The sequence below is a fragment of the Coregonus lavaretus genome (genome assembly GCF_964263955.1).
Source record: "Coregonus lavaretus genome assembly, chromosome: 40".
In the NCBI taxonomy this organism is placed as follows: domain Eukaryota; kingdom Metazoa; phylum Chordata; class Actinopteri; order Salmoniformes; family Salmonidae; genus Coregonus; species Coregonus lavaretus.
The window spans coordinates 11,363,504-11,646,631 of NC_140027.1; the positions used below are offsets into that span (position 1 = coordinate 11,363,504).

The 283,128-nt window shown below is 42.6% G+C and overlaps 5 protein-coding genes and 2 long non-coding RNA genes across 10 annotated transcripts; 4 read left to right on the forward strand and 3 right to left on the reverse strand.

The window, feature by feature from the left end:
- Window positions 1-12,525: 12,525 nt before the first annotated feature.
- Window positions 12,526-24,105, reverse strand: LOC311113307 (transmembrane protein 178A-like; the record flags this gene model as incomplete). The annotated part of the gene is made up of 4 exons (XM_084156524.1): window positions 12,526-12,767; window positions 15,118-15,255; window positions 17,911-18,024; window positions 23,694-24,105. The coding sequence occupies 4 exons, from the start codon at window positions 24,103-24,105 to the stop codon at window positions 12,526-12,528; spliced, it is 906 nt and encodes a 301-aa protein (XP_084012650.1).
- Window positions 24,106-28,235: 4,130 nt separating this feature from the next.
- LOC311113317 (mitogen-activated protein kinase kinase kinase kinase 3-like) lies at window positions 28,236-131,949 on the forward strand. Its single transcript, XM_084156539.1, has 34 exons — window positions 28,236-28,475; window positions 57,868-57,925; window positions 68,447-68,537; window positions 68,930-68,994; window positions 71,259-71,314; window positions 71,715-71,762; window positions 72,353-72,395; window positions 73,286-73,358; window positions 79,044-79,175; window positions 79,907-79,969; window positions 80,378-80,459; window positions 81,805-81,927; window positions 86,008-86,080; window positions 90,960-91,021; window positions 93,772-93,834; window positions 101,185-101,243; window positions 111,255-111,293; window positions 114,631-114,735; window positions 115,562-115,619; window positions 116,001-116,220; window positions 117,338-117,444; window positions 118,270-118,311; window positions 118,681-118,765; window positions 120,762-120,841; window positions 121,175-121,235; window positions 123,251-123,368; window positions 123,460-123,518; window positions 123,858-123,961; window positions 124,961-125,132; window positions 127,123-127,191; window positions 127,499-127,591; window positions 129,233-129,303; window positions 129,474-129,529; window positions 130,181-131,949. Exons 1-34 carry the CDS (start codon window positions 28,380-28,382, stop codon window positions 130,266-130,268), a joined length of 2,814 nt encoding a protein of 937 aa, XP_084012665.1. The 5' UTR covers window positions 28,236-28,379; the 3' UTR covers window positions 130,269-131,949.
- Window positions 131,950-132,877: 928 nt separating this feature from the next.
- sos1 (son of sevenless homolog 1) lies at window positions 132,878-204,107 on the forward strand. Of its 2 annotated transcripts, XM_084156754.1 has the most exons (23): window positions 132,878-133,855; window positions 156,467-156,592; window positions 158,749-158,880; window positions 162,907-163,071; window positions 163,858-164,067; window positions 164,426-164,569; window positions 165,148-165,258; window positions 167,929-168,027; window positions 172,153-172,280; window positions 175,373-176,034; window positions 183,997-184,078; window positions 186,022-186,144; window positions 186,927-187,030; window positions 187,216-187,438; window positions 191,322-191,441; window positions 192,841-193,003; window positions 197,739-197,856; window positions 198,188-198,360; window positions 198,937-199,053; window positions 200,971-201,241; window positions 201,994-202,038; window positions 202,894-203,015; window positions 203,278-204,107. In XM_084156754.1, the coding sequence occupies exons 1-23, from the start codon at window positions 133,769-133,771 to the stop codon at window positions 203,839-203,841; spliced, it is 4,089 nt and encodes a 1,362-aa protein (XP_084012880.1). In that variant the 5' UTR covers window positions 132,878-133,768; the 3' UTR covers window positions 203,842-204,107. The 2 variants fall into 2 exon arrangements, with proteins under 2 accessions (XP_084012880.1, XP_084012879.1); XM_084156753.1 differs by lacking the exon at window positions 201,994-202,038.
- Window positions 194,180-196,026, reverse strand: LOC311113519. The gene is made up of 2 exons (XR_014611013.1): window positions 195,658-196,026; window positions 194,180-195,420 (listed from the first exon to the last, which is right to left on the reverse strand). It is a non-coding gene; the product is annotated as an uncharacterized lncRNA (long non-coding RNA).
- Window positions 204,108-219,095: 14,988 nt separating the features above from the next.
- Window positions 219,096-221,135, forward strand: LOC311113767. Its single transcript, XR_014611042.1, has 3 exons — window positions 219,096-219,205; window positions 219,430-219,548; window positions 219,738-221,135. It is a non-coding gene; the product is annotated as an uncharacterized lncRNA (long non-coding RNA).
- Window positions 221,136-226,982: 5,847 nt separating this feature from the next.
- On the reverse strand, window positions 226,983-228,914 carry LOC311113518 (gem-associated protein 6-like). Its single transcript, XM_084156759.1, has 2 exons — window positions 228,676-228,914; window positions 226,983-228,331 (listed from the first exon to the last, which is right to left on the reverse strand). The coding sequence occupies exons 1-2, from the start codon at window positions 228,801-228,803 to the stop codon at window positions 227,944-227,946; spliced, it is 516 nt and encodes a 171-aa protein (XP_084012885.1). The 5' UTR covers window positions 228,804-228,914; the 3' UTR covers window positions 226,983-227,943.
- Window positions 228,915-229,157: 243 nt separating this feature from the next.
- srsf7b (serine and arginine rich splicing factor 7b) lies at window positions 229,158-238,519 on the forward strand. Of its 3 annotated transcripts, XM_084156756.1 has the most exons (8): window positions 229,158-229,215; window positions 231,878-232,058; window positions 232,412-232,588; window positions 233,671-233,739; window positions 234,624-234,695; window positions 234,823-234,876; window positions 236,907-236,951; window positions 237,541-238,519. In XM_084156756.1, exons 1-8 carry the CDS (start codon window positions 229,188-229,190, stop codon window positions 237,596-237,598), a joined length of 684 nt encoding a protein of 227 aa, XP_084012882.1. In that variant the 5' UTR covers window positions 229,158-229,187; the 3' UTR covers window positions 237,599-238,519. The 3 variants fall into 3 exon arrangements, with proteins under 3 accessions (XP_084012882.1, XP_084012883.1, XP_084012884.1); XM_084156757.1 differs by lacking the exon at window positions 236,907-236,951; XM_084156758.1 differs by lacking the exon at window positions 233,671-233,739.
- Window positions 238,520-283,128: the final 44,609 nt, after the last annotated feature.

The window sequence follows — 283,128 nt, forward strand, 5'->3', positions numbered from 1 at the left end:
TTAAGTCAAAACTGTAACTAGGCCACACAGGAACATTCAACGTAATCTTGGTAAGCAACTGCAGTGTTTATTTGGCCTTGTGTTTCAGGTTATTGTCCTGCTGAAAGGTGAATTTGTCTCCCAGAGTCTGTTGGAAAGCAGACTGAACCAGGTTTTCCTCCAGGATTTTGCCTGTGCTTAGCTCTATTACGTTTCTTTTTAGCATAAAAAAACTCCCTAGTCCTTGCCGATGACAAGCATACCCATAACATGATGCAGCCACCACCATGCTTGAAAATATGAAGAGTGGTACTCAGTGATGTATTGTGTTGGATTTGCCCCAAACATAACGCTTTGCATTTAGGACCGAAAGTTTATTTCTTTGCCACATTTTTTCCAGTTTTACTTTAGTGCCATACTGCAAACATCATGCATGTTTAGGAATATTTGTATTCTGTACAGGCTTCCTTCTTTTCACTCTGTCAATTAGGTTAATATTGTGGAGTAACTACAATGTTGTTGATCCATCCTCAGTTTTCACCTATCACAGCCATTAAACTCTGTCCCTGTTTCAAAGTCACCATCGGCCTCATGATGAAATCCCTGGGCGGTTTCCTTCCTCTCCGGCAACTGACTTAGGTAGTATATTTGTAATGACTGGGGGTATTGATGCACCATCCAAAGTGTTATTAATAACTTCACTATGCTCAAATGGATATTCAATGTCTGATTGTTTTATTTATACCCATCTACTAATAGGTGCCCGCCCTTCTTTGCAAGGCATTGGAAAACCTCCCTGTACTTTATGATTTAATCTGTGTTTGAAATTCACTGCTTGACCGAGGGACCTTACAGATAATTGTTTGTGTGGGGCACAGAGATTAGGTATTCTTTCAAAAATGATGTTGAACACTATTATTGCACACAGAGTGAGATGTGACTTGTTAAGCACATTTCTACTCCTGAACTTATTTAAACTTGCCATAACAAAGGGGTTGAATACTTATTGACTCAAGATATTTCAGCTTTTCATTTTGAATTACACTGAACAAAAATAAAGACGCAACATGTAAAGTGTTGGTACCATGTTTCATGAGCTGACAGGTGTGGCATATCAAGAAGCTGATTAAACAGCATGATCATTACACAGGTGCACCTTGTGGTGGGGACAATAAAAGGCCACTCTAAAATGTGCAGTTTTATCACACAACACAATGCCACAGATGTCTGAAGTTTTGAGGGAGCGTGCAATTGAAATGCTGACTGCCGGAATGTCCACCAGAGCTGTTGCCTGAGAATTGATTGTTCATTTCTCTACCATAAGCCGCTCCAATGTCATTTTAGAGAATTTGGCAGTACGTAAAATGTGAATGGATCCTGAGTCCCATTGTTGTACCATTAATCCGCCGCCATCACCTCATGTTTCAGCATGATAATGCACAGCCCCATGTCGCAAGAATCTGTACACAATTCCTGGAAGCCTGCATACTCACCAGACATGTCACCCCTTGAGCACGTTTGTGTCACGATCGTTGAGAGACGGGTCAGACCAAGGTGCAGCGTGGTATGCGAACATGTTTTTTTAATTCAATAAACATACACAAAACAAGAAACAACGTGACGTGACGTGACATCCTCAGGCTAAACACATACAAGCCTAACACGGAACAAGATCCCACAACTAAGGTAGGCAAACAGGCTACTTAAGTATGATCCCCAATCAGAGACAACGAGCGACAGCTGTCTCTGATTGGGAATCACACCCGGCCAAACATAGAAATACAATACCTAGAACATAAACATAGAATTTCTAGCATAGATTCTCACGCCCTGACCAAACCAACTAAAGACAACAGGCCTCTCAAGGCCAGGGCGTGACAGTTTGGGATGCTCTGGATCAACATATACAACAGCGTGTTCCAGTTACCACTAATATCAAGCAACTTCGCACATCCATTGAAGAGGAATGGGACAACATTCCACAGACCACTGATCAACTCTATGAAAAGGAGATGTGTTGCGCTGCATGATGCAAATGGTGGTCACACCAGATACTAACTGGTTTCTGATCCACGCCCCTACCTTTAAAAAAAAGTTATCTGTGACCAACAGATGCATATCTGTATTCCCAGTAATGTGAAATCCATAGATTAGGGCCTAATTTATTTATTTCAATTGACTGATTTCCTTAAATGAAATGTAACTCAGTAAAATATTTGAAATTGATGAATGTTTATATTTTTGTTCAGTATAATTTGTAAAATTTTAAGAAAACATACAGTGCATTCGGAAAGTAATCAGACACCTTCCCTTTTACACATTTTATTATGTTACAGCCTTATTCTAAAATTGATTAAATAAAAATCATCTATCTACACACAATACCCCATAATGACAAAGCGAAAACAGTTTTTTAGAACTGTTTGCAAATGTATTAAAAATAATAAACCTTATTTACATAAGTATTCAGACCCTTTGCTATGAGATTCGAAATTGAGCTCACGTGCATCCTGTTCCCATATAACATCCTTGAGATTTTTCTACAACTTGATTGGTGTCCACCTGTGGTAAATTCAATTGATTGGACATGATTTGGAAAGGCACACACCTGTCTATGTAAGGTCCCACAGTTGACAGTGCATGTCAGATCAAAAATCAAGCCATGAGGTCGAAGGAATTGTCCGTAGAGCTCAGAGTCAGGATTGTGTCGAGACACACTGTAAGGGTTGGTGTGAGGTGTGACCTAGGTGCGGTGCAGGATATACAGTAGGCAGTAGGCAGAGATGGTGAAACAAGGATCTTTACTGGTGGTCCCGAAGCCAAAATACAAAATAACTGACTTATTATGATAAAATAAAGGCGGAGCAAATAAGTCTCCAAAAACCGGCCAAAATACAAAATACTACCTACGACTGAAACAAATAACGAAACAGGGAGAACACTTCTCAAGTACCTGTACATAGGTCTCCAATCAGACACTGAGTATTACTGCTGGACATAGAGAAACTAACAGAGAAAACTGAGCAAGGGAACACAGGGAAGTGAGGGCATAAATACACAGGTGAACAGGTAGACACAGGTGACACCAATAGGATAATGATTAGTCCAGACTGTGAGGAAGGAGGTGCCTAAGGTTGTCGGAGGATGACACCTAGTGGGTCGCTCCGGAACCTTGACCCCCTCCTTTAACACACAGATCTGGGGAAGGGTACCAAAAAAATGTCTGCAGGATTGAAGGTCCCCAAGAACACAGTGGCCTCCATCATTCTTAAATGGAAGAAGTTTGGAACCACCAAGACTCTTCCTAGAGCTGGCCACCTGGCCAAACTAAGAAATCGGGGGAGAAGGGCCTTGTCAGGGAGGTGACCAAGAACCCAATGGTCACTCTGACAGAGCTCCAGAGTTCTTCTGTGGAGATTGGAGAACCTTCCAGAAGGACAACCATCTCTGCAGCACTCCACCAATCAGGCACATGACAGCCCACTTGGAGTTTACCAAAAGGCACTTAAAGGACTCTCAGACCATGAGAAACCAGATTCTCTGTTCTGATGAAACCAAGATTGAACTCTTTGGCCTGAAAGCCAAGCATCACGTCTTGAGGAAGCCTGGCACCATCCCTATGGTGAAGCATGGTGGTGGCAGCATCATGCTGTGGGGATGTTTTTCAGCGGCAGGGACTGGGAGACTAGTCAGGATCAAGGGAAAGATGAACAAAGCAAAGTACAGAGAGATCCTTGATGAAATCCTGCTCCAGAGCGCTCAGGACCTCAGACTGGGGCGAAGGTTCACCTTCCAACAGGACAACGACCCTAAGCACACAGCCAAGACAACACAGGAGTGGCTTCCGGACAAGTCTCTGAATGTCCTTGAGTGGCCCAGCCAGAGTCTGGACTTTAACCTGATCGAACATCTCTGGAGAAACCTGAAAATAGCTGTATAGCGACGCTCCCCATCGAACTTGACAGAGCTTGAGAGGATCTGCAGAGAAGAATGGGAGAGCTTGTACCGTCATACCCAAGAAAACTTCAGTCTGTAATCGCTGCCAAAGGTGCTTCAACAAAGTACTGAGTAAAGGGTCTGAAAATTCAGGAAATGTGATATTTCAGTTTATTTATTTATTATAAATTAGCAAACATTTCAAAAAATCTGTTTTTGCTTTGTCGTTATGGTGTATTGTAGCTAGTTTGACAAGGGGAAAAAACTATTTAATCCATTTTAGAATAAGGCTGTACCGTAACAAAATGTGGAAAAGTTCAAGGGGTAAGAATACTTTCCGAATGCACTGTTATTCCACTTTGAAATGATGGAGTATTGTGTGTGGGCCAGTGACACAAAATCTCAATGTAATCCATTTTAAATTCAGTCTGTAACACAGCAAAATGTGGAAAAAGTCAAGGGGTTCGAATACTTTCTAAAGGAACTGTAACTGTCAAGCGAAGCCTCATTATTGCCTTTCTAACGAGGCAATTGAAGCAATAAGGAAAACTGGAATGGAATTTCAGTTTACTTCCTGAATTGACTGAATTGACCCCAACCAACCCCAGTCTCTCATGACAGGTTTAACTATAAAATGTATTGGAAGTGGCTCTGGATAAGAGCGTCTGCTAAATTATACCAAAAAGGTAAGGTTGCAAACCTGGGGGAGTTTAGAATAAATACCTTGTCTTTACAACAGTTATATCATTAGACAGTATAAATGACGTCAATGGAGGTTGTAAATATCTCAAAAAAGTTGTTTGCATTATTTGTCACTTCCAAACCCAATAAACGGTTCACCTCAAGCAAATAAATGACAATATTGCTTGGCTAGTTGGCTATTGCTTGGCTAGTTGGCTATTGCTTGGCTAGTTGGCTATTGTTTGGCTAGTTGGCTATTGCTTGGCTAGTTGGCTATTGCTTGGCTAGTTGGCTATTGATTGACTAGTTGGCTATTGCTTGGCTAGTTGCCTTACTCTTTAACTTTCCTTTTCATTTGAAGAGACTGCCACCTGCTGACTGAAATGTGATGTAAAATAGTCCTTAACTGCCCGTTTGAATTGATAAGGAACATTTCATGATGTCTTTTTCGCGATAGCCACTTTAGCAGACATTGTTGAACACAGTGCTCATTCTACTAGCAGAAAGTGGCGGTAGAGCTGCAAGCATTGTAGGATTCTGCATTTACATTAAGGGTGATGCACGTGAATTAGCTCTGGTTGGAATGGCTAATGACTTCTTGGAACGTCAATTTGCCCGACAGTTTTGCTATCCGTTCGTCATGATCCATTAAACCTCATAGGACAGAAAACTGCTTAATACCAATATAGAACGTCCTGATGTCTGTCATTACAGGAAATTTACCAGGATGTGAAATTGTATAAATGAAAAAACAAGTTCAAAGAACAACAGCTGTCATTTCACACTCCTCCACAACACAACTGTTTATACCCACACCCTGCTACTGAGAACAACACAGTCCCTGCCCATCTTCCTGAAACCCTACCTCTTTGAAGAGTAGGCCTATCTTAAATAACTTTCACCGTGCACCCGACGCTGTACCACCACAGCGTGACCCACAACAAGGTGGTCAGGATATGCGTTACGAAGAGCCCTCCTCCAATCACCTTTTATAAGACAAAAGATGGTTGTTCCCAAATATATTTAGATGAATACAAATATATGGCTCTGGTTGTTCCTAAATCTCCATCAGTAATGTGTTTGTTTTCTTCTGTTCATGGAATAATTTGTTTTCCGATTTTTTCACTGTTTCCAAACAGGTTAAGTTCCAGAAAGTGATGAAGAAGACATTAACATTTCTAATTCATTTAAAAGGCATTATAGTGTTATTGATTTGTCACCAGGATACAAACCTATTGCATTTATTTTTCCCTTCTTTTCCATTTGAATAGACTGCCATCTTCTGACTTATGCCTGAAATGCAATGATCAAAGAGGTCTATAATGTCCATTTGAATTGATGAGGAACATTTCATGATATCTTTTCTGTTATATATTGTTTGTTTTTGAAAGCCATTTGGATTTTTACACAGTCACTAAATTCAGTGGTAATATTGTACCGCCACCCTATTTTATTCTTATCCTGGCCTGGCCAGTTTGATGTGCAGTTCTCCTTTCTCTCATTACAAATGTTTACATGAAACTCGCATATAAATGGTGAATCAAAATACACAACTGACAGATTTTATGCTAATGTACCCCCCCCCCCCAAAAAAAAAAAAAAGTAAGAAAAAAATAATAAGAAAAAAAGTAGAAGAAAAAAAGAAGAAGTATATGATGATGTAATCTTCACGATCCATGTGTTTGAGTTTGTGTCTACAGAGCCATTTACTTTATGGTCGTATTCTTATCTTTTATTAATTCTTACTGTTGTTGAGAAGGAACCTGCAAGTAAGCAAGTAAGCATTCCGTTGGACGGTGTATACCATGTGTATCCTGTACATACGACTAATAAAACTTGTGTGTGCCTATGTGTATGTGTGCCAGGATTGGGGTCAATTTCTTTTCAATTCAGTCAATTCAGGAAGTAAACTGAAAGAATTGAAATGGAATTGACCCCAACCCTGATGTGTGCGGAATATCAATGACAATGCTCCCTTCTCTTTCTGGCGTTTGGGCGAGCTGATGTCTTCTTCTTTACTCCAGCTGGCTGCTCTCTTGCTCCAAATGTTGCCATACTCCTGATCTAACGTGCTGACTGGCTTCTTCCTCTGTCGCTGCTGCTTCAGTTTGGGCCTCTTGGACTTGCTCAGTTCCTGATCGAGACTATCCCTCAGCCGCTTCCAGGAAAGCTACCCGGACACCTGACTGGCATTGGCACTGGCCTCCACATGCTTCACAGCACTCTGTGACAGATCTGGATGCTGCAGGGCCTGCTGGGTCAGCTCAGGACACGACACAACCTTCTGAGTTAAGCCTAGACAACCAAACTTCCTCAGGATCATCTTGATTGCAGAGGAGTTTCTGGGGTCAGCACACAGGATGGACTCCCAGAGGACTGTGGCCTTGCGCTGGTCAGCAGTTCCAGCACGGTAAGCGGCTTTGACTTTGGAATCAAGAGATAGAGTTGTGGTCGGGTTGTTCTCACCTGAGACCAGAGACTTGACTGGTAGGCCACTTTCAATATGAAGACTGAGGTTCTCTGAGGTGTGTCCTATGGTAACCTCAGTACACAGATCCAAGAAATGTGTTTTCTCTCAGAAGAGACTAATCCAATGGATATCTGAAAATTGGGGATAGTATTTAGATTTTACAAGCTAGTTGAATTTACACTATTTCTTAAAGACCCACTCCAGCCTCCCTAGCACCTCAGTTATCACAAGATTTATTTAACGAAAGGTGCATTTCAGTAGCTGGTGCAGATCTCCTCATGACATGGCACAAGTGCGTGGGTGGGCCTTTCCTCTTTTGTCCTCTACTGCTCCTCTATTGTTCCAGCAATCAAGGGGGAATGCTGATGACATGAGAGTGCACCCATCAGAGAGAACAACTCCTTGAATACAATTTTTAATTCTTCTGAAAAACACTATTTTGCTCAAGTATGTGTACTTCACCCTTACGTGCCTGTACTTTACAGTATTTACACTCTGAATATAGTTTTCCATTGGGGAATGTAAAATAAATAGCTGAAGAGGGTCTTTAATAAATCGACATCTTGATTTGAAAGGCTCTGGGAAGATACTTTTTTTGACTTTTTAGAGTGGTTGTCATAGGCCTACAGGCCAAACCAGTCCACTTTCTAATAATGTAGTTTATGAAAGTTCAATCAGGAAGGCTGGTCTGAATTCATAGCCGCGGGAAGTAGGGGTGCACCCTCAGCAATCCCCTGAAACGTCTTAAGACATTTTTCAAATATTTTGTAAAATATAACGTTTTGAGGGGAATTTTTTTTCCACAAAAGTAGTGCACTGGGCCTTTAACAGTCCTGTATTAGCGAACCAATATAGCCGTCTCCTCCTGCTCATCATCATTCTGTTTCTCCAAACCTCAAATTTTGAAGTTGCTCCAAACGTCAGATTTCGAAGTTAAGGGTTAAGGTTTTGGATAAGGTCAAAACATTAAAGTTTAGGCATTCATTCCGAATGGTTAAGTTAAGGGTTAAGGTTTGTAATACGGAAAACAATTATAAAATGAGTGTGTGCCACTGGGATTAAACACGCAACCTTCAGATCCGGAGTCATGAGATTACGCCCATCTGCCACCCCCGTCCACAACGCCCTAGCAAAACCAAAGCCTACTTGATGGTAATAGCGTTCTCTGCTGCACCTAGTGGGTGGTTTTGAAGGCATTTTCCGTCGTCCTTAGGACATGGACAGAAGTCCAATTTCAAAGTAAATCTTGAGTGATCTTGAGCCTGATGTGGTGACTATTGGGAAAGCAGCAGGTAAAATTAAGGCATTTATATCTAACCTGTGCTAATCCCAAATTGTGCAATTAAAACAGTGCACACATAGATAATGTTTCAGAACCATGGACAGTACTGCAATTTTAGGTAAAAATAGAAGAGAGCTGATTGCTGATTTCAGCACCTTGGACACTGAACAGCATTGCATCCAGGCACCGCTCCCAGTTCCCAACATAGACTATTATGGCAATACTGCACAAGATCTCTGGTATCTGCTAGTTAAACCATGCTCTGATGTGCTACAATGGTATACTGACAAGACTTTGTAATGAGCGCATGATGTCCTTTATAATACCATAGAATAAAATATGTTTTGTCTTTATCAACATTTCAACTGATGCGAAATGGTGCATTTAGTAAGGATCATTATGATAGGATTATATGACATTATAATGGGGTCTTGAAAGTGCAGCATCATGCAGGCCTTTGTAACACAGGTAACACAGCGAGACAAAGCTCAACATAAGGCATGTCATAAACTCTTAAGATACGTTCTTGTTGATCATCTTTTATTTACAGCTCAATTTAAATGTCATAGAGAAGACTTGAAGCTCATTGTTCTGTTTCAGAAATGCTGCTCTGCTTCTGACACAGCATGCTGAGTTGAACATACATAACCTGCAAGGTCCACACAAGTCATTTCATGTCCCCACAAGCCATTCAAGGTCCCCACAAGCCTTCAAGGTCCTCCAGTGGCATTGAAAAGGGTGAGAGTGGCATCAGATGGAGTCGTTGTGAAAGCTGGCCATTCCATGGAGCAGCAGTCACTTTTTTGGCTACTCAGAACATGTGTGATGATGGTCCAACACAAAATGTTTACATCCATTCAAGCAGTGTCGACATTATCTCATCCAGTTTCCACTGTTTTCACATTCCAATGTAGAATTGTGCACCATTTGTGTCCATGAGCGAGAAAAATGACTTTCCTCAACTTTGTAAGCAACAAACCCTGTAGTCCTTTGTCTTTCATTGTCAGTATTCTTCTCACAGTCTGGCACACATTTTGATATTATTAGTGATTATGCCTCATCTGTTTGGGAAGGGACTGGTTAATGATGGATTTGCAAAAAAAATGTGTACAATTTGATTGCCACAACTGAAATTACCAATAGAATCCATCGGATCGATTACAGTTTTTTTCAATCCCTTTGGTGCAATTTTCACAAGTATGTGTTACATTTTCACAACTCCAAGCACAAAAATCTAAACAGATACTGTAATCAAAATGGCTCATGTTTCAAAACTCTAAGCACATTTTGAATTGACTGAGTACAACAAACACATTCACAAAGTCACTTGTTCACTGCACCAAATCACTCTTTCAATGTGGATACATATTCAATCTAAGTATCTGCTTTTCAAAATGCAATATTCACTTTACTTTTTATATGAGTTTCTTGTCATTTATTAACAATACAATAAACTATCATTTAATAAATCTGCTCAAAACTGATAACTACTGAACCAAAATTATGTAGTGCCTACTTTACGTATATGCGATAACTGCTGAATACTGTACATTTCTATATTTTTACCTCATAAATATATCAATCTGACATCAATTTATGTTGGAGGGTAAATCCAAATCCTATATGGATGTGGCTGTAAATACTACATCATCATTCTCCATCAGCCAGTGTGCTCCAATAGAACAAAAGGGAAAGAGTCACTCTATGTGTTACCATTTGGAATTATAGTGTAGTGCTGAAATACCTGTATTGTGTACAATAATATATTCCACTCATCATCTGAATTTCATTGGTACATTGTAAGCTGATTAATTTCAAGCAGAGCGACAGGCGATACTGTATCAGTTGACAAGTCACGTAGATAAAGTGATCTTGTACAATGTTACATGGGGCAGAAATAGCATACAACACCGTACTACGTTTTTACAGTAGCCAACTGCTTTACAATACCCCTATTTCTGATGATTTGTCCTACGTGTGTACTGTATAAGGATAATGAAACTGTTAAACGGACATATTTCTCAACATGCTCACAACCTGCCATTGGATACAAATGATTTAAAAAATTGTATGTTAAGTTATTGTCAAATACTGTATGGAAAAGTACTATTCTTTCTATTGAGCACTTAAAAAAGAACAGTTTTGAAATGTGTATTTTGTATTGTTTTTCTTCCATCACTTTGGCACATTTCTCAGATGTAAGTGGTATATTTTCAAAACTCTAAACTGATAACACTTGTAATGCCCCCTGTCTTATGTTCAGAACCTTTTGTTGTGCATTCATTGGGGTTTCACACATCTTTCACCTCTGAATAGTCCGTGAAATACCATGAGTACATTTCATTTTGTCACCAATACATTAAATAGTGATAGGCTCACCATTTAGTCATTTTAACTATAATTTAATCCAACAGCAAAAAATACAAGATAGACATTTCAAAACTGTTCTTTTTAAGTGCTGAATAGAAAAAATAGTAGATGGTAAATATAATTTTCCATACAGTGTTTGACTATAACTTGTATCCAATGGCAGGTTGTGAGCATGTTGAGAAATATGTCCGTTTAACAGTTTCATTATCCTTATACAGCACACACGTAGGACAAATCATCAGAAATAGGGATATTGTAAAGCAGTTGGCTACTGTAGAAACATAGCACGGTGTTGTATGCCATTTCTGCCCCAAACATTGTACAAGATCACCTTCTTTTTTTTTACGGGACTTGTCAACTGATACAGTATTGCTTGTCTCTCTGCTTGAAATTAATCAGCTTACAGTGTATCAATGAAATTCTGATGATGAGTGGAATATATTGTTATATACAACCCAGGTATTTCAGCAGTGCATTGTACACTACACTATAATTCCAAATGGTAACACATAGAGTGACTCTTTCCCTTTTGTCCTATTGGAGCACACTGGCTGATGGAGAATGATGATGTAGTATTTACAGCCACATTCATATATGATTTGCTTTTAACTTCCGACATAAATTGATGTGTAATTGATAAATGTAGGTAAACATATAGAGATTTACAGTGTTCAACAGTTATCAAACTATATACGTTAACTAGGCAGTACATAATTGTGGTTCAGTAGTTATCAGTTTTGAGCAGTTTTATTAAGTGATAGTTTATTGTATTGTTAACAAATGACAAGAAACTCATATAAAAAGTAAAGTGAATAATGCATTTTGAAAAGCAGATACTTAGATTGAATATGTATCCAAATTGAAAGAGTGATTTGGTGTAGTGAACAAGTCACTTTGTTAATTTGTTTGTTGTACTCAGTCAATTGAAAATGTGCTTAGAGTTTTGAAACATGAGCGATGGTGATGATCTGTTTAGATTTTTGTGCTTGTTGTGAAAATGTACCACATACTAGTGAAAATCGCACCAAAGGGATTGAAATAAACAACAACTGAAAATGGTAGTTAAAATGACTACATGGTGAGCCTAGCATTATCTGATGTATTGGTGACTAAACAAAATGTGCTCATGGTATTTCATTGAAAACTTTGATTTAGCATGAATGACTCTGGGGTGAAAGATGTGTCAAACCCCAATGAATGCACAGTCCAAGGTTCTGAACATAAGACAGGGGGCATTACACGTGTTATCAGTTTAGAATTTTGTACTTAAGAGTTTTGAAAATGTACCACTTACATCTGAAAAAAAAGAGGGTTCTTGCTTTCAACGTGATACTAGTATTTTTATACAATGTCCATTTGATTCAATCTTACCAAACCACCCATAAGAATTATGCCTTTTTTGTATATATGGTAATATATACACACATATTTTATGTGTGTGTGGTATGCCTGTGTGGGTATTTGCTTCGTTTCATGTTATTCACTCTCATGTTGTTCTCCATGTCTTGGAGAGAGAGAGAGAGAGAGAGAGAGAGAGAGAATGTGTATGTGTGAGTTTGCCTGTGTGCACATACAAACATAAATAACACATCTTTGCATAACACCTCGATAAAGGATGGTGAGAGTCTACAAAGAAGACCAACAAGATTCCCACATCTCACTGAAACACTATGTTTTCATCTCTGGTTTCAAAAAAATAAAACGGCTCCTCTTATATTGGTCTTCAGTCAGCAACAAAACGTCCACACCAACAATTCACCTCCGAAGCTACATGGGGCACTCAATTCTCTCACACTGATCATACCGCTCATACCGAGGACTCCCGGGCGGTTTTGGAGTGCAGGGCCTTTTTTCGGCTGAGGAAGGGGTAGGTGGTGCAGAGGCAGCCCGACGCCACGGTCAGTCCCAGGCTTACCCAGGCGCAGAAGATGGACCAGCCGTAGCCATGGTCCACGTCGCCGGGCAGTCCATAGATGAAGGGTGGGTTCCGGGAGAGGTCGTAGGAGACGCTGGCAGCGTAGGTGCATAAGGAGATTGTGCAGAAGATCCCTATAGGGGATAAATTGTTCGTTCCAAGATTTGTATTAAAGAGGCAATACAGGATTCAAATAACAACAAAAGACAGGTAAGACAGTTGAAGTAAGATCATGAATCAATGACTGCTCAAAAAAATGAATGAATGAAATAATCTTATTAAATACTTTTTTCTTTACATAGTTGAATGTGCTGACAACACAATCACACAAAAATTATCAATGGAAATCAAATGTATCAACCCATGGCGGTCTGGATTTGGAGTCACCCTCAAAATTAAAGTGGAAAACCACACTACAGGCTGATCCAACTTTGACGTAATGTCCTTAAAACAAGTCAAAATGAGGCTCAGTAGTGTGTGTGGCCTCCACGTGCCTGTATGACCTCCCTACAATGCCTGGGCATGCTCCTGATGAGGTGGCGGATGGTCTCCTGATGGATCTCCTCCCAGACCTGGACTAAAGCATCCGCCAACTCCTGGACAGTCTGTGGTGCAATGTGGCGTTGGTGGATGGAGCGAAACATGATGTCCCAGATGTGCTCAATTGGATTCAGGTCTGGGGAACGGGCGGGCCAGTCCATAGCATCAATGCCTTCCTCTTGCAGGAACTGCTGACACACTCCAGCCACATGAGGTCTAGCATTGTCTTGCATTAGGAGGAACCCAGGGCCAACCGCACCAGCATATGGTCTCACAAGGGGTCTGAGGATCTCATCTCGGTACCTAATGGCAGTCAGGCTACCTTTGGCGAGCACATGGAGGGCTGTGCGGCCCCCCAAAGAAATGCCACCCCACACCATGACTGACCCACCGCCAAACCGGTCATGCTGGAGGATGTTGCAGGCAGCAGAACGTTCTCCACGGCATCTTCAGACTCTGTCACGTCTGTCACGTGCTCAGTGTGAACCTGCTTTCATCTGTGAAGAGCACAGGGCGCCAGTGGCGAATTTGCCAATCTTGGTGTTCTCTGGCAAATGCCAAATGTCCTGCACGGTGTTGGGCTGTAAGCACAACCCCCACCTGTGGACGTCGGGCCCTCATACCACCCTCATGGAGTCTGTTTCTGACCGTTTGAGCAGACACATGCACATTTGTGGCCTGCTGGAGGTCATTTTGCAGGGCTCTGGCAGTGCTCCTCCTACTCCTCCTTGCACAAAGGTGGAGGTAGCGGTCCTGCTGCTGGGTTGTTGCCCTCCTACGGCCTCCTCCACGTCTCCTGATGTACTGGCCTGTCTCCTGGTAGCGCCTCCATGCTCTGGACACTATGCTGACAGACACCGCAAACCTTCTTGCCACAGCTCGCATTGATGTGCCATCCTGGATGAGCTGCACTACCTGAGCCACTTGTGTGGGTTGTAGACTCCGTCTCATGCTACCACTAGAGTGAAAGCACCGCCAGCATTCAAACGTGACCAAAACATCAGCCAGGAAGCATAGGAACTGAGAAGTGGTCTGTGGTCACCTATAATTTCCACCTGTTGTCTATTCCATTTGCACAACAGCATGTGACATTTATTGTCAATCAGTGTTGCTTCCTAAGTGGACAGTTTGATTTCACAGAAGTGTGATTGACTTGGAGTTACATTGTGTTGTTTAAGTGTTCCCTTTATTTTTTTGAGCAGTGTATTATTCATTTAAAAGTCAAAAAATGGAGGTACCAATCCCGGATTTCCACTTTACTAACCATCCACATGGAACTGAAATTCATGAGTATAACATCAATAAATAGATCAAAAAAACACTAGTTGAAAGGAAATCTAAAACACAACTGAAATGGCAAATTAGCCACCCTATTGTGTAATGTTATAAATATGTTATAGGAATGTTTACAACCGTAGAAGCAGCCTCCTGTTTGTAGCATGAGCTATTATGAATGCCTATGGCATGTTTTATTATGCATATTATCACCTGTGTGTAATGTATTATGAATACATCTGTACCCATTAGGCATTTACAAATTCTGCTAAAAAAGAGCCTTTACTGTATGTGTTTGATGAACACTTGGGAGGAAGATTTGGACGAGAGAGAGAGAGAGAGAGAGAACTAAAGATGGAGATATAGAGATAGGCTGCAGTAAAAGTGGCACAGAGAGACAGAAGTTGAAAGCTGCCATCACAAAGAAACCAACAATGAGAGGGAATGAGAGAGTCTCTCTCTCTCTCTCTCACACACACACACACACACACACACACACACACACACACGCACACACACACACACACACACACACACACACACACACACACACACACACACACACACACACACACACACACACACAAGGATAGGTAGGTCATTGGCAATGAAAGCCCTAACACACACACACAGGAGAGGTAGGGTGTTGGTAGTTGGCAGGCGTTGTACCTGCCATGAGGAAGAGCAGGCCGGAGACGTGCTGGGTGAGGCTCTCCTCCCAAAAGAAGCCCACTGTGGCCACAATGCTGCCACACAGCAAAACGGCAGCCGCCATCCCCAGGAACCCTGCCGTGATTCGCCGCAGATCTGAGACACACACACATAAACATAGCACGCACGCACACACACACACACACACACACACACACACACAAGCAAGCACACAAAGATACAGACACCAGTATATACAAAAGCGTACACATAAACACGCATGCACACACACACAGACAAACACAAAGCGTACATACACACAAGTGCACACACACAAGTGAAAACATTAGCACACACGCACACACCAACATTTCCATGACAACCACCCCCTGGTAAACCCGCTTGTGCTACCCCTCAACAGTCACCAAAAACACATGTTTGTTTTTGTTAGGTAATGCTTTGCTTTTGGTCTCCCCTGTCCTACATTTGTTACAACCCTGCCATAAGAACGACATCACGCCTGTCATAACGTAAAATGGCCAGCAACGACTGTTAAAAACAGGTGAATTTGAATGATTTCCTTAATGCATCATGACAGCATTGTGCCTTGTTTTTCAGTACATGTTATCGCAAGCATTATGTCACTCAACACACAAATGTATTATAGCGGGATATGTTGATAGAAATATTAAATTCCTGCAATTTATGATATACTGTAACAATATTATGACAAATTGTTAAGGCCTACTCTGCATCTCATACATTTGTCAGATCGAGTTGCAGTATCCAAACACAGGATCAAACTCAAGCAGGAAAAACACTGTCTCCGTCCCAAATAACACCCTATTCCCTACATAGTGCACTTAATAGGGAACAATTGTGCACTCAAAAGTAGTGCACTTAATAGGGAATAGTGTGCCATTTGGGATGCAAGCACTGTCTAAAGGTGGCAGGCAGACAAAGAAAACCAATCCTATTTTGACTTTGATGAATGTTCTTCCTCAGACTGGTTGTGTAGTAATAATAGACTGTGTGGAGTTAATATGTTTTTCTTGTACGAGCTGACATTTACTTCCTCCCCGTGAACATTTTCCATAACCATGTAGCAATCCACTCATCAGGGGTCGGACATTGGAGTAGGAATGTTAACTTCGAAAGGTTAGCTTAACATATTCAGCATGTAGGTACAGTAGTAGCCTTCATACAGATCATGGTTGTCTGAAGAGATCACTATGGTTGTCTGAAGAGATCACTACGGTTGTCGGAAGAGATCACTACGGTTGTCGGAAGAGATCACTATGGTTGTCTGAAGAGATCACTATGGTTGTCTGAAGAGATCACTATGGTTGTCTGAAGAGATCACTACGGTTGTCGTAAGAGATCACTATGGTTGTCTGAAGAGATCACTATGGTTGTCGGAAGAGATCACTATGGTTGTCGGAAGAGATCACTATGGTTGTCTGAAGAGATCACTATGGTTGTCGGAAGAGATCACTACGGTTGTCTGAAGAGATCACTACGGTTGTCGGAAGAGATCACTACGGTTGTCTGAAGAGATCACTACGGTTGTCGGAAGAGATCACTACGGTTGTCTGAAGAGATCACTACGGTTGTCTGAAGAGATCACTACGGTTGTCTGAAGAGATCACTACGGTTGTCTGAAGAGATCACTACGGTTGTCTGAAGAGATCACTACGGTTGTCGGAAGAGATCACTACGGTTGTCTGAAGAGATCACTACGGTTGTCTGAAGAGATCACTACGGTTGTCTGAAGAGATCACTACGGTTGTCGGAAGAGATCACTACAGTTGTCTGAAGGTTCTAAAGGTTCCACAGCATGAAGCCAAATGAATATGGAGCACTGCGATTTGGACTTCCACTGTTATTTCATTATCAAATCTAGACACAACAGGCATGTTCAGTCTACAGTACTGTATGAAGCATTGAAAAACATGTTTTAAAAAAACACACATACAAAACATGTAATTATTTATTTAAAAAAATACACAATACAAGGGATAGGAAGAGCAAGTAACAGTAAAGATATTCCCCAATAAATAATGGAAATAATATGGGTAGTGATACACTGATATTGTTTGAGCAAAGATGGTGGTAGAAATGTGCCCCACATCCGTAAGATGAAAGTTTTTGCACCAACGACTACCTGGAAAAGCTCATCTTAAAGGATCCTAACACTACTCATGACAGACGTCTGACCATCCCACCGCAGACACCAACACAGGTTAGTCGTGGGGCACCTGGAATCAAACTTCTCACACCAAGACCATCTAACCATTGTTCGAAAGACTCTGGCCCAGACCAAACCGGAAATGAGAGAGCCTTTCTACCTCTGGTTTGTTGGACATTGCTATGTGGGAAATGAATGGGATTTTAGGATAAACACTGAAAATAAGATCTGAAGTTAACACAGGCTTAGGAGATCTTATATGTTTTGTTCTATGAGATAATATCAGTCAGTTTACATGACCTTAATGAATTATAACGTATTTATGTGCTTTATGTGCTTGTTTTGATTACATAAATGCTTAAAAATTCACAAAGTGACGTTAGCTGAGGAAGATTATCTCATAGAACGAAACCTATAAGATCTCCTAAGCCTATGCTTACCACAGACCAAAGTTTTGGCGTTTATCCAAACCCCATAGGCTTTGGCCAACGAGCCATTGTGCAGTTAGCCTCCTGTAGTGCCTACAAAAAGACACCATTAATATTGCTCTCTATAAAAAACAGCTAGCCATGCAAGCGGTTTAATTGCAGGTGGTTCTGGGACATTGAGTCTGCAATACTTACGTAAGAGATGCCATTCATCTTGCTGAATGGTTCTCGTCAGGTTGAGTGGGATGTTTCGAAGCCGAATAGGCTGAGAGAAATGGTACTTGACAGTTGTGCATCGGTCCGCAATACCTGTGGAGAGAATGGATTACTAAAAAGCTCTACGTTTTAACATTACAACGAGCAAAATCTTTGCCCTACTTGCATATCTTTACTTGAAGTTGCCATAAAGTGTATATGGCATAATGCCATATTATAATGGATTGTTTTGATAGGCTTACATGATATTATTGAGTCATTAATACTTTATGTAACGTTTATAATCATGTAGAAAAGTTTCATTTAACGTTTAATGTCATAACAGCTTTATGTCAGTGATTGTTAACAAAAACTGGGTGACATAAAGCAGGCATTGCATATTATACAGGGCATGCCTATAACAATGTTATACATTTGATCTGTCAGGTCGCATTGTAAAGGGCCATTGCAACACTCCATTTTTTTACCCTACCTCAAACTGTGACATTTGAGAGAGCTCTTGTATTTCCATGCAGTGGCTAACTTGGTTTGAAAAGGGTAAACACTGTGACATTTACTTGGATTTGAAGCAACCTATGACTTGGGTGTTCAGTTTCCCTTTCACGCATGCATTGTAGTCTATTGTAGAGTTGAGTTGGTATAGTAATCAACTATATGCAGGACAAATTAATTTCACTTGGCCTGTGCTGTTGCCTATTTTGTTATTTTTCCAAACTGGACAGGTTTTGACAGGTTTTGACAGGTTTACATAATGAGTTCTCAGTAACACTTTATAAGGTACCCTTTTTAAAGGGTTTATAATGCATTTACAAATGATGAAATAACTGTTATAAACCGTTTAGAAAAGGTACCTTTATAAAGGCTACCTATAAAATGTTACCAAGTTACCTTTGCTGGTGTCTCTGTATGTGAGCTACTGTAAAATGTTGTCTCTTTCTTGTATGAGAGTACAGTAGACGCCCCATGAGTCCTATGTTGCTGGTGAGGCGGACTCTTTGACCTTCTGTCCTTATTTCCAGCTGAGCTCCCACAACTTGAATTGGTAGGACAGAATCTAGACAGTTTCCCATCGAATGAAGCACGGGTGCTCTTTAAAACACTTTTTTTATACAAAATCTTAACACTTGTGGTCCACATCTACTTAATGCATGGGAACCGCTACCATTTCATACTTGGTAGAAATGATGAAACATCATCAGGTGCATATTGAGCAGGCACTTTGAAGCCATTTAGGTCCAATAAGGTCTAAGAGAACTCCTTTGATATGAGGTTGAGTAGCCTTAGCCTCTTAGAAAAAAAAGTGCTAAATAGAATCATACAGGGTTCTTCGGTTTCTCCCTATAAGGGAACCCTTTTTTGGTGCTGGGTAGAACCCTTTACAGAGAGTTGTATTTAGAACCCTCTATGTAGGGTTCTTCAAAGAACCCCCTGTACATGGTTCTACCTAGAACTCCCTGTGAAGGGTTCTGCCTAGAGCCCTCTATGAAGGGTTCTACCTAGAAACATTTGATCATCTAAAGGTTCTTCCTAGAACCGTCTATGAAGGGTTCTACTGAGAACCCTTTTATCTTCTGAGGATTCTTCCTAGAACCCGCTATTATTTATGAGAGTACATTACATACACTACCAGTCAAAAGTTTGGACACACCTACTCATTCAAGGGTTTTACTTTATTTTTACTATTTTCTAAAACTGTGAAATAACACAAGTGGTAAACAAATCGAAATATATTTTATATTTGAGATTCTTCAAATAGCCACCCTTTGCCTTGATGACAGCTTTGCACACTCTTGGCATTCTCTCAACCAGCTTCATGGGGTAGTCACCTGGAATGCATTTCAATTAACAGGTGTGCCTTCTTAAAAGTTAATTTGTGGAATGTATTTTCGTCTTAATGCGTTTGAGCCAATCAGTTGTGTTGTGACAAGGTGTGTGTGTGTGTGTATGGCAAGAACAGCTCAAATAAGCAAAGAGAAACGACAGTCCATCATTACTTTAAGACATGAAGGTCAGTCAATACTGAACATTTCAAGAACTTTGAAAGTTTCTTCAAGTGCAGTCACAAAAAACATCAAGCGCTATGATGAAACTGGCTCTCATGAGGACCGCCACAGGAAAGGAAGACCCAGAGTTACCTCTCCTGCACAGGATAAGTTCATTAGAGTTACCAGCCTCAGAAATTGCAGACACATCTCAACATCAACTGTTCAGTGGGGACTGTGTGAATCAGGCCTTCATGGTCGAATTTCTGCAAAGAAAACACTACTAAAAGGACACCAATAATAAGAAGAGACCTGCTTGGGCCAAGAAACACGAGCAATGGACATTAGACCGGTGGAAATTTGTCCTTTGGTCTGGAGTCCAAATTTGAGATTTTTGGTTCAAACCGCTGTGTCTTTCTGAGACGTGGTGTGGGTGAACGGATGATCTCCGCATGTATAGTTCCCACCGTAAAGCATGGAGGAGAAGGTGTTATGGTGCTTTGCTGGTGACACTGATTTATTTAAGGCACACTTAACCAGCATGCCTACCACAGCATTCTGCAGCGATATGCCATCCCATCTGGTTTGGGCTTAGTGGGACTATCATTTGTTTTTCAGCAGGACAATGACCCAACACACCTCCAGGGTATGAAAGCAGCCGGGGAAGAAGAAGGACGAATGAGACCGTTTGAGTGCCTCATTTTCCGGGATAGATAGGGGGTAAACACGGCCCGTCGGTGGGGACACTCCAGGGAGTAAGTCAATAGCACAGTCCCCTGGGTGATGTGGTGGCAGAGTGGAGGCCTTAATTTTACTGAAGACATTGCTGGACTGGGCGTATTCAGATGGTATGGTCGGTGGTGGCTCTGCAGGGTAGGCTGAGACAACTGGTGAAGCAGGTAGAAGACCAGGAAAGTAGTTCACCTTGTCGCCACGAGATGGCAGGGTCGTGACGACAAAGCCAGGGGTGTCCGAGGATGAGTGGCTGTTTGGGGGCTGAGAGTTCCATGAGAGTTCCATGAGTTGAATGGTTTCGGTGTGGAAGACTCCAATCTGGAGGGTAATGCTCTGTGTCAGGTGCGTAATGAAGCCCGTGCCCAATGGCTGCCCGTCCAGGATGTTAATCCTTAAGGGAGGGGTGACAGGTGTAAGATCAATGTCAAGCTTTGTACTAGCTGGTGATCGATAAAACTACCTGCTGCTCCCGAATCTATCAAGCCCTCTACGTACTTCGTAACCCCCTTCACGGTTATCAATACTGGGATGGAGAATTGCTTCTAGGAGATATTTAGAAAAATACGGACTCTCCTACCTGCATGGCAGCGAAGGGATCCTTCTCAGCTCTCCAACAGGGCAATGGCTGAGTAGATGATCTTTCCCTCCACAGTATAGGCAGAGCCCTTCTTGGATTCGCCTTTGACGTTCGATACACGGGAGAGGAGCATGACCCAACTGCATGGGCTCTGGAAGACTAAAATTTTAAATGTAAGACTCGGACGGGATGACGGAATCATGGAAAGAGAAGGTTTCGGGTTCCTGGGTGGCAGAGTTCTTCGGCAGTCGGCGATGAGGTGGTCGATGGAGATACAAATGTATTGATTTAAATCCTGAAGGTCACCTCTACAGGCCAGCTCCGCCTGAAGTTCCCTGTTGAGCCCTTGTCGGTAGACGGTAAGTAAAGCAGCCTCACTCCATCCACTCCCTGCAGCCATGGTGCGGAACTCGAGGGCATACTCGGCAGCTGAATTGCGTCCTTGTTGAAGGTCTATGAGGAGGTCTCCTATAGGACGACCGGAAGGAGAGTGATCGAATACCTCTTTGAAGAGGGTGTGGAAAGGGGTCTCGGATCCGAGATCTGTGCTGTTGGCAGTCCAAATGGCGGTGGCCTAATCCAGGGCTTTGCCTGTGAGTAGAGACACAACCAAATCCACCCTGCTCTAGTCGGTGGCGAAGTTAGTGGGGTTGTGCTCAATGTATTGGCTGCATTGCATCAGAAATCCCTGACATTTCCCAGGTGAACCGTCATATTTTCCAGGCATGGATATGAATGAAGGAGGGCTATGGGTTACGATACCTGGCATCAGAGGAGTAGGGATAGGCTGGCGGAGAAGATGGCCGATTACCTCCATACGCTCCTCTTGCCGGGTTAGGCGCCGCTGTAGCTCCGCTGAATCCATTCAATTTTAGGTGAGGTATTCTGTAATGAATACTCAGGGAGAAAAAGGTGTAGATTCACGTGCAGAGCGCGGCAGGTGTTTATTACGCCTTCACAGAAGGCAGGAATCGTGGTCACAGGCAGGCAATGGTCATACACAGGTAGGCAAGCAGGCAGGATAATCAAAAACTAGGACTGAAGGCTAAAACTGGTTCTCACAAACGAGCTATAAAAAGGCTTAATAGAGTCAAAACGAACAATACCTCACAAGGCACAAACAGAAAGAACTGAACTAAATAAGGAGCTGATGAGACCAGGTGAGTAACTAACACAGGTGAAATCAATGAACAAAAATGAAAGACAGGGCTACGTTCAAGAACACAAAGAAACAGGGCTACGTTCAAGAACGCAAGGTGAACTAAGAAAATAAATACAGTACCTTACACCTTCACAGGTTGAAGAAGATTTCAAATGAAATCAACGTTGACAGAAACCAAAGGGTAGGTAAGCACCTCAGCTGCTTTAAATGCAAGGTGGCAAGTGGGTTTCGGTGACATTTCACCCCCGGCTTAATCAGGGCGACATTAATCTTGATGGACTGGACACTGTGGGGAAATGTTCTCCTTTCATCCCGATCGACTTTTTGAGTTTCAACCTTGAAAAAACTTTGTAGGGACTTGAACTTCAGCACATTGGGCATGAATTCACTGTATCAGTCTTAGAAAACGTTTATTCTGGCTTTTCCCTGAAGGAGAACCCTTTATGGTTGTAGGTAGAACCCTTTCAATCAAATAAACCTTTTAGATCCTTTTTTTCCATAGAGAAGGTTCTTAAGAACCCTGTAGAATGTTGAACCCTTTTCCCTCTAGAATAAAAAATAGCTTCTAAAGGGGTTCTTTGTGGGTAAAGGGGGGTGTACACTCTTAGAAAAAAAGGTCTACAACCTAAAAGGGTTCTTAGGCTGTCCCCAAAGGAGAACCCTTTGAAGAACCCTTGTTGGTTCCAAGTAGAACCATTTTGGGTTCCATGTAGAACCCTTTCCACAGAGTTTTACATAGTTCAAAATAGTTCTACCTGGAACCAAAATGGGTTTAACTGGAATCAAAAAGGGTTTTCCTATGGGTACTTTTTCTAAGAGTATTCAATCAACATTTAGGCTTATGGATGGCTCTATTGGTGATTTGACTGAGATAACAACACAAACAAACCTTTCCAAGGCCAGTCTACAACGATTACCACTGTGGGAAAATGTGAAAATGTTCCTCATAAATTAGCCTATTATTAACCTAAATCATTAGGCTGTAATTTCCCAGCACCCTCATCATGATGCGACAGATATATAAATCATAGTAGCCTACTAAAGCAAACCTTGGTAATGAGTTTGAAATAGCAGTTCATGTTCCTGGATATTAGTTTGGGCGTGTATAATCATGAGCCGTTGTGTATGAGCCCTCATAAACCTTGTTTTGACGCAATGCACGTATGCAGACACATCACCACAGTTGGAGGCTACCTCGATTAAAGGAATGCAAAACAGTCCTTGCCTATAGTCATGGATTATTGACAGCAAATTTGACAGCTGTTTTTCTTTTCTCCCACTTTTTAGTATGCACATTAAAACTTACCCTTTGATATGAGTTTATCGATATCCCGGTCCATGCCTTGAAAGTAGCATTTTCTCCACAGTCCAGAATATGTGGAGAACAACGGACGCCCACATTCCGTCTCAAGAATACCCATCCCCAGTATCGCCCTCCAGTTCTCAAGCAATTCCTCATCTCTACTCCCGACGTGAATCGGCTTCAAAAGCGCCACGTTCCGTTTGGAGTTGCCGTTGTCCACAAGAGGCAAGTGGTATATTGGCATCTCCCTGTTTTTCTGGTCGTTAGAATCCGAACCATACTTGTCGCAGTTCTCCTTATGCCTTCTGGTATCTGTCTCGTACCAATGGTCGGTGAAGATAGCGGTGACCAGCAAGAGTAAAGAGACAACGCTCATGGACAAGCTCAGAGCGGTTGAAAGAGCTTGTTTCTCCATGGCTCAAACATCAGCGCTCGGCTCTATGCGCACAGGTTAGTCGTGTTGACAGTCGGACGCCCCTTCTTCCAGCACCTGCTATTCCAGTTACTAAGCATCTTTACGCATCCTCTGACCTGCGAGCACGGTCCACAGTCGAGACCGCATTGGCTGCTTCCCACCAGCGGGTTGCTGACATGGAAGATACAACAACACAGGTGGATCGGTCCGGTGCCTGCAGGCGTGCTGGGTGTCGGCTCAGCTCCGCACTTGCCTCTCTGTGGTCGAGATTACTAGTGTTTACCTGTATAAACCACACCACTCCTCTCGCTTTTTCCCTCTCCTCAGCACCTGGGCTTGAAGTCGTGTCCTCTTCGTCGGTGACCCAGTCGGGTAAAACTCCTCCTATTGGCATGGAGAGGAAAATGACAATCTCCCGGAGGCGACACACAGCGTGTGAGGGAATGTCAAGGTTGTCCTACTCTTTCACACAGTCAGTAATAAAGATGGGTGTGTCTATAAGAGAAAATAATGTGTTTCCTGTGACTCCAAGGCTCCAAATGCGTCCTCATTTTGATGAAACATCAACACTCCCAATACAACAACTAATTTGAATGTGTAACCATTTGAATGTGTAAAACAAAAATGTCTCTCTCTCTCTCTCTCTCTCTCTCTCTCTCTCTCTCTCTCTCTCTCTCTCTCTCTCTCTCTCTCTCTCTCTCTCTCTCTCTCTCTCTCTCTCTCTCTCTCTCTGATGCACAGACACACACATCACAAACACAGAACAGGTCCAAACGTTTGACTATCTACCTACGCCTGAATGAAATAAATACTAAAAACAAACCCTTTTGAGTGCGGACCAGCTACACAATGTTGGAATTCTATTACATTTTGGTCGACACACCTGTTCTGAGCGCAGTGGTCACACAAACTTTCAAGGAATGATGTGAGCCATCACTGCAGTACTCTCTCTCTCTCTTACACACACACACACACACACACACACACACACACACACACACACACACACACACACACACACACACACACACACACACACACACACACACACACACACACACACACACACACACACACACACACACACACACACACACACACACACACACACACACACACACACACACACACACACACACACACACACACACGCTACCATGGGTGGTCCTCTGTAGCTCAGCTGGTAGAGCACGGCGCTTGTAACACCAAGGTAGTGGGTTCGATCCCCGGGACCACCCATACACAAAAAAAATGTATGCACGCATGACTGTAAGTCGCTTTGGATAAAAGCGTCTGCTAAATGGCATATTATACATTATTATTATTATTATAAACAATTGACTCCCATTCAAAATCCTATTTTCACTAACCCCTAAAACTAACCCTAACCTTTAACCTAACCCTAACCTTAACCCTAACATTAACCCCAAACCCCTAATCCTAAACCAGACCCCTAACTCCTAACCCTAAACCTAACCCCTAACCCTAATTCCAATCCTAACCCTAATTGTAACCCTAAACCTAACCCATAAGCCTAAAATAGCATTTTTCCTTATGGGGAGTCTGGTGAAAAGTCCCCACTTGTCCGAATTTTCCTTGTTTTATTATCCTTGTGAGGATTTCTGGTAATGAACCCCCCCCCTCCCAAAAACAAAAACAACAACAACAACAAAAAACAGTTTCAGAATGGGTGGCAAGGAATAAGTTAGTCCTTAATATTTCAGAAACTAAAAGCATTGTATTTGGGACAAATCATTCACTAAACCCTAAATCTCAACTAAATCTTGTAATGAATAATGTGGAAATTGAGCAAGTTAAGGAGACTATATTGCTTGGAGTAACCCTGGATTGTAAACTGTCATGGTCAAAACATATTGATACAACAGTAGCTAGGATGGGGAGAAGTCTGTCTATAATAAAGCGCTGCTCTGCATTCTTAACAGCACTATCAACAAGGCAGGTCCTACAGGCCCTAGTTTTGTCGCACATGGACTACTGTTCAGTCGGGTGGACAGGTGCCACAAAGAGGGACTTACAGCACATAGTTTGGACACCCATGCATACCCCACAAGACATGCCACCAGAGGTCTCTTCACAGTCCCAAGTCAAGAACAGACTATGGGAGGCGCACAGTCCTACATAGAGTCATGACTACATGGAACTCTATTCCACATCAAGTAAATCATGCCAGCAGTAAAATTAGATATAAAAAACAGATAAAAATACATATTATGGAACAGAGGGGACTGTGAAGCAACACAAACATAGACACATGCATGCAAACACAGGATAACAAATGCACTATACACACGTACACATGGATTTTGTGTTATAGATATGTGGTAGTAGAGTAGAGGCCTAAGGGCACACACTTAATATGTTGTGAAATCTGTTATGAATGTATTGTAATGTTTTTTTTATGAATAACTGCCTTAATTTTGCTGGACCCCAGGAAGAGTAGCTGCTGCCTTGGCAGCAGCTAATGGGGATCTATAATAAATACAAATACAAATACAAATACACACGCACACAATGGCCATATCAAAGTGAACTCATGAACAGAGTTCATGAACTGTATACTGTTGCACATAAAGCTTTCAGGGGACATATCCAAAATGTCAGGATTTTCAACAATCCCCAATCAGTCCCCAAACAAATTATCAATAGCCATTTCAGCATCATGCTATTGTAATTCTATTCTGTGACAGTATCAAAGTCTGAATTGAGTTCATAGTGATTAAATAATTGCCACCAAGCGAGCATTGCTGAAATGGATTTGTGGGTGTTTATTTGGCTTGTTTGATTGCGCCTTTGCCAGCTCTAATAATGGCCCATTAAAATGGAGCCTGGATGTGTGCCTGGCATGACAAAAATGGCATAAATGAACATGTAAATGGTGATGACAGTGATTGCAATCTGTACTGGTGGAGTGGACATGGGAAAACATTGAGCAATTAAATTGGCACATTTGCTAGGTTGACCAAATTGGTACAAATTACAGTAAATTAAGTAATTTGGTCAAAATAACACTGCAGGGCATTGGAAAATGTTACTTTCACATGGTGTGGGCCATTGTCTTTGTTGAATATATTTTTGTGCTGTGCATTCCTATTTTCAGATTAGTGTAGGCCTAGGGAGTAGGGACAGATCCATCTAGTGACACCTGTTTTTCTCTGGAGGGTATTACACAAAGGCAGGACATAAAGGGAAATTAAGAATAAGAATGATGTGTGATATGGTCAAGTGTAATAACGCATTGGCTTTGTATTAGTCACCTTGCCATCATTCAGTAATAAGGACTTTTTAATAGTACTGTACAATAATAAATTCAATAAAATAGTAAGTTATAAATAATACATTTATTGTAAACTTTCCACATGCACAAATGCTTAGTAATTTTTGCTCACAAGGTAATAGATTATAATAAATTCACACAATATGATTGTTTGTATGGTTATTATTTTGTGTGCTCTCAAGTTTCCCTGAAAAGTAAAACAATGTATCAATATAGTAGCCTAACGCAGCATATTAAACTGGGTGGTTCCAGCCCTGAATGCTGATTGGCTGACAGCCGTGGTATACCACGGGTACAACAAAACATGTATTTTTACTGGTTACCAGTTTATAATAGCAATAAGGCACCTCCGGGCTTATTGCTTAATTATACCATAATTATTGATTGATATAATCAAACTCATAAAATCGTTTTTCCAAGTTTATGATCTTAATTTTCCTAATTCTCAAATTCTATTCTATTCTATTCTATTCTATTCTATTCTACTCTATTCTATTCTACTCTATTCCAACTCTGGATGTTAGTGAGAACGAGAAGAAAGGATCCAGCTGTAAACAAGGAGAGGATTACTGGGGTATTCATGATCCTCGTGTCAAAGAGATTTCTGTAGGCTACACAAAACCAAACCAGTCGCTCCTAAACTCTGGTTTCAGATCAGTTTAGCGTTTCTTCCCCAACGACTGAGAATTTGTGGACGCTAAACTGATCCTAGATCTGTGCCCAGTGGCAGAATTCTACCGGAGCCCCAGTCAGCCAGCGACCCACCCTCTTGTCGCCCATTCCTTGCATTCCCCTCTTAGACAAGCCAGCTGGCTGCGGCGCACGCGCAGTGCGCAGAGGAGGCCATGTTAAAGTTACAGTGAAGTCAGGCTGTGATTTTTTCTGACGACGTATGTTTATATTGTATGTTTTGTCGTTATTTGTGGTGTCAGTGTCCCAACAACTATAACGACTGGATAAGGAAACAGGGGACCTAAAAATGGCTTCCACTTTCGACCTTTCAAGGCGAAATCCGCAAGAGGATTTCGAGCTTATACAGAGAATTGGGAGCGGGACCTACGGAGATGTATACAAGGTAAAAAGGGATTTTAGCTATACATTGTCTTCTTTTTTGATAAACCATTGATATGCTACCAATAAAGACATTGTTATTGGCAACATGACTACAATGTAGGAACTTGGAGTAGCCTTCAGGAGTTTAGCCAGTCGGGCAACAACTTGTCAACAGTGGTTGTTGAACTAGTTTATCCAAGCTGTTAGCATGTTTACCAACTCGCTACATATGTGTTCCAATTCACAAAGGAATTCTACCGATTCTTGTAATAAATGCAGACGTATCCCGGTGAAATTCCACGAACGATATTGTTACAATGTTTCAATTTGCTTTCAGTGTTGTCATCGCTATGCCTAGACCAATAATGGACTAAAGGAGCCTAACGTTACTGGTTATAGTCAAAAGACCTTACATGTTCTGTTTCTTCTTCTATGGTATATTGGCGATCGCAAAATTTAATGTGCATCCCGTCACGTACTGTACGGGATGGAAACAGGATTCCCCCTCAAAAACGACCCAAAAATAAATACATAGACTAAACTAAATCAAACAACTTTTCTGTAAAAAAATTAACAGATCTGATCGCTACACAGGCTCAAGGGGAACCTGGGAGGGCGGGTCAACCGGCCCCAGTACCCCATGCAAGTCCCAAAATCTTTTCTGCCCCACATACAATGTAAAGTTTCTTAGACTTCTTTGAGACTTGTGCGGTACAGTTTATAACTGTGGCAATGAATGCCATGAAATCGACCTTTTTAACATACATGGTTTCTTTTGACTGGCAGCAAACATTTACTACAGGCTGTGGTGTGTCCACTATCATATCTTCACTAGCGTCACTTGTTTTCTCAATTATTTTAAATCACCTCTGCATAGGAGATTCGATTGGCCACTATAACTTTTGCTACCTCAATCTCCTTCACCCTTACAGGGCACTCTAGGAACTCGGGATCATGATCCCCACCACAATTGCAACACCGCCGTCCTTCTACACACCGTTCTTCAGTATACTCTGTCCATCTGCACCTCACTTGAAACATGGCCAAATCCTTTACAATTCTTACACTGCAATGCTTTGGGGAGAAAGCTCTTACAGCATATCTTACATAACCAAGCTTCACATGCTTGGTATTTGCTCTTTATAAAAAAAAAAAAACAGAACCAACAGACTTTCTTATTTTTCGCCATTCATCAAACGTGTCAGACGCCGGGCACCAACCACACCGGGAATTCTCTTCAGGTATTCAACCTGAACATCTGTTGTCACCCCTGAGATGACTCCTTTGATGGGTGGTCTACTCCGAAGTTCAAAACACAAAACTGCTGTTGTCCGGATTCACTGCAATCTTCACTGCAATCTTCCTCTGTTCTTCAGAAATACAATAAATCAAAATAAGACCACTCCGGGTCACCCTGACAGACTCCACTTTTCCCAGTGCATACTTCACAATTTTCAACACCTCAAACGGGTCTCCTTACTCAACAAACGCATCCCAACAAGAAGCGATTCATTATCATTCATACACATGTCCTCCAATTTTAGACAATCTCCTTTTTGTTCCAGTTTTTGATACTATTGTTGTCCATTCAGAACATTCGTCTTCACCAACTTTGCTTGATTCGACCTCAGCAACCACTTCCGCCATCTTTCCCTCCTCCGTCCCCTCCCACATGTTCTGTTTAACCCTATAGACCCCAATAGAATTCTAGAATGCTGCTGTAGATTACTGAGAACATCTGGCAGTCCCACGGACAAATCTGGGTTTGGCGGATACCAGGAGAACGCTACCTGCCCCAATGCATAGTGCCAACTGTACAGTTTGGTGGAGGAGGAATAATGTTGTGGGGCTGTTTTTTAGGGTTTGGGTTAGGCCCCTTAGTTCCAGTGAAAGTAAATCTTAACGCTACAGCATACAATGACATTCTAGATGATTCTGTGCTTCCAACTTTGTGGCAACAGTTTGGGGAAGGCCCTTTCCTGTTTCAGCATGACAATGCCCCCGTGCACAAAAATGGTTTGTCGAGATCGGTGTGGGAGAACTTGACTGGCCTGCACAGAGCCCTGACCTCAACCCAATCGAACACTTTTGGGATGAATTGGAACGCCGACTGCGAGCCAGGCCTAATCGCCCAACATCAGTGCCCGACCTCACTAATGCTCTTGTGGCTGAATGGAAGCAAGTCCCCGCAGCAATGTTCCAACATCTAGTGGAAAGCCTTCCCAGAAGAGTGGAGGCTGTTATAGCTGCAAAGGACCAACTCCATCTTAATGTCCATGATTTTGGAATGAGATGTTCGACAAGCATGTGTCCACATCCTTTTGGTCATGTAGTCTGACACCACATTCATGGCAATAGGAATAACAGTCATTTTGTCTTCCATTGTGTAAAGACACTATCAAAAAACTATTAACGCTCAACACAACAAAAAACCCTAGAGTATTTAAATTGTAGTAAATTACTCACTTAAAATGTACCAAGAATAATAGATTATACTTGTAAATATTACTATTTACAAAATGTGACCAGAGGACAATATTCAGAAAGTAAAAAACAAAACACCCAAAGTAGGCTATTTGATTGACAACGATTCCTACTTCTGTAACAATGTAAAAATTCAAAACTATTCAGAGACTATTTCAAAATGTAGGTAATCTCTGTAGAAATAGTACCTACAATTCAGTGAATGGAACAAGTATTAGATAGAGACCGATAAAGAGAAAAGATACACAACACAACAACTGTTCAGAGACAGTAAAAGATTTGTAGGAGAAATTCATATTTCACACTGTCACTTTAGTATTTGCATTTAGCCTATAACATGTCATGGAACTTCTGGAAGCACTGCCCCTTCCTGCAAAGTGGCACAGAACACATAGAGCACCCAAAAGAGATTTCTACACATCTCCCACTCTTTGCCCTGCGTCCACTCCAGATGCACACCACTACCTCGCTTGCGCCCTTCAATCTTCACCTGCTTTCAAATTAGTTACAACTCGGTCCTCCCCTCTTCCTCCCACTGTAGCCATATCACAAAGTGGATGCACAAGCTGCATTTTGAATGCCTTCAAGGACCAGCGCCTGCGGTTTCTGGGAAGGGGCCTTTGCAGGGTCCCCCGACAATGTACGCATTTATGATGGCAATGTTGAGCATCCCCCAAAACACATACTTCCACCGTTCGCTGCCTGTGCGTCCAACATTGTAATAGCTCCTCAGTTGGTCAAGATTGTCAACCCCGCCTATTTTCTTGTTGTAATCCATTACAAGCTCTGGAACAGATAGAAGTTCCTACCACTTTTAAAAACAACTCCAAAACCCCTACCACTGTCACTTTAGTCCTAGGCTGTGTGACAGTGGCAAATAGCCTCCCATTCCACCCACACACACACTCACTCTCTCTTGCTCTCTCTCTCTCCTCCAATCAACTCTTGCTTTCTTGCCTGACAGACTAACTACAGAGTTCGCCAATGTTAGCTGATTAGTTCCAAAGCTGGCACAATTTCCAAATGATATTAGCTGGCTATGTAAACAAATATCTAACTCATCATATGAGCTCTGCTGCGCGGGCATCTACTACCCTAACACGACAGCTAAGCTGTCAAATAATAGGAAAACGAGGCAATGTATAGCCTATGAATATCTGCACCTAGAAACATGACAAACCATAACCTAAGCCCAACAGATAAACACAAATGACTCTTGCCTTCATTTCGGTGGCTAGTTAGCTAGTTGTCTGTCTGGCTATCTAGTGAAAGTGACAGCTGAAGTTGACGGTTCGTGAGCGCAGGCCAAATTTACAACTTTTCTTGCCTGACAGACATACTAGTTAGCTAGCTAGCTATAGCAAGCAGCTTGGGCCGTTTCCATATGAATTACATCGGTAGAAACAAGACAAAACAACCAACTAGTTAGCTGACTATATACAGCTTAACACTGCAACTATTTCCATGAGACAGAGAGCATTCATTCGAGCTTCACCGCTGATGTGCTCGTCTGTACCAACCAAGTTATTATGACATGACAGGACTTGCTTATCTGTGAGCTATTTCCAAAGTTTCACAGCATCAAACATTGACAACACTAAACCTATATCTGCTGTTTACTTATTTCACTCACCTCGACATCATCGCTTTCAAAGTGCAAGGACGTGTGCGAATCCGTATCACCAACCAACATATATAAAGCCTCTTTCACAGTGAAAGGTCGTGTCTGCTTCGGTGCTGTCATTTTGAGTAATGAAGAAAACTGACAACTGGCTGACGACAACAGCCATTCGAATCCGACAACAAGGCAGTTCACAGCCACTACAGTAATTTAAAGAAAGGCCGTCGACAGCCGCTAGTGGTTCTAAAGGGATTTATTATAGGCAAATTGATTCTTGAAGCTAAAACAGCCAAATACTCACTCTAAATGTGAATCGATTCTCAATTGTGGTACTGTTCTAGAAACATAAATCACTCTACTTTCAAATCACATCAAAATAATTTCACAAATGCAAAATACACACTTACTGTTATAACCGTTTTAAACACAGTTGCAGCCGATAGTATTTTTCAATGACAACACATTTGTGGCGTCCGTCTTCCATTTAAACACAGGTGTTTGGAGACACAGATAGCTAATTAGCATAGGTAGTCCACTCTGTCTTTCTTCTCTTTTCGTAAACAAGCACTGTAACATGAAAATATGGCCTTGTGGGAACCCTAACCTTTAAAGGTGCCTACCTACCTACCGACCGACCGTGGTGTGAAAAAGTGTTTTCCCCCCTTCCTGATTTCTTATTTGTTTGTCACACTTAAATGTTTCAGATCATCAAACAAATTTAAATATTAGTCAAAGATAACACAAGTAAACACAAAATGCAGTTTTGAAATGAAGGTTGTTATTATTAAGGGAAAACAAAATCCAAACCTACATGGCCCTGTGTGAAAAAGTGTTTGCCCCCCTGTTATAACACAACTCAACTGTGGTTTATCACACCTGAGTTTCAATACTCATGGCAAGTTATTGCAAACGCTTGATTGCAGTTGTTGCTGCTAAGGGTGGCCCAACCAGTTATTAGGTTGTAGGGGGCAATCACTTTTTCACACAGGGCCATGTCGGTTTGGATTTTGTTTTCCCTTAATAATAACAACCTTCATTTCAAAACTGCATTTTGTGTTTACTTGTGTTATCTTTGACTAATATTTAAATTTGTTTGAGGATCTGAAACATTTAAGTGTGATAAACATGCAAAGAAATAAGAAATCAGGAAGGGAGCAAACACTTTTTCACACCACTGTGTGTGTGTGTGTATATATATATATATATATATATATATATATATATATATATATATATATATATATATATATATATATATTTCTCGCTGATATGAAAGATAAGGAACTGAGAGTCATGATCAAGGGCTATGCTCTCCCCTGTTATATTTATCAATGTACAGTATATCTCAAGATGGACAGGAAAAGTACTTTACAGATGATGACTTTAGTTTTCCTATTGTTACATTAACAGTAGCCTATCTTTAACAAATGTCATTTTCAGGCCCAAGAAAACAATAGCTCAAAGATGAAAATGCTGGCTTACACGGTTAAGGGTTTCTCAGTTTTAACTTATTAGAGTTGAAGTCGGAAGTTTACATACACTTAGGTTGGAGTCATTAAAACTCGTTTTTCAACCACTCCACAAATTTCTTGTTAATAAATAATAATAATATGTTAACAAACTATAGTTTTGGCAAGTCGGTTAGGACATCTACTTTGTGCATGACACAAGTATTTTTCCAACAATTGTTTACAGACAGATTATTTCACTTATAATTCACTGTATCACAATTCCAGTGGGTCAGAAGTTGACATACACTAAGTTGACTGTGCCTTTAAACAGCTTGGAAAATTCCAGAAAATGATGTCATGGCTTTAGAAGCTTCTGATGGGCTAATTGACATCATTTGAGTCAATTGGAGGTGTACCTGTGGATGTATTTCAAGGCCTACCTTCAAACTCAGTGCCTCTTTGCTTGACATCATGGGAAAATCAAAAGAAATCAGCCAAGACCTCAGAAATTTTTTTTGTAGACCTCCACAAGTCTGGTTCATCATTGGGAGCAATTTCCAAACGCCTGAAGGTACCACGTTCATCTGTACAAACAATAGTACGCAAGTATAAACACCATGGGACCACGCAGCCGTCATACCGCTCAGGAAGGAGACGCGTTCTGTCTCCTAGAGATTAACGTACTTTTGTGCGAAAAGTGCAAATCAATCCCAGAACAACAGCAAAGGACCTTGTGAAGATGCTGGAGGAAACAGGTACAAAAGTATCTATATCCACAGTAAAACAAGTCCTATATCGACATAACCTGAAAGGCCGCTCAGCAAGGAAGAAGCCACTGCTCCAAAACCGCCTTAAAAAAGCCAGACTACGGTTTGCAACTGCACATGGGGAAAAATATCATACTTTTTGGAGAAATGTCCTCTGGTCTGATGAAAGACAAGTATAACTGTTTGGCCATAATGACCATTGTGATGTTTGGAGGAAAAAGGGGGTTGCTTGCAAGCCGAAGAACACCATCCCAACCGTGAAGCACGGGGGTGGCAGCATCATGCTGTGGGGGTGCTTTGCTGCAGGAGGGACTGGTGCATTTTCTCAAAATAGATGGCATCATGAGGATGGAAAATTATGTGGATATATTGAAGCAACATCTCAAGACATCAGTCAGGAAGTTAAAGCTTGGTCGCAAATGGGTTTTCCAAATGGACAATGACCCCAAGCATACTTCTAAAGTTGTGACAAAATGGCTTAAGGACAACAAAGTCAAGGTATTGGAGTGGCCATCACAAAGCCCTGACCTCAATCCTATAGAACATTTGTGGGCAGAACTGAAAAAGTGTGTGCGAGCAAGGAGGCCTACAAACCTGACTCAGTTACACCAGCTCTGTCATGAGGAATGGGCCAAAATTCACCCAACTTATTGTGGGAAGCTTGTGGAAGGCTACCCGAAACGTTTGACCCAAGTTAAACAATTTAAAGGCAATGCTACCAAATACTAATTGAGTGTATGTAAACTTCTGACCCACTGGGAATGTGATGAAAGAAATAAAAGCTGAAGTAAATAATTATTTATACTATTATTCAGACTTAAAATAAAGTGGTGCTTCTAACTGACCTAAGACAGGGAATTTTGACTAGGTTAAATGTCAGGAATTGTGAAAAACTGAGTTTAAATGTATTTGGCTAAGGTGTATGTAAACGTCCGACTTCAACTGTATGTGAATGTGGGTCAAGTTTTGAAATGCACTGCAAAAAAATAATGCGTAATCTTTGGCTAAGCTTGAATATTTAAAAACACTTTGTTTTTCTACCCCTTATACAAGGTGCATAGATGACTGTTCATATAATGAGTTTCTATCCATACTTCAACGTTGGGATTCAACCCACTAGGAAATGTTTTCATTCTGGAGACTTTAGCTTACAGAGTTAGGCCAGAAGATGAGCTACTACACCAACATTACATCAGTGCCATCTTAGGCCCCCCTACAGAGAATCCCTTTCTATTTTGAAGTAAGTTGGTCCACATCAGAAACCAGCTGTGTGGCTTTCACTTTAACTAACCTACAGTACAGATTAAACAGGCCCTCTTGATTTACATAGATCAATTCCATGAACAATGGGTTTCTTACTTTCTTTCATGAAATACTTAATAAATACTTAATAATTGGTGCTAACGTGGGTCATTCTGTCATGACAAGCTCTTGGAATATACTTATTTTTATCATCACAGCCCACAGTGCTCCTAAATAAGAGCGATAAGGGAGATAGACCTACCTAAAGGAAAATCTATATTCATTATGGCATAGGCTATCTCCCCGAAAGAGCACTACACATCAAAGATCTCGTGCATTTCCTTTTCCACACTATCTCTCTTGAAATAGGCCTAATTGTCTGTAGTATCCATTAGTGCCAAGTTAGGGGCTACTTACTTCATGAGAAAAGCATGTGAAAGGAAGTCTTACTCAAAGGTACGGGAAAGGGAAGCAGTAGGATGAAAGCCCTTGTCATGTGACTGAAACTGAAAAACAAAGAAACAATTAGGCTATGTACATACTCTCTCTTTATCTTGTGCTCAACGAAACTCATTGTCTTTGGGCACGGTTACAATGCTTCCTACCTTATCCATTATAATATACCTTATTATTTTCCCCGTTTCCTCCCTCAAACTATAGTAAGGTCCGAAATGATTAACACCCTTGATAAAGGTGAGAGAAAATGACTGTTACGGTCAACGGCATCATGAACTTTACCCAGTACCAGGACATTTTATACAAAACCCTGGTTGCTTCTACCAGGAGGCTGAAAAGTGGATTTTCCAGCAAGACAATAACCCCAAGCACACATCAAAATCCACAAAGAAATGGCCATCTCAGTCTCCGGACTTGAAACCCATTGAAAACCTGTGGTTTTAATTGAAGAGCAGTCCATAAACGCAGACGAAGGATATCAAGGATCTGGAATGATTCTGTAAGGAGGAATGATCTAAGCTCCCTCCCAATGTGTTCAATGTGCATACAATATAGTTTAGGATTTGATTATTTATTTTATTTATGCTAAATTTTATGATCAATCATTTCAGATCCCACTGTATGTCTAAAAGTGCCAATTGAGTTGATCACCAAAACATTTTGAAGTGCATTTAATTGTAAAACCGTTGACAAAACCCAGTTGATGGACATTTTTGAAAACTGCCTAGAAAGACTTGCTGTTCAGAATGCAGAAATAATGAAAGCGATAATTGTTCCATTTATCTGTTTTCTTTTCCTATACCCTGCAGCCAATGTCATAGCTGCGGGGTCGTTTTCAGTCATCACCATTATCTCTGCAAGTGAACCCTTGCTCTCACATTCCTGAAAACACTTGCATGAATGCAATACCAAGATTATTATGGAGGCCCGGGAAGGCTTTGTAATGATGATGTACCTAGCTGCAATATGACAGCATTTTGCACTCCATGGAACAATGTCCCCTAGGTACAGATCTAGGATCAGCTGCCTAACACCCAATCCTAACCTTAACCATTAGTGAGGAAAATGCTAAACTGACTCAAGATCTGTGTCTAGGGACAACTTCACCCTACACCCTGTGGCTTCATTTGGCTTCATAGAATTCCTCATCGTCTATCATCCTTGACTTTAAGATAACATTTTTGCATGTGAAAGAATGTTAACGAAATGTCTAAATTCCTCCAATGTTTTTTTGTGTGTAGGAGGACTTGGCTTTTCCAATCAGTGTGCAACTTGGTAACACCACTTCACTTGAAGTGTGTCATACATTTACATTTTAGTCATTTAGCAGACACTCTTATCCAGACCGACTTACAGTAAGTGAGTGCATACATTATTTTTCATACTGGCCCCCCGTGGGAATCGAACCCACAACCCTGGCGTTGCAAACGCCATGCTCTACCAACTGAGCTACATCCCTGCCAGCCATTCCCTCCCCTACCATGGGTCTCCCGGTCGCGGCCGGCAACGACAAAGCCTGGATTCGAACCAGGATCTCTAGTGGCACAGCTACCACTGCGATGCAGTGCCTTAGACCACTGCGCCACTCGGGAGGCTTACTGTCGTAAGAATGACGTAACAAGTACAGTAATAATATAATAACTATGAATAATATGCCATAGCATTGTCAGGAACGTTATTGTCATATGCTGAGACAAAAGTCGCTCTGGATAAGAGCGTCTGCTAAATGACTAAAATGTCATGTAAATGTATTTACCTATCGAGAGCTTGGGACTGTAAGGTTCTATCTGCAAAAAGATGATTCTGAGAGAATTGGCTTTAAAGCGCCGAAGCCTCATTGGTTTGAATGGTGTCAGCAATTTTTATCTTGTATTCTTTTGAATTTAACAACATGAATTGGAGTATTTAGGTAGAGAACATTGAACAGAACAAGGCTATGTCAAATAACTCAATTTGGACAAAAATGCAGATAGAACTTTATAGTCCCAAGCTCTCACTATGTCATGAAGATGATATAACAGGGTAAATTCTTACATGTTATTGTAATGGACACCACAGCAGTTGTTTGCTAAGAAATTGCTTATACTTATACCTAGGGCTGGGTGATATGGCCAAAATATCATATCACTGAATTTTGTAACTTTTTTGACAGTTTTTTATGTTTTTGAATAATATAAGTTCTACATTTGCTTTAGGAGTAGTGCGTGACCCTAAGGTGGCAACACATACATTCTAAGTGATTTCAATGGGTCTTTCTCCATTCTGATTGTTTTATACTGTTCAATTCAACTTCAACCAAAAATAATTTCCTGCATTTCCATCAATTTCTGCATTTCCTGCACGCATTTGAGATAATTTCCACACTGCCATGTAGGGCTGCACAATATGGGCAAACAATACTAGGCCTTATTTTGAACCAAATGTTGCAATTGCGATTTGACTTGCAATTTAGATCGAAACACTTGGGTGAACTGTTGGAATCATGGAAATACACTGAACAAAAATATAAATGCAACTTGGATAAAAGCGTCTGCTAAATGGCATATTATTATATTATAACATTCAACAATTTCAAAGATTTTACTGAGTTACAGTTCATATAAGGAAATCAGTCAATTTAAATACATACATTAGGCCCTAATCTATGGATTTCACATGACTGGGAATACAAATATGCATACTTTAAAAAACAAAGGTAGGGTCGTGGATCAGAGAACCAGTCAGTATCTGATGTGACCACCATTTGCCTCATGCAGCGCGACACATATCCTTCGCATAGAGTTGATTAGGCTGTTGATTGTGGCCTGTGGAATGTTGTCCCACTCCTCTTCTGGCTGTGTGAAGTTGCTGGATATTGGCGGAAACTAGAACACTCTGTCGTACACGCCGATCCAGAGCATCTCAAACATGCTCAATGGGTGACATGTCTGGTGAGTATGCAGGCCATGGAAGAACTGGGACATTTTCAGCTTCCAGGAATTATGTACAGATCCTTGCGACATTGGGCCGTGCATTAATATGCTGAAACATGAGGTGATGGCGGCGGATGAATTGCATGACAATGGGCCTCAGGATCTCGTCACGGTATCTCTGTGCATTCAAATTGCCATTAATAAAATGCAATTGTGTTCGTTGTCCATAGCTTGTGCCTGCCCATACCATAACCCCTGTTCACAACGTTGACATCAGCAAACCGCTCACCCACACGACACTACACATGCTGTCTGCCATCTGCCCGGTACAGTTGAAACAGGGATTAATCTGTGAAGAGCACACTTCATGGCCAGTGGCCATTGAAGTTGAGAATTTGCCCACTGAAGTCGGTTATGACGCCGAACTGCAGTCAGGTTAAGACCCTGGTGAGCATGCAGATGAACCTGAGACAGTTTCTTCGGTTGTGCAAACCCACAGTTTCATCAGCTGTCCGGGTGGCTGGTCTCAGACGGTCCCGCAGGTGAAGAAGCCGGATGTGGAGGTCCTGGGCCTGCGTGGTTACATGTGGTCTGCAGTTGTGAGGCTAGTTGGACGTACTGCCAAATTCTCTAAAACGACGTTGGAGGCTGCTTATGGCAGAGAAATTAACATTTAATTATCTCAGAACAGCTCTGGTGAACATTCCTGCAGTCAGCATGTCAATTGCACGCTCCCTCAAAACTTGAGAGACATCTGTGGCATTGTGTTGTGTGACAGAACTGCACATTTTAGTGGCCTTTTATTGTCCCCAGCACAAGGTGCACCTGTGTAATGATCATGCTGTTTACTCAGCTTATTCATATGCCACACCTGTCAGGTGGATACATTCTATTGGCAAAGGAGAAATGCTCACCAACGGATGTAAACAAATTTGTGTAAAACATTTGCGAGAAATAAGCTTTTTGTGCGTATGGAACATTTCTGGGATTTCAACGAATGAAAAAAATGCCAGGGAGGAATTATTGTGACAGGGTAGGAAACAAAGTGACGGTCAGTGTTTCCTAGGGGACCCTATAATCTTTGGCTACATTAAATGTTTTTTCATGTAGCCAACAGATTCTGGCTTCGCCTATTCCGCTTTGATTTAGAAGATACTGTTGCACAAACAACATGCTGATTTAGGCCTACACCAGCACTGGTATCAGGTTGTATTAGCTTGCTACGTTTGCTCTGACTCAGTACATTTATTAGCTAGCTAGCCAGCTAACTAGCGATTAGCATTAGTGGCTGCATTGACCATGCAGACTGAACGCAAGTGTCTCGTGGTCAAGCAACACCAAATGCGCTCCTTGAGTGGCATGGGGCGGGGCTAGGTGTGTGTGGAAATTGGCATGGAGAGATCAGAAAGGGATGACTCAAGTAGCGGCGTAAACTATAAAAATGGACGTTACACAGGGCATATCACATTTAACAAACCAAACATTCAAATACCGTTATAGAAGGTAAAGTAAAAACCCATACCGGTCCGTGCAGCAATACCGGTATATAGTAAAATACAGAATACCTCCCAGCCCTACTTATACCTGTGTCTCTCTACTATGACGTTCTTATGACTGTGTCATGACATTGTTATAGCATGGTCATGATAGTAAGTGTTAACTGTTATTGTAATGAACACCATAGCAGTCGTTAACAAATGACTTAAAGTCCAGTTAGCAGATAATGGACCCTAACAGACATTTATGTAGTTGGTGTGATGGTCCCGTTGAGGTTGAACTAATATACATGGGTTTGAACAACTTGAAAGATTATTTGTTAGTTTACATTTGTACAATTTATGCTCCCTGCATATAAAAGCCATGAAGACTTCAACGCAAGATCGTTATTTCTATGACTCACACGGCGGAGGAACATATTGCCTGTAGTCTACTGTACTGTGGTAAGCTATAAGTGGCACTTCACTTTTTAATATGGAAAACGGCTGTGAGGATTTTTCTACAATATAGCAATTATATGTGGAAATATATATTTGAGTCAATATTAGCAAGCCAGCAGCTGATGAAACTAAGTGGATTCTCTCCTCCCTCTCTCCCCAGATTTAGCTTGTGGCTATCACTGTCTAGCTGGCTAGGTTTAGGATATTTACAAGCCCGTACCAGTGACAAACTTAGCTATGTTATCGACATATAGCAGTACACAAAATCAAGCTCACTTATTTTGCCAGCTAGAAAGAAATAGCCACAAATTGATTTAGAAAAGGAGGAAGAGCATAGCTAGCTATAGCATGCTAACGTTAGCAGCTGCCGCTTCAACAAGAAGCAACTGTGACAACATAAAAAAAACTTGCCCATTGAGCATAATCCACAATACACCCCTCCAATGAAAGCATGGCTCTCGGGCTTCTCCGTAAATCCACCAGATCCGCGATCGGATCCATGGCTAAAGCGTTGCATTTCAGTTTAGGCCGCACCTGGCAGGCTGTATAGATAACTCCCCCGGAGCCATAGAATGGCCGAATTACCGCAACATGCAGCCCCTACGAACACCTTGAAAACTTGCTCTATACGGTAACAGTGACCTCCGTTGCGGCCAAAAGTACTATTTCCCGTAGGCTTGTACTGTCTATAGCAACGATCACCAACCTTTTCTGAGTCAAGATCACTTTGGCAGTTAAAAAGCAAGCCGAGATCTACAGTTCAAATCTTTTTTTAAACATGACTTCAAAAAATGTATGCCTTTGCAACATTAATAAAAACAGTTCTGTAGGAATTAAAGTTTGTGCAGTAGGCCATATATGCTGTATTGGCTATGTGCTTGGTCTGACAATATTGGTATTTTTATTTATTTAACAACAAAAATAGTATTTACTCCCCAATGTCCCATCGCTGCAACTCCTGTACAGACTCGGGAGAGGCGAATGTCGAGAGCCGTGCGTCCTCTGAAACGCAACCCCGCCAAGCCGTATTGTTTCTTGACACAATGCACGCTTAACCCGGAAGCCAGCAGCACCAATGTATCGGAGGAAACACCGTACACCTGGCGACCGTGTTAGTGTGCATGTGCCCGGCCCGCCACAGGAGCTGCTACTGCGCGAAGGGACAAGGATATCCTGGCCGGCCAAACCCTCCCCTAACCCGGACGACGCTGGGCCAATTGTGCGTCGCCTCATGGCTGCGACACAGCCCAGTATCGAACCAGGATCTGTAGTGACGCAGCTTGCACTGCGATGCAGTGACTTAGACCGCTGCGCCACTCGGGAGGCCCAGAACAATATTGTTTACATTTACATTTTAGTAATTTAGCAGACGCTCTTATCCAGAGCGACTTACAGTTAGTGAGTGCACACCTTATTTTTTTATTTTTCATACTGGCCCCCCGTGGGAATCGAACCCACAACCAACCTTGGCGTTGCAAACGCCATGCTCTACCAACTGAGCTACATCCCTGCCGGCCATTCCCTCCCCTACCCTGGGCCAATTGTGCGCCGCCCCATGGGTCTCCCGGTCGCGGCCGGCTACGACAGAGCCTGGATTCGAACCAGGATCTCTAGTGACACAGCTAGCACTGCAATGCAGTGCCTTAGACCACTGCGCCACTCTTGTAAGACAATATTATATTTCAAAACTCGAGCTTTGATAACAACATAGATCAGTTGTTGTATCACTTGCAAGGCACAGCTGAGCATAAATTGAAATCATTCGCTTTTTTATTTTACTGGACTGATGGTACCTGCATCTGATGGTCAGTCTCAGTGGAGGGAGGGAGAGAGCAGCAGAGGGTCTGCATCTCACTGTCCCTGCTCTCTCCTTTCCTCCGCTGAGACTGACCAGAGAGGGGACACCGTCCTCCCACTCCTTTTAAATAGCTGAACTGCCTGTTTGGACAGTACGTCAGGCTTGGGTCGGGTTGTTTTGATAGGTCTGCGGCTTCTACGTGTCTAGAAAATGGTTTTGTATTGATTTCTACAATCTGAGGAAGCCCTATTGTCCGGGGAGGGAGTGTGTCAGTGTGGAGTTGGGGGATAGAAAGAGGAAAAATGGAGGGGAGGAGGGAGGCAGAGAGATAAATAGAGAGAGAAGCAGAGAAAAAGAGAGTGCGAATGAGAGGGAAAGCGGGAAAGGGAGAGAGAGAAAGTGGACAAGAGACATATAGTGAGATGGAGAGTGGGGGTCTAAAGGAAATATGGTGATGCTGCATTTTTGCGTCGCAGCCCTGGTTTGAGTGGAATTTGTCCATTCTCTTTCTAAGGGCTGTGTTGGTTAACTGGGAAATGGATTGTGTAAGCAGATCTCCTCAGACAGAGCTAGGCCTACTTCAAACTCAATGGCCTTGTTAGAATACTTAAATGCATCTTTCCTTGTTTCCTTGAGGTAATCAACAGATCTATAAGTGATAGGATAGATGAAAGCAAGGTTACCACCCCATTACTTTCATTGATCCAACCAATTCCGATCTGTGATTACTTTCAGAAAGGGAGGAGGGAAGGATGCATTTGAAGTATTCCAACAGGGCCATTGATTTTCCTGGGTTTCTGGAAGTACTGCATTTCATGTGCTACCTCAACTTTCAGGGGTGTATTCACTAGAAACCAAACAGAAGAAAACAAATGAAACGAGGAGGGACCTACCTGAATTTGTCCAATCGAAACTCTCGTTGTGGAACATTTTGCTACGGTTTGCTACGGTGTTCACTGAATACACCCCAGGTTCAACTCAACCGGAACTCTTTGAAGTTTGGGGCTGAACTTTGAATAGACATTGACTGGATGTGGTCCAGCGGCAGCCATTGTGTAGAGAGAGTGTAGTGAAGAGCCTACTTGGCATCCAGTCATCTCAGTCCATTTAAGCCGTCCGGAGGCACGGCTGTGGAGGGATGAGTTTGATTAGGTGATTAACACTTTAGCTTACTAATCCTCTTCAGCCTTGTTGGCCTGCCTTCTTCACAACACGTACTACTCTCTCTCGCTCTCTCTCTTCCTGTCTGTCTTTGTCTCTCTCTTTCGCACTCTCTTTTCATCTCATTATGTCTCTCTCTTTCTTTCTCTCTTTCTCTGCCTCTCCTGTTTTATCTTCCTCCTAGCCTATTAAATACTAAACTGATACCTATTCAGTCTGTTGAGATCGCTCTCTCTCTTCTCTCTCCTCTATTTCTCTCTCTCGCCATGAATCTCTCAGTAGGCCTACATATCTCTTGGTACGTCTTTCTCATGGTATGAGAATAAAATCAAATGTCCCTTAGCTAGGAGACAGTGAGGGCATCCTTATCATGTGTCATACAAAGCATCTATTTTACAGTATCAATTAACTGCCTTTGTATTAAAAGCCTGTTGCGAAATACAAGACGGCACCAACGTTATTTTCCTCAACAACCCACAAATGCTGTCACCCAATCCTTTTACACTTGGAATTTTTCATCAATAATTTACCAGAGTCCAACAACTGGCCCATTGTCCCTTCCTGTAACACTATCACAGCGCCGAGATTGGAATCTCCTCATGCGGACTAACCGGGGCTCACCACCCTGACTTTGAACACCTCTGGCTCTGCTAGATCGTCGGCAATGCTTTTATTTTAAGGGTACCTACGTAAGGCCTTCATAACACATTCATAACCCATACTTAACACATTCATAAGGGGTACACTACCAGTCAAATGTTTGGACACACCTACTCATTCAAGGGTTTTTCTTTATTTTTACTATTTTTTACATTGTAGAATAATAGTGAAGACATCAAAACTATGAAATAACACATATGGAATCATGTAGTAAACATAAAAGTGTTAAACAAATCAAAATATATTTTATATTTGAGATTCTTCAATTAGCCACCCTTTGCCTTGATGACAGCTTTGCACACTCTTGGCATTCTCTCAGCCAGCTTCATGAGGAATGCTTTTCCAACAGTCTTGGAGTTCCCACATATGCTGAGCACTTGTTGGCTGCTTTTCCTTCACTCTGCGGTCCAACTCATCCCAAGCCATCTCAATTGGGTTGAGGTCGGGGGGTTGTGGAGGCCAGGTCATCTGATGCAGCACTCCATCACTCTCCTTCTTGGTAAAATAGCCCTTACACAGCCTGGAGGTGTGTTGGGTCATTGTCCTGTTGAAAAACAAATGATAGTCCCACTAAGCCCAAACCAGATGGGATGGCGTATCGCTGGAGAATGCTGTAGTAGCCATGCTGGTTAAGTGTGCCTTGAATTCTAAATAAATCACAGACAGTGTCACCAGCAAAGCACCCCCACAGCATAACACCTCCTCCTCCATAGTTTACGGTGGGAAATACACATGCAGAGATCATCCGTTCACCCACACCGCGTCTCACAAAAACACGGCGGTTGGAACCAAAAATCTCAAATTTGGACTCCAGATCAAAGGACAAATTTCCACCCGGTCTAATGTCCATTGCTCGTGTTTCTTGGCCCAAGCAGGTCTCTTCTTATTATTGGTGTCCTTTAGTAGTGGTTTCTTTGAAGCAATTCGACCATGAAGGCCTGATTCACGCAGTCCCCTCTGAACAGTTGATGTTGAGATGTGTCTGTTACTTGAACTCTGTGAAGCATTTATTTGGGCTGCAATTTCTGAGGCTGGTAACTCTAATGAACTTATCCTCTGCAGCAGCGGTAACTCTGGGTCTTCCATTCCTGTGGCGGTCCTCATGAGTGCCAGTTTCATCATAGTGCTTGATGGTTTTTGCGACTGCACTTGAAGAAACGTTCAAAGTTGAAATGTTCCGTATTGACTGACCTTCATGTCTTGAAGTAATGATGGACTGATGTTTCTCTTTGCTTATTTGAGCTGTTCTTGCCATATAATGGACTTGGTCTTTTACCAAATAGGGCTATCTTCTGTATACCCCCCCCTCCCCCCCCACACACCTTGTCACAACACAACTGATTGGCTCAAACGCGTTAAGAAGGAAAGAAATTCCATAAATTAACTTTTAAGAAGGCACACCTGTTAATTGAAATGCATTCCAGGTGACTACCTCATGAAGCTGGTTGAGAGAATGCCAAGAGTGTGCAAAGCTGTCATCAAGGCAAAGGGTGGCTATATTGAAGAATCTCAAATATAAAATCTATTTTGATTTGTTTAACCTTTTGGTTACTACATCATTCCATATGTGTTATTTCATAGGTTTGATGTCTTCACTATTATTCTACAATGTAGAAAATAGTAAAAAATTAAGAAAAACCCTTGAATGAGTAGATGTGTCCAAACTTTTGACTGGTACTGTATATGTCAGAAAAATGTTTGCTTTAAAATAACCTTACACTTTGTTTAAATGTGTCGTCATAAAGCCTAGCTACATTTGGTTGTCATAAACACAACTTAATTGACATTAGGCTACAAGTTGACAAATGATGATGATGATGATGTCACATAACCAGATTCTGTCTGGTATGAAGCACAAGACCCTAAACCCGTCTCCTTATTTTGTGCTTGAATGACATGCTTATGAAACCTCTGTAGGCATTATAAAGGAGCTTTCAAATAATTAATAAATATTTATAACATTACAGAATGGCGTTAATGGTCAGACACTGAAATCACACTAGACTCTCCTTCACAGGCACTTTGTATGAACTTGTATCCACATTCTGGAATCGTCTAAAACATCCTATTCAGGAGTCAAATGCTTCGAATAATAAAAGGCCTCGTTTTCTGACTTAGCACCCTTTCGGTCCTCTGTCTACCCCTTTTGTGTATTTGTGGCTATGGTTAGCAGTAGGGATGTGCATCTTTCCCTTTCCCTTTCGATACATATCTAGATACATGGGCTCTGAAATGATACGTTTTAGTTTGAATTGATTAGGTGCGATTCGGTTTGTTTAGATGAACAAATCAATGCGATTCGATACGATTCGATGCAATAACATTGGTTGCATAAACATTCATTTTCCGTTCTAAATTCAAATCTGCTGCTGTGCTGGGCATCTGAGCTGGATCTGTCTGAGCTGACCTCTGTCTGTCTCTGTGTGTGTGTGTGTGTGTGTTTGTGAGAGAGAGAATTGTATATACATGTGTATGTAGGCACCTGTGCTGAGCCATAAGGGAAACAGGGCATCTACCAACCCCACTATCAGATAAGGGCGGCAATGTTTGCTTTTTGTCCCCCCACTTTTGATCTTTAATCGCTGTCACCCACTAATTAATTTGTAATTTTTGCAGATTCAAAGTGTTTGAGCTAGTAATGTAATCAATATTTATCTTTTTTTTTTAAATTCTATGACATAGCCAATGAATATATAGCACAACTTTGGATTTCACCCCCCATCTCAAAATCAAATGGTTCAGACCGTTTGGAAGTTTTCTGTCCTCATTATGAAATTATCAACTTTGCCCTGTGTATCTAAAAATGACCATATACACTGATTGTTTAAAGCAAAACTACCAAAACTGTTGCTGATGGTAAACCTGAACAATCGAAAATGAAATGTAATGTAGCCTAAGCCCAGATCAGCAGGTAGGCTATAGCCTCGAGCCAAATGAGACGATTCTCAGGCGGTAGCTTAGAAATAAGTCTCTCACTGTTGCCGCTTGCTACAGACCCCCCTCAGCCCCCAGCTGTGCCCTGGACACCATATGTGAATTGATTGCCCCCCATTTATCCTCAGAGTTTGTACTGCTTGGTGACCTAAATTGGGATATGCTTAATACCCCAGCCATCCTACAATCCAAGCTAGATGCCCTCAACCAAATTATCAACGAACCTACCAGGTACAACCCTAAATCCGTAAACATGGGTACCCTCATAGATATCATCCTGACTAACATACCCTCTAAATACACCTCAGCTGTCTTCAACCAGGATCTCAGCGATCACTGCCTTATTGCCTGCGTCCGTAACGGGTCCGCGGTCAAACGACCACCCCTCATCACTGTCAAACGCTCCCTAAAACACTTTAGCGAGGAGGCCTTCCTAATTGACCTGGCCCAGGTATCCTGGATGGATATAGATCTCATTCCGTCAGTAGAGGATGCCTGGTTGTTCCTTAAAAGTAATTTCCTCTCAATCTTAAATAAACATGCCCCATTCAAAAAATACAGAACTAAGAACCGATATAGCCCCTGGTTCTCCTCAGACTTGACTGCCCTTGACCAGCACAAAAACATCCTGTGGCGTACAGCATTAGCATCAAATAGCCCCCGCGATATGCAACTTTTCAGGGAAGTTAGGAACCAATATACACAAGCAGTCAGGAAAGCAAAGGCTAACTTTTTCAAACAGAAATTTGCATCCTGTAGCACTAACTCCAAAAAGTTTTGGGACACTGTAAAGTCCATGGAGAATAAGAGCACTTCCTCCCAGCTGCCCACTGCACTGAGGCTAGGAAACACTATCACCACCGATAAATCTACAATAATCGAGAATTTCAACAAGCATTTTGCTACAGCTGGCCATGCTTTCCATCTGGCTACCACTAACCCGGCCACCAACTCTGCACCCTCTGCTGCAACTTGCCCATGCCCCCCCCGCTTCTCCTTCACACAAATTCAGACAGCTGATGTTTTGAAAGCGCTGCAAAATCTGGACCCCTACAAATCAGCTGGGCTAGACAATCTGGACCCTTTCTTTCTAAAACTAGCCGCTGAAATTGTCGCTACCCCTATTACTAGTCTGTTTAACCTCTCTTTCATAACGTCTGAGATCCCCAGAGATTGGAAAGCTGCCGCGGTCATCCCCCTCTTCAAAGGGGGTGACACTCTAGATCCAAACTGCTACAGACCTATATCCATCCTGCCCTGCCTTTCGAAAGTATTCGAAAGCCAAGTTAACAAACAGATCATCGACCATTTCGAATACCACCGTACCTTCTCCGCTATGCAATCCGGTTTCCGAGCTGGTCACGGGTGCACTTCAGCCACGCTCAAGGTCCTAAACGATATTATAACCGCGATTGATAATAGACAGTACTGTGCAGCCGTCTTCATCGACCTGGCCAAGGCTTTCGACTCTGTCAACCACCGCATTCTTATTGGCAGACTAAATAGCCTTGGTTTCTCAAATGACTGCCTCGCCTGGTTCACCAACTACTTCTCAGATAGAGTTCAGTGTGTCAAATCGGAGGGCCTGTTGTCTGGACCTATGGCAGTCTCTATGGGGGTGCCACAGGGTTCAATTCTTGGGCCGACACTTTTCTCCGTGTATATCAATGATGTCGCTCTTGCTGCTGGTGACTCTCAGATCCACCTCTACGCAGACGACACCATTTTGTATACATCTGGCCCTTCATTGGACACTGTGTTAACAAACCTCCAAACGAGCTTCAATGCCATACAACAATCCTTCAGTAGCCTCCAACTGCTCTTAAACACTAGTAAAACTAAATGCATGCTTTTCAATCGAACGCTGCTGGCACCCGCCCACCCGACTAGAATCACCACTCTCGACGGGTCTGACCTAGAGTATGTGGACAACTACAAATACCTAGGTGTCTGGTTAGACTGTAAACTCAACTTCCAGACTCACATAAAGAATCTCCAATCCAAAGTTAAATCTAGAATCGGCTTCCTATTTCGCAATAAAGCCTCCTTCACTCATGCTGCCAAACATGCCCTCGTAAAACTGACTATCCTACCGATCCTTGACTTCGGCGATGTAATTTACAAAATAGCCTCCAACACTCTACTCAGCAAATTGGATGTAGTCTATCACAGTGCCATCCGTTTTGTCTCCAAAGCCCCATACACTACCCACCACTGTGACCTGTACGCTCTTGTTGGCTGGTCCTCACTACATGTTCGTCGTCAAACCCACTGGCTCCAGGCCATCTATAAATCACTGCTAGGTAAATCCCCGCCTTATCTTAGCTCATTGGTCACCATAGCAGCACCCACCCGTAGTCTGCGCTCCAGCAGGTATATCTCACTGGTCATTCCCAAAGCCAACACCTCCTTTGGCCGCCATTCCTTCCAGTTCTCTGCTGCCAATGACTGGAACGAATTGCAAAAATCTCTGAAGCTGGAGACTCTTATCTCCCTCAATAACTTTAAGCATCAGTTGTCAGAGCACCTTACCGATCACTGCACCTGTACACAGCCCATCCGAAATTAGCCCACCCAACTACCTCATCCCTATATTGTTATTTATTTTGCTCTTTTGCACCCCAGTATCTCTATTTGCACATAATCTCTTGCACATCTAGCATTCCAGTGTTAATACTATTGTAATTATTCTGCACTATAGCCTATTTATTGCCTTACCTCCATAACTTGCTACATTTGCACACACTGTATATATATTTTCTGTTGTATTTCTGACTTTATGTTTTTTTTACCCCATATGTAACTCTGTTGTTTTTATTGCACTACTTTGCTTTATCTTGGCCAGGTCGCAGTTGTAAATGAGAACCTGTTCTCAACTGGCTTACCTGGTTAAATAAAGGTGAAATAAAAAAATAAATAAAAAGGCTACTTTATTCCGGTAAAACACAATTTTTTACAGCGCATTTGATTACAATAACCTAGCAAATTACATTGGTTGTCACTCAACTGATAAAGCCTAATAATGCGCAAGCCATTTTACAAATATTTTGATGCTGAAGGTGACGCACGGCCTACCCCTTGGTCAGTGTGCGAAGCAGTGCACAGTTTGACTAGGCTACTGATAATGCCTGGGTTGTTTGGCATGCAAAATGACTTGTTGATCAATGACTGTCAACACCGTGACATGCTTAGTTCAACACTGAAGGAGAGGACGCATCAGTTGTCACAAAATATTAGGTATTTTCGGAAAGTAGAAAGAAAGTAATATGAGCAAAACATTTTTGTGAACCGGCGACTCGTAACGTTTGAATTGATTTTATGACCGATTCATGCTACATTTGGATCAGTTTGGGGACCTGGGGACATTTGAACCGGGAATATTGCTGAATTGTTACATCCCTAGTTAGCAGTTGATTTTGTCCTTGATCTACGGTCAGTTTCTTTTTGCATCCTAAATAATTATCAGGTCATTAATATGCAATTACTTTTAGCAGATGCTTTTATCCAAAGCGTCGTACAGTCATGCCCACATACATTTTACATATGGGTGGTCCCAGGAATCGAACCCATTATCCTGCCGTTGCAAGCGCTATGCTCTACCAACTGAGTTACAGAGGACCACAACATTGTTTAACATTGCATTAACATGACTGACAAGTAGCCTAAATGGAGACCTGTAAAACAAAGTGAAACGTAAAGACTTGGACCCAGGGGCCTGAGGAGGATGCATGTTCAGATAGAAATGTACTGTGTAGAACACGTTTGATTATCTGTCATGTGCATTAGAATAGGGAATTGTCAGCTCTATTCATTCTATTTCTATCTGCAATGTTCCGAATGTTTCAGAACCCTGAATACACTACCACTCTATGGCTACGCCCAAGCGTGCTTCTAATCGTTGGCCTCTCCGTACCCCTCCCTCTCACCGAGGTGTCACCCAATGGTGTGAGAGGCTGGACACTGAGAGGTTTTCTCACTTTTGAACCCTGTGGTTTGGAAAGCTGAGGAAATCCTCTCTGTCAGCTCTTAGCGTACCTGTTCTTCAGTAGTCTTGAAAACCCGACATTAAGCAACAGTGATTAAGGTCTGGTTTCAATGATGGACTCTTTAGGTATAGATTAACTACGTCACTGCCTACGTCACTACTTTATCCGCTTGAATAAAATACAAAATAGTAGCTAGCAAGATGGAGATCACGGAGGTTATTTCTAATGAGTGCATTTCGGAAGTGGCTAGTTTGCTTTAGCTACCGTCACTAAAACCACTGCAAAGGTTTTGCCTGCAAACTTTGGTTTCGAATTGCGACGTTCTGGCATGTCTACCTCGTGATTTGTTGGGCGAGTTGTCTGTCTGAAGAGAACCCACCCAGGAAATTTGCCAAAAGACTCCGTCATTGAAACCAGACCCTAGTCACTGTTTTTGAGAGTAGTTCCTCAGGCCTTGAAGTTGGAAGACATTACGCTAGCAACGTCAATATCGCCGGTTCAATTCCCTTAGTGATCACATGCACTTACTAAACTATAAGTTGCTTTGGATATAAAGCATCTGCTAGGTGACATGTTTTATTATAATATAAATATAATTCTGAGTGTCTGTCCAAAGTCAGAAGTACACAAAAAATATTTGGCTGTATTTTGGTTAACATTTTTGTGGTTTGCATATTTCAGATGGGAGTCTACCTGGTATTTTGTAATGGTCGCTACGCAAAACCATACACCAGTTTTACTTGACCCAGGAAAATGGGTTAGTTCACCGAAATTACAAAATGACATATTGGTTTCCTTACCCTGTAAGCAGTCTATGGACAAGGTGTCTTGCTTTGGTTTTGTTTACCTGGCAACTGTCTCCAAGTGCTAACTTTTTAGCATTTAAGGCACAAGTAAAATGCAAGTCAATGCATGCAATTTTGTAATTTGGATGAACTATCCCTTTAACACGTTAAATACTGCATGGATGCCTTCTCTCCACTGTGAACATTTTTCAGCACAAGTTCAAAAGAGGTCTTCTCTTTGCTCACCATGAAAGATTAGCATTAGCTACCCCTATCTGTCATACTCCCTTTGTAAACAAAGCTACTGGATATATAATATAATAATATATAATATATAATAATAATATAATAATATATTAATAATAATTGATTTGGATCAATGGCAGGTCTTGTTTCACTCAGACCAGGAAGTGAGTGGAATTCCACAGCAGACTATGAGCAGGCATGCAAGCACTGCTATGAGTAGGCATGCAGAAGGGCGGCAATAGGGTCATTCTGTGTGAAAATTGAACAAATTATTATTTATTTCTCCATAATCCATTTGGAGACAAGATGCCAAATATATGATAAACATCTTCCCTCCAAAGGACATTTCAGTAAATTCACACCGTCATGATCATTAGTTGCTCCATTTTCACATGAAATTACCCAATAAAGACAGGAGTTTCAGCCATGAGCATCCTCTTTTTAGTGTCCCTCCTGACATGTCTCTGATGTTTGAGTGTTCACATTCAGGACTAGATTGATCAGACACAGAAAACATGTCTCACTGCATTTCTGCATTATATTTTCATCCGTTATTCTTACAAACAATGACAGTAATTACATCACACATTAAACACCGCAAAACCCCTATAACTGACGACATCCAAAAGCGACACGGATACACATTGCCGTGAACATAAAGATAAAACGTGTATCTATCTCCTTTGCTCTAAATGCAGTGAAATAAATGCTGCCCTGGTGCAAGGAAAAGGTTGCTCCAGATTCTGCTCTACAGTCGGTGCGAACCCTGTGGCCCCTGGGGCCCGTGTCGGGGTTGTTGCGATTTATTTTCTCTGGCTGTAATTACCTGAGATGGCAGCCAAAGGCCCTGCTGTGCCCTGCACCTGTGCTGCCTGAGTTAGGCTGAGTGCATGGTACTGGAGCGGTGGAGAGTAGGGTCAGCGTTTTCCCGATGGAGGGAGATAAAAGGCACGGGCAGCCTGCATGGGCAAGGTTGGCAGAAGGAGTAGAGGTTGGGGTGGTTGTAGTTTTTAGACAGGTCTTAGTAAAGGTGTCATGGCCTGTCCCTTTACCTCTGTGACGGCGGTGGGTAATGATTTTGCCTCCAGCTGTACCTTGCACCTGTGTTGCCTTGGCTGAGTGGTGTTGGGGTGGGGGCGGGGGAGTGGGCTCAGTGCTCCAAATGGAGGGGAAAAGGGCATGGGCAGCCTGCAGGGGAAGGTTGGCAGAAGGAGTGGGGGTTGGAGTTCTTACAGAAGTTGGAGTAGAAATAGGTGGGGGCCAGTCAGAAAGGTTTCATGACCTGTCTGCTTCTCCTCTTCTTCTTTGCCACCGTGACGGCGGTGGAAGGTTGGGTAATGTTGGTCGTGGAATGTTGCAGTGTGTGTGCTTGCAGTGGCATTTGCTGTAAGCTCATTTGCTTTAATCACTCGTGGACAGACTACGTAACATAAATGTTATCGTAACGTCTGTCAACAGACATTGTTCCAGTGCACTGGGTTTGCATCACTGGTTATGTCGAGGAATCACAATTTCGCACGGCGGGGCATCCTTTGAATTATGGAATTGGAGGTGACATTTTGGCCCCTGAGACTTGCGGAGAAGGGGATGCAGCCACCAAAGACTTTCCGGCTCATACCTAACACCTCTCCCCCAGAAATGAATCAAGTAGTTTACGTGATATTTTTGGTTCAGGGTTACTGAAATGATGTTCCGTTGAGAGCTATAGAGTCTTGTTCTCTGCCCTTTGCAAGTGGCCCTTGACGATCAGAAATCTGAAAAGCCTGGATAGGTGGATCAACATGACTGCGACTTGACATGACGCCCCCTCACGGGCACTGGTCGATACCCGGTGGGCGGTTTCCCACGATCCTCAGCTCTCACCTCAGGGGGGGTGCTGGAGGTGGTCGTTGTACCTTACAGATGTTGGCATTTAACACGCGGTAAGTGTGAATATGATTTGCCATTCTCTGAAATGAGATATCGACCTTCGGTAGAAGTGCCTGTTAACAAATCAAATCAAATACAATGTTATTTGCCACATGCACCGAATACAACAAGTGTAGACCTTACAGTGAAATGCTTACTTAAGAAAATAAAAAAAAAGTGTTAAGTAAAAAAATAGATAAGTAAAAAATAGCAAATAATTTATGAGCAGCAATAAAATAAAATAACAGTAGGGAGGTTATATACAGGGGGTACCGGCACAGAGTCAATGTGCGGGGGCACCGGTTAATTGAGGCAATATGTACAGTTGAAGTCGGAAGTTTACATACACTTAGGTTGGAGTCATTAAACCTTGTTTTTCAACCACTCCACAAATTTCTTGTTAACAAACTATAGTTTTGGCAAGTCGGTTAGGACATCTACTTTGTGCATGACACAAGTAATTTTTCCAACAATTGTTTACAGACAGATTATTTCACTTATAATTCACTGTATCACAATTCCAGTGGGTCAGAAGTTTACATACACTAAGTTGACTGTGCCTTTTAAACAGCTTGGAAAATTCCAGAAAATGATGTCATGGCTTTAGAAGCTTCTGATAGGCTAATTTACATCATTTGAGTCAATTGGAGATGTGGATGTATTTCAAGGCCTACCTTCAAACTCAGTGCCTCTTTGCTTGACATCATGGGAAAATCAAAAGAAATCAGCCAAGACCTCAGAATTTTTTTTGTAGACCTCCACAAGTCTGGTTCATCCTTGGGAGCAATTTCCAAATGCCTGAAGGTACCACGTTCATCTGTACAAACAATAGTACGCAAGAATAAACACCATGGGACCACGTAGCCGTCATACCGCTCAGGAAAGAGACGTGTTCTGTCTCCTAGAGATTAACATACTTTGGTGCGAAAAGTGCAAATCAATCCCAGAACAACAGCAAAGGACCTTGTGAAGATGCTGGAGGAAACAGGTACAAAAGTATCTATATCCACAGTAAAACGAGTCCTATATCGACATAACCTGAAAGGCCGCTCAGCAAGGAAGAAGCCACTGCTCCAAAACCCCTGAGGGGCCCCCGTGTTGAGGATCAGCGTGGCAGATGTGTTGTTACCTACCCTTCCACCTGGGGCCCGTCAGGAAGTCCAGCGCGGTTGAGCCTGCTAGTGTTCTCAGAGCGGTCTACGTTTCCCATAAGGTGCTACTTAACCTTTTGGAGGTGTTTTTTGCAAGCGCGTTCAGGTCATAAATGAAAGATTGCTCAAAAAAGAATAATCAATTGTTTATAATTAACATGCCTCACAAGGGTTTTTGTGTGTGTGTGCTAATTTGTTTCACTGTCTTTTGTGGAAAATCAATGTGTTTCTGTTCCAATCGCTTCAAAGGAAGCGCAGAAGTGTCACCTTTGTGACACATGCCAAGATGGCATTATAAGTATGACATTGATTTTTGATGTGCTTTGCTCCTGGGGTCAGCTATGTTGTATAGTAAGTCTATCCACAGGAACTTGAGTATCTTATGACTGGACCCTGCTGAGGTTTCGTTTTATGTGCCGTGTAGCTCAGTTGGTAGAGCATGGCGCTTGCAACGCCAGGGTTGTGGGTTCGATTCCCACGGGGGGCCAGTATGAAAATGTATGCACTCACTAACTGTAAGTCGCTCTGGATAAGAGCGTCTGCTAAATGACTAAAATGTAAATGTAAAAATGTAAAATGTGCCATTCTCTCTAAGCTCAGCCCTTCATGAATGTAACATACACTGTGAGCTTGCTGGCTCTGAAGAGTTTTTTTCATTTTGAGGTGAATGATTTTCTTGCTCATTACACCTACTGCTAAACTGGGATTCTCTGCATCATCTAATGGTGGAGTGTGAAAAAATAGACTCAAATCATTGATCCTGCATCTTGTTTCCTCCCATGCCTTCCATCCACTGCCTCCCTTGTGCTTTTGTGGAAAAAAAGTCATTTTGAGAGTGCAGTCTGAACTGAATGAGTGTCCATACATGTTTAATGCTTGGCAGTGGGTAACTTTAACCTTAACCCCCCCCAACCCTAACCTTAACCCTAGCTCTAACTTAACCCTTACCTTAACTCACCCCTCCTAAACTCAACCTTAACCCTAATCCTAAACCAATTTCGATTAACCTTTGAATCCGCTGGCTAAATGTCTGCCTTTATGCTTCTTTTCAGTTGTTTTATTTTCCTGTCTAGTAATAACCTGTATTGAAGGTAGGCCTATTGCATTTCTCCACAATAAAAGAGAAGTTGTATTATCTAAATGATCATTTCCTGATCCTGAAGGACCACATGGTGGTTTTCAATCCATAATGACTTGAATATCTTCTCACTGAACACATGACACATGAGTTTCCTTTTGACCGACAATTCCTCACTAGACAGGTTGGGCTAAAAACCAGAATGCACAGTAGTCCCATTAGACCGGAATCTCGAAAAACTGGAGTCATCATGACTATGCAAGTTTTATCTGTAGCTATTTAAAGGCCCAGTGCAGCCAAACATGATTTTCCTGTGTTCTTTATATATATTTCCATACCGAGGTTGGAATAATACTGTGAAATTTCTCCCTGTTTTGGTGGGATGGAGTTTTGGCCTGCCTGGTGTCATCACCAGGTGGTAAATTAGTTAATAGACCAATAAGGAATAGAGTTCCAAACCTCTCTGCCAATAAACAGCTAGTTTTCAGTTTTCCCCTCCCCACTCAGACCACTCCCCGACAGTCCTAGCGAAATTCTTGCTTGAGAAATTGGTCTTTGCTAAGAAACGATTTTTGTGTCTTTTTGACCATTTTAATTGAAAACAATCACAGTAAGGTACATCATTGTTACCCAGAAATGATTTGATATTCAGATAAAAACGTCTGCATTGGACCTTTTTAAAGATGACCTAGCACAATCTCAGTCGAGCCCCGGTTCCAAAACGCATCCTCCTCAAGGTGTGCTCTTGGGCAGCTCTCCATCGATCGCCAGTGGCTTTCTGTGTGTGTTTCTGGAGACTGGTCGATGTGCTCACCCTCTGTCTTGTTTGTCTTCCAGGCTCGGAATGTCACCACAGGGGAGCTAGCGGCCATCAAGGTCATCAAACTGGAGCCCGGTAAGAATCTTTGCCTCCCTCATCTCACACACTGGGGTGAAGTTTCCCCTACGTACAGATCTAGGATCAGCTTGCCCTCCCCCAATCAGTGGGGAAAACGGACCTAAGCTCAGCGTCTAGGGGCAACCTCACCCTACTCCTCATCTCACTGTCTCAGCTAGTTTAGCCTCTCCTGGCTGTCCTATCATTCCATTTGACTCACTTAAATCTTCCCTCCCCCACCATCCTACTTCTTCAGTCATTACTGTGCCTGTTTATGAGGCCCACTAAACATTTGGAGGAATTGACTTAGAATACAACAGCGTTATGCAAAGGAGCCCACCTGAATGCCCCAAGCCATATGCATGGAAGTACAGTATGTTATGACCCAGTGAGAGCATAACATTAGTGGTTATGTTGGTTGGAGCGTGTTGCTTACAGTAGAGTTGCGGGTATAAATCCTGTATAGGCCACCCACTGGCCTTATTAGTGTAAAAGGCATCTGCATCATACCTACCATTATAATATGTTACCCATCGCTTTAGATAAGAGTGGTGTGTGTTTGTCTGGGACGTTTTCTATAATAGTCAGGCAGGCCTGGCTGCGTTCCCAAATAGAGCGTGGCCTTCATCAGGCCAGGAATGTGGAGTGGAGATAGCCTGGGAGCCATATCAGACCAGATGTACCTTCATCTCAGCCTCAAATGGCAGGGCTTGATTAAGTTGGAGTGTTAGAGTAAACCTGTTTGAGCTTGCGGCCAAGCTCTTTGCCTGCGCCACAATAAGATGATCCTTTTCTAATAGCGAGGAATATCAGATTTGGAGTCTCTGTGCTATTGTGTGGATTTCAAAAGCTGCCTGCTTGCTTATATCGAATGCATAAACATTCAAGATGTACTTATAATTTGATTAGATGATAATGATGGATATGAATTGTTATTCAGAAAAACTTAAAGTAACACTGTTCATATTCTCGTAGAGCTGTTACTAGTAAGTACCCTGAAGGGATCCCGTGCAATTGCACATTATTGCATAGCAGTGAAACACAGAGCTCAAACACCTTGTATTATTAAAATGCATTGAATGTCACACACTGTCACGATGCAACAATGTGTGAAGATTGCAGGACTTCAATAGGCGAAGTGTTACCTGTTACTCTACATCAGTGCTTCTCATCCATTCGTGTGACACCCTCAGGGGGGTTTCCCCCTCTGGATAAGAGCGTCTGCTAAATGACTTTCCCAAAAAAGTTACCAGAATTTTGCAACCCTAATTCTGACTCCCTCCCTCCCTCCCCCCACACACATATCCTAAACTAGGCGTGGTATAGGCCAAATGACTCACTACTCCAATAACCTATAGAGGTGATGTCTAACAATCCAAAAAGCAATTTTTATTGTGGTGTTTTCCTTAGCATTAGCAGGCAACTCATTGATCCACAGTTAGTCATAATTGCTACCATAAAAGAGCCTAATTATATATATATATATATATATATATATATTTAAAAAAAAAATGTCATTTAGCAGACGCTCTTATCCAGAGCGACTTACAGGAGCAATTAGGGTTAAGTGCCTTGCTTAAGGGCACATCGACAGATTTTTCACCTAGTCGGCTCGGGGATTTGAACCAGCGACCTTTCGGTTACTGGCACAACGCTCTTACCCACTAAGCTACCTGCCGCCCGTTGTTGGTTTGTGTTTGGTGATAGTCTGTCACCAGTCAGTTGCACAATTGAATTCTGCTATGAATAGCACGTTATCAGTCTCCTTGCAATCTCTAAACTGTATTCTGTTCTGTTGCTTCCATATGTGGGAATAATAGCAAACTAGCTCTCGGATGCTAACTGCTAACATTTAGCCTAAGCCCATATCTGTCCCTTGGCTATGATAAGTGGATTGATTAGGGAATCTATTGGGGTTGAATTGATCAGATGTAAGTAATGTTTGAATTAGTTTGGGAATGATGTTCCATTCACAGGAGGCTGAGGGAAGGACGGCTCATAATAATGGCCGGAACGAAGCTAATGGAATGGCATCTTCCATGTGTTTTGATGCGTTTGATACCATTCTGCTCCAGCCATTACCACGAGCCCGCCTTCCCCAATTAAGGTGCCACCAACCTCCCGTGGTTCCATTCTAGTACTCATAATCTATTAATTTGCTAAGGATGTTTGCTATGTGTGAGAACGCAACCTTAAGGAAACACTCCATTGGTATGAGCGGTCTCATTACACTCTGAGTACTTTTGAGCTACGTATAACACTAATCCCAAATCAACCGATAGCCCTAACACCTCTTAATACTAAATCTGAGTGGTTCGGATAGATATAAGCAATATCACGAAAACATTTAAAGACAAAGTGGAGCTATTATCTTATAGCTTATACTTATCCAATCCAATTCTTTCAGATCTACAAATGGGTGGCTAGGGGTCAATGTGGAATTGGGAACATCTTATTCAAATAAAATACAATTTTATTTTATTTGTCACATGCGCCGAATACAACAGGTGTAGACCTTACCGTAAAATGCTTACTTACAAGCCCTTAACCAACAATGCAGTTTTAAGAAAATAGAGTAAAGAAAATATTTACTAAATAAACTAAAGTAAAAAATAAAGAAATAACAAAAAATAACACAATAAAATAACAATAATGAGGCTATATACAGGGGGTACCGGTACCGAGTCAATGTGCGGGGGTACAGGTTAGTCAAGGTAATTTGTACATGTACACTACCGTTCAAAAGTTTGGGGTCACTTAGACATTTCCTTGTTTTTGAAAGAAAAGCAATTTTTTTGTCCATTAAAATAGCATCAAATTGACCAGAAATACAGTGTAGACATTAATGTTGTAAATGGCTATTGTAGCTGGAAACGGCAATGTAGCTCAGCTGGTAGAGCACGGCGCTTGTAACGCCAAGATAGTGGGTTTGATCCCCGGGACCACCCATACACAAAAATGTATGCACGCATGACTGTAAGTCGCTTTGGATAAAAGCGTCTGCTAAATGGCATATTATTATTATTATATTATTATTCAATGTAAATAGTCCGGGTGGCCATTTGATGAATTGTTCAGCAGTCTTATGGCTTGGGGGTAGAAGCTGAAGCTGTTAAGGAGCCTTTTTGGACCTAGACATGGCGCTCCGGTACCGCTTGCCGTGCGGTAGTCAGGACGAACCAACCCAGGGGGTGGGAAATGGTGGGTGTAAGCTAGGCTAAACTAAAGAAATGTTTACTGACTTTTTCTTGCTATAAATCAACAGGGATTTACTTTGAGTTTGGCTTGTTAGACTGAGAATCAGCAGGTGGTAGGCTTGATGGACTGTGTGTGCTCATGAGTGTGTACGGGCATGTGTGCTGTTATCTGTGTGAGTGTGTACAGATATGCAGCCTGAGGCTTGTGGGGAACCATCTGATGTTGTGGTAAGAGTTCAGACAGGAAGAACTAGCTCCTATAGAAATAATTAACTGCGGCCTCTGCTTGTGTGAAGAACGCTTGTGTGTGTATGTGTTACAACTGATATTCAACTTTCAGGCAGTCTTTTAAATAGACAGTATAGGATCTTAATTTGATTACCCTGTTGCAGGAGAACATTCCTACAATACAGGACCTTTTAAACGTGTGGTGTATTTGAGGTTTAAAAAGGCTTCTGAAGTTTGTAATTTCCACTTTGACATTTCAGACTTCATTTTCCCTTACAAAAAAATTATCAACCCTTACAAAAATGTCCATAAATTATAATCCACATAATAATTCACATTTCCTGTTGCTGCAGGATTATTTTCCTGCTGTAGCAAACTGGCTCAAATTAAGTTCCTACATCTGTAGGTATCCAATGTTGACTTTCATCATTTTGTGTGTGTGTGTGCACGTGCAGCCGTGTGTGTTGTCCTTGTACGTGAGTGTGTTCTTTAACAACCAAAGCTATTCTTGGGCGGAAGGTTGAGGGGTCAGTCAGCATTGAACCGCACCCCTGACTCTCCCAATCCTCTCCTTTTTTAATGTCAAACCACCTCGTTACCATATCCGCTGTGACGGCTCCTGCCTTGCTTTTGGGCTGTGTCCCAAATGGCACCCTATTCCCTATTAAATAATCGTGCACCATATAGGGAATAGGGTGCCATTTGGGATGCAGCTTTAGTATAGACACACAAGTATTTCTGCAAGGCTTTTGGACTGGGGGTCCTCTGTCGTAGCGCTTTTAATGTTAATAGGCACTATTGATTTGCTGCAACTTCCCTCTCCCTCCCTTCCTGTGCCTCTTCTTGTAAGGACACTGCATAATTCTACAATAACAGGAATTTATTTGGGGTTTATTTGTGGCATATATTTGGGTTGTGCTCATGCCGTGGTCATTTCAAACATTTGATTTGTGTCAGTTGCGTTATCATCCACAGCTGTAAACCATGTTTTATTTATATAAAGGGTTAGTAAGACAAATGACAAAATGACATATTTGTAACCTTACCTTACAGAGTCTCATTGTCCGTGGCATAGACTGCGTTCAGGGTAAGGAAACAAATACAGTGGGGAGAACAAGTATTTGATACACTGCCGATTTTGCAGGTTTTCCTACTTACAAAGCATGTAGAGGTCTGTAATTTTTATCATAGGTACACTTCAACTGCGAGAGACGGAATCTAAAACACAAATCCAGAAAATCACATTGTATGATTTTTAAGTAATTAATTTGTATTTTATTGCATGACATAAGTATTTGATCACCTACCAACCAGTAAGAATTCCGGCTCTCACAGACCTGTTAGTTTTTCTTTAAGAAGCCCTCCTGTTCTCCACTCATTACCTGTATTAACTGCACCTCTTTGAACTCGTTACCTGTATAAAAGACACCTGTCCACACACTCAATCAAACAGACTCCAACCTCTCCACAATGGCCAAGACCAGAGAGCTGTGTAAGGACATCAGGGATACAATTGTAGACCTGCACAAGGCTGAGATGGGCTACAGGACAATAGATAAGCAGCTTGGTGAGAAGGCAACAACTGTTGGCGCAATTATTAGAAAATTGAAGAAGTTCAAGATGACGGTCAATCACCCTCGGTCTGGGGCTCCATGCAAGATCTCACCTCGTGGGGCATCAATGATCATGAGGAAGGTGAGGGATCAGCCCAGAACTACACGGCAGGACCTGGTCAATGACCTGAAGAGAGCTGGGACCACAGTCTCAAAGAAAACCATTAGTAACACACTACGCCGTCATGGATTAAAATCCTGCAGCGCACGCGAGGTCCCCCTGCTCAAGCCAGCGCATGTCCAGGACCGTCTGAAGTTTGCCAATGACCATCTGGATAATCCAGAGGAGGAATGGGAGAAGGTCATGTGGTCTGATGAGACAAAAATATAGCTTTTTGGTCTAAACTCCACTCGCCGTGTTTGGAGGAAGAAGAAGGATGAGTACAACACCAAGAACACCATCACAACCGTGAAGCATAGAGGTGGAAACATCATTCTTTGGGGATGCTTTTCTGCAAAGGGGACAGGACGACTGCACCGTATTGAGGGGAGGATGGATGGGGCCATTTATCACGAGATCTTGGCCAACAACCTCCTTCCCTCAGTAAGAGCATTGAAGATGGGTCGTGGCTGGGTCTTCCAGCATGACAACACGCAGCCAGGGCAACTAAGGAGTGGCTCTGTAAGAAGCATCTCAAGGTCCTGGAGTGGCCTAGCCAGTTTCCAGACCTGAACCCAATAGAAAATCTTTGGAGGGAGCTGAAAGTGCGTATTGCCCAGCGACAGCCCCGAAACTTGAAGGATCTGGAGAATGTCTGTATGGAGGAGTGGGCCAAAATCCCTGCTGCAGTGTGTTCATACCTGGTCAAGACCTACAGGAAACGTATGATCTCTGTAATTGCAAACAAAGGTTTCTGTACCAACTATTAAGTTCTGCTCTTCTGATGTATCAAATACTTATGTCATGCAATAAAATGCAAATTAATTACTTAAAAATCATACAATGTGATTTTCTGGATTTTTGTTTTAGATTCTGTTTCTCACAGTTGAAGTGTACCTATGATAAATTACAGACCTGTACATGCTTTGTAAGTAGGAAAACCTGCAAAATCGGCAGTGTATCAAATACTTGTTCTCCCCACTGTAAGTAATTTGGGTCAACTATTCCTTTAATATTAAACAGGTGTGGATTCTAATACAACTGACATGCCCCATATCTTGAAATGTTAATGACTGGGATGAATAACAATGAGTTCCGTAGAACCATATTACATTTTACATTTACATTTGAGTCATTTAGCAGACGCTCTTATCCAGAGCGACTTACAGTTAGTGAGTTCATACATTTTCATACTGGTCCCCCGTGGGAAACGAACCCACAACCCTGGCATTGCAAGCGCTGTGCTCTACCAACTTAGCTACAGGGGATATTCTATAGAACATCACAGGATCTATGCAGAGGCCTGTGTGATGATGGAGTTAACATGCAGGACTGACGGTGAGGGATGTGCGAGCTTCAATCAAATCAATAGGCCAATAGCAGTGTCTCTTGCCCTCACCGTGTGTAGTCGCTCAAGGCACTTTTTTCAAAGCCCCCTTTATGAAAGACCGTCAATGTTAGGTGTGTGAGTCTGTTTATCATAAAAGAACACTGTACTGTGATGTCTCTGTGTTGTTGGGAATACCAGCCCTTTCAAGGTTGCGTCTCAAATGAATATTCCCTATATAGTGCACTACTTTTGACCAGGGCCCATTGGGCTATGGTTAAAAGTAGTGGACTTAACATTTGTGACACATCCAAGGGCTAAGATAACAAGATGGGGTTTCTGATGTCGTTTGAACTTCCCTTGCGGATGTCTAGGGGTTAAATGAGAGAGAGAGAGAGAGAGAGAGAGAGAGAGAGAATCAATCAGGTGGACCACATGCAGTCGAGTTCGGCCCAGAGGTCTCCTATTAGCCATTCAGGCTAACGCACTGCAGGAACCCCATCTAAAATTCATGCAGCCAAGGTTTTCCCCTACCTCTTAAAATGCCAGCAGCGCGTCATGACGAGAGGAAGGTGCCACAATCCACTGTGACAGCGTGGAGTGACATGGAGGTACGTGTCAGTACGCATCACGGCCAGGGCAGCTGGCACTCATGACAGATGTGTCCAGGAGTGTGTTTTTTGGTGACAGGGTCGATGGCTCGAGGTGTGTCGCCAAAGCCAGGACCATGGAAACGTATGTAGCCTAGGCTGACAGATTGACTATCATAGTGTGTGGAGTGGACACACACACAGACACACACATTCAGCGTGGTTGGGCGGCTAACACCCTCTACCATGTGACAGTTAACAAATGCCTGACACCATATTCAGCACCTTGTTATATCTGCCAGTCTGTTTCAATCTCAAATATAAAACTGTTTCCTAAAGATGCTTTCAAAGCTAGCCCAACTAATATTCCCAGCAACAGTTTGCTGGGATCTCATTGGCTTATCTCGCTTTAGTGGCGTGCTTTGCAGAATTCAAAGAAGTAATTTAATATTTGCTTTTTTGACTTCTAATTTGTGCTGTTTGATTTTCAAATGGCTTCTCGGTCTGGCTATCTTCATCTTGTGCTTCGTCCTGTCCATGTACAGTCCAAGAATCTGGGTTAGAGGTTGCCCAGATCTTTGGAACTGCTCCAATAGATCCCAATGCAGCCAATCTGTTTGCACAAGGCCCCTCCCCCAAATCTAGATCCTATTCATTAGGGCATGCAACGGAAAAAGTTTTAAAACATTTTGCAACGGAAAACCAAAATGAGCATTTCCGTTTTAATAATTTTTTCCTTCCGTTTGGTGCCTAATGAGCACAACCCTGATGGCTTCCAGTCCGCCATGGTATCTGCCAACTCTAAGCAATTTGCTGTTCTATAAGCCAACATGAGATTGTGGTTGTACGGCCATCACATTATGAGGTCCTTGCTTACTGTCAGTGTATGTGTGCATCCCAAACAGGGCACCCTATTGCATGGTGCACTGCTTTTGACCAGAGGCTTAAGCTGCAAAGAAACTGACCTTATGTCAGAGCTTAAGAGCAACATCATTCCATTATCCTTGTGCTAAGGTGAACTTGGCTCTTCTGGGGTCAGCAATCAAATGATTTATTCCATGTCACCTTGGATGAAAGGAAAAATTCACCTACTGTTTACTAAATATTCCAAATAAAAAACTACCATTGGTCCATACAGTTACAATATGTAAGTGTTTAGTGACCAGAATGTAATTATTAAACACTATTTTGTAACTGCAGATAAATACTTAATCCATGTATTTGTAGGATATTGTGATCAAAAAGAATACATAAGAGTAAATGAATGACAGAAGAAAAAATACTTTTTGAATTATTCATTGTTACGCCATGTTCTTAACTTTTTTTTAAATGTAGGCAATTCAGCTTACATTACATCTCTGTAACAAGCCAGTAAACCTCCACTTGTTTTCTAAATATAACATATTTATTTATAAATTGTTTTGAGTCCAAAGACTCGAGATAAGTGTGCAGGAGTTTATCCAGTCACTCCTTTGGTGTTAGCACGTAGAGGTGATGGCAGTCAGTAGTAGGCTTCTCCCCCAGTCCTACATGCCCTTAGACGCTGATCTTAGGTCAGTTTAGCCTGTTCCCCACTAATGGTTAAGGTTAGGATTGGAGCAGGGGACGCTGATCCTGGATCTGTACCTAGGTGAAAACGTCACCCCGGAGCATCCTTCACTGTCAGCCCATCTCTCCAATCCCCTCTGTGCTGGGAAAATGTCACCGCGTCACTGGAGAAGGACAGGCTCACCACGACAGGAAGCACCAGGGCCATCTGACCTTGGTCACTGTTGAAAGTGAATCCTGGGACGCTCCCACAGGAGGAGGCCGTAAGCAGAAAAAGACCCGCAAAAAAAACCCCACCGAAATGTAATTCATCATAGGGTCCGTGTAAACTTGATTAATAGGGATTTCTTTTTGCTGCAGCGCCAATGCCATACCCAACCCTTGCCTTGTATATCCAGCACATTCCATTAATTTGAATGAGCCATTACGTAAGCCAGCGTATATATTTATTTTCATCGCTCGTTGGGACTACAGAAGGGATTTTGAATGCAGGTGCAAGCGACAGGCTTAGAAATGTTGAAGGGTGGCGAGAGAGAAAAAAGGTAAAGAGGTAAAAAAATAAATAAGAATAGATCAGCTTTTTAATGAGGCCTGGAGCGTCCATCATTAAGCCAGCAGTCACACTAAAGTGACTTTGTTCTCTCTCGCTCTCCTCCAAAGCGTTTGTCCCGCCGCCCGTGAGGTGACGCACACGTTTATAGATGTTGAGACCTCAGCCGGAGATCAAGGTCAGCCCAGATCGGCGCCGTCAGGTCCACAAACCCCAGGGGACATTTGAAAAAAAATTAAAAAATACGAAAGATTCTCAGCCAATCAACCGGGCCCTGCCGTCCGCCCCTCGGGCCAATCGAAGGCGATGGAGAGCTTCATGGGCAGTCATTTCTCGTTAAAACCAATAAACGTGCCCTGCTTCTCCCTCTGAAGAAGCATTGGGTGGAGCTGCATTCGAAAGCTCTGCCTGGGAGAAATGCGCTGACATGGCAACAGTGCTAGTTCTAACGTGCTGATGGAGAGTGCCGGGTTTGGATGGGTGGCACGCATCCCGTATTGACAGAGATGCTAAAATCGACAAGCAAGCATCCCCAGCGGGTTTTAGTCAAGGGCTATTCACTGCCGCCTTGTCATTGAGAGAATTTCTTATCTGTGTGTGTATGTGTTTGAGTGTGTGTTTGAGTGCATCCTGAAGGAGACAGGCCCCCAAAACTTGGCTTCTATTGATTTCTATTTCCCCAGTTTCCAAGTCCATCGCATTCCCCCACATTAGAATAGCGTTGAGTGTTGGGAAACACTGGGCTTCTGGTGGTGTTGACAAGCTGCCAAACTGCATATTCCCAGCCTGTGTAATTATGATCTGTGGAATTGATTCCCCTCAGTGATCATAGTTGGACGCCGTGCGGCTCATTGATTCCGAGATGTATGGTCCTCATTTGGGAGGTGTGGAGCTTTTCACCGATAGCTTTGCCAGTTTGACAGATGCCTTCATCTAAAGGGACTAGCATAGATGACAAATAACGCATTGATTCTGCTAAATCAATCCTCTGAGCCATTACCGCTGCGCATTGGGGTCAGTAAACAGACTAATGCACAGTCGCTACTGGTTTAGAGGCAGAGAGGAGTCTGCTTACTGTTTGGCCCATTCTGTAAGTTCCCAGCTAGTCTTGCCAGAGTGCTTTGGTTCAGCGAGGTGGTCTAAGCGTGTGTGTGTGTGTGTGTGTCTGCATAAATAAATAAATAATTCAAACGTATTTATGCCATTGTATTCATGTAGAAGCAACTAAGGTTCCATTTAAACGTTTTTCGGTCTTTTTATAGTGTTTAATTGTGGACATACACAGAACATATTCAGGTGTGTGTATACATGTGTTTGTGTATGCGTTTTCTGTCTCACGCCTCACCTTCTCTCTCACCTTGCCTCACGTCTGCCATCTCTCCACAGGGGAGGACTTTGCGGTGGTGCAGCAGGAGATCGTCATGATGAAGGACTGCAAGCACTCTAACATCGTGGCCTACTTTGGCAGTTACTTAAGGTAGCGTATTTAAAGGCCTGCACCCCGCGCTCACTCCGCCACCAACCCTAACCTTCCCTCCTCCACCCCTGCCCTGGCTCAGTCAATTCCCAGCCGCTCTCAGGCTTTGAAGTACACACACACACACACACACAGGCTCAGCGTGGAGTCGTACTCCACTGCAGTCAAGCCACGGTCAGAGCCTCCGGTCCAAGCCTAGCCGCACTAACACTAGCTAGCTAACAATGTGGCTAATTGCTAGCTCCAGGGGGGGGGGGGGGGGTTAGAAGGAATACTTTAGCCTATCCCAGGTATTCCTTAAAGAGGTGGGGTTTCAAATGTCTCCGGAAGGTGGTGACTATTTTGAGACCGTATCGATTGTAATGTCATTTGTTTCCTTTTGCTCTTTACAGGAGAGATAAATTATGGATATGTATGGAATATTGCGGGGGAGGGTCCCTACAAGACCTATATCATGGTAAGCATACACAACATACAGTGCACAAACACACACACACACAAGCATTTGAAAAATGACTGCTGGCTCAACCGGTTTGATGAAGCGAAATTCAATATGTTTCAGTGTGTGGTTTTAAGCTAATTCCTCACTCAAGTTTAGACGTCCTCTTACATCCTATTCCCTTTCTAGTGCACTACTTTTGACGAGGGCCCAGAGGGATAGGTTGCCATTTAGGACGTAACCTAGCTCCTACCACATAACCAGACAGTTAACAGATTCTTATTACGCTTTTTCTTCTTCTTCTTGTCTTGGTCGTTAAAGTGAGAATCTGCAGTTGTTACACCCATTTTTGGACTTTAAAAGAGATCACGTATACCCGTTTTATTCTAGAAGAATATAACTTAGTTCAACTGCGCTTAGTTCAACTGTCTTACCCCATCACAACCCAAAATATAAGCTGGTTTTACTCCAATGTTTGTAAACATTGTAATTGTAAATAAACACTGCATAGATTTAAAACATGGCTAAAACTATACGTTTAATGTCATGGATGGTCAGTCCTTGCATCCATAGCTCCATCTATACATTTGAGTAGTTAAATTTCTCCAGCCCCATCCCTGAGCTATTTACGAAAGCACTGGTGGCGTGACCACTTTGTAATTGTTTGAACTGCAGATTGCCCATTTAAAGTACAGGTCATTAGAGCGGCCACCTTAAGCAGCTGTTGTCGCACTTGCGCGCGCACACACACACACACACACAGACGCATACATACATACTCACACAGAGACGGTGTTGATTCTGCTCTTAATGACGGTGCTGGGCTCAGTCGGCTGCGAGGCCCCTCATTAGACAGACAGAACAGCAGCCGACACCACCAACCACCGTTGATCTCAGCCTCCCACATATCTGCTCCCCGCTGCCACGGAGACGACACGCTGCTCATAATGTCCCCAACCCTACGTCTCCGGAGTAAATAGAGGGTCACTGAAACGGAAAGCCTGCGTGCTTGACGCACTGTCCCTCGTGGCCTTCGAAATGCACTAGTTTCGTCACGTCGTTACATTCCTTTAACCTTTTAACCTCCGTCGTTTAGTTGTTGGGTATTCTTAACAAGGTTTTAGACCTGCCCTGTAGGCAGGTGGTGGGGGAGGTTAAGGAGGCATGTCGATAGTCTAACATAGCTTCCTCTCCCTTTTCTCCTCTCCATCTGCATTGATCTGAACATGGAGGAAAGGTGAAAGCAGTATGGTCGACCCTAACTGGGAATATGCTGTCACCTGTATAGGTTCTTTCAGGTGAAAGAAGATAAAGGAAGGAGGTCATTTTAGACCCGATTTAAACAGGATCAATGAGTTAGCCAGGTAACCTGTGTAAATATTTTGAAGTAACTTCATAATTGTTTGGAAAGATAAGCTTGAAATGGGCTTCTTATAATTAATTGAACTGGCTGACTTGGTGACCCTGCTTTTTGATGTAACCCTCAGAGCCCTAAGAGGAAGTTAGTTTAATTAGCCCTGTCACGCGACTGACTGCACCTTTTAATCAGACCCCAATCAACTGGTGCTATCATGACTTGCAATCTACTTAGTAGAGAGTTGAAGAAGATTAGCCTCTCAGTGGTATGGCCAAAGCACTCCCACACAGCCTAGGATTGAAGCAGGATGGAGTATGATGCGTGTTCTCACTTAAACTGAAGACAGACAGACATGTGAGTCAATTCCGGAGGATAGTGTTTGAATAGAGTTTTTTTATTTTATTTGTTTATATAGGCGATCTAATTGAGAATATGCAGTTTCCTGTATAGCACTATAAATGTTATTGAAATCTAAAAAGAACCTAGGAATCTAGCTCTATCTAATTCAGTAGCAAATATATTTTTGTTCTGTTTTTAATAGGGTCCTGTTGTGCCTGGTCTGTTCTGTCCAGTCATAACTATTCTAGAGTCTCAATAATGACCTTCAAATAACCTAACGTTACCAGGTAAAGCTGTCAGATCAACATCCAATTGTAAACCCTGAACCTACATTGCCCACCTTGAACCCATAATGTTGATTTGGGGTTGAAATTGGGGTTAAATGACACAAAAACTGTACACTTCAAATGTGGCTTGAAATGCTGAAATGTGCCCAAATAAGACCTTTAGCTTAAATAATAGTAATGAAATACATGATACATTTGAGTTCAGGTACCAGATGTTGTCTCAATAACCAATGGCCGAGGAACCTTTTAATAAAGCACCAGTGCTTCTCAGTCTCCAACCATGTCTCCTTATCTTTCAGTGACGGGGCCTCTCACAGAATCACAAATAGCCTACGTTTCTCGAGAAACTCTTCAGGTACGTCCATTCAGTGCAACACTCAAGCATTCACTCCTTCTGACACACGTCTTTCATCTCAAAGTATTGCCTTTGAACTGCTGCATACCTTAGATCTGATCCATCCACTCGAAATGAGATTGAAAACAGCCGTTAGCAATAGCAACACCGTAGGACTATTGCTGTCATTGATTTGTTCGATTTTTGATACACACAACTATTATAAAGTATTATAATAAAAAGAAGTAGCCAGACTATTTCTTTCCTGGTAAAATGACAATGGTTTCATGCTTTGGAAAAGTATATGTGGCTGATTTTGGTTGAATGTGAATTGGCTAAAAAGGGACACCATATTAGGATGGGATATTATTTGTGAAGAGGTCAATGGACTGACTCACTGTACACATTTTTCCCTCCACAGGGTCTCTACTATCTCCACAACAAAGGCAAAATGCACAGAGACATAAAGGTAAGGTGGGAAAATGGCAGATTCTAGCAGGAATACATGGCTTCCATTGCATAGAATAGAGTGCACAAAGACAAAGGTGAAGTGGGACTGGGACAATAACCGTTTCAAGCACGAATACATTGTGTAGATTAGGATAGAATAGAGTTTATTGTCCTCTTCAAGGAAATCATTTGACACGAGCTCGTATGTACACACGAATAGACCAACAACACCTTCACCTAGACATGTTCAATTACATGTACAGTAGTTTAGTGTGCTCCTCTGGAATTTCTTGGCATAGACGTGTAATAGCCATTATGAAAACATTTCTGACACTAATGGCCACTATTTTAATCCCCAACAAGACATCTTTCAAAGTCACTCCAGGCTTTACCGGTTTGGTCGTCCCCCTGTGAAGTTTCCTTCGATAGATGGCCTTGTTAAGAGACCGCTGCATAAATGAAACTGCATTGAAAATGTGCAGATACAAGTTAGTTAGACGTTTGATACGTTGTTGAGAAAAAAGAAGTAAAAACGTACTAAATGCTTACATAGGCCTATGCAACTACAAATCCATTGTAACGTTCTAATCTTCTTTTGTCTGCACAAAGGGAGCAAACATACTGTTGACAGACAACGGGTACGTCAAACTAGGTAAGGAGTCCAGACGTGCAACTGTTTTCTTTGGTGTGTGTGTGTGTTTCAATATGATGAATTATGGCAATTTGGCGAGTGTGTGAATCATCACCTGGCGATGACTGACAAGCTGTTAATTGCACTTGGCTGTTAATAGCACCTTCTGCTTTCACATTCTGTGTGTGTGTGTGTGTGCGCTTTCATATTAAATGTGGGTAATAGGCTAAATCAACTCTGCGATGCATGCACAGCTTGGACAGTGATTGGAATAATTGTGTCAGTGCTAACACTACAATTTATCTCGTATTCCTTTTGGGATATTAGCTGCACCAGTTTACAAAAAATTTATGGTTACTAAAATACATGAGCATTGCATGATTTTCATTGATTTCAACATTGTTATGCATCATTTATCATTTATTACAGAGCGAACCAGGCTTAAGAAATGGTCATCAAACATGTATTAGACATTCACTGGTATTAATGATAAACTGTTATTGATTGCATTTGGACATTTATTAGCCATTTATTAATAATAAACTGTTACTATATTAATGTAACTCTAACTTTAACAAACCATTTACAAATCATTAATTGATTAATAACAACATGTTAAAAAGGTATAATTAATTATGCTTAATGGAGGCATCATGAAGATGGGAATGTAAGTATAAAGTCAGCTTCTCACGTCTTTTTCTTTCTTTCTTTCTTTCTTTCTTTCTTTCTTTCCTTCTTTCTTTCTTTCTTTCTTTCTTTCTTTCTTTCTTTCTTTCTTTCTTTCTTTCTTTCTTTCTTTCTTTCTTTCTTTCTTTCTTTCTTTCTTTCTTTCTTTCTTTCTTTCTTTCTTTCTTTCTTTCTTTCTTTCTTTCTTTCTTTCTTTCTTTCTTTCTTTCTTTCTTTCTTTGCAGCTGACTTCGGCGTCTCGGCCCAAATCACGATGACCATTGCCAAGAGAAAATCCTTCATCGGCACACCTTACTGGTAACGTCCTTCATCACTTCCCACCTTCTATCGATTCTCTCTGTCCCTTGATACCCAAGTCAGGTGAATCTATCCATGGATCTATCATCCACCATTTTGTCAAGCGGAGTGTGAATGTGCCCTTCGATTGATTTTTTTAAAAGGTGTTTAACCCCCTTGAGTCGATTTCCGCTGCCCCGTGAAAATCTAATTAGGATAATAAAACAATTCCAATCAAATTCCGTCAGTTTAAGCTAGAGTTTTTTTGCATTGCATCCACAGATGTTGCACTTTTGCATATGCGGTGACAGGTGGCAGAGCTAGAGCGGTGATTGTCAGACCATGACACATCCCGAAAATCAGTCTTCTCACGAAAACGTCTGTAGCGTCCGAACGGTTTGGGCTACAAACTATTATGACCCCTCTATGGAAAGATGAGACTCACAAACATGATGGTGTTCTCCGTTTTGCTCTACAGCCCACACAAGCCTCACAAGACTCGTCTGAAGGTACCATTTCAAAAAAATGAATGGGAGCATTTATGGAGATAGTTTAGTGCCAAAAATAAGGGGTTAAATACACATTTCAATGCATGTCTGTCTGTGTCTGTCACCAGAGATTTTAACATGTTGAGAATGCTTATCAATTTAGAAAATGGACAAAAAGAAATGCAAGCCTAAACATGTTTTGTATTTCAAGCTACAAAGCTAGTATAATTATTTATTTTATTTGTATAAATTTTTTCCTAACCTCAATCAAATCAAATCAAATGTTATTGGCCACATGCGCCGAATACAACAGGTGCAGACATTACAGTGAAATGCTTACTTACAGCCCTTAACCAACAGTGCATTTATTTTAATAAAAAAGTAAAATAAAACAACAACAAAAAAGTGTTGAGAGAAAAAAAGAGCAGAAGTAAAATAAAATAACAGTAGGGAGGCTATATATACAGGGGGGTACCGGTGCAGAGTCAATGTGCGGGGGCACCGGCTAGTTGAGGTAGTTGAAGTAATATGTACATGTGGGTAGAGTTAAAGTGACTATGCATAAATAATTAACAGAGTAGCAGCAGCGTAAAAGGATGGGGAGGGGGTGGGGGGGGGGCAGTGCAAATAGTCCGGGTAGCCATGATTAGCTGTTCAGGAGTCTTATGGCTTGGGGGTAGAAGCTGTTGAGAAGTCTTTTGGACCTAGACTTGGCACTCCGGTACCGCTTGCCGTGTGGTAGCAGAGAGAACAGTCTATGACTAGGGTGGCTGGAGTCTTTGACAATTTTTAGGGCCTTCCTCTGACACCGCCTGGTATAGAGGTCCTGGATGGCAGGAAGCTTGGCCCCAGTGATGTACTGGGCCGTACGCACCACCCTCTGTAGTGCCTTGCGGTCGGAGGCCAAGCAGTTGCCATACCAGCGGTGATGCAACCAGTCAGGATGCTTTCGATGGTGCAGCTGTATAATTTTTTGAGGATCTGAGGACCCATGCCAAATCTTTTCAGTCTCCTGAGGGGGAATAGGCTTTGTCGACTGTCTTGGTGTGTTTTGACCATGATAGTTCGTTGGTGATGTGGACTCCAAAGAACTTGAAGCTCTCAACCTGTTCCACTACAGCCCCGTCGATGAGAATGGGGGCGTGCTCAGTCCTATTTTTTTTCCTGTAGTCCACAATCATCTCCTTTGTCTTGGTCACGTTGAGGGAGAGGTTGTTATCCTGGCACCACACGGCCAGGTCTCTGACCTCCTCCCTATAGGCTGTCTCATCGTTGTCGGTGATCAGGCCTACCACTGTTGTGTCGTCAGCAAACTTAATGATGGTGTTGGAGTCGTGCCTGGCCATGCAGTCATGGGTGAACAGGGAGTACAGGAGGGGACTGAGCACGCACCCCTGAGGGGCCCCCGTGTTGAGGATCAGTGTGGCAGATGTGTTGTTACCTACCCTTACCACCTAGGGGCGGCCCGTCAGGAAGTCTAGGATCCAGTTGCAGAGGGAGGTGTTTAGTCCCAGGATCCTTAGCTTAGTGATGAGCTTTGAGGGCACTATGGTCCCGCCCCTTACCTTAAACTGGGTTCGTATCCTAACCCCAATCCCACCTCTTATCCTCTACCGGGTTCGAATCCAAATCCTGACCCTACCCTCCCCATACACTGATACATCACACTCTTTACCTTCTTTGAGGCCACCCCTCTCTATATTCATGTCTTATTTAGTCTGATGTTTTTTTGTTTTGACTCCTGTTTTGTTGTTTTCTTTTTCATTTCTATTATTGTAAAGCAACTTTGGGTCCTTGAAAAGCGCTTTATAAATCCCATGGATTATTATTATTATTATTATAATATTATTATTGTGCCTGGCGAAAACCAAACACTGCATTCCCCAATAAGAACCTCGTACGGTCAAGCATGGTTGTGGTAGTTGTGGTTTGGGGATGCTTTGCTGCCTCAGGACCTGGACGACTTGCCTTAATAGAAGGAACCATGAATTCTGCTCTGTATCAGAGAATTCTACAGGAGAATGTCAGACCATCCATCTGTGAGCTGAAGCTGAAGCGCAGCTGGGTCATGCAGCAAGACAATGATCCAAAACACACAATCAAGTCTACATGAAAATGACTAAAAAGCAACATTTGAATTTTCGGAATGGCCTTGTCAATGTCCAGACCTAATCCCAATTGAGATGTTGTAGCATTACTTGAAAAGAGCAGTTCATGCTTGAAAACCCACAAATGTCGCTGAGTTAAAGCAATTCTGCATGCAAGAGTGGGCTAAAATTCCTCCAAAGCGATGAGTAACTGATCAACAACTACAGGAAGCATATGGTTACAGTCATTGCAGCTAAGTGTGGCACAACCAGTTATTCCATGTAAGGGGGCAATTACTATTTCACACAGGGGAAAAGTAATTACAATTCAAAATCAAATAGCTAAATGATCCTTGGTATGACCTCCTTAAAACAACTCCATATGTTAGCTTAGTAGAACCCCCCCCCCGCTTAGGCAGGACTTAGACTCTAGGGCTAGGGTGGGCAAACCTTTTGGCTCAAGGGCCACATTGAGTTTTTGAAACCTAATGAAGGGCCACATACTATATGCGTGACAAAACATGTGAAGCCTTTATTCATTTTCACATTGACGCGCAACTGCTAGTGTACTGTAGGTGTATATATGCTTGCAGAACAATTCTACCCTAAGTACCATCTCTGCCCTTGTAAAGTACAATCAAACTTACAGTCACAATATGCAAACTTAAAAATAGATATATATTCTATGACTGGAGACATGCAAAATGTAACAGCAAAAAAAACTATTCTAAAATTTGAGTGAAACATATGGTAAGAGCATCCGTTTCATTTGGAATGGTCTGTTTTTGAAAGCATATTAAGGAACAATTCTAATCTCCATTGTGAGCCATATTTACAGTTATCCAATCACCTCAGCCCAAATCTGACTGATTAGTTATTACCTGTATCCAAGTGCATTACTGGATAATTCTCACTGCATAACCATCATCATGAAAAAGCATAATCCTTGCCTTCCCCAGTCACGGTTATTCGAGTCTTAATGTGAACGATGGGTCTGGTTACCTCTCTTGGCAAGGGCATCAAAGTCTGGTATCATCTTTGACGGAGAGATTCTCAGAACAGCTGACAAGTGGTCATTTGTTAAATTTGACCTGTGACGGGATTTGTTGTAATTCATGACTGAGAACGTTTGTTCACACATGTATGTAGACCCGAATAAAACAAGCATCCTTTGGATGTGCTTTTGAATGTTTGGAAACGTTGTTTCATTCAGTGAGCCATAGAACTGGTCTATTGTTGCTGTTTTGTACTTCTCCTTCAAAGCACTGTCACGTCGGATGTCGATGAGCTCCAATTGTGTGTCTGGTTGTGCTTTCTCACTGTCGAAAGACAGGGGGCATGAAACAAGCTCCAGCTCAGTCTCAATCTTGGTGGTCTGAGAAGCGGCGGGAAAACTCAGCATGCAGGTCGATCAAAGTGCTACTGTATGTCTCAGGGCGGCACTGCGATGTGGGCTCGTTCAGTGCGGCCAGTGTTCGGAAAATGAGCGAGAGACCGGCTGGTCATTTGTCTGGAGAACAACATAAGTTTGCCCTTGAATGCTTTCATGTTGGAATACAGTTCATGCACAAAAACACAATATCCCTGCTGTTTCACATTTAGATCGTTCAGATGCCCCAATATGTCCACACCGAAAGAAAAGTCGCCCAGCCAGTCTGTCTTTCAACTTGGAGAAGTCGTCAGCTTTACCAACCGTACCAAGGAACATACCCATCTCCCTTCTGTTCCCACACACGGCAAAATACTTTTCCCAGTCTTAGCCAGCGCACATTTGAATGGTACAACAAGTTCTGGTGCTCTGCCTCTGTGTCATTGAGCAGCTGAATGAACTGACAATGGTTAATCCCCCTTGCCTGTATAAAGTTGACAAGTTTTACAACCACTTTGACAACATTTTCCAGCTTTAACACACTTTTAGCATGCTCGCTTGAAAAATTACGATTGAGATTATATTCCTTAAAAACGGCAACACTTTCTTGACATATCAGACATACCACCTTATGTCCAGTATTAGTACACAATTATTAAACCATTCTTTAAACACATGACATTCAGAGTCCACTATTCTCATTTTCGCAGCACTCATTTTTCACGTCAAAAGTCGTCAAGCAATGAAGTAGCTATAACGGCTGAGCGCATTCTGAATCTGATTGTTGGCCCAAATACAGAGCGTACTGCCAGGCTACAGCGCCATCTATTGGTTGTTTGTATATCATGGAATGAGGCCAAAAATCGTAACTCAAATATAATCATATTTCATACATGTAGAAAATGTCTCGCGGGCCGTACTTTGCCCCCCCTTGCTCTAGGGGGTTAACGAGTCAAACGTATTCTGATTATATTGATTTGGTGGTGGTGATGATGATCGGCGCCAAGTAGCCTAGTGGTTAAGCGTGCTGGGCCAGTAACCGGAAGGTCGCTGGTTTGAATCCCCGAGCCGACTAGGTGAAAAATCTGTCTGTGCCATTCAGCAAGGCACTTAACCCTAATTGCTCCTGTAAATCGCTCTGGATAAGAGCGTCTGATAAATGACTAAAATGTAAATGTAATGATGATGTTGGTCTAAATTGTATCATCAAATAGAATTTAGACCAGTGTATTCGATTAGATTTTTAAAAGTAGCCTATTAAACAAGTCAAACGATTGTGATTATATTGATTTCAATGATGAATGATGGTAATATGATGATGCTATGATGATGATGATGATGAGGACTGCTGGTATCGTCAAATTCATTGTTTGGGTTACACTTGATAATAACTGTCATGAATAAGCCCTGGAAATGCTTATGAATTTTAACACTTACAATCAGTGCTGGCTCTAGCCATTTTGGGGCCTTAAATGAGATTTGGTTGGGGTGCCACCCCCGACCGTGCGGGCAAAACATTTTAGTGGCCCCCCACTTGGCGTCCCTAGCGGTCGTGCCACCACTAAACAAAAGTTTAGAAATATTTACAAAATGTGTTTATATTTATAAACATTTATAAGCAAGTTATTGGCACTTACAGTGGGTTATACAGTGGGAATTGAGAGGTCCTGTTTGAGATGACCCTGTAGTGTTAATTGCTATTGACTGTTCCAAGGCTATGTGGTGAACCGTTCATTTGTCTGAGCCGACTCCCTGTGTGCAGGATGGCACCCGAGGTGGCAGCCGTGGAGAGGAAGGGTGGGTACAACCACCTGTGCGACATCTGGGCTGTGGGCATCACCGCCATCGAGCTGGCAGAGCTGCAGCCGCCCATGTTCGACCTTCACCCGATGAGGTTAGTGTTTGGACCCATTGGCATCAGACCAGGGCTCTTTCTTTTTTTTAAAGGACAGTGGACTCTCCTTTTGTATTTTATTGTTTTTGACAGAGACCGTTATGAAATGGAGAGCAGACAGAGAGAAGGGAGACAGAGTAGGGCCGGTAGGTGCCAGGATTCTTATCCATGCAGGCAGGGGAATCGTATACACTCACCTCCATATGTACTTGGACAGTGAAGCATATATTTATTTGGGCTCTATACTCTAGCATTTTGGATTTGAGATATAATGTTTCATATGAGCGACAGTACAGAATGACACCTTTTATTTGAGACTATTTTCATACATATCTGTTTTACCGTTAAGAAATTAAAGCACTTTATGTAGGTAGTCCCCCATTTTAAGAAGTCAAAAGTGTTTGGACAAATTCACTTATAGTGTACTGAAGTAGTAAAAAGTATTTGGTTCCATATTTCTAACACGCAATGACTCTACAAACTCGTTGTATGCATTCACAGTTTATTTTGGTTGTGTTTTGGGTTATGTTTTGACAATAATCGTATTTAACAACCGTACAGTATACTTCAAAATGTGGAAGGAATTTCACATGTGGACCTACATGAAGAAAGCAGAAGATAATTATTTTAAATGTATGTTTAGTAAGTTAGCACCTCTGAGTAAAAGAAAGGATTGGAAGTGAAACACTAATTTCCTTAAAAACACAACTGCACCTTTATTTTTTTCTCAGAGCCCTGTTTTTGATGACCAAAAGTAACTTCCAGCCGCCCAAGTTGAAAGACAAGGTGAAGTGGTAAGTGTCTTTAGGCTTGCTGCCTGCAACATAAACCCTGGCCAGTTCTATCTCTCTACTTGAAGACACCGTCCTCTCCCACCCCAACTCTTAGACATTATAATGGATGGAAAAAGAGACGTAATACAATATTAATGAATCAAATCAAAATGCTGCTAAAATATTAACAGTCAGACACACCTGTTATGGGGTAAACGAGCCTCAGATTTGTGCCAAAGTCATTGGACTCAGAGAAAGGCTTTTTTTGTGGGAGGGGTTGGAGAATTGACAGTCTAACTAGATTTACACATAATATGGGGTCAGGTTTCATCCCAAAGAGGTTTGATCATTATTAGCATATAAATTGAATATTTATGATCGAATAGGCAGAATGTTTTTTTTAATCCAATTTCGTTCTCCCTCCCCAAGGACCAGTAATTTTCATCATTTTGTAAAAATATCATTGACGAAAAATCCAAAGAAAAGGCCCTCCTCTGACAAGCTGTTGCAGGTAAGATGATCTTGGCCTGAGCTATATAACAGTAATGTGATTGTAGTGGCGTCATTGTGTAGATCAAGGGATTTGGTTGCTGCAATGACAACCCAAAGAGCATTGTTAATAAGTAAGTCTTTCAAATGTTCAAGGTCAAGATTTAGTAAAATAGTGTGAATATTTGGAACTAGAGCCCCATTTGCATTTGTTGTACATAGACTGGTTAAATGGGCAATATGAAGTTCAAACAATAACAAAGCAAGTACCCCGCCACTGTTTTTGTAAACAGCTGAGGGTTGGTGCTGGAGAAATGTAACCACTCAAATTTATAGAAAGAGCTAATGGATACAAGGACTGACCATTAATGATACTGTATCAAAATGATAGTTTTGAGACTATACAGTGTTTGTTTTTAAGTAAAACAAGCTTATATTTTGGGTTCTGATGGGGTACGACAGTTGAGCTAAGCTCATGAGGCATTTCAAAGATTATTCAAGAATCAATGGGTAAAAAGAATGTAAAAGTCCAGAAAAGGATGTAGCAAGTGCTGTAGTTTCCACATAGCAACACCTATTTACTATTATCCTGCGGTTTGTGCTCTTAGAACTTGACCATGCTTATTACTCAAATAAACTTGGACAGAGGAACCCATCTAACTCTTACAAGCTCAACCCTTTTTTATCTTTGATCTTATAAATCTTGTTTATCAAATCATTTTAAGATCTGCTGCACTTAAAGTGCCTTTTACACATTACTCTTTAGCCTTTTAATAATCTATTGCACTAGCATGTGATAAAAACGGCATCATGGCTAGTGTCATGCTTGTCTGAGGCAAATGGCACCGCATTCCCTATATAATGCACTGCTTGACCAGGGCCCATATTTAGGACACAGCCTAAATGTGTTGTCTGTCTAGTGTTTGTATGTCAGTTCATATCAGATGCACCACTTTAGCCCATAATCAAATTGTCCTAAGGGGATGGATAAAGTTGTATCCTATCTCATCTTAGATAACATTTTCCCCAAGCCAAGTCAACTCCTATTTTACTCAACTGCTATTTGGCTCAAGAGGAAACAACCACGGCAGGAAATGTATATTAATTGAGTGCTATGATTAATTCGACAATGTAGGTACAAAGAAATTAATACATTTTATTCGATTGCATTTCTCATAATGCAATCTTTCTGACACGTGGATTTTCTTGACTGAATCTGGCCCATAGTCTTCTACAGTTAGTCTGGTCCCAGATCTGTTTGTGTTGTCTTGCCAACTACTATGGTCATTGCCCCACCAATAACCATAGGAGACCAGGCTATCCTACAGTATGAACAGCTTAATTGTTGTCGCCTGATGTTTTCCCAGCATCCCTTTGTCTCGCAACCCCTGAGTCGCACGCTGGCCATCGAGCTCTTGGACAAGGCCAGCAACCCGGACCACTCCTCCTACGACGACCACTTAGATGACGAGCCCGAGGAGCCTGAGGAGGTACAGTACAGGTGCAGACACTCACGGGACACGTCCTCCTTTAATCAGAACCAGTAACCTTTGCCTCTAGCCTGGGTGCTAGTCTGTCTATACTATATACTACTAGATAGCAGAATCAGACTGGCACCCAGGCTAGGTTGTCTCTGAGGTTGCCATTTTTAAATGGTGACATCGATTCTCACCGCGGAATAGTAATCATTTAGATTTTTTTGGTCTTATCCTGTATTCCTGGTTACCGGTTTTGATTGATCAAGGTCCTAAATCATTTTAATTGACTATAGAGGACAATCATTGGTTATAGAGCATCTACTGTACTTTGTCATACAGAACATTTTGTCGCTGTAGGTTTTAGGGGTCAATTTAGTCTGTGTATAATGCACAGTGCACAGCAAGAGCTTGACGGGAGTGCTTTTGCTATTCATAGCCACAGTATTCACACTCAGCAGCACTTTCTATCATTGCCAATATTATACTAGAATACACTGACTGAACATTCTGTCCTGTTCATTGGCACACTTAAATGCATATTTGTTAGACAATTACAGAATGTATAATATTATACAGCATCTATATGTTTTTGTTTTAAATGTAAAGATTTATTAGCCTTAGAATAAGCATTCATTAGCTTCCTGCAAAAAAATATATAATTTCCTTAAAACATAGTCTCATCAAACGTACGCATGACTCATTCCAAAAAGTTGCACTGTCACTTTAGCTGGCAGCAGTCGCTTTCGTCACTTTGTCCAAGGTCCATAATACCTGACTGTAGGTGTTGACTGTGCCTTAAAGGAATTCTTTAGGCCGTTTCACCCCCTGCCCTGTCCTCAACTGCTCCGGGTAAAGTTTTCCCTAAGTACAGATCTATGATCAGCTTCCCTTCTCCCAATCCTAACCTTAACCATTAGTGGAGGAAATGCAAAACTGACCAAAGATCAGCGTCTAAGGGCAATTTCACCCTACTCCTCCTCAACTCCTCTCATCAGTTGGGCTGAGTGTCTCTGCCTCTCTCCTTCTCCCTTAGTTGAAATACAAGAGGGTGCTTTGGCACATACTGGGGTGTTTCAACCCTTTGACCCCCTATCTCGGCGACTCCCACGCTTTGCCGTTGGCAGAGAGGTACCAGTTGTGTGGAGGCATTGTGGGCCTACATGGGTGTATTTGCTTGCTCTGGTAAATGAGATTGTGTGCACACCGACATAGATGTGTGGTTCGTTTTTTTTACGTTTGTGCATGAGAAGTGTGTTCGGGGGTAACATCGGAAATGAGCATGTGCTGAAATTGTTTGACGTGGAGTATGGTGTGATACCATTGGGTCCTTGCTAAACTTAAAATGTATGATAAACCTTACCTTTTGAGTGCTTGGTCCCACTTTACAGTGGGTGACCATAATAAATATTTACATCAGGTAGTGTAATTACAGTCTAGATACTGTAGATCGACATGTAAATACAAAGGTATCGGGGACACTTATTGTAAATTGGAACCAAATGCTATTTTTTCTTGAATGGTAGACCCGTGTGGCTCAGTTGGTAGAGCATGGCGCTTGCAACGCCAGGGTTGTGGGTTCAATTCCCACGGGGGACCAGTACGAAAAAATATGAAAATGTATGCACTCACTACTGTAAGTCGCTCTGGATAAGAGCGTCTGCTAAATGACTAAAATGTAAAATGTCTTGAATGGAGACATAAGAATGATCCTATAATATATCCCAAGATTAAGTTGTGCTGGTGAAGCTCCTTCAACTGCCCTTGGCTTCCGACGGTTTGGCTCTAAATGCTTTGTCTCTTCTTCAAAACAACCAGGCAGTGAAGGATGTCCTTCAACTGCCATTTTGTGCCCTGGAACTGTCAGTTCCACAGTGAGCCCTTCACATAAAGTCAAGTACATGTCCTCTGATGCACGAGGGAGGACACACTGAGTGGAAGCCATCCTGGGACCGACTATCTTGGCTGCCCCCAAATACGTAGTGCACTACTTGGGCTCTGGTCAAAATTAGTGCACTATATTGGAAATGGGGTGCCATTTGGGATGCACACCTTTCTTATAGTCATGACACAGAAGAAGACTGGCCACCAACTAATGATTTTCCCCACAGGACTTAGTGGGAGGGCACATATCAGGTTGACGACCCCCCCCCCTCAGAAGGGTCATTTTCATTACGCCTGTGTCATCAAAGTGCGACATTCAGTGGTGGTATTTTTACACCAGCCCTTTTAATCAGGGAAACATGGAAGGTTGCCAGGAAGACGTGACTCACTCGTGTGTTGTGTCCCAAAGAGAGAGAGGTTTCACTCTTGCCAAAATCTAACCTTGTCGCCTGCCTTCCGCCTTTGGGACAACAACTCCCATTGTTAGGGTGGAGACATGAGCATCTCGTCATTATATGCAGATCTCTGATCTTACCTCTTGACGCTATATACAGTACCTAGTGTCTACACACCCCTTGCACAGTCTTCACATTTTGCTGCCTTAAAATTAAATCTAAAAAGGGATTACACAGGATTTTATACCTACAGATCTACACATCCTACTTTCTAAATTAATTCAAAATAAAAGAACGAAGATGTCTTTATTGCATATGTCTTCACACCCCAGAGTTAATACTTTGTGAAGGCACCTTTGGCAGCCATTACAGCTATGAATAATATTCTACCAACTTTGCACAACTCTTAGGGAAACATACAGTGCCTTCTGAAAGTATTCAGACCCGTTGACTTTATCCACATTTTGTTACGTTACAGCCTTATTCTAAAATTGATTAAATAGTCCCCCCCCCCCCCCCCCCCCCATCAGTCTACACACAATACCCCATAATGACAAAGCAAAAATAGGTTTTTAGACTTTTTGCAAATGTATTACAAATAAGAAAACTTAAATGTCACATTTACTTAAGTATTCAGACCCTTTACTCAGTACTTTGTTGATCCACCTTTGGCAGTGGTTACAGCATTGAGTCTTCTTGGGTATGACGCTACAAGCTTGACACATCTGTATTTGGGGAGTGGCTGGGCCACTCAAGGACATTCAGAGACTTGTCCCGAAGCCACTCCTGCGTTGTCTTGGCTGTGTGCTTAGGGTTGTTGTCCTGTTAGAAGATAAACCTTCGCCCCAGTCTGAGGTCCTGAGCACTCTGGAGCAGGTTTTCATCAAGGATCTCTGGCCAAAGAGTCACGTCTGGAGGAAACCTAGCACCATCCCTACGGTGAAGCATGGTGGTGGCAGCATCATGCTGTGGGGATGTTTTTCAGTGGCAGGGACTGGGAGACTAGTCAGGATCGAGGGAAAAATGAACAGAGCAAAATACAGAGAGATCCTTGATGAAAACCTGCTCCAGAGCGGTCAGGACCTCAGACTGGGGCGAAGGTTCACCTTCCAACAGGACAATGACCCTAAGCACACAGTCAAGACAACGCAGGAGTGGCTTCGGGACAAGTCTCTGAATGTCCTTGAGTGGCCCAGCCAGAGCCCGGACTTTAACCCGATCGAACATCTCTGAAGAGACCTGAAAATAGCTGTGCAGCGACGCTCCCCATCCAACCTGACAGAGCTTGATAGGATCTGCAGAGAAGAATGGGAGAAACTCGCCAAATACAGGTGTGCCAAGCTTGTAGCGTCATACCCAAGAAGACTCGAGGCTGTAATTGCTGCCAAAGGTGCTTCAACAAAGTACTGAGTAAAGGGTCTGAATACTTATGTAAATGTGATATTTTGGTTTATAATTGTATATACATTTGCACAAATTTCTAAAAATCAGTTTTTGCTTTGTCATTATGGGGTATTGTGTGTAGATTGATGAGGGGGAAAAAAACGATTTAATCAATTTTCGAATAAGGCTGTAACATAACAAAATGTGGAAAAAGTAAAGGGGTCTGAATACTTTCCGAATGCACTCTATGTCAGAATGTCTGCATCCAACAATGCTACATTTTTGCCTTGCGACTAATGTATTACTAGCCTGGTCCCAGATCGGTTTGGGCTGACAATGACCATAAAAGTTGGCAAGACAGCACAAACAGATCTGGGACCAGGCTAGTTAGTGTTTTACTTTTTCCCTCACTCCATCTTTTCTGTTTTGACAGCCCCATGTATCGGTGCCGCATCGGATTCGCTCTGGGAACACACGAGAAGGGAAGACCCTCTCTGAGATAAACTGTGAGTGTCTTCAGTAGCATGACTTAATTCCTCTGGTATAAGAGTGACATTAGCATGCCGTAGTATGTCATAAGCAGTCATGACAGCCGTTGACATATGACGTCAAATTATACAACACTGAAAGGTTAGATGTTCCGGAAGATTGAAAACTATTACAGTTTTTTAAACCTTCCGTTTTGGACTCGACGTGTCAATGTATGGCTCATACATGTATAATAAACGATCTAGAGTCCTCTCCAAGCTGAAAATGCAACTGAATCCTTACATTCTAACCTGCCATCATTTAGTGCATGACATTACGCACTCGTGCCTGTCATGTAGTGAACGGGTGCTCTGAAGTAGTTTAAGTGCCTCCATGGTTTACCATTAGTTATTTTGATAACAGCAAAAATACAGCAAATACATCGATCAAATCCATGCATCATAAATTAGAAAACATCCAAAATTAGAAGTTTGATTTATTTTTATGTCATCTACAGTGAGGGGAAAAAAGTATTTGATCCCCTGCTGATTTTGTTTGATTTTGTCTGCCCACTGACAAAGACATGATCAGTCTATAATTTTAATGGTAGGTTTATTTGAACAGTGAGAGACAGAATAACAACAACAAAATATCCAGAAAAGCGCATGTCAAAAATGTTATAAATTGATTTGCATTTTAATGAGGGAAATAAGTATTTGACCCCCTCTCAATCACAAAGATTTCTGGCTCCCAGGTGTCTTTTATACAGGTAACGAGCTGAGATTAGGAGCACACTCTTAAAGGGAGTGCTCCTAATCTCAGTTTGTTACCTGTATAAAAGACACCTGTCCACAGAAGCAATCAATCAATCAGATTCCAAACTCTCCACCATGGCCAAGACCAAAGAGCTCTCCAAGGATGTCAGGGACAAGATTGTTTACCTACACAAGGCTGGAATGGACTACAAGACCATCGCCAAGCAGCTTGGTGAGAAGGTGACAACAGTTGGTGCGATTATTCGCAAATGGAAGAAACACAAAATAACTGTCAATCTCCCTCGGCCTGGGGCTCCATGCAAGATCTCACCTCGTGGAGTTGCAATGATCATGAGAACGGTGAGGAATCAGCCCAGAACTACACGGGAGGATCTTGTCAATGATCTCAAGGCAGCTGGGACCATAGTCACCAAGAAAACTATTGGTAACACACTACGCCGTGAATAACTGAAATCCTGCAACGCCCGCAAGGTCCCCCTGCTCAAGAAAGCACATATACAGAGCCGTCTGAAGTTTGCCAATGAACATCTGAATGATTCAGAGGAGAACTGGGTGAAAGTGTTGTTGTCAGATGAGACCAAAATCGAGCTCTTTGGCATCAACTCAACTCGCCGTGTTTGGAGGAGGAGGAATGCTGCCTATGACCCCAAGAACACCATCCTCACCGTCAAACATGGAGGTGGAAACATTATTCTTTGGGGGAGTTTTTCTGCTAAGGGGACAGGACAACTTCACCGCATCAAAGGGACGATGGACGGGGCCATGTATCGTCAAATCTTGGGTGAGAACCTCTTTCCCTCAGCCAGGGCATTGAAAATGGGTCGTGGATGGGTATTCCAGCATGACAATGACCCAAAACACACGGCCAAGGCAACAAAGGAGTGGCTCAAGAAGAAGCACATTAAGGTCCTGGAGTGGCCTAGCCAGTCTCCAGACCTCAATCTCATAGAAAATCTGTGGAGGGATGTGAAGGTTTGAGTTGCCAAACGTCAGCCTCGAAACCTTAATGACTTGGAGAAGATCTGCAAAGAGGAGTGGGACAAAATCCCTCCTGAGATGTGTGCAAACCTGGTGGTCAACTACAAGAAACGTCTGACCTCTGTGATTGCCAACAAGGGTTTTGCCACCAAGTACTAAGTCATGTTTTGCAGAGGGGTCAAATACTTATTTCCCTTATTAAAAAATGCAAAATGCATTTGCAATTTTTGAAATGCGTTTTTCTGGATTTTTTTGTTGTTATTCTGTCTCTCACTGTTCAAATAAACCTACCATTAAAATTATAGACCGATTATGTATTTGTCAGTGGGCAAACGTACAAAATCAGCAGGGGATCAAATACTTTTTTCCCTCACTGTAGCAGACACTCTTATCCAGAGCGATGTTCAGGAGCCATTAAGGTTAAGTACCTTGCTCAAGGGCACATTGACAGATTTTTCACCTAGTCGGCTCAGGAGTTCGAACCAGCAAGCTGGTATTTTGTATATTGTTAGAATTTTGGAATATATTGTGCAATAGGCTATAAGGTTTTTACAAGGCGCGTCCATCCATTCCCTTTGTGAATCGCGAGTGCGACACAACACACACTTTGATGCGCTCGAGAAATTCACCCACTTCAAAATATCAGTCCAACTTTATGTTGTGTCAACCATCCATTCAAGTCAAATAATTCCATGTGTCCACCTTTTAAACTTTCACACATGTATTCCATGATATGGGGTAATCCAATGTGGACAATGCTGCAGCTGTGGATTGCCAGATTGCCATGATATAATCGATACACAGCTTTCCAAGAGTAGGACATTTGATGAGAACATACTTTTCTATATATAGTGTATGTGGACACCCCTTCAAATTAGTGGATTCGGTTATTTCAGCCACACCCGTTGCTGAGAGGTGTATAAAATTGAGCACACAGCCATGCAAACATTGGCAGTAGAATGACCTTACTGAAGAGCTCAGTGACTTTCAACATGGCACTGTTGTAGGAGCCACCTTTCCAACAAGTCAGTTCGGCAAATTTCTGCCCTGCTAGAGCTGCCCCAGTCAACTGTAAGGGCTGTTATTGTGAAGTGGAAACTTCTAGGAGCAACAACGGCTCGGCCACGAAGTGGTTGGCCACACAAGCTCACAGAACAGGACCACCGAGTGCTGTAAAAAATAATCTGTCCTCAGTTGTCAACACTCACTACCGAGTTCCAAACTGCCTCTGGAAGCCATGTCAGCACAATAACTGTTTATCGGGAGCTTAATGAAATGGGTTTCCATGGCCGAGCAGCGGCACACAAGCCTAAGATTACCATGCTCAATGCCAAGTGTCAGTTGGAGTTGTGTAAAGCTCGCCGCCATTGGACTCGGGAGCAGTGGAAACCCATTCTGTGGAGTAATGAATCACGCTTCACCATCTGGCAGTCCGATGGACGAATCTGGGTTTGACGGATGCCAGGACAACGCTACCTGCCCCAATGCATAGTGCCAACTGTAAAGTTTGGTGGAGGAGGATAAGGGTCTGGGGCTGTTTTTCATGGTTCGGGCCAAGCCCCTTAGTTCCAGTGAAGGGAAATCTTAACGCTACAGCATACAATAATATTCTACACAATTCTGTGCTTCCAACTTTGTGGCAACAGTTTGGGGAAGGCCGTTTCCTGTTCCAGCATGACAATGCCCCCTGTGCACAAAGCGAGAACCATACAGAAATGGTTTGTCGGTGTGAAAGAACTTGAATGCCCTGCACAGAGCCCTGACCTCAACCCCATCAAACATCTTTGGGAGGAATTGGAACGCCGACTGCGAGCCAGGCCTAATCACCCAACATGGGCGGCAGGTAGCTTAGTGGGTAAAAGCGTTGTGCCAGTAACCGAAAGGTCGCTGGTTCTAATCCCCGAGCCGACTAGGTGAAAAATCTGTCTGTGCCCTTGAGCAAGGCACTTAACCCTAATTGCTCCTGTAAGTCGCTCTGGATAAGAGCGTCTGCTAAATGACTAAAATGTAAATTAAAAAAAATCAGTGCCCGACCTCACTAATGCTCTTCTGGCTGAATGGAAGCAAGTCCTCCCAGCAATGTTCCAACATCTAGTGGAAAGCCTTCCCAAAAGAGTTGAGGCTGTTATAGCAGCAAAGGGGGGACCAACTCCATATTAATGGCCATGATTTTGGAATGAGATGTTTGACGATCAGGTGTCCACATACTTATGGTCATGTAGTGTAGAAGTATACATTTGCCGTTGTTTAAAATTACATGATAACATTCGCTTGCTCGTTTGCCATATTAGTCTGATGAGACCATACCCTACACAGGAGCTAGCCTGCAACAACCGAACTTGATGGACAATGTTGATTGGCAGGTGGCATGAGGTCCAATAAGGTTGCAAGGTTAAAGTGGGAGGCGGGATCAGGTCAGCACAGTATTGTCCAATGAGGTTGTGGGTTGAGCCCAACATGCACACCCCACATGCACTGAAGTTGTGCACAATTTTCGGGGACCCGTTTTGGCTCGTGAGCGCTACTTTCAAAACTACTGGCTGAAATTAGACAAATCCTTTATAACGCATCTTTACGACTACGTCAAGTGAGTAGCCACAATCTACCATCTACTAAGGTCACTGTGGCTGATTTTGACCTCTATTATGTCACGTTTATAACAATGTAACGAAAGCTTTTCACATGTCTTCCTGAGCGGTCCTTCTCATGATCTTGTGGTTAAGTATGGAAAACCACTCCTTCCTCTCTCAGCCTCTCTCCTCTCCTTCCTTCCCTCCCCCTGCGCTTCCTCCTTATCTCTCCAGCACTCCTTTTTGCAACTCACTGAGTGGCTGAGACTTCACTTCCCCAGAGACTTGAATATTCACCCTGCGTCTGCAAAAGGCATATGGGGAACTGCTTACTGTTCATTCAGGGACTCTATATCTGAGGGTCTTAATCTTTGCCATTTAGTTTTGACTCAGTGCCCACAGGGATTATATGGGGGGGAAGTGGCCATAAGCGATCTTTAGCGATATTTTGTGCTTATGTTACTGTTCGACGCATGCAGGGTTTTTTTCATTGCCAGGCCACTGGGACTAGATTTTGAAATGTGTTGTATGTTCATTTTTTAGTACTGCAGTTTGTGTTTAATTCTCTGTGTTTCATTGTTTAACCCTGATAGTCGATCAAGTCAAGTTTGATCCCCCGCTTAGGAAGGAGACTGAACCTCATCACGAACCAGCAGTGAGTGACTCTCCTAATACACACACAAACACACACACACACAGACTTGCCCATCAACATTTCACACTTTTCAACCCACCAAATCACGCTTTGCAGCAATAACAACTGTTTAAATTCAGAACCTCACAATTTCCATGGCTATTGCTATTGCACTGCTATCATCCCATAGCTGTGCATTGTATTTTGGATGAGGCATACTACAGTATTTGGTGATGTGATATATAAACTATATTAACTGTATGTGGTATGATAGCGATGACAGACACCTCATACAAAGCTACAGTGGGGAAAAAAAGTATTTAGTCAGCCACCAATTGTGCAAGTTCTCCCACTTAAAAAGATGAGAGAGGCCTGTAATTTCCATCATAGGTACACGTCAACTATGACAGACAAATTGAGGAAAAAAAATCCAGAAAATCACATTGTAGGATTTTTTATGAATTTATTTGCAAATTATGGTGGAAAATAAGTATTTGGTCACCTACAAACAAGCAAGATTTCTGGATCTCACAGACCTGTAACTTCTTCTTTAAGAGGCTCCTCTGTCCTCCACTCGTTACCTGTATTAATGGCACCTGTTTGAACTTGTTATCAGTATAAAAGACATCTGTCCACAACCTCAAACAGTCACACTCCAAACTCCACTATGGCCAAGACCAAAGAGCTGTCAAAGGACACCAGAAACAAAATGGTAGACCTGCACCAGGCTGGGAAGACTGAATCTGCAATAGGTAAGCAGCTTGGTTTGAAGAAATCAACTGTGGGAGCAATTATTAGGAAATGGAAGACATACAAGACCACTGATAATCTCCCTCGATCTGGGGCTCCACGCAAGATCTCACCCCGAGGGGTCCAAATGATCACAAGAACGGTGAGCAAAAATCCCAGAACCACACGGGGGGACCTAGTGAATGACCTGCAGAGAGCTGGGACCAAAGTAACAAAGCCTACCATCAGTAACACACTACGCCGCCAGGGACTCAAATCCTGCAGTTTCAGACGTGTCCCCCTGCTTAAGCCAGTACATGTCCAGGCCCGTCTGAAGTTTGCTAGAGTGCATTTGGATGATCCAGAAGAGGATTGGGAGAATGTCATATGGTCAGATGAAACCAAAATATAACTTTTTGGTAAAAACTCAACTCGTCGTGTTTGGAGGACAAAGAATGCTGAGTTGCATCCAAAGAACACCATACCTACTGTGAAGCATGGGGGTGGGAACATCATGCTTTGGGGCTGTTTTTCTGCAAAGGGACCAGGACGACTGATCAGTGTAAAGGAAAGAATGAATGGGGCCATGTATCGTGAGATTTGGAGTGAAAACCTCCTTCCATCTGCAAGGGCATTGAAGATGAAACGTGGCTGGGTCTTTCAGCATGACAATGATCCCAAACACACCGCCCGGGCAACGAAGGAGTGGCTTCGTAAGAAGCATTTCAAGGTCCTGGAGTGGCCTAGCCAGTCTCCAGATCTCAACCCCATAGAAAATCTTGGGCGGGAGTTGAAAGTCCGTGTTGCCCAGCAACAGCCCCAAAACATCACTGCTCTAGAGGAGATCTGCATGGAGGAATGGGCCAAAATACCAGCAACAGTGTGTGAAAACCTTGTGAAGACTTACAGAAAACGTTTGACCTGTGTCATTGCCAACAAAGGGTATATAACAAAGTATTGAGAAACTTTTGTTATTGAACAAATACTTATTTTCCACCATAATTTGAAAATAAATTCATTAAAAATCCTACAATGTGATTTTCTGGATTTTTTTTTCTCATTTTGTCTGTCATAGTTGACGTGTACCTATGATGAAAATTACAGGCCTCTCTCATCTTTTTAAGTGGGAGAACTTGCACAATTGTTGGCTGACTAAATACTTTTTTCCCCCACTGTATATTGGAAACCCATAGTGTGTGCGCCAAATGGCCATATTGTCCCTGGTCAAAGGTAGTGCACTGTATATAGAATTGGGTGTCATTTGGGACATAACCGCAGTCAACAGATATGAGTTGTAGTTTGTGTGTTGACTTAAATATACCGAAGGGGTGAGAGACTCTCACGTTGTTAAATACATTTTCTAACCCTTCCAACAATTAAATATCTAACCTAGTCTCAACAGTGTTTGAATGTAGCAGTGTTTGAATGTGTGTGTCTGTGTGTGTCTGTGTGTGTCTGTGTGTGTCTGTGTGTGTCTGTGTGTGTGTGTGTGTGTGTGTGTGTGTGTGTGAGTGTGAGTGTGAATCAACAATCGGTTCTAAAATCTGGACACAGTACCTTCCAATCCTCCAGTCTTGAAGTATTCTCTTCTTTAATGCTTTTTATTTATATAAACCCATTTTTTATTTATTTTTATTTTATTATTCTAAATATATTTGTATTGTGTTTATTTATATATATATTTTTGTCTTTTTAATGTTTTTCATCAACAACAACAAAATCATAGGCTTGTAATACCACGCTCTTTCTCTCTCTCTACTTCTGTCTTTGATGTGCTTTGGATGGAGGGGAAGGTCGGCCACTTATTTTAGAAGCCCTGCTTGCATGGTATTCTTTTGGCACCTTGGCCAGTCTTTTGAGTCTCTCACCCCTTATGTGTGTTTTTTATTTGTTTATACATTTTTTGACCCAACCTTCATCCCACCTCTTCGGAGGACAACTTAAACACTTAAACTTTTTTTTATACTGTGTGTGTGATTTCTTCTTTTTTTTATACCCAAGGACTGTGAATAATCTATTTTCTTGGTCTGTCTACTAAACAGCCCGACTCTGATGATTTTTTGGACTGTGTGGAAGAACAATACTACACTGCAAGATCTAACATGGTACTTTTTTCTTATTTTTGCACATATTTTACCTCCGTTTTGTGTTGTCTTGTCCTCATCGCAGTTCACATGTTGTCAGTTTACGTTTGGATGCTTTTCACTCTGTGAAGCCCTCTGTCTTCTGTCTTGCTGCTTTCGTTGGCATTCCATAACACTTTCACTTGTCGTTGCATGTAAAGACATAACCCATGCCCTTGCAACATATACTCCCTTTTGTAACATATAGTTTGCAGCCTATAGTTCCTTTTGGTTATTACAGCATCATGTATCACTGCACATTTATTGATGCCCTGAATACCTTACAGTATGATCAATTTGTATTCCTACCTGATGTTGACGTGGATGATGAAATAACGCAGTAATATCAGCATGAAAAATCACCAAAAGGGTTCAATGAAGAAATATCGCATGTTAGTCGTCCCCTGGTCTATTTCGTAGTAAGTATTTTTTTGCCGTACACTTCTTTTTTACAGGGGCACAAATGGGATTTCTTTTTAGGCCTTGTCACAATGCGGCACGTCTCCTTTTTTTCCAAGAGAAAGAGAGGGAGAGAGAGGTTGAAAGAGAGGGGGACGGTTATCAAAGTGCAAGCCCTCTCAATGATGGCAGACTCAGACAAGGGGGAGGACATGGAGCTGGAGAGAGAAAGAGGGGTTGAGATGGAGATAAAGGGATGGAGATGTGGAGAAAGGGAGCGGTTTAGAGAGAGAGAGAGGGGTTCAGAGAGAGAGAGGTTGAGGAAGAGAGGGATGTTGAGTTTAAGAGAGCTTGAGAGAGGGGGGAGAGGCAGAGGTTGAGAGAGAAAGAGAGGTTGAGAGAGAAAGAGAGGTTGAGAGAGAAAGAGAGGTTGAGAGAGAAAGAGAGGTTGAGAGAGAAAGAGAGGTTGAGAGAGAAAGAGAGGTTGAGAGAGAAAGAGAGGTTGAGAGAGAAAGAGAGGTTGAGAGAGAAAGAGAGGTTGAGAGAGAAAGAGAGGTTGAGAGAGAAAGAGAGGTTGAGAGAGAAAGAGAGGTTGAGAGAGAAAGAGAGGTTGAGAGAGAAAGCGAGGTTGAGAGAGAAAGCGAGGTTGAGAGAGAAAGCGAGGTTGAGAGAGAAAGAGAGGTTGAGAGAGAAAGAGAGGTTGAGAGAGAAAGAGAGGTTGAGAGAGAAAGAGAGGTTGAGAGAGAAAGCGAGGTTGAGAGAGAGAGGTTGAGAGAGAAAGAGAGGTTGAGAGAGAAAGAGAGGTTGAGAGAGAAAGAGAGGTTGAGAGAGAAAGAGAGGTTGAGAGAGAAAGAGAGGTTGAGAGAGAAAGAGAGGTTGAGAGAGAAAGAGAGGTTGAGAGAGAAAGAGAGGTTGAGAGAGAAAGAGAGGTTGAGAGAGAAAGAGAGGTTGAGAGAGAAAGAGAGGGAGATTGAGAAGGAGAGACGTTGAGAAAGTGAGCGAGACGTTGAGAGAACAAGGGATAGAGGGAGCGGTTGAGAGAAAGAGGTTGATAGAGAAAAGTGTCATTGTTAGTCCCACCGGGACGTTCAAACCGTAGTGAGCTGCAAGTCTCTCCGAGTTGGACAGGGGAGTGCTGCCTCAGCGCCCGCCGTAGATGCTTTGCGTAACAAACGGTACATACAGCAGCCACACAACAGCTGCACCGCGGTAAAACAGGCCTCCGCTTAGCCTCACAACCTCCTCACATCCTCCCCACAACCTCTGCATGAATGTGTTGTGATGTGGTAACATTTTACAAAAGGTACCCTTTTATAAAGGGTTTATTGTCAAGTGTTTCCCATTAGGCAATGTGCCCTGAGATGGTGTTTTGGAATTATAATATTGTAATGTTGAATTTAGCTGATGCTTTTATCTAATCTAAAGATACAATTATGCACACATCTTACGCATATACAGTTGAAGTCGGAAGTTTACATACACCTTAGCCAAATACATTTAAACTCTGTTTTACACAATTCCTGACATTTAATCCTAGTAGAAATTCCCTGTCTTAGGTCAGTTAGGATCACCACTTTATTTTAAGGATGTGAAATGTCAGAATAATAGTAGAGAGAATGATTTATTTCAGCTTTTATTTCTTTCATCACATTCCCAGTGGGTCAGAAGTTTTCATACACTCAATTAGTATTTGGTAGCATTGCCTTTAAATTGTTTAACTTGGGTCAAATGTTTAGGGTAGCCTTCCAGAAGCTTCCCACAATAAATTGGGTGTATTTTGGCCCATTCATCCTGACAGAACTGGTGTAACTGAGTCAGGTTTGTAGGCCTCCTTGCCCACACACGCTTTTTCAGTTCTGCCCACAAATTCTCTATAGGATTGAGGTCAGGGCCTTGTGATGGCCACTCCAATACCTAGACTTTGTTGTCCTTAAGCCATTTTGCCACAACTTTGGTAGTATGCTTGGGTTCATTGTCCATTTGGAAGACCCATTTGTGACCAAGCTTTAACTTCCTGACTGATGTCTTGAGATGTTGCTTCAATATATCCACATAATTTTCCTTCCTGATGAGGCCATTTATTTTGTGAAGTGCACCAGTCACATTTCTCCAAAAAGTACGATCTTTGTCCCCATGTGCAGTTGCAAACCGTAGTCTGTCTGTAGTTTGTTAACAAGAAATGTGTGGAGTGGTTGAAAAATGAGTGTTAATGACTCCAACCTAAGTGTATGTAAACTTCCGACTTCAACTGTATTTAGTTGTACAAATATAGTTTGGACATACTTACTCATTCAAGGGTTTTTCTTTATTCTTTTACAATTTTCTACATTGTAGAATAATAGTGAAGACATCAAAACTATGAAATAACACATGGAATGATGTAGTAACCAAAAATGTGTTAAACACATCAAAATTGATGTTAGATTCTTCAAATAGCCACCCTTTGCCTTGATGACAGCTTTGCACACTCTTGGCATTCTCTCAACCAGCTTCACCCGGAATGCTTTTCCAACAGTCTTGAAGGAGTTCACACATATGCTGAGCACTTGTTGGCTGCTTTTCCTTCACTCTGCGGTCCGACTCATCCCAATCCATCTCAATTGGGTTGAGGTTAGGTGATTGTGGAGGCCAGGTCATCTGATGCAGCACTCCATCACTCTCCTTCTTGGTCAAATAGCCCTTACACAGCCTGGAGGTGTGTTGGGTCATTGTCCTGTTGAAAAACAAATGATAGTCCCACTAAGCGCAAACCAGATTGGGTGGCGTATCGCTGCAGAATGCTGTGGTAGTCATGCTGGTTAAGTGTGCCTTGAATTCTAAATAAATCACTGACAGTGTTACCAGCAAAGCACCCCCATACCATCACACCTCCTCCTCCATGCTTTATGGTGGGAACCACACATGCGGAGATCATCTGTTCACCTACTCTGCGTCTCACAAAGACACGGTGGTTGGAACCAAAAATCTCACATTTGGGCTCATCACACCAAAAGACACCTGACTAATGTCCACTACTAAAGGACACCAATTTCCACCTGACTAATGTCCATTGCTCGTGTTTCTTGGCCCAAGCCATTCTCTTATTATTATTGGTGTCCTTTAGTAGTGATTTCTTTGCAGCAATTCCACCATGAAGGCCATGTCTTAAAGTAATGATGGACTGTTCTTGCCATAATATGGACTTGGTCATTTACCAAATAGGGCTATCTTCTGTATACCACCCCTACCTTGTCACAACACAACTGATTGGCTCAAACGCATTAAGAAGGAAAGAAATTCCACAAATTAACAAGGCACACCTGTTAATTGAAATGCATTCCAGGTGACTACCTCATGAAGCTTGTTGAGAGAATGCCAAGAGTGTGCAAAGCTGTCATCAAAGCAAAGGGTGGCTATTTGAAGAATCTCAAATATAAAATATATTTTGATTTGTTTAACAATTTTTTGGTTACTACATGATTCGATATGTGTTATTTCATAGTTTTGATGTCTTCACTATTATTCTACAATGTAAAAAATAGTACAAATAAAGAAAAACCCTTGAATGAGTTGGTGTGTCCAAACCTTTGACTGGTACTATATGTTGTAGTTGTACGTACAGTGGGGGAAAAAAGTATTTAGTCAGCCACCAATTGTGCAAGTTCTCCCACTTAAAAAGATGAGAGAGGCCTGTAATTTTCATCATAGGTACACATCAACTATGACAGACAAATTGAGAAATGTTTTTCCAGAAAATCACATTGTAGGATTTTTAATGAATTTATTTGCAAATTATGGTGGAAAATAAGTATTTGGTCACCTACAAACAAGCAAGATTTCTGGCTCTCACAGACCTGTAACTTCTTCTTTAAGAGGCTCCTCTGTCCTCCACTCGTTACCTGTATTAATGGCACCTGTTTGAACTTGTTATCAGTATAAAAGACACCTGTCCACAACCTCAGACAGTCACACTCCAAACTCCACTATGGCCAAGACCAAAGAGCTGTCAAAGGACACCAGAAACAAAATTGTAGACCTGCACCGTGCTGGGAAGACTGAATCTGCAATAGGTAAGCAGCTTGGTTTGAAGAAATCAACTGTGGGAGCAATTATTAGGAAATGGAAGACATACAAGACCACTGATAATCTCCCTCGATCTGGGGCTCCACGCAAGATCTCACCCCGTGGGGTCAAAATGATCACAAGAACGGTGAGCAAAAATCCCAGAACCACACGAGGGGACCTAGTGAATGACCTGCAGAGAGCTGGGACCAAAGTAACAAAGCCTACCATCAGTAACACACTACGCCGCCAGGGACTCAAATCCTGCAGTGCCAGACGTGTCCCCCTGCTTAAGCCAGTACATGTCCAGGCCCGTCTGAAGTTTGCTAGAGTGCATTTGGATGATCCAGAAGAGGATTGGGAGAATGTCATATGGTCAGATGAAACCAAAATAGAACTTTTTGGTAAAAACTCAACTCGTCGTCTTTAGAGGACAAAGAATGCTGAGTTGCATCCAAAGAACACCATACCTACTGTGAAGCATGGGGGTGGAAACATCATGCTTTGGGGCTGTTTTTCTGCAAAGGGACCAGGACGACTGATCCGTGTAAAGGAAATAATGAATGGGGCCATGTATCATGAGATTTTGAGTGAAAACCTCCTTCCATCAGCAAGGGCATTGAAGATGAAACGTGGCTGGGTCTTTCAGCATGACAATGATCCCAAACACACCGCCCGGGCAACGAAGGAGTGGCTTCGTAAGAAGCATTTCAAGGTCCTGGAGTGGCCTAGCCAGTCTCCAGATCTCAACCCCATAGAAAATCTTTGGAGGAAGTTGAAAGTCCGTGTTGCCCACGACAGCCCCAAAACATCACTGCTCTAGAGGAGATCTGCATGGAGGAATGGGCCAAAATACCAGCAACAGTGTGTGAAAACCTTGTGAAGACTTACAGAAAACGTTTGACCTGTGTCATTGCCAACAAAGGGTATATAACAAAGTATTGAGAAACTTTTGTTATTGACCAAATACTTATTTTCCACCATAATTTGCAAATAAATTCATTAAAAATCCTACAATGTGATTTTCTGGATTTTTTTTCTCATTTTGTCTGTCATAGTTGACGTGTACCTATGATGGAAATTACAGGCCTCTCTCATCTTTTTAAGTGGGAGAACTTTCACAATTGGTGGCTGACTAAATACTTTTTTCCCCCACTGTATATATTGCAATTATTCACTGTGTCATCACGTAGGTACTAAAGATGGTAGCTAAACAGTTTCTTAAATGCACCCTCTGAGATTCTGTGTACATTGGGTTCAAGGCTGACACCTTGTGTGTGTCTCAAATGGCACCCTATTCCCAATAGTGCACTACTTTACTGCACAATATAGGGGATAGGGTGCCATTTGAGACACAGCCCTGGAATCTCTGTGTGACTAAGAGCGTTATTATAGGGGAAGGAACGGAACAGTTATCAAAGCGCATCGCCCTCGCAATGATGGCAGACTCAGACAAGGGGGAGGACGGAGAGATGAGAGGCGAGGGATAGAGGAGGGCAGAGAGGTGACAGAGTCACTGAGCCGGAAAGCCTGGGATCTTCTGTCAACTCTCGTTCCCTCCCGCTCTCGTTCTCTCTAGAGCTTCCTTCCCTCCATCTCTCTCTCTCTCCCACCCTGCCTCCCTCTCTCCCCCTCCCTCTCTGAAAATCCCTCCCTCAGCAGGATGCATAGCGGTGAATAACGAAATTTTGTCTGGTAATCTAGGGGTGAATAAATCTATGCGGTTTTGCATGACTGAGAGTTCCGCTCCAAAGGCAGAAGGTGGCTCAGGGTGGTAGATCTGATTAACACAGATGTGTCATCCACACAATTTATCCAGTCTTTACTGTAAAGATAGAGTTTAAGCTCAGAGAAAATGGTTCAAAAGGCCTTTGCCATGCAGTTTACCCCTCCTACTCTATAGCCTCTTGAGACTAAACTGACAGAATGTCCCAGCTTTTATGATTTATTAAGCAAAGTTTAATCTTTCAAAGAAAACTGTAGTTTAAAGCTGAATTAAAACTGCAGAGCCTGTTTTGTTCTGACTGTAAACTATGTCCTGTATTAGATATCTGCATTATTTCTGAGTTGCTGTGTCATTGTCGACCTTGGTCATTTGTCATCATTGTACTAAATCCTCATAACGTCTCACCTTATAGCGATTGTCTCCTTTTGACATGTTGGTGATACCTCAATTAGAGCTCCTAGAAATTAAACCTTAAAAGATGAGTTACCCCACTTAAAATACTTAGTTGTATCAACTAATACTATGTTTTAAGTTTTGTCATACTTGATTTCCTGAGTTTAAGGCTGTGGTCGAACCCATTATGTATCTTATTGGGTGCATTTTATCTTTTCAAATGTATACAGTAAATATTTAAAATTATTTTATATTGACCATTGTCATAACCAATAAGGACAAGTATTGTGTCCAGCATAAACAGCTAGTTGTTTGGTTCATATAAAGTAGCTGCCATTAAATGAAGTGTCAACCAACATGTATTTTGTTGAAATTAAAACAAACAGCTCATCCACCAATCAGTATCCATTATGTGCTTAACCAATTCAATGAATGTTATTATCAAGAGGTATGATGTATTTGCATGCATGAATGAATGACTGCCATAGGGAATGCCAATGAATAGAAGTTCACCAACTGAATAAATCAAAAAGCAATTACATTGCATTTCGACTTGAATAACAGTATACATAGCACCTCTGCACAACAAAACCTCAATATCACCTATCACTCAAAGGAGATGGAACTTTAACATTTCATTTCGGTCCAACCTTATTCATTTGTTTCTCATTTCTAATACTCATCATCATGCAGTTATAATGACTTTCTGACAGGAACATGCAAAGTGAATTGAAATAAGGCTTCTGTCTTGTAACCGTCTTAATTTCTCCTAGGACTTGCAGATGGATTATGAAGAGGGATCTCCCAAAAGCTCCTTCTTGGGAGGGCATAAGTAAGTGAAACTGTCCCGTGCACAAGTACAGTGAAATGCCAATGCAAGCTCAAAACCCAACAATGCAAGCATTTCGCTACACCCGCAATAACATCTGCTGAACATGTGTATGCGACCAATACAGATTTTTGATTTGATTTGCAGGAATCAATATCAATGTAGTACTAAAAATAACTTAAGGTAGAACAAAACACGATAAATAAAAATAAGAAAAACACGAGAAAGTAAGTAAGCTATATACAGGGTTAGTTCCAATACCATATTTACAATGTGTATGGATACTGGAGTGATAGAGGTAGATACAGTGCTGTGAAAAAGTATTTGCCCCCTTTCTGATTTTCTCTATTTTTGCATATTTTTGATACTTAATGTTATCAGATCTTCAACCAAAACCTAATGTTAAATCAAGGGAACCTGAGTAAAAAAAAAAAAAAAAAAGATGCTTATTTTATTTACAGTTGATGTCCCCTGTAGCTCAGTTGGTAGAGCATGGCGCTTGCAACGCCAGGGTTGTGGGTTCGTTTCCCATGGGGGGCCAGTACGAATAAGAGCGTCTGCTAAAAGACTAAAATGTAAAAATTTAAAATGTAAGTCGGAAGTTTACATACACCTTAGCCAAATACATTTAAACTCAGTTTTTCACAATTCCTGACATTTAATCTTAGTAAAAATTCCCTGTCTTAGGTCAGTTAGGATCACCACTTTATTTTAAGAATGTGAAATGTCAGAATAATAGTAGAGAGTGATTTATTTAAGCTTTTATTTCATTTCATCACATTCCCAGTGGGTCAGAAGTTAGTATTTGGTAGCATTGCCTTTAAATTGTTTAACTTGGGTCAAATGTTTCGGGTAGCCTTCCACAAGCTTCCCACAATAAGTTGGGTGAATTTTGGCCCATTCCTCCTGACAGAGCTGGTGTAACTGAGTCAGGTTTGTAGGCCTCCTTGCTCGCACACACCTTTTCAGTTCTGCCTATGCATTTTCTATAGGATTGAGGTCAGGGCTTTGTGATGGCTCTCCAATACCTAGACTTTGTTGTCCTTAAGCCATTCTGACACAACTTTGGAAGTATGCTTGGGGTCATTGTCCATTTGGAAGAACCATTTGCGACTGATGTCTTGATGTTGCTTCAATATATCCACATAATTTTCCTTCCTCATGATGCCATCTATTTTGTGAAGTGCACCAGTCCCTCCTGCAGGAAAGCACCCCCACAGCATGATGCTGCCACCCCCATGCTTCACAGTTGTGATGGTGTTCTTCGGCTTGCAAGTACCCCCTTTTTCCTCCAAACATAATGATGGTCATTATGGCCAAACATCAGACCAGAGGACATTTCTCCAGGCGTTTGGAAATTGCTCCCAAGGATGAACCAGACTTGTGGAGGTCTACCATTTTTTTTCTGAGGTCTTGGCTGATTTCTTTTGATTTTCCCATGATGTCAAGCAAAGAGGCACTGAGTTTGAAGGTAGGCCTTGAAATACATCCACAGGTACATCTCCAATTGACTCAAATGATGTCAATTAGCCTATCAGAAGCTTCTAAAGCCATGACATCATTTTCTGGAATTTTCCAAGCTGTTTAAAGGCAAAGTCAACTTAGTGTATGTAAACTTCTGACCCACTAGAATTGTGACACAGTCAATTATATGTGAAATAATCAGTCTGTAAACAACTGTTGGAAAAATTACTTGTGTCATGCACAAAGTAGATGTCCTAAACGACTTGCCAAAACTATAGTTTGTTAACAAGAAATTTGTGGAGTGGTTGAAAAACGAGTTTTAATGACTGTGAAGTGTATATAAATGTGTATATAAAGTGTATATAAACTTCCGACTTCAACTGTATTTAATCAACAAAGTTATGCAACACCCAATTCCCCTGTGTGAAAAAGTTATTGGCCCCTTACACTCGATAATTGGTTGTGCCACCTTTAGCTGCAATGACTCCAACCAAATGCTTCCTGTAGTTGTTGATCAGTCTCTCACATCGCTGTGGAGGAACTTTGGCCCACTCTTGCATGCAGAACTGCTTTAACTCCACAACATTTGTGAGTTTTAAAGCATGAACTGCTAGTTTCAAGTCCTGCCATAACATCTCAATTGGGATTAGGTCTGGACTTTGACTAGGCCATTCCAAAACTTCAAATGTGTTGCTTTTTAGCCATTTTCATGTAGACTTGATTGTGTGTTTTGGACCCAGCTGCGCTTCAGCTGACAGATGGCTTGACTCTAGTTTGCCAAATAGCACCTGAAAGTACCTGGATGATCATCAAGGCTCTTGGAATAATTATCTATAGATCAATGATTCAAAAGTATAACTTTTTGGATGACATGGGTCCCATTATGCCTGGCAAAAACCAAACACTGCATTCCACAGTAAGAACCTCATAACAACGGTCAAGCATGGTGGTGGTAGTGTGATGGTTTGGGGATGCTTTGCTGCCTAAGGACCTGGATGACTTGCCTTAATAGAAGGAACCAAAAATTCTGCTCTGTATCAGAGAATTCTACAGGAGAATGTCAGGCCATCCGTCTGTGAGCTGAAGCTGAAGCGCAGCTGGGTCATGCAGCAAGACAATATCCAAAACACACAATCACGTCTATATGGAAATGGCTAAAAAGCAACAAATTTGAAGTTTTGGAATGGCCTAGTCAAAGTCCAAACCTAATACCAATTGAGATGTTGTTTCAGGACATGAAATGACCAGTTCATGCTTGAAAACCCACAAATGTCGCTGAATTACAGCAGTTCTGCATGCAAGAGTGGGCCACAATTCCTCCACAGCGACATGAGAGACTGATCAATAACTACAGGAAGCGTTTGGTTGGAGTCATTGCAGCTAAAGGTGGTACAATCAGTTATTGAGTGTAAGGGGGCAATTACTTTTTCACAGAGGGGCATTGGGTGTTGCACAACTTTGTTTATGGAATAAATTAAATAAGTATGTAATTGTTGTGTTATTTGTTCACTCAGGTTCCCTTTATCTAATATTAGGTTTTGTTGAAGATCTGATAACATTCAGTATCAACAATTTGCAAAAGTAGAGAAAATTAGAAAGGGTCAAATACTATTTCACGGCAGTGCATTCGGAACGTATTCAGACCCCTTGACCTTTTCCACATTTTGTTACGTTACAGCCTTATTCTGAAATGGATTAAATAAAAAAATGTCCTCATCAATCTACACAATACCCCATAATGAGAAAGCAAAAACAGGTTTATAGAAATTTTTGCAAATGTATTAAAAATAAAAATTCTTTATTTACATAAGTATGTAGACCCTTTGCTATGAGACTGGAAAATTTAGCTCAGGTGCATCCTGTTTCCATTGATCATCGTTAAGATGTTTCTACAACTTGACTGGAGTCCACCTGTGGTCAATTCTATTGATTGGACATCATTTGGAAAGGCACACACCTGTCTATATAAGGTCCCACAGTTGAGAGTGCATGTCAGAGCAAAAACCAAGCCATGAGGTCAAATAAATTGTCCATAGAGCTCCGAGACAGGATTGTGTCGAGGCACAGATTTTGGGAAGGGTACCCAAACATTTCTGCAGCATTGAATGTCCCCAAGAACACAGTGGCTGCCATCATTCTTAAATGAAAGAAGTTTGGAACCACCAAGAGCTGGCCGCCCGGCCAAACTGAGCAATCGGGAGAGAAGGGCCTTGGTCAGGGAGGTGACCATGAACCCGATGGTCACTCTGACAGAGCGACGGCCTGCTTGGAGTTTGCGCCAAAAGGCACCTAAAGGACTTTCAGACCATGAGAAACAAGATTCCTGGTCTGATGAAACCAAGATTGAACTCTTTGGCCTGAATGCCAATCGTCACATCTGGAGGAAACCTGGCACCATCCCTACGGTGAAGCATGGTGGTGGCAGCATCATGCTGTGGGAATGTTTTTCAGCGGCAGGGACTGGGAGACTAGTCAAGATCGAGGGGAAAGATGAACGGAGCAAAGTACAGAGAGATCCTTGATGAAAACCTGCTCCAGAGCGGTCAGGACCTCAGACTGGGGGCGAAGGATCACCTTTGCCGTACCAGGTGGTGATACAGCCCGACAGGCTGTGCATCTGAAAAAGTTTGAGGGTTTTAGGTGCCAAGCCAAATTTCTTCAGACTCCTGATGTTGAAGAGGCTCTGTTGCGCCTTCTTCACCACACTGCCTGTGTGGGTGGACCCTTTCAGTTTGTCAGTGATGTGTACGCCAAGTCCCGACGATGTGGATAGGGGGGTGTACCCTCTGCTGTTTACTGAAGTCCACGATCATCTCCTTTGTTTTGTTGACGTTTAGTGAGAGGTTATTTTCCTGGCACCACACTCCCAGAGCCCTCACCTCCTCCCTGTAGGCTGTTTCGTCATTGTTGGTAATCAAGCCTACTATTGTTGTGTCGTCTGCAAACTTGATGATTGAGTTGGAGGCTTGGCCATGCAGTCATGGGTGAACAAGGAGTACAGGAGGGGGCTGAGCACGCACCCTTGTGGGGACCCAGTGTTGGGGATCAGCGGAGTGGAGATGTTGTTTCCTACCTTCACCACCTGGGGGCAGCCCGTCAGGAAGTCCAGGACCCAGTTGCACAGGGCGGGGTTCAGACCCAGGGCCTCGAGCTTAATGATAAGCTTGGAAGGTACTATGGTGTTGAATGCTGAGCTATAGTCAAAGAACAGCATTCTTACATAGGTATTCCTCTTGTCCAGATGGGATAGGGCAGTGTGATGGCGATTGCATCGTCTGTGGATCTATTGGGGCGGTAAGCAAATTGAGGTGGGTCTAGGGTGACAGGTAAGTAGAGGTGATATGATCCTTGACAAGTCTCTCAAAGCACTTCATGATGACAGAAGTGAGTGCTACGGGGCGATAGTCATTTAGTTCAGTTACCTTTGCTTTCTTGGGTACAGGAACAATGGTGGCCATCTTGAAGCATGTCGGGACAGCAGACTGGGATAGGGAGAGATTGAATATGTCCGTAAACACACCAGCCAGCTGGTCTGCGCATGCACTTAGGACGCGGCTATGGATGCCGTCTGGGCCGGCAGCCTTGCGGGGGTTAACATGCTTACATGTCTTACTCACGTCGGCCACGGAGAAGGAGAGCCTACAGTCCTTGGTAGTGGGCTGCGTCGGTGGCACTGTGTTATCCTCAAAGCGGGCGAAGAAGGTGTTTAGCTTGTCTGGAAGCGAGACGTCAGTGTCAGCGACGTGGCTGGTTTTCCTTTTGTAGTCCGTGATTGTCTGTAGACCCTGCCACCTACGTCTCGTGTCTGAGCCGTTGAATTGCGACTCCACTTTGTCTTTATTCTGATGTTTTGCCAGTTTAATTGCGTTGCGGAGTGAGTAGCTACACTGTTTGTATTCTGCCATATTCCCAGTCACCTTGCCATGGTTAAATGCGGTGGTTCACACTTTCAGTTTTGTGCGAATGCTGCCATCTATCCACGGTTTCTGGTTAGGGTAGGTTTTAATAGTCACAGTGGGCACAACATCTCCTATACACTTCCTGATAAACTCAGTCACCGTTTCTGTGTATTCATCTAAATTATTTTCGCAAGCTACCTGGAACATATCCCAGTCCGCGTGATCAAAACAATCTTGAAGTGTGGATTCCGATTGGTCAGACCAGCGTTGAATAGTCCTTAGCACGGGCACTTCCTGTTTGAGTTTCTGCCTATAGGAAGGGAGGAGCATAATGGAGTTGTGGTCAGATTTGCCGAAAGGAGGGCGGGGGAGGGCCTTATAACCATCCCGGAAGTTTGAATAGCAATGGTCGAGGATTTTAGCAGCCCAAGTACAACAGTCGATATGTTGATAGAACTTCGGCAGCCTAGTCCTCAAATTTGCTTTGTTAAAATCCCCGGCTACAATAAATGCAGCCTCAGGATATGTAGTTTCCAGTTTGCATAAAGTCCAGTGAAGTTCTTTGAGGGCCATTGTGGTATCGGCTTGAGGGGGAATATACACGGCCGTGACTATAATCTAATACATTTCTCTTGGGAGATAATACGGTCGGCATTTGATTGTGAGGTATTCTAGGTCGGGTGAACAAAAGGACTTGAGTTCCTGTATGTTACTACAATTACTCCATGAGTCGTTAATCATGAAACACACACCTCCGCCCTTCTGCTTCCCGGAGAGATATTTATTTCTGTCTGCGCAATGAACTGAGAACCCATCTGGCTGGACCGATTTCGACAGAATATCCCCAGAGAGCCATGTTTCCGTGAAACAAAGTATGTTACAGGCCCTGATGTCTCTCTGGAAAGAAATCCTTGCCCTGAGCTCGTTGACTTTGTTATCCAAATACTGAACATTAGCGAGTAGTATACTTGGAAGCGGTGGGTGGTGTGCGCGCCTCCTAAGTCGAACCAGCAGGCCACTCCGAGTACCTCTCCTCCACCGGCGATGTTTTGGGTCAGCCGCTGGAATCGGTTCAATTGCCCTGGGGAGAGCAAACAAAGGATCTGCTTCGGGAAAGTATTTTTCCTGGTCGTAATGCTGGTGAGTTACCGCCGCTCTGATATCCAATAGTTTTTCCCGGCTGTATGTAATGATGCAAAACACTTTCTGAAGTAATAATGTAAAAAATACACTGCTCAAAAAAATAAAGGGAACACTTAAACAACACAATGTAACTCCAAGTCAGGATGCTTTAGTCCAGGTCTGGGAGGAGATCCCTCAGGAGATCATCCGCCACCTCATCAGGAGCATGCCCAGGCATTGTAGGGAGGTCATACAGGCACGTGGAGGCCACACACACTACTGAGCCTCATTTTGACTTGTTTTAAGGACATTACATCAAAGTTGGATCAGCCTGTAGTGTGGTTTTGCACTTTAATTTTGAGGGTGACTCCAAATCCAGACCTCCATGGGTTGATAAATTTGATTTCCATTGATCGTTTTTGTGTGATTTTGTTGTCAGCACATTCAACTATGTAAAGAAAAAAGTATTTAATAAGATTATTTCATTCATTCAGATCTAGGATGTGTTATTTTAGTGTTCCCTTAATTTTTTTGAGCAGTGTACATAAAAAAAACGAAATACTGCAAAGTTTCCTAAGAGCTAGTCGCAATGCCGCAATCTTCGTCGGCGCCAAGTAAAGGGTCTGAATACTTATTTAAATGTGATATTTAAGTTTTGCATTTTCTTTATACATTTGCAGAAATTTCTAAAAACCTGTTTTTGCTTTGTCATAATAGGGTACTGTGTGTAGATTGAGGGGAAAAAACTATGTAATCAATTTTAGAATAAGGCTGTAACGTAACAAAATGTGGAAAAAGTCAAGGGGTCTGAATACTTTCCGAATGCACTGTAAGGTGACTAGGCAAGTTGCATTCAGACCTGGATTCGAATACTATTTGACATTTTAAAAATACTTTTAGTGTTTTCTTTAGCCAATCGGGAGTGCACTTTTGCCACTATTGTAGTGCACCACCAGGCAAGGCCAATTAAGCCCAGATAAAGTATTTGAAATGATTTAAAATAGTATTTGAACCCAACTATGGTTGCATTGCACTGAATCTTAAAGGGAATCTTGAGTATGTGTAGACTTTTTTTCCAAACTTGTCCTCTCTCCTTTTGTATTTTATTGTTTATTGGTAGAGAAAGCCATGAATGAAGGGGAGAAGGATAAGAGGGGAATATGGAGAATTGAGAAGGCCAGTGGGGCGTCGAGACAGGTGGAATGACACACAAGTGAGATAGAGGTGTTGCTCCCAGTTACACTAACAGATGGGCCCAATGCAGCACCCTTATACATTATTAGTAATAATATGATAATTTGGTCATGTAGCGTAGCGCAACCCGTGTAGCTAGCGCTTTCCACACTAACAACCTAACATCCTGTCTTATACAGAATAGTAATAACATAATATGGTAATTTAGCTTAGCCACAACCTGTGTCGCTAGCACTTTCCACTCATAGCAACGTAGCATCCTTTCTACAGTACTAGTAATAATACAGTATGTTTGTAGGTAATTTAGCTTATCCATAACATGTGAAGCTAGTGCTTTCCACATATAGCCTAGCAATGTGGCGTCCTCTGCTCTTATACAGTACTAGTAATAATGATTATATGGTAATTTAGCTTAGCCACAACTTGTGTAGCTAGCGCTCTCCACACAAAGCAACATACTAGCATCCTCTCTTAAACAGTAGCCTACTATGTGGACCCTGGCAACATCTCTGATCCAGTGCCACCATGACTATGCTTCTATCTCATGGTCCAGTGGCATATAAAAACATCTGAAGGACAAACTTCAAATGGCCCAAAACCAACTGATGAGAATTATACTCAAGCTCAGCCCTAGGATGCACATTTGTCCTAATCATTTCAGGGAACGGAACTGGCATCCAGTTGATCTCTGGGTGGTGCAGATCAAAAACTGTTGATGGTTTTTAAAGTTATACATGACCTTGCCCCCAGTTTACCTGTCTGGTTATTTTAATTTCATTAGAGACTCTCATAGCCATTACACCAGAACCAGTGTTGCCAATATCAGACCGCCGCACTATAGGATCATGGCTGGATAAAGCTCTTTCCTTAACACTGGTGCAGAGGAATGGAATGGTGTACCAAACCATATAAAATCCATCCCTATGCAAGGGAGTTTTAAGATTAACCTTAAAGCGATAGTTCACCCAAATGACAAAATAACATATTTGTTTATGACAGCAATCCATGCTTTGGTTTAGTTTCCCTGGGACTGTTTCCAAATGCATTTGTGCCACAAATCCCATTCAAGTCATGAGACCGATATTATAATGTTTCGCGCATCATATTCAAAACATCTATAAGTGACTTTGTTGAGCTTCACAATCAATTTAAGACACTTTCGGATGATTTGAACATGATGCGCGAAAAATGCAAATATCGGTCTCATGACTTGAATAGGACTTGTCCCACAAATCCTAAAAAGTTAGCATGTGGAAACAGTGCCAGGGAAACTGAACCAAATCATGGATTGCTGTCATACCTTGTCCATAGACTGCTTACAGGGTAAGGAAACCAATGTGTATTTTTGAAATGGTTTATGTGCAAAATGCTTTAAAACTACACAGGCTAAAATAAAGTATAATTGTATCAATGAACGTTACTTGGTAATCTATGTTATTCCTTTTACTCTTTCCTCGCTGTTGATGAGATGTATTTTGTTTTCATGCTATAATCTTTTATGTATTTTGTTTTCATGTATTTTCAAGAGGACCACAATGGAAATACATTTTTTTACTTTTTTGTCATCCTCAATGATTTGAATGGCATTGTACTGTATCCACATGTGGTTGTATTGTGTTCCAAAGCAACTTACAGTTAACCTATACCCAGTGTACTGTATGTGGCCCATGCAGGAATCAAACCCACAGCTATTGTATTGCAAGCATCATGACATAACTAACTAAGCCATTGGAACCACCAATAGTAGATTGAGTAGCCTACTGCTGAGCATAGTGTATTTGAGAGGTTTTTGTGCACTAGCAGGGAACCCTGTCAGCTTTGATGTTTGTCTGTGTTTGTTTTTTAATGTTCAGCCAACATTCTTTCTACCAATCGAGAGGTTTTGCCGAGTGCTAATCCATAAAACATAAGTAGCCTTTTTTTTGCTCCGCAACAATCACTCGGCAATTTGTTTGTTGAAACTGCCCTCAGCGCACGACCCCGGTTCGCACTAAATCATTTACAACCAAGACACGGAGAATCGAGATTGGAGAAACAGGCGGCAAAGTTCTTTGACAAAAAGGAACATGGCTCCACTGATATTTTTAGACAAGAAAGCGGAGGAGGTTGGGTACATTCACAGCATCTTCCGAAAAAAACTTGCCTTTGAACGATCGACATCAATCTAGCGCCGTCTTTACACTTCAAGTCAATAAAAGCCTTTTTGTAAAACCATGTTTTTGTAAATCGTCTCCCTCATCTCCAACCACCCGCTGCAAGAACCCCCCTGTAAACATGACAGTATCTCCTTTTAACTATTTTATCTCTAATTATCTCCTGTCATTATCCGCAACAGGAGTCTTCTGAAATCGGTGGAGGAGGAGCTAAACCAGAGGTAGGCCAAACTGTGCCTTTCATTTCTGTCCCCTTCTTTCTAGTTTTAACTCCTCTTTCTTTCTCTCTCTCTCGCACTCTTTGTCTATCTCTCTATCTCTCTATCTCTCTCTTTCTCACTGAAACTCTCTTTCCCTCTTCCTATTTTTTCCTATCCTCTCTTCTCATTTCTATCTCTCTGTATTGGACAGGGCTCACTTGGAAAAATAAATGTGACTTCCCTGGTTAAATAAATAATGTATCAAATAAAAGTTATTCTTATCTCTGTCTCGTATCTCTTTCTCAACTATTTTATTCTCATCCCTTTCCCCTCATATATTTTTCTCATCTTCACCCTCTCTCTCCCTCTGCCTCTCTCCCTCGCTTTCTCTCACTCTGCTTCCCTTTCCCCCTCTCGTTCTCCTTCGCTCACTTTTTCTCTCTCTCGCTTGCTCTCGGTCTCTCGCTCTCCCTCCCCTCTCTCGAGCCACTTGCTCTTGCACTACTCAATATTTAATGTGACCTAACCTTCTGCCTCTGTGCTTGTCCGAGTGATATGGACGACTAATTTGCTTTAGAACCACCGGGGGGATTTTTCGCCCTTGCTGAGGTGTTAAAGCCGTATGCCCAATTATAGTGCAGTGGGGCTGAAAGCCGGCGGGATGTCCGCTATTGTTTATTGTAGTCTTTGTCTCGTGGTGGCTAGGGTGGTGTGCCGCTGGCATCCATAAATTTTCAGCGTTAGGGTAAAAAAAGATACCTCATGCAGGAAAGATACCTGCACACTGATTTCCAATACACAAGTGACGATTATGTTGAAAGTGAGCAGGTCAGCTAGCTTGGTCCCAGATGGGTTTGTGCTTTATAGCCAATTCCTATGTTTGTCGTCTTACCACACGTGATTTTTGGCAAGACAGCACAAATAGATCGCTAGACTCGGTTCAAAATAAGACGGTGACTGTTTCGGGTTTCTTCTCTACTTTCATCTTTGTAGATGAAATGGCACTTACAGAAGCAGGGCACTCTCAAATGTTGGCCAGTTCACTACTAAAGGCGTCAGCATGCTTCAGTTCTGCTGGCGGCTAGCCGAAGTCGGCTAGGCGAACCGAACGAGTGTGCTCGCATACGCCCTTAAAAGTCCTTTGCTTGAAAAACAAGTAAAAAGTGGCAATAGTACTGTTTGTCCATTTTGAGACGCCGTAGCCTCATAATAGTCTGAATTAATCAAAAAGAACTCAAGAAATGTCATTAATTTTGATGTTTTTGCCGAGTCATGCAATTTTACATCTAACTAAGATGTTTGGTCCAGTATTTCTCTATGAAACCATGTGCATGAAAACGAGTCGCCTCTCATTGAATGACAACAAAGACTTTACTGAGGAATCCCTACTGTTGACCAATCACCGATGAATGGCGTAGACTTCGGCTACCAACTTTGGCTTTCCTCAAGAAAAAAAACTGTGTGCCCGAAAAAACCCTCACCAAAGTCCAAAACGAACAAAAACGTCACAAAATGTCGTCATAATATACACCACCGTTCAAAAGTTTGGGGTCACTTAGAAATGTCCTTGTTTTCCATGAAAACATACATTAAATGACTTTGAATAGGAAATACAGCAAAATCCATAGGAAATGTAGTCATTGACAAGGTTAGAAATAATGATTTTTAATAGAAATAATAATTGTGTCCTTCAAACTTTGCTTTCGTCAAAGAATCCTCCATTTGCAGCAATTACAGGCTTGCAGACCTTTGGCATTCTAGTTGTCAATTTGTTGAGGTAATCTGAAGAGATTTCACCCCATGCTTCCTGAAGCACCTCCCACAAGTTGGATTGGCTTAATGGGCACTTCTTACGTACCATACGGTCAAGCTGCTCCCACAACAGCTCAATAGGGTTGAGATCCGGTGACTGTGCTGGCCACTCCATTATAGACAGAATACCAGCTGACTGCTTCTTCACTAAATAGTTATTGCATAGTTTGGAGCTGTGCTTTGGGTCATTGTCCTGTTGTAGGAGGAAATTGGCTCCAATCAAGCGCCGTCCACAGGGTATGGCATGGCGTTGCAAAATGGAGTGATAGCCTTCCTTCTTCAATATTCCTTTTACCCTGTACAGATCTCCCACTTTACCACCACCAAAGCACCCCCAGACCATCACATTGCCTCCACCATGCTTGAGAGATGGAATCAAGCACTCCTCCAGCATATTTTCATTTGGTCTGCGTCTCACAAATGTTCTTCTTTGTGATCCGAACACCTCAAACTTCGATTTGTCTGTCCAAAACACTTTTTTCCAATCTTCCTCTGTCCAGTGTCTGTGTTCTTTTGCCCATCTTAATCTTTTCTTTTTATTGGCCGGTCTGAGATATGGCAGTTTCTGTTGACGTTGAGACTGGTGTTTTGTGGGCACTATTTAATGAAGCTGCCAGTTGAAGACCTGTGAGGCGTCTGTTTCTCAAACTAGACACTCTAATGTATTTTTCCTCTTGCTCAGTTGTGCACCGGGGCCTCCCACTCCTCTTTCTATTCTGGTTAGAGACAGTTTGCGCTGTTCTGTGAAGGGAGTAGTACACAGCGTTGTACGAGATCTTCAGTTTCTTGGCAATTTTTCACATGGAATAGCCTTCATTTCTCAGAACAAGAATAGACTGACGAGTTTCAGAAGAAATGTCTTTGTTTCTGGCCATTTTGATTCTGTAATCGAACCCACAATTGCTGATGCTCCAGATACTCAACTAGTCTCAAGAAGGCTTCTTTAATCAGCACAACAGTTTTCAGCTGTGCTAACATAATTGCAAAAGGGTTTTCTAATGATCAATTAGCCTTTTAAAATGATCATATTGGATTAGCAAACACATCGTGCCATTGGAACACAGGACTGATGGTTGCTGATATTGGGCCTCTGTACACCTATGTAGATATTCCATAAAAAATCAGCTGTTTCCAGCTAAAATAGCCATTTACAACATTAACAATGTCTACTCTGTATTTCTGATCAATTTGATGTTATTTTATTGGACAAAAAAATTGCTTTTCTTTCAAAAACAAGGAAATGTCTAAGTGACTCCTAATAACTTTCCTATATTGGACAGGAGAAGAGCATGCATCCATCCCACTGCTGAAATGCTGTTCAATAGGATAGTTGTTAGGGCGTGTCTCTTTCCTCATCTCTCCAAAGCCCTTAGAAGGCAGCGCTCAGCTGATTCTAAGCAACTATTGAGAAATGTCTCTCTCTTCAACTCTACCTCTTACTTACAACTACAAATAATTGTATTGTATTAATCCCAAAGGGGCAATTACAAAGGCATTAATAAAGTTGTATTGAATTGAAATGTACATCCCTCTTCTTCTCCCTTAGGGGACACGAGACTCATTTAGATGACGACGATGATGATGGTGGTGGTGGTGGTGATGATGATGATGGTGATGATGATGGTGGTGACCATGATGATGAAATGCAACAGTAAGTCCTACTGTCGTCAACCCCTTTCTCCTTACTTGTGAGAAGAACTTAACAACTCTCCTCTTAACATTTCATCTATAAACTGGAGCTATGAATGTTTCTTTATGCAAATTATTGGAACTTGCTACTCTACCATGGGCCAGGTTCATGTTCATTAAGCATTTCTTATTGGACATTAAGCATTTCTTAAGTCCAGGTAGTCTTTTATTTAGTCTCTTCCATTTGATGCCTAATAATGCCTAATGGTGCCTAATGAACATACACTGAGTGTATGAACACCTGCTCTTTCCATGATATAGACTGACCAGGTGAATCCAGGTGAAGCTATGATCCCTTATTAATGTCACTTGTTAAATCCACTTCAATCAGTGTAGATGAAGGGGAGGAGACAGGTTAAAGAATGATTTTTAAGCCTTGAGGCAATTGAGACATTGATTGTGTATGTGTGCCATTCAGAGGTTGAATGGGCAAGACAAAATATTTAAGTGCCTTTGAACGGGGTATGGTAGTAGGTGCCAGGCCCACCGGTTTGTGTCAAGAACTGCAACGCTCAACATTTCCCCATGTGTATCAAGAATGGTCCACCACCCAAAGGACATCCAGCCAACTTGACTCCCGTGGGAAGCATTGGAGTTAACATGGGCCAGCATCCCTGTGGAATGCTTTCGACACCTTCTAGAGTCCATGCCGCGACGAATTGAGGAGGGGGGGGCGCAACTCAATATTAGGAAGGTGTTCTTAATGTTTTGTACACTGTGTATATGATACACAAAGGTATAACTATTTGTACAATAGGTTGTTCTAATAGTTATACACTCTCTCTTAGTGCCAAGGGCTCCACAATGCGACCCAAAGAGCCTCCACCACCGCCTCCCAACGTCAAGGTATGTATTCTTCAAATTACTCATTGTCCATCTTATGAGACCGGGAGCATAGTGTTTCCTCACATAGAAACCTGTAAGATGATCTGTTTTCTACAGTGTACATACAGGAATCATTTTGTGGCACCACTTTAAATGGAACATAGCACAACATTTGTTCATGTTTCCTAAGGCCCTATTGTGTGCAGTAGAGCATAATACTCAAGTTATTTCTTGGTGTGACCTTACATCTAATGATGATGATTACATGTTGACGTGTGTGCTTTGATGCCGATCCTGTAGCGTTGGGGGTCAAATCAATTTCAACATATTTGGGTCAAATTCATTTCAACTAATTTGTTTCAATTCAGTTGACTTCCTCCATTAAATGGGAATTTCTCTCAGCCCATCCCCATTCCACAGGATGGTGCCAACTACCACGCTCACCATGGCTCCCCCACTCACCATGGCTCCCCCGGTCTCTACGGCTCCCCCGGTGACCATGACGACCACGGGGGGACCATAAAGCGTTGTCCAGCCGCCGAGAGCCCCGCCCGCTCTGCCACCCATGTGCCGCCCAGGCCGCCGCCCCCCAGACTCCCCCCGCACAAGCAGCTTAGCTTAGGTAGGTAACGTAGTCTACAGGCGTGCTCACAAACTGAATGGGTGCATTCTGGGAGATGTAGGCAATTCTTGGGAGTGGTGGAATCCCCTATGTCAGAAATGCATTAATGCTGGTTTTCTTAACTCCCCTGCACTTAATTGGAGGACCAATGCTGTGGACCCCTTGAATGAATTAATTCATGAATTAATTAATAGATGAATGGGTTGGTGGGTTAGTGAGTGAGTGAGTCAATGAATGAATGCATCAGTCAGTCACTTAAATTCATCACAATACCAACCACAGTACCCAAACCGGACCACCTAGACAATAAGTGTGATGATGCTGAGATAAAAGCTACCACTGTTTTCAGGGATGTCTCCTTCCAACCCTGCCAACATCCATCCACCCACTCTACTAAACTCAAGAGGCTCCGCCCCACCTCCTCCCTGTCTTAGCCAGTCAGCTTTTCCAAAGTGGACATTGTGTGTGTGTGTGTGTGTGTGTGTGTGTGTGTGTGTGTGTGTGTGTGTGTGTGTGTGCCCCATGTTGCAGTTGCCAGCTAGTATTTATAGCCGGTCAGTTTCATTAGGAGCAGTGGTGTGTCTGGTGTTGGCATGCGATAATGTCACACACCCACTCTGCCTCATGAGTCACCCTCCAATACACACACACTCACACAAACTTCCCCAGTTTCCACATCCTGTCCGCTTCAAGTAGTCTGGTGGCAGGGGCCAATTTTCAAACGAAGATGACTGTTCCTCACGTGGGCATCTCAATAGTTTTCCTCCCCTCATCAGCTTTCCTTCATCTGTACTAGCACCTGGGCTAATCCACCCTATTGCATTCGCCTGTCCTGTTGTTTTCACATATGTCAAGGTGAAGGAGATGAGACGAGGAGTGGACGACACTTTAGACTATTGAGACAAAGTCTTAGTTTAGTCACTGAGGTGATCATAGTCGTATCACTGTCTTGTTTCAGCACAATTGTTGGAATTGCTCAGTTCCCACAGAGCCACATTCTCTCTTGCTTCCTTTTCACTCTTCACAGCACCATTCAGATTGTGGCTATCGGGGAATCATTTCAATAAATAATGTAATATTTAAAAGATATATCAATAATTAATTTCCCTCCCAACAGGCAATGGGTTCAGCCCGTCAGAAGTGACCGGGGATGCTGGTGGTGCCGAGAAGCAGTCTACTATGCCACCTAGTGTCACCACGAGGAAGGACAGGAAAGCGATTCCGGTAACATCATAGTAATGTAGCCTTGGTCAGAAGCTGTGCGTAAAAATTGGTGGCGACACTTTTGGTGAATTTCCTGTGTATAATGCACTTAAAGTGGATTCTGACAAATCCATAGTGCATTATAAGACTTCCTGTAAGCATTATGTTTTAAACATACAGGTAGGAAAGTGCATTATATTGATAACCGGTCATGGCTGTCATTAATTCATTAATACCTAGAATGAGGTGTTCATTATATACATAATGCATTATTGCATAATGTATTCATAATGCATTACACACAGTGCTGATCATAGAAAGTGTTATTTAAACAGTTTCTGATCTTTTCACATTTTTACACACTAATTTTACTATGCGTTACCTGAAAGTCAATTATTTGGTGAATAATTCATGTAAATGGTGATTAATTCATTAACATGTTCTAACCGCTGTGATAACAGACTTACATTTTCATTGCAACATAGATAATTATGCAGTTTTGATTATGACTAAACATAAATCTTCTAATTCTTCTTAGAAGTGTATTTTTATTTGCACCCAGAGCTCTGAACAAAGAGCATTTATTCTATGTTCACCTCATTAGTTACTCATTAATAAGCAACGACTCATTAATTAAAGATCACGTAGAGTGCATTCAAAGTGCTACCGTGTCATTCCCAAGTTACAGCACTGATAAAGACAGAATTATACCATTGTTAACACAATGATATCCACTTATTTTAACATTTAATAATATTACAGGATAATATACAGTATATTTTAACTATGATTGTTAATCATTCTACGCTGACTTTGGTATGATGATGTCATTTCCTGTTTCCTCAGAAACCAATCAGTAATGGCCTTCCCCCCACGCCAAAAGTCCACGTAAGTCTTAACACCCCTTACCTGCTCTTACACACACGCATTGTCAAGTAAAAAGCTATAACTCTGTACTGTAGGAAAAAGCAAATGAGCACTAAGATACAGAAACAAAAGAACAAATGTGTTGATTACACATTCATTATATGAATCATTTATGTGAATTGTAATTCATTCATTAGCAACCTAAAAGTAGTAGTGTTGAATTCATAACACATTTGTAATCACCTCGACCCACGAGCTAGAGATCCTGCCTTAACTGAATTGCTTTAAGTGGTTTTTCCAAGTGTTTACATTGTGAAATGCTCTACATTTATCAACTATAACTAAACAACTACATTCCTCTCCATTTTGTTTTCTATTTTTGCTGCACAGATGGGTGCCTGTTTCTCCAAAGTCTTCAATGGCTGCCCTCTAAAGATCCACTGTGCGGCGTCTTGGATCAACCCCGACACGAGAGGTGGGCCTTGTACCAATTCATTTCTGTGTTACTACCATGGACCCTGATTCCATCAATTGCAGATAACAGGAAACTGTGTTTATAATGTAATTTAAGGACATATGTGGTTTCGTGTCAATATTCAATGACAATGTCCGCAGGGGTGTGCAGGGTGTGACAGATTGAGCTCGGTTAATATTTTGACCGAACCCGCTGTGCGATTTACCTTTATCTGTAATTGATTGAATTGAAGTTACTTTATTTTTGAGAATGACACAAATACTAATTTTCACAGTCTGCTACCTCAGTTTTGATGATGGCAATTTGCATATACTCCAGAATGTCATGAAGAGTGATCAGATGAATTGCAATTAATTGCAGTCCCTCTTTGCCATGAAAATGAACTTAATCCCCAAAAAACATTTCCACTGCATTTCACCCCTGCCACAAAAGGACCAGCTGCCATCATGTCAGTGATTCTCTCGTTAACACAGGTGAGAGTGTTGATGAGGACAAGGCTGGAGATCACTCTGTCATGCTGATTGAGTTAGAATAACAGACTGGAAGCTTTAAAAGGAGGGTGGTGCTTGAAATCATTGTTCTTCCTCTGTTAACCATGGTTACCTGCAAGGAAACACGTGCTGTCATCATTCCTTTGCACAAAAAGGGCTTCACAGGCAAGGATATTGCTGCTAGTAAGATTGCACCTAAATCAACCATTTATCGGATCATCAAGAACTTTAAGGAGAGAGGTTCAATTGTTGTGAAGAAGGCGTCAGGGCGCCCAAGAAAGTCCAGCAAGCGCCAGGACCGTCTCCTAAAGTTAATTCAGCTGTGGGATCAGGGCACCACCAGTGCAGAGCTTGCTCAGGAATGGCAGCAGGCAGGTGTGAGTGCATCTGCACGCACAGTGAGGCGAAGACTTTTGGAGGATGGCCTGGTGTCAAGAAGGGCAGCAAAGAAGCCACTTCTCTCCAGGAAAAACATCAGGGACAGACTGATATTCTGCAAAAGGTACAGGGATTGGACTGCTGAGGACTGGGGTAAAGTCATTTTTTCTGATGAATCCCCTTTTCGATTGTTTGGGGCATCCGGAAAACACCTTGTCCGGAGAAGACAAGGTGAGCACTACCATCAGTCCTGTGTCATGCCAACAGTAAAGCATCCTGAGACCATTCATGTGTGGGGTTGCTTCTCAGCCAAGGGAGTGGGCTCACTCACAATTTTGCCTCAGAACACAGCCATGAATAAAGAATGGTACCAACACATCCTCCGAGAGCAACTTCTCCCAACCATCCAAGAACAGTTTGGTGAAGACCAATGCCTTTTCCAGCATGATGGAGCACCTTGCCATATGGCAAAAGTGATAACTAAGTGGCTCTGGGAACAAAACATCAACATTTTGGGTCCATGGCCAGGAGACTCCCCAGACCTTAATCCCATTGAGAACTTGTGGTCAATCCTCAAGAGGTGGGTGGACAAACAAAAACCCACAAATTCTGACAAACTCCAAGCATTTATTATGCAAGAATGGGCTGCCATCAGTCAGGATGTGGCCCAGAAGTTAATTGACAGCATGCCAGGGCGGATTGCAGAGGTCTTGAAAAAGAAGGGTCAACATTGCAAATATTGACTCTTTGCATAAACTTAATGTAATTGTCAATAAAAGCCTTTGACATTTATGGAATGCTTGTAATTATACTTCAGTATACCATAGTAACATCTGACAAAAATATCTAAAAACACTGAAGCAGCAAACTTTGTGAAGACCAATACTTGTGTCATTCTCAAAACTTTTGACCACGACTGTATTCTTGTTCGAGAATGGCTTGGAGAAACTTAGAACAGGAGTCGAGGCTAACTTGATTTTAGTCTTTGTCTTACATTGTCTTATTTGCAGTTTGTGTGTGCAACTACTAGTTTCCTTCTTAGGCAGTGTCCTAAGCAATGTGTGTATTGTCCAAGTTTACCAGTCTCTCTCTGTTATAATACTTGATCGTTTCGTTCTCTGTTTTAGACCAATACCTGCTATTCGGCGCCGAAGAGGGCATTTACACTTTAAATCTCAATGAGCTGCATGACTCCTCCATGGAACAGGTCAGTGTCTCATTATTTCATTTGGATTATCTTTTTCTCAGTAAATTGAAATTGTTCTAACTGCTTCCAATGTTTTTACAGTGTAATGTATAAACCATAATCTATGTATTTATGTGAAGGTTGAACATATTCTCTATCACATCATATTTCAGATTATAGTTCAATTTGAATGCTTGCTTCTTTGTGACGCAAGTAAAGGATTTTAGGTTTTATCCACAAGGTTTTATCCACAAGGATTTGAGGTTTTATCCACAACTGGTCAATAAGACATGGATTATGATGAATTGTACCACCTACAGAACTATTAAACTGAAACATTTTTTTATTTCCTAGCTCTTTCCCCGGAGGTGTACCTGGCTTTATGTCATGAGTAATAGTTTGCTCTCCATATCTGGTAAGGATTCATCATAGAAACGTGTATTGCCACATATTGCTAATATACCTCAACAAATAACTGTAGTGCACACTCAAAGTTTTACATTTTTTGTTTTATTTGTACTTTCCAGAATATACAGTGGGGAAAAAAAGTAGTTAGTCAGCCACCAATTGTGCAAGTTCTCCCACTTAAAAATATGAGAGAGGCCTGTAATTTTCATCATAGGTACACGTCAACTATGACAGACAAAATGAGAAAGAAAATTCCAGAAAATTCCATTGTAGGATTTTTAATGAATTTATTTGCAAATTATGGTGGAAAATAAGTATTTGGTCAATAACAAAAGTTTCTCAATACTTTGTTATATATCCTTTGTTGGCAATGACACAGGTCAAACGTTTTCTGTAAGTCTTCACAAGGTTTTCACACACTGTTGCTGGTATTTTGGCCCATTCCTCCATGCAGATCTCCTCTAGAGCAGTGATGTTTTGGGGCTGTCGCTGGGCAACACGGACTTTCAACTTCCTCCAAAGATTTTCTATGGGGTTGAGATCTGGAGACTGGCTAGGCCACTCCAGGACCTTGAAATGCTTCTTACGAAGCCACTCCTTCATTGCCCGGGCGGTGTGTTTGGGATCATTGTCATGCTGAAAGACTCAGCCACGTTTCATCTTCAATGCCCTTGCTGATGGAAGGAGGTTTTCACTCAAAATCTCACGATACATGGCCCCATTCATTCTTTCCTTTACACGGATCAGTCGTCCTGGTCCCTTTGCAGAAAAACAGCCCCAAAGCATGATGTTTCCACCCCCATGCTTCACAGTAGGTATGGTGTTCTTTGGATGCAACTCAGCATTCTTTGTCCTCCAAACATGACGAGTTGAGTTTTTACCAAAAAGTTATATTTTGGTTTCATCTGACCATATGACATTCTCCCAATCCTCTTCTGGATCATCCAAATGCACACTAGCAAACTTCAGACGGGCCTGGACATGTACTGGCTTAAGCAGGGGGACACGTCTGGCACTGCAGGATTTGAGTCCCTGGCGGCGTAGTGTGTTACTGATGGTAGGCTTTGTTACTTTGGTCCCAGCTCCCAGCTCTATGCAGGTCATACACTAGGTCCCCCCCGTGTGGTTCTGGGATTTTTGCTCACCGTTCTTGTGATCATTTTGACCCCACGGGGTGAGATCTTGCGTGGAGCCCCAGATCGAGGGAGATTATCAGTGGTCTTGTATGTCTTCCATTTCCTAATAATTGCTCCCACAGTTGATTTCTTCAAACCAAGCTGCTTACCTATTGCAGATTCAGTCTTCCCAGCCTGGTGCAGGTCTACAATTTTGTTTCTGGTGTCCTTTGACAGCTCTTTGGTCTTGGCCATAGTGGAGTTTGGCGTGTGACTGTTTGAGGTTGTGGACGTGTCTTTTATACTGATAACAAGTTCAAACAGGTGCCATTAATACAGGTAACGAGTGGAGGACAGAGGATCCTCTTAAAGAAGAAGTTACAGGTCTGTGAGAGCCAGAAATCTTGCTTGTTTGTAGGTGACCAAATACTTATTTTCCACCATAATTTGCAAATAAATTCATTAAAAATCCTACAATGTGATTTTCTGGATTTTTTTTCCTCAATTTGTCTGTCATAGTTGACGTGTACCTATGATGAAAATTACAGGCCTCTCTCATCTTTTTAAGTGGGAGAACTTGCACAATTGGTGGCTGACTAAATACTTTTTTCCCCCCACTGTAATAGAATAGATTCTCCAGACACATCATATAAATGTACCGTTGGCCTCACACAATGACAGTGACAGACATTAAAAATATAAACCATAAGCAGCAATTTGTCATCAAGAGCATTAGTCTCATTTGATCATTAAATATGCACTCGTAAATATAAATCGTAAATACTACTTGTCAATACTTGCTCCAGATTTACAAGCATGTAGACGCTGCACTATTTGCGTGAAATTCAAAGATAATAAAATCGCCTTCAAAGCATTCAAAATATGTGTTTGTTGTGTTTTTTGCCAGGAAAAGCCTCGCAGCTCTACTGTCACAATCTGGCGGGTCTGTATGAACACGCTCGACAGATGCAGAAGCTGCCAATGGCCATCCCCACCCACCGGCTCCCAGACAAAATAATTCCAAGGTAAGAAGATGCCGATGCATCTGTGTGTAGGAGTTTTCTGTGGGAAGAGTCCCACTTTTCAGACTAAATTCTTTGTTATTGTGGTTTTTAGGAAATTTTCCATCTCCAATAAGATCCCCGACACCAAGGGATGTCAGAAGTGCTGTGTGGGTGAGTAGACATGGACATTCTCTTTTTCTGTTTCTCATGCTTTTTCTCTCTCTCTCCCTCGGTTTTCCTCTCTTTCTACGTCCAACCCCTTACTTTCCCACAAGTTGCTACATAATCTTGCTACAGGATTGAGAGTAGTTGATACACGAATATGTTTCTTAGATGCATCACTTTACTACATGTAATAAACGCAATACTTCTCCATACCCCTTATAACCAATTATGACAACAACCTCTTCATCTGAGGACCAATAGTAGAAAGGTCTTTGAAATACATTATTGTGGTCACAGCTTAGTATGATTGACAGCCCTGGCTGTCTACCAACTCTTCCCCCTTAGTGAGAAACCCTTACACGGGCCACAAGTACTTGTGTGGGGCCTTCCAATCCAGTGTGGTCATGTTGGAATGGGTGGAGCCCATGCAGAAGTTCATGCTCATCAAGGTAAGAATTTTTGTGTCTGTGTTCATTTATTTTTCCATGTCCATGTGTTTGCCAGGCTCACGGTTGACTCTCTCCAAACCTTTGAGGAGTGCTTACAGCCCATGTCATAGCCATATGAGAGTTTTTCTATTGAGGTTTCAACCAAAAACAAAAAAGCATTGATGGTAGCTATGCTAAGAGCCTCCGGGGAAGAATTGACTAATAACAATCCACAACTTCTCCTAACTGCCCTGTCAAATGGAGGTGTTTGAGATATGCTAAGAGACATCCCTTTACCTTGTAGCCTACATGCTAATGGAAACACACTTCCCTCTTCCTAAAAACACTGACTTCCCCCTGCCCGATGACACTGGAGGTGTTTGTATTTGAGATAAGCATTCTAACCCGCCAACATAGACTAAGCTACCCTTGCTTTGTAACTGACGAGCTAATGCTAACGCTTACTCTGTCCTCTCCTAAGAACATTAACTTTCCTCTGCCATGCCCATGGAGGTGTTCGAGTTTGAGATAATCATGCTAACATAGACTAGGCTACCCTTACTTTGTAATCTACAAGCTAATGCTAACTCTAGCCCTCTCCTCCAAAGAACATAGAGTTTGAGATTAGCATGCTAACATGCTATAGTCTAGACCAGGGAGTTTTTAGGTCAGTCAGGGTCTCAACTTACTGTTGTGAGTTAGAATAGTAGAATTGACAAGGTGCACTGATAGTCAGTCCATTAGCCCATGTCACCATTTTCTCTACACCCCATAGCAAAATGTGTAGAATTGCACAAACTGAACTCTAAAACTTAGTGGTTACACGCGCATCGGTTTTGTTGGTAAACACCCCACCCGTCGACATGCCTAATGCTAACTTTCCTCTCCTCCCAAGAACATCGAATTTGAGATTAGCATGCTAACATGCTAGAGTCTAGACCGTGTAGCATAATGATAATGCTAACCCTCTCTTCCTAACATTGACATGCCTAATGCTAATGCAAACCCTCTCCTCCTAAGAACATTGACTTTCCCCTGCCCTGCCCGATGGAGGTGTTTGAGATGCTTGTGGTGCCCGAGCACCAGTACCCCCTCATCTGTATGGGCGTCAGCAAGGGCACGGAGCTCAACCAGGTGGTAGGCTTTGAGACACTGGACCCCAACACCGCTTGCCCCTGGCTCAAAGAGTCCGGTAAGATCTCATTCAAAGATTGTCCTTGACTCCCCAATGACATAGACTTGACACAAATCAAGATTTTTGTGCTCCTTTAATATGACTATGGAAGTTATGGAACTTCATTGAAATTAAATAAACATTCAATATCATTATTTATTTACCCCATTATTATGTACAGTTGAAGTCGGAAGTTTACATATACCTTAGCCAAATACATTTAAACTCAGTTTTTCACAATTCCTGACATTTAATCCTAGTAAAAATTCCCTGTTTTAGGTCAGTTAGGATTACCACTTTATTTTAAGAATGTGAAATTTCAGAATAATTTTAGAGTGATTTTATTTCAGCTTTTCTTTCTTTCATCACATTCCCAGTGGGTCAAAAGTTTACATACACTCAATTAGTATTTGGTAGCATTGCCTTTAAATTGTTTAACTTGGGTCAAACGTTTCGGGTAGCCTTCCACAAGCTTCCCACAATAAGTTGGGTGAATTTTAGGCCATTCCTCCTGACAGAGCTGGTGTAACTGAGTCAGATGTGTAGGCCTCCTTGCTCCCACATGCTTTTTCAGTGCTGCCCACACATTTTCTATAGGATTGAGGTCAGGGTTTTGTGATGGCCACTCCAAAACCTTGACTTTGTTGTCCTTAAGCCATTTTGTCACAACTTTAGAAGTATGCTTGGGGTCATTGTCCATTTGGAAGACCCATTTGCGACCAAGCTTTAACTTCCTGACTGATGTCTTGAGATGTTGCTTCAATATATCCACATCATTTTCCTTCCTTGTGATGCCATCTATTTTGTGAAGTGCACCAGTCCCTCCTGCAGCAAAGCACCCCCACAGCATGATAATGCCACCCCCGTGCTTCACGGTTGGGATGGTGTTCTTCGGCTTGCAAGCTATCCCCTTTTTCCTCCAAACATAACAATGGTCATTATGGCCAAACAGTTATATTTTTATTTCATCAGACCAGAGGACATTTCTCCAAAAAGTATGATCTTTGTCCCCATGTGCAGTTGCAAACCATAGTCTGGCTTTTTATGGTGGTTTTGGAGCAGTGGCTTCTTCCTTGCTGAGCGGCCTTTCAGGTTATGTTGATATAGGACTCGTTTTACTGTGGACATGGATACTTTTGTACCTGTTTCCTCCAGCATCTTCACAAGGTCCTTTGCTGTTGTTCTGGGATTGATTTGCACTTTTCGCACAAAAGTACGTTCATCTCTAAGAGACAGAACGCGTCTCCTTCCTGAGCGGTATGACGGCTGCGTGGTCCCATGGTGTTTATACTTGCGTACAATTGTTTGTACAGATGAACGTGGTACCTTCAGGCATTTGGAAATTGCTCCCAAGGATGAACCAGACTTGCGGAGGTCTATATATATTTTTCTGAGGTGTTGGCTGATATTTTTTTTTTTCCCATGATGTCAAGCAAAGAGGCACTGAGTTTGAAGGTAGGCCTTGAAATACATCCACAGGTACACCTCCAATTGACTCAAATGATGTCAATTAGCTTATCAGAAGCTTCTAAAGCCATGACATCATTTTCTGGAATTTTCCAAGCTGTTTAAAGGCACAGTCAACTTAGTGTATGTCAACTTCTGACCCACTGGAATTGTGATGCAGTGAATTATAAGTGAAATAATCTGTCTGTAAACAATTGTTGTCATGCACAAAGTAGATGTCCTAACCGACTTGCCAAAACTATAGTTTTTTAACAAGAAATGTGTGGAGTGGTTGAAAAACGAGTTTTAAAGACTCCAACCTAAGAGTATGTAAACCTCCGACTTCAACTGTATATTTTCTTTATCGTAGCACACACTGGAGGCTGACGTTCACATTCTACACATTGACCATACTGGAAATTGTAAACTTTTCAAATGTTAACAATTATAGAGAAAATATAGTCCTATATGATTGTGTACATTCATAATGGAAAATGTTTGACGTTAATACAGCAAAAGATTAAAAGGTTAGTTGACGTTTTTCTGTTTTCTCTCCTCCTAGACACTCCACAGACCTGTGTTATCCATGTGACTCAACTGGAAAGAGACACCATTCTTGTCTGCCTGGATCGTGAGTCTAGCAGCATGTCTTGACTATACAAACATCTGATTTGCATTGTAATATTATCTATATAGATTATATATGCATTGTACGTTCATTGTATGCATTGCTGATAACATTATGACAATATGTTAACGGTGTGTAATGTTTTATCACTAAGCTGTCGTTTAAATGACATGGGGGGGGGGAAACTCACCTCAATAGCCACCAATGTGTTGCACCCGCCTGGATGGACGGCAGCCATTTTGTGCCTGGATGTCTTCAGTTTCTTGAAATAGCATCATTGTTTAACTCCCATTTTCCTTTTCCCCCTCAGGATCCATTAAGATTGTAAATCTGCAGGGGAGGCTGAAGTCCAGTAGAAAGCTTTCAGCCGAGCTGACGTTTAATTTTCAGATTGAGTCGATAGGTAAATGCCCTTGACCCCTTTGCTAGAGTAGATTCCATTGCTGTTGATAATTGTCTGTGTGTAGATAGATTCCCATCCCTTTATTTACTGTTCCTTTGGAAAGTATTCAGAACCCTTGGCTTTATTCTAAAATGTATTTAATTGTTTTTTTCCCTAATCAATCTACACACAATACCCCATAATGACAATGCAAAAAATACAAAACTGAAATATCACATTTACATACGTATTCAGACCCTTTACTCAGTACTTTGTTGAAGCACCTTTGGCAGCGATTACAGCATCGAGTCTTCTTGGGTATGACACTACAAGCTTGGCACATCTGTATTTGGGGAGTTTCTCCCATTCTTCTCTACAGACCCTCTCATGTTCTGTCAGGTTGGATGGGGAGCGTTACTGCACAGCTATTTTCAGGTCTCTCCAGAGATGTTCGATTAGGTTCAAGTCCGGGCTCTGGCTGGGCCACTCAAGGACATTAAGAGACTTGTCCCGAAGCCACTCCTGCGTTGTCTTGGCTGTGTGCTTAGGGTTGTTGTCCTGTTGGAAGGTGAACCTTCGCCCCAGTCTGAGGTCCTGAGCGCTCTGGAGCAGGTTTTCATCATTGATCTCTCTGTACTTTGCTCCGTTCATCTATGCCTCGATCCTGACTAGTCTCCCAGTCCCTGCCGCTGAAAAACATCCCCACAGCATGATGCTGCCACCACCATGCTTCACAGTAGGGATGGTGCCAGGTTTCCTCCAGACGTGACGCTTGGCATTCAGGCCAAAGAGTTCAATCTTGGTTTCATCAGACCAGAGAATCTTGTTTCTCATGGTCTGAGAGTCATTAGGTGCCTTTTGGCAAAATCCAAGCGGGCTGCCATGTTATTTTTACTGAGGAGTGGCTTCCGTCTGGCCACTCTACCATAAAGGCCTGATTGGTGGAGTGCTGCAGAGATGGTTGTCCTTCTGGAAGGTTCTCCCATCTCCACAGAGAAACTCTAGAGCTCTGTCAGAGTGACCATCGGTACCCTTCCCCAGATCTGTGCCTTGACCAAATCCTGTGTCGGCACTCTACGGACAATTAGTTTGGCTTGGTTTTTGCTCTGACATGCACTGTCAACTGTGGGAACTTATATGGACAGGTGTGTGCCTTTCCAAATCATGTCCAATCAATTGACTTTACCACAGGTGGACTCCAATCAAGTTGTAGAAACATCTCAAGGATGATCAATGGAAACAGGATGCACCTGAGCTCAATTTCGAGTCCCATAGCAAAGGGTCTGAATACTTATGTAAATAAAGTATTTCTGTTTTTATTTTTAATACATTTGCAAAAATGTCTAAAAAACAGTTTTTGCTTTGTCATTATGGGGTATTATCTGTAGATTGCTGAGGACGTCTTTTTTTAAATCCATTTTAGAATAAGGCTGTAACGTAATTTTTTTTGGGGAAAAGTCAAGGGGTCTGAATAGGCACTGTATACCAGCAGTGCTACAAGTTTAGCCAACACGCACACACACACACACACATGCATGTGTACGCGCACACACACATACACGCACGTATCAACAGCTATAGAATGGAGAGGAGAGCAGAGTATCACAGTCATGTTATGATGAATGACATTCTGGTAAAATTGAACATCCATCTTTTCCACAGTCTGCCTTCAAGACAGTGTTCTGGCTTTCTGGAGACATGGCATGCAAGGACGGAGTTTCAAATCTAATGAGGCAAGTTGCATCAATGCCCCGGCGGATGCAATAACTGTATAACAATAGTATTTTAAATGTATATAACAATAGTATATGAACTGTATATTGTTGTTTTGTTGTTTTAATATGATGACTATGATAATGACTGTGATGACGTGAATATTAGATCCTGTCCATATTCCCACCAGATTACACAGGAGATTTCCGACAACAGCAGGATATTCCGACTCCTAGGATCAGACAGGTGAGAAATCCCTTTTTAGATTGAGGTTAAATCCGTTTAGCAGGGATCATCAACTAGATTAAAAATAATATTGTATTTTTGTTCAGAAAACTTGGGGTGGGGGGGGCAAATCAAATCACCACCAGTTGGGGAACCCTGCGTTTAGTGTTGTGGATACAAATTAATTTAGCGACCCCTGCTGGCATGGTACGAATCCCCTCTCAGTCCTTCTCATCTAACTGTCCCTCTACACATATCTCCCTCATTTCTGAAAAAAAAAATGCATGGTCAGAAGAACATTTTAAAAAAGTGCCTCGATTAGTGCCTGTAATAGCTATGGTGGTGTTCCAGATCTTATATTTTGTCGTCGCGTCTCAGAAGATTGCTATATCGTATTCATGCAGTTCATGTTATGTTTAACACTTATCCATGCATTGTGAGATCTGATCGTCTGTGCCATCGAGACTGAAGTAGGCCTGTGGCCATAAAGTGACTTAGGGCTGTAACAATATAAAACGTTCAGATAGAAATGTATTGTGTAGAACAGATATGATTGTCTATCAGATGGAATAGGTACAGTAATTGGGCCAGCTCTAGTCATTTTATTTCTATCTGCAACATTCAGAACATTTCACATCACTAAATACACCCCTGTTGTACCTTTGATTGCAGGGTTGTGGTGCTGGAGAGTAGACCCACAGACAACCCTACAGCGCACAGCAACCTATACATCCTGGCTGGACACGAGAACAGTTACTAATCACCCTGTGCCCTGGGAACCAGGGTCCTGTTCAGTAGGCACACAACTTTCTGAAACTGAGTGATACAGGGATGTACTATCTGAACCTGTCCAATAAGAAACCTTCGTTTTCATTGTCGGTTACAAAACATTTTCCATTGTATGCCTTAATGAACATGGCCCAGGGTTGGTTTCAGTTACATTTTAAGAGATGATGAATCTGAATTAAATTCAGTCATTGAAAATTGCAATTAGGTTTGGAATTGGAATTCATGTCCTGAAATGAAACTATGGAACTGACCCCATCCCTGATGGGAACAGAATATGATGAGGAGGACATGTCTGCCTCTGCATCTGAGACCAAGGAGTTGCAATCGGACCATTCATCGAGCAAGCGACCTTGGATGTGTCCTGTTTTTAATTTAATCTTATGATTTTAATTGAAAGTCGACATTTATAGTAACACAAACCCACATTCCTGGATATCACACTATTTCAGTATTGACCAACTACTGAGAGCATGCAACCTTCTCTAACAAGTGCTTGACAGATGTGTTTGTAATTAATGTAAATAGTATATTGAGGTTGTACACTGAGTATGTCATGTAGATAACCGTGCTGCATATATTTTGTACAGTTGCCCCCCAACTTTGAGAGATATAAAGAGTTGTTGCCTAATCAATGCGGGGTACTACTTTTAAGGGCTTGTCAAGCAATATAATTTTACAAAACGTAGTGGTAGGACATCAAAGAGCACAGTGGCTGTTCATTTTTATCATGAGTTGCCTTTTTTTATATGTTAGACTCATTTTGATATGAAGCCATATGCAATGTCATATTCTTTTCACACACTTTAATTCTAACCCCATAGAAAGTTGTCAATGCTCAGATATGCACTGGCTGTGAAATTTGCACATAGTTGTACGCAATAAAACACTTTATTCGTACATTTAAGGTATGGTTAGGTTGTGCTTATAGTATTTGCATGAGTGCATAAGAATACATCATACTATACACTTCAGATGTAAACTCAGACAAATTTAACCAAGCAATATAAGTTTTTTTTTTGACATACAAGGCAAGCTCTTGTTAAAACTGCAGTCAAATTGAAGAGAATCTTGGCAATTGTACCATCTTAGAATCCCTTTCCTTATGGTGGCCAATGAGTTGAATGCTGAATGTTTGCCAAATTGCATTGTTCATATTCTTTGTTATGGTGTTTGAGCGTCATAGTAAGACCTCTACCTCGTGCATTGGGGAGTCAGTGGGAATATGTAGGGCCAAATTGAACATGTAACACTAAATGTTGGTTGTTGACTCCATGTAGCATGCACAACTAAAGGAGGGTATGATGAAGTATAAGGATCTTCTCACTTGGTTTCTTTCCATATTGCTTTTGTGTCATGTAAATACAGTAAAATAAAATGGCTTAATTGTGCCTGTACAACTGCCAATATTTGGATAAGTTACATATTAAACATTTTAACTCACGATGGGCTAAATTGATTGACTGATGAGCCATAGGAAGCCTGTTTTTTTTATCCTACATTTTTGACGGTATGATGAAGTATAAGGATCTTCTCACTTGGTTTCTTTCAATATTGTTTTTGTTTCATGTAAATACTGTAAAATAAAATTGCTTAATTTTGCCTGTACAACTGCCTACTTTTGGACATGTTACATATTAAAATGTTTAACTCATGATGGGATAAATTGATTGACTGATGAGCTATAGAAAGCCTAATGTTTTTTCCTCTGACATTTTAGTGGGTATATGTATTTTTAAGCCTGTTAAACCTACGGAAAAATGTCTGCCCAGATGTAGATGTGTGTTTTGAACATTGGGAATACTTAATACACCATGAACTGCTCCACACAGTTAGTGGAGGTGTCTACTTTGGGAAGTATCTACAAAAAGATGAATGCTTTCCATGATGCTTTCTCTGGGATCTGTTAGTCAAGTCTGCGACCTCACGGCGTGAGCACAAAAGGCGTCAGCACAAAACTAGCACTAGTTCACATGCATCGTTGGTATGTTTCAAGTTTTAATGTCACATGCACAAGTACAGTGAAATGCCTTTCTTGCAAACTCAAAACCCAACAATGCAATAATCAATAACAATGTATTACTAGAAAAAAGCACACGATAAATAAGAATAAGAAATACACAAAGTAATTAAGTAAGTATACTATATACAGGAAATATTTTAAAAATCAGTTCCAATACCATATATACATGTGCAGGGATACTGGAGTGATGGAGGTAGATGTGTATAGGGGTAAGGTGACTTGTCAACAGGATATAAGATAAACAGAGTAGCAGCAGCTTGTATGTGAGTGGGTGTGTAGAGTCAGTAGAAATGTATGTGCAAATGATGTGTGAGTGAGAAATGATGGAGTGAGTGTTTGTGTTGGAGTGACAGTGTGTGTGAGTGTGTAGGGCCCTGTGAGTATGCAATGGTTTCAAGTGATCTTCATAAAATGAACTTTTTCATGCTATCTTTTAATCAATTATTGTTCTCGGTTTATCAAGATTGTATACAGATCTGCGAATTTGGCCAGGAGCGATGATTATCGAAAACAAGCCCTAAGTACGTCATTAGCTATCCATTGCGCATGTGCAATTCTTCTCCCAACAACTGCACCCGACCCGAGTCATAACAATCGTCCAAATAAATCATTTTGACCAACGGTAAACTGGTAATTAAAGCCATCCTGTGCGTGGAATCTTGGTTTTCTCGATAACCTAACAAAAAGCAAAATAGTCTGGAGACATGTTTTGGAAATGATACATTCATGGAGGATAACACGGTTATCAATATCCACCCTGCCGAAGATTCAGTGAAAATGGGCGATTATGCACCGAATAGCTTTTTTTTGCCCCAAATAGAAGGAATGATTCAACTTGCCGAAAAGGACGAACAGTATCGCATTTCCCGAAACGTGAAGTGACACATCCATCCCCAAGTTGGATACTAGCTAGCTAGCCAGCTACGCCACTGTCCACATATTGCTAGTTCATCACTACTGACAACCATCTTCCGATTCGGATCGATCGGCTACGGCTAGTAATATCACCAGCTCGGCTGCTAGCTAGCTACTACTACAAGCTTGCTAAATCAGCTAGGCTAACGTTAGTTTGTTGCCACCAACGTCAGTTCAGAACTTGGAATAATTTCCATCTGCCAACGCAACGCAGGCTAGCTAGTTAGCATTTTTAGTATATTTGGTTTCGTGAATTGTGGCTTTTATTACTCTCGTCCGAAAGAGCAAGCTCGGCAGCTGGACGGCTAGCAGCTATCAACATCTGTACACTGCCGATGCAATGGTCGCACTGTTAACTGTTTTGGTAGAGGAATGCTCATTGGGTGGATATTCTGAGGCAGCGGGCCGCACAGAATATTGCACCTCTCAGTTCCAACCACGGGTCACACTATATACTGTTTTGATGTGAAAAGTGGCCGTGAACACACATCGCTCGCTGCCTGCAAGATAGCGCACGAAGACGGGCAGCTGAAGCCATGCAAGCGGCCCAGATTCAGTACGACTTTTTCAGCGAGGAGAACGCACCGAAATGGCGGGGGTTATTGGTACCCTCCCTGAACAAGGTAGGCTAGGAAGTTGGCAGGTGCCAAGCGAACAAACTAGACGGCGAGTGTATGCATTATAAGCAAAGTAGCTATTATTAGCTAGTCAGCTAACGTTAATTAGCTAACTCAAACTGTTGTCTTGTAGGAATTGATTTTTGCAACAAACAACATTTGATGGTGCCATGTCAAACCACACCATGTTGCCAGTGACACATGGTTTGGTTGGTCAAATCAAATCACATTTTATTGGGTGCATACACATATTTAGCAGATGTTATTGCGGGTGTAGCGAAATGCTTGTGTGTGCTAATAGTACCAAGATAACATTGTATATCGAATACTGTTAGCAGCCCCACGCTTATTACTGGGGTGCACCCGTGGGGACTCGATTTCTCTATATGACAGACACACACAGCCCTATGTTTGACTAAACTTTTTTTGTTTGTATCCCACACATTTACATTTACATTTTAGTCATTTAGCAGACGCTCTTATCCAGAGCGACTTACAGGAGCCTAAACTCGAACGTCACTAGTTCCCCATACATTATACCATTCCTACAAATGTCCCCTTTTTTCTTGTCCTCGTTTATCTGTATCTGCATACACATCTTGTCCACAGCGTCACTGCATACACATCTTGTCCACAGTGTCAGCTTGAGTGTGATGGTCGTGGCAGCTTCTGTGGGGGAGGACGCTGCCACACTCACAGAAAGTGACACTCACAGAAAGCGAGTGTGACAGCAGCAAAACTGCATCACTTTTTCCTAAGCTAAGCGGTCCATAGCAACGTTGAAACTGGGCCCTCAATTCCAGACATAGAATAAATAAACGACTTGCTAGCAGCAACCCTGAATATTGTAGTACTAATCATCATCATGAAACGAGTCATTTGTTTGTTCTTGTCCCTGAAGGCAGTTTTGGAAAATCTATGTTGGTGGAGGTGATGATGGACTGTCATATACTATCCATGAGCAAGAACTGACTATTTGACCAATGACATGGACAACGCAGTTGAAACTACAGTAGTTGTTGTTGAGAAATGCTAGAGTAGTCATAAGTATATTTTTACATTGTTGTTGTGATACTCTGCTTGCCTGCTTCCACAGCAACATTCACCTACCCCCCAAAAATAAGAACATGAAAATAGCACATCTAGACTTGCCAGGTATTTAAAGAGAAATCCGGTTTTGAAACATTACATACTTGGGTCACAGCCCATCAAGATTGACGCAGCACTTTTTTTCCAAGTAGATTCTGACTGTCTTGATATTTTGGGACACCCTCATATAGTCTCATAAAGGTGGTGGCCATGTTTTGGGCGACTTACCGACTCGCTGCTGAGTGAAGTTTATGTTATTGATCAAACAAACACATATCAGCCTTTGTCGGGGTGGTTTGAAATAACATGTCTGATGTGGGCAAATTTCAGTGACACACCACACATGTTACCTTGGTCTACACAGAGTAAACACTGACTAGCGCCTCTCCGGTTTGCATGTGTGTGTTGGTAAATAGTGGCCTATAACTGGCGTGAGGTGATCAGGGTGGGGTTTCTTCAGCAAGATGCTGCAAGCAGGGGAATGCCGAGTCAGTGAACTTAAGTCACAGCTCTCAAATGAGATGTTACAACGACAGTTGAGCAAATGTGTCAGTTTCATTTTTAACATTTTCGTTCAGTTTTTTTGTTTACCCCAGTGCTTTCTCAAGATGAGTGTTGTCAATGACTAGCATATATTTAGTTCACAAACAGCCTACGCCATGTCGTTTGGCACTGTAACATGCTTAGTTAAAACCACTCCAGACCGACCAATTTAGGCCTAAACAGAAAAACTATTAGGCCTATATAATGGTAGTGGTCAAGATGAGGAAAAGGACACCTGAATGACACAAACAAAATAAGTGGCCCAGTTTACAATGGGAGTTTGACATGAATGGGTAGGCCCAGCCTAAGCCTCACTATGTGTCACATTGGGCCAGAGATAGTGATCAGGAAAAGAGAATGCTAAGAAGTACTGGAATAATCAGAACAATACTGAAACAGTAGGTTAATAATACTGAAATTGAATTCTAGCCTACTGAAAAAACATAACTAATGGACCAGCTAGGCCTGAATGATGTAATGATACAGTGTACCACTTGATATGAATCTGGAAATGAAAATGACCTTTGACATGCCTTGGTTACCGTAATCTTTTAGCTAACGCTGCAGAAACAGTACACTGTTCATTATGTTGAGAAGTTGGTCTTATGTGGGAGATTGAGTGAACTGTGGAGGAATGCTGCAGAGAAACAGTTAGACTGGCACATGTGGAATCCCAACGAGGGAGGATGGCCTCTGCATTCCTGCTGTGTGTAGACTGGCAAGGGCCGGCAAATGCCAAAGTGCAAGGATGCCGTAGCAATGCAACACCACAGACATGGCAGGAATGTAGCCCAATGCATGAGGTCAAAGCGAGTCAGCCCTCGCATGGAGCGGGAGTGAGAGACAACGGAGGGGAGGTTATAGCCCCTGTGGGTCGCATTAAGGAAATTTTTGCGACAAGCATTTACCCCTTTTCTTCTCCTTCAAACCACCCCCCTCGGATCCCTCAAGTGTTGCTTTCCCTGCTCAAGCTGTGTCAACAAGTCTAGGAGTGGTTATGGAAGACTTCAAAAGAGCCAGCTTCTCCGCATTGAGCCGTTCAAAGTAGACACACCCTCTGTTCACCCTATTGATTTAGCCATTGGCCTCTCGGCTTCAAAATTGTTTTACATTTGGCTGGAATGTGCTGGCACAGGGAACTGAGAGGATTCGAAAACGTCCATGCGCTCCAGTGGATGAGCATTGATCAAGTTTCTGCTGTGGAATGAAATGGGGAAATAGGGTTTGTTTTGTCATGCCATTTTTTTTATATTTCCTCCTTGGTTCACTTCTCAAGACATTTTGGCTCAATTCGCCAAAGCCAGCCCTGCCAGGAGAGGCTTTGTCAAGAGCAAGCCCTCATATTTTAGCCGCCTCACACATATCCAAAGGAGTGAGTTTGCAAAGTCTTTGAAGTTCTCTGCTGGAAACCTTGAACTTTTTGTGGGCAAAAATTGTCAGCTTTTTCAAAAACCCAGCTGTAGTCTGTAGAATACCCCCCAATATTCTCCCAACCCTGCTAAACATCAATGATATAATCTTACATTGGGGATGGAAAATGTCACACCCACTCTTCCATATGTACTTACAAAGACTTTTCACATAAACTAACAATGGCTTTAACACCCAAACATGCTGCGTCTTGCCTTTATTCTTCAGCGATGATCAATCAAATGAATCAGCATCTGCAATAATAAGCATTTTCAAGCGCTGACAATTTTCCATATAAACGGTGTGCCCCATTCCTCTTTCTGTTGTTCCCCTAGTCTGTTTGCTAGGAATGTAACGATTCACCGATATGCATCAGTCCCTGATTCAAATGTTTTAAGATCCAAGTGCATTGGTCTGCGGACCCCAAACTGATCCAAATGTAGCATGCATAGGTCAGAAAATAGATTCAAACGTTACTAATCACTCATTCACCATTTTTTGGGGGTCGTATTACATTCTTTCTACCTTCCGAATATACCTCATATTTTGTGACAACTAATGTGTCCTCTCCTTCAGTGTTGAACTGCGTGTAACTGTGTTGACAGTCATTGATCTACAAGTCATTTTGCATGCCGAACAACCCCAGACAATATCAGTAGCCTAGGAAAACTGCGCACTGTGCTCAGCTTTGCGCGCTGACCAACGTGGGTTAGGCGGCCTGATATTGCACATCTGCTCGGCACCTTCAGCATTCAAATACTAAAATGGCTTGCGTGATATTAGGCTTTATTAGTTGAGTAACAACCTACAGTGAGGGAAAAAAGTATTTGATCCCCTGCTGATTTTGTACGTTTGCCCACTGACAAAGAAATGATCAGTCTATAATTTTAATGGTAGGTTTATTTGAACAGTGAGAGACAGAATAACAACAACAAAAATCCAGAAAAACGCATGTCAAAAATGTTATAAATTGATTTGCATTTTAATGAGGGAAATAAGTATTTGACCCCCTCTCAATCAGAAAGATTTCTGGCTCCCAGGTGTCTTTTACACAGGTAATGAGCTGAGATTAGGAGCACACTCTTAAAGGGAGTGCTCCTAATCTCAGCTTGTTACCTGTATAAAAGACACCTGTCCACAGAAGCAATCAATCAATCAGATTCCAAATTCTCCACCATGGCCAAGACCAAAGAGCTCTCCAAGGATGTCAGGGACAAGATTGTAGACCTACACAAGGCTGGAATGGGCTACAAGACCATCGCCAAGCAGCTTGGTGAGAAGGTGACAACAGTTGGTGCTATTATTCGCAAATGGAAGAAACACAAAAGAACTGTCAATCTCCCTCGGCCTGGGGCTCCATGCAAGATCTCACCTCGTGGAGTTGCAATGATCATGAGAACAGTGAGGAATCAGCCCTTGTCAATGATCTCAAGGCAGCTGGGACCATAGTCACCAAGAAAACAATTGGTAACACACTACGCCGTGAAGGACTGAAATCCTGCAGAGCCCACAAGGTCCCCCTGCTCAAGAAAGCACATATACATGCCCGTCTGAAGTTTGCCAATGAACATCTGAATGATTCAGAGGAGAACTGGGTGAAAGTGTTGTGGTCAGATGAGACCAAAATGGAGCTCTTTGGCATCAACTCAACTCGCCGTGTTTGGAGGAGGAGGAATGTTGCCTAAGACCCCAAGAACACCATCCCCACCGTCAAACATGGAGGTGGAAACATTATGCTTTGGGGGTGTTTTTCTGCTAAGGGGGCAGGACAACTTCACCGCATCAAAGGGACGATGGACGGGGCCATGTACCGTCAAATCTTGGGTGAGAATCTCCTTCCCTCAGCCAGGGCATTGAAAATGGGTCGTGGATGGGTATTCCAGCATGACAATGACCCAAAACACACGGCCAAGGCAACAAAGGAGTGGCTCAAGAAGATGCACATTAAGGTCCTGGAGTGGCCTAGCCAGTCTCCAGACCTTAATCCCATAAAAAATCTGTGGAGGGAGCTGAAGGTTCGAGTTGCCAAACGTCAGCCTCGAAACCTTAATGACTTGGAGAAGTCCTGCAAAGAGGAGTGGGACAAAATCCCTCCTGAGATGTGTGCAAACCTGGTGGCCAGCTACAAGAAACGTCTGACCTCTGTGATTGCCAACAAGGGTTTTGCCACCAAGTACTAAGTCATGTTTTGCAGAGGGGTCAAATACTTATTTCCCTCATTTAAAATGCAAAACAGTTTATAACATTTTTGACATGCGTTTTTCTGGATTTTTTTGTTATTATTCTGTCTCCCACTGTTCAAATAAACCTACCATTGAAATTATAGACTGATCATTTCTTTGGCAGTGGGCAAACGTACAAACTCAGCAGGGGATCAAATACTTTTTTCCCTCACTGTATGTAATTTGCTTGGTTATTGTTATCTATGCGCTTTTGAAAATTGTGTTTTAGCAGAATAAAAGTAAGCTACTGGAGACAACTCTCATCTGGATATACCTGCCGAATGGGGCTTAAAATTGATTTTATTTTGATTGTTCAGGTTCACCATCGGCAATAGTTTAAGTAGTTTTGCTTTAAACCATCAGTGTATATGGTCATTTTTAGATATAAAGGGTAAAGTTGATAATTTCATAACGAGGACAGCAATCACTTTTGCGAGGCGCACTGCGTGAAGAACATGTCACTGTAAAAACCTTGTCAAAACCATTCGATTTTGAGATGGGGGTGAAATCCAAAGTATTGCTATATATTCATTGGCTATGTCATAGCTAATTTATAAATGATAAATATTGATACACTTCTAGTTCAAACACTTAATCTGCTAAAATGACAAGTTAATTAGTGGGTGGTGGTGATTTCAGAAGTGGGGGATCAAAAAACGGGCTCCATTGCTAATCTGCTAATCTGATAGTGGTAGTGGGGTGGTAGATGCCTAGTCTCGCTTATGGCTCAGCTCAGGTGCCTGCATAGTACACCATAGACATAGATCCTTTACACACACAAATCAGCTCAGACAGATCCAGCTCAGTGGCCCAGCTCATAAGTTCCATCAGCAGATTTTAATTTAGAATGGAAAATGAATGTGTTTATACAACAAATGTTAGTCAATCGCATCGAACTGAATCGCATTGATTCGTCCTCCAATCAAACCGACTCAAACTGAATCGTTTCAAACTGAAATGTATCATTCCTGTATGGGAAAGATGCACATCCCTACTATTTGCATGTGGTGCCGTGCAGGCCCGCACTGGCTGGGGTTCCTGGGAATGAAATTCCTGGCATAGCTTTGGGCTAGTCTAGCATGCAGGAACCAGGGCCCTCTCTCCACCACACCCACCTGCCTGGTACGAGCAGCTCCAGCCTGGATTCATTCTGCTCTTTTCCCCTTTCCCTAAACCCTTACCCCCTTCTCACATGATTCGCACAGACCTGACAGGACCTGGACAGGTGAAAGCAATATGGCGGAAGTGTCACTAGGAGGGCTATTGGAGAGCTAGGTGGAGCCATCACCATATTGCAGATAAGGACATCTGTCTGGTCCCTTCAGTTTTGCTAAGACTCTTGAGGAAAGGGCTATGTGCAGGTGTTGGGGACCGGAATTGAGCTGGGAGATTGAGGGAGAAGCACCTCGGTACACCGGCTTGGTTGTCATCGGCAACCTCTGGGCCTAGAGTGACACAGGATCATGTCAAGCGGTCATGTGGAGCTTGGGCTCACAAGGCCACCTTGCACATCTGGAGTCAATTAACTTGAGCTTGAATCATCAACAACAAACTTGATTCACATGATCAGCAGCTTACTCTGGATTTGAGACTCCCAGACTCCCCTCAAGAATGACACTCAGTCCACTCATAACCTGAGGTTGGAGAGTGACCTTGGATTTGCAACCAAGTGTTCAATTATACTCAACTTGACGTTATCTATCAGAGGACCACACTGCTCTACTACACGTCTGGATGTGAGGACACGGAAAGGCTGGAAGAACATTTCAACTCAAAACGTGTTGTTTATTTTAAAGTCCACCTTAAGCATTGTTTCTGTGGGGGAGCATTGAGTTGCCCCCCAATTTTCAGTTGGAATAATGAGCCTTCTTCTAACTTTTCTGGGAGCTTCCCATAAACCTACCCTCCATATATGATATTGTTGTGTGTGTCCAGATTTTTATTTGCAACTCATTTATTCTGATTATTATAATGGGTTTTAAGACTTGTTTGCACTTCCTAGTTTATTTCTAATTTACCTTCACAAGGAGGCAGAGCAAAGGAAGAAGAATGATAAAACGCTGTAAAGAATTGCAGCATGCAATGTATTCCAGCATACAGGTCCTCTACAAGCTGAGCTTTCTACTAAATCTCAGTTTTTCCCGTCGACAATCATGATGTCTTTTACATTATCTCAGGACCTCATGTTAGACCTTGATCGTTCCCCACTCAAAACACACTTCTGAAAGCACCTACGTATATGCCCACGACAGATGAATACCTCTGTGTGTTCCGACGCAAGTTGAGATAGGTAGGTAGGTAGGTAGGTAGGTGTGTGTCGTGGCGGTGTTGCTGTTTTTAAGAGGAGGAGGATGATGATTATTTTTTTAATGAGCATTGCCTTGTTTCTATAACAGCATATTGGATGACTCATTCATATTCAATTCACCCAGCTCAATTAAACGTCGATAGTTTTAGGCTACTACATGATACTGTACCCATCATGAGGTTTCTACAACCTAGCCTGGGAATTAAAGTTTACTACGTAGGTGCACGGGTCGAGAGAATTTAGTAATCAAGGTGAGACAGTGACACATTCAATACCGCCTTGCACACTCTTGCCTGCATCTAGCTGATCTAGGGGGTAATCATTAGTCCAACAGTTACAAATGAGTATCTATTGTACAAATTCAGGTATGTTTTATCCCGGTTCTGTTTGCTTCCGTTTTAAGAAAAGTTTTTCAACAGAATCGGCGGGATGAATACACCCCTGATCACACGCAGACACAGTTCACTTTCATAGCAGCCACATAAAAACAGCATGCTCAATTTGCTCGTTGTATATATAATTCCTTCTCACAACTATCTACTCGCTCTCCTATCACCTTTTCCCGTTGCTTTTGGACTTCAGTGCACAACACATCAGCTATCTGTGACCAGGCGAAAAAACCTTTCCAAGCCAAACCTTCGTATCATGACCGCTAGCCACTAGACACACAGCCTACATCATTGTCTAGTCATAGTCAACATAGCTATTAGAACTAACGCGTTAGTAAACCCGCTACAATCATGCAGTACAGTGTACAGTCAGAAAGCAGTTTAGCAGTTACACCGGCAAGCCCCGGTGGCAATACATTAATAAAACCAAAAGCTTATCTTGACTTGGAAGAGTTCCAGTGTTGGATAGCCAGTTAGCTAACATAGCATCCATCTCTGTTTGAGCTGGGTGTTTGAGTAGGCTAAACTAGCTAGCTGCATTTGCTAGCTAAGTGAAGGTTTTTAAAAAAAATACAACCATATATATGTATATATACAGTGCCTTCAGAAAGTATTCAGATCCCTTGACTTTTTCCACATTTTGTGATGTTACAGCCTTATTCTAAAATGGATGAAATAAAAAAAAATCCTCGGCAATCTACACCCAATACCACATAATGACAAAGCGAAAACAGATTTTTATTTACATAAGTATTCAGACCCTTTGCTATGAGACTCGAAATTGAGCTCAGGTGCACCCTGTTTCTATTGATCATCCTTGAGATGTTTCTACAACTTGATTGGAGCACCTGTGGTAAAGTCAATTGATTGGACATGATTTGGAAAGGCACACACCTGTCCATATAAGGTCCCACAGTTGACAGGGCATGTCAGAGCAAAAACCAAGCCATGAGGTCGAAGGAATTGTCCGTAGAGCGCCAAGACAGGATTGTGTCGAGGCACAGATCTGGGGAATGGTACCAAAAAATGTCTGCAGCATTGAAGGTCCCCAAGAACACAGTGGCCTCCATCATTCTTAAATGGAAGAAGCTTGGAACCACCAAGACACTTCCTAGAGCTGGCTGCCCGGCCAATCTGAGCAATCGGGGGAGAAGGGCCTTTGTCAGGGAGGTGACCATGAACCCGATGGTCACTCTGACAGAGCTCCAGAGTTCCTCTGTGGAGATGGGATAACCTTCCAGAAGGACAACCATCTCTGCAGCACTCCAACAGTCAGGCATTTATGGTAGAGTGGCCAGACGGAAGCCACTCCTCAGTAAAAGGCACATGACAGCCCGCTTGGAGTTTGCCAAAAGGCACCTAAAGACTCTCAGACCATGAGAAACAAGATTCTCTGGTCTGATGAACCCAAGATTGGACTGTTTGGCCTGAATGCCAAGTGTCACGTCTGGAGGAAACCTGGCACCATCCCTACGGTGAAGCATGGTGTTGGCAGAATCATGCTGTGGGGATGTTTTCAGTGGCAGGGACTGGGAGACTAATCAGGATCGAGGCAAAGATGAACGGCGCGAAGTACAGAGAGATCAATGATGAAAACCTGCTCCAGAGCTCTCAGGACCTCCGACTGAGGCGAAGTCTCTGAATGTCCTTGAGTGGCCCTGCCAGAGCCTGAACTTAAACCCGATCGAACATCTCTGGAGAGACCTGAAAATAGCTGTGCAGCAATGCTCCCCATCCAACCTGACAGAGCTTGAGAGGATCTGCAGAGAAGAATGGGAGAAACTCCCCAAATACAGGTGTGCCAAGCGTGTAGAGTCATACCCAAGAACACTTGAGGCTGTAATCGCTGCCAAAGGTGCTTCAACAAAGTACTGAGTAAAGGGTCTGAATACTTATGTCAATGTAATATTTAAGTTTGTTTGATATTTTAGATATAAAAACGATTTAATCAATTTTAGGATAAGGCTGTAATGTAACAAAATGTGGAAAAAGTCAAGGGGTCTGAATACTCTCACTCTCGGTTCTCCTTTATTTTGGAAGAAATGAATTTAACTGTTCAACTATTGTCTTTCTCTTTGAGTCAACTACTCACCACATTTTATGCACTGCAGTGCTAGCTAGCTGTAGCTTATGCTTTCAGTACTAGATTCATTCTCTGAACCTTTCATTGGGTGGACATGTCAGTTCATGCTGCAAGAGCTCTGATAGGTTGGAGGATGTCCTCAGGAAGTTGTCATAATTACTGTGTAAGTCTATGGAAGGGGGTGAGAACCATGAGCCTCCTAGGTTTTGTATTGAAGTCAATGTACCCAGAGGAGGACAGAAGCTAGCTGTCCTCTGGCTACTCCATTGTGCTACCCTACAGAGTGCTGCTGAGGCTACTGTAGACCTTCCTTACAAAACAGTGTGTTTTAATCAATTATTTGGTGACGTGAATATATTTAGTATAGTTTTATCTAAAAAATGATAACTTTTTTAATGTTTAATTATTTTTATGAAGTTCACTGAGGAGGATGGTCCTCCCCTTCCTCCTCAGAGGAGCCTCCACTGGTGTGTGTCGAATGGAATGGAATGGAGGCATTGGAGAACCCTGACCTTCTGGGTACTGTAGTTCTATAGAAACCCTCTCAGTGCTTTTTGTTCCTTTTAGAAACTAATTGCATGGCTGCAGCCTTGTGCGTCACCACTTCACATTCAGGCTTTATAGACCCAGTACAACAACCTCAGGATTTCTATAGGAGATGTCCACTGGGCATTTTTTTTTGCCTTGTGATGGGAGAAGATTGCACTTCAGCTGCAGTACGTTTTTTGCCGCGTTCCGATTCTCTGCCCTTCTAACTGAAGTTTGCTCACTGTTTTAGGTCTGTTAGGATCACCACTTTTTTATTTTAAGAATGTGAAATGTCCGATTTTTTTTTTTTCATCACATTCCCAATGGGTCAGAAGTTTACATACACTCAATTAGTATTTGGTAGCATTGCCTTTAAATTGTTTAACTTGGGTCAAACGTTTCGGGTAGCCTTCCACAAGCTTCCCACAATAAGTTGGGTGAATTTTGGCCCATTCCTCCTGACAGAGCTGGTGTAACTGAGTCAGGTTTTTTAGGCCACCTTGCTCGCACACGCTTTTTCAGTTCTGCCCACACATTTTCTATAGGATTGAGGTCAGGGCTTTGTGATGGCCACTCCAATACCTTGATTTTCTTGTCCTTAAGCCATTTTGCCACAACTTTGGAAGTATGCTTGGGGTCATTGTCCATTTGGAAGACCCATTTGCGACCAAGTTTTAACTTCCTGACTGATTTCTTGAAATGTTGCTTCAATATATGCACATAACTTTCCTTCCTCATGATGCCATCTATTTTATGAAGTGCACCAGTCCCTCCTGCAGCAAAGCGCCCCCACAGCATGATGCTGCCACCCCCGTGCTTCACGGTTGGGATGGTGTTCTTCGGGTTGCAAGTTACCCCCTTTTTCCTCCAAACACGATGGTCATTATGGCCAAACAGTTCTATTTTTGTTTCATTAGACCAGAGGACATTTCTCCAAAAAGTATGATCTTTGTCTCCATGTGCAGTTGCAAACCGTAGTCTGGCTTTTTTATGGCGGTTTTGGAGCAGTGGCTTCTTCCTTGCTGAGCGGCATTTCAGGTTATGTCGATATAGGACTCGGTTTACTGTGGATATAGATACTTTTGTACCTGTTTCCTCCAGCATCTTCACAAGGTCCTTTGCTGTTGTTCTGGGATTGATTTGCACTTTCGCACCAAAGTACGTTCATCTCTAGGAGACAGAACGCGTCTCCTTCCTGAGCGGTATGACGGCTGCGTGGTCCCATGGTGTTTATACTTGCGTACTATTGTTTGTACAGAAGAAGTGGTACCTTCAGGCGTTTGGAAATTGCTCCCAAGGATAAACCAGACTTGTGGAGGTCTACAATATTTTTTCTGAGGTCTTGGCTGATTTCTTTTGATTTTCCCATGATGTCAAGCAAAGAGGCACTGAGTTTGAAGGTAGGCCTTGACATACATCCACAGGTACACCTCCAATTGACTCAAATGATGTAAATTAGCCTATCAGAAGCTTCTAAAGCCATGACATTTTCTGGAATTTTCCAAGCTAAAGGCAAAGTCAACTTAGTGTATGTAAACTTCTGACCCACTGGAATTGTGATACAGTTAATTATAAGTGAAATAATATGTCTGTAAACAAATGTCCTTACCGACTTGCCAAAACTATAGTTTGTTAACAAGAAATTTGTGAAGTGGTTGAAAAATAAGTTTTAATGACTCCAACCTAAGTGTATGTAAACTTCCGACTTCAACTGTACATACATACGCTGAACGTACAGTACCAGTCAAAAGTTTGGACACACCTACTCATTCAAAGGTTTTTCTTTATTTGTACTATTTTCTACATTGTAGAATAATAGTGAAGACATCAAAACTATGAAATAACACATATGGAATCATGTAGTAACCAAAAAAGTGTCAAATTCTTCAAATAGCCACCCTTTGCCTTGATGACAGCTTTGCACACTCTTGGCATTCTGTCAACCAGCTTCACCTGAAATGCTTTTCCAACAGTCTTGAAGGAGTTCCCACATATGCTTAGCACTTGTTGGCTGCTTTTCCTTCACTCTGCCATCCGACTCATCCCAAACCATCTCAATTGAGTTGAGGTCGGTGGATTGTGGAGGCTAGGTCATCTGATGCAGCACTCCATCACTCTTCTTCTTGGTAAAATAACTATTACACAGCTTGGAGGTGTGTTGGGGCATTGTCCTGTTGAAAAACAAATGATAGTCCCACTAAGGCAAAACCATATGGGATGGCATATCGCTGCAGAATGCTGTGGTAGCCATGCAGGTTAAGTGTGCCTTGAATTCTAAATAAATCACAGACAGTGTCACCAGCAAAGCACCCCCACACCATAACACCTCCTCCTCCATGCTTTATGGTGGGAAATACACATGAGGAGATAATCCGTTCACCCACACCACGTCTCACAAAGATACGGCAGTTGGAACCAATCATGGGATGCCACCTTTCCAACAAGTCAGTTCGTAAAATTTCTGCCCTGCTAGAGCTGCCCCGGTCAACTGTAAGTGCTGTTATTGTGAGCAACAACAGCTGAGCCGCGAAGTGGTAGGTTACACAAGCTCACAGAACGGGACCGCCAGGTGCTGAAGCGCGTGGCTCGTAAAAATCGTCTGTCCTCGGTTGCAACACTCACTACCGAGTTCCAAACTGCCTCTGGAAGCAACTTCAGCACAATAACTGTTCGTCAGGAGCTTCATGAAATGGGTTTCTATGGCCGAGCAGCCGCACAAAAGCCTAAGATCACCATGCGCAATGCCAAGCTTCGGCTGGAGTGGTGTAAAGCTCGCCGCCATTGGAATCTGGAGCAGTGGAAACACGTTCTCTGGAGTGATGAATCACGCTTCACCATCTGGCAGTCCGACGGACGAATCTAGGTTTGGCGGATGCCAGGAGAACGCTACCTGCCTGAAATGCATAGTTCCAACTGTAAAGTTTGGTGGGGGAGGAATAATGGTTTGAGGCTGTTTTCCATGGTTTGCGCTACAGCATACGATGACATTCTAGACGATTCTGTGCTTCCAACTCTGTGGCAACAGTTTGGGGAAGGCCCTTTCCTGTTTCAGCGTGACATTGCCCTCGTGCACAAAGCGAGGTCCATACAGAAATGGTTTGTTGGGATCGGTGTGGAAGAATTTGAATGGCCTACACAGAGACCTGACCTCAAACCCATCGAACACCTTTGGGGTTAATTGGAACGCCGACTGCGAGCCAGGCCTAATCGCCCAACATCAGTTCCCTACCTCACTAATGCTCTTGTGGCTGAATGGAAGCAAGTCCCCGCAGCAATGTTCCAACATCTAGTGGAAAGCTTTCCCAGAAGAGTGGAGGCTGATATTGCAGCAAAGGGGGGACCAACTCCATATTTATGCCCATGATTTTAGAATGAGATGTTTGACAAGCAGGTGTCCACATACTTTTGGTCATGTGGTGTATGTATACTGAACAATGTAGTGTATATACATGTACATTTCCTCCACTGAAGCTTATTGGCACCCAGATATTTGTATTCCTCTACAATCTCTATGTTCTGACCTCTGATAGATGTTGCAGAAGTAGGTGTTGAACGCTTCCTGAAGTCTATGCACATCTCTTTGGTCTTGTTGGTATTGAGGACCAAGTGTGATTCGTCACACCACTCCCAGGTGGAGAGCCTTTGTTGGTGGTGCGTATGTCCGACACGTGGGGACCTACTCTCTCTGCCTCTGAAGTGCTGCCAAGTTGGGTAGAGACCATGTCCTCTCTAAGAGGAGGAGGCGAGTAGAGACGCTCAGAGCTTGCTTAGTCATGCTCTGATGGGATGCCTCGGCTGGTGAGGCGAAGTGAGGAGACCGGAGTGTCTGCTGTGCTCTCTTCATGCTTTCGTCACTGGGCTCGGTCAGTTGCCAGTGACACAGCTTTAGAGGCAGGAGTCCCATTCCACGAGCTGCAACCGCAAACGTATGCTTATTCCAACCTAAACTAGTGTAGTCTATAATTCTGTACCTTTTCCCTAATGTATTTGACACATTACCAACCATAAAGTTAAGATGGATGTATTGTCTTTACCAACTTGATGGATGATGGTTAGGAGATGCAGCACCAAAAGGTAGGCCACGAGTAACACACAATTCGTTTTGGATAATGAGTACTTAAATAGCAATTTCCTGCTTGAAATATATTAATTGACTTGGAAAATAGCTTTCATCAATAATCAAGTAGCCTATGTCTGGTGTTTGATTAAAAGCCAACCATGGGCTGTGTTGAAGGAGTTTAGGTCTACGTTATGATGGGCATGTTCTGCAAGAACGTGGTCCTCTGTAGCTCAGCTGGTAGAGCACGGCGCTTGTAACGCCAAGGTAGTGGGTTCGATCCCCGGGACCACCCATACACAAAAATGTATGCACGCATGACTGTAAGTCGCTTTGGATAAAAGCGTCTGCTAAATGGCATATTATTATAAGAACAGGTGTTTCTATACAGTGACTTGTGACTGTCATGATTGAGTGCACTTGACTGGAATGCAGATAGACCTATCCAGATTAAGAATGTATTTGAGTAGGCTAGGTACTGGTGAACACAGCACTCTGAATTTGCATTTAATCAGGTAGGCCTAATAATTAACTTGTCGGCTGTATTGCAATTTGCAAATGCACATCTAGAGTGCGTCTCTAAAGGGGAGCCACACTACAAGCCTATTTGTCTTTTTTGTTCTTTCCATTATATTCCACCGCATCCTAGCCAACCAAAAGTATCTCTGAAAGTGTGAAGTCTAGCCTACTTTCAGTAAAAAGTAGACTATTGTATTCTGTCTGTGTTTAAGTGGCTCACATGAGAAATCCAACCTTTTTTCAACAGTACATTTGTTTTTACATAGTCCTCTTTTAAAATAACCTATCTCAGTCCTCTTTAAAGTGAACTCTGGGGTAAAAAAAAAAAGCGAAATAACTGCCTTTGAATGAGGACTCAACTCTTTTGCCAGTTCACTTCACCTATTTTGTGGTCCGAGTCCTCTTTGCATTCACATAATGCTATGTTTAGAAAGGATTCAAGAGCTTTTTCCGACATTCCCTCAATGCACTCTGGGTTTTTACAAAGTGCAGGACAAGCCATTCCATCAGAATGTGTTATCGGATAGCTAGGTATCCCTACTTTGTGTAAAAAGTACCCAATTGTCATACTTGAGTGAAAGTAAAGATACCTTAATAGAAAATGACTCAAGTGAAAGTCACCCAGTAAAATACTACTTGAGTAAAAGTCTAAAAGTATTTGGTTTTAAATATACTTGAGCATCAAAAGTAAATGTTATTGCTAAAATATACTTAAGTATTAAAAGTATAAATCATTTCAAATTCCTTTTAATAAGCAAACCAGACGGCACCATTAACAGATAGCCAGGAGCACACTCCAACAGTCAGACATCATTTACAAACAAAGCATGTGTGTTTAGTGAGTCCGCCAGATCAGAGGCACCAAATATGTTGTCTTCTCACACTACTCAAACCCCACAATCGTATAAACAGCTATCTTAGCCTATAGATCACATATTGCAAACAAATAATCTGAACTAAGTACTCCACACATATTTTGGAATGTCTGTGCATCCTTGACAATCGCTAAACAGTATCCAAAAACAGCACTTATTTTTTCTGCGAACCTGCAGATCATCTTCGGTAACACTTTACTTGACACCCAGTGTCGTAACACGTTATGACATGGTCATAATCATGTAATAATATGTCAAAACAGCAGACATAACTTGTCATGACCCATATTTACACCTGTTGCGACGTTCATTGCGTTATTGTTTTGGCTGGTTATGACACCTACATAAGAATGTCAAAACCTACATTTATTCAAATGAGTTTTTTCCCTGCCAATAAGTTTATTTTCGTTTTGGAAGTGTGTTTCTTAAATCCTTTGTTGTAATGAATTCTTTAGTCATGTTTTTTTCCATCATATTTTAAATCACTTTTATGACACTGTCATGAAGCATTACGACCATCCTGTGTCACTTTACTTGGACTAAGAAAATACACTTTATGACACTGTCAAGCAGCATTATGACCATCATAATCATATAAACCAGATAGGCCTATCACATACACACCCTTATGTCAGTCATCAGTCAAAAATAGTAGGGCTGTCCCCGACAAAAAAAGATATAGGTCGACCAACTATTTTCTGTTCTTTCGACCAATCGATTGGTCAAACATTTTAAACGTGTTTTTCCATATATGTGTTTCCATATGTGTTTCAATCAAATCAACTATATGCACTGAGCATGTCTGATGCTGTAAGCGAACTGTTTGATGAAATAATGAAGACACTCAAATGACTACAGGGAGTCCAACCGCAATTGATTTGACTGTGCCGCCTGGCTCAGACTTGCTGCGCTGTGTTAAAAAAAAAAAAAAGGCAGCGAGTGACTGTGCACCCGTTGTCTCGCTCTCCTCCCTGCTGCAGCGACCACCAGAACATCAGTGTGTGTAGCGATGTCCGTGTTACTGAAGCTGCAACCTAATTACAGCCATTTCTGACTGGAAAATTATGTTACCGAAATCCCTAATTTGTTTATGAAAAACATTCTCTGTTCCCTCAACCCTTGCTCTCTTTATGTGAAACATGTGCTTCGCATGCCCGTGACCAATAGGGCCTGTCCTATAGCGTATCATAATCACATCAATAACTTGCTTATAACAAACTCTGAACTCCGTAACACGTGTGACAGCAAAATGGATGCACAAGACGTGACAAATAAACTGGAAACAGGTGAATGTTTGCTGGTTGCTCAGGAGGTAAAGGGGAAGTCAGATGTGTGGAATACATTTGACTAGTTGTGGAAAATACTGGAGATCAAGAAAAAGAAGGCAAGGAACAAGCGCTGCATGCAAATTAGGCCTATGTGTGCCAAACAGGTGCTGTTAGATTATAATATAGTTTTTCTGACCGTTTGGAACAATCTAAACAACGCTAAATAAATTATAAGGGTACAAGCGAGTTTGTAATGTTTTTTGTAAAGCCTTTATTACAGCAAAGACTAAACAGCGCACTCATTGGTGAATGCAATTTCCGAAGTGGAACGGTTTAGGCCTATTAATTGTTTACGCTAATTCAATGGTCGCTTTGTTATTTTATTTAAAAACTAAAATGCTCGATTGCATTTCACATCATGAATGACTCGTATGATGTGTGATGACATGAACAAATGATTGATTGAGACAGTAGCCTATATAAGTATTGAAATATAGGCGTAAGTAAGTTACGGTATTAAGACTAAACGGTATGCGCTTTAGGCCTACAGCTCAATGGTTGTTATACAAGACTGATATACTAAGCCTACTAATGATAATGACATTACTTATTATTATAATGATTATCATAATAATAGTAATAATAACAATACGAAGGAGATCAAGGAAAAAGGAGGGTTTTATAAATATAATTTTTCAGACCATTTGGAACAGTGTAAACAACACTAAATAAATGGTAAATAATACCAGAGGCTGGTCTAATGAAAACAAAGTGTAAAGCCTTTATTACAGCATAGCAAAGATTAAATACAAATATTGTGAAATTGTTGCATGAGGCTTGGTGCTCACGGAATCAGTAGGCTATCAACCGAACACTCAAACAGGCAACAGAACCAGGATCTGTCTTATTTCTGTAGATGGGTGATTCTGCAACTACGGCCACTTCTATGTCCTCTGGGTACATTTTTTTGAATTTAATTTCAATGTTTGTATTCTTTACATGTTAAGTTCACACTACAATCACCCCAGACTTTTTTAACTCTTCTCTATCAAGTATTTTAGCTACTTTGCAGATGCATTTATACCTCAATTCCACTGTTTTGCCCTTGTCCCTGACCAGACTTTTGAACTTCTATGTTTTTCTATGAGAACATGAATAATTACACATTTATATAATGTTATCTACTAGAGAAAGAGTCAATTAAATAAAATCTATATCAATATTTATTGTGAGCATGCCCTTTGTTTTTTACACAAAATATACCTGTCCTTTGGTAGTGGTGTCATTTCCACCACTGAGGACAAATTCCTCATTAATAAAGTTTTTTCAAGAGAATGTTAACTTAGTTAGCATGGAAACGTATTGTGACACTGAAGCACATGGCTGCAGCAGACAGTTGTTCCAGATGTGATGTCTAGAAGTTGAAGAAAAATCTAGGTAAATATTGCTTGTATAGAGAATATTTTTGTCAGTCATTTCCAAACAGGCTATAAATTCTTTAATTTGTGGTAGAATTTTGTAAAAATGTGTATATTGTATGTATTTGGTGTAAACTATATGCTAGTTGTAATACTAGCCAAAGCATGCTAAATAGCCTGTAATTTTTCTCCAAAAAATGTAGAAGAAATTAGTCATTTCCATCACAAACTTAACTGTGGTGGAAATGACAGAATGTGGTGGAAATTACAAAAATCCATTGTTTTTTTATTTTAGGCTTATTTAATCATGTTTTTAATTAATTTAATCTAGAAAATGCTCGACGGTGTGCACAAGTTGAAAACTTAAGTAGTATTTTTCTTGGTTTTTAGAAGATGCCACATAAAACAGCACAGAGGTCACAGACATAGAAACAAAACAAAAAAAATATCCTATATGATACCAGGAACATCTGCAAAAAGACAGGGAGAGATACTGGAAGAAAAAAGAGAAGGGAGAAGTTAAATCTATCTCTAAGCTTACAAAGCGAGAACAAAGAAGCAAGAGAAGGCAATGGAAATGCAACCAACGGAATAGAAGACCTACCTATCAGGCAACACACCACCTCAGTCACCAGATGATTTGCAGCCAGAGGGCAACATACCTGCCCCTAACTTACCTGCCGCTGATGCACGCCCTGATACCCCTTCCCCATCGTCTGCAAGAGGAATGACAAGTCGAATACTTAATGGAAGGAAAAAGGTTGGAAGAGGTCGCTCAAAAACATACAGAGATCTTTGCATGACAAATGTCAAACTTGATCATGCTTTCCGGAAAGCTGATGAAGAAAATGGAGAGACAAGATTCCCCAAAGACAAAGACAAAACAGCAAATTAAGGGAACTCCGAAGAACTTGAGAAGGATTTTATTGTTTCAAAATGCCATCATTTCAGAGTTAAAGCAAAAGTATCAAAACATGCGCAGTGCCAAGGACAAAAAAGTGGCTTCAAAAATGCTCAGAGGCAACATCTGAGAAAGTATGGCCTGGTCAAAGAGAATTTTCAACAAAAGTAATGAGGGCAAAAGAAAACAGGCCAACAAGTCTTCATTACTCCATGAAAAAGCAGTGTAACAGAATTAGCACAGCCACAGAAGAGAAAATCTATGAACGTGATGACAACAGTAGAGCAACAACAGGGAAAAAGGACACACTAACGAGGAACAAGAAAAAAAGTGCTTCTTGAATTGGACAATTCAGAACTTTTATCAGAAGTTTAAGAGGGAATATTCTGAGATTCAAATTTCCTACTATGAATTCTGCAAAATATGTCAATTTTGGGTTGTCAAGCAACCGTCTTGGATAGGGACACATGCCTCTGCAAAACCCACGCCAACCACCAGTTCATGGCGCACAAACTACAGTATCGCAAAGTGATCAGCTGCAACAACATTGAGAACCTTTATTGAGTCTTTGTGCTGTGAGAACCCGAAGAAAGAGTCCATGTACACAGTGCTCCCTTTGCCAAGCAAAAGAGCTTAAACATCTGACTTTGATGCTGGTGAGCAGACATGGTGGTTTGAGTGGGAAAACAAAGCTGAAGAGGGAGAGAAGGAAAAACAAAGCGGTAAACATGGAGAAGTTCACTGTACATTTGACAGTAAAAGAGAAGGTATGTGGCACACTGCAGATTCTACCGGAGGACTTCTCCAAAGGATTGAAAGAGAAGTTGGGGAAACACTTATACAACATTCAACACCAACACTCCAAACTGAGAGAATTAAAAGAGAATCTGCAGAAAGAGGATATCATCGTGCATATTGACTTTGCAGAGAACTACCTGTGTAAATATACCAGTGAAATTCAGGCAGTTCACGTTGGTGATTCTCACAAGCAGGTGACCCTCCACACCTGTTTTGGATATACCACAAATGATAGTTTCACTTTGCTCACTGAGCTATTTGATCCCCTGCTGATTTGTACGTTTGCCCACTGACAAAGACATGATCAGTCTATAATTTGAATGGTAGGTTTATTTGAACAGTGAGAGACAGAATAACAAAAGAAAATCCAGAAAAAACGCATGTCAAAAATGTTATAAATTGATTTGCATTTTAATGAGGGAAATAAGTATTTGACCCCTCTCCAAAACATGACTTAGTACTTGGTGGAAAAACCCTTGTTGGCAATCACAGAGGTCAGACGTTTCTTGTAGTTGGCCACCAGGTTTGCACACATCTCAGGAGGGATTTTGTCCCACTCCTCTTTGCAGATCTTCTCCAAGTCATTAAGGTTTCGAGGCTGACGTTTGGCAACTCGAACCATCAGCTCCCTCCACAGATTTTCTATGGGATTAAGGTCTGGAGACTGGCTAGTCTCATCTGACCACAACACTTTCACCCAGTTCTCCTTTGAATCATTCAGATTTTCATTGGCAAACTTCAGACGGGCCTGTATATGTGCTTTCTTGAGCAGGGGGACCTTGTGGGCGCTGCAGGATTTCAGTCCTTCACGGCGTAGTGTGTTGCCAATTGTTTTCTTGGTGACTATGGTCCCAGCTGCCTTGAGATCATTGACAAGATCCTCCCATGTAGTTCTGGGCTGATTCCTCACCGTTCTCATGATCATTGCATGGAGCCCCAGGCCGAGGGAGATTGACAGTTATTTTGTGTTTCTTCCATTTGCGAATAATCGCACCAACTGTTGTCACCTTCTCACCAAGCTGCTTGCCGATGGTCTTGTAGCCCATTCCAGCCTTGTGTAGGTCTACAATCTTGTCCCTGACATCCTTGGAGAGCTCTTTGGTCTTGGCCATGGTGGAGAGTTTGGAATCTGATTGATTGATTGCTTCTGTGGACAGGTGTCGTTTATAAAGGTAACAAGCTGAGATTAGGAGCACTCCCTTTAAGCGTGTACTCCTAATCTCAGCTCGTTACCTGTATAAAAGACACCTGGGGCCAGAAATCTTTGTGATTGAGAGGGGGTCAAATGCTTATTAAAATGCAAATCAATTTATAACATTTTTGACATGGGTTTTTCAGGATTTTTTTGTTGTTATTCTGTCTCTCACTGTTCAAATAAACCTACAATTAAAATTATAGACTGATCATTTCTTTGTCAGTGGGCAAACGTACAAAATCAGCAGGGGATCAAATATTTTTTTCCCTCACTGTATGTGGACGACCCCTCTGCTATCTGGGCCAATCTCAAATTCAATCTGGAGTTCCAGAGTGTGTTCAGAGTGCCCTCTGGGCATTCATAAATTCAGTTCATTGTCAGATTGTCCGTTCTTAAATTTAGAGCGTTTCCCTTTTGAGGGGTCTGAGTTCCTTTTGGAGGGTTCACACTGCACAAATAATTAAGTGTGAAAACACCCAAACTATACTAAACCAGAACATGTCTCTCCAGTTGCACCCCAAGGTTTTGAACAGTTGTATATATTTTTTAACATAGACGTCAGTTCAACGTCTAGTTTTGATTTTACATTTGAGTTGTCAACTAACGTGAAATCAACAAACATTTTAACTGTGTCATTGGATTTAGGTTCAAAGTTGGGTGAAAAAAATACAAAACGTCTCTAAATTCCTTTACGTTGATGACTTTTTGCAAATCCAATCAGTTTTCCACGTTGATTCCATTACATGGAAACAACATTGATTCAACCAAGTTGGGCCCAGCAGGAACCTATACTGAACTAGTAGCCTAGCCACATCTCTCTTAGTTTCCATGTAAAGGTGCTGAGCCATATGCACCCCAAGCTTTTTAACAGTTGATAAAAAAAAAAGATAATCAACACAACCTATACTGAACTAATACATGTTTACCACATATTCTACTGATCCAACCTTTTTTAACAGTCAAATTTTTTTATCAACTCATACTGAACTAATACACATCTCTGTCCCTGTGCAGGTGCTGAGCCAGGTGCACCCCAAGCTGTCGTCCCAGGAGGAGGCGCTGCAGTACATCGAGGAGCTGATCCTCCTTCTGCTTAGCATGCTCTGCCAGGCACAGCCACGCAGCGTGCAGGACGTGGAGGTGAGGATCGGTGTCAATAACGCAACAGTGTCTGGACCTAAAACCTTGTCGACTCCCATTTTTACAGAGTATAAACAGCGGGGGTTTTACACACTTCCAAAACAATAACAGGAGCTTTGGACAAAAAGGTCCAATACATAGAGAAAAGGGGGAATGTGTGCTCAGTGTTTTGTCACACCAGATACTGACTGGTTTTCTGATCTACGCCCCAACGTTTTGTTTAAGGCATCTTTGACCAACAGATGCACATCTGTATTCCCAGGCATGTGAAATCTATAGATTAGGGCCTAATTCATTTATTTAAATTAGCTGATTTCCTTATAAGAACTGTAACTCAGTAGAATCTTTGATATTGTTGCATGTTGCGTTTTATGTTTTTGTTCAGTGTACATCCATTGATGGACTTATAAATTAATGATTTGTACCCATTCATTCTTGAAGAATATAACTTATAAATGCCTCATGAGCTTAGTTCAACTGTCATACCCTATCAGAACCCAAAATATAAGCTTGTTTTACTCCAACATTTGTAAACAAACTATAATTTTGATATCATGGATGGCCAGTCCTTGCATCCATAGCTCTGTCTATGAATTTGAGAATGGTTACATTTCTCCAGCCCCATCCCAAAGCAGGGGCGGGGAGTCCGCTTTGTCATGGTTTCTACTGCGGATTGCCTCTTTTAATTTCCCACAGTCACAGCATATCACAGCATTCAGCTACATTTTATTCTGTAGCAGACACACTTTTTATTGACAGCTGGTGAAGTCAGGCTGGCAGTAAAAGAGGTTGTTGATTTATGTGCCCACCCAAAAAGGGGAAATGATCAGTGTTTTATGATCAGATCTTTTAAGCTCAGATCATGTTCTTTAGACGGTTTGTGTTGCACTGAGATTTAGTGACCGGTAGAAAAGTTCAGCTATTTGCAGACATGTATTTTGACAGTAATTTCAACAGAACTCACAACAGTCTCATATATATTTTGCATATGATTAACTTTTTAGTTCCTGTTTTGGTTTTATGTCATTGAACAGGAGAATGTTTTCTTGCACATCATCACACTAATGGCTACTACTACCGTGTTGCTTTTTGCTTTTCTGTAATGATAACTGACATGAGCTAATGCAGAAAACATCTGAAATCTTGCTTTGTTCAGTCCATGTTTTAGAAGGCCAACCTGTTTTCACCTCTTGCTTTTGTTTTTGTTTTGTCCACCTTGACTCATTTTTGCGAGCAGACGGATCACATGAAATCCGCAGGTGCTTTTTAGGGTCCATGGCCCTAGCCATGGGGCATGGTAAAGTCGAACCACGGATATGTGGTCTCTTTTTACCATGTTTACTCCTCCCTTAGTTCTGTGCTCTCTGACCTCTCCCTGTGACCCTGTTTGTATGAACTTTAACCCTGGACCTGCGCATCCTTTTTAACCCTTGACCTGCCTGGGTTGGTAACTGACCACACTAATTTGTGCTTGTGTATATTGTAATGTTTGATACCCTCTAATATACAACACAAACATTTGTAAATGCCTAGGCCTCAGAAAGCCTATGTCAACCTGAAGTTGTTGACATAAGCACTTATGAATGTTTATGTAGTGCTGATGAAGGTGTCATGCGTTAACTGTGGATGTATTTTGTAGTTCTCACCGTTTTTGAAGGGTTACAGTAACTCTTAGCCTAACTCGTACGTCAAGGGACATCTTGGTAGTGCCTGCAGCGGAAGTGTGACATGACACTTGACATGTACAGCCGAAAGCATTCGTACACCCGCCCTCCCATTGGCATAACCTGTTAGATGTCCCTTTTAAGGGAAAAGTCCCATGTGAAACGTCTGTGACAATAAAACAATGGTGAATGCATGGAAATGCTTATGTCAAGTGTTGTGAAGTGTCATAGGGCAGTTTGAAGGAGGAGGTGGCATGTTGACCCCAGTGAACGAAGATATGTTTGCTTTGCCTATGGATGCAGCATCAATAGAGTACCAGGAAATGTGTAATTTAAGTAAATAAGAGATAAGTAAGGCTGATCCCAAATGGCACCCTATTCCCTATTTAGTCCACTACTTTTGACAGGGGCCCATAGGGCTCTGGTTAAAAGTAGTGCACTATTAAAGGACTCTCGATCTCCCTCAATCCTTCCCTCCTTTCCTCCCCTCAGGAGCGAGTGCAGAAGAGTTTCCCTCACCCTATCGATAAGTGGGCTATCGCCGACGCCCAGGCGGCCATCGAAAAGAGGAAGAGGAGGAATCCTTTGGCCCTGCCCGTGGATAAGATCCACCCGCTGCTCAAGGTAACCCACAATCCCAAACGTCCGAATGGGTCAGTATCTTCTCAGCGCATTTTGTCGTTCCAGTTTACCTGCTGTGTTGCAGTCTGCCATTGAAAACCATTGAAGACTACACACGGAAAAGTCATGGTATTTGTATTTGAGCAAAATGATTGGCCGTTCATTCAACCACGCTCCTCGCGAGTCACAACTTCCTGCGCACTCGAGCAGTACATGAGTTGAGTTGATGCCTTCACACGGCACACATGAGCTGTCCAGAGTAAAAAGGAGTGCTCATCAATCTATCGCTTATTTATTTTAGGAAAAGTGGTTTACAAAAGTAAAACTTCAATAGTGAACATACTAGCAAAATAATTAAATGTCTACATTGCTAAATTATATTACACTGTTTGAGAGAGAACTTAACTTAGGGCCCTGCATGACCCTAATGCATTTACAAATAAAAAGTTAACGTTGGACCCTGCTTTCAGGTAGTACATTGCTGTTTCAAAACTTTTGTGCCTACTGAACATGACCCTGGTGGCTAGACCAATCATAGTGAAGTGAACTGTAAGGTCAGCATGTAGCCTAGGTCTTCAGCACCCAGTACATTAGTCAGGCTGTGAGCCATTTTGAGGAAACAGCAGGGTGTATTCAGTGATGTACAGTGCCTTCAGAAAGTATTCACACCCTTTGTCTTTTTCCCAAAAAAATTGTGTTACAAGTGGGATTAAAATGGATTTGTCATTTGTTGTCAAGGACCTACACAAAATACTCTTGTCAAAGTAAAAAATAATAATATCTTGATTAGATGCAGCGAGGGAAAAAAGTATTTGATCCCCTGCTGATTTTGTACGTTTGCCCACTGACAAAGAAATTATCAGTCTATAATTTTAATGGTAGGTTTATTTGAACAGTGAGAGACAGAATAACAAAAAAGAAATCCAGAAAAACGCATGTCAAAAATGTTATAAATTGATTTGCATTTTAATGAGGGAAATAAGTATTTGACTCCCTCTCAATCAGAAAGATTTCTGGCTCTCAGGTGTCTTTTATACAGGTAACGAGCTGAAATTAGGAGCACACTCTTAAAGGGAGTGCTCCTAATCTCAGTTTGTTACCTGTATAAAAGACACCTGTCCACAGAAGCAATCAATCAATCAGATTCCAAACTCTCCATCATGGCCAAGACCAAGGAGCTCTCGAAGGATGTCAGGGACAAGATTGTAGACCTACACAAGGTTGGAATGGGCTACAAGACCATCGCCAAGCAGCTTGGTGAGAAGGTGACAACAGTTGGTGCAATTATTTGCAAATGGAAGAAACACAAAATAACTGTCAATCTCCCTCGGCCTGGGGCTCCATGCAAGATCTCACCTCGTGGAGTTGCAATGATCATGAGAACGGTGAGGAATCAGCCCAGAACTACACGGGAGGATCTTGTCAATGATCTCAAGGCAGCTGGGACCATAGTCACCAAGAAAACAATTGGTAACACACTACGCCGTGTAGGACTGAAATCCTGCAGCGCCCGCAAGGTCCACCTGCTCAAGAAAGCACATATACAGGCCTGTCTGAAGTTTGCCAATGAACATCTGAATGATTCAGAGGAGAACTGGGTGAAAGTGTTGTAGTCAACTCAACTCGCCGTGTTTGGAGGAGGAGGAATGCTGCCTATGACCCCCAAGAACACCGTCCCCACCGTCAAACATGGAGGTGGAAACATTATGCTTTGGGGGTGTTTTTCTGCTAAGGGGACAGGACAACTTCACCGCATCAAAGGGACGATGGACGGGGCCATGTACCGTCAAATCTTGGGTGAGAACCTCCTTCCCTCAGCCAGGGCATTGAAAATGGGTCGTGGATGGGTATTCCAGCATGACAATGACCCAAAACACACAGCCAAGGCAACAAAGGAGTGGCTCAAGAAGAAGCACATTAAGGTCCTGGAGTGGCCTAGCCAGTCTCCAGACCTTAATCCCATAGAAAGCCTGTGGAGGGAGCTGAAGGTTCGAGTTGCCAAACGTCAGGCTCGAAACCTTAATGACTTGGAGAAGATCTGCAAAGAGGAGTGGGACAAAATCTCTCCTGAGATGTGTGCAAACCTGGTGGCCAACTACAAGAAACTGCACCATGCTCAAAGGGATATTCAATGTCTGTTTTTTTACCCATCTGCCAATAGGTGCCCTTCTTTGCGAAACATTGGAAAACCTTGCTGTTCTTTGGTTGAATCTGCTTGAAATTCAGTACTCGACTGGGGGACCTTACTAATTTTATGTGTGGGGTACAGAGATGGGGTACTCATTTAAAAATCATGTTAAATACTATTATTGCACACAGTGAGTCATTAGCCCACCCAACTACCTCATCCCTATATTGTTATTTATTTTGCTCTTTTGCACCCCAGTATCTCTATTTGCACATAATCTCTTGCACATCTAGCATTCCAGTGTTAATACTATTGTAATTATTCTGCACTATAGCCTATTTATTGCCTTACCTCCATAACTTGCTACATTTGCACACACTGTATATATATTTTCTGTTGTATTTCTGACTTTATGTTTTTTACCCCATATAACTCTGTGTTGTTTTTATTGCACTACTTTGCTTTATCTTGGCCAGGTCGCAGTTGTAAATGAGAACTTGTTCTCAACTGGCTTACCTGGTTAAATAAAGGTGAAATAAAAAAATAAAAATAAAAAATGCAACTTATTATGTGACTTGTTAAGCACATTCTTACTCTTGAACTTATTTAGGCTTGCCATAACAAAAGGGTTAAATACTTATTGACTCAAGACATTTCAGCTTTAAATGTTCTATTAATTTGTAAACATTTCTAAAAACATAATTCCACTTTGACATTATGGGGTATTGTGGATAGATCAGTGACACAAAATCAAAATTCAACAAAATGTGGAAAAAGTCAAGGGGTGTGAATACTTTCTGAAGGCACAGTAAAAAGTCCTAAATGTTGCAAATAGGACTGTCTGTCATATATTCATTTATTCCTTCATTCTGTCTGTTCTACACAGTATATCTGAAAGTGTTGTAACGTTACATCCATCTGAACAGGGCCCAGTTACTGAGATCTGTTCTCTACACTTCAGAAAGTGAAAATATTATGAAGCAGACAAAATAATTTATTGAACTGCATTTAAAGCGATTCAATAAACAAAATAGACATTTTGTGTTTACTTTGTCCAAAAATGTTTTCTGTTTCGGTGCCTACTGAACACAGCCCGAGGAAAGGTATTGGCCACTTTTCTCACAGTACCTATACTGACCAATAGAGGGAGACGTTTGACTGTTTTGTGGAATTGGTCATAAACAATAACAACGTTTTGGTAAAAAGCTGTGGGATGGGTATGGAGAATTGTAGAAAGCCAGTATGAGGGTTTGCGCTCAGGCTAAAATGAATGCACTTTTACCTTTCTGTATTCTTTCACCTATTGCCCCTTTAAATAAGGAATGATAGGCTTTACATTTCAGAATGCTAACTAACACCTAACCATATGAGGGACCAAGCAACCTTTTTAAATACTGGTCTCTTTTTGGGTACTTGATAAGAATATTCCACTTATATCCTTTAGACCTTTTTTGCTCTGAGCTCCAAGTGCTCTTTCTTTTAGAAATACACATATACATTGCAACAGCATAATTACTTGATTGACATCATTCAAAGCGAATTACCTTGCATAACCATCTCACATTACTTAATTAGTCTTAAAGTACCTATTGTGCCCAATTGCTGTTCAATGATGTGTACCTGTAACTAAAACGCATAAAGGCATTCTTACCCTGCACATTCTGCATACTGTGTAGTATTTAGGCCTACACCGTTTACATTAGTTCGAAAGTACAGTGGTCAGACTGTACAGTAGTCAAACCACACTGACCCTGCTTTTACCCATGATTCATTTCCCGACGATTCCTCTCTTCCTGGGTCCTTGTTCAGGAGGCACTAGGGTACAAGATCGACCACCAGTACAGTAGGTGTACATGTACGTTGTGGACTCATTTTCCCATAATTCCTCTCCCTTTGTTCAGGAGGTACTAGGGTACAAGATTGACCACCAGGTGTCGGTGTACATCGTGGCGGTGTTGGAGTACATCTCAGCAGACATCCTGAAGCTGGCAGGGAACTATGTGAGGAACATCCGCCACTACGAGATCTCCCAGCAGGACATCACCGTGGCCATGTGTGCCGATAAGGTGAGAGTAACGCCCTATGTTGTGCGTCGCAATGTATTGTGGGTCTTCAACATCCGCCACTACGAGATCTCCCAGCAGGACATCACCGTGGCCATGTGTGCCGATAAGGTGAGAGTAACGCCCTATGTTGTGCGTCACAATGTATTGTGGGTCTTCAACATCCGATACTATGAGATCTCCCAGCAGGACATCACTGGCCATATGTGGCAAAAAACTATTTCTAGTTATATAAGTGTTATTCTTGTAGATTCAATGACCGTACCAATCCCAGATTGCCCCTTTTTTATGTTGCTTTGAATATGAAATTAGATTGGCTTGTAAATGCTATTGTTGTTGTTTGCCGTAGTATGGCTGGTGGTGTGTGATGGTGAGAAGGCCCAGCAACCACACTGACTGGCCTATATACCACTAAAGCTGGAGTCCATAGGGTCATTTCTGAACATAAGCTGATGAAGAATGCCAGCTGAATGAGCGAGAATGTGTGCATGCCTTTGTACGCCTGTGTGTGTTTCTACGCTTGGGTCTCTCAGGATCCATTTCAATACAGGAAGTAAACTGAAATTCCAATTCCACATTTTCTTTACAGAAAATGACTGAAGAAAATTGGAATCGGAATTTCAGTTGACTCCCTGAATTGACTGAACTAAAATGGAATTGACTCCAACCTGGTCTCTATGCTGTTGTCCCTCTCTGTGTGACTATTAAACCTATTAAAAGTGGTCTATAACACTCTTTTTTTAGTAATTAGTAAGAATATGCCTGGCCACTTCTTTTCCCCATTTCCAGGTTCTGATGGACATGTTCCACCAGGACGAGGAGGACATCAGCGGTTTCCCCCTGATGGACGAGGAGCCATCCACCAGCGAGGAGCAGACCTACTACGACCTGGTCAAGACCTTCATGGCCGAGGTCCGACAGTACCTGCGCGACCTTAACCTTATCATCAAGGTGTTCCGCGAGCCCTTCGCCTCCAACGCCATGCTCTTCTCCCACCATGTGAGTAGTGATGGAGGTAGACTTTCACACACCTGCACACACGTGTGCAGCGATGGTCTTCCATCATGGCTTTGTTTGACTCTACTTTGGTATTTTCCCACTCCTTTTCTCCCCTCAACCACCACTCTCTCTCACTTCTCTTCTGCCACCTTCCTGCATTACACTGCTCCCCATCTCCCTCTTCCACCTATCTCTCTATCACCCTCTTCCCACCCGTCTCTCTCTCTCTCTCTCTCTCTCTCTCTCTCTCTCTCTCTCTCTCTCTCTCTCTCTCTCTCTCTCTCTCTCTCTCTCTCTCTCTCTCTCTCTCTCTCTCTCTCTCTCTCTCTCTCTCTCTCTCTACCTACTACCCCTGCAGGACGTGGAGAACATCTTCAGTCGCATCGTGGACATCCACGAGGTCACCCTCAAGCTGCTGGGCCTCATTGAAGACACGGTGGAGATGACAGACGAGGGGAGCCCGCACCCGCTGGTGGGCAGCTGCTTTGAAGACCTGGCCGAGGTGGGTGGGTGTTTGTGGAGGGGTGGGAGTGTCGGTGTGTATGTGGTGTTTATGGGAGCCCAGCTTGTTTGTGGTGGGCAGCTGCTTCAAAGACCTGGCTATGGTAGGTGTGTGGTTGGGGGGGGATTGTTATGCATGTGTGTGTGAAGCTGTCTGTGTTAAGAAATTGCTTTGTCTGCAAGAAAGTGTGTGTTTGTGGGGATATGTGTGTTTACGTGCATATATATTGTGTGGGTGGGTGTGTGTGTGCTGTTTCTGCATAGAAATTGCTCCTGGGCACCAAAAGACTGAGCTAAAGCCTAGGCATTAGCTTGGGGAGCTAACATGAGTCTTCAGGTACCAGGCAAGGTTGCTCATTACACAAGTGTGGTTCACTGAACCACTTCTGTTACACTTACACCTGTGTCTGAAAATGCACGGCTCCTGTTCACCAGAAGACTGTGTTAGTGCGCCGAGCGTCCTGGGCTTAGGTTACTTGTCATTCACAGACCCCACTTACACCCTATGGCTGTGGCCAGTGTCAGCAGCATGACTGTTATAAAACATGACATTTGATACATCTTTCTTTTAATTTCCAGGAGCTGGCCTTCGACCCCTACGAGACGTATGCTCAAGACATCCTGCGGACTGGCTTCCACGATCACTTCCTCAGCCAGCTGTCTAAACCGGGAGCTGCCTTTTACCTCCAGGTCAGAGGCCACACCCGCCAGCCTTATCATAACAAAGTCAGGCTTGATTACGCCATTGTTTATGTTGTTGTTGTCATAGGAAACATTGTAAACAACTGATGTATTCAAATGATGTTTTAAGAAAGTTAGGAGTTGCTCTGATGGAATGTAATAATCGTGTACTACAAATATTATTAATCACGTGCTATTTACACTACCGGTCAAATTTTTTTGAACACCTACTCATTCAAACGTTTTTATTTTTACTATTTTCTACGTTGTAGAATAATAGTGAAGACGACATAAACTATGAAATAACACATATGGAATCATGTAGTAACCAAGAAAGTGTTAAACAAATCAAAATATATTTTATATTTGAGATTCTTCAAATAGCCACCCTTTGCCTTGATGACAGCTTTGCACACACTTGGCAATCTCTCAACCAGCTTCATGAGTTAGTCACCTGGAATGCACTTGGCATTCTCTCATGCTTTTTACATTTGTATCGCAATTTCTGTTTTGAAAATCAAGATGAAAGTGGCCATTTTAAGCCCTTTTTAGACCTATACATGCCTTGTGTAGAACTTTTTGATTTGTGAACCGTACATGATACAGACAACATCTTCGTGTCATTGTGCTCCAATGTATTCATTAGAATTAATGTGAACAATTGTATTTCAGAATCTCGACATACTCCATGTTTTAGAGCACACTATAATGAGTATAATTGCATCAAGATGTTGGCATCATGTACGGTTCATGGATCATAAGGTCTTACAGGAGGCATGTATAGGTCTAAAAAGGGGATAAAACGTCCAATTTAATCATGATAAACAAATTAAAAACAGTGATTAAAATGTAAAAAGCATGTTAAACATTCCTCCCAGTGAAGTTCCTGTGAGAATTGCCAGAACAATCTGAGATACTAGAAATGTTATCGGCCCTTTCTGGAGAGGATTTGCCTTAAGAACTTTGTATAAGAATTTTCCCCCCAGACCACTGTTTGCTTATCACTGGTCTATACAGTGCCTTGCAAAAGTATTCATCCCCCTTGGGCGTTTTTCCTATTTTGTTGCATTACAACCTGTAATTTAAATGGATTTTTATTTGGATTTCATGTAATGGACATACACAGAAATAGTCCAAATTGGTGAAGTGAAATAAAAAAAATAACGGAAAGGTGGTGTGTGCATATGTATTCACCCCCTTTGCTGTGAAGCCCCTAAATAAGATCTGGTGCAACCAATTACTTTAAGAAGTCACATAATTAGCTAAATAAAGTCCAGCTGTGTGCAATCTAAGTGTCATATGATCTGTCACATGATCTCAGTATATATACACCTGTTCTGAAAGGCCACAGAGTTTGCAACACCACTAAGCAAGGGTCACCACCAAGCAAGTGGCACCATGGAGCTCTCCAAACAGATCAGGGACAGAGTTGTGGAGAAGTACAGATCAGGGTTGGGTTATAAAAAAAAATCTGAAACTTTGAACATCCCACGGAGCACCATTTTAAATCAATTATTAAAAAATTGAAAGAGAATGGCACCACAACAAACCTGCAGCCCACCAAAACTCACGGACCAGGCAAGGAGGGCATTAATCAGAGGCAGCAAAGAGACCAAAGATAACCCTGAAGGAGCTGTAAAGCTCCACATCGGAGATTGGAGTATCTGTCCATAGGACCACTTTAAGCCGTACACTCCACAGAGCTGGGCTTTACGGAAGAGTGGCCAGAAAAAAGCCATTACTTAATGAAAAAATAAGCAAACACGTTTGGTGTTCGCCAAAAGGCATGTGGGAGACTCCCCAAACATATGGAAGAAGGTACTCTGGTCAGATGAGACTAAAATTAAGCTTTTTGGCCATCAAGGAAAACGCTATGTCTGGCGCAAACCCAACACCTCTCATCACCCCGAGAACACCATCCCCACAGTGAAGCATGGTGGTGGCAGCATCAAGCTGTGGGGATGTTTTTCATCGGCAGGGACTGGGAAACTGGTCAGAATTGAAGGAATGATGGATGGCGCTAAATACAGGGAAATTCTTGAGGGAAACCTGTTTCAGTCTTCCAGAGATTTGAGCCTGGGACGGAGGTTCACCTTCCAGCAGGACAATGACCCTAAACATACTGCTAAAGCAACACTTGAGTGGTTTAAGGGGAAACGTTTAAATGTCTTGGAATAGTCAAAGCCCAGACCTCAATCCAATTGAGAATCTGTGGTATGACTTAAAGATTGCTGTACACCAGCGGAACCCATCCAACTTGAAGGAGCTGGAGCAGTTTTGCCTTGAAGAATGGGCAAAAATCCCAGTGGCTAGATGTACCAAGCTAATAGAGAAATACCCCAAGAGACTTGCAGCTGTAATTGCTACAAAAGGTGGCTCTACAAAGTATTGACTTTGGGGGGGTGAATAGTTATTAAAGTTTTCTGTTTTTTTGTCTTATTTCTTGTTTGTTTCACCCAAAAAATTATTTTGCATTTTCAAAGTGGTAGGCATGTTGTGTAAATCAAATGATACAAACCCCCAGAAACCCATTGTAATTCCAGGTTGTAAGGCAGCAAAATAGGAAAAATGCCAAGGGGGGGTGAATACTTTCGCAAGCCACTATATACCTTGATTAGGTTTGACACCGTATTACCTGCCCAAGTTAACCCACATCTCTCTCTGTCTCTGACAATCCAGTCTATATGCGAAGGCTTTAAGGAAGCAGTCCAGTACGTCCTGCCCCGGTTGCTCCTGACACCTGTCTATCATTGTCTCCACTATTTTGAGATCTTAAAGGTAAGCATATATGAGCATTCATAATGTGGTCCTCTGTAGCTCAATTGGTAGAGCATGGCACTTGCATTGCCAGGATTGTGGGGTTCGATTCCCAGGTCCACCCATACGTAAAATGTATGCATGCTGGACTGTCTGATCCATAATAAAGTGTGTAAATATGTTGTATAAGTATTACGAAAGGTACTGTAATATGGATCAGAAAGCCTTGGATGGGTGCAGGGGGGCTGGTTTCTCCCCGACGATGATCCACCAGCACACAGTGGATGTGGAATCTCAATGTTTTTTTGGTTTTTTTTTATCTGCAGTTCAAAACAACAACAAAGGAGTCCCAGCTAAGGGACGGCGCAGGAGAAATGTAACCACTCTCAAATTCATAGACCGATCTATGGATGCAAGGACTTGACCATCCATGAGATCGAAATGATCATTTTAACCATGTTTTGAGGCTATATAGTGTTTGTTTACAAACAATGGAGTAAAAAAAGCGTATATTTCGGTTTCTGATGGGGTACGACAGTTGAACTAAGCTCATGAGGCATTTTTTGGTTATGTTTTTCAAGAATTAATGGGTATATATAATTAATTTAAAAGTAAAAAAAATGGATGTATCAATTGCAGATTGCCCATTAGAAGGAGAGTGAGGTTCCAATCTCCTTCTCGTATTCTTTAACTTATTCAGACAGGTTTAAAATCAGAGGAGGGAGAATAGGTGGGAGGGACAGATGGTAAGAAGGGAGGATGCGGCGATTGGCCTCTGGTGGGTAGTCTTGCATGTGTTTAGAGCAGAAAGTGTTACCGCTGGACCACATGATCTGTACTAGTGTGGAATCTCTGCTAAAAGTAACAAGGACCCGAACCATGTGTCCCCTCCTAGAGAGCCTTAGTGTCGGGCTCCTTGTTCACCCTTAGGCCTAGATTTGGCCCCCACAGTCCTTATTCTCCCCTGAGCCTCTTTCCAGCAAGCCATGGAGGTGGCGGCTGCTCTGCAGAGGGCTAAATCGCTGAAATGCCTCATAATTTTTTTCTACCCCCAGCTTACTTACTGCGAGTACAGGGTAAAGGGAAAGCGGGTGTGGAGAGAAGGAGTCTCTTTCTGCCTTGTCCTCAGATGGCATAACCAAAGGGACAGCCATATGATGCATACGCATGGGTTATGTTCATTAGGCACCAAACGGAAGACAACAGACAAACAAGGGACTTTTTTTTTTGTGTGTGTGCAAAATGCTTTTAAAACGTTTTACGTTGCATGCTCTAATGAACACGACCTTGGTTTCTCCATCCACTCCTGGAGGTGCATAGTTTCTCTATTTTCTCACAAGGGGGCAAACTTATGGTGTCTCAAGCCATTCCAAGATGTAAAAACATGATTCTCCTGGTTTTCGGGGAGATAAATTAGTATCTTCTATCGCTGTGCAAATACATTATATAGACGTGTACCATGGCATTGTTAAATACTTGTTTCTGATTGGCTTGAAGGGCATTCTAGAGTGTGCATTATTTCCCTATCAGCACGGTATAATTCAAAGGCTATAGTTAATTATTACATGTTCTATGTTTGAGCTGCTTTTGAAAGCAAAAGTCGAATTGAAAACATTTGACATTGTTGAATTCGATTTTCATAATAGCAAGCTAGGACTGATGGTTTGGTTAGCTAACTAGCAAGTCTGTTTGTTTGGTTACCAAGGCAACTAATAAACTTGCTAGCTACTTCAGTGGATGTTGAATACATTTCTACCTGCAAATGAACACATTTCTAGCGGCAAATGTGTTAAATTATAGCCATGGTATAAAAGGGATAATCCACTCTGGGCTCAATGCGTTCTCTGGAAAATAATGCAACTCCGTGGAAGGTTAGTTAAACTCCGCTAGCACATCGTAGAACACTCCTTCCACGTCGTTCATTCTTTTCCATAGAACGCATAGCCCCTCATTGATTTATCCCTTACATGTCATGCATTTGTACAGGGACACAAGACTAAATCAAACCATAATATAGACACTGTCGCTACAGATGCAAAAGGTAGGGCTGTCTGTATTTTAACAACAGCATGCTAGCAACTTTATTGGTTTAGAGACTCTTGAATAAAAACTGCAAAGAAAATAACATGGTTTAAGGATAGATAGAGAAAAAAGTAATTGAATATTCAATGTTTTCTCCTTGACGGCTATTTTTAGGTCCGCTCACCAAAACACATTTGGCTACCAGAGCCATGTACGTGTATATATGGCTTATACAGTGCATTCGGAAAGTATTCAGACCCCTTGACTTTTTCCACATTTTGTTACGTTACAGCCTTATCCTACAATTGATTAAATCGTTTTTTTCCTCATCAATCTACACACTGAATATCTAAAATATCAACAAAAAAAATGAAAAATCACATTTACATAAGTATTCAGACACTTTACTCAGTACTTTGTTGAAGCACCTTTGGCAGCAATTACAGTCTTGAGTCTTCTTGGGTATGACGCTACAAGCTTGGCACACCTGTATTTGGGGAGTTTCTCCCATTCTTCTTTGCAGATCCTCTTAAGCTCTGTCAGGTTGGATGGGGAGCGTTGCTGCACAGCTATTTTGAGGTCTCTCCAGAGACGTTCGATCAGGTTCAAGTCCGGGCTCTGGCCGGGCCACTCAAGGACATTCAGAGACTTGTCCCGAAGCCACTTCTGCGTTGTCTTGGCTGTGTGCTTAGAGTCATTGTCCTGTTGGAAGGTGAACCTTCACCGCAGTCTGAGGTCCTGAGTGCTCTGGAGCAGGTTTTCATCAAGGATCTCTCTGTACTTTGCTCTGTTCATCTTTCTCTCGATCCTGACTCCCAGTCCCTCACGCTGAAAAACATCCCCACAACATGATGCTGCCACCATGCTTCAGCTTAGGGACGGTGCCAGGTTTCCGCCAGATGTGACGCTTGGCATTCAGGCCAAAGAGTTCAATCTTGGTTTCATCAGACCAGAGAATCTTGTTTCTCATTGGTCAGAGTCCTTTAGGTGCCTTTTGGCAAACTCCAAGCGGGCTGTCGTGCCTTTTACTGAGGAGTGGTTTCCGTCTGGCCACTCTACCATAAAGGCCTGATTGGTGGAGTGCTGCAGAGATGGTTGTCCTTCTGGAAGGTCCTCCCATCTCCACAGAGGAACTCTTGAGCTCTGTCAGAGTGACCATCGGGTTCTCGGTCACCTCCCTGACCAAGGCCCTTCTCCCCCGATTGCTCAGTTTGGTCGGGTGGCCAGCTCTAGGAAGAGTCTTGGTGGTTCCAAACTTCTTCCATTTAAGAATGATGGAGGCCACTTTGTTCTTGGGGACCTTCAATGCTGCAGTAATTTTTTGGTACCCTTCCCCAGATCTGTGCCTCAACACAATCCTGTCTCTGAGCTCTACGGACAATTCCTTCGACTTCATGGCTTGGTTTTTGCTCTGACATGCACTGTCAACTGTGGGACCTTATATAGACTGGTGTGTGCCTTTCCAAATCATGTCCAATCAATTGAATTTACCACAGGTGGACTCCAATCAAGTTGTAGAAACATCTCAAGGATGATCAATGGAAACAGGATGTACCTGAGCTCAATTTCGGGTCTGAATACTTATTTCAGTTGTTTTCTTTATACATTTGCTAAAATTTCTAAAAACCTGTTTTCACTTTGTCATTATGGGGTATTGTGTGTAGATTGATGAGGGAAAAATTTATAATTTCATCAATTTTAGAATAAGGCTGTAAAGTAACAAAATGTGGGAAAAAATCAAGGGGTCTGAATACTTTCCGAATGCACTGTATATATAAAGAAGGAGGGTGACCATTGCGTGGTATTTCACAAAGGGTCATGTGGTGTCAGTTGAATGTTGGTAGCCATTTTGTTCCTTGGTCATCGCTAAAGAAAGTAAGAATTAAGGGGAAACACTGGAGTTGAGGGGGTTGGGAATGAGAGAATGATGGAGAGGGAGAGTTGAAGAACTTATTCTTTCCTCAGCCCTAATCTCGCTCATGAGTTTGGCCTTATACCGCATCATGATCCTTCACAAGACTCCCCCTACCAGCGAAACCACCTGACCCAACATTTTATTATCTTCCTCCCTCTTACCCACTCTTCCCCCGCCCCTATCCCCTCTTCTCCCCCTCCTTTCCACAGCAACTGGAGGAGAAGAGCGAGGACGAGGAGGACAAGGAGTGTCTGAAGCAGGCCATCACGGCGCTGCTCAATCTGCAGAGTAGCATGGAAAGGATCTGCTCCAAGAACATGGCCAAGAGGAGGCTGAGGTAGGAAGGGGAGCGCCAACTTACAACCCCTCCTGGCCAATCCACACCTGGTTTTCTTGACCAAAGAAGATACAAAGCTAACTCAGACACACACAATACATGTGCACACACACTGACTGATGCAATAATAGAAATCCACAAGAAAAATATAACTCAGACACACATAATGGCACAGACCAGACAAGCACATATGTACCACATGTGTACCAAAAGGTGGATATGTCTCAAATGTGCACTATATATGCTCAGAGGCGTTAACACTTGCACAGCACAATACACACATCACAATAGACACACACTTACACACACACACACACACACACACACAGCAATTCATACTACTGCCTCATGGTGTACCCCTCCCATCCTATGCACACCCCCCACCCTAAGCTCAGTTCTGAGTTTCCCTCTGGACCTAAAATAGACTCGTGGGGGGAGGGAGAGGGTTGGAGGGGGGCTCACCACTGTGTTGTCGGAGGGAAGTTGTGTCAGGAATTGGGCCGTCCTGTTCTGATATTATTGTTCCCGGCTTTGAGAAAGAAAAAAAAAAGGTGAGGGAGTTTGAAAGGGGGGAAAACGAATCCCCTTGCTTTCAACAGTGGACTTTTGCATCCCAACCTTGCAGACCATTTTTCTCTCCATCCCTCCTTTTGTATTGGTGAAGAAAACAGGGTGTTGTTTTGGTTACATGCGGTTGTCGCTCGTTCTTTACTTGTGTGGAAGCGAAGAGCGTCGAGTATGAGGACGTAGGGTATAAACAATTTTTTTTTTTTTACCCCTTTGTTGCTGTTCTTTTTTGTTTTGTTTTTTGTTAGTTTTTTCATGGGGAGAGGATGGCTTATCTTACGGTATGTCTTTACACCCCATACTTTGGCGGGAACGTGGGGATGGTGACACAAACAGGAGGTTAAAATGGACAGTCCGAGAGGACGCACTAAGTTGGGGTACCCGGCAAGGGTTGACTTTGGCCTGTTTTGCTACACCTTTCCTGTCTCTAGGGGTCTTTGTATTTCGAGAGCCAGAACAAAGAACAATCCAAGAGTTCTATTGTCACAGCCATTTGAATTATGCTTGCTCTTTCGCAAGCTTGCTGTTCATTAGGAAAAACATAATAAGCTCTCAGTCGCTAATGCTCTGGCAAGGTCCATCGCTGCCTGGGATAAATTATGGTTTGATAATGATGCTCGTTATATATTTTTGCTTTAATTAAATTCTTGATTCATTTAATCGTAAGACTGCTAGTTTAAAGATTAATGTAAATGCACTTCAAATATAACCGCTTTGTTCAGACTTCAGAGTAGGCAAAGTTTTGACTGTTTCTTTCTGTATATAGTTTTTAGAGTTTCACACTTAATAGGACTGGGAAATGGGAATTGTAGTTTTTGGGTCGAGGTTTGAGTGTAGTCTATCCCTTGCCCTTCAGAGGTGCCCCTTGTCTCTCAGCGAAGCTAATTCGGCCAGTTGACAGTCGTCCTGTACTTTGAGGTGCTGGTATGAAGACAGGCGCGCACAAGTTGGTTTCGACTGCCTCCCCTGCCTCTCGGGAGTGCTGATGCAAGTCATCGTGCGTCCGCGAAAAACAAAGTAAGCTCCTTCCCCCCCCGATTGTTTACTAGTAGTTCAGACGCACTGTACTAGCTGGTGTTAAATCCTTGTTGATCTTTTTTTCTATCCCCTCTCACTCAATCGATTGTAGAACCCCAACAAATCTTTAACCCCCCCCCCCCCCCCACCCCCCAATAAAAGACAATTCGGACATCCGAAATCAAGCCCCCGTGGCTCAATGCTGTTTGATTATTCTAAGTAGGTGGTTTTAGAAGTGGTCATTGGAATTATTGCCCAGCTTATTGTTATGAGCAGTAGAGGTGAGATTTTGGTTCTGGTGGGCCGCAGAGCTTTCTGGTCTTCTGTTTACTTAAGTTTTGTCATTCTGGTTTTGCAAGACCACCATATGTGCTGGTTTTCACTCAAACCAGTCTTTTTGTATTGAATTGCTGAAAGAGTTTTAGACTTACTCCTCACATGACCTAGCGATTACAGCAGGAGGCATGCTCCTTAATAATGAATAGAGACTGAAAATAGACATTTGGTATAATGAGAATAAAGAGATTGATTAAAACAAAGACTAGGCTACATTGTGGTCCTAAAAGAACTGGAATGAGAGATACTCATTTTGGAATAGGATAGTCAGACCATAGACCATATTAATGGTATGATGAACCAGAGCAATATTTAAATAGTCACGGACTCAAAGAAATATAATCAGATGCTCTTTATTCTTTTAGACTCATTCTGTTCTTATGCACTTTCTCAGTTGGTCCGCCGAGGCACCCTGTTAACCATGGGTATGGGCCCTTCCTCTGTAGACTACCGTTTTGTTCAACTGCTGGAATGGTGAGGAAGTCTAGTCAATTGGCCTGCTGGTCCACCAGTGTTGGGTGGAAACTGAAGGGACATGACTGACCAGCAAACCGATGTTGAATAACCTAATTGGTTCTGGTTAGGTTAAGTTTAGGGCTATTGGTGTGGTTAAAGGAAAACTCCACCAAAAACTATATTTTTGTATTTATTTCATTAGTCCATTGTTGATATAGTCCCTAAATGTTTTGCATGTCAGCAATCAACATTTTGTGACTTTATCAACAATGGACTAATTAAACAAATACCAAAAGATAGTTTTTGGCTGGAGTTTTCCTTTAACCACACCAATAGCCCTAATTTTCCTTTAAGGTTAGGGTCAGGATTAGAGTTATGGGTTGGGATGCCAGTCACGTCGCTTCAGTCGCACCCACCAGTGTTTTGCTAATGAGATGTTATTTGTAGGAACCCCCTCCTGGACCAGGTTTAGTTATACCGCTGCTTTAGAAACTCCGCCACCCACACTGACCCTCCACTCAATCTCAGTCTTGCTGGCTTTGTTGACTCGTTTTCCGTTGTCAATGTGCTGTGACCATCAGACCCACTTTTCCCTTCCTCTCTCCTTCCACCTTTCTCCCTTTTTTCTCTCACATTATTTCTTACATTCAACTTTCTTTCCTATTATCTCTCTTTTTCACCTTTCTCTCTCTCCTCAAACTCTTTGGCGGCACCAGCGAGTCGGCCTGCCGCTTCTACAGCCAGCAGATGAAGGGCAAGCACCTGGCCATCAAGAAGATGAACGAGATCCAGAAGAACATTGATGGCTGGGAGGGCAAGGACATCGGCCAGTGCTGCAACGAATTCCTCATGGAGGGGACGCTGACGCGCGTGGGCGCCAAGCACGAACGGCACATCTTCCTCTTCGATGGCCTGATGATCTGCTGCAAGTCCAACCACGGCCAGCCGCGCTTGCCTGGCGCCTCGTCCACTGCCGAGTACCGCCTCAAGGAGAAGTTCTTCATGCGCAAGGTGCAGATCAACGACAAGGACGACAAGGAGGGCGAGTACCGTCACGCCTTTGAGATCATCCTCAAGGACGGCAACAGCGTGGTGTTCGCTGCCAAGTCGGCCGAGGACAAGAACGGCTGGATGGCGGCGCTCATCTCGCTGCAGTACCGCTCAACGCTGGAGCGCATGCTGGACTCGGCCATGCTACAGGAGGAGAAGGAGGAGCAAATGAGGCTGCCCGGGGCGGAGCTTTACCGGTTCGCCACACCCGACTCGGAGGAGAACGTGGTGTTCGAGGAGAACGTGCAGTCCAAGTCGGGCATCCCCATCATCAAGGCGGGTACAGTGCTCAAGCTCATCGAAAGGCTCACCTTCCACATGTATGCAGGTGAGAAAAAGCACATGACACAGAAAGGGTTTCCTATGTTGACCTGTTATGACCTGTTGAAATGCATGCCTTTTCCGTACAGTAGGTTATACAAATACCTCCCTCGTATGTATGGAATAACAGTAGTTGCTCAATCCTGGAAGAGAACATCTTGCAGATCCTTTCCCATCGTAGAACAGGGGCAGGGTTTTGGGGTTAGAGGAGGAGAGTCCTGTGAAAAAGTAGTCGATAGGAGTACATTTGGTGTTCAACAACAGGTTTAACCCTTCACACTCGTGGGAATTGGCCTGTATGGATAGGGCTAAATTTAAATATTTTTTACAGAATAAATATGAAATGCATAAGCATGGTAGCAATTGAAAGGGAACAGTTTGGAGATTATGGGAACATTATTAGACCATAGTTGAAGACACGACAGTTCTCCTGACACAAGACTGAATCCAAACATTACACTGTTGATTTTATGTGCATTTTACATTTACTGTACTTTTCGCCGCAATCTGAAAATACTCTGTATACATTCAGTAACATGATAACAATATTTCTGAAAAATGTGGGGTGGATGCAACATAAGACAACAAAATTGTTTGAGTGAGAGGACTAACTGGTGTCTCCAGGTGGCCACACACCTCTCCAAACTGTGCAGAGTTCCTCAGTAATTTCAATGCACTTTTATGAGTCTTCAACTATAAGGTGCTTTTTTTGTATTCTCCTAGCTGAGCCGTTGAGGAACTAGAGCAAGCACACTTGTAGTTGTTTTGTTTGTAACACAGACCTGCATCGCCGCCATCACACAATTACTGTTGTTTACGCAATCCATAAACGGCACATTTTAAATCACAATCTGAGTCAGTTGGGCATCATGAAAGCTTGTTCTATTGCCAACATGACTAGCTAAGTTATAAAATACTATCTTACAGTGTTAGGCTTTCACAGGGCAATTCCCAGAGAAACCGATCGTAATTTTGGTGTGCATAGAAAAGAGTCATTCTGTTCAGAACAACCCAGGGTATGACGCCATGTCATCTTGTAAACTGTACATCAAACATAGTCATCATAAAGATTGACACTGCACGTTTTTCTACAGCCACTGCGTTCCAATTTAGGCGCTTATCAGTGCCCAAATATGCAATTCTCAACCTGTATACGGGTACGAGTGTAAAGGGCTACGAGGAACAGGAAGTAGACATGGGTCGCATCTCAAATGGCTCCCTCTCCACATTTCATGTCCTTGATGTGAGAGAACTGGACAGGTGAAAGTGAATTCCTAGAAACCTAGATATTTTCTGTATCTTGTTAATTTTATCCTGACTATTAGGGCCTGGTCTCTTACTCATGTGTTCCCAGCATTGTACACCTCCATTATTTGTGGTTATGCAATATACACTTGCCCAGTGCCTGTTCCTGTCATCACCTATTTGTTCTACACACAAAACCTTGAGCTTGGCGCAAACAAAGTTTATGCTAACATTAAATTTGTCATCCCCAAGTCCATTTATAGCTGTTTTCACACGGCTCGTAAATATTTGGCCACACTTGACGTCAGAACGCGGGATGTGATGACCTGCTTTGTTTCAGTGTCAGTTTAGCCCCTGATAACACAACGAGAACTGATAAAGAACAAAAAACAAGAGGACGAAGCCTATTCATCTTCACGTCGCCATTTAGTAAGTGACCGGTAGTAGCAGATCTTTCCTGCTTGTCATTTGCCCTTCTGTTTAGTGTTTAAAGGGGATGTTCAGTATCCTCACCTTGTGTGTAGCTGTTTAAAGAAAACCAAACCATGGATCACAGTTCCTCCAGGCCCATAGAGTACTTTCATGGTTAGGAACCATCTAGCATCAAGTTATAAAATACTGAATTTCCCCTTTAAACACAGCCCTTTGTGGAGTGTTGGTGAGCTAGCCATTACAATGTTGTTGAGGTAATCACTTTGCACAATTCAGCGACACCTGAACTCCTTTAGTGACTCCTCACAATAGCCAAACAAAAAAATTCCATGATTTTCGGGATGTTTACGAAATGTAATCCATCAAATAGTCCTTTGGAGGAAGGATTGTTGACATATATTTGTATCTAAAAGTTGGCATATTTCTGACATTTTGGCCTTTCCCAGGCCTCCTTTAAGACTCCATAATGCTTTATCTGTAGGTGCTACAAAGCAAAAATTGATGTCATATGAGGTTTTACCACTTGCTCTGTAATATGAGTAGTATTTAGATTTTGAAAAATATATATATACACTACCAGTCAAAAGTTTGGACACACCTATTCATTCAAGGGTTTTTCTTAATTTTTTACAATTTTTTACATTGTAGAATAATAGTGAAGACATCAAAACTATGAAATAACACATATGGAATTATGTAGTAAGGGCGGCAGGTAGCTTAGTGGTTAAGAGCGTTGTGCCAGTAACCGAAAGGTCGCTGGTTCTAATCCCCGAGCCGACTAGGTGGAAAGTCTGTCTGTCCCCTTGAGCAAGGCACTTAACCCTAATTGTTCCTGTAAGTCGCTCTGGATAAGAGCGTCTGCTAAATGACTAAAATGTAATGTAGTAACCAAAAAAGTGTTAAACAAATCAATGAGGTAGTCACCTGGAATGTATTTCAATTAACAGGTGTGCCTTCTTAAAAGTTAATTTGTGGAATTTCTTTCCTTCTTAATGCGTTTGAGCCAATCAGTTGTGTTGTGACAAGGTAGGGGGGTATACAGAAGATAGCCTTATTTGGTAAAAGACCAAGTCCATATAATGGCAAGAACAGCTCAAATAAGCAAAGAGAAACGACAGTCAGTCCATCATTACTTTAAGACATGAAGGTCAGTCAATATGGAACATTTCAAGAACTTTGAACGTTTCTTCAAGTGCAGTCGCAAAAATCATCAAGCGCTATGATGAAACTGGCTCTCATGAGGACCGCTACAGGAATGGAAGACCCAGAGTTACCTCTGCTGCAGAGGATAAGTTCATTAGAGTTACCAGCCTCAGAAATTGCAGCCCAAATAAATGCTTCACAGAGTTCAAGTAACAGACACATCTCAACATCAACTGTTCAGAGGGGACTGTGTGAATCAGGCCTTCATGGTTGAATTGCTGCAAAGAAACCACTACTAAAGGACACCAATAAGAAGAAGATACATGCTTGGGCCAGGAAGCACGAGCAATGGACATTAGACCGGTGGAAATGTGTCCTTTGGTCCGGAGTCCAAATTGGAGATTTTTGGTTCCAACTGCCGTGTCTTTGTGAGATGCAGTGTGGGTGAACGGATGATCTCTGCATGTGTATTTCCCACCGTAAACCATGGAGGAGGAGGTGTTATGGTGTGGGGGTGCTTTGCTGGTGACACTGTCTGTGATTTATTTAGAATTCAAGGCACTCTTAACCAGCATGGCTACCACAGCATTCTGCAGCGATACGCCATCCCATCTGGTTTGGGCTTAGTGGGACTATCATTTGTTTTTCAACAGGACAATGACCCAACACACCTCCAGGCTGTGTAAGGGCTATTTTACCAAGAAGGAGCGTGATGGAGTGCTGCATCAGATGACCTGGCCTCCACAATCAACCGACCTCAACCCAATTGGGATGGTTTGGGATGAGTCGGACGGCAGAGTGAAGGAAGTGCTCAGCATATGTGGGAACTCCTTCAAGACTGTTGGAAAAGCATTCCAGGTGAAGCTGGTTGAGAGAATGCCAAGAGTGTGCAAAGCTGTCATCAAGACAATGTTTGGCTATTTGATCTGTTTAACCCTTTTTCGGTTACTACATGATTCCATATGTGTTATTTCATAGTTTTGATGTCTTCACTATTATTCTACAATGTAGAAAATAGTAAAAATTAAGAAAAACCCTTGAATGAGTAGGTGTGTCCAAACCTTTGAATATCGAAAGATAAACATGAATATTGAAAATATGCCACTTTTGATTTGCCCATTTTTTTAAATATACATTGTTGAACATAATAGGCTCCACGGGCATCTCAAAGTTCCAGATCGGAATCTCTGCTAGTTGTAAAGTTATGGCCCATTTTATACGGAGAAATTGGCATAGTAGGCAATGTAACCAATCACAGCCCTCCTTTTACTTGTATCATTGCATATCTTGCAAATCACCAGCAGAGGGCGACCATTTTGAATCCATTTTCACATTCACTGTTGGTAATGCTTACAAATTGGATCATAACTCTAAGAATAGCAGAGATCCCCTCTGTAACTTTGATATGCCCGTAGAGTAGGCTATATTATGTTCAACAATATATCTTTTTTAAATACCAAATCAATATTTGTTTATATTTGTCAATATTCATAAATTAATGTAAAAAAAGTGATTGAAATCAAAATACTACTCATATTACAGAGCAAGCAATAAAACTTCATATGACACCGATGTTTGCTTAGTAGCACCTACAGATGAAACACTATGGAGTCTTAAAGGAGGCCTGGATAAGGCCAAAATGTCAGAAATATGCCAACTTTGATTAATTATTACTCAATTATGCTTATAGATACAAATGTCAAATATATGTCAACAATCCTTCAACAGAAGGACTATTCTATGGATAAAATGTTGTGAAAATGTAAAAAATCATGGTTTCTTTGTCTGGGTTTCGTGAGGAATCACTCTTTAGAAAGGCTGAATGACCCAGCACACATAGCAGTTGTTAGACCATTGGTGTGTATTCTTCTCTACTGACGGGTGCCGTTGTACCTAACCAGATACAAGGCCGCGATTGGACCAATAAGCTCTTCATTAATTAAAAGTAATGATGCCGTTTTGGGGAAATAAATCACTAAATTCAATCGCTCAAAGTCCAAGTGGATGTGGGCTCTGGTAATCCGGGGAGCAAAACATTTAAGCCAAGCGCTTCTAAATTTGGTCTGTTTCTATGCATTGTTATTCAATGTCATGTAATCATACAGGTGTTGTGTAAAATCTTCTTAAACATACACGTTTTCCTTTGTTTAGCACGGAAGCCTTTCTGAACTCTTACACACAAGTTTGGGTTTTATCTCGTTTGTCTCTGGAAGTCTAGAGCAGTATTTCTCAACTGTGGTCCATGATTACCCCCAAACTGTACACATTTTGGTTGAAGCACACCTGATTCAACTCACCCAAGGGCTTGATGATTAGTTGACTAGTTGATTCAGGTGTGCATGCCCTGGGCTACACCAAACATGTGTGCTGTTGGGGAATACTGAAGGAGTTGAAAAACACTGGTCCAAGGTTATTGCAGCACAATATAGAGCCAGGAGAGAACATTCCTCTTATGGGTGGACTGTCCAGCTCACACCCCTGTGTAAACTTCCTCCCCCGAATAAAGAGTAGGGTGTAAATATAGCCCACTATTTTCCAACAGTCTGTGCACCACTGATTTCAAATAAGCCAAGGGAAACAAGCCTTTTGAGGAAAAGTGTGTCTGTGTGCCCAGGGTAATTTGAAAAAGGGGAAAAAGGTGCTTCCTGTACGATGCACCTCATGCCTGGACACACACCCCACTCCCACCCAGCAGACAGCAGGGGAGGGACAACACGCACGTTCTCTCTTATCTCTCTGTCCTGACTATCTGCGTTATGATTTGCATGGAACTATGCTTCTCTTTTGCCATAAATTATAATCAAGAATCCATATAGTCCATGAGCCATGGGGGGTCAGTCGGGCTCACTTGGGACGACGATGTCTCATAGTGATTTATTTTGAAGGTCTATGTCCCTAGATTTGGAAAATGTGTGATAGCAGTGCAGTAATGGTGGCTTTCTGCGTGTTATCGTTCATCCCTCCGTCCCATCTATTTTCCCATAGGGATTATACCCTATGACAAACAATGTCAGTATACAACAAGTTATTGCTCACTTGTACCCTTTAATCGTATATCATTGGAAACCTTAGAGATTCACAGCTATCCATCAGGCACATTTTCAGAATGTTCCGGTCAACAGAACTTTGACCATTGACCTCTAGGGTACATATCAAAATGACCAGTATAAGCCATTAAAAAGGAAACCCTGATACATTTTAAACTTTGTTTGACAAGTGGTTCTGAAAGGTCATGAAATTACCTTTTGAAATGATATATAATACAGTGCATTCGGAAAGTATTCAGACCCCTTGACTTTTTCCAAATGTTGTTACGTTACAGCCTTATTTTAAAATTGATTAAATTGTTTTTTTCCCTCTTCAATCTACAGACAAAATGACAAAGCAATAATGACAAAGCAAAAACAGGTTTTTAGGAATGTTTGCAAATGTATATATATATTTTTTTTTAAATATCACATTAACGGAAGTATTCAGACCCTTTACTCAGTACTTTGTTAAAGCACCTTTGGCAGCGATTCAGCTTCAAGTCTTCTTGGGTATGACGCTACAAGCTTAGCACACCTGTATTTGGGGAGTTTCTCCCATTCTTCTCTGCAGATCCTATCAAGCTATGTCATGTTGGATGGGGAGTGTCGCTGCACAGCTATTTTCAGGTCTCTCCAGAGATGTTCGATCGAGTTCAAGTCAGGGCTCTGGCTGGGCCACTCAAGGACATTCAGAGACTTGTCCCGAAGCCACTCCTGCATTGTCTTGGCTGTGTGCTTAGGGTCGTTGTCCTGTTGGAAGGTGAACCTTCACCCCAGTCTGAGGTCCTGAGTGCTCTGGAGCAGGTTTTCATCAAGGATCTCTCTGTACTTTGCTTCGTTCATCTTTCCCTTGATCCTGGCTAGTCTCCCAGTCCCTGTCGCTTGACATTCAGGCCAAATAGTTAAATCTTGGTTTCATCAGACCAAAGAATCTTGTTTCTCATGGTCTGAGAGTCCTTTAGGTACCTTTTGGCAAACTCCAAGCCGGCTGTCATGTGCCTTTTACTGAGGAGTGGCTTCTGTCTGGCCACTCTACGATAAAGGCCTGATTGGTGAAGTGCTGCAGAGATGGTTGTCCTTCTGGAAGGTTCTCCCATCTCCACAGAGGAACTCTGGAGCTCTGTCAGTGACCATCGGGTTCTCTGTCACCTCCCTGACCAAGGCCCTTCTCCCACCATTGCTCAGTTTGGCCGGGCGGCCCCTTTACTTTTTCCACATTTTGTCACCAGAATAAAAACGAAACTGTCAGGGAGAATATAACATTTCAAAAATGTCATTGCATTGGGCCCCATTCATTTTGTTATGTTTGAGTCACTCAGATAGCATAAGAACACAACATAAGCCATGGCGAAATGTGTAGAATTGCAGGAAATCAGCTTTAAAGTAACTGCCCAGTGAAAATCTAACCTTTTATAAGTTCATATTCTGTTAACTCATACCCAAATAATGTTGTTGACCTAAACTGGTATTTGTGGTCAAAGTCTAGGAGAAACACTGTAGTGTGTATGTCGGTGGTGGGGAGGGCAGACGGATGATCTATTTTTAAGCTTGTGTATGTGTGTGTGGTGTAGTGGCAACTGCGTGCGTCAGAGCAGCGTCTGTTTCCTGGCTGAAATGGTTCCAGGCCGATTGTTTGTAAATCCACACTGAGGCGGCTATTGTTCCCTGCCCCCCAACCCCGGCCGGCCCTCGGTGAAAGAGCTTGGACAGATCCATCATGTGAACCACTAACTAACGGTGCTGTTCTGACTGTATAAGATCTAGCCCTTTCTGTAGCTCCAAGACCCGCATAACCACAGTATTAGCACTCCTAATATACACACAGACCTGGGTCATGTTCACTAGGGAATGTTTGAAATGTTTCTTATTGGACAAGTCGAGTTGTCCTCCCTGTTTCAGTCCGTTTTCTTCCGGTTTGGTGCCTAATAAACATGACACTGGTTAGCACATCTTAGACTGTTAACTTAATGGTTACAAGATATCTAGCTGGCAAACAGTTGCGAATTTCATACAAGTGTAACATGATCACCTCAAAGTCATGAAAGAAAAATAGATACTTGCACACTGCAGGGAATGATTAACAAAATGGCTGACAATCCCCTTGTTTTTCCTTCTTGCAGATCCAAATTTTGTCCGAACATTTCTAACAACCTACAGGTCCTTCTGCAAACCTCAGGAGCTGTTGGGTCTTCTTGTTGAGAGGTGAGAATGTTGATGCCATTCTAGGATTTGGCCTCCACTGTTATTATTCTATGAAGAACCGCTTTTGTGTCTATTGTATCATATTTTTCAAAATCAGATACATTGACAAGACATTTGTCCGTGCTCGTTGACTCTGACCTTTGTCAGAACAAAGACAGAGATGTATTTATCATGTACAATATATTCACATATACATTTATAGAAACTAGGGCTGTCCCCGACTAAAATAAATCTTAGTCGACCGAGAGTCGTCTGTTCTTTTGACCAATTGATTGGTCGAAATTTTTAAATGTGTATTTTTCCATATAAAGACACACCCTATGTGTTTTAATAAAATAAACTATATGTAGCATGTCTGATGCTTTACGCACACTGTTTGATTAAATACTTAAGACACACAAATGACTCGAGGGAGCCAGAGATCGGCAACTTTTTCCATTTGGAGTGCCAATTTATCTTACCAGTTCTACCGTTCTGCGTGCCAGTTATGATTTTCATATGCACATTTTCATGGAACAGTTTTATTTCATTTATAATAAAGTTTTCGTATCTCAAAATCATTGTCATGTGGTTCATCTAAATTCTATCTAAATGAAAATAATACATATATAAAAGTAACTTCTATTACCATTGCCAACTATGTAAAAATAGCCTACATAAAGCCAACAAATAAAAACATTGCAGACTGCAGGTAGAAAATATCCTGATTTAAACATAAATATCCTATAAATCACATTGGCCTGTCTGCAAACGAACCTGAAACATTGTATCAACTATCAACTGGGATCCGGCCCGAAGCTCGCGCTAGCAAACTTGCAACATTGTATAAAATATTCTGGGCCCTCAGAGTTTCCCATGCCAGTGAGCTCGGGACAGACAGACACAGCTGTAGGCTATTTGTGCAAGGGATAAGAAGTAATCTGGTATCTTATGACGTTTGCACTGGATCAGAGCATTACATTTTTCCCTTTCATGCCGAGTGGTTATCAAAAGGGAGAGAGCTGGAAATATTTTTCAATTAAGGAACTATTGTCATTCTCAATAAAAAAACAGACCTTTACTCGCTGTTTGAGGTGAAGAATAAATTACTTTGAGAAGCTCAAACCATTAGTGGTGGTGAGTTAAGACAATCAGAAATACTATCAGACATCCCCAAATGGACACATTTATAGACCTACATTTGTGCGCTGGCCAGGTAGCATAGGCCTACTTCTGTATGCGTAATCAGGTGCGTGTCCTTACTCAACATTGACAGGAGCGCTCCAAACAAAAGACAATTAATACATTGACAAAACTCGTAAATGGAATGAAATAAACCAAAACTTGTTTCTCACAAGTGTGGGATAAGTTGTGAACTCTGCAAACAATGTGTCCACTCAATGAGAACGGTAAACGATTGTAATAACAATATATTGAATGCATTAACAGAAATTACCATAACCAAATAAACGTTGTAGATTAGAAATTGAGAATTAACGGTAAATGTAGTACTCTACAGGTGATTTATGTAAGGGGGAATTGCACACGAAATGGTGGGAGAGAGACGTGCCTTGTGCATCTTAGCCACACTCCCCTTCTTCTTGGACCGTGCCATCCCCGCGGCATACGCAATGGATTATTCCACTGAGACATGCGCGAATCTGACATGTCTTGTATGCCATGAAAAAAAAAAAATATATATATATATATATATTTGCGACTGCTCCACTCAAAAATTATTGGCCGACCGACAGCCTATCGACCAAACAATCGACCAGTCGACTAAATGGAGTCAGCCCTAGTAGAAACATACCTCAGGTGTTCAAACATTTCGAATTATATCAATCTTTATTGTTACTATCTAGTGTATAGCAATCACCATCTACTGTCTGGTTAAAGGTGTATCCCAGATTCCACACTGCTGTGTCTTCTCAGTTGTGATTTTGTTTTACGGAACCTTCCAGGTTTGAAATTCCCGAGCCGAAGCCCACAGAAGCGGACCAGATGGCCATAGAGAACGGAGACCAACCGCTCAGCGCCGAACTCAAACGATTCCGCAAGGAGTTTGTCCAGCCAGTCCAACTCAGGTACCTCTCCACACCTAATTCCAGAGGTTGTGTTCATTAGGGACTGAAACAGAAAACATTTGACAACAAAAAAGTTCTTATTGGACAAGTCGAGGTAGCCCCTGTCTGTTTTCTTTCATTTTGGTACCTAATGAACATGACCTAGGGGTCAACAGAACATGCTGGTTTTCTTGTGATACATGTGATGCCACATGGAGGATAGTCTGTCCTGTTGAGCAGAGAAAGGTTTCAAACTTTTGTTTCAGTGCTGGGCTGAAACAAAAGCATTCACTCTTTATTTATTTTTTATTTTTTTTATCCCCCAGATATATATTATTTTTAATATATATTTTCCTTCTTTATTATTTTCCCCTAGCCCTACGACCCCTCCCCTAATTGGAATAAACTAATGGACAGCAATACTTAGGCTTCCACTTCAGGTTATACATACTACATAAATTTCACTGACAGTATATTTTACATAAGTTATTTTTTTGTTTGTTTTTAGTCCCCGCCTTCAGCTTCCCTCAACTCTTCCCATCTATCTCTGAAGACCATCTAGTTTTGATTTCTATTTGCCATATATTTTCCCAGCATGCACTCTTTGTAGTTCTCCTTTAATCTGTGGCTCTCTGGTCTCTTATCGGTCAACTCATCTCTCTCCCAGTCTCTTAGGAGTTGGTTTAAGTTGCTGATCCAGGGTCAGATTTATTGAGTTTTTAGGTCATGATTTGTAGCTAGCGGTCTCTTGCTGGTCTGTAACTGGTATCTACCTGGTTTCAACCTACTCTTTCTTCCTGCAGAGTACTGAATGTATGCCGCCACTGGGTGGAGCACCACTTCTATGACTTTGAGCGGGACTGCCAGTTACTCAAGCGTCTGGAGGAGTTCATTGCATTGGTGCGAGGTATGTGTGGATAAATCGGGGCAAGGACTTTCTCCTCTCGTTGCATATCCTCTCTTCATTCTTCTCTTATCCTCTTTTCTATTCTATTTTCTTCTAATTTCTTGTTCTCTTTTTTTCTCCTCTCTCTTCTCTCTCCTCTTCTCTCTTCTCTGAGTGACGATCTCCCTATCTGTGACCTCACCCAGGCAAGGCTATGAAGAAGTGGGTGGAGTCCATCACCAAGATCATCCAGAGGAAGAAGCAGGCGCAGGCCAACGGGCCCAGCCACAACATCACCTTCGAGAGCTCACCGCCGCCCATCGAGTGGCACCTCAGCAAGCCGGGCCAGACAGACCAGTTTGACCTCATGACCCTCCACCCCATTGAGATCGCACGGCAGCTCACACTGCTCGAGTCCGACTTCTACAGGTAGGCCTACAGTACCGTATGGCCATCCACGGCAGTGTTTCTTAACTCCAGTTCTTTTTGTTCCAGTCCAGTACTGAAGCACCTCATTTTATCACTAGCTTGATGATTACTTGAATCAGCTGTATAAGTGCTGTGCTAGAGCAAAAATGTGACCCACCACCTGGATTTGGTCGTATTTAGCAACATTTGGAATGTTGTCTTTTACATTGGATAAAAGTACAGACTCGGAGCTAGAACATTTTATATCATACACTCCAGTTGAGGAACAATGAGAAAGTAAATCTGCTTTGGAAGTTGATAAACTTGTAACCCCACTTTTGAGAAAATGGCCCTTGAATGTTTTGGTACACCTACTGGAGAGCTCTTCTTTGTCTACACCCATTCATCATCGTTCACACCCTCTTAAGCCTTAGCCACACCCATCTCTTTAAGGATTCACATGAGGCCATGTGCTAAACCGAGTGAGTAGTGTAGTAAACAACCAAGGATTTCAAGACTAAAAGTGGTAAAAGTAGTAGCCTACGATAAGGAAAAACTCCAGGTAAAAATACACTATCTATTCCTTGGCCTATCTGACTTTGGTGCAGGTCATGTTGTTCTTCACATTACCATCTCTGGTAAACACACACTGTATCAAATAAAATCTACGTTTATTTGTCACATGCACAGGATACAGAAGGTGTAAACGGTACAGTGAAATGGTTATTTGCATAGTAGCAATATCAAAAATAGAAAAGTGTCCAAATAAAATGATTGTGTAAATAATGTATAATTATTAGATGATGCTTACCCATTTATTTTATTTATTTCACCTTTATTTAACCAGGTAAGCCAGTTGAGAACAAGTTCTCATTTACAACTGCGACCTGGCCAAGATAAAGCAAAGCAGTGCGATAAAAACAACAACACAGAGTTACATACGGGGTAAACAAAACATAAAGTCAAAAATACAACAGAAAATATATATACAGTGTGTATATACCCAGACATACTTGTCTAAATTGATGGGTCATGTGAAATAAATACTATAACCACCCCCCAGCCACATCTAGCTAAGTGGATGGGTCACTATTGTCATGTTCATGAAATACAATAGATGGCCGTAATCACCCCCAGACACACCTGGCTAACTTGATGGGTCATGTAATCATCTGGCAAAGTGGAGTTTTTTTGTTGAGACATGTAGCTAGCTAGCTAAACAATGAACCGGCATAATCCCAACTCATACTAATACCACCAATACAAACTGATTGTCATAGCTGTAGTATGAATCTGCAGATAGCTAAAGCTAACCAACTAGGTCCAATGTTAGCTAGCTAGCTAACATTAGGCTGTAACTAGCAATGCAAATGGATTCTTATTCGAATAATATTATTACACAGATCATACACGTAACATTAGCTAGTGAGCCAGCAAGCTAACGTTCGCTAGCAAGCTAACAGTACGTTTTAACTTGCAATGAAAATGACTTTCTGACTAAATTAGAAACGTATAATATCTGAACATGTAACTACACTCTTACCTGTATACATGGATGAACGCTTCACAGCAGACTGGAACCATTTAACTCAGTTTTGTTAGTAGCTACATCTTGTTTGGCTAAAGTTGTGTCAAGTCATTCTGGTTCACACTGACCGTGGCGTGTGCAGAAAGTAGCCCATCACAACTTTTTCCAGCTGATCCGTCGATAGCGCCTGCTAAATTCAGGGCGTCAATGTTGTTGAGAAAAGTAGCAAAACTTTTGTAATTGTCGATGGCTAACGTTATATCTTTCAAAAAAGACGCGGTAGAAAGGATTATCCACACATACTTAGCAGCTCACGTTATAGACAAAAGCATGCTACATGGCAGACCAATCCAAACTCATCTCCCGGCATGTCCAGTCCAACCATTATCTCAGCCAATCATGGCTAGCGGGAAGGTTCCTGTCTTTTTCCGTGGCTAAACCAACTAGGCTTGTAATTTAACAATTGTATTTGTATTTACAGATGGAATACAAGTTTGTTATTAAGGCACATGAAAGTTCACATGTCCAGAAGGTATTTCTGCCCCAAAACGCATTTAGATAAAAAAAAATACGTTCAAATGCCTCTCCTGTGAAGTAGTGAGGTGCGACATACGCCTAGCTCCTGAAAGGGTCACGTGCTTTATTTGTTCACTTCATACCAGGTGGGGAATGAAGGGTGGAGGTGTACCACTTTATTTAGTCCCCTAAATACGTGGTAATTATTTTTTCGCAATTTTGTTACATAATTTCAAGTAATTAGAAAGTTATCAGTGGTAATAGGACTGTAAAAACTACCAACTCTAGTTTGGGATATTCTTTCAGGATTCATAACTTTGCAGTTGCACCCAAATCCTCCTAAGCGTTCACTTACATTGAAAGATACTCCTTCATGGACATTTCAATTGGTATTCTTATGGCTAAGTGGTTGACATTTTTTCCAGTGAATACAATTGAGTTCATGATTTGTCACACTTGATGTAGTCTTCACTTTGGATCCACCTCTTGTCTGAATGTGTTTCGATGTTTTCCCATTTTGTCAGATTAGTCGTTTAGTACAATAGAGGACACATGCGCACACACACAATTTTCCTCACATATAAACACACACACACACACACACACACACACACACACACACACACACAAACGTGCAGCACCAAAGAGGGGACACGGGGACACACTTCCCCTCTGATGTCACTGGGCCTGTGGGAACAGCTAGGTTGGGCCATACCCAAGGTTATCCCCTCGCTTCTTTCCCACGCTCCGGGGTGAAGTTTCCCCTAGGTGCAGATCTAGGATCAGCTTCCCCTCTCACAATTCTAACCGTAACCATTACTGGGGAAAATTCAAAAACTGACCTAGGATCAGCATCTAGGGGGTAACTCAATTGATATACTGTAAGAAAATCAATTGAAATGTCCATGAAGGAGCTGGTCCTCATTAATGTCCCGTAGGTCACTTCATTACTCTGTCTTTGTTTACAAAGCTCTACTACACAAGCTTCTGACTTACTTCACTTTGTTGAAGTATAAAAACATGAGTTACAAAACACATTCACAGGGTTGGTAAACTCTTGAGGTTCCTCGGGTCTCCACCGAATTAGATAAATCCGCTTTTAGTTTTAATGCGCCCCACTGCTGGAACAATTTGCAGATCTCATTAAAATTGGATGTTCTGGTGCCGCTCGGGCAGTTTAAGGTGTTGATTGAAAACCTAGTAGCTGAGAAATGTAACTTGTTTATGATTGTGTATTTGCTTTTTGTGTCTTTTTTAAAATATTAACATGTATTTATGCATGTGTAGTTTTAAATGTGTATATTGTATCTTTGTGTATTGTGTACACAGTTCTCACCTGGAAATGAGACCCTTGGTCTCAGTGCAAGACTATCTGTTAAAATAAAGTTACAATAAAAACATTAATAAATTCACCCTACTCCCTTTCCTACGACGAGATCACAATACACCGGCCTTGTGGCCCCAAAATGGTCGCCGGTATAGTCTTAAAATCTTACCGCAATGCTGGCACAGAATGCTCCCTTAGCTGCCAAGACAGGAGTCGGTAGAAGTTTCCACCTAACCACTGACACAAGGTCAGATTTTTGGGGTCAAATAACTAATAATGGTGGTCCTCTGTGGCTCACATGGTGAACACATGGTGCTAGCAACACTAAAGTTGTGGCTTCATTTGCTGCTGGGATCACATAAACATACAGTATAGTGACTGAATACATTTTTTGTAAGTTGCTTTGGGTAATGGCATATAATAGTTTGGGTAAATGGTAATCTCCTCCTAGATCTTTGGTTTGGAGCGTCTACTTGAAGCGTCAAAGCCACTGACCTCTGCATTATTGACCTCTCTCTGACCTCTATCTACAGGGCGGTGCAGCCGTCAGAGCTGGTGGGCAGCGTGTGGACGAAGGAGGACAAGGAGCTGAACTCGCCCAACCTTCTGCGCATGATCCGCCACACCACCAACCTCACGTTGTGGTTCGAAAAGTAAGAGTGCCCATTTTGTGTTTTGGCAGCACAAAGAAGCGGTCCTCATGTGAAACGAGACCATGATACTCCTTACACTTGCAGTGTTGACAAAACATTTGCTATGATGAATTTATAATATGGCATGATATCAGTATATTATGTAGCTGTTATGTAGCTCAATGTATACTGAACAAAAATATCAACACAACATGTAAAGTGTTGGTCCCATGTTTCATGAGCTGAAATAAAAGATCCCAGAAATGTTCCATACGCACAAAAAGCTTATTTCTCTCAAATGTTGTGCACAAATGAGTTTACATCCCTGTTAGGGAGCATTTCTGCCAAGATAATCCATTCATCTGACAGGTGTTGCATATCAAGAAGCTGATTAAACAGCATGTTCATTACACAGGTGCACCTTGTGCTGGGGACAATAAAAGGCCACTCTAAAATGTGCAGTTTTGTTCCACAACACAATGCCACAGATGCCTCAAGTTTTGAGGGAGCATGCAAATGGCGTGCTCACTGCAGCAATGTCCACCAGAGCTGTTGCCAGAGAATTTAATGTTAATTTCTCGAGCATAAGACGCGTCCAACGTCGTTTTAGAGAATTTGGCAGTACGTCCAACCGGCCTCACAACCGCAGACCATGTGCAACCACGCCAGCCCAGGACCTCCACATCCGGCTTCTTCACCTGTGGGATCGTCTGAGACCAGCCACCCAGACAGCTGATGAAACTGAGGAGTATTTCTGTCTGTAATAACGCCCTTTTGTGGGGAAAAACTCATTCTGATTGGCTGGGCCTGGCTCGCCCTGCATACAGGTGTTATGAATGCTTTATGTAGGTGGCAGAATTTAAACCTAAACAAGGCTGCGATTACACCTATCCTCCCCATGTTGACTCTCAAGGTGAAAAGGAAACAAACATTTGGGACTGTTCTTTGTGTATGAGCTGCTAATCCCTGTCTGATTTTTACATGCGATATCACACCAGGCTTGATATCTCCAGAGACTTCCTGATTAGTTTTCAGGGGCCACTGAATTGGTTGTGTGAAATGTATCCTTACACTCACTTAATAGCTCACCATGTTACCAAATGAGGACTAACAGGTCATTATGATGTTACTAATTAACACATTATACCAATACGTATTTTCTTTCCCCCACTTACCTTCCACTTTGTCATCCACCAGCTGTGGAAGGTATTGATCGAACTATGCAGACCTGAGTCATGTTATTAAGGGCATGCAGCAGAAAACGTTTTTGCAATTCAAAAACAAAAATGTATGTTTCTTGTTGGACAAATCCAGGTAGTCCCTCCCTGTTTGTCAGTTGTCTGTTTGGTGCCTGATGAACACGGCCCTGGCCCCTGGGTTTAAATAGCATTTGTTTTCAATGTACTACCTTCTCCACCAGGTGTATCGTAGAGACGGAGAATCTGGAAGAGCGGGCGGCAGTTGTGGCGCGTATCATCGAGATCCTGCAGGTGTTCCAGGAGCTCAACAACTTCAACGGCGTGCTCGAGGTGGTCAGCGCCATGAACTCCTCCCCTATCTACCGGCTAGACCACACCTTCGAGGTGAGGAAGGCCGGAGGGGTTATTTCTGCAAGATCCTTTGGTGGTGTTGTTGTTGTTAGGAAATAGTGTGATAACACTTTCTTGGTACTATCTGGCAGTGAATGAATCCAATGATGATTTAATCATGTGGTACCAAATAAGTGCCTAGTTGATGAGTATTGTAATTAGTAAGTATCTACGCTGAGGTCGTATCTACACTTTTTGCTCATTAGCATATTTAGCGATCAGCCTCCATTGAAATTCGTTGTTACTTGTGCAAATGTTGTTAGCATTCTGGTAATAGACGCCCAATGGCGTTTTTTTGCGTTTTTTTTGGCACAACCTTGTGTACCAAGCCGGTAATACCGTATATACCAATATGAGAGAAGGATGGTATGACGATATGAAAATCTGGATACCGTCCACCCCTACCAACAATACATAAGGGAATCTCATCCTCACACATTGAGCTACAATATTACATTGTGTTTTAACTAAGTAGTCCTCCAGAGCTCTACAACTTCACAGATGTTGGGGTCGATTTGGAATGGGCACTTGACACAGAGAAGATGTGTTTTATGTGATGTCACAGCCAATAAAGTATAACATAGTGCCCCACAATGATAGGCCTCAACTGCAGTCATACTGTAGCTTGAAGTTGTTCAATGCATCTTATTGTTCTGATAAACTTGCATTGATATAAATACGGTATAGGATATGGTTACATACTGTTTAATGTTAACCCAATAATAATATGCCATTTAGCAGACGCTTTTATCCAAAGCGACTTACAGTCAGTCATGCGTGCATACATGTTTGTGTATGGGTGGTCCCGGGTATCGAACACACTACCTTGGCGTTACAAGCGCCGTGCTCTACCAGCTGAGCTACAGAGGACCACAAGTACTATGCCATAATACACAGTTACAAACACGTGTTACCATCTCTTTGGGTTACTGTCATGAATGTCATAACCTTGTTTAAATATGCTAAGATTGGGTTATTCTTGTCTAATATTCTTGTCTCATTTTTCATTTTCACAAACTTGTTATATATTGTGATATTGGTATTTTATTCCCAGAACATTGTTACGCTGCCTGTGTATGACATCACATCCTCATGACATATTCTCTTCTCCACCTTTCTTACCACTACATCCCCACTTACAATACAGCACAGGAATGAAGAGAGAGATGGTCCTGTAATAGTGTAGTTTATTGAACTGTGGAACTGTAGAGGGGGAGAAAGAGAAGGAGAGGCAGGGAAGGATAGAGAGAAAGAAGGATAGGGAAGGGGATTCTCAATTGGGAAAAAGTCCATCCTCTCTTCCACTCCCCTGTCCTCCTCTACACCGTGACCCGGAAACCAAAAAGTGGTCGCCATATGTAGGATAGTATCAATTCGGAGGAGATTCCTCCTCTTCTCGATAGCCTGAGCACAGATGTATCCTCCCGGCGGCTACTGCGAAAGTGTTTTAAAATCTGCCACACCCCTTTGAATCAGCTATTGTTTTCTCGGAGAAAAGCATGCCCACATTTAAAAACAATACACTACTTATCCCTCTATAAAATGTCTAGTGCAACCAGCTAAATGTATTTTTACCACTTAACACATGTAATTTGTAATTTGCCTTGTACACAGTGATATAGGGGGATTATATTATCTATTGTACTGAAGGAGGATACTACGTTTTGCCTTGAGGGATTTTTTGGCGCCCCACCCGACTTAGGTTTCCAGACTTTCTCGAACACAAAGGCCTTATAGTTTTGATATCTATTATCAAAGGCCGTTGTAAGGTCAGTGATAATATTTTTGCGTCCGTTATGGTTCATACAGGACTCCAGGCAGGGAGATAATTTGGTAAAGAAGATTATACAGTTATTGTTGTCATTTGTCAGGTGTGATATGGGGCGGCCCAGGTTATTGATATTAAGACCCAGGAGACGATACTCTGCGTGGTATTTATTAGACGGTCTGGCTGCGATGATGTTGGTCCCTGTGTAGATTTCGTCTTTAGTAAGTGCACCCTGGACATCCTGTGGTAGAACACCGACATTAAACTCCCCGTTGTCGCACTGCTGTTGGGTGAGCCTGACAGCCATGGCATACTGACCTTTTGGCGGTCCGAACCTGAATAACAGCAGAAAACGAGAGACAGAGGAGGGGACAGAACACAAAGCACATACTTTGGTTGACCATACTTGTAGAGATTGGGGACAATTCCCTATAGTATATTAATGTAAGGGTTTCTTTGGGTAATAAGAAGTGTGGTAATAAAACAGAGACTATATGATTACAACGGAACAGAGAAGCACTCACCTTTTCATCTCTGTAATCAGTTGAGCTAAATTTGCTTCACTGATCTGAGCATCCACCTGGTCTCCAGCCCAGAGAGAAAGTAGAAAGAGAAGAACAACTCCCCTCATAGCTGCAGACATCTGAAACACATTATCAGTATCAACACACACACACACACACAGAGTAACACTGTCAATACACACACTGCACACTATTTAACAGATGGTAAAACCATTAGTGTAAACAGATAAAGGGTATACAGTATACATATTTCAACTTTCATTAGGAATCAATCATAACACATGTATAGACTATTAAAATGCTCTTAAAACAGGCTAAACATTTTGTTTGGTGAGAAACACAGAACACCCAGGTACCTGATGATCCCTTGCTGCTGTAAGTGTCTAAATCCTGTGTGTCTATTGTGGTAGAAATATTTAACTCAAAAGTATCTCTCAAAAATTCGCAACAAAGCCGAGCTGACTGCCTGCCCTGACTCGGAGCTCTCCTTTTATACAGACATACATAGTTACTCCTCTCTATTTGAATGAATAACATCTTTCATTGTCACATGTTCTCTCTTTACAAGGGCTACGTGCGTTTCTCTAAATGGGGCTCCTGTCTCTTATCTTTTACATTTACATTTAAGTCATTTAGCAGACGCTCTTATCCAGAGCGACTTACAAATTGGTTTATCTCATTATATTGGTGGCGTGACTCAAAAGATTATATACATATGTACGTTAAAGAACAATCACACTCTGTATTGACTATATTCACTATCCAGGCATGCATTTGGAGTACAAAGTATCAATCATGTTCATTCTGTTTTACCCTTATCATTTCATAACACATTATAAAACATATCAATTAATACTTAAACATGGTTTAAACATGTCATGTCCATAACCCATTCTCAACCACATACATTTAAGCCTGTCCCAACAGCCATCCTCCCTGGACCTTGAGCCACTATGGTTTTTCCTTGTGACAATGTGCGTGGCTATGTGTGTCAGCTCATAAGCACAGACAAGTGATAACACTAGTTCCATTGCTACTCCTATCTCCACACAGCTGCACCCTTGGAAGATAGTTCAAGACAGGATGAACTGAAAAACCTGTGGTCATTCTGAGGCTCTTTGTTTTAACCGTGTGACCGGGTTATAGTGAAGCAACGAGAAACAATATAGGTCTATACAGGTCTGATCTGTTCCTGAAGTTTATCTCCATCCCATGTCCTTGACTACACACCCAGACCAGCTGCAGGGAGCAAGCGGGACCCATCCTTTCTCAGAAGCACAGCATTTGCACTAAAGAAATGTCTCTACCATGTTCAAGCATATTATAATATATGTAATGGAAAAATACCTATAGAGCCTTTTCATCATGGCTCTGTTTTAACCCTTTAATTGGTTCTTAATCCATAAGCCTATAAGACATATAGGTGTTTCATTCTACAACATGCATAATTCATATAGTTGGTTTGTCATGTTGTCTGCCCTTAAGTGAGACAGAGTAGTTAACCAAAAATTCCCAACATATCCCCCCTTTGGGACTTAAATAAGTCCCACATCATTACACACAAACACTGCAAATATATATATTGACGAATATATGAATACATGGATATGCAGTGACTAACATAAAAATCAACATGTTTAGATATAAGGCCCAATTCTTGCATCAAGGTTATATTTTTAAAACATTACTTATTCAAACAGTGACTATTTAAATGTTTCTACTTGAAATAAACAATATAAGTGTTTCTACTTAACATGTTAACATATGAGTGCTAGTTGATATCATCTCTTATGTTTTACAAGGTCTAGTAACGCTTGCTCTCCCTTTCGGACACCTCCCTAACAACCATTTTCTGAATCTAAGCAAAACCTGTTTAGGGGATTAAGAGATAGAGTGAGGGGAAAAAGTATTTGATCCCCTGCTGATTTTGTACGTTTGCCCACTGACAAAGAAATGATCAGTCTATCATTTTAATGGTAGGTTTATTTGAACAGTGGTAGGTTTATTTGAACAGTGAGAGACAGAATAACAACAAAAATCCAGAAAAACGCATGTCAAAAATGTTATAAATTGATTTGCATTTTAATGAGGGAAATAAGTATTTGACCCCCTCTCAATCAGAAAGATTTCTGGCTCCCAGGTGTCTTTTATACAGGTAACGAGCTGAGATTAGGAGCACACTCCAAAAGGTTAACAAACGCCATGCTCTACCAACTGAGCTACATCCCTGCCGACCATTCCCTCCGCTACCCTGGACGACGCTGGGCCAATTGTGCGCCGCCCCATGGGTCTCCCGGTCACGGCCGGCTACGACAGAGCTTGGATTCGAACCAGGATCTCTAGTGGCACAGCTAGCACTGCGATGCAGTGCCTTAGACCACCTGTAGGACGAAATATATACACTTGTTTTGACTGTGAACTTTCGCCCCCTCTCTAGCAAATTCCAAGCCGACAGCGGAAGATACTGGAGGAGGCCCACGAACTGAGCGAGGACCACTACAAGAAGTACCTGGCAAAACTACGCTCCATCAACCCCCCCTGTGTCCCCTTCTTTGGTATGTTCTAGAGCTTTCTCAACCTTTTTGATACCAGGGACCAGGAAGCTATGGTCCCTTTTGTGTCAGGGACTCACAAGTAATGTATAGTTTTTCTTTTGTATACAGCAGTACTGTGTGTCTAAGACAAGTTCCCCCTCGGGAAGTTGATCCTATCCTATGCTATCCTAAGCTAGGGTGTTTCCCTCCTTGGAGGACCGCTTACATTAAAACTAGTGTTGGTTAACCATCTCAGGGACCGGCCAGCAACATTCCACGGACCGGTGCCAGTCCACGGACATCATTACTCCACTCTCTCATGTCTTTTCTCTCTCTCTTTCTCTCTCCTCAGGGATCTACTTGACGAACATCCTGAAGACTGAGGAAGGCAACCCTGACTTCCTGAAGAGGCATGGCAAGGAGCTGATCAACTTCAGCAAGCGACGGAAAGTGGCCGAGATCACCGGGGAGATCCAGCAGTACCAGAACCAGCCCTACTGCTTACGGGTGGAGAGCGATATCCGGGTGAGGAGCGAAAAACAGTGATGTCGCACGTTCAATTGAAGTTGGTTCCCACTATATGGCCAGCCTGCATAGTCAACATTTGTGGAGAAATTGTCATACTTCCGGCTTTGCAGCATGGTCCGACCCATCGACCTTTCACAAATACCATTTAGTTACGTGGAATATGAATGGGTGTAAATATGAGTAACACAAGGAAGTAAAATAAGTAATATGAAACATAATTTGGCTTGTTTCCTTTCACGATTTCATCTCTACAATTACCATGTACAGTTGACAGTTTGCCAAGTCATAGCAACCTCTTAGTTTTTGATTAGATATACATTTAGTGGTGCTTCCTAGCTTCAACTCTAGTCTCATTGACATCAATGCATGACTAAGTGAAAATTCGACGAGTAGAAGTTAGGATTCACCACTTGGTAGAGAGTTCCTGCCACTAAGCTCCCGACATGTACTATTTGATTGTTTGTCCAATTGTCCCCAATCACCCACACCCTTGTCTATCGTCATTAGGACAACAATGTATATGTCTTTCTGTCTTTCTGACGACTCCCCCTTTCTCTCCTTTGTGTAACACAGAAGTTCTTTGAAAACCTCAATCCAATGGAGGACAAGGCAGAGAAGGAGTTTGCAGACTATCTGTTCAACAAGTCGCTGGAGATCGAGCCTCGGAATGCCCGGTCGTTGCCTCGATTTGTAAGTGTCTTGTTCCTCTCCTGCTTACGGTTCACATGATTATCCTCTCTCGGACTCCTTATGCAGCTTGATTAGTTGTTGTATTTCAAACCTTTGTTAGAATGACATTGGAACTTCATGAGTTAAGATGAAAAGTACTATTTGTCCATTATTAATTTTTGTATATTTTCATAATTTAGCCGACTCTCTTATCCAGAGTGAGTTACAGTAGTGAGTTCATACATTTTCATACTTTTTCGTACTGGCTCCCCGTGGGAATCGAACCCACAACCCTGACGTTGCAAGCGCCATGCTCTACCAACTGAGCGACACTGGACCACAGTGAGCCACGCTTAAGCATGTGTGGCTCCATGTATACTCTTAAGCATGTGATGTCTCATGACATTTCCAACACACCTGGTTCTCTTTACCCAAGAAGATACAAAGCTAACTCAGACACACACAATACATGTGCACACACACTGACTGATGCAATAATAGAAATCCACAAGAAAATATAACTCAGACACACATAATGGCACAGACCAGACAAGCACATATGTACCACATGTGTACCAAAAGGTGGCAATAAGTAGCTGACAAATAAGGCTTACTTAAGTCCACATTTCCAATTGGAATAAGTGGGCTTCTGCAAATGTTCAACTTATTTGCTAGACTTACAAGCGTGTGGGAATACAATAACAGACAAAAACGTGTAGTAGTTTAGTTTTAGCTAACATCATGGCTCGTTTGAGCTTTGCTGGAACAGCTGTTTGACAGTGTCATCTTCTGTGTCTGCGTTCACTTCCTACCTGACAACAGTGCAGCGTTTTGTAGAGCATCGCCACCTGGTGTTCAGAGTTAGAACTGCAAACCAAGGGGCTCTGGATAGGTTCAATAAGAGCGGCTAAAATCCTATGCTAACCGCAGGGGGTATAGGCATTACTTTGAATTGCATTGAATGAGGCTGCTTGAGAAGCGCTCTGAAACATGCTGGAACTACGCTGCCGATTTACGGCACTTTTTCAATTTTATAATCTAAATGCAGCTATTTATATACACATAAACTTGATATTATTACAATATTTTATAATTATATTAATTTTCCTGTAAATCCATTTTTATCTCATTGCTGCCAGGTGGGGCGGCGTACGAGCGTCCTATATGGACGCAACGCCCCTGCTATTAAGGTAGAAAAAAGACGGAACATTTGTCAGCAGAATTGATACCTATAACAATTACAGGGAACTGCCAAAATGAAGGAAACACTTGAGTAAATGAGGGATACAAAGTATATTGAAAGCAGGTGCTTCCACACAGGTGTTCCTGAGCTAATTAAGCAATTAACATCCCATCATGCTTAGGGTCATGTATAAAAATGCCCAGTTGCCCATTATTTTGGCTATCATGGTTAGAAGAAGAGATCTGTGACTTTGAAAGAGGTGTCTCAAAGGTGCATAGAGCGTTTAAAGGGTGTGTGTGTGTGTCAGTCACCAGATCTCAACCCAATTGAACACTTATGAGAGATTCTGGAATGGCACCTGAGACAGCGTTTTCCACCACCATCAACAAAACACCAAATGATGGAATTTCTCATGGATGAATGGTGTCACATCCCTCCAATAGAGTTCTAAACACTTGCAGAATCTATGCCAAGGCATATTGAAGCTGTTCTGACTGCTTTTGGTGGCCCCACACCCTATTAAGACACTTTATGTTTGTTTATTTTGGCAGTTACCTGTAGGTAACTCACTAACCAGATAGTTCCCCCAATCTCTGACATTTAATTGATCAATAAGCTACCAGATAGAAAAGAATCAGCAGTACTTGAAGGCTGAGGGTCTGTAGTTGAGTAGCCCTGATAAACATTGTAGAAGTGTTGCCTTGACCCCTCCTTCACCTCTCTTCCCCCCCCCCTCTCTCCCTTTCTCTTTCCAGCCCAAGAAGTACAACTGCCCGCTCAAGTCGCCCGGCGTGCGACCGTCCTCGGTGCGCCCGGGCACCATGCGCCATCCGACGCCACTGCAGAATGAGCCGCGCAAGATCAGCTACAGCCGCATCCCCGACAGCGAGATGGAGAGCGCCGCCTCGGCGCCCAACTCGCCGCGCACGCCCCTCACGCCGCCGCCGGCCTCGGCTGCCTCCAGCTCCACGGACATTGGCAGTGTGTTCGACTCGCCCCAGGGCCCCTCCAGCCCCTTCCACTCAAGTAGGTGGTCCGAGCCGGACGGGGGAGCGGGTTGGGTGGGGATCGCAGGGGAGGTTGGGAGGAGAGCACTCGGAGCTTATAGAGGAAGTGTTTGAGAGTTTGTTAAACACAGTTTGAGATTTTGAATTTAAGGGAGCACCTAAAGAAAACGGCCCTGTTTTAAAAACGGTCAAAATGCTTCCTTCCTCCCCTCCTTGGAGTAATCACTGATCTAAGATGATAAGTGATTAGGTAGGTTAAATGCAAAGTGTTCCACTTCTTAGCTTTCACCGATCCAGTCATGTCAGATCGGTGATTACTCCAATGAAGGGAGGAAGGAACAATACATGCAAGACCAGTCGGAGTGCAATTGAGTGTTATCGCTGTGAAATGTTTGACGCCGACATGGATAATGCTAGTATTCCGATTTTATGTACTGCATATGGTTCACAGCCAACGGAATACAACACAACACAACCACTTGCCCTGAAGATACTAACTCTGAACTAACCCATTCTACATTACCCTGTAACTCGCATTATATCAGTAACTTTCCCATTTTCAGAACTCCGTTATAACAAGGTGTGTGTGGGGAGGTGATGACACCCGCAGTCCTTTCAGAATTGTGAACAGTGAACACGTAAAGGGGTTAATGGGTGATAGGTAGGGTGGCCCGAAATGAAACTGGTCCATCCGCCTCACTCTCCTCCTCTCAGGACCTTTTCTCTCTCTCTCTTCTTCTCTTCTCTCCCCCGTCCTCTCCCTCCGTCCAGACTGCGACAGCATCTTTGCCCCGGTCTCCTTACCACACGGCCCACGTTAGTATGACCCTCTCAAAGCCTTCCTGTTGTCAGTGTCCCCTCACCACCCCTCCACCCACACCCCATCCAAGCTACTACATCAACCCGCCCCCCCGCCTCTCACTCATTCTGACCCTCCCAAGCCTAACTTGCCTCTCCCTACCCGCATGCAACTGACATCCACCTCATTGCTCCCATCTCCGCCCACCGTTAAGCCTGTCCGTCTCCATGGCAAAAAACCTCTCTGTCATCTGTGTGTGTTTCGTAGCTCCAAGTAGACGTTGCCCACAGATACAGATCTAGGATCAGGTTACCCCGCTCTGAATCCTGACCCTAACCAGTATACTGGCCAGCTAAACTGGCCTTAGATCAGTGTCACCCCCTCCTGTTCTCCTGTCCTGAATTCATTGTCACTGTGAGGTTTTGCTCTAAGCATCCTTGTACAACATCACTCTGTGGTATATAGTTAGTAGTAGTTGTATGTAGTAGAAACCGTAGTAAAAGGCATTATTGAAGTGGGTCAACGTGATTGCTTCCTCGAACATAATACTTTAGTGGTGTCTTTGTGTACCCTTCCAGAAAGGAGAGTGTCTATTACCCATCCATTCATCATCCCCTTTCTCTATTTTTTCATTTTCCAAGTTTTCAATGCTTGTTTTTACTCCATTCTTCGTGGGCCTGAATGTCTGCAGATATTCTCATCCTTTGAAATCGGTGTTTGATTAAGACCTAGGAAACAGTCAAGTGCCAGGCAAAATCCCTGAGTTGTAGAGTCCTTTATGGGATGGATTTGGGGAATTAGGGTTAAATATGTGTGATTACTGTCTTCTTGTAAGGCTCAGTTTGAGTTAACCTCATTTCCTTCTAATCCAGGGTCCTCCTCGGTTTCCTCCATGGTGAGTCTCCACAGGAGCACTGAAGACGCCACCGTCCCCCCACCTGTGCCCCCTCGTAGACGCCCCGAATCCGCCCCCACTGAATCTTCCCCTTCGAAGGTGACTCTATTTTCACCTGTTTTTCTGAGACTGTACTGTACCATTATGATGATTCTCGATTGATTGATTGATTGATTGATTCAAGAGTGTAGATGTGGAATGCTAAATATCCAATGAAACACAGCTAAGTTCCACTGTCAGTCATTTCTGGAGATTTAGATGACATTTCCGAGAGTTTGTCGAGTCATACTCCCTCACTCTTGATAACGTTTTTGCTTCTCCTTCTTTCTCCTTTTCCACCTGCACGTCTCTCACATTCCAGATGATGTCAAAGCACTTGGACAGCCCCCCCGCCATCCCCCCGCGGCAGCCCACCACCACCAAGGTCTACTCGCCGCGCTACTCGCTCTCGACCGAGCGCACCTCCGTGTCGGAGCCACCTGACAGCCCACCCACCCTGCCGCCACGGGAGCCCGTGAGAACGCCGGACGTCTTCTCCAGCTCCAACAGCCCCCTGCACCTGCAGCCACCCCCGCAGGGCCGCGTCCGCAGCGGGGAACCCACGCTGAGCCAGACCTTCTTCCCCCCCTCGCCGTTCGGCCCGCTCACCCCGCCGTCGCCCTCGCTGGGGCCGCGCAAGCACCTGCCCTCCCCGCCCTTGCCACTGCTGGGGCCCGGCGGCCCAGACTGCTACGGCGACTCAGCCCTCCTCTCTCCGGGGGGTGCATCTGGCCCCCCTGTGCCCCCCCGCCAGAGCACCAGCAGCGCCACCGCTCAAGTCATCCCCAAGCTCCCCCCCAAAACGTACAAAAGGGAGTCGGTGTCACACCCATCCCTAGTGCATCGGGACGGCCCGCCCCTGCTGGAGAACGCCAACCCCTCTTAAAAAGACTTGTGTATGTGATTTGGGGGGTGGGGGAAATGAGCGAACACTAAAAACTTTAGACTTGAACAAAAACAAAATGAATTGTGATGTTGACTTTGAGAAGAAGAAAAAGACTATGCCAGTGTAGGTTCTTAGCTACCTGGAAAAAATAATAATGTGCCCTTATATAAAAAAAAATAATACTTAAACGAAAGATGATTGTCCTTTTTCATTCAAGTGCAGACCATTGGAGATTCCCTATAAAAACCCTTTCGGGGGATATCTTACTGTTTGTTTGTTTGTTTTTGTTGTGTGTGTATGTACAGTATGTCGTTTGTCATCGTCCAATGTTTATTTTGCTTGGTAATTTTTTAAAAGTGAATCGATTGCAGCATTACTTGTCTATGAGCTCGGTAGCCTACCCATGCACATAAAGCTTGAACCATGATGAACCAGGACCACACAAGTCCAATGCACGCTGGATGACGGGAAGATAAGGACTGTAGACCAGTTTGAACAGACTCCAGGAGAAATCCACAAACTTAATAGTGTTTTAACTCACTGTGTATGGGCTAAACAATCTACTAATGTGGCCCATATTGACCAGAGAGGACTCAAGCTATCACGGTGTTGCAAACCCATTCAACTCCATAACAAATGTCTGCCGTTCAATCCACCTCACTAAGATCGAAAAAGGGATTTGGGAAATCATGTTGTTAAATGGTGTTTAAGGCTTTGTGTAGAGACTCAATCCGATGCGAGCGTTTTTTTTTGTGCCAGTAGATCGACCAGAGTACCGTGATTTAAGGCTGGGTTTCCCAAACTCGGTCCTGGGTGCACGTTTTGGTTTTTGCCCTAGCACTACACAGCTGATTCAAATAATCCAATCTTAATGATGAGTTGGTTATTTGAATAAGATGTGTAGTGATAGTTCGAAAACCAAAATGTGGGGGGCCCAGGACCGAGTTTGGGAAACCCTGATTTAAGGTACCCATCCACACCAAAGAGGTACTTTTCAAGCATTCAAGAAACACAAGAAGTGATTGTTCTTATGTTCGTGTTAGTACTTTAATGTTCTGATTCATTTCTGCCAATGAGTATGTAAAGAAAATTACGATTTACTTCTTTAAACAAGGGAATAAAAGTGTTTCTACCACTCTACTCTGTAAGTCCACTATGAAACTAGTGAAGAGCTGACTACCGCCCTGAATCAAAGGCCCTGTTAAATATTTTTTGAATGATTCCTTCCTTCCTCGAAGTGGTCACTGGTCTGACATGACTGAAGCTGATCGGGTTATGTACTGGAGATCTTGCTCTATCAGTGACATCTTAAAGAGGCTGTATGGAAATGTAGTTGCTAATTGTTTACCTCAAATTTCAGCTTGAGTCTTGCCTGTATGGGGCAATAAGAGCGTCTTATCCAGCGCGACTTACAGTGGTGATTGCATACGTTTTTCATACTTTTTCGTACTGGTCCCCTGTGGGAATCGAACCCACAACCCTGGCATTGCAAGCGCCATGCTCTACCAAATGAGCCACACATTACAATTTCTTAACTCATGAAACCACACAATCCTTAGTTTTAGCCTACAATATGCTTTTGCTCATAGGTGTCGGGAGATGTGCCCCTTTCTGTCCAATGAGGTCATTTATGGGCACGGTTCGAATTACACAGGCAATATTTCTGCCAATTCAGGGGACACCTTTTGACTCGAGTGCACCCCAGAGGCAAACATTCCATATAACCCCTTTTTAAATGAAGGATGAAGGTATGCCTTTGTAAAGCATCCAAAAAGGGCCATAGCAAAATGCAGTTGAATTGCTGGAGCTACCTAGATCGCTAAAGATGAATGACTAGCCACAAAGACTTGTTCCTTTGTCCTTATTTTGCTTGATCATGAATACAATACATTTGATCAAAGGTAGACCACATTCCAGTCAAATGTTACCAACTCACTATGGAATGGTCATACAGTTACAATACATCTTGAATACACCACATTTTAATTAAGAGAACAATAAAAAATAAAAAAATACATATTGTAAAGTGGTTATCCCACTGGCTATAAGGTGAATGCACCAATTTGTAAGTCGCTCTGGATAAGAGCGTCTGCTAAATGACTTAAATGTAAAAACAATAGCCTGTGACTGGCAATAGTTTGTCAAATCAAACAACTAGTGTTCCACCTTCAGGTTATGCTACGGTTTGTTCCCTAGGGTCAAAATGGGGGCTGTGAGTCACAAATGGCACCCCATTCCATACACAGCGCACTACTTTTGACGAGCCCTATGGACTCTGGTCAAAAGTAGTGCACTATATAGGGAATAAGGTGCCGTTTGGGACGCACCCATGATGAATAGCCTAAAGTAATTAACCTGGGTTTGTCATCTTCATTGTAATCATTCTTGGCTATTCTCCAAGGTTTCTTCCCATTGGACTAAGTTCCATAGATAGGGTCATTCTGTAAGTTGCTTTCAAAAACATTCACATTCAAGGTTCCGTGATGGGTCAACCGACGGCCATATCAGTGTACGTACCAATATTCCATCTAGGAAACAAAAAATGACCATTTAAGGAAAGTTACTTGAATTTAGCAACCAGGTTGTATGTGGGTACTGTATGTATGTTATCATATCCTTGACAGTGACTCGGGTGTTTACCAGCAATACTGTGAAAAAGCCTTGGCAACAGAAGGCCTATTTAACCCACAACCCATTGATGCAGTGTCCGAAAAGCAATAATTGTGCCACATCGGGAATAAAAAATACTGCTGACCATGACTTCCAAGCATTTAAGTCAAGACTGCAGCAGTGAGATTTCCAGTCAGGTAAAATTAGATGAGTAAATGAATTTGTTTCACTGCTATGTTGCGTTAGAATGTCAACAGACACTCATATTTCACTGTCACGATAAACTACATACACACACTCAGGTCAGGAATAACCAATTTAGCCATTAGTTGAATGGGGCGCTTAGGGGATCATTTGGTTGACTCTGAATGTTAGAGTTGTACTGAAGGTCCTGACTCGGTGCAGCTGGTCACCTAGGGACTGGCTAATATGTGTGATTTGAGTGTATCTGATAGTATTGGGAGTTGATTATGCAGTTTCAGGAGGAAACCTTTAATCAGACGACAGACCCCATCCACAGCTGGAATCTTTCTAAGCAGTAACTTCCAGACACAACCTTCCATCGTCTTGCCCAATCAGGCTCCCTGCAGTTCAACCTCCATCACTTGGGGATGGCCATGCCAGCAGGGGGGCCAGCACAACTACGGCCAGGGATTGGCACTGCCAGCAGGCTCAACACACCCCCAGTCTACAAATGGGGGCTGATCCTGCCAGGAGGCCAGCTACCAACCTCGGTCCACGGCCGGGGGCTGGCCACTCATACCCTACTCCATCTACTACCACCCCTTCCAACGTGTTTGTCAGATGGCAAGAAGCCAAACTAGTGAAATTTGGTTTCCCGTAATGATATTACATCACCATGACCTTGGTTTATCTGGAATGATGCCACTAGTCCCTCTGTCCCTCTTGCCAACCTCGGTCCACGGCCGGGGGCTGGCGACTCATACCCTACTCCATCTACTACCACCCCTTCCAACGTGTTTGTCAGATGGCAAGAAGCCAAACTAGTGAAATTTGGTTTCCCGTAATGATATTACATCACCATGACCTTGGTTTATCTGGAATGATGCCACTAGTCCCTCTGTCCCTCTTGCTCAGATCCGTGAAGCAAATTTAGCAAAACTGATTAAAGAGATGAAAAAGTGAGTGCTTCTCTGTTCCGTTGTAATCATATAGTCTCTGTTTTATTACCACACTTCTTATTACCCAAAGAAACTGTTACGAACCCTGTGGCTTTAAACGTCTAGGGTGGATGGACAAGAGACCCGTAACATAATTCATGCAAATTAGTATCGTGACATGAAACAGTGAGAACAAAAACTACACGACAACTATAAACTACCGTCAAACATAAAAGGTTTATTTTTGAACACACGGTAAAGGTTTGGGAAAAAGGGCTGAGCAGGACCCAAGAAATGAAACAATAGTGTAAAAAAAACCTAAACTGATCTTGCCTGCCTCAAGAACCGCTAAGCTACTGCTAATCATACAAAAATACAGTGGGTGGTCCGCTCAGGTCTAACTAGTGTTTTTAGACAGTTTTCTTCCTACGGGTAATGTTTGCCCAAGGGCAACTTGCTTAAATTCCCCTTTTCCCAGAAACACACAACAAAGTTACCAAACAGCGTAACCAGCAAATGAGTGCGTACACAGGACACCACAGTATCCATACTCACATACGGAAAATAGTCTCTAACAACAAACACAACTGACCGGCTTTTAAACATTGGGATGTGTGATTGACAAACCAGAAACAGGTGGTGCAATGCAGAGGAATGTCCACTGATTGGTCCACCTCAGCAATCAGCAGACACCCCAACGACCACCAATCAGGAACATACAGGACACCTGTGATTAGGGCAGAAGGAGAGGAAAAACACAAAAAGACACAGGATACCTGTATCCATAACAGAAACCCTTACATTAATATACTATAGGGAATTGTCCCCAAACTCTACAAGTAAGGTCAACCAAAGTATGTGCTTTGTGTTCTGTCCCCTCCTCTGTCTCTCGTTTTCTGCTGTTATTCAGGTTCGGACCGCAAAATGGTCAGTATGCCATGGCTGTCAGGCTCACCCAACAGCAGTGCGACAACGGAGAGTTTAATGTCGGTGTTGAACCACAGGTGGTCCGGGATGCACTTACTGCCGGCCAAATCTACAAAGGGGACAACATCATCGCAGCCAGACCGTATAATGGCTACCACGCAGAGTATCGTCTCCTGAGTATTACTAACCAGCAAATGGGCTTCCCCATATTACACCTGACAAATAACAACAATGACTGTATAATCTTCTTTACCACATTATCTCCCTGCCTGGAGTCCTGTATGAAAGAACGAGGAGGCCACAGCATTATCAATGACCTTAAAAGGGCCTTTCCTACTAGAGATCAAAACTATAAGGCCTTTGTGTTCGAGAAAGTCTGGGAACCTACGAGGGGTGGGGCGATAACCAATCCCCCAAGGCAAAGAGTACAAGCCTCCTTCAATACAATAGATAGTATAATCCCCCTATATCGCTGTGAAGGCAATTGTTATCATTGCAATAGGGTGAACGCAGATCACTGTATGGAGGGCTACGATGGCTGAGTTCTTTCCTTCAGGTCCAGCTGAGCCAATGAAGCCTCTGGCCTCCTGTATTGGTAGTGCAAAGAGAGGACTGTCAACCTCCCTCTCCCTTCGTCCCTCTCCCTTCGTCCCTCTCCCTTCGTCCCTCTCCCTTCGTCCCTCTCCCTTCGTCCCTCTCTCTGTCTCTCACTGTGTCTCTTTGCCCTTTCCTCAGTATGTCTGACCCTCCTTGGGAGAATCTCAATTGGTTTTGCTCGACTCCTCGCGTCCTCTCCTCCGTCCTGTTCTCGCCTCCTTTTGAAAAAGGTCAAAGGTAATCAAGGAGAGGAGGTGAGGAAAGGAAACCTGGAAACAAATGTGTTTGTATGAAAGGACTCTCCTCCACTAGCACGTCATCAGGCAAATGACATGTGTTAAGTGTTAAAAAATACATTTAGCTGGTTGCACTAGACATTTTATAGAGGGATAAGTAGTGTATTGTTTTTAAATGTGGGCATGCTTTTCTCCGAGAAAACAATAGCTGATTCAAAGGGGGTGTGGCAGATTTTAAAACAATTTCGCTGTAGCCGCCGGGAGGATACATCTGTGCTCAGGCTATCGAGGAGAGGAGGAATCTCCTCCGAATTGATACTATCCTACATATGGCGACCACGTTTTGGTTTCCGGGTCACGGTGTAGAGGAGGACAGGGGAGTGGAGGAGAGGATGGACTTTTTCCCAATTGAGAATCCCCTTCCCTATCCTTCTTTCTCTCTATCCTTCCCTGCCTCTCCTTCTCTTTCTCCCCCTCTACAGTTCCACAGTTCAATAAACACTATTACAGGACCATCTCTCTCTTCATTCCTGTGCTGTATTGTAAGTGGGGATGTAGTGGTAAGAAAGGTGGAGAAGAGAATATGTCATGAGGATGTGATGTCATACACAGGCAGCGTAACAATGTTCTGGGAATAAAATACGAATATCACAATGTATAACAAGTTTGTGAAAATGATGTACTGGCTAAACAATGAGACAAGAATAACCCAATCTTAGCATATTTAAACAAGGTTATGACATTTATGACAGTAACCCAAAGAGATGGTAACACGTGTTTGTAACTGTGTATTATGGCATAGTACTTGTGGTCCTCTGTAGCTCAGCTGGTAGAGCACGGCGCTTGTAACGCCAAGGTAGTGGGTTCGATACCCGGGACCAAACATGTATGCACGCATGACTGTAAGTCGCTTTGGATAAAAGCGTCTGCTAAATGGCATATTATTATTGGGTTAACATTAAACAGTATGTAACCATATCCTATACCGTATTTATATCAATGCAAGTTTATCAGAACAATAAGATGCATTGAAAAACTTTCAAGCTACAGTATGACTGCAGTTGAGGCCTATCATTGTGGGGCACTATGTTATACTTTATTGGCTGTGACATCACATAAAACACATCTTCTCTGTGTCAAGTGCCCATTCCAAATCGACCCCAACATCTGTGAAGTTGTAGAGCTCTGGAGGACTACTTAGTTAAAACACAATGTAATATTGTAGCTCAATGTGTGAGGATGAGATTCCCTTATGTATTGTTGGTAGGGGTGGACGGTATCCAGATTTTCATATCGTCATACCATCCTTCTCTCATATTGGTATATACGGTATTACCGGCTTGGTACACAAGGTTGTGCCAAAAAAAACGCAAAAAAACGCCATTGGGCGTCTATTACCAGAATGCTAACAACATTTGCACAAGTAACAACGAATTTCAATGTAGGCTGATCGCTAAATATGCTAATGAGCAAAAAGTTATTCACATATAGGTAGGAGCTACCTAATGTCATTTTTTGTGAGTTTGGACATTTACAACCGAATGTGAACTAGAGACATTGTGCAAATGAACAAAGTTTTGACGCATTCATGTCTGAAGAAAGAACAGTACTAGCGCTGGAGCAGCATGTGTAGGCCTCAGATTTTTATAACTAAACCAAGATAGACCACAACCCGTAGTTTCCAACGGGAACAAATGAGTCATAGTGGGCAGAACAAGCAAGGAGGTGGGCAGAGCCCAGCACGAGCTAGCGAGATCCGTTTGGCGCATTCTAGCTACATTTGCATATTTCCATTTGGGAACGCCTACTCTGTGAAGTGTGCGTGTGCAATAATGATAGTTACCCGAGTGTAACTCCAGTTCTATGAGTGGAGCGGAGCCCCATAGGGGAGCTCTGCTCCTATTGGTTTACCCACTGCCCTAAGGCAGCATCAGCCTGAGACAAAATGATGCACACACCTGCAGCCAATAGGAGTACAGGTGTCCCTATAAGAGGGGATGCCTCCCCTCAATCAGCCTCCCGAGATCTTTATCTTCAGCGAGACTAGAGAGGGTCGGCAGGGCCGTAAGTCCTATGGGGCTCCGCTCCACTCATAGAACTGGAGTTACACTCCGGTAACTATCGTTCTATATCGTGGAGCTCCGCCCCATAGGGGAGCTCTGCTCCAATTGGTTTAAGGCGGAGCACAACGCTCCAAAATGTACTCCCTGCCGAGCCCAACACTTCCCATCGAAACGAAAAGGTCAGGCCTAGCAATGGCTGCGACCAAGTCCTGCAGTACTGTAAACACTGTATCACAATATACTGCGTCATCGGTCCAAATCTGCCCCACCTAGTCCAATGGCAACACCAATGTCTATTGGGCAGATCACCAGAATATGGGCCATACTAATCTGTACTAGCAGATAGATGGTACCTCAATATCCTGTTACAATAACACCGACCACTAATGGAATGACACAAAGTGTCACTCTACATTGTGTACACGGTAGCCCGCCCCACTCAATCAATGGAACCCCAAAGATTAGTGGGCAGATCCCAGAACATGATTCAGACTAATCTAAACAAGCAGATAGATGACGTCACATTCCGTCAAAATTGTCATGACCGGTCTAATAGTAATTGTCATGACCGGTCCGCCGGGTTCCTAATAAGAAACGTTTCACTAGAGGGTGGCTGAAGACAGTGTCTCTGCCAAAGCCCTCGTGACAAGCTGAAATCGCCGCTGCAAACACCTTAATGGTGGCGGGCGATCGCTGCTTATCAAACATAAACTGCAGAAAAGAGAGAACACTCTCAACCCGACAGTTCATGGGGTCTACATTCTCTGTGACACACCATTGTGAAAAAACGTTCCATTTAACCCTGTATGGTCCTGATTACTGAATCAGATAACCCACAGCACTCTAGCCTGGCCCTCTAAGGAGCCAAGCCTTCAGTGGTTGGCCGATTATGGGCAATCGCCCTATCGAGCCTCCCGCCTGAGACAACGCGTCCAGTCGATGTGGAATTGGCCAAGGTGGCGCAATCAACATCTGACTCATCTCTGCGAACCATGGAGCCCCTGGGCGATCGGGGGCTACCAATATTATTGACAGCCCGCTTGATCTCACCCTGGCTAACAGTGGGAGAATGCAGGACAGTGGAGGGAATGCATACAGAAGAACTCTCGGCCACGGTTGGTTCGCGAACGCCTCCCTTCCCAGTGACGGTTCGTCCTGTTCCCCCAGAGAGAACCATAGGGGACAATGCGCGTTCACGCATGACGCGAATAAGTCCACCTCGGCTCTCCCGAACTGTTCCCAAATGTGGAGAACAATGTCCGGATGCAGACGCCACTCGTCGTCTCGGGGACCCCCTCGAGACATGAGGTCTGCTCCTACGTTCAAGTAGCCCGGAATGTGTGCTGCTCTCAATGAGCGAAGGTGCTCGTGAACCCACAGCCACAATTCCTCCGCCGACCTGTGGAGAGCAGGAGACCTGACTCCTCCCTGGCGATTTATGTGGGCTACTGTGGTCCGGTTGTCTGACCAGACCAGCACATCGCGACCCCGAAGGGTAGACGCGAAGTGGGTAAGAACCAGTCGAACCGTTTCCAACTCCAAGAGGTTGATGTGGCGACTCGAAAGAGGCCACACCCCTCCTATCGCTTGGGTCTGACATGTCCCTCCCCAACCAGTCAGAGAGGCATCTGTAAACACTGGAATGTAGGAGGACACTTTGCCTATCGGGACTCCATGCGTGAGAACGCGTGGGTTTCTCCAATAGTTCAGATCTGCACTGAGTGAGAGAGGAACCACCACCAACCGATGACGTTGACGCACTGGGTCTAGTCTTAGTTGGGCGAACCATCGCTGCATCCTGCGCATGCGCAGGAGTCCCAGCGGGACCACGAAATGGGCTGACGACATGAGACCCAAGAGTGACATGACTGACAGCGCCGTTACCGTGTGAGTCGGACTACACTTTCATAGGGCTAGCAACAAGGCTACCCTTCGAGGGTCCGAAATTCGAGCCCTCATCATTACAGTGTCTAGCTGTATCCCCAGGTAGATAATCTGATGACTGGGCCAGGGCGCGCTCTTTTTCCAATTCACAGCGAACCCCAGACGCGTGAGATGAATCACTGTCTGTGTCGTGTGAGTGAACGCCAGCTCTGCTGACGGGGCGAGAACCAGTAGGCCGTCTAGGTAGGCTAGTAGCCTTATTCCCTGACGACGCAACGGTTCCAATGCCGCCTCTACACACTTGGAAAACGTGCGAGGTGCCAGGGTGTACCCGAATGGCATCCTCGTGTATTTGTACGCCACCCCTTGAAAGGCGAATCGCAGAAACTTTCTGTGACGCGGCTGCACCGGCACATGAAAGTACACGTCCTTCAGGTCGTTTTGTCGTGAGCATTCGGAAGGGCCGTTTTGTTACGCTCTCGTTGAGAATGCGTAAATCCAATATCGGCCTCATTCCCCCCGTCTTTTTGGGCACCAGGAAGTAGGGCGAATATAGCCCTTTGCTCCTGGGGAACTACTGTGACCGCCTCCTTCGCCAAAAGTTCCGTAATCTCTGACACCAGAGCGGCCACTTTTTCAGGCGTTTTCATCACCGTCTCCACCACTCCCCCTGCTTATTTTTTTCATTAAGCAATGGCTTTTTTCTCCTCACGCTTCTGTAAAGCCCAGCTCTGTGGAGTGTACGGCTTAAAGTGGTCCTATGGACAGATACTCCAATCTCTGCTGTGGAGCTTTGCAGCTCCTTCAGGGTTATCTTTGGTCTCTTTTTGCCTGGTCCGTGAGTTTTGGTGGGCGACCCTCTCTTGGCAGGTTTGTTGTGGTGCCATATTCTTTCCATTTTTTTATAATGGATTTAATGGTGCTCCATGGGATGTTCAAAGTTTCGCATATTTTTTTATAACCCAACCCTGATCTGTACTTCTCCACAACTTTGTACCTAGCCTGTTTGGAGAGCTCCTTGATCTTCATGGTGCCGCTTGCTTGGTGGTGCCCCTTGCTTAGTGGTGTTGCAGACTCTGGGGCCTTTCAGAACAGGTGTATATATATATTCAGATCATGTGACACTTAGATTGCACACAGGTGGACTTTTTGTGACTAATGATGTGACTTCTGAAGGTAATTGGTTGCACCAGATCTTATTTAGGGGCTTCATAGCAAAGGGGGTGAATACATATGCACGCACCACTTTTCTGTTATTTATTTGTTAGAATTTTTTGAAACAAGTTATTCTTTTCATTTCACTTCACCAATTTGGACTATTTTGTGTATGTCCATTACATTAAATCCAAATAAAAATCAATTAGAATTACAGGTTGTAATGCAACAAAATAGGAAAAACGCCAAGAGGGATGAATACTTTTGCAAGGCACTGTATCTTACTGGTCTTTTTTATAGATATTTAAGTGTAGCGGGACAGATGCAACTATTGGTTTGCAAGTAACAGTGCATGTTTAATTACAGAAGTGCTTTACGAAATTACAAAAAAGGTATCTTGAGAACCAAAACTTCACATCATTTAATTTCTAAATGTTGCCAACTGTTTGCTTTGTGATAGCAATGTCCATTGTTGAATAAGATTGAAGTAACATTTGAACCATCAACAATCCAAAGTATTTTAAGGGTGTGTTCATAAATTCAATCTGGAGTGCCAGAGTGCGCTCAGAGTGCCCTCTGGGTGTTCGTAAATTCAGAGCGTTGTCAGATTATCAGTTCGTAAATTCAGAGCTCAGCGAACCCACGCTGAGCCAGACCGTCTTCCCCCCCTCACCGTTCGGCCCGCTCACCCCGCCGTCGCCCTCGCTGGGGCCGCGCAAGCACCTGCCCTCCCCGCCCTTGCCACTGCTGGGGCCCGGCGGCCCAGACTGCTACGGTGACTCAGCCCTCCTCTCTCCGGGGGGTGCATCTGGCCCCCCTGTGCCCCCCCGCCAGAGCACCAGCAGCGCCACCGCTCAAGTCATCCCCAAGCTCCCCCCCAAAACGTACAAAAGGGAGTCGGTGTCACACCCATCCCTAGTGCATCGGGACGGCCCGCCCCTGCTGGAGAACGCCAACCCCTCTTAAAAAGACTTGTGTATGTGATTTGGGGGGTGGGGGAAATGAGCGAACACTAAAAACTTTAGACTTGAACAAAAACAAAATGAATTGTGATGTTGACTTTGAGAAGAAGAAAAAGACTATGCCAGTGTAGGTTCTTAGCTACCTGGAAAAAATTATAATGTGCCCTTATATAAAAAAAAAAAATACTTAAACGAAAGATGATTGTCCTTTTTCATTCAAGTGCAGACCATTGGAGATTCCCTATAAAAACCCTTTCGGGGGATATCTTACTGTTTGTTTGTTTGTTTTTGTTGTGTGTGTATGTACAGTATGTCGTTTGTCATCGTCCAATGTTTATTTTGCTTGGTAATTTTTTAAAAGTGAATCGATTGCAGCATTACTTGTCTATGAGCTCGGTAGCCTACCCATGCACATACAGCTTGAACCATGATGAACCAGGACCACACAAGTCCAATGCACGCTGGATGACGGGAAGATAAGGACTGTAGACCAGTTTGAACAGACTCCAGGAGAAATCCACAAACTTAATAGTGTTTTAACTCACTGTGTATGGGCTAAACAATCTACTAATGTGGCCCATATTGACCAGAGAGGACTCAAGCTATCACGGTGTTGCAAACCCATTCAACTCCATAACAAATGTCTGCCGTTCAATCCACCTCACTAAGATCGAAAAAGGGATTTGGGAAATCATGTTGTTAAATGGTGTTTAAGGCTTTGTGTAGAGACTCAATCCGATGCGAGCGTTTTTTTTTGTGCCAGTAGATCGACCAGAGTACCGTGATTTAAGGCTGGGTTTCCCAAACTCGGTCCTGGGTGCACGTTTTGGTTTTTGCCCTAGCACTACACAGCTGATTCAAATAATCCAATCTTAATGATGAGTTGGTTATTTGAATAAGATGTGTAGTGATAGGGCGAAAACCAAAATGTGGGGGGCCCAGGACCGAGTTTGGGAAACCCTGATTTAAGGTACCCATCCACACCAAAGAGGTACTTTTCAAGCATTCAAGAAACACAAGAAGTGATTGTTCTTATGTTCGTGTTAGTACTTTTATGTTCTGATTCATTTCTGCCAATGAGTATGTAAAGAAAATTACGATTTACTTCTTTAAACAAGGGAATAAAAGTGTTTCTACCACTCTACTCTGTAAGTCCACTATGAAACTAGTGAAGAGCTGACTACCGCCCTGAATCAAAGGCCCTGTTAAATATTTTTTGAATGATTCCTTCCTTCCTCGAAGTGGTCACTGGTCTGACATGACTGAAGCTGATCGGGTTATGTACTGGAGATCTTGCTCTATCAGTGACATCTTAAAGAGGCTGTATGGAAATGTAGTTGCTAATTGTTTACCTCAAATTTCAGCTTGAGTCTTGCCTGTATGGGGCAATAAGAGCGTCTTATCCAGCGCGACTTACAGTGGTGATTGCATACGTTTTTCATACTTTTTCGTACTGGTCCCCTGTGGGAATCGAACCCACAACCCTGGCATTGCAAGCGCCATGCTCTACCAAATGAGCCACACATTACAATTTCTTAACTCATGAAACCACACAATCCTTAGTTTTAGCCTACAATATGCTTTTGCTCATAGGTGTCGGGAGATGTGCCCCTTTCTGTCCAATGAGGTCATTTATGGGCACGGTTCGAATTACACAGGCAATATTTCTGCCAATTCAGGGGACACCTTTTGACTCGAGTGCACCCCAGAGGCAAACATTCCATATAACCCCTTTTTAAATGAAGGATGAAGGTATGCCTTTGTAAAGCATCCAAAAAGGGCCATAGCAAAATGCAGTTGAATTGCTGGAGCTACCTAGATCGCTAAAGATGAATGACTAGCCACAAAGACTTGTTCCTTTGTCCTTATTTTGCTTGATCATGAATACAATACATTTGATCAAAGGTAGACCACATTCCAGTCAAATGTTACCAACTCACTATGGAATGGTCATACAGTTACAATACATCTTGAATACACCACATTTTAATTAAGAGAACAATAAAAATTAAAATAAATACATATTGTAAAGTGGTTATCCCACTGGCTATAAGGTGAATGCACCAATTTGTAAGTCGCTCTGGATAAGAGCGTCTGCTAAATGACGTAAATGTAAAAACAATAGCCTGTGACTGGCAATAGTTTATGTCAAATCAAACAACTAGTGTTCCACCTTCAGGTTATGCTACGGTTTGTTCCCTAGGGTCTAAATGGGGGCTGTGAGTCTCAAATGGCACCCCATTCCATACACAGCGCACTACTTTTGACGAGCCCTATGGACTCTGGTCAAAAGTAGTGCACTATATAGGGAATAAGGTGCCGTTTGGGACGCACCCATGATGAATAGCCTAAAGTAATTAACCTGGGTTTGTCATCTTCATTGTAATCATTCTTGGCTATTCTCCAAGGTTTCTTCCCATTGGACTAAGTTCCATAGATAGGGTCATCCTGTAAGTTGCTTTCAAAAACATTCACATTCAAGGTTCCGTGATGGGTCAACCGACGGCCATATCAGTGTACGTACCAATATTCCATCTAGGAAACAAAAAAATGACCATTTAAGGAAAGTTACTTGAATTTAGCAACCAGGTTGTATGTGGGTACTGTATGTATGTTATCATCTCCTTGACAGTGACTCGGGTGTTTACCAGCAATACTGTGAAAAGCCTTGGCAACAGAAGGCCTCTTTAACCCACAACACATTGATGCAGTGTCCGAAAAGCAATAATTGTGCCACATCGGGAATAAAAATATACTGCTGACCATGACATACAAGCATTTAAGTCAAGACTGCAGCAGTGAGATTTCCAGTCAGGTAAAATTAGATGAGTAAATGAATTTGTTTCACTGCTATGTTGCGTTAGAATGTCAACAGACACTCATATTTCACTGTCACGATAAACTACATACACACACTCAGGTCAGGAATAACCAATTTAGCCATTAGTTGAATGGGGCGCTTAGGGGATCATTTGGTTGACTCTGATTGTTAGAGTTGTACTGAAGGTCCTGAATCGGTGCAGCTGGTCACCTAGGGACTGGCTAATATGTGTGATTTGAGTGTATCTGATAGTATTGGGAGTTGATTACGCAGTTTCAGGAGGAAACCTTTAATCAGACGACAGACCCCATCCACAGCTGGAATCTTTCTAAGCAGTAACTTCCAGACACAACCTTCCATCGTCTTGCCCAATCAGGCTCCCTGCAGCTCAACCTCCATCACTTGGGGATGGCCATGCCAGCAGGGGGGCCAGCACAACTACGGCCAGGGATTGGCACTGCCAGCAGGCTCAACACACCCCCAGTCTACAAATGGGGGCTGATCCTGCCATGAGGCCAGCTACCAACCTCGGTCCACGGCCGGGGGCTGGCGACTCATACCCTACTCCATCTACTACCACCCCTTCCAACGTGTTTGTCAGATGGCAAGAAGCCAAACTAGTGAAATTTGGTTTCCCGTAATGATATTACATCACCATGACCTTGGTTTATCTGGAATGATGCCACTAGTCCCTCTGTCCCTCTGTCCCTCTTGCCAACCCCCCCCCCCCCCCCCCCCCCCTTCCCTGGCCGTAGTTGTGCTGGCCCCCCTGCTGGCATGGCCAGCCCCAAGTGATGGACTGAGGTTGAGGTGGCGCCCACATTGTGCAGGAAGCCAATGGAATCCTTTAAAAAGGGAAAACTCCCCCTACTTGGCATGTTGGGCGAGCTGAATTGACACATAAAAACATTGAAGTATTGCTCACACATACACAGGTTCCAGATAAACACACACGATTCAGACACGGACAGCAGCAAGGGATCATCAGGTACCTGGGTGTTCTGACCAAACGAAATGTTTAGCCTGTTTTAAGAGCATTTTTATAGTCTATACATGTGTTATGATTGATTCCTAATTAAAGTTGAAATATGTAAACTGTATACCCTTTATCTGTTTACACTAATGGTTTTACCATCTGTTAAATAGTGTGCAGTGTGTGTATTGACAGTGTTACTCTGTGTGTGTGTGTGTTGATACTCCTGTGTGTTTCAGATGTCTGCAGCTATGAGGGGAATTGTTCTTCTCTTTCTACTTTCTCTCTGGGCTGGAGACCAGGTGGATGCTCAGATCAGTGTTGCAAATTTAGCAAAACTGATTACAGAGATGAAAAAGTGAGTGCTTCACTGTTCCGTTGTAATCATATAGTCTCTGTTTTATTACCACACTTCTTATTACCCAAAGAAACCCTTACATTAATATACTATAGGGAATTGTCCCCAATCTCTATAAGTAAGGTCAACCAAAGTATGTGCTTTGTGTTCTGTCCCCTCCTCTGTCTCTCGTTTTCTGCTGTTATTCAGGTTCGGACTGCAAAATCGTCAGTATGCCATGGCTGTCAGGCTCACCCAACAGCAGTGCCAGACCGGACAGTTTAATGTCGGTGTTGAACCAAAGGTGGTCCAGGATGCACTTAATGCCGACCAAATCTACAAAGGGGACAAGATCATCGCAGCAACAGCACCGGCTAAAAGCTACCACGCAGAGTATCGTCTCCTGGATGTTACTGACATTAACCTGGGCTACCCCATATTACACCTGACAAATAACAACAATGACTGTATAATCTTCTTTACCAAATTGTCTCCCTGCCTGGAGTCCTGTATGAACAAACAAGGAGGCCACAACATTATCACTGGCCTTAAAAGGGCCTTTCCTAAAAGAGATCAAAAGTATAAGGCCTTTGTGTACGAGAATGTCTGGGAACCTAAGTCGGGTGGGGCGCCTGCCAATCCCCCAAGGCAAAACGTACTAAACTCCTTCGGTACAATAGATAAGATAATCCCCCTATATCGCTGTGTACGAGGCAATTGTTATTATTGCAATGGGCTGAACGCAGGTAAATGTATGGAGGGCTACGATGGCTGAGTTCTTTCCTTCAGGTCCAGCTGAGCCAATGAAGCCTCTGGCCTCCTGTATTGGTAGTGCAAAGAGAGGACTGTCAACCTCCCTCTCCCTTCGTCCCTCTCCCTTCCTCCCTCTCCCTTCGTCCCTCTCCCTTCGTCCCTCTCCCTTCGTCCCTCTCCCTTCGTCCCTCTCCCTTCGTCCCTCTCTCTGTCTCTCACTGTCTCTCTTTGCCCTTTCCTCAGTATGTCTGACCCTCCTTGGGAGAATCTCAATTGGTTTTGCTCGACTCCTCGCGTCCTCTCCTCCGTCCTGTCCTCGCCTCCTTTTGAAAAAGGTCAAAGGTAATCAAGGAGAGGAGGTGAGGAAAGGAAACCTGGAAACAAATGTGTTTGTATGAAAGGACTCTCCTCCACTAGCACGTCATCAGGCAAATGACATGTGTTAAGTGTTAAAAAATACATTTAGCTGGTTGCACTAGACATTTTATAGAGGGATAAGTAGTGTATTGTTTTTAAATGTGGGCATGCTTTTCTCCGGGAAAACAATAGCTGATTCAAAGGGGGTGTGGCAGATTTCTAAACCCTTTCGCAGTAGCCGCCGGGAGGATACATCTGTGCTCAGGCTATCGAGAAGAGGAGGAATCTCCTCTGAATTGATACTATCCTACATATGGCGACCACTTTTTGGTTTCCGGGTCACGGTGTAGAGGAGGACAGGGGAGTGAAAGGAGAGGATGGACTTTCCCAATTGAGAATCCCCTTCCCTATCCTTCTTTCTCTATATCCTTCCCTGCCTCTCCTTCTCTTTCTCCCCCTCTACAGTTCCACAGTTCAATAAACGACACTATTACAGGACCATCTCTCTCTTCATTCCTGTGCTGTATTGTAAGTGGGGATGTAGTGATAAGAAAGGTGGAGAAGAGAATATGTCATGAGGATGTGATGTCATACACAGGCAGTGTAACAATGTTCTGGGAATAAAATACGAATATCACAATGTATAACAAGTTTGTGAAAATGAAAAATGAGACAAGAATATTAGACAAGAATAACCCAATCTTAGCATATTTAAACAAGGTTATGACATTTATGACAGTAACCCAAAGAGATGGTAACACGTGTTTGTAACTGTGTATTATGGCATAGTACTTGTGGTCCTCTGTAGCTCAGCTGGTAGAGCACGGCGCTTGTAACGCCAAGGTAGTGGGTTCGATACCCGGGACCACCCATACACAAACATGTATGCACGCATGACTGTAAGTCGCTTTGGATAAAAGCGTCTGCTAAATGGCATATTATTATTGGGTTAACATTAAACAGTATGTAACCATATCCTATACCGTATTTATATCAATGCAAGTTTATCAGAACAATAAGATGCATTGAAAAACTTTAAGCTACAGTATGACTGCAGTTGAGGCCTATCATTGTGGGGCACTATGTTATACTTTATTGGCTGTGACATCACATAAAACACATCTTCTCTGTGTCAAGTGCCCATTCCAAATCGACCCCAACATCTGTGAAGTTGTAGAGCTCTGGAGGACTACTTAGTTAAAACACAATGTAATATTGTAGCTCAATGTGTGAGGATGAGATTCCCTTATGTATTGTTGGTAGGGGTGGACGGTATCCAGATTTTCATATCGTCATACCATCCTTCTCTCATATTGGTATATACGGTATTACCGGCTTGGTACACAAGGTTGTGCCAAAAAAACGCAAAAAAACACCATTGGGCGTCTATTACCAGAATGCTAACAACATTTGCACAAGTAACAACGAATTTCAATGGAGGCTGATCGCTAAATATGCTAATGAGCAAAACGTTATTCACATATAGGTAGGAGCTACCTAATGTCATTTTTAGTGAGTTTGGACATTTACAAGCGAATGTGAACTAGAGACATTGTGCAAATGAACAAAGTTTTGACGCATTCATGTCTGAAGAAAGAACAGTACTAGCTCAGGAGCAGCATGTGTAGGCCTCAGATTTTTATAACTAAACCAAGATAGACCACAGCCCGTAGTTTCCAACGGGAACAAATGAGTCATAGTGGGCAGAACAAGCAAGGAGGTGGGCAGAGTCCAGCACGAGCTAGCGAGATCCGTTTGGCGCATTCTAGCTACATTTGCATATTTCCATTTGGGAACGCCTACTCTGTGAAGTGTGCGTGTGCAATAATGATAGTTACCCGAGTGTAACTCCAGTTCTATGAGTGGAGCGGAGCCCCATAGGGGAGCTCTGCTCCTATTGGTTTACCCACTGCCCTAAGGCAGCATCAGCCTGAGACAAAATGATGCACACACCTGCAGCCAATAGGAGTACAGGTGTCCCTATAAGAGGGGATGCTTCCCCTCAATCAGCCTCCCGAGATATTTATCTTCAGCGAGACTAGAGAGGGTCGGCAGGGCCGTAAGTCCTATGGGGCTCCGCTCCACTCATAGAACTGGAGTTACACTCCGGTAACTATCGTTCTATATCGTGGAGCTCCGCCCCATAGGGGAGCTCTGCTCCAATTGGTTTAAGGCGGAGCACAACGCTCCAAAATGTACTCCCTGCCGAGCCCAACACTTCCCATCGAAACGAAAAGGTCAGGCCTAGCAATGGCTGCGACCAAGTCCTGCAGTACTGTAACCACTGTATCACAATATACTGCGTCATCGGTCCAAATCTGCCCCACCTAGTCCAATGGCAACACCAATGTCTATTGGGCAGATCACCAGAATATGGGCCATACTAATCTGTACTAGCAGATAGATGGTACCTCAATATCCTGTTACAATAACACCGACCACTAATGGAATGACACAAAGTGTCACTCTACATTGTGTACACGGTAGCCCGCCCCACTCAATCAATGGAACCCCAAAGATTAGTGGGCAGATCCCAGAACATGATTCAGACTAATCTGAACAAGCAGATAGATGACGTCACATTCCGTCAAAATTGTCATGACCGGTCTAATAGTACCGTAACCAAGGTTACTACTATTATCCCTCATTATTCCGCCTCAACCCAGTTATTCACTGGTGGGCAGATCAATACATGCCTTCTACTGTACTGAACAATTCAGTCAGGAGTCATGTTAAAATATGTCCTATCAGAAGCGGACCTGAAAGAGACCTGTCTCTTCTGTCCTGCATTCCTCTCTCTTAACTCAAGTCCTCCCTTCAGCCACGCTGAGTACAGACTGAGCCAAAGAGTTAGAAGACATTTCCAAGAGATAGAAGCGGATAACTGGAGACGGTGACGACCACGACGCCGCTGCACAGATATCCTCTACCCCTGTTCCTCTGAAAAGGGCAGTAGAAGCCGCTACTCCACGAGTGGAGTGGGCTCTTATACCCTGAGGCAATTGTCGCCCCGCTGCCTCATAAGCTGTCTCAATGCCTTCGCAAAGCCAATGAGACAAACGCTGTTTCGAAAGTGGTCTACCTAGTGCAGCCGCACCGTGACACACAAACAGCTGAGGCGATGACCTAATCGCTGCTGTGTGCTCCCCATGAGGAGGGGGAGAAAAAGCCCACAGCTCCACGGTCTGTGATCTATATGAGCTCTTAATAACCTTCGGCACAAATGCCGGGTTAAGACGTAACAACGCTCTGCTCAAATCGCCATTAATGGCAAGGCAGTCGGGTCTTGTCGAAAGAGCACACAAATCACTGACACGCTTAGCAGTAGTCAAAGCGAGCAACAGTGCCGTCTTCATAGACAGCATCTTGAGGGGTATTTGATTCAATGGCTCGAACTGCGACTTACAGAGCGCTTCGAGTACCAAAGCCAAATCCCACTGAGGAAGCGTGGCTCTAGGCATTGGCCTAAGCCGCCGCGTTCCTAATAAGAAACGTTTCACTAGAGGGTGGCTGAAGACAGTTTCTCTGCCAAACCCCTCGTGACAAGCTGAAATCGCCGCTGCAAACACCTAAATGGTGGCGGGCGATCGCTGCTTATCAAACAATAAACTGCAGAAAAGAACAGGGTTAAAAAGAACCGACAGTTCATGGGGTCTACATTCTCTGTGACACACCATTGTGAAAAAAACGTTCCATTTAACCCTGTATGGTCCTGATTACTGAATCAGATAACCCACGGCGCTCTAGCCTGGCCCTCTCAGGAGCCAAGCCTTCAGTGGTTGGCCGGTTATGGGCAATCGCCCTATCGAGCCTCCCGCCTGAGACAACGCGTCCCTTTGATGTGGAATTGGCCAAGGTGGCGCAATCAACATCTGACTCATCTCCGCGAACCATGGAGCCCCTGGGCGATCGGGGGCTACCAATATTATTGACAGCCCGCCTGATCTCACCCTGGCTAACAGTGGGAGAATGCAGGACAGTGGAGGGAATGCATACAGAAGAACTCTCTGCCACGGTTGGTTCGCGAACGCCTCCCTTCCCAGTGGCGGTTCGTCCTGTTCCCTCAGAGAGAACCATAGGGGACAATGCGCGTTCACGCATGACGCGAATAAGTCCACCTCGGCTCTCCAGAACTGTTCCCAAATTTGGAGAACAATGTCCGGATGCAGACGCCACTCGTCGTCTCGGGGACCCCCTCGAGACATGAGGTCTGCTCCTACGTTCAAGTAGCCCGGAATGTGTGCTGCTCTCAATGAGCGAAGGTGCTCGTGAGCCCACAGCCACAATTCCTCCGCCGACCGGTGGAGAGCAGGAGACCTGACTCCTCCCTGGCGATTTATGTAGGCTACTGTGGTCCGGTTGTCTGACCAGACCAGCACATCGCGACCCCGCAGGGTAGACGCGAAGTGGGTCAGAACCAGTCTAACCGTTTCCAACTCCAAGAGGTTGATGTGGCGACTCGAAAGAGGCCACACCCCTCCTATCGCTTGGGTCTGACATGTCCCTCCCCATCCAGTCAGAGAGGCATCTGTAAACACTGGAATGTAGGAGGACACTTTGCCTATCGGGACTCCGTGCGTGAGAACGCGCGGGTCTCTCCAATAGTTCAGATCTGCACTGAGCGAGAGGGGAACCACCACCAACCGATGACGTTGACGCACTGGGTCTAGTCTTAGTTGGGCGAACCATCGCTGCATCCTGCGCATGCGCAGGAGTCCCAACGGAACCACGAAATGGGCTGACGACATGAGACCCAAGAGTGACATGACTGACCGCGCCGTTACCGTGTGATTCGGACTACACTTTCTCAGGGCTAGCAACAAGGCTACCCTTCGAGGGTCCGAAATTCGAGCCCTCATCATTACAGTGATTAGCTGTATCCCCAGGTAGACAATCTGATGACTGGGCCAGGGAGCGCTCTTTTTCCAATTCACAGCGAACCCCAGACGCGTGAGATGAATCACTGTCTGTGTCGTGTGAGTGAACGCCAGCTCTGCTGACGGGGCGAGAACCAGTAGGTCGTCTAGGTAGGCTAGTAGCCTTATTCCCTGACGACGCAACGGTTCCAATGCCGCCTCTACACACTTGGAAAACGTGCGAGGTGCCAGGGTGTACCCGAATGGCATCCTCGTGTATTTGTACGCCACCCCTTGAAAGGCGAATCGCAGAAACTTTCTGTGACGCGGCTGCACCGGCACATGAAAGTACACGTCCTTCAGGTCGTTTTGTCGTGAGCATTCGGAAGGGCCGTTTGGTTACGCTCTCATTGAGAATGCGTAAATCCAATATCGGCCTCAATCCCCCCGTCTTTTTGGGCACCAGGAAGTAGGGCGAATATAGCCCTTTGCTCCTGGGGAACTACTGTGACCGCATCCTTCGCCAAAAGTTCCGTAATCTCTGACACCAGAGCGGCCACTTTTTCAGGCGTTTTCATCACCGTCTCCACCACTCCCCCTGCTTATTTTTTTCATTAAGCAATGGCTTTTTTCTCCTCACGCTTCTGTAAAGCCCAGCTCTGTGGAGTGTACGGCTTAAAGTGGTCCTATGGACAGATACTCCAATCTCTGCTGTGGAGCTTTGCAGCTCCTTCAGGGTTATCTTTGGTCTCTTTTTGCCAGGTCCGTGAGTTTTGGCGGGCGACCCTCTCTTGGCAGGTTTGTTGTGGTGCCATATTCTTTCCATTTTTAAATAATGGATTTAATGGTGCTCCATGGGATGTTCAAAGTTTCGCATATTTTTTTATAACCCAACCCTGATCTGTACTTCTCCACAACTTTGTACCTAGCCTGTTTGGAGAGCTCCTTGATCTTCATGGTGTCGCTTGCTTGGTGGTGCCCCTTGCTTAGTGGTGTTGCAGACTCTGGGGCCTTTCAGAACAGGTGTATATATACTGAGATCATGTGACACTTAGATTGCACACAGGTGGACTTTTTGTGACTAATTATGTGACTTCTGAAGGTAATTGGTTGCACCAGATCTTATTTAGGGGCTTCATAGCAAAGGGGGTGAATACATATGCACGCACCACTTTTCTGTTATTTATTTGTTAGAATTTTTTTTAACAAGTTATTATTTTCATTTCACTTGACCAATTTGGACTATTTTGTGTATGTCCATTACATGAAATCCAAATAAAAACCCATTTGAATTACAGGTTGTAATGCAACAAAATAGGAAAAACGCCAAGAGGGATGAATATTTTTGCAAGGCACTGTATCTTATTGGTCTTTTTTATAGATATTTAAGTGTAGCGGGACAGATGCAACTATTGGTTTGCAAGTAACAGTGCATGTTTAATTACAGAAGTGCTTTACAAAATTACAAAAAAGGTATCTTGAGAACCAAAACTTCACATAATTTAATTTCTAAATGTTGCCAACTGTTTGCTTTGTGATAGCAATGTCCATTGTTGAATAAGATTGAAGTAACATTTGAACCATCAACAATCCAAAGTATTTTAAGGGTGTGTTCATAAATTCAATCTGGAGTGCCAGAGTGCGCTCAGAGTGCCCTCTGGGTGTTCGTAAATTCAGAGCGTTGTCAGATTATCAGTTCGTAAATTCAGAACATTTTGCTCTCAGAGCGTTCAGAGCGCACACTGGACGCTCTGGCCGAGGAGTAGGGTTGATTCGGGCGTTCTGGCCTCACAACGGCAGTCAAGCACCCAAGCTAACTGGCTAAGGTTGGCTAGCTTGCTAGCTACTTCCAGACACAAATGAGAGAACACCTCACTCTGACCATTTTACTCACCCTAGCAGAGCTGGTTAGGCTGTTTTTATGTTATCCAGAGTGTTGGTGACTGTAACTGCTGCTGGCAACAATTTAATTACGCTGTTTTGCCGACATTTACTGACACCGGCCATATTCAACGTTCATAAATTTGTCAGATATTCTGCGCTCTGGCACACTCAGACGAGAGTGCTCTGAAATCGGGAGTAGAGTGAATTTACGAACGCACCCTAAGTGTCTCTCGGTTCATCCCAACAGTCTAGAGTGGCTTTCTCTCCTCCTCTCCTCGACCTTCACTTATCTAAAAACGTAGGATAGGTGAAAGACACATGGCCAAGACCCAATTCCCAGTCCAGTTTTTTTCCACAGAGGCTGATGAAGGATAGGAGATAAGACCATTTTAGACTATTGAGATACACTATGGGCTGGTTTCCCTGACACAGATTAAGCTTAGTACTGGACTAAAATACTATTTCAATGGCGATCAAGCAAATAGATAATGTATTTTATTCCAGGACTAGGCTGAGCCTGATCTGTGTGTGGGAAACCAGCCCTATGTGTCAAAGTGCATCCTTCATCAGGAGTTGGCAGGCTGGTCTGGAGTTGAATTGGGGTTGCTCTCCACCAGGCTCTGCACTCGGGCCAGGATGATCTCGTTGGAGCTGCTACAGTCTTCCGCTCCGTAGGGGGCGCTCACTGTCAGCACGTTGGCCACACGCAGCATCTCGCCCTTCTCTTCCACGGGGATGCGGTTCTTTTCCAGCCACAGGCGGAGGCTCTCTTTCCTGCGTCTCACTTCTTCCGGGCCAAGTGCGCGGGCTCCCGGGGGTGTAAAAACAACCCTCAGCCGTCCCGCCATTTCCTCGTTGCCCTCCTGGAGGATCTCCACCTCCTGCACTGCGTGGCCTGTCACAACTCGGACCGTCGGCGTGCCTCCCTTCTCCTGGAAGGTCACTAGGACGATGCTGGGGAGGGAAAATAGGTAATGCATTGAATGTCAGCTCAGCTGATATACACCCCTTTCAAAGCAACAATCCTGGTATTGTCTATGACTGAGTCACATCAAAAACACCACACTGTAGCTAGGGATAGCAGTTGCGAAGTAGGATGCTCAAACTTAAGTCTCATAACAAGAGTGGTGTCGTCACTCGTCACTCACTGTTGTAGCTAGCTACCACACTATATAAGTGGGAGACAAACTGACAAATCAGTGTATTGGTATATTATTTTCATATGATAGCTTAAGCTATCCATCAACATATTGTGCACATGTCCATGGAGAAGAGTACTGTGAAGGTACCGAAGTTACCTGGCAGATACTGGATCAACGGTAAAAACCCAACCATTATGTTGTTGTTTCTCGTGCGCTGTCACTTTGACCTCTTTGTTGACATATTTACACCACTCCAGTGGCTTCAGTTGACGCCACTCGTCCATGACTGGTTCAATATACTGACGGAAAATAACCTAAACTGAGCTTTAATCTCCAAATCAGGTGCTGCAGCTGGCCACTGGCTAGCTGAATTGAGCCTGTGGTTGAATTTGTCCAACGGTCAAATGTGCCGTAGTAAACAGTGAAACAATTCCAAAGGTTCCGGCCCGAATAATTAAATACCTAGTTACACATTACTAACCTCTTCACCAACCTAATACTCTACTGTGTGATTCATGGTATGTAGTATGTTATGAAATATTAGTGATTTATCATTTTATAGCATTGCAAGAGTACATTTTGTGAACCGTCCTGTCTCTGACCGTCCTCTCAGGAGCATCAGTTTGACACACGCATGCGCAGATTGATTGTAAAGCGGGCCTTGAATCATGTCAAGACACGGTCGAAACGGAGGAGGTAAACGAAATAGCAAAACGGATTTTAACTTCACATAATAATGCACAAAAAGCTAACCTAACGCATGTTCAATAGTAGACAAAATATATATTGACGTCAAACTCAGTATTCATGAAGATAATCTCATGCTTAGTTAACTAGCATGCAGCTAAGCTAACTAGCTAGCCAGCTATCTAACGTTAGCTACATTAGGCGTACTTAGCTGTCCTAGCTCTTGCCGTGAACTAGCACACCCGATTCTCTAATCAATGGCTTGATTATGTAGCTATTTTTCGATCAAAATGTTTTAATGGGGCAATCTGCAGTTGCTACATCCATTTGTGGACTTACACATTAATTAACATTGTTGCATTGATTCTTGAATAATTTAAAGGTGCAATATGCAGAAATCGCTCCGCCATTTCCTGGTTGCTAAAATTCTAATAGTTTGCCTAATTTCAGTTTGTGACAACATGCAGTCATTGTGTATAGAATCATTGTACCATCTAAACCGCTGTGAAATATATTTTACATAACAAAAGTTACATATTGCAGCTTAAATGCCTCATGACCTTAGTTTGACTGTTGTACCCCATCAGAACCCAAAATATAAGCATGTTTCACTCCAATGTTTGCAAACAATGTAAATGTTAACAGACATTAGCTATAAAGTCTCAAAACATGGTTAAAACTATCATTTTGATATCATAGATGGTCATTCCTTATAACCATCACTCTATGAATTTGAGATAGGTTACATTTCTCCAGCCCCATCCCTCAGCTTTTTACCAAAACAGGTGCGGGGAAAGCTTTGTTATTGTTTCAACTTCAGATTGCCAGACTGTGATAGCACTGGTTCACCGTCTGATATTAACGCCATACATTTGTTTGGAAAATTTCCTCTCACAAGCCAGAATGTTGAATGACTTACTTTACAGGTTGTCTGTAGGAATGTGAGACAATATATTCACAGGAAAGTATACCTAAATCAACTTTTCAAGGCGCTGGTAGTGCGTTCAGATTTTTCACCTGAAGCATGCGCAGAACCATGTGAACACATGCACGAGCTCTTCAAGTATGCATGCGTCTCTTGTGCTCATGCTTCAGGTGATATAAATCTGAACGCACTACCAGCGCTTTGAAAAGTTTATGTAATTATACTTGCTGTCGATATAATGTCTCACATTTGTACCTGCAAAAAAATATACTTTTATCTGTGTCACAGCCGGCCGTGACCGGGAGACCCATGAGGCGGCACACAATTGGTCCAGCGTCGTCCGAGTTAGGGGAGGGTTTGGCCGGACGGGATTTCCTTGTCCCATCGTGCTCTAGCGACTCCTTGTGGCGGGCCGGGAGCCTGCAAGCTGACTTTGGTCGCCAGTTGGACAGTGTTTCCTCTGACACATTGGTGCGGCTGGCTTCCGGGTTGAGCGAGCAGTGTGTCAAGAAGCAGTGCGGCTTGGCAGGGTCGTGTTTCGGAGGACGCATGGCTCTCGACCTTCGCCTCTCCCGAGTCCGTAGGGGAGTTGCAGCGATGGGACAAGACTGTAACTACCAATTGGATCTTTTTATTCATCATTCTGGCTTGTAGAGGTCGTGAGGAAACTTTCCTGATACAAACGCCCATTTCTGCCCGACGTAGAATTCAATGCAATTCAACGACGGGTCTCCAGGCTAAACTGCTGATTGCCGCTTTAAATATATTAGTAGTCATTAGTTGACAAGTTGAATTAGGTGTCCTAGCTCTGGAATAGATCAATTACATGTAACATCTGGGGTCCCCAAGACATTTGAGAACCACTGATAACATTAGTATAGCTAAAGAGTCTATGGGTTAAGGTGCTAACTTCTTTTGTAGAGGGCAGCTCATGAGTCAAAAATGGGTCTGCAAAATTTGACCTTATTTGCAGTTGAATTAGGCTAAGTAACAAAAAGAAACAAAATCCTCACCTCACTAGCTGTTCCACCTTCTGTCTTAGTTGATGTGTTGACTCGTTCACCACAGAGCCAAACGTAGCTAAGCTTGATGAAAACACCCTGCTTCTGTAACGTTGGTCGGTTTCATATAGAATTGAATGGTTATGTATGACAAATGTTAGGGGATGGGTTACATCTATTACATATAATTCAAAGAGCAAATTACACGTTCACTTGGCAACATCTGCAAATCAGACATGGGCCTAGGCCTAATCAAAACCCCATAAACCTTTTTTCTTCTCAAAGACAGGTAGCAGATTGCAGAAATTGATCAATTATAAGATGTGACACATTCTAGTATCAAGATATGGAGATAAGGTTGATCCTCTGCCTAATTTTACATTTTCAGGCTTCAAATATTTGCTCAAGTGTGATTTAGGTGATACGTAATTGCAGTAAATCACTACATGCAGCTCATTGTCATGAGGAAAAGCACGCAATATTATATTAATATGCCTGACACAATTTAATTTAGACCATAGCATGATGAACTGCCTCAGGCCAACACTATGCTAATCGTCCACTGACCTCAATACATGGGATGCCTTGAGAGGACTGCATTTCAATGCGATTTCTACATCTGTGCAGTTACTTACAGCAACCCTTTTGATACTGAGCTTAGGGGAGGGGGAAATCAAAGGCCTCTCAGAACAGAAGTCAGTGAGTTGCATCAGTGGTGGCACATCTTTCTATGTTTCCTTTGCAGACGCTAAGGTTTACGTCGGTAACCTGGGCACTGGTGCGGGGAAAGGAGAGCTAGAGCGGGCGTTCGGGTATTATGGACCCTTGAGAACAGTGTGGATTGCTAGGAACCCCCCTGGGTTTGCCTTTGTGGAGTTTGAAGACACCCGGGATGCAGAAGATGCGGTCCGTGGCCTTGACGGCAAGTAAGTGGTTCCTCAAGACTCCAGACTTCGCCCCCAAGTTTAGTCTACTCTCCAAGGCCTACAAGCTGAAAGGGCTCATAGGGCACCTGTGTTGTTGACGTTTGCCAGTCAATAATGTAATTTGCTCTTTGCAAATATTGAAGCATTTTATTGGTTTAGGGACATCTATCAGTAGAAGGGTAAGCAGGTAGCTGGTATAATCTTGTGTTACGCATTTGCTGCTATCCAGATCATACACTTTAGCCATGTTCCTAAGTGCTTGTTACACTTTAGATGGGTTTCCTCATGTCCTCTTTTTGAAGTGAACTATGCCAGTGTGCAATTTGCTTACTGTTGAACTGACTGTCTTTCAGGTTAATTTCTGGATCTCGAGTTCGAGTTGAATTATCTACAGGGATGCCGCGGCGATCTCGGTACGAGCGTGCGCCCACCAACCGGCCCTTTGACTCCAACGACAAGTGCTACGAGTGTGGTGAGCGGGGCCACTATGCCTACGACTGCCACCGCTACAGTCGACGCAGGAGGAGCAGGTAAGCCTCCTTAGCCAATGCATTCGATTTAGCTTTTCTTATTTTGATAGTTGTCGCTTATTTTTCATTGTCTTGATTTTTCAGTGTCTTATGTAGATAAAAAAAAAAAAGTAAAGATGATGATTAAACTATCATACAATCTTGACAAACTGCCTGTGTCTAGGCTACCTCTTGTTGTTGCTACTTTTGTCTCTCCGCCTGTCACTTAATCCCTTTTAAAATATGGAAATACTTCTGAACTGTTATGTGGGATTTATTTTGTTAACAACTCACCTGGTCAAAACATTTCAGGTTTCGCCGTTTGATTCAGAGTGTCACGATCCTTAACGATTTCATGAGGCATCTAGCAAATTCCACACTTTCGATCCTTCTATGACCATGGGGTTGATCGATCAGCCAGACCTCCCCTTCTCAAGCAACTGCCACTTCTAGCTGCACCTTAAAGATTTCATAGAGGGCTGACAATGCACCAGATGATTTGGTTATCAATTTGGGCCTGGGGTTTTGTAAAGAGGACAACCTGGTAGACCATGGTCCCGTCTAGACAAATCGCCTTGCATCTATCAAGTCTCAATCAAGCGATTTGGCTGTCAATACGATCATCATCGTTAGAAATCGAAGAACACGACTAGATGCAGAGGTCGGCTGATAGATACTTCTAGATCGCCTAGATCTGCTAGAACCTTGGTCCAAAGTGGGTCACCCGGGCAATCTTGCAAGGTTTATTTCAAGTACCAATTAATGTGTTTTTATCTCCAGTGTAATGTATGACTTGACAATAACGTTTCTCTCTTCCACTCTACTAGAGAACTGAAAGGCCTGCTTTAAGCAGGATACGTTAGCTCCATGAACAGCTATGTCTATATAGTGACTTCTACCAGTACCATTGCATGTGTAATGCTAAATCTAATTGAATCCCCCTCTTTTTGTGTGTTGATTTGAGCCAGTGTCAGTGGGCTTAGGGTGATTGTTGTCAGTGGCCAGGTCAGAAGTAAAGGCAGACTGAGGCAGTGTTATGTGGGGCTTCACGGGGCCTGTTCTGAACTGTCCTTCTTTCCCTCCCTCCCCCTCGTTTTGATTAGGTCCCGGTCTCACTCCAGGTCCGGTGGGAGGAGGTACTCGCGCTCTCGCAGCCGGGGCCGTGGCAGGAGGTGAACGCTTTTATGCACAATCCTTTCTCATTCCAAATGCGCTGTTGTCCAACTTCCTCAGAAGAGGGTCACATCAGTCATAGATGGAGTTCGTCTGGGGTCTGTTCTTGGAGCTTTTTTTTCATAACTAATATGATGAAATACAAATTATTGTACAAAACATTAGGAACACCTTCCAAATATTCCATTGCACCCCTTTTTGCGCTCCGAACAGCCTAAATTAGTTGGGGCATGACTACAAGGTGTCAAAAGTGTACCACAGGGATGCTGGCCCATGTTGACTCCAATGTTTCCCACAGTTGTGTCATGTTGGCTGGATGTCCTTTGGGTGGTGGACCATTCTTGATACGCACGGGAAACTGTTGAGCGTGAAAAACCCAGCAGTGTTGCAGTTCTTGACACACTCAAACCGGTGCGCCTGGCACCTACTGCCATGCCCGGTTCAAAGGCACTTAAATCTTTTGTCTTGCCCATTCACCCTCTGAAAGGCACACATACACAATGTCTCAATTTTCTCAAAGCTTAAAAATCCTTCTTTAACCTGTCTCCTCCCCTTCATCTACACTGATTGAAGTGGATTAAACAGGTGACATCAATAAGGGATCATAGCTTTCACCTGGATTCACCTGGTTAGTCTATGTCATGGTTCTCCAACCCTGTTCCTGGAGAGCTGTAGGTTTTCGCTTCAGCCCCAGGTGTTACTAACCTGATTCATCTTATCAACCTGCTAGTTATTAGAATCAGGTGTGCTAGATTAGGGTTGGAGCAAAAACCTATAGGATGGTAGCTCTCCAGGAACAGGGTTGACCAGGAATGGCACTGCAGAGTTTACCAGAACAGGTATGAATGTATCATAGCTGACAGCTTTGATATCTACGTTCTAGATCAAGATCCTTCTCTCCACACCGCTCTCGTTCTCCTAGAAGATCTAGAGCCCTTACCCCCAAGAGATCAAGGTAAATTGTAGAAAAATGGACTTGCTTGAATTATGTAAAGATCCCACATTGTGTATAACAATAACATTGTTCACTTATTTATTAAATGATGGGTGTTGATGCTTTTCCCCCCCTCATTTCTATTTAGATCTCGATCAAAGTCCAGATCAAGGTCTAGGTCACTTTCTCGTGCAAAGAACAGGTGAGAAATATAACTGTTTCAGTGCTCTGATCAGCGTTTCATTGCTATTGTCAACAATGCAGCTACATAAGTTGAGTAATTAACACTTAATACAGCAGTTTGTGTCAATCCCCAAAGATTGCCACCACCGCAACAAAATACAATTTTGTGTTGGTTTTGACCGTTTCGGCTATGACAATTTAGACTTGTCCCTATCAAGGGAGCACATTTGTCCCCTTGATATATTACATCACCTACTTAAGAGACTAAAGCAGGGGTGTCAAACTCACTCCATGGAGGGCCTAGTGTCTGCAGGTTTTTGTTTTTTCCTTTAAATTAAGACCTAGACAACCAGGTGAGGAGAGTTCCTTACTACATTGAACAAAAATATAAACACAACATGTTAAGTGTTGGTCCCATGTTTCATGAGCTGAAATAAAATATCCCCGAAATGTTAATATGCACAAAAAGCTTATTTCTCTTTAAATGTTGTGCACAAATTTGTTTACATCCCTGTTAGTGAGCGTTTCTCCTTTGCCAAGATAATCCATCCACCTGACAGGTGTGGCATATCAAGAAGCTGATTAAACAGCATGATCATTATACAGGTGCACCTTGTGCTGGGGACAATAAAAGGCCACTAAAATGTGCAGTTTTTTCACATAATACAATGCTACTAATGTCTCAAGTTTTGAGGGAGTGTGCAATTGGCATGCTGACCGCAGGAATTTCCACCAGAGCTGTTGCCAGATAATTGAATGTCCATTGCTCTACCTATAAGCCACCTCCAACGTCGTTTTAGAAAATCTGGCAGTAGGTCCAACCGGCCTCACCACATTCCACAGGCCACAATCAACAGCCTGATCAACTCTATGCGAAGGAGATGTGTTGCGCTGCATGAGGCAAATGGTATTTGTTACCAACAGATGCATATCTGTATTCCCAGTCATGTGAAATCCATAGATTAGGGCCTAATTTATTGATATAAATTAACTGATTTCCTTATATAAACTGTAAACTCAGTAAGGTTTTTGAAATTGTTGCGTTTATATTTTTGGTCAGTGTAATTAGTGACCTTATTTAATCAATCAAGTACAAGGGAAGAGTGAAAGCCCGCAGACACTCGGCCCTCCTTGGAATGAGTTTGTCACGTGGGCTAAAGCGTTGTTCAAACTTCAGGCCTTAATGCTCAAATCAGTTTTGTTTTTCAAATCCGTTTGTGAATAGTGACTCTCCAAACAGCAAGTTACAAGTGACCAATCGGATTTGTGTGTGTTCAGACAGCAGTCGTTTGCTGACATGGCTACGCTAGTTGTCATAGTAACGATGGGTGTGTGCAGTGGTGTAGGCTGATTGGTGGTGGTGCTTGTGCTTCCTATCACTCAGAAGATATGTAGCAAGCTAAGGTGACAACAATGCCTGCCATGGACCATTTCCCAGTTGCTTTGAATGTTCAAAAAATCATAGAGTAAGAACACTTTTAAAGCCTCAAAGAATAAGGTGATCCAATTTCAGAACTAGTCCTTTTTGGCTAGCCACAGCAGTCAACTAACCAGCTGTTTAGCGTTCTAGTACATTCACTAATTTGTTTCTAAACAATTACCAAGATAGTTAGCTACAACATCATGTTCTTGTCAAACTGTCAACAGAGTAGCTAGCAAGCAACAAGATATGCCAAATAACATTCTAAAAACCACTTGAGGGCAATTAAATCCGATTTGACTATTCAGACACAAGTCGCATGGCCAGCAATCAGATTTGGATCTGACTTCAAACCACCTACGAAGGTGGTTTGAAATGTGGCTTGAAATATCCAATTCCATGTGGCTATTGAATGTTCAGACTGCAGGAAATATAACTGATTCGAATCGGATATGCAAAAAAAATAGGATTTGAGTCACTTCAAACTGCCAATGTGAACAAGGCTTTAGAAGTGATCTTAACCCTGTTGTGGAGATTTAAAAAACTTTATAAAAAAAACAATGACCAACATGAAAAAGGGACACTTTAAATCTAAAGAATCTGAAAGTCTTGTATGTTTACTTCTTCAGGTCTGGTTCTGTGGGCAGATCCAAGTCTGGTTCCCCCACGAGGAGGTAAGCAGAAGTCTTGAGTCTGACCCCAATTTTCTTTCCACCATTCTCCTCTCTAAACGAGCTGTGGAACAGTTTGACAATGCATGATAAGCAGCAAAATTAGACAATGACAATGTTGTCCATGCGGGAGGGCAGTCATTATGCATGGTTACAGTTTTAACGGTTTAGATGCATGATGGGTCATTTAAGTCAGGCTACTTAAGCATTACAAATGAAAGGTAGACTCTGCAATAAATCAACAACAGTTACATTCACATCTTTCAATTCAATATGTGAAATATGTATTTAAAGATCATTTGAATTGTATTCTTTAAATTCATCCAAATAATAAATTTGTATGACAAACTTATATTAAATGCATGGCCCATAAATACTTTGGTTGCAAAACATTGACACTGTCGAAGTCTTGTAAGAATGAGCTCTAAAAATGAAAATTCTATTTTAAATCCCAGCTGCTCAAAATCTAAAGCGTCACCTCAAAAACAGAGGTGCGTTTTTCCTCACAACTGAGGTAATGACTTTAATTTGGGGTTAATGCACAGCAATTAAATGAAGAGGGAAAAGTCATTTCTGTTTTTGTCTCTTTCAGCCACTCTACCTCGAGGAGTCCTCGTCGACGAAGTGACAGCTCGGAGAGAGACGACTGAACTTGTGAAGTTTTTGTTTGTTTATGTAAGCATCTCTTGTGACTAAGTTCTTTGTAAACCCATTGTATTGTTTGAAAATATGTAGGCTTGTTAATTTCCTCTTGAGGCATATTACTGACATTTCAAAAAGAAGCAATGGGGACCCAGTTTGGAATGCGTTTGTGTTTTAGAAATAGTTGTTGGTTAATAAAGTATATTTGATTTAAAACGGTTGTGATGCTGTTTGGTGGTGTGTTGTCCATTTGGGTACAGTTGGTCTGTATATAGCACAACTAAATGAAAAGGTTGATAAATTAAAGGTTTTGGATTGCGTGAACATGTTAACTCCTCTACCTATAGAGGGCAATGTTGCACTTGCGAAATGTGCTGTTCGAATTTTGAACTCAGGATCATAGCACACTGCTCGTCTTATCCTTGATACCAAACAGCTACTACTACTTTAAGCTTTTGCCTCTACAAATGTGTAGGTTTAATATTTTACTTCAGACATGTGACCTACTTGTGTGTACTGACATGTATGTGTAACTGATAATGTTTTTACATGTATGTAAATTGTAAAGTATTTTGTCTGTAATGTCTTTTTCGTTGTGTGTCGGACCCCAGTAAGACTAGCTGTCGCCGGCTAATGGGGATCCTAACAAAATACAATTGTAAACACATTTGATTGTGAAAACACCCAAGGTCACAGAGACAAAGGAGGGGGTGAGAGATGGTCCTAAAATATGATCATGATGCAGTCGATGGGCCTCCAGTTAGCCTCTCCACTCTGTTTCACTTGGCCAAAGATTTGACAATTTAAAAAAATTCTCATGGTGCAGTAATATCTGAGGTGTTTTTCAGACACGCCAATATGCTCTTGGGCAAGGAAAGACCAGGGAGCGTTTAGCCTATAACAGCAGTGGGAAAGAGGGCATTGTGTGCATCCCAAACGCACCCTTTTCCCTATATAGTGCACTACTTTTGACCAGAGCCCTATGGCCCCGTATCGGCTCTAGTCAAAAGTAGTGCAATATATAGGGAATAGGGTGCCATTTGGGATGTATTCATTGAAATGCAGCTGTTTACCGCTTGTTTCTCCCCCCTTGTTTTTCCCTTCTCTTCCCAGCTGTTTGATCATAATCCAAAGAGTCTGCTCATATCTTTTAATAGCCTCATTATCCAAAGGCAAAATGTCAACTACGTAGTGTTAGTGACCTTTATTTTGGTATGCAAGGGGTTCGAAGATGAATCAAGGTTGTGTGGTGTCTTGGGGAAATGGATAATTAAATGCTCTCACATGAGGAATACCTGTATTAGACAAACAACCATCATTGAAGCCTAACTTTCTATCATAATGTCCACCTATATTTTGTTGATATGGCAAGTGCTGTGTCCTGCTGCTTGTGTTTATCCATGTAAACCCTCAAAACAATTGAGATAATTTAAACATAGAGCTCCATCTATTGGTTGGTTGGTTTCTACAAAGGCAAGGGATCAGCACTGGAAAGGAACACAACCAAAGGTGAATCACGGGGTGCTATGCAAAGGAACCTGCATTTACGTTATAACTTAACTGAATCTACAAATATCAAGTAATTTAACCGGCTCATAACAAATAAAGTATTCATACCCCTTGACTTATTCCACATTTTGATGTGTTAAAGCCTGAATTCAAAATGGATTAAAGTGATTTGTTTTTCTCACCCATCTACACAAAATACCCCATAATGATAACTTGAAAACATGTTTTTAGAAAATAATTAAAAACATATTCCCCCCAAAAAATTGCAAAAATGTGTTTACATACCTGTTAGTGAGCATTTCTTCTTTGTGAAGATAATCCATCCACCTGACAGGTGTGGCATATCAAGAAGCTGATTAAACAGCATGATCATTATATAGGTGCACCTTGTGCTGGGGACAATAAAAGGCCACTAAAATGTGCAGTTTTGTCACATTACACAATGTTTCAGATGTCTCAAGTTTTGAGGGAGTGTGCAATTGGCATGCTGACTGCAGGAATATCCACCAGAGCTGTTGCCAGAGAATTGAATGTCCATTGCTCTACCTATAAGCCACCTCCAACGTCGTTTTAGAAAATCTGGCAGTAGGTCCAACCGGCCTCACCACCGCAGACAAAGTGTAACCACGCCAGCCCAGGATCTCCATATCCGGCTTCCTCACCTGCGGGATCAAATGAAATGAGCCACCCGGGCAGTTGTGAAACTGTGGGTTTGCACAAACTGTCAGAAACCATCTCAAGGAAGCTCATCTGCGTGCTCGTCATCCTCACCAGGGTCTTGACTGCAGTTTGGTGTCATAACCGACTTCAGTGGGTAAATGCTCACCTTCGATGACCACTGGCACGCTGGAGAAGTGTGCTCTTCACGGATGAATACCGGTTTCATGTCAACGTTGTGAAATGAGTGCCCCATGGTGGCGGTGGCGTTATGGTATGGGCAGACAAAAACTGCGGACAACAAACGCAATTGCATTTTATTGATGGCAATTTGAATGCACAGAGATATGAGACGTGATCCTGAGGCCCATTGTCGTGCCATTCATCCGCCACCATCATCTCATGTTTCAGCATGATAATGCACAGCCACATGTCGCAAGGATCTATACACAATTCCTGGAAGCTGAAAATGTCCCAGTTCTTCCATGGCCTGTATACTCACCAGACATTGTCACCAGTATAAACACTTGAAAGTACAACTTAAGTAGTTTTGGGGGGTATCTGTACTTTGCTTTACTATTTCTATTTTTGACAACTTCATTCCCAAAGAAAATAATGTACTTTTTTCTCCATACATTTTCCCTGACACCCAAAAGTGCTCGTTACATTTTGAATGCTTAGCAGGACAGGAAAATGGTCCAATTCATGCAATTATTAAGAGAACATCCCTGGTCATCCCTATTGCCGCTGATCTGGTGGACTCACTAAACACAAATGCTTCAGTTGTAAATTATGTCTGAGTGTTTGGAGTGTGCCCCTGGCTATCTGTAAATAAATAAAAATAAAAAATGGTGCCGTCTGGGTTTGCTTAATATAAGGAATTTGAAATGATTTATACTTTTACTTTTACTTTTGATACTTACAGTGGGGAAAAAAACTATTTAGTCAGCCACCAATTGTGCAAGTTCTCACACTTAAAAAGATGAGAGAGGCCTGTCATTATCATCATAGGTACACGTCAACTATGACAGACAAAATGAGGAAATAAAATCCAGAAAATCACATTGTAGGATTTTTAATGAATTTATTTGCAAATTATGGTGGAAAATAAGTATTTGGTCAATAACAAAAGTTTCTCACTACTTTGTTATATACCCTTTGTTGGCAATGACACAGGTCAAACGTTTTCTGTAAGTCTTCACAAGGTTTTCACACACTGTTGCTGGTATTTTGGCCCATTCCTCCATGCAGATCTCCTCTAGAGCAGTGATGTTTTGGGGCTGTCGCTGGGCAACACGGACTTTCAACTCCCTCCAAAGATTTTCTATGGGGTTGAGATCTGGAGACTGGCTAGGCCACTCCAGGACCTTGAAATGCTTCTTACGAAGCCACTCCTTCGTTGCCCGGGTGGTGTGTTTGGGATCATTGTCATGCTGAAAGACCCAGCCACGTTTAATCTTCAATGCGCTTGCTGATGGAAGGAGGTTTTCACTCAGAATCTCACAATACATGGCCCCATTCATTCTTTCCTTTACATGGATCAGTCGTCCTGGTCTCTTTGCAGAAAAACAGCCCCAAAGCATGATGTTTCCACCCCCATGCTTCACAGTAGGTATGGTGTTCTTTGGATGCAACTCAGCATTCTTTGTCCTCCAAACACGACAAGTTGAGTTTTTACCAAAAAGTTCTATTTTGGTTTCATCTGACCATATGACATTCTCCCAATCCTCTTCTGGATCATTCAAATGCACTCTAGCAAACTTCAGACGGGCCTGGACATGTACTGGCTTAAGCAGGGGGACACGTCTGGCACTGCAGGATTTGAGTCCCTGGCGGCGTAGTGTGTTACTGATGGTAGGCTTTGTTACTTTGGTCCCAGCTCTCTGCAGGTCATTCACTAGGTCCCCCCGTGTGGTTCTGGGATTTTTGCTCACCGTTCTTGTGATAATTTTGACCCCACGGGGTGAGATCTTGCGTGGAGCCCCAGATCGAGGGAGATTATCAGTGGTCTTGTATGTCTTCCATTTCCTAATAATTGCTCCCACAGTTGATTTCTTCAAACCAAGCTGCTTACCTATTGCAGATTCAGTCTTCCCAGCCTGGTGCAGGTCTACAATTTTGTTTCTGGTGTCCTTTGACAGCTCTTTGGTCTTGGCCATAGTGGAGTTTAGAGTGTGACTGTTTGAGGTTGTGGACAGGTGTCTTTTATACTGATAACAAGTTCAAACGGGCCATTAATACAGGTAACGAGTGGAGGACAGAGGAGCCTCTTAAAGAAGAAGTTACAGGTCTGTGAGAGCCAGAAATCTTGCTTGTTTGTAGGTGACCAAATACTTATTTTCCACCATAATTTGCAAATAAATTCATTAAAAATCCTACAATGTGATATTCTGGATTTTTTTTTCTCAATTTGTCTGTCATAGTTGATGTGTACCTATGATGAAAATTACAGGCCTCTCTCATCTTTTTAAGTGTGAGAACTTGCACAATTGGTGGCTGACTAAATACTTTTTTTCCCCACTGTAAGTATATTTAAAACCAAATACTTTAAAACTTTTAGTCAAGTAGTATTTTACTGGGTGACTCACTTTTACTTGAATCATTTTCTATTAAGGTATCTTTACTTTTACACAAGTATGACAATTGGGTACTTTTTCCACCACTGATTGTCACCCATTGAGCATGTTTGGGATGCTGTGGATCGACATGTACGACAGCGTGTTCCAGTTCCCGCCAATATCCATCAACTTCGCACAGCCATTGAAGAGGAGTGGTACAACATTCCACAGGCCACAATCAACAGCCGGATCAACTCTATGCGAAGGAGATGTGTTGCACTGCATGAGGGAAAATCTGGTCACACCAGATACTGAGGGGTTTTCTGATCAACTCCCCTACTTTTTTTAAAACCTCTACTGGATCGGTATCCCGTATACGGGATGGTTGAGCTAACGTGTGCTAATGTGATTAGCATGACAATGTTAACCTTTCCAGGACATAGACATGTCTTACATGGGCAGAAAGCTTAAATTCTTGTTAATCTAACTGCACTGTCCAATTTACAGTAGCTATTACAGTGAAATAATACCATGCTACTGTTTGAGGAGAGTGCACAACAACAAAAAACGTATCACGGCAACTGGTTTGATACATTCACCTTTGAAGGTAAATATTGTACTTACATTCAGTAACCTTGCTCTGATTTGTCATCCTAAGGGTCCCAGAGATAAAATGTAGCATAGTTTTGTTTGATAAAATCAATTTTTTTATATTCAGAATGTAGGAACTGGGTTCTACAGTTTGAACCCCTGCTGTCTCTGGCTCCACACCCACCCCGCCCGGCCATCTAGATGTGTGAAAGTTAGTGTATAAGCTAATGATCAAATCAAATCAAATTGTATTTGCCACATGCGCCGAATACAACAGGTGTAGACATTACAGTGAAATGCTTACTTACAAGCCCTTAACCAACAATGCATTTTTTAAATGTTAAGTTTAAAAAATAAAAGCAAATAACTAAAGAGCAGCAGTAAAATAAAATGACAGTAGGGAGGCTATATACAGGGGGGTACCGGTGCAGAGTCAATGTGCGGGGGAACCGGCTAGTCGAGGTAATTGAGGTAGAGTTAAAATGACTATGCATAAATAATAAACAGAGTAGCAGCAGCGTAAAAGAGGGGGGTGGGGGTGGGGGGGCAGTGCAAATAGTCCGGGTAGCAATGATTAGCTGTTCAGGAGACTTATGGCTTGGTGGTAGAAGCTGTTGAGAATCCTTTTGGACCTAGACTTGGCGCTACGGTACCGCTTGCCGTGCGGTAGCAGAGAGAACAGTCTATGACTAAGGTGGTTGGAGTCTTTGACAATTTTGAGGGCCTTCCTCTGACACCGTCTGGTATAGAGGTCCTGGATGGCAGGAAGCTTGGCCCCAGTGATGTACTGGGCCGTACGCACTACCCTCTGTAGTGCCTTGCGGTCGGAGGCCGAGCAGTTGCCATACCAGGCAGTGATGCAACCAGTCAGGATGCTCTCGATGGTGCAGCTGTAGAACTTTTTGAGGATCTGATGACCCATGCCAAATCTTTTCAGTCTCCTGAGGGGGAATAGGCTTTGTCGTGCCCTCTTCACAACTGTCTTGGTGTGTTTGGACCATGATAGTTCGTTGGTGATGTGCACACCAAGGAACTTGAAGCTCTCAATCTGTTCCACTACAGCCCCGTCGATGAGAATGGGGGTGTGCTCAGTCCTCTTTTTTTTCCTGTAGTCCACAATCATCTCCTTTGTCTTGATCACGTTGAGGGAGAGGTTGTTATCCTGGCACCACACGGCCAGATCTCTGACCTCCTCCCTATAGGCTGTCTCATCGTTGTCGGTGATCAGGCCTAACACTGTTGTGTCGTCAGCAAACTGAATGATGGTGTTAGAGTCATGCCTGGCCATGCAGTCATGGGTGAACAGGGAGTACAGGAGGGGACTGAGCACACACCCCTGAGGGGCCCCCGTGTTGAGGATCAGCGTGGCAGATGTGTTGTTACCTACCCTTACCACCTGGGGGCGGCCCGTCAGGAAGTCCAGCATCCAGTTGCAGAGGGAGGTGTTTAGTCCCAGGATCCTTAGCTTAGTGATGAGCTTTGAGGGCACTATGGTGTTGAACGCTGAGCTGTAGTCAATTAACAGCATTCTCACATAGGTGTTCCTCTTGTCCAGGTGGGAAAGGGCAGTGTGGAGTGCAATAGAGATTGCATCATCTGTGGATCTGTTGGGGTGGTATGCAAATTGGAGTGGGTCTAGGGTTTCTGGGATAATGGTATTGATGTGAGCCATGACCAGCCTTTCAAAGCACTTCATGGCTACAGACGTGAGTGCTATGGGTCGGTAGTCATTTAGGCAGGTTATCTTAGTGTCCTTGGGCACAGGGACTATGGTGGTCTGCTTGAAACATGTTGGTATTACAGACTCAGTCAGGGACATGTTGAAAATGTCAGTGAAGACACTTGCCAGTTGGTCAGCACATGCTCAGAGTACACGTCCTGGTAATCCGTCTCGACCTGCGGCCTAGTGAATGTTGACCTGCTTAAAAGTCTTACTCACATCAGCTACGGAGAGCGTGATCACATAGTCATCTGGAACAGCTGGTGCTCTCATGCATGCTTCAGTGTTGCTTGCCTCGAAGCGAGCATAGAAGTGATTTAGCTTGTCTGGTAGGCTTGTGTCACTGGGCAGCTCGCGGCTGTGCTTCCCTTTGTAGTCTGTAATAGTTTTCAAGCCTTGCCACATCCGACGAGTGTCAGAGCCGGTGTAGTACGATTCAATCTTAGTCCGGTATTGACTCTTTGCCTGTTTGATGGTTCGTCTGAGGGCATAGCGGGATTTCTTATAAGCGTCCGGGTTAGAGTCCCGCTCCTTGAAAGCGGTAGCTCTACCCTTTAGCTCAGTGCGGATGTTGCCTGTAATCCATGGCTTCTGGTTGGGGTATGTACGTACGGTCACTGTGGGGACGACATCATCGATGCACTTATTGATGAAGCCAGTGACTGATGTGGTGTACTCCTCAATGCTATCTGAAGAATCCCGGAACATATTCCAGTCTGTGCTAGCAAAACAGTCCTGTAGCTTAGCATCTGCATCATCTGACCACTTTTTATTAACCGAGTCACTGGTGCTTCCTGCTTTAGTTTTTGCTTATAAGCAGGAATAAGGAGGATAGAGTTATGGTCAGATTTGCCAAATGGAGGGTGAGGGAGAGCTTTGTATGCGTCTCTGTGTGTGGAGTAAAGGTGGCCTAGAGTTTTTTACCCTCTGGTTGCACATTTAACATGCTGGTAGAAATTAGGTAGAACGGATTTAAGTTTCCCTGCATTAAAGTCCCCGGCCAATAGGAGCGCTGCCTCTGGATGAGCTTTTTCCTGTTTACTTATGGCCTTATACAGCTCATTGAGTGCAATCTTAATGCCAGCATCGGTTTGTGGTGGTAGATAGACAGCTACGAAAAATATAGATGAAAAGTATCTTGGTAAATAGTGTGGTCTATAGCTTATCATGAGATACTCTACCTCAGGCGAGCAAAACTTAGAGACTTCCTTAATATTAGATTTTGTGCACCAGCTGTTGTTTACAAATATACACAGACCGCCACCCCTTGTCTTACCGGAGTCAGCCGTTGTATCCTGCCGATGTAGCATATATCCCATCAGCTGTATGTTGTCCATGTCGTCGTTCAGCCAAGACTCAGTGAAACACAAGATATTACAGTTTTTTATGTCCCGTTGGTAGGATAACCGTAATCTTAGGTCGTCCAATTTGTTCTCAAATGATTGAACATTGGCTAATAGGATTGATGGAAGAGGCAGTTTACTCGCTCGCCGTCGGATCCTTACAAGGCACTCTGACCTACAGTGAGGGAAAAAGTTTTTGATCCCCTGCTGATTTTGTACGTTTGCCCACTGACAAAGAAATGATCAGTCTATCATTTTAATGTTAGGTTTATTTGAACAGTGAGAGACAGAATAACAACAAAAAAATCCAGAAAAACGCATGTCAAAAATGTTATAAATTGATTTGCATTTTAATGAGGGAAATAAGTATTTGACCCCCTCTCAATCAGAAAGATTTCTGGCTCCCAGGTGTCTTTATACAGGTAACGAGCTGAGATTAGGAGCACACTCTTAAAGGGAGTGCTCCTAATCTCAGCTTGTTACCTGTATAAAAGACACCTGTCCACAGAAGCAATCAATCAATCAGATTCCAAACTCTCCACCATGGCCAAGACCAAAGAGCTCTCCAAGGATGTCAGGGACAAGATTGTAGACCTACACAAGGTTGGAATGGGCTACAAGACCATCGGCAAGCAGCTTGGTGAGAAGGTAACAACAGTTGGTGCGATTATTCGCAAATGGAAGAAACACAAAATAACTGTCAATCTCCCTTGGCCTGGGGCTCCATGCAAGATCTCACCTCGTGGAGTTGCAATGATCATGAGAACGGTGAGGAATCAGATCAGCCCAGAACTACACGGGAGGATCTTGTCAATGATTTCAAGGCAGCTGGGACCATAGTCACCAAGAAAACAATTGGTAACACACTACGCCGTGAAGGACTGAAATCCTACAGCGCCCGCAAGGTCCCCCTGCTCAAGAAAGCACATATACATGCCTGTCTGAAGTTTGCCAATGAACATCTGAATGATTCAGAGGAGAACTGGGTGAAAGTGTTGTGGTCAGATGAGACCAAAATGGAGCTATTTGGCATCAACTCAACTCGCTGTGTTTGGAGGAGGAGGAATGCTGCCTATGACCCCAAGAACACCATCCCCACCGTCAAACATGGAGGTGGAAACATTATGCTTTGGGGGTGTTTTTCTGCTAAGGGGACAGGACAACTTCACCGCATCAAAGGGACGATGGACAGGGCCATGTACAGTCAAATCTTGGGTGAGAAGCTCCTTCCCTCAGCCAGGGCATTGAAAATGGGTCGTGGATGGGTATTCCAGCATGACAATGACCCAAAACACACGGCCAAGGCAACAAAGGAGTTGCTCAAGAAGAAGCACATTAAGGTCCTGGAGTGGCCTAGCCAGTCTCCAGACCTTAATCCCATGGAAAATCTGTGGAGGGAGCTGAAGGTTTGAGTTGCCAAACGTCAGCCTCGAAACCTTAATGACTTGGAGAAGATCTGCAAAGAGGAGTGGGACAAAATCCCTCCTGAGATGTGTGCAAACCTGGTGGCCACCTACAAGAAACGTCTGACCTCTGTGATTGCCAACAAGGGTTTTGCCACCAAGTACTAAGTCATGTTTTGCAGAGGGGTCAAATACTTATTTCCCTCATTAAAATGCAAATCAATTTATAACATTTTTGACATGCGTTTTTCTGGATTATTTTGTTGTTATTCTGTCTCTCACTGTTCAAATAAACCTACCATTAAAATGATAGACTGATAATTTCTTTGTCAGTGGGCAAACGTACAAAATCAGCAGGGGATCAAATACTTTTTCCCCTCACTGTACGTCCACAATATCTCTGTCTCTTTCTCATGCGAATGACGGGGATTTGGGCCTTGTCGGGTGTCTGTAAGATATCCTTCGCGTCCGGCTCGTTGAAGAAAAAATCTTCGCCCAATACGAGGTGAGTAATCGCTGTCCTGATATCCAGAAGCTCCTTTTGATCATAAGAGACGGTGGCAGAAACATTATGTACAGAATAAATTACAAATAAAGCGAAAAAAACACACATAATAGTACAATTGGTTAGAGGGCTGTAAAACGGCAGCCATCTTATCCGGCGCCATGTATGACGTTCCTGGGAGTGTGTAAACTTACATTTTGTATTACCATATCACTTTTGTATGTTCTCTATAGTGATGTACTTGAAAATGTATCAATTGACCAATTTCGCTGACGATACACAACTAATCTTCTCCTTTCCCCCTTCTGATAACCAGGTGGCGAATCGCATCTCTGCATGTCTGGCAGACATATCAGTGTGGATGACGGATCACCACCTCAAGCTGAACCTCGACAAGACGGAGCTGCTCTTCCTCCCGGGGAAGGAATGCCCGTTCCATGATCTTGCCATCACGGTTGACAACTTCGTTGTGTCCTCCTCCCAGAGTGCGAAGAGCCTTGGTGTGACCCTGGACAACACCCTGTCGTTCTCCGCTAACATCAAGGCGGTGACCCGATCCTGTAGGTTCATGCTCTACAACATTCGGAGAGTACGACCCTGCCTTACACAGGAAGCGGCACAGGTCCTAATCCAGGCACTTGTCATCTCCCGTCTGGATTACTGCAACTCGCTGTTGGCTGGGCTCCCTGCCTGTGCCATTAAACCCCTACAACTCATCTAGAATGCCGCAGCCCGTCTGGTGTTCAACCTTCCCAAGTTCTCTCACGTCACCCCGCTCCTCCGCACACTCCACTGGCTTCCAGTTGAAGCTTGCATCTGCTACAAGACCATGGTGCTTGCCTACGGAGCTGTGAGGGGAACGGCACCTCCGTACCTTCAGCCTCTGATCAGTCCCTACACCCAAACGAGGGCATTGCGTTCATCCACCTCTGGCCTGCTGGCCCCCCTACCTCTGCGGAAGCACAGTTCCCGCTCAGCCCAGTCAAAACTGTTCGCTGCTCTGTCACCCCAATGGTGGAACAAGCTCCCCCACGACGCCAGGACAGTGGAGTCACTCAACACCTTCCGGAGACACTTGAAACCCCACCTCTTTAAGGAATACCTGGGATAGGATAAAGTAATCCTTCTAACCCCCCCCCCCCAAAAAAAAACATATGGTTAAGTGGTTATCCCACTGGCTATAAGGTGAATGCACCAATTTGTAAGTTGCTCCATCTAGTGGCCAAACTCTAAATGGTGCCTAAACTGCAATATTATATTGTGGCCTTTCTCTTGCATTTCAAAGATAACACAAATAAATTGAAAACGCATGTTTTTTTGTTTGTATTATCTTTTACCAGATCTAATGTGTTATATTCACCTACATTATTTTCACATTTCCACAAACTTCAAAGTGTTTCCTTTCAATTGGTATCAATAATATGCATTTCCTTGCTTCAGGTCCTGAGCTACAGGCCCAGTGTCTGTTGGAAAGCAGACTGAGCTAGGTTTTCCTCTAGGATATTGCCTGTGCTTAGCTCTATTGCGTTAATTTTTATCCCAAAAAACTCCCTATTCCTTGCTGGAGACAAGTATACCCATAACATGATGCAGCCACCAGCATGCTTAAATTTGAAAGTGGTGCACAGTGATGTGTTGTGTTGGATTTGCCCCAAACATAATGCTTTGTTTTCAGGACATAAAGTTAATTTCTTTGTCACATTTTTTGAAGTTTTACTTTAGGGCCTTATTGCAAACAGGATGCATGTTTTGGAATATTTTTATTATGTACAGGCTTCCTTCTTTTCACTGTCATTTAGGTTAATATTGTGGAGTACCTACAATGTTGTTGATCCATCTTCAGTTTTTTCCTATCACAGCCATTAAACTCTGTAACTGTTTTAAAGTCACCATTGGCCTCATGGTGAAATCCCTGAGCGGTTTCCTTACTCTCCGGAAACTGAGTTAGGAAGGATGCCTGTATCTTTGTAGTGACTGGGTGTATTGATACACCATCCAAAGTGTAATTTATACCAATAGGTGCCCTTCTTCGCAAGGCATTGGAGAACCTCCCTGGTCTTTGTGGTTGAATCTGTGTTTAAAATTCAGTGCTCGACTGAAAATAGAATTGTAATAAAAATAGAATTGTAATAAAGATAGTGAAAGCAACTAGTCAGTGGCGTTAAAATTAGGCCTGCATTGTGTTGTGTAACGATATATCAGACTGCCGCTGAAATGTACATTATCAATCATACTCTGCTGCTAGAAAAACATGTGTTATGGCTTTACACCCCCTGCTATATTGTGGATAAAGAGTTACAGTGCCTTGCAAAAGTATTTTGTTGCATTAATTTAAATGGATTTTTATTTGGATTTCTTGTAATGGACATACACAAAATATTCAAAATTGGTGAAATGAAATGAAAAAATAAACTTGTTAAAAAATGTCACCACAACAAACCTGCCAAGAGAGGGCCGCCCACCAAAACTCACGGACCAGGCAAGGAGGGCATTAATCAGAGAGGCAACAAAGAGACTAAAGCGGGCGTTTTAATCCCCGAGCCGACTAGGTGAAAAATCTGTCGATGTGCCCTTGAGCAAGGCACTTAACCCTAATTTGAGTAAAGTCAGTGTGTCTATGTATGCGGATGACTTAACACTGTACAAGTCAGCTACTACAGTGGCTGAAATGACTGCAACACTTAACAAAGAGCTGCAGTTAGTTTCAGAATGGGTGGCAAGGAATAAGTTAGTCCTAAATATTTCAAAAACGAAAAGCATTGTATTTGGGACAAATCAATCACTAAACCCTAAACCTCAACTAAATCTTGCAATTAATAATGTGGAAATTGAGCAAGTTGAGGTGACTAAACTGCTTGGAGTAACCCTGGATTGTAAACTGTCATGGTCAAAACATATTGATACAACAGTAGCTAAGATAGGGAGAAGTCTGTCCATAATAAAGCGCTGCTCTGCCTTCTTAACAGCACTATCAACAAGGCAGGTCCTTGTTGTTCAGTCGTGTGGTCAGGTGCCACAAAAAGGGAATTAGGACAATTGTAATTGGCTCAGAACAGGGCAGCACGGCTGGCCCTTGAATGTACACAGAGAGCTAACATTAACAACAAAGTGGAGGAGAGATTGACTTCATGACTATTTGTGAGAGGCATTGACATGTTGAATGCACCGAGCTGTCTGTTTGAACTACTGGCACGCAGCTCAGACACCCATGCATACCTCATAAGACATGCCACCAGAGATCTCTTCACAGTCCCCAAGTCCAGATCAGACTATGGGAGGCGCACAGCACTACATAGAGCCATAACTACATGGAACTCTATTCCACATCAAATAACTGATGCAAGCAGTAGAATCTGATTTAGAAAAACAGATACAAATACACTTTATGGAAAAGCGTGGACTGTGAAGAGACAAACACAGACACAGACAAATCCATACACACACACGATAACATACGCACTATACACACACATACACATGGATTTTGTGTTGTAGATACGCAGTAGTAGAGTTGTGGCCTGAGGGCACACACTTAATGTGTTGTGAATGGATTGTAATGTTTTAAAATAACTGCCTTATTTTTGCTGGACCCCAGGAAGAGTAGCTGCCGCCTTGGCAGCAGCTAATGGGGATCCATAATAAATACAAACACAAATACAGTGTGAGTCATAACTATTGGGACATTTTGAGTCATCTAAGATCAACCGCTAACTGCTTGATTCTTATCTTAGTGTCTGCTTTTAGCGTCTTCCCACTGCATAACATGGTTGTGTTCAGTAGGCACAAAATGGAAGAAAACAGACTGAAACAGTTAAGGACTCATTTTCTGTTGCAAATCGCTTTAAAAAATGTTCCATTGTGTGCTGAGTAAGGGTGCAAAGCTACCGGTAATTTACCAAAGTTACCGGAATCTTTGGTAATTTCAGTAATTATCAGGTAATCTATGGCAATCTATGGTAATTAAAATTTGAATAGCTTTCAGAAAATGTATTCATATGCATCAATTTCGAAGATTTTACGGAGTTACAGTAAGGAAATCAGCGAATTTAATCAGTGAATTTAAATAAATAAATTAGGCCCTAATCTATGGATTTCACGACTGGGAATACAGATATGCATCTGTTGGTAACAAATACCATTTGCCTCATGCAGCGCAACACATCTCCTTCGCATAGAGTTGATCAGATTGTGGCCTGTGGAATGTTGTCCCACTCCTCTTCAATGGCTGTGGGAAGTTGCTGGATATTGGCGGGAACTGGAACACGCTGTCGATCCAGAGCATCCCAAACTTGCTCAATGGGTGACATGTCTGGTAAAGTATGCAGGCCATGGAAGAACTGGGACATTTTCAGCTTCCAGGAATTGTGTACAGATCCTTGCGACATGTGGCCGTGCATTGTCATGCTGAAACATGAGGTGATGGCGGCAGATGAATGGCACGACAATGGGCCTCAGGATCTGGTCACGGTATCTCGGTGTATTAAAATTGCCATCGGTAAAATGCAATTGTGTTCGTTGTCTGTAGCTTATGCCTGCCCATACCATAACCCCACCGCCACCATGGGGCACTCTGTTCACAACATTGACATCAGCAAACCGCTCGCCCACACGACACCATACACGGTCTGCCATCAGTTAAAGTCGGGATTCATCCGTGAAGAGCACACTTCTCCAACATGCCAGTGGCCATCAAAGGTGAGCATTTGCCCACTGAAGTCGGTTACGACACCAAACTGCAGTCAGGTCAAGACCCTGGCGAGGATGACGTGCACGCAGATGAGCTTCCCTGAGATGGTTTCTGACAATTTGTGCAGAAATTCTTTGGTTGTGCAAACCCATAGTTTCATCAGCTGTCTCAGTGGCTGGTCTCAGACGATCCCACAGGTGAAAAGCCGGATGTGGACGTCCTGGGCTGGCATGGTTACACGTGGTCTGCGGTTGTGATGCCGGTTGGACCTACTGCCAAATTCTCTAAAACGACGTTGGAGGCAGCTTATGGTAAAGAAATTAACGTTTAATTATCTGGCAACAGTTCTGATGAACATTCCTGCAGTCAGCATGCCAAGTGCACATTCCCTCAAAACTTGAGACATCTGTGGCATTGTGTTGTGTGACAAAACGTTTAGAATGGCCTTTTGTTGTCCCCAGCACAAGGTGCACCTGTGTATTGATCATGCTGTTTAATCAGCTTCTTGGTATGCCACACCTGTCAGGTGGATAGATTATCTTGGCAAAGGAGAAATGCTCACTAAACTCATTTGTGCACAAAATTTGAAAGACATAAGATTTTTGTGCATATGGAACATTTCTAGGATATTTTATTTCAGCTCATAAAACATGGGACCAACACTTTTGTTCAGTATAGTATTCACTTTTCTATATCTTTGTCAATGAGTTTCTAGTGGATAGACCATATGGAAAGAGGGTTACCTAGTCAGTTGTACAACTGAATGCGTCTTCCGCATTTAACCCCTCAATCAGAGAGGGGCGGAGGGCTGCCTTAATCGACGTCAACATCTTCAGCGCCCGGGGAACAGTGGGTTAACTACCTTGCTCAGATCGACAGATTTTTACCTTGTCAGCTCGGGGATTCGATCCAGCAAACTTTCGGTTACTCTTCCTGAGGTCCAGCAAAAATAAGGCAGTTATTTTAAAACATTACAATCCATTCACAACACATTGTCTACCTGCCGCCCCATGGTTAAAGATGAGAAAAAGCATCTAACCTTATTTTTAAGTAACTGTGCAAGTCCTTCTTCAACCATTGACTTTTTCACAACTGCTGCCAGTTTGGCGACAAAACATTTACAACAAAGACATATTGACATAGTAAAATAAATAAAAGTGTGTCAAACAAATATAAAGGATATTTCATGCTGAAACCCTGAGTTTATGTTTTATATTTAGGATAATGTTTCACAGCTTTGTCACTCTATTTTTTATTTTAAAATCATCCTATTTGATTGTTTTATATATTTATAATGTGGTAAGGCCACACAGAGGGCCAGATATAATTAGATGCCTGTGATAATCTGAAGTACATAAAAAGGCCACTAGATATATCCTCGCTTTGCAACCCTAGTGCTGAGACTTGACCAGACTCAACTTTACGTTTTTGGGGCCCTAGCTGTTATTCTCAGCTATATAATTTTGTAACACTGCATTTAACCTACCTGCAGGCTAATACAGTGTTAACAGTATTTTCTTCTAGATATTGCTAAACAGAAAGCCAATATACAGCAAATAAATTACTCTTTACCTGGAGCATTTGGCATTTTTAATATGCCACTAGCTGTATTGCAAAGAGCCTTTAAACAATGTCTGCCATTAGACTGAAGATACTTGACGCAGGTGGACACTCTCTCTCTCTGCAATATTAATAGCCTCTTTCTTCCTTTTTATAGTATTCAGGCCAGACCTTAGGCCATCTGAATCCCAGCCATGCATCTCTTAAATAATAATTGCATCGGGCCTTGTAATAATGGTCGAGCCCGCAATGGAAGAGCATTAAAGATTTATCGCGCAATAAATACTCCTGCTACTGTTCTATGCTGTTCTCCCACCTGTTCTCTCCTCAGAACAACACAACGCAACACTAACAGAGATTAAGCATCCAGACGGGCGATTAGTTTCTTTTTGGGGGCAGATTTGTGGCCAGGAAGACTTTTAAATGTCATCGCTGAATACATTTGAATAATGTATTCATTATCACCAAGGCACCTTGAGCCCCTGTAGTTGTGAGCCTGCCAAAGTGGTTGTATTAGAGAACACAGGCGGCGTGGGGGCACAGCGGGACTCAGCAAATTAGATGAAGCCTTCATTCACACGCACACAGTGGGAGTGTTGTCGGATAGGCGGAAACCAAAGGCTTTGGTGAAATACTTGGCCTTGCCTTGTCTGGAGCCCACCGTCATCGCTGTGTGGATTTGTATGCGTGTTCACTGGCACTGCTGGCACCTGTAGAGGCTTTTGGTAGCTGGAAAATTCAGAACAACGTTTTCTGTTATTCTAAGAAACCATATTTTCATCCATATTCCGTGGACTTTCTTTTTGCCTCCAACAGCAAACATTGTTTTATTGATTAAACAAACTCCCTTGGCACAAGAACATTTTTGTTTTATCGAACCCTGGAGACTTGCGATGGAGAGTACAGAGTGCAATTGTAATGTATGAAAGTATGTATTGGTTTCTATGGCTCATGCGGAGGACAATGTGTGGGCTAGTAGGCAGATTGTTGAATGACAAGTATAGATGTTTTAGCCGGTAACTTCTCAGCAGAGGTGTGTGTGTGTGTGTGTTTGGGAGTTCTTGGAACTGATTCAGGGGGTGCAGAGTGTGCCTCTTGTCCATTTTCTCTCACCTCTCCTCTCCCACATGCTACCCTTGACCTCTTCCTCCCCCTCTTTCTCCTCCTTCATCCATTATCTTCTCTTTCACTGAGCACCTCTTCACAGGGATGAGAGCCAAATAAAAAAAAGTATTCCCCAGCCTCCAGAAAACCGTGCAAGTTTTGACTTAAAATTAAAAAACCCATTCCGTAATCCAGCTTGAGTAATCAATCACATAGTCATTTGTGCTCATCTCGTTTGGGGGGAATATTCAGAGTTTTAGTAGAACAATGGCTTTGAGGGGAGTTCATAGTAATGCCATTCAGTCTGTTCTGTTTCACTCCATCACCTACCTAAATGTCTGCCCTTAACACTGTTGTTGCACAGATTCATGACCCTCTAAATGGGGTGCTTGTAAATATTTCTCGGGGGTCCTTTCAGATTAGCATTAAACGTCAGGGGGGTAATCAATAACAAAGTCTAATTGAATTATAACACTCCCCAGAAAAAAGGAAATGATTGTGGGTTCATTTGTCTAAATTGCTTTCTAATGACACCCCTCAGGTCTCTCTGCTGCAACTGAGTTAGAAGACGGAAGCTCATTCAGTTAATTCTTCCCAACAACGTTCAAGGCCAGCCTCTGTACAGTATACCTCTGGGGCGGACCAATTTGGCTGCTCCTATCTTGGGCCTCCCATGGTGCCAGTTTTGAGCTGTTGGCAGTGCTTCAGTTCCACTGGGGTAAAGCCACTGACACTGCCGGTGCTTATGACAGCTTATGCTGAGCAAAGTCCTGAATGCATACAAGTTATTTGAGTTGTTTTGCCCCTAACTGACTGCGCTCTTAACTGTCCAACTGGGATGACTTGGAACGTCCGAAGTCCTCCCTCGGGGTACGCCGTGGTACGTCTGCGGAAGGATTCCCACCGCTCCGGCTGATCTGTCGGAAGCGGACGTATCTTTTATAGATTTGTAATTTTTTGGGCGGACGCATCTTTAGAAAGACGCTCCAGTAGCCGAGGATGATCCCGCTGCTTTCTCTGGAACTTCTGGGCAGAGCAGAGTTGGCAGCGGCGACGGGCGAGAAAGCAGAACAAGGACTCCATTGAGGAGGGAGTGCACAAGGGGGGAGAGGCTGATCATCAGGGCACAAGGGGCTATTACATAAACTGAAAACATCTTAACATGCTCGCCAAAGTGAGGCAGGGGAATGACCAAAACTCCTCTTGAGATTTTCTTATTATAAAAATGTTTTGGGTATCCTAGCATTTCAGTTTACCTTCTTTTTCATTTGCTCTGTGCAGGAATTGAGCATGTTATGCTATTCACACCTTTTTAATAATGCAGTCGGCATGTCACCTCTTCCAGGAAAAACATTTTCGAGGGGGCAAAGGAGGGTGTTACAGCGAGGAACTGGCAGGTGTAGAGTAAAGCAGAGAGAGAAAAGCAAAGGGCCTTTGAGCACGACTGTCAGCCTATTTTTAAGTGTCAGGGACCGAGGTGTAGCGCAGCGCTATGGCTCCATTTGACACAGAGGCTGAGGTCTGCCACAGAGGAGACAAGCAAACAAGGCTGCCCAGAAAACAAACAAAAGCAAGTCAAGTCAAAACAGACCCAGGATGGAGGAGAACTAGCCTGGTCCCAGAACTGTTAGAGCTGTCTTGCCAACTCGTGCCTGGTCCCAGATCTGTTTGAGATGTCTTGCCAACTCCTATAGTCACAGTGACAGCACAAACAGATCTGGCAGCATGCTAGAGGAGAGCACAGAGGAACCATGAGTGGGGCAGGAAGTAGAAGGTTGGAAGGTACTTTGGACAGAGACGGACAAGGTCTAGACTTCTTAACTAAGTGAATTAACTAGAATGAAGTTAAATTAACACATTGACTTGTTGGACACCAGAAGAAGTAAAGAAACGACTCATTTGTAACCCTATAGTGGAAATAACAACACACACACACTTACCGTCAAACTTTCTCACAAGAGGTACTTATTTGTAAGCCCTATAGCAGAACTAATAACTTGCTTTGGCCTTTCTTTGCTTTGGTCACACACACCACACACACACAAACTTATTGTCAAACTTTCTCAAACTCTTGCTCTCACTAGTTGACAACACCATCAGCAAGGCTAATTGGGGAAGAGAAGTTTAGCACAATGGCTGTCAGAAAGAACAGAAGAACAAGACTCTTCAGTGCATCTGAAAACCACTCGGCTCTAATTCCCTCTTTACCCCTCCCCCTTTGACCATTTCCTGCCACTGCGCTTTTGTCATGCTCTATTTTATGGTGGTTTCATTAGAGTAAGAAGGGCCTAAAATAGGTCATAGTTGGCCTTTTTTCTCTCACCCGAGAGGACCAGTAGTCTAGACTTCAAATTAGACTGCTGTGTGAAGTGCTTTGAGCTGTGCCTGACGAACTTGAAGAAATGTCTGACATCCGCTTTCACAACAAACACTTGTCTCATTATGCAATTTGATTATGTGATGACTGTTTCTGTATAGCATGACATAACATTCATCTATTTAAAAAAGAAGAAGATATTTATTATTTTAAAATGTTCACTCAAATCTTTTCGTTTCCATATTATTAGTGTATGTGTATGGATTCAAATTTGTAAAGAAAAATCGTCTTTTATTGATCCATCCATCAAGTTATAGCACGTTATTGCATCCCATCATCACAGTGGCAATTTTAGCATGTAAACGTTGTTGGGGCAAACATGATTTTTTTAACAATGCATGCCAGCAAAGCCACTACACAATACAATACAACACTAAACAATACATGAATTGCACTATAACGGTGACAAACGGTGCTCACAAACTGTTAGGGCCTACATAAAGCTGTCCCAACAGCAGAGCTTTCTTTTCAGCACCATGGAGTGAATCCTTACCACTGCTACACCTGGCTATCAGCGGAGCCTTGTCTGGCAGCGAAACAGTTCATTCAGCCTCATTTACTGCCTCATTTACAGCTGATATGGCTGACTTGCTTAAACAAATGTGGTTTCTACTGACAATTGAGATGTACAAACTATGGCATAAGGGGACGACGAGCGGATAAGAGGCAATCCGTAATTTAGATGAAGACATTAATGAGCGAACTAGGATGGACGTAGTCAATATAACTATTTGTTCAGCACTTTTGAAATGTACAGCGACAGAATTCAGAATATGGGCCGTTCTTACAGTGTTTTCCCTGTACACTAAGTCAGAACCGTAGGATAAATAAAGGGGGCATATAAGCAGACAATAAAAGCTCTTACAATATTTGATGATTACATTTCTCTAAAAGGCTATAGGCTACATGTGCACCACCAAGTCACAACAGTAGATTAAGTTATGAGGGATAAAGGGACCAAATTATTACGGTGAGAGGCACATGGGCTACTAACAGTTTACTACCCAACAAACACTTAGTATTACTTTCTTAGCTACAGTATACATATCTCCCTGGCATATTACATCATTTATGCAGCAGCATACAATACATTTTTGGACTCACCTTGTTGTGCTGTGCTCACTTGAACAGGAAGATGGCGCGACGGTCCTTGTTGGCAAATTTTATCATCAAACTTTGTCATCAAAGTCTGGCATTCTCTGGATTTATGGTGCTTTCAAGACAACTGGGAAAAACATCTTCAGGTCGGAGCTCTAGAAAGAGGCCCGAGTTCCCGACTTGGAATTCCGAGTTGGATGACCGTTCAAAACGTATTTACCCAGTCAGAGCCAATTTTTTCAGAGTTCTCAGTTGTCTTGAACTCACTGAAGTCTGAGATTTCCTAGTTTCCAGTTGTTTTGTACGCGGCAGAAGTGCTTTGGAAGGAATCAGTGGCTAACTGGATTGACAGCATGGCCAATGTATTAAACCTTTTCTGGCACATGGTGTTGAATGTTTTTCCCTTTAAGCTTGGAAAAGAGACCCTTAAATCCAGACTTGGACCACACACCCACTCCACTGAATAGCAGGCTAGTGATTGCTTTGCAACGCTTACAGTTAGCCACTGATTCCTTCCAAAGCACTAATTGTTGAATTTGCGATTTCATTTACATTTTAGTCATTTAGCAGACGCTCTTATCCAGAGCGACTTACAGGAGCAATTAGGGTTAAGTGCCTTGCTTAAGTGCACATCGACAGATTTTTCACCTAGTCGGGATTAGAACTAGCGACCTTTCGGTTACTGGCACAACACTCTTACCCACTAAGCTACCTGCCGATTTCCAACTTGTTGTGTAATGTTTATGTCCAATGGCCGTTGAGCACCGATACGTTTTATCTATAATATCTCTTCATATGACAAGGATTAAAAAGGATTTGCCAGATTGTCAACGTGATTCATGATGATGACTGCTTGTCTAGCTTGCTAGCTAAGATTTTGAAAGTATGATGTTGACATGATCAGGCCAATCAAAGCTACGGTAGATATAACATGATTTGACGTCATTTTATCTGTGACCAATGACCTTGAGCCTTCTTGGATGGGCACATCTAATGTAACTCTATGGCAGCACCCAAGGGGCTTGAATTCTCAAGCTCTCCCCGTAGATTTTGTGGTAATGTAGTGTGACAGAACACTGAGCCAATCACGGCGCAACTAAAGAACATTACCAACCCCTACGCTCCGTATTTTCCACTGGCTTCCCCACCACAACAGAAAGCAATGAGCTAGGCTGAAACACCTGCATTTTGGAGCTGCCTTACTCAAGAAAGCAAAAAAGAGACCATGTTTGTATGCAGATTTATTAACTCAGTGATAAAAATGTGTATACATTGTTTGCAAACTGATATGTGACACGTATTAATTGACTGATTGATTACATTTATTTGACCATTTGTAAAATTGGGCGCTCTAGCCGGTGACGCCTCCACATACAATTTAAGAAAATCATCAAGGATAACACAATATAGCTTAACAGCTTATTTCAATTGTGGTCCATTTGAAGAGGGAAGGGGGAACGGGGAATGGGGAAGGGGGAACGGGGAACGGGGAACGGGGAACGGGGAATGCAACAAGGGTAGGCGGCAATTGTAATGGCAACAGACAATGACAGACACAAATTGTTGTTTGTTTCATAATATGCCAAAATAACATGCAAAACAGGCAACAAAAAAATATATATGTTTTAGTTTTTTCTAGCTAAACAGGTGGGGCTCAAAACAGGTGGCTTTGCCCCACCTGCCCTGAATGACGGGTCGCCACTGCCTAATCAACATCTATTGTCCTCAATATGGCCCTGCTGCGGCCTGTGTAGGCTGATTGACATTCAATGTCATTCGCCTTCAGGGCCAGACATTCACTCTCTCCGCAGTTCATTCCTAACTGTAAGAAATCTGATGCTTTGCCAGCGTGAGGACCATTTAGCATGAGTTAGTCTGGATTTACCACAAGGGGACTGGCAGAGAGCCTGGCATATGGCATCATTTAGCGTTGACGGCTGCGGCTCACACGTCCCCGCTCCGATGGGCACACCAGCCACGGCACCCTGGCTCTCACAAACTCTCACATTAACACCGATTATGCTGAACGCTGTCGACGATCAATACCTGCAGCTGCCACTTTCTCTCCTCTCTCTCTCCTCCCCCTCGCTCTGTTTTTCTTTCTCTCCCCTCCGATAATGCAGTGTGCCAGACAAAGATGCGAGGAGAGGAGAGTTAGGGGGCTGCAATGCGGGGGGTTGGTTATGGCGGAATGGGGGGGGGGGGTGCAGTAGAAGAACAAAATGAAACAAGACAAAATGGAGGGACTTGGAGGTGAACTTCTTTCTCCCCTAGCTTGTGATTCAAGGTTGAGCCACTGCTGCGCAAAAGAGGGATACATGAAAATCTGTTTGATCCTTCCGCCCAGCTGTACATGCAAATGAGGCAGCCATGCTCTTTTAGTCCCCATCACACACATAATTGGGAGGCTCATTTGGGTGTAATGTATGCAGTGCGCCACCACACAGTCTGAGAGAGAGAGAGAGAGAGAGAGAGACAGAGACAGAGACAGAGACAGAGACAGAGACAGAGACAGAGACAGAGACAGAGAGAGAGACAGAGACAGAGAGAGAGAGAGAGAGAGAGAGAGAGAGAGAGAGAGAGAGAGAGAGAGAGAGAGAGAGAGAAAGGTGTGCAGGATGTGTGCGTGCGTGTCAGTTTAATGGGTCTACTGGCTCTGTGTTTGAATATAAGTATATTTGTGTGTGTGCCCACGTGTGTGTGTAGGTGGGTGCCTGTGTGCGTGTGGGCACTGGCAGACGTGTAGCCTGCCCTCCCGGTGCCCTGTCCCCACCATGCCATTGCTCTTCTCTCGGCGCGGTGTTGACCACAGAGGGTCCGGGACATCAGATAAAACCACAGAGGTGCCACAGTCAGCAGCAAAAAAGGAGACCAAAGAAGCTCTAATAACAATAACGAGGCGACTCTCAACTCTCGGAGCTAACATAATCCCAGCCACACACCGAGCGTCCATGAGTCCATGCAGCTTCTCTGGGTTTTTCACTAATGGCACCCTATTCTCTATGTAGTGCACTACTTTTGACCAGAGCCCTATTGGCCCTGGTCAAAAGTAGTGCACTGTAAAGGGAATAGGGTGTCATTTGGGACGAAGCCTCTCTCTAGGAGCAGCCGAAAGGGGACTTATTTACCCGACAACCGAAGATGAAGAACAAAGCCAGATGCATCACCACAAGGCTCTGAATACTGAAATAAATAGGAACGTTGCGTTAATTGAAGAGATTCGATGGCCACTTAGACATCCATCTACCTCCAGATATCCAGGCTGCGTCCCAAATTGCACTTTATTCCCTACATTGTGCACTACTTTGTCCAGAGTCCTATATAGTGCCATTTCAGCTGCCTGTCGAGTCTGCTTTCTTTTTTGTGGTGGCCCTGGAGGGACATAAAGGCAATAGATTCACATTCAGAGTCAGTTCCTGTAGGCCTCTATTGATCACTTCAGTCCTGTCAAAACATCTCAGTGAACCGTGGCAGGTGCGGTTTTAGTCCCGTAAATGATTGGTTTCTATTTTACCTCGTCTGTCATTTCCATTAGCGACAATGAGAGCCCTTTTCAGTGGAGGCGAAGCAACCTTGTCCAAAAACACATACATTTCTTTGTCTATTTAGTGTACGTTTTCTCTTTTAGAATATCTCAAAAGGATAGTGCAATGGCTAATTGCCCAATGGCTGATTCATATACAGTGGGGAAAAAAAGTATTTAGTCAGCCACCAATTGTGCAAGTTCTCCCACTTAAAAAGATGAGAGAGGCCTGTAATTTTCATCATAGGTACACGTCAACTATGACAGACAAAATTAGAAAAAAATCCAGAAAATCACATTGTAGGATTTTTAATTTATTTATTTGCAAATTATGGTGGAAAATAAGTATTTGGTCAATTTGGTCTTTGTCCTCCAAACACGACGAGTTGAGTTTTTACCAAAAAGTTATATTTTGGTTTCATCTGACCATATGACATTCTCCCAATCCTCTTCTGGATTATCCAAATGCACTCTAGCAAACTTCAGACGGGCCTGGACATGTACTGGCTTAAGCAGGGGGACACGTCTGGCACTGCAGGATTTGAGTCCCTGGCGGCGTAGTGTGTTACTGATGGTAGGCTTTGTTACTTTGGTCCCAGCTCTCTGCAGGTCATTCACTAGGTCCCCCCGTGTGGTTCTGGGATTTTTGCTCACCGTTCTTGTGATCATTTTGACCCCACGGGGTGAGATCTTGCGTGGAGCCCCAGATCGAGGGAGATTATCAGTGGTCTTGTATGTCTTCCATTTCCTAATAATTGCTCCCACAGTTGATTTCTTCAAACCAAGCTGCTTACCTATTGCAGATTCAGTCTTCCCAGCCTGGTGCAGGTCTACAATTTTGTTTCTGGTGTCCTTTTTTTAATTTTTTAATTTTTTGGGGGGGGGGATGGATCAGCTTAATATTGCAGATAGATTGTATCTTCTATCAATGTAATTGTCTGCATCACTTCCAATCCCCCATGTTTATTTTTATTTTTTATATATATATTCCCCTTTATTACTTTTCAACCCCACCATCCTTTCCCTACTTGGAGTAAATTAGTGAACAACAACGCCCAGGCCTCTACTTCCGGTCTATACTTACTATCTACACCTTATGGACAGAGTTAATTTTACAATAATTCTATATCTATATATATATATATATATATATATATATATTTATTTATTTTTTTGCTCCTGAACTTCTTCTACTCTCAACCTCTCCGATCATTTTCATGATGTCCATCCGGTTTGCTTCTAAATGCCATATATTTCTAACTGTGCTCTTTCCCAAAAGCTCCCAACATACAACCTATATACTTATTATGGACACAGTATGCTTACATTATTAGCTATCTTTGTTATTATTTGTTGTTATTTGTTATTAGTCCCATCCTTCAACTCTATTCAAAACCTCCCATCTATCTCTTAACACCATCCATATAGGATTTCTATTTGCCATATATATTTCAACCGTACTGTGATGTTTTACAAAAGTTCTGAACCTTTCTATTCTCATTGCTTCTACAGATTGTGAATTAAAAATAAACATTTTTGCTAAAAGTATTATTATATTATTGATTGATTGACTATGACTTTTCAGATCACCCAGTAATGCTATCTGCAAGGTTAGTTCCAGGTAAATATTGCAATCCTTTAGCCATTCCTGGACCTGTGTCCAAAAACAAGCTACAAATGGACAGAACCAAAACAAATGATCTAATGATTCTATCTCTTCACAGCAAAATCTGCAGAGCTGGGAAGATTGTATCCCCCATATAAATAACATTCTATTGGTAGCAAGAATTTTATATAATAATTTAAATTGAAAGATTCAAATTTTTTAATCCGGTGTCGTTTTGCGTGTCAGTTCATAAACACTATGCCATGGGATCGGTACGTCAAAGATCTCTTCCCAACTATTTTGCAATCTATATGGGACGGCTGTCAATCCTTTGGTCCTTAAGTGAAACTGATATACTTTTTTATTTATCACAGTTTTCCTTAACCAATTATGTTCTTTAATGCAAAGCCGACAGACAAGTTCCTTACTTTCTCCCCCTTCAACTTTCCTCTTCCACTTTTGCGGTAAGGCTGCAATTATTTGGTTGTAATTTTGGGTAGAGCAGACATTTCCATATGTTTTTGTTAGCTGCATGTGCGACATAACTCCACCAGTCCTACCGATGATATCATTTACGAAGATTATACCTTTTTTTAAACATTCTGTCAAAAAATAAAGGTTTTTTGTCAATTAGTATATTTGAATTTAACCACAATATTTGTTGCATTATTTGTTCTGTCGTTTCTGGAGGATTAAATTGAAATTGCAACCAACTTTCTATGGCTTGTTTTAGAAATAGTGACATTTGGGAGATTATTTCCTTTTCAAATAACTGAAAGTGAGAGGTTGTAATCTGAATAAAGGGAAAAAGGCCTTTCTTGAACAGTGGGTGAGACAATCTTACAAATTTTCTGGTGTCCTTTGACAGCTCTTTGGTCTTGGCCATAGTGGAGTTTGGAGTGTGACTGTTTGAGGTTGTGGACAGGTGTCTTTTATACTGATAACAAGTTCAAACAGGTGCCATTAATACAGGTAACGAGTGGAGGACAGAGGAGCCTCTTAAAGGAGAAGTTACAGGTCTGTGAGAGCCAGAAATCTTGCTTGTTTGTAGGTGACCAAATACTTATTTTCCACCATAATTTGCAAATAAATTCATTAAAAATCCTACAATGTGATTTTCTGGAGAAAAAAAATCTCAATTTGTCTGTCATAGTTGATGTGTACCTATGATGAAAATTACAGGCCTCTCTCATCTTTTTAAGTGGGATAACTTGCACACTTGGTGGCTGACTAAATACTTTTTTTCCCCACTGTACATACACAATGTTTTAAACAGGGTATTTCAGTTTACTTCCTGAATTGGCTGAATTGAAATGGAATTGACCTCAATGCTGGTCAGTAATTCTGTAATTCACTGTTGTGTATTTTATATAAGCCTATTTTATATAGAACTACTGTAGTGAAGCAAGACTAGCTTGCTCGTCATTCATCAAATTTAATCGAATTTGGGCTGGCTTTGATTTACAACAATACATTTTTCCACATAAAGCATGTGGTCAAGCAATATCCTAATGTGTCACCGGCTATCATGAAATTTGATTTCCTCCATCTTCCAGTAAACAAATTATCTTGGGCCAACACTACACTAATTTGCATGACGTGATCAAGGCTAAGATAGAGAGAGAGAGAGAGAGAGAGAGAGAGAGACAGAGGGAGGGAGGGAGGGAGGGAGGGAGGGAGGGAGGGAGGGAGGGAGGGAGGGAGGGAGGGGGAAACAGACCTGGGTTAAAATCTTTTAAATTCTTTGAGCGTTTGCTCTAGCCTGCCTGGAGTGCCATCTGTCCGGGGTTTACCGTTTTGGGACTATTCTATTGGTCCATTAAAAATGATGAATACGATTTAAAATAGTATTTGAACCCAGGTCTGTGGGGAAACAGCCTATGTCTGTGGGGAAACCGCATATGTTTCTTTGTAATTATTTAATAATAACTAACAGTATTTGGAGATGAAGAGTTTTGTAGGCAGATGAACAAAAACCCACAGGCTGTAATCTCACAGTTGGATGCACCGATCCTACATCTTTACTGTCCTCCCAACAGATTCATGCAGGTTTCAGAGCTTCATCATCATTCGTCCACTCAGCACGGGGTGGTAATCGAGTGTGGTGACCATACGGGAAATGGACAAAAGGAAGCAGGAGGTGCCCTTGCGGGTCTTGTGGTAATGCTGCAGCCACTGGTACACATGCATTCAGTGTAAGCATAGGTTCAAAACCGGCCTACTGACCTTTGACACAATCTCTTTCTATCTTTCCGCATTGTCATCCTCTATCTGTTCAATAGAATCTAAAAATACCTTAAAATATACTTTAAAAAGGTAGCAGTAAGATATAGAAATATAATGGCATAGAAATGAATTACATTCTATTTGTGTGGTTGTATACAACCTAGGCGGCCTGGACTGAAAGGCAATATATGGACTTTTTGGAAATCTACACCAACTCAAATTCTAGGTGGACCCTAAAGTAAATGGAAATGTTTTGTGTGTGTGTGTGTGTGTTTAGATGATTGTGTCTTGGGGTGAATCCATTCAATGAAGGTAAAATCAAATCCATTAACAGAAAATGCCACATTTTGCTTCATGTGGATTTCCCTCAACTCACATTATTAAGACATTTGAGTTTTTATAGCTCAACTAGAAGTATGAATAAAAATAGATTTAATCCACCCTACCAATTCAAAATCCTCCTTCAGCAAACAAGCAACGTAGATATTATACCTCCTAAAAGTGTCATGGAACCTTGTCAATTAATAATTTGTGTTGTGCGTCACAGCAATAAAAACAAACACCGTGAAAACACAAACCTTATTTGCCATTACCACTAATGAATAGTCATTATCAAAAATGATTATAACTGTAACTCGACGACATTGCACTCTTTCCTCCTGTCATTATACTGTTTCCACAAATGAGTCTCCTTTTGCTTCAAGCTGAAAAACAACGATAAACAAATCGTGATGGACTGAGAAAACCATGAACTGTAAAAAAGTCAAAAACAAAGTGATTACAGATGAATTAATGCATTCTGCCATGACTGCCTTTTCCAACCATCACTGAACTTTGTCATTTTTACTCACTAACTTAATATCCTCTAGCTCCCTATGATTAATTATGTAGGCATATTTGTCTTTACTTTATTTTGTGTTTGTATGAGCTTACAGCAACAATATATTTAAATGTGACATAATATATCTGTAAATAATATGCCATTTAGCAGATTTCTTATTTTATTTCACCTTTATTTAACCAGGTGAGCCAGTTGAGAACAAGTTCTCATTTACAACTGCGACCTGGCCAAGATAAAGCAAAGCAGTGCAATAAAAACAACAACAACACAGAGTTACATATGGGATAAACAAAACGTACAGTCAAAAACACAATAGAAAATCTATATACAGTGTGTGCAAATGTAGTAAGTTATGGAGGTAAGGCAATAAATAGGCCATAGTGCAAAATAATTACAATTTAGTATTAACACTGGAGTGATAGATGTGCAAGAGATGATGTGCAAATAGAGATACTGGGGTGCAAATTAGCAAAATAAATAACAATATGGGGATGAGGTAGTTGGGTGGGCTAATTTCAGATGGGCTGTGTACAGGTGCAGTGATCGGTAAGCTGCTCTGACAACTGATGCTTAAAGTTAGTGAGGGAGATAAGAGTCTCCAGCTTCAGAGATTTTTGCAGTTAGTTCCAGTCATTGGCAGAAGAGAACTGGAAGGAATGGCGGCCAAAGGAGGTGTTGGCTTTGGGAATGACCAGTGAGATATACAGTGGGGATAAAAAGTATTTAGTCAGCCACCAATTGTGCAAGTTCTCCCACTTAAAAATATGAGAGAGGCCTGTAATTTTCATCATAGGTACACGTCAACTATGACAGACAAATTGAGAAAAAAAAAATCCAGAAAATCACATTGTAGGATTTTTAATGAATTTATTTGCAAATTATGGTGGAAAATAAGTATTTGGTCACCTACAAACAAGCAAGATTTCTGACTCTCACAGACCTGTAACTTCTTCTTTAAGAGGCTCCTCTGTCCTCCACTCGTTACCTGTATTAATGGCACCTGTTTGAACTTGTTATCAGTATAAAAGACACCTGTCCACAACCTCAAACAGTCACACTCCAAACTCCACTATGGCCAAGACCAAAGAGCTGTCAAAGGACACCAGAAACAAAATTGTAGACCTGCACCAGGCTGGGAAGACTGAATCTGCAATAGGTAAGCAGCTTGGTTTGAAGAAATCAACTGTGGGAGCAATTATTAGGAAATGGAAGACATACAAGACCACTGATAATCTCCCTCGATCTGGGGCTCCACGCAAGATCTCACCCCGTGGGGTCAAAATGATCACAAGAACGGTGAGCAAAAATCCCAGAACCACACGGGGGGACCTAGTGAATGACCTGCAGAGAGCTGGGACCAAAGTAACAAAGCCTACCATCAGTAACACACTACGCCGCCAGGGACTCAAATCCTGCAGTGCCAGACATGTCCCCCTGCTTAAGCCAGTACATGTCCAGGCCCGTCTGAAGTTTGCTAGAGTGCATTTGGATGATCCAGAAGAGGATTGGGAGAATGTCATATGGTCAGATGAAACCAAAATATAACTTTTTGGTAAAAACTCAACTCGTCGTGTTTGGAGGACAAAGAATGCTGAGTTGCATCCAAAGAACACCATACCTACTGTGAAGCATGGGGGTGGAAACATCATGCTTTGGGGCTGTTTTTCTGCAAAGGGACCAGGACGACTGATCCGTGTAAAGGAAAGAATGAATGGGGCCATGTATCGTGAGATTTTGAGTGTAAACCTCCTTCCATCAGCAAGGGCATTGAAGATGAAACATGGCTGGGTCTTTCAGCATGACAATGATCCCAAACACACCGCCCGGGCAACGAAGGAGTGGCTTCGTAAGAAGCATTTCAAGGTCCTGGAGTGGCCTAGCCAGTCTCCAGATCTCAACCCCATAGAAAATCTTTGGAGGGAGTTGAAAGTCCGTGTTGCCCAGCGACAGCCCCAAAACATCACTGCTCTAGAGGAGATCTGCATGGAGGAATGGGCCAAAATACCAGCAACAGTGTGTGAAAACCTTGTGAAGACTTACAGAAAACGTTTGACCTGTGTCATTGCCAACAAAGGATATATAACAAAGTATTGAGAAACTTTTGTTATTGACCAAATACTTATTTTCCACCATAATTTGCAAATAAATTCATTAAAAATCCTACAATGTGATTTTCTGGAGAAAAAAAATCTAATTTTGTCTGTCATAGTTGACGTGTACCTATGATGAAAATTACAGGCCTCTCTCATCTTTTTAAGTGGGAGAACTTGCACAATTGGTGGCTGACTAAATACATTTTTTCCCCACTGTACCTGCTGGAGCGCATACTACGGGTGGGTGTTGCTATGGTGACCAATGAGCTAAGATAAGGCGGGGATTTGCCTAGCAGTGATTTATAGATGACCTGGAGCCAGTGGGTTTGGCGACGAATATGTAGATGCTTTTATCCAAATCAAATTACAGTCATGCATACATTTTTCATATGTGTGGCACCAGTGGGAATTGAAACCATGGCATTGCAAACACCATACTCTACCAACTGAGCCACACAGGACATACAGCTGACTGTATGAGACATCAACATGTCTTAACTGGTCACATTGCTGATCTCCATCGCTAATCGGCTATGAAACATTAAGATTTCAGTAAAGTTTCAGGGCATCGTGCTTCAGAACAGAGGTATGGCAAAGACAGCAATATGACATAAGTTGACATAAACAGCTATATAAAGCTCTAAGTTACGACAACCTTATGTAGGCTTTATGACATTCAAGAGAGTGAGCTGTACAGGAAGTCTTATCCATGGATCCTGCAGTAAAGAGATGAGAGCACTACTCCCTGCATCACACATATATCGTGCTATACATTGCTTGCAACAATTTTGCATTTCAACAAAATATTGAATCTTTTTTTTTTTTTTTGTTAAAGTTAAGTTAGTCCTCTTTGTTCCTACATTGAACATAAGGCTTCCACGAGGGAGAGCCACTGCCGCTGATCTTCTGCCTTTTTGGGGATGGTTTTCCATGACAGGCCACTGTCCTTCATCTGATTCTCCACAGTTCTTTGCCAGGTTTCTTTTGGGCAGCCACACATCCTTTTTCCATCTGCTTTCCAGTGAAGGGCTGTCTTTGGGAGTGCAGGCTCATTCGTTCAGCATACATGCTATCTCCTTCTTTTCCTTGTTTGGGTTTTTGTGATGCTGTCTTTTGGTGTAGTTCTTCATTTGATATCGTGTTTGGCCAGTAAATGCCAAGTATTTTCCGGAGACACTTGTTTTGGAAAGTCTCTAGTTTTCTAGACAGTCTGGATGTTACCCTCCAACATTCAGAGTCGTACAGAAGCACGCTGAGGACATTATTATTGAACAGGCGGAGTTTGGTTTTGGTATTGAGTTGTTTGATTTCCATGTGGTTTTTAATGTCAAAAGTGTAGGTTGCTTTGATGGTCCGGGTGTTGACATCCTTTTCTGAATCTCCATCATTAGTGACCTTGCTGCCTAGGTAGAGGAATTCTTGCACTTCCTCTACCACTTCTCTGTTTATGTTAAGGAGTGTCTGTCTTGTGGTTTTTCCTCATGGGCTTAGTTTTCTTCGCATTGATTTTGAAACCAATTTGTAGGGATGTGTTTGTGAGCTTGTCAACCTTTTCTTGCATGTCAGATTGTCTGCTGGAGAGCACAGTGATGTCATCTGCATAATCCAGATCTTTCAGAGTTGAGGTGTGTCCATCTGATGCCACTTTTTCCGTTTGTCAGGGTCTGTTGCATAAGCCAGTTAATGGCTATAATGAACAGGGTGTAGGAGAGGATGCATCCTTGTTTAACACCAGTGTTGACTCTGAAACTGTTGGTTATGTGTCCATTACAGACAACCTGACAGTGGAAATCGGTGTACAAGGTCTTGATGATGTTGACTATTTTGGGAGGGATTCCATAGTGGTGAAGTATTTTCCATAGGGATATTCTCTGGAGACTGTTGAAGGCCTTTTCAAAATCAATGAAGGTGGTGTATATGGGACTGTTCCACAGGCTAAATACTGAATATGGGATGCCCAAACTGTACCCAGTAGACATGTTATCATGTAGCAACAGGGAGCAGTCAGTGCCACATCATTGATTCACATGCAGGCTACGTCCCAAAGGCACCCTATTCTCTATAATAGTGCCCTACTTTTGACCAGGGTCCATAGGGCTAAGGTCAAAAGTAGTGCACTATAGGGTGATGTGATCCAAAATTAGAATTTTTTTATGGCAGAGTCATCTCCATCCTCCTCTTAAATTGTTCAGCCTTTTTAAATGAAATCGTAAATGTTGGCTATTGGGGTAAAAGAATGAAGTGCATTCCACTTACTGTATTAAAGGATCCCAGGGATTGGAATCAGCTGCTTATAGTGGCCAAATACCATTGGAAACATTCCCACACATACAGTGTACTTTACTTTTAAGAAAACATCTGTTATGAAAATAGACAAATCTGGAACGGATGTGTTTCTTATAAAATAAGTGAACGATAGGAAATTGAGGACAGATCTTGAACCAAGGCAACAAGATCATATTGGAAATCTTGGAACAATAGTAGAAATAGTGTAATGTAGGGTAACTAGCCCCCTACATTACTCAAGCACAGATTCAACCACAAAGACCAGGGAGGTTTTCCTATGGTTCGCAAAGAAGGGCACTTACTGGTAGATGGGTAAAAAAACAGGCATTAAATATCCCTTTGTGCATGGTGCAGTTATTAATTAGACTTTGGATGGTATCAATACACCCAGTCACTACAAAGATACAGGCGTCCTTCCTAACACAGTTGCCGGAGAGGAAGGAAACCGCTCAGGGATTTCACCATGAGGCCAATGGTGACTTTAAAACAGTTACAAAGTTTAAAGGCTGTGAAGGGAGAAAACTGAGGATGGATCAACAATTTTGTAGTTACTCCACAATACTAATTTAAATGACAGAGTGAAAAGAAGGAAACCTGTACAGAATAAAATATTCCAAAACATGCATCCTGTTTGCAGTAAGGCACTAAAGTAAAACAGCAAAAAATGGGGCAAATAAATTAACTTTATGTCCTGAATACAGGGGCAAATCCAACACAACATACAGTATATCATTGAGTACCACTCTTCATATTTTCAAGCATGGTGGTGGCTGCATCATGTTATAGGTATGCTTGTCATCGGCAAGGCCTAGGTAGTTTTTTTGGATAAAAATAAACGGAATAGAGCTAAGCATAGGCAAAATCCTAGCGGAAAATCTGCTTCAGTCTGCTTTCCAACAGACACTGGGAGACAAATTCACCTAAAACCCAAGGCCAAATATACACTGGAGCTGCTAGCCAAGAAAACATTGAATGTTCCTGAGTTGCCTAGTTACAGTTTTGACTTAAATCGGCTTGAGAATCTATTGCAAGACTTGAAAATGGCTGTCTAGCAATGATCAACAAATTTTTTTAAAGAATAATGTGCAAATATTGTACAATCCAGGTGTGTAAAGGTCTTAGAGACTTACCCAGAAAGACTCACAGCTGTAATCGATACCAAAGGTGATTCTAACATGTATTGACTTAGGGGTGTGAATACTAATGTAAATGAGATATTTCTGTATTAAATGTTTTATACATTTGCAAAAAATGTCTAAATACATGTTTTCACTTTGTCCTTATGGGGTATTGTGTGTAGATAGGTGAGAATTTCTTTTTTTAAATCCATTTTGAATTCAGGTTGTAACTCAACAAAATGTGGAATTAGTCAAGGGGTATGAAAACTTTCTGAAGGGGGAGCAAGTTATCACCAACACACTCACCTTAAATTTGACTGCTTTATTAAAGACTGATGAAAAAAAAATTACAAGTGGATTATGTATCTTTAGGCTCCCCTAATGGTATATATATATACACTACCAGTCAAATAACTTTTTCTAAATGACGAAACATTAGATCAACTTACCTTAGAATCGTTTTGTTAAAGTGACTTAAACATTTTCGATGAGACAGATTACATTTTAGTTGAGCAAGAGTAGTGGCAGCCAGGGAAAGCGTTTTGGAAATTTTATTTTGACATAAAGTGGTTTCTACATTTACATTTTAGGCATTTAGCAGACGCTCTTATCCAGAGCGACTTACAGTTAATGAGTGCATACATTTTTTTATTATTTTTTTTTCATACTGGCCCCCCGTGGGAAACGAAACCACAACCCTGGTGTTGCAAACGCCATGCTCTACCAACTGAGCTACATCCCTGCCGGCCATTCCCTCCCCTACCCTGGATGACGCTGGGCCAATTGTGCGCCGCCCCATGGGTTTCTGTGAGAATTACAGGGGGGGGGGGGTGCAGTTACCCCGGGGGGCTAGTTACCCCACGTTACTCTACTGGCTACAATCTATGACCTCTAACAATATTGAAATCATAAAATAGCTTGTGAGATCTGTCTAACAGTGTCTACACAGCTAAGAACAGGCCAAGCTGGACTTGCAATGTGGTTTTGCAAGAAAGCAAATACAACCATATGCATGTAACGAAACCCGCTGCCATCTACTGCATCAAATTGTAAAACCACTTGTTCGACAGGAAACTTGTGTATTGCCAATTATTTAGACCTGGATCCGTGATTAGGTTGGTGAAGCAGTAGAACATTTGGAAATCACTTTTGATTGCATATTTTTCTATAGAGGCCAGTACTAGCATTTTATGATACGTAGTCTCTGAAACATTGCATAGTCTCTGAAACATTTTGAACTGTGTGTGTGTGTGTGTGTGTGTGTGTGTTTGTGTGGGTGGGTGTGTGTGTGTGCGTGCATTTACATTATTATATTTTTTAGATAACATTCCCTCCGTTTTTTATTTCAATTATTAAAGGGAATGAGTGAAAGCGAAGTGGTGGTGTCCCAATGGCACCCTATTCTGTATATACAGTAGTGCACTACTTTTGTTCCCTGTATAGTACACTACTATTGACAAGGGCCCATAGGGCTCTGGTCAAAAGTAGTGCACTATATATGGAATATGGTGCCATTTGGGACACATGCTCAGTGTGTCTGGGCACATTTTTCTCCTGGCACTTTATAAAAGGAGAGTTGTCAGATGAGTTTCGACTCTGACCTTGAGATTATTAAATTATCTTTTCATCTCTGGCTGGGAGATATACTGCCCTCACTTCACAGACACGGGCTCACAGCGTACTTTCACTGGAGTTCTAAGAGAAGCACGCTGTTGTAGGTGGAATTCTGTAAAGGGATTCTGAAACGAAGACCTAAGTATATGATATTATGAAGGCCTTTGGTGTAAACCTGTATCAAAGACAAAGTTCTTACATGTAAGATACAAATATTATGTCGTTACATTGAAATTCCTGTCTTAGATACGTATGTCAACAAACTATTTGATACCATAAAAGTAAAGTGCAATATCATCATCATATTATTATTATTATTATTATTATTATTATTATTATTATTATTATTATTATTATTACCTCAGATTTCATGAGAGATAAATTAAAACGTGTACGGCCAAATATTTAGTAACATCTCAACAAGAGATCTAACAGCCTTCTTGGACTAAGTATTTATTTTATCTCTCCATTGCAGTACTGAGGATAATATTATGGAATTGAGGAACAGCTTACCTCATATTTCTAGTGACATTTAACTATCAGCTTGAGGGGAATTCTATCCAGAAAAGCCTAATTGACTAACAAATTTGATTAATAAAATCTTTAAACATCAATACAATAAATCAATACTATACTTAATTTACAATTTCTCACCCATGTGAGCACAAATTCCAATTCTCAATTCATATCTTGTAGTAAACCATTGTGATGTCTGCCAACATGTCGTTATTCAAATTAACCATAGCTCCATGAAAATGGGGTTAGGTCATGAATACAAAGAAGGAATGTTCCCTCGAGACCGTGGAAATGTGATTTTTGTTCTCAAGGCGATTTACTTCAGTCATTCATTTTACGCGAACAACTTGAGGCCCTCTCTGTAGAACTGCTCATTTTCAGAGGGTTCGTTGTCTGACAGAGGTGAAAGAGAGAAAAGGAAAAAAAACAGAGAAGTAGCAATATCAGGATAAGAGGAAGGAAAAGAGGATAGTAGGTGGTATTATTAGCTAGATAAAAGACATGGATGGGAGAGTTTTTGTTTCGATCTAGCTGATAAACAAGATGAGTATCCACAGATGGAGAGAAAATCTTGTTGAAAAATAGAGGAAAATACTCTGAACAGAACTATCCTGTGTTCATCTTTACCTTTCTTCTCATACAGTCCCCTAAAATGGAGACAGAAAATCAATTGACTCTCACAACTCTTTGTTACCTTTTGCACATTCTGAACACAGCCACTCCAAAGTACAAACCGCCACAAAGCTTAAAAGATTGATGCTGTAGCTGTTCTCTCTGCTTTTGCTACCTTCCCTCCTCCTTCTCCTCTCAACACTCTTTTTGGCTCCTTGGCATGGAACAGAATGTCCTTAAAGGGGCAATCAGCAGTTAAAATAATAACCAAGAATTTTCCCCCGCCTCTGTTTTAGTAAAAAGCTGAGGGATGGGCCTGAAGAAATGTAACCACTCTCAAATGCATAGACATAGTTACAGATGCAAGGACTCACCATGCATGACACAAAATTATAGTTTGAAGGCTATAAAGTGTTTGTTTACATTTACTTTGTTTAAAAACATTGGATAAAACAAGCTTATATTTTGGCTTCTGATGGGATACAACAATTGATCTAAGTTGATGAGGCATTTATAAGTTATATTCTTCAAGAATCAATGGCTACATATTATTAATTTATAAGTCGGAAAATGGATGTAGCAACTGCAGATTGCCCCTTTAACTATTGTAGGGGTATATATGTGGTTGTGCATTATTCCACAAAAAGAATAGGGCTAGCTATGTTTCAATATCCATACTGCCATACCATTTAGAATGCATGTACAATGCATTGTTACCAAGTGCAATGCTAGTGTGGCTTTGGGAATGGGAACAGAACTGAGTGTCACGATTTCATCCGAAGCTGCCTCCTCTCCTGGTTCGGGCAGGCTTCGGCGTTCGTCGTCACCGGCCTTCTAGCCACTGCCGCTCCTCATCTCATCATTCCATTTGTTTTGTCTTGTTTATTACACACACCTGATTCATACCCCTCATCAGTACCTGTATAAGTGTTCCCTCTGCCCCCTTGTCTTTGTGTGTGATTGTTTATTGTGAGGAGAGTAAAGCTCGTTTGAGCTCCTTGTATTTTGTATTTCCGTGTTATTTTCCCTGTGTGCCTTGTTGGTTCCAGTGCGCCTGTTTTGCGCACTGGACTGTTTTGACGCATTACTGCGTAACTCTGTATTCTGGAATAAATCCTGTTATTCTGTGATTTACCCTCCTGCGCCTGACTCCTTCAAATCACCCATCACAGAATTACACACCCGCCATGGAGTCAGCAGGAGAGGAGCACATGCCTGGAGTCGTGGTACGGGTGCATTCGACGATGCTAGCCAGCTTGGGAGAAGCAATGGATCGGGACCAGCTGGGCGACCGGATCCAGCCACCCACACCCCAGCACCCAGAGGGATCCATATATCCCGACCACGGGATTTCGACGGAACAGCTGCTCTCTGCCAGGGATTCCTTCTCCAACTGGAGCTATACTATTCAAGCATCAGCCCGGCCCCATCGGAGCGGGAGAAGGTGTCCACCCTCGTCTCCTGCCTCTCGGGGAAGCCCTGGAGTGGGCCAACACGGTATGGAATGAAGGAGGAGCCACGTTGGATAACTACGGGGAGTTCGCTCGCCTCTTTCGGGCTGTCTTCTTTCGCCTCTTTCGGGCGAGTGGCTGGTCCACCTGAGGCAGGGGACGAGGACCGTGCAGGACTTCGCCCCGGAGTTCCGGACTCTAGCAGCCGGATCACGAGCTGATGGAGCTGGGTGGAATGGCGATCCGGGAGAGCGGAGGACGACAGCGCTAGTGTCGCTCTGGTGGCACGAGAGGACATTTCACTGTACGACTGACTGTCGTCAGCGTTCTTTTGGGTCTGGAGGCGGCAGGCAGGGCACTCTCGCGTCACCCCAGGTATCGAACACCGACACTCGTTCAGAGCCCTCTACTGCACACTGTACCCTACCCATCCACTTTCCTGATTACATTGTAGTTCCCCAGTGTAAGGTGCTTGTCGATTCAGGCGCAGCTGGGAACTTTATGGACAGATCATTTTCACATAGTCTAGGCATTACATTGGTTCCCCTATCCATTCCACTCCCCATCAGAGCACTTGACAGTCGACCATTAGGGTCGGGGTTTGTTAGCACCAGTCACTATGGTTACACACAAGACTCATCGAGAGCAAGTCACTTTTTTTTATTATTGAGTCTCCTGATTTCCCTGTTGTGTTAGGTCTTCCCTGGTTAGCACTCCACAACCCCACCTTTTCATGGCCGCAGAGGGTTCTCACGGGGTGGTCGCGAGAGTGTCAGGGTAGGTGTCTAGGTGTTTCCGTTGGTACAACCACGGTGGAAAGTCCAGACAGTACCTACACTGTGCACATTCCCCCCGAATACCTCGATTTGGTGCACACGTTTTCCAAAACGCAGGCGACCAAATTACCACCTCATCGGGCGGGGGATTGCGCAATAAACCTCCGGGTAGACGCTGTGCCTCCCAGGAGTCATGTGTATCCCCTGTCACAGGCTGAAATGGAGGCTATTGAGACATACGTCCCCCACTTCGTTTATACGTCCCTCCACTTCGCCCGCCTCCTCTAGTTTCTTTTTTGTGAAGAAGCAAGACGGAGGTCTGCGCCCTTGCATTGATTACCGATCACTGAACAAGGGGACGATACGATTTAGTTATCCTCTACCCCTCATTCCATCTGTGATCAAGTCAATACATGGGGCGCGCTTCTTCACAAAATTAGATCTCCGGCGTGCGTACAACCTGGTGCGTGTCCGAGAGGGGGATGAGTGGAAGACAGCATTCAGCACAACCACGGGGCATTACGAATACCTGGTGATGCCTTACGGTTTGATGAATGCTCCATCTGTCTTCCAGTCCTTTGTAAACGAGGTGTTTCGGGGCATGCTTGGTCGCGGTGTAATGGTCTACATCGATGACATTCTGGTGTATTCCGCTACGTGCGCCGAGCATGTGTCCCTGGTTCGCAAAGTGCTGGCCCGACTGTTGGAAAATGACCTTTATGCCAAGGCAGAAAAGTGTCTGTTTTTCCAACAGTCCGTCTCCTTCCTCGGATACCGCATTACCACCTCAGGTGTGGAGATGGAGGGAGATCGCATTTCAGCCGTGCGTAATTGGCCGACTCCAACCACGGTAAAGGAGGTGCAGCGCTTTTTTGGCTTTGCCAACTACTATCGGAGGTTTATCCGGGGCTTTGGCAAGGTCGCAGCTCCCATCACATCTCTGTTGAAGGGTGGGCTGTCCCGGCTCTGCTGGTCTGCTGAGGCTGACAGGGCCTTCAGTAACCTGAGGGGTCTGTTCACCTCAGCCCCGGTACTGGCCCACCCCGATCCATCACTACCGTTCGTAGTGGAGGTGGATGCGTCCAAGGTAGGGATAGGCGTGGTCCTGTCTCAATGCTCGGGCACGCCACCCAAGCGATGGACGTGGATATAGAGCAGGCGTTACGCACAGAGCCATCTCCACCTCAGTGTCCAGCTGGGCTTCAGTACGTGCCTGCTCTTGTCCGTGACCGTCTGATCTATCTAACATCCCTCCCTGTTGCGGGATTTCCACCGTCGCCATCCAGCTCGCCCTGCTCCGCGTCCTCCTGGCCGTCCCCGAGGCCGGTGTCAGCGCGCTGCTGGAACTGCGACGGGGGTGTGATTGTTTATTGTGAGGAGAGTAAAGCTCGGTTGAGCTCCTTGTATTTTGTATTTCCGTGTTATTTTCCCTTTGTGCGTTGTTGGTTCCAGTGCGCCTGTTTTGCACACTGGACTGTTTTGACGCATTACTGTGTAACTCTGTATTCCAGAATAAATCCTGTTATTCTGTGATTTACCCTCCTGCGCCTGAAAATGAACAGAAGTTAGTTGACAGCATGCCAGGGCGGATTGCAGAGGTCTTAAAAAAGAAGGGTCAACACTGCAAATATTGACTCTTTGCATAAACTTTATGTAATTGTCAATAAAAGCCTTTGACACTTATGGAATGCTTGTAATTATACTTCAGTATACCATAGTAACATCTGACAAAAGTATCTAAAAACACTGAAGCAGCAAACTTTGTGAAGACCAGTACTTGTGTCATTCTCAAAACTTTTGACCACGACTGTACTGTTTGATATAAACATTTCAATTTGTATTACTACATATAGAGTCAAACTGAAAATGCTTAATAGATAATTAAAACTATGTATCATTTGTTATTCAATACATTTTGTTTTGATTTGATTGTTTGCTTGAAAGAAAATCTATTTTACCCTGTAGCACTCTAACTCTGTAGCCTAGTCAAATTTGATAGTTACATTTACATTTTAGTCATTTAGCAGACGCTCTTATCCAGAGCGACTTACAGTTAGTGAATGCATACATTTTTCATACTGGCCCCCTGTGGGAGCTACAATGTAACTTATGCAACCACACTGTAAAAAAAGTTATTTCAACTAATTATTATTAACAGCCTTTTTTCAGTTCAAGTGTTAACAGAACTAAAAAAAATTAATGGGCAAACTTAGCTCCAACTTGAGAAAACGTCGGCCAAAATTGTGAACTTAAAATGATGTGTTTGCTCAAATTGTCTCATACGTTCAATCAACTAGAAATTATTATTTTACCTAAAAATGGCAGTGGAACTAGTTACACAGACACAGTGCTTTTAACATGCAATGATTACATACATGATTACATTGTGCATGTTAATTTAGACAGTAATGAATATTCAACATTGGTTTTGAAATCACAACCTCTTGGTTCACGGCATTCCAATCTTCCTGCTTTGTAACTGTGTCAATTACTGATTTCACCTGTATTGCTACACTTTGCACTTCAAGGTAAATCTCAGCTCTGTTAAAAGTACACTCAAGAAAATATATTTTATTTATCATAGTGATTAAGGAGTAACATTAAAACAGAGTAATATGCCCCACCAACATTAGACAACTATACAGAAAAACCTAACATTGCCAAAATAATTAAATCAAATTAATAATGAGAGAATAGTCAGATTAACTGATAATCGACACCGACATGGTAGCATAGCAGGAAGATCGGAACGTCATGAACCAAGAGGTTGTGAGTTCAAATCCCTGTTGAGGAAATGTTAAATTCAAATTATTGTATAAATGAACATGCACAATGTAATCATGTGTGTCAAATATGTAGGTTGAGAACATTGTATGTGTAAAAGCACTGTGTGTGCCTAACATGTTCCCTCCCAGGGCCGGATTGAGAAATCATAGGCCCTGGGAGATTGTTGCTTTTTTATAACCCCTCCCGGCACACCATTATTTTCTGTAAACAAATCTGTGCACCAAGAAATAATTTGATGTGTGGTAAATTTACTGTAGAAGAAAAGCCCCTTTATAATAAAGCCATAATAGCGTTTGCCATGTGGCATAGGCAATAGATGAGCAGAGGCATTTAAAAAATGTCCAAACATGTGGATTTTTTTTTTGCAGGGTGCGGGAAAAAATGATCCTTTTAAAAACGCATTTCATGCAGTTCTACATCATTTACATGACAGAAGACAATATCTGAATATTTTTTAATACCACACAAATTACCGAAATAAGTGGCTACTCAGACACTGACAAACTGAGATCAATCTGGTCTTGAATTTAAACAAACAATAGCCCAGGCCAATGAAGCAACACACAGATTGTACAATATTAGGAGGCAATATACAGTATATACCGTATATATATAGCATAGGCTACAGTAGGCTACTAAATAACATTTCCAGTGGCACACTGACTCACCTAATGATGAAGATGAAGCCATAACCACTCACGGTGATGGCCGATGATGCTCATCGAGGCAATAGCTTACCTCAAGATGAGCTACTTTGAAAAACAGTGTTGCTGTTAGCTACAAATTGGGAGATTTGTAGCTAACAGCAGATTAGTCTTCTCTTTTCAGCAGGAGGCATTTTCCTTCCAAACTGTGCGTTTTTCCGGGATTGTATTTTGAAATCTGCAAAAAGCAAACCGACAGCCGCAACCAACCATAGAAATATAATCCATAGATGGCAGTTCCCATTCAAGTCATGACTGGCATCCATTGCTAGTGTACCCATGGGTTCAACAGTCAAATTGCCAGGATAACAGGTTACAAAACCCTTCTATGGATTATATGTCTATGGTCGCAACGCAACAAGCTGTAGCCTATATTTGGCGAGCATGAAGCCTTCCCGAATGTATGCAATCTGGTAACTGCCTAAAGAAAGAAAACACTTGAGTAAACAAGGGACACAAAGTATATGTTATGGTGTGGGGTGCATATTCGTAGCATGGTTTAAGTCCACTTGTACAGTCGTGGTCAAAAATGTTGAGAATGACACAAATACTAATTTTCACAAAGTATGCTGCCTCAGTTTTGATTATGGCAATTTGCATATACTCCAGAATGTCATGAAGAGTGATCAGATGAATTGCAATTAATTGCAAAGTCCCTCTTTGCCATGAAAATGAACTTAATCCCAAAAAAACATTTCCACCGCATTTTCAGCCCTGCCACAAAAGGACCAGCTGCCATCATGTCAATGATTATCTCGTTAACACAGGTGAGAGTGTTGACGAGGACAAGGCTGGAGATCATTCTGTCATGCTGATTGAGTTAGAATAACAGACTGGAAGCTTTAAAAGGTGCTTGAAATCATTGTTCTTCCTTAACCATGGTTACCTGCAAGGAAACACATGCCGTCATCATTGCTTTGCACAAAAAGGGCTTCACAGGCAAGGATATTGCTGCTAGTAAAATTGCACCTAAATCAACCATTTATCGGATCATCAAGAACTTCAAGGAGAGAGGTTCAATTGTTGTGAAGAAGGCGTCAGGGCGCCCAAGAAAGTCCAGCAAGCGCCAGGACTGTCTCCTAAAGTTGATTCAGCTGCAGGATCGGGGCACCACCAGTGCAGAGCTTGCTCAGGAATGGCAGCAGGCAGGTGTGAGTGCATCTGCACGCACAGTGAAGCGAATACTTTTGGAGGATGGCCTGGTGTCAAGAAGGGCAGCAAAGAAGCCACTTCTCTCCAGGAAAAACATCAGGGACAGACTGATATTGTGCAAAAGTACAGGGATTGGACTGCTGAGGACTGGGTAAAGTCATTTTTTCTGATGAATCCCCTTTCCGATTGTTTGGGGCATCCGGAAAACACCTTGTCCGGAGAAGACAAGGAGAGCGCTACCATCAGTCCTGTGTCATGCCAACAGTAAAGCATCCTGAGACCATTCATGTGTGGGGTTGCTTCTCAACCAAGGGAGTGGGCTCACTCACAATTTTGCCTAAGAACACAGCCATGAATAAAGAATGGTACCAACACATCCTCTGAGAGCAACTTTTCCCAACCATCCAAGAACAGTTTGGTGACGACCAATACCTTTTCCAGCATGATGGAGCACCTTGCCATAAGGCAAAAGTGATAACTAAGTGGCTCGGGGAAAAAAACATCGACATTTTGGGTCCATGGCCAGGAAACTCCCCAGACCTTAATCCCATTGAGAACTTGTGGTCGATCCTCAAGAGGCGGGTGGACAAACAAAAACTCACAAATTCTGACAAACTCCAAGCATTGATTATGCAAGAATGGGCTGCCATCAGTCAGGATGTGGCCCAGAAGTTAATTGACAGCATGCCAGGACGGATTGCAGAGAAAGAAGTCTAGAAAAAGAAGGGTCAACACTGCAAATATTGACTCTTTGCATAAACTTAATGTAATTGTCAATAAAAGCCTTTGACACTTATGGAATGCTTGTAATTATACTTCAGTATACCATAGTAACATCTGACAAAAATATCTCATAACACTGAAGCAGCGAACTTTGTGAAGAACAATACTTGTGTCATTCTCAAAACTTTTGACCACGACTGTAGAATCTCTGCCAAGGCGCATTGAAGCTGTTCTGGCAGCTCGTGGGTGGCGCAACACCCTTTTAAGACACTTTATGTTGGTGTTTCCTTTATTTTGGTAGATACCTTTCTGTGCTTGTGATAAAACTTAATCCACAATAATGTTTTGTAAACTATTGATCCTCTGTGGCTAAATTATGCTCTCTGGTGTATGTTGAA

Coding starts and splice junctions, on each gene's coding strand:
- sos1 (XM_084156754.1), top strand. CDS start 133,769: ATGCAAGCGGCCCAGATTCAGTACGACTTTTTCAGCGAGGAGAACGCA. Junction 186,145..186,926: donor GTCCAGCCAGTCCAACTCAG/GTACCTCTCCAC, acceptor TTCTTCCTGCAG/AGTACTGAATGTATGCCGCC. Junction 187,439..191,321: donor CTCGAGTCCGACTTCTACAG/GTAGGCCTACAG, acceptor CTCTATCTACAG/GGCGGTGCAGCCGTCAGAGC.
- LOC311113317 (XM_084156539.1), top strand. CDS start 28,380: ATGGCTTCCACTTTCGACCTTTCAAGGCGAAATCCGCAAGAGGATTTC. Junction 86,081..90,959: donor GACCCTCTCTGAGATAAACT/GTGAGTGTCTTC, acceptor TAACCCTGATAG/TCGATCAAGTCAAGTTTGAT. Junction 117,445..118,269: donor AGGACAGGAAAGCGATTCCG/GTAACATCATAG, acceptor CTGTTTCCTCAG/AAACCAATCAGTAATGGCCT.
- srsf7b (XM_084156756.1), top strand. CDS start 229,188: ATGTCAAGACACGGTCGAAACGGAGGAG. Junction 229,216..231,877: donor ACACGGTCGAAACGGAGGAG/GTAAACGAAATA, acceptor TTTCCTTTGCAG/ACGCTAAGGTTTACGTCGGT. Junction 234,696..234,822: donor CTTACCCCCAAGAGATCAAG/GTAAATTGTAGA, acceptor ATTTCTATTTAG/ATCTCGATCAAAGTCCAGAT.
- LOC311113518 (XM_084156759.1), bottom strand. CDS start 228,803: ATGGACGAGTGGCGTCAACTGAAGCCACTGGAGTGGTGTAAATATGTC. Junction 228,332..228,675: donor GTTGATCCAGTATCTGCCAG/GTAACTTCGGTA, acceptor TTCCCTCCCCAG/CATCGTCCTAGTGACCTTCC.